At 50.1% G+C, this 241,583-nt stretch overlaps 8 protein-coding genes and 1 long non-coding RNA gene across 28 annotated transcripts; 7 read left to right on the top strand and 2 right to left on the bottom strand.

Moving 5' to 3' along the window:
- Nucleotides 1-4,329: 4,329 nt before the first annotated feature.
- On the top strand, nucleotides 4,330-19,305 carry PRX (periaxin). 2 transcript variants are annotated; one of them, XM_065926125.1, is made up of 7 exons: nucleotides 4,330-4,364; nucleotides 8,511-8,554; nucleotides 8,638-8,736; nucleotides 8,876-9,004; nucleotides 11,281-11,437; nucleotides 14,663-14,859; nucleotides 15,467-19,305. In XM_065926125.1, the coding sequence occupies exons 4-7, from the start codon at nucleotides 8,978-8,980 to the stop codon at nucleotides 19,139-19,141; spliced, it is 4,056 nt and encodes a 1,351-aa protein (XP_065782197.1). In that variant the 5' UTR covers nucleotides 4,330-4,364; nucleotides 8,511-8,554; nucleotides 8,638-8,736; nucleotides 8,876-8,977; the 3' UTR covers nucleotides 19,142-19,305. The 2 variants fall into 2 exon arrangements, with proteins under 2 accessions (XP_065782197.1, XP_065782196.1); XM_065926124.1 differs by lacking the exon at nucleotides 4,330-4,364 and adding an exon at nucleotides 4,745-4,773.
- A 3,270-nt stretch (nucleotides 19,306-22,575) lies between these two features.
- On the top strand, nucleotides 22,576-30,172 carry HIPK4 (homeodomain interacting protein kinase 4). The gene is made up of 4 exons (XM_065926119.1): nucleotides 22,576-23,104; nucleotides 27,287-27,643; nucleotides 28,470-29,318; nucleotides 29,901-30,172. The coding sequence occupies exons 1-4, from the start codon at nucleotides 22,640-22,642 to the stop codon at nucleotides 30,078-30,080; spliced, it is 1,851 nt and encodes a 616-aa protein (XP_065782191.1). The 5' UTR covers nucleotides 22,576-22,639; the 3' UTR covers nucleotides 30,081-30,172.
- Nucleotides 30,173-31,134: 962 nt separating this feature from the next.
- On the bottom strand, nucleotides 31,135-50,184 carry PLD3 (phospholipase D family member 3). 3 transcript variants are annotated; one of them, XM_065926121.1, is made up of 13 exons: nucleotides 50,046-50,184; nucleotides 40,379-40,594; nucleotides 39,716-39,848; nucleotides 39,541-39,615; nucleotides 39,305-39,447; nucleotides 38,669-38,852; nucleotides 36,945-37,065; nucleotides 36,737-36,864; nucleotides 35,295-35,495; nucleotides 33,497-33,636; nucleotides 32,734-32,899; nucleotides 31,765-31,864; nucleotides 31,135-31,658 (listed from the first exon to the last, which is right to left on the bottom strand). In XM_065926121.1, the coding sequence occupies exons 3-13, from the start codon at nucleotides 39,740-39,742 to the stop codon at nucleotides 31,471-31,473; spliced, it is 1,473 nt and encodes a 490-aa protein (XP_065782193.1). In that variant the 5' UTR covers nucleotides 39,743-39,848; nucleotides 40,379-40,594; nucleotides 50,046-50,184; the 3' UTR covers nucleotides 31,135-31,470. The 3 variants fall into 3 exon arrangements, with proteins under 3 accessions (XP_065782193.1, XP_065782192.1, XP_065782195.1); XM_065926120.1 differs by having other exon boundaries at nucleotides 40,401-40,594; XM_065926123.1 differs by lacking the exon at nucleotides 40,379-40,594 and having other exon boundaries at nucleotides 50,046-50,163.
- A 176-nt stretch (nucleotides 50,185-50,360) lies between these two features.
- On the top strand, nucleotides 50,361-70,814 carry C2H19orf47 (chromosome 2 C19orf47 homolog). Of its 9 annotated transcripts, XM_065926113.1 has the most exons (11): nucleotides 50,361-50,446; nucleotides 52,496-52,676; nucleotides 52,850-52,871; nucleotides 55,641-55,692; nucleotides 59,554-59,641; nucleotides 59,743-59,857; nucleotides 61,693-61,774; nucleotides 64,551-64,688; nucleotides 66,216-66,368; nucleotides 67,712-67,782; nucleotides 69,528-70,814. In XM_065926113.1, exons 4-11 carry the CDS (start codon nucleotides 55,674-55,676, stop codon nucleotides 70,023-70,025), a joined length of 1,164 nt encoding a protein of 387 aa, XP_065782185.1. In that variant the 5' UTR covers nucleotides 50,361-50,446; nucleotides 52,496-52,676; nucleotides 52,850-52,871; nucleotides 55,641-55,673; the 3' UTR covers nucleotides 70,026-70,814. The 9 variants fall into 9 exon arrangements, with proteins under 9 accessions (XP_065782185.1, XP_065782183.1, XP_065782189.1 ...); XM_065926111.1 differs by lacking the exon at nucleotides 52,850-52,871; XM_065926117.1 differs by lacking the exons at nucleotides 52,496-52,676; nucleotides 52,850-52,871 and having other exon boundaries at nucleotides 50,369-50,446; nucleotides 66,219-66,368; nucleotides 69,528-69,879; nucleotides 70,540-70,814.
- A 14,187-nt stretch (nucleotides 70,815-85,001) lies between these two features.
- AKT2 (AKT serine/threonine kinase 2) lies at nucleotides 85,002-134,900 on the top strand. Of its 7 annotated transcripts, XM_065926103.1 has the most exons (15): nucleotides 85,002-85,176; nucleotides 88,761-88,922; nucleotides 105,395-105,524; nucleotides 113,599-113,727; nucleotides 115,692-115,803; nucleotides 124,099-124,252; nucleotides 124,716-124,847; nucleotides 126,329-126,394; nucleotides 127,624-127,692; nucleotides 128,448-128,570; nucleotides 129,532-129,660; nucleotides 129,766-129,980; nucleotides 130,486-130,573; nucleotides 130,681-130,783; nucleotides 131,803-134,899. In XM_065926103.1, the coding sequence occupies exons 3-15, from the start codon at nucleotides 105,479-105,481 to the stop codon at nucleotides 131,880-131,882; spliced, it is 1,446 nt and encodes a 481-aa protein (XP_065782175.1). In that variant the 5' UTR covers nucleotides 85,002-85,176; nucleotides 88,761-88,922; nucleotides 105,395-105,478; the 3' UTR covers nucleotides 131,883-134,899. The 7 variants fall into 7 exon arrangements, with proteins under 7 accessions (XP_065782175.1, XP_065782181.1, XP_065782174.1 ...); XM_065926109.1 differs by lacking the exon at nucleotides 88,761-88,922 and having other exon boundaries at nucleotides 115,692-115,807; nucleotides 124,103-124,252; nucleotides 131,803-134,900; XM_065926102.1 differs by lacking the exon at nucleotides 88,761-88,922.
- A 3,846-nt stretch (nucleotides 134,901-138,746) lies between these two features.
- CCNP (cyclin P) lies at nucleotides 138,747-142,762 on the top strand. The gene is made up of 6 exons (XM_065919364.1): nucleotides 138,747-139,028; nucleotides 140,430-140,519; nucleotides 140,599-140,754; nucleotides 141,344-141,502; nucleotides 141,720-141,871; nucleotides 142,597-142,762. Exons 1-6 carry the CDS (start codon nucleotides 138,747-138,749, stop codon nucleotides 142,760-142,762), a joined length of 1,005 nt encoding a protein of 334 aa, XP_065775436.1.
- A 2,663-nt stretch (nucleotides 142,763-145,425) lies between these two features.
- Nucleotides 145,426-147,676, top strand: TTC9B (tetratricopeptide repeat domain 9B). The gene is made up of 3 exons (XM_065920592.1): nucleotides 145,426-145,840; nucleotides 146,418-146,600; nucleotides 147,561-147,676. The coding sequence occupies exons 1-3, from the start codon at nucleotides 145,426-145,428 to the stop codon at nucleotides 147,674-147,676; spliced, it is 714 nt and encodes a 237-aa protein (XP_065776664.1).
- Nucleotides 147,677-148,080: 404 nt separating this feature from the next.
- MAP3K10 (mitogen-activated protein kinase kinase kinase 10) lies at nucleotides 148,081-164,449 on the bottom strand. Of its 2 annotated transcripts, XM_065926100.1 has the most exons (11): nucleotides 162,865-164,449; nucleotides 159,104-159,284; nucleotides 155,977-156,125; nucleotides 155,317-155,492; nucleotides 154,426-154,672; nucleotides 152,339-152,455; nucleotides 150,595-150,772; nucleotides 150,378-150,490; nucleotides 150,249-150,285; nucleotides 149,318-150,007; nucleotides 148,081-148,545 (listed from the first exon to the last, which is right to left on the bottom strand). In XM_065926100.1, the coding sequence occupies exons 1-11, from the start codon at nucleotides 163,544-163,546 to the stop codon at nucleotides 148,188-148,190; spliced, it is 2,928 nt and encodes a 975-aa protein (XP_065782172.1). In that variant the 5' UTR covers nucleotides 163,547-164,449; the 3' UTR covers nucleotides 148,081-148,187. The 2 variants fall into 2 exon arrangements, with proteins under 2 accessions (XP_065782172.1, XP_065782173.1); XM_065926101.1 differs by lacking the exon at nucleotides 150,249-150,285 and having other exon boundaries at nucleotides 148,093-148,545; nucleotides 162,865-164,448.
- Nucleotides 164,450-182,398: 17,949 nt separating this feature from the next.
- On the top strand, nucleotides 182,399-232,910 carry LOC136158777 (uncharacterized). Of its 2 annotated transcripts, XR_010661371.1 has the most exons (4): nucleotides 182,399-182,504; nucleotides 185,047-185,161; nucleotides 231,915-231,985; nucleotides 232,227-232,910. It is a non-coding gene; the product is annotated as an uncharacterized lncRNA (long non-coding RNA). The 2 variants fall into 2 exon arrangements; XR_010661370.1 differs by lacking the exon at nucleotides 232,227-232,910 and having other exon boundaries at nucleotides 231,915-232,074.
- The last annotated feature ends 8,673 nt before the right edge of the window (nucleotides 232,911-241,583 follow it).

Raw genomic sequence — 241,583 nt, 5'->3', positions numbered from 1 at the left:
ATCCAGGGCTCTAGCCTGGGAACTGCTACTCTACAATGGTGACCAGGTCTGGGGTTGACATTGAGGCCAGAGAGGGACACCCTGTGGGTGTAAGGGACTAGGGGGACACTCAGGGGCATGTATCCAGGCAGCTGCCCCCACCAAACCCTGGGGAATGGAGCTCAGTAGAGACGGCAGGGGACAGGAGCAGGCGTAAAGGATGGGGGTGAGGGAAGTGGCTTCCCTGGGCTGCACTGGGTGGGACCTGACGCCTGCATGGCTCAGATGGGTGGGGAGAGGGTGGTCCCTGAGTAGCGCCTTCCACGTCCTTCCCCAGCCCTGCAGGATGTCCTGTGTTTATGGAGGTGGCCTTGGCCGGAACTGGGACACTGGTGCCACCCCCCCCAACTCAACTTCCTATGGCCACCCCACCCCCCAGGGGGAAGAAAAGGCAAGAGACAGAGAAAGAGAGACACAGAGAGAGTGAGAAGAGAGGCACAGAGAGAGACAAGGAATGAGGACAGAGGCAGAGGGAGACACAGAGAGACAGAAACATACACAGAGAGAGGCCTATCACTCACCACAGAAAACTCACAGCAGGGACTTCGCTGGTGGTCCAGTGTAAGCATCTGCTTTGCAGTGCAGGGGACGTGGGTAAGATCCCACACGCCACAGAGCAACTAAGCCCGTGCACCCCGACTGATGAGCCAATACGCTCTGGTGCCCATGTGCCGCATCCAAAGATCCCGCATGCCACAACTAAGATGAAGATCCCACGTGCTTCAGTTTGATACTGAAACTCCAACTAAGAATCTTAACTTATTTACTTAAACAACTGTAATATTTAGTGGAATATATGTAACTTTGTTCTGTATTTTCTAAGTTTCCTGTAAATGTGTTATCATGTTTTCATAATTAAAAAAAAATAAGATAAAAGGGGGGAAAAAATCTCATGTGCCTCAACTAAGATCAGATGCAGCCAAATAAATAGAGAAATATTATGGGAGAAAAAAAAAAAACCTCCACCAAACTAGGAAAGGAAGCTTTCTTTACCTGCTAAAGGGCAGCTACAAAAAAGATACAGCTAATGTTATATTTCATGACAGAGGACTTTGCTTGTCCCATAAAATTGGGGATGAGGAAGGTTATCTGCCCTCCAAGACATGAAGAGGGACCAGATAGCCTCTGTCTGTCTGTCTATAGAGTACCAGCCTTCTTGTCTGCTGGAGTAGCAAGCAGTGAGTTTTCTTCCTGGTTCTAGCCTGGCCTGTTGGTAGATCCTTTCCACCCTCAGTTACTAAAACTCAGCTCTGGCCTTGTCGCTCCTGTAGGTGCCCAGGGCCCTTGGGACAAAGTCTGAGGCCCTCCTCACGGCCCTGCTGACTCTGACCCTTCCCTCAGCTTCACTTTACTCCCACATTCACCGGTTTCTCAAGGGGCCCTTTGCATGGGATGTTCCCTCTACCTGAAACCCACTTTCATGTATCCACCACCCGCAGCTTGGCATGAACTCCTATGTATCCTTCAGGTGCCAGCTCAAATGTTGCCTCCTCCAAGAAGCCCTCCCTGCCCTTTCTGATAGAATCAGTGTCAGACCCCTCTTACAGACCTGGATCCTTTTCTCAGAGCACTTAGCTTGGTGTGTAATTATACACTCATTTCAATTATACACTCATTTAGTTTCTCACTTCTTTAGTGTGCCGCCCTTGGATTGAGAGTCCCGTGAGGGCACAGTCACTGCTGTGTCCCCAGCATCACCCAGCCCAGAGATGGATTGGTTCAGAAGAAGTGTCTGCAAATAGCTGGTGAATAAATGTATACATGAGAAGGAGATGCAAATGACAGGGCATATGTGACCACAGAGACACAGCCATGAACAAGGACATGGTTCTTGGCTCCAGAAAATTTCCTATGTGCGAACCTCTGTTTGGATTCAGATCCTTTACACAGGCTGTTCCCACTGCCCATAAAACTTTTCCACTCCCTCTTCTCTCTCTCTCCCTCTCTATTGTTTTTCTTTTTTTAAAAAATTGACCCTGCTGCATAGCTTGAGGGATCCTAGTTCCCTGAACCAGGGATTGAACCCATGCCCCGTGCAGTGGAAACTCAGAGTCCTAAACACTGGACCGCCAGGGAAGTCTCATCCCACCTCTTCTCTTGCCTAGATCCTATGGGTCACTCAAGTCTCAGTTCACATATCCCCTCCTCCAGGGAGCCTTCCCTGACCTCCCTTCCTGGGTTGCAGCAGGTACGTTGCCTGGGCTCCCCCAGCAAGGTTCTGATCTCTCTGTCTGTGATTCCCCCATCCCCACCCTGCCCACTTTGGACTGTGAACTCTGTGAAAGCAGGCCCAGGCTATCTTGGTCACGCTGTGTCCCCAGCACTATCCAGCCTGGGGCTGGGCACAAGACCAGGTGCTCATTGACTGTTTGCTGACTTTGAATAAAGGACTGCTCCCTCTCTCCCTGCTGGTGCTTTGCCCGTGTTCCTCCTCCCTCCTGGAAGCTTCTTCCCTAAACTTTTACCTGGCTTCTTCCTCCTCAAGCCTCCAGTTTGACCCCAGAAGTTGTGTCCTGAGCCTGCCCTCTGTGGTGAGTTTAGGTCTGACAGTGTCTCCAATGCCCAGCAAAGGGCAAGCCACCAAGAACTTGTGAAGATTTATTGAATGAATGAATGACTCCACGAATGTTTGAATGAATCAGTGAATGAACCCATGAATGTCTGAATGCATCAATGAATGAGAGAGGGAGAGAGCGTGCGCCTGCAGTGGGGGTAGGTCTCCTTGAGTCCATCAGTAGCGCAGACCACACCATGTCTTCCACCCTTCCCGGGAGGAGGGTTCTAGCTGGGTTCCACCACACCCCAGCCCTTGGTGGCTGCCAGACCGGGAAGGCATTCCCCAGAGCTCAGCACATTCCTGCCTTTCCCAGTGGCTGAGAGTGGGCAGGGGGCATTTCGGAGAGAAGGGAGGAGGCCCCTGGCATTCTGGGATCCTGCCAGCCGGTCTCAGGACCCCTGAGCCTCTCGGGAGTGGCCCCCAACTGCTCAGGGTAGGGAGGGGGCTGCTGAGGGACCAGCTAAGCTGATGTGAAAGGTGAGGGTGCCCCCTCTGCTGAGGGCCTGGAGGCCGCGCCTGGGTGGACAATGGGCCGGAAGCTGCTGATGTGCATTTTGGGGGTAATCCCCAGCCTCAGCCCAGCCCCGGTGCCAGGCTCTGGCTCAGAGAGCCAGGAGCATCCGAGGCAGCGGCCGGGTGGGTGTGAGGGGCATGTGGGAATACCTATGCTCTCTGTGCCGCCCCCCGGGGTCTGGTGAGTCAGGGCCGGCTGGGGGCCGGGGGCCGGGGGATCAGGGTGAGGCCTGGTGGCCTTGGTTTGGGAGTTGGGCAGATCTGGGTTCAAATTCCGGTGCTACCTGTTACCTGCTGTGGGTGACCTGGGGTGTCACTCCCCTCTCAGAGCCTCCTTGTCTGACAGAAGGGGACAGAGCATATTGCAGGGTCTTGGTGGTCCTGCAGAACTATGCTTGGATCCCAGCTCCAGCACTTTCTGGATTTTTAACTAAAATCTGGGCCTTCATCTGCCTGTCTTGCATCCCTGATTCCAGGGGCCAAGCTTTGGGTGCCCAGTACGGTACATGATAGATGTCCCCCCAAGTGGCAACTCCATTAAACAGAGAAGTAGGGCTCCCTGGGTCCAGTCTCACTCAAGCCAAAAATCCCCTGACCAGTCTAGCTGGTCCCCTAATTTGTTTGAATACTACAAAATGCGTATAAGTAGCAGTCACTCCGTGCCAGGAGCTTTTGAAAGTTTTTCGTCTCTTTTCACTCATTTTATCTTCACAACAAACCCATCAGGCGGGCACTTCTGTGATCCTTGTTTTAGAGATGGAGTAACTGAGATGCATAAAGATACTGGGACTTGCTGAAGGTCACACAGTCAGGACACAGCTGAGCTGGGATTTGAACCCCCATTGACTGGGAGAGAGAGTGGAAAGAGTTCATTTTTGGGGCCCCAGGAACCAGCAGGGCCATGCCTGGGTCTGGAAGCCAGGGAATAGTGTTGGTAGGGGGCTAGTCTCCCATGGTACTAGCAACCTGTCAACCCCAGGATCAGGGCTCACAGTGGAGGTCTCAGCCCAGGCGAGGAAGAGCAGCTATCTAGGCTTCTCCTCTGTGGCTCCCACCCCCTGGCGGGTGGATGTAGCTGGGAGAAGGGGATGTTTGTTTCCCCACCACCCACCCCCTGGTGATGTCATGCCTCGGCAGCCAATGGCTGGGGTCTCCCCCTCCTCCCCCTCCCCATTCCTTTTCCCCCCCAGCCTGGGACCGGGATTGAGCAGACTGACCGGACCTGGGAGCTCTCGAGGTGTCTGGAGGCCTAGTGGTAAGAGATCAGCCAGCCAATTCCCAACCTGGCCAAGCTAAGAAGTTGTGGGAATGAGACCCAGGATCCTGGGAGGGGCTGAGAGGGTGCCTGGGGCTCAGGAAGCTGCAAGGTGTAGGAGTTAAAGGTACAGACTTTGAAACCAGACCCTGGGTTCAAGTCCCAACGTTCTCTTCTTTCTGGCTGTGTCGCTTTGGGCAAGATACTGCATGCGTTGTGCCTCTGCTTTCTCATCTCTAAAGTGCACTGATGGGACTTCCCCGGTGGTCCAGTCTTCCCGTGCTTCCACCGCAGGGGCACAGGTTCCATCCTCCCTGGGGAAGTTCCACCTGTCTCAAAGCGCAGCCAAGAAAAAGCCGGAGGGGAGGGGTGCGGCTGATGGAGGCCACCTCATAGGGCTGACAGGAGAGTAAGTGAGTTGCTGCTTATAAAGAGCTGGGGCTGGATGCTGAGGGTGGGACAGGCGTTTTGGTCCCTGGAATAGAGTGCTGGGGAGGCAGTGCTGATCTTGTTGGTTGGAGGCTGGTACCCAAGCTAGATCTTGTCCCTCACCCAAAGTCCCTCTTCGGTAGGGGAGAAAGTGGGGCCACTGTGGGCAAAGGCTGGATACGAGACACGTTAAGATACTCAGCCCCCTGCCTCCCACACACAATTGCCTTCAGAGACTAGTTTCTATTACTTGAGCTCTTATACTGTATACTCCGAATATTCTAAGCACCTGCTGTTATCTCATAATTCCTCAAAGCCGCTGTTACTGGCTCCATTTTACAGAGGAATAAGCTGAGGCTCTGAGAGGTGAAATTCAAACTTTGCCCCAGTATTCAAACCTGAGGAGTGCTGGAGCTGAGCCTAAATGAGGCACCCGGAGGACACTGCCAGAATGCCTCCCCCTCCACATCACTAGATGGCCTCAGACGATATCTGGGGGCCTGGATGAGTCAGGTCAACCCCCCGCTCCCACTGCAAGGGTTCCAGGTCACTCTGGTCTTTGGGGTAGCTGAGGCTCTGAGTGGGGAGAATTCTTAAGTGACATTGGTGCCAGGCATGGGGAGGAGGGGGAGAAGGTACAGTGAGGCAAAGCTGGGGGCTTCCTCAGCAGGCCCAAAGCTCAGCTGAAGGGCTCAGGGTACAAATGACACCCTGAAGGGCAGGAGTGACAACTTAAATGAGCATCTGAGTTGTGACTTCCCCAGGGAGGTGTTGTTAGGATTTAATGAGCTCAGGCAGGGAAGAATCTTTACACATAGTGAATGCTCAAGAAAGGGGATTCTCAGAATTCTGGAAGCTCAGGAACGGATCAGGGCAGTGCCACAGGAACTACTCAAGAAATAGGCCGTTAGCCTCTGGAGAGTCCTGCCTAGCCTTGAGTCCCCAGGGAAGCCCCATTAGAGCTTCCCCTAACACAGGTCAGGCCCGCCTCCAGGCACCACCCTACCCCTCCTTCCCCTGCCTAGTGGGACAGCCAGAGCTGGGAACAGAGAGTGCCCGGGGTTGTGGGGTGGCGGGGGGGCTTCCTTCCGAGGCTGCTCCCACCCCATCCCACCCCAGGAGCTGGGTACGTGGCTCAGGAAGGGCACAGTTGGGCTAAATATAACCTGGCCTGGGCAGCCGTCCCGGGCAGGGATGGAGAAGCTGGGCACTCTCTCTCTTGCCCCCACCCTGGCTGGGTTTCCGGTGCCAGCTTCTGGGTGTGACCTTCTCTAGCTTGTCCTGGACAGGGTGCTTGTGGCCCTGGAGATCCTCCCCTCCGTCTCCACCATCTCCTGCAAGTACCAGGCTTCTCTCACCCACAGCTCAGGACACCACCTTGTATTAGGGACTCAGAGTTAGCTTTTCAGACTGGAGTTCAAGTCACAACTCCATCACTGTGATATCCCACCCATCTCTGTCTCTTTTTTTTTTTTTTTTGACCGTGCCCCATGGCTTGTGAATGGGATTCCCCTATGGCTCAGTGGTAAAGAATCTGTCCACCAATGCAGGAGCTGCAGGAGACACAGGTTCGACCCCTGAGTCAGGAAGATCCCCTGGAGGAAGAAATGGCAACCCACTCCAGTATTCTTGCCTGGAGAATCCCATGGACAGAGGAGCCTGGCGAGCTACCATCCATGGGATTGCAAAATTAGCTATGTCTTAGCGACTAAATAACAACAATGTGGCTTGTAGGATCTTTGTTCCCTGACCAGGGATTAAATCTGGGCCCTGACACTGGAAGTGCCAAGTCCTAACCACTGGATGGCCAGGGAACTCCCTGTGATAGCCCATCTCTTAACCCTCATTTACTCATCAGTAAAGTGGGGTACCATGAGGCCACAGCCATAAAGTGTCTGCCTGGCCCAGTGCTGGCACTGAGTCACTCTAAAAATGCCTGTTTCTGGCACCCTTGATCCCCTCTGCCAGCCCAGCTTCTACCTCAACTGTTTTGCTGCCTTGGCCTCCGCCAGTGCTCACAGTCACCAGTGCAAGTTAAGGTGCAGAGTGGGGTCAAGGGCACAGGTCCTAACTGTATGACCCCAGGCAGGTCACTTTCCCTCTCTGAGCCTCAGTTTCCGACCCTAAAATAGCCTCCACATCCAGAGTGATTCCAAGGCCTAAGGGGGCCAGCATAAGGCCCAGTCCAGAGGAAAATAAACTGGATGTGGGAGTCAAGCCTACTGGGAGGGGCTGGGGGTTCACAGGGGAGGCCAGAGAAGGACATGGAGACGAGGACCCCTAGGAGAGTCAGAGAAGAGCCTTCTGACACCAGGGTAGAGGGCGGGGAGGCAAGCAGTGGAGTGGATACAGCTGGAGCATGAGGAGGGTCTCTGTGTCCTCTCTCTCGGCCAGTGGTGGGCTATGAAGGGCCTTTGTGTGGCTGGGGGTGGGTGGGCAGGGGTGGAATGTGACTGGGCACAGCAGATGGGCCATTGTTTGAGGGAATGTGCCTCGTGAGGCCTGACCTTTCCCTGTGGAGTGGGGGTTGGGTTGGCATGCCAGGTGGGGGCCAGGAGGACAAGGCCAGGGTTGGTGGCTTGGAGGAGCGGGACAGGATCCATCTTCCTTTCCTCCAGAAGGGCCTGTCGGTAGAGACCCCAGCTCTGCCTCTTTCTCACTGGGCCGGGTGACTTTGAATAAGTTTCTTGGCCTCTCTCCGGGTTGGGGTTTTCTGCAGTGAGGTGGAAAGTGAAGGTCTTAGTCTAGGGCTGGCGAAGAGTAACCACGCAGGGTCCATTAGTTACGTGCATCTGTAGAAGCAGCTGGAGCTTTCAGACAAGTTAAAGTTCCGGCTAGGCCATTTGTGACTCAGGTGAGTGACTTTCCTTCTCCCAGTCTCAGACGTCTTCTCTGTAACAAGCTCAATAATTTTATTTTTTTGGCCACACTCTTCAGCATGTGGGACTGTAGTTCTCTGGCCATGGATTGAACCTGTGCCCCCTGCATTGGAAGTGCACTGGAAGTCCACCGAACCACCAGGGAACTCCCATGCCCAATAACTGTACTGCTCTCACCAGGGTGTTCTGAAGTCCACACACGCTGACCCCCATGAGATATTCAAAACAAGATCAGGACCACAGGAGGTTCTTAGTGATAATCATGGCAAGTGCTTGTGAAGTATCTCCCAGGTGCCCAGCACTGTATGTTTACAAATACACGTGACCCTCTAACTAGCCCTGGGAGGTAGGTGCTCTCATTCTCCCCATTTGATAGATGGGGAAACTGAGGCACAGAGAGGTGAGGTGATTTGCCTACGGGGAGTACATTGCAGTAGAGGAGATAGTTTTACAGTGAATTTGGCCCCTTTGGTCAGCCGAGGTGGTTGACATTGGGGTGGTACTGTCAGAAAGGCCTAGGAGTCACTCCTGGCTATACTACTGCTTCTTGTCCAGCCGCATTACTTTGGATAAAGGTTTTTGGAGCCTCAGGTTCCCCACCTGCACTTTGGGGACAGAGCATTCTTTCTTTTCCCCAAGTCATGCAGCAGGGTGTGAAATCTTAGTTTCCCAAGCAGGGACGAAACCCTTGCCCCCTGCAGTGGAAGTGTAGAGTCCTAACCACTGGACCACCAGGGAACCCGTGGGGATAGAATAATGACAGAGTGCAGGAAGGGTCCGACACTCAGGAATCATCAGTAGGGTCAGCCGACAGTAATGCTCACGTTATTCTTCTTAGAGCCCCGGACCCAGAAGGCTAAAGGAGCTGGAGGTGACCCTGAGGTGAGCACTGGCTGATGCCACATGCCCCTCCCTGCCCTTTCCTGGCCTGCCTGGAGCCTCCTGACCTGGTCTCTCCCTGGCAGGCAGCAAGACCCCAGAGGAAAGGCGCGAGCCCCGCAGACGACTGCGAGCCACCCCGGGCTGGGCTCCTGTTAGGAGGGGGTGCTTGTGCACAGGCAGCGGTGAGAGGACATCTCGGATTGGGGCCGGTGGGGGGGCCTTCTCCCCGTCTCATACCCACCCTGACCTCTCCCTTTAAGCCTGGCCTTCTCCCCACATCTTCCCCTGGATGGCCTCAAGCCTGCATCCCTGACCCCGCAGGCTCAGAGGCAGCTGCTCCATGCAGAACTGAAGCTGGTCCTGCAGCAGAAGGGAGAGAGGAAACCAGAGGAGCCGGGGGCCCAGGGGACTCCCAGCAGCACCATGGAGGCCAGGAGCCGGAGTGCCGAGGTGAGCACCCTTCAAAGGGGACCTGAGGGGCCCTGGTGGGGGGCACTGACTAGGGTGGCACTGAGGCACTTCTTGGCTTCTCTGCCTCAGTCTTCCCATCTGTGAAATGGAGACAGCAAGAGACTGTTATAGGTCACTGTGAGGGAAAGAGAAATTAACATTCGTGATGTGTTTAACACAGTACCTGACACAGACTAAGATTCTAAGAAGCTAATTCATTGAGCATGGTGGTGCTTTAGTCACTAAGTCGTGTCCGACTCTTGCAACCTCATGGACTGTAACCACCAGACTCCTCTGTTCATGGGATTTCCTAGTCAAGAATACTGGAGTGGATTGCAATTCCCTTCTCCAGGGGATCTTTCCGACCCAGGAATTGAACCCATGTCTCCTACATTGCAGGTGAATTATTTACCGATTGAGCTACAAGGGATAGGATCATTCTGGAATGCTATTAATAGTAAGCTAAAGAAAATAGAGTAGAAAGCCTCTTCATCAGAAGAGGCAGAATGGTGTAGGGGTTAAAGACATGGGCTTTGGACCTATGGGCTTACGTCCCAGTCCTACCACTTCAGCCTTACAACCTTGAACAGACGACCTGAACTTTCAAACCCTCAGTTTCGCCATCGTTGAAATGGGGCAATGGTCTCCATCTCTGAGGCTGCTGAGGACTCACACCTGTGTCATCTGCCCGGGGCCTGGTACCTAGCCTCCTTGAATGTGAGTGGCTTTCACTGTCATGGAGCAGTAGCACTGACTGCATCCTAGTGGATGCCAAGCACGCAGTGGGTCTCCTTTTATAGCAGCCAAGCTGAGGCTGAGAGGTGGCAGGCACGGGGTAACATGCACAGAGGTCACTGCCTACAGGACAGCTTATGGGCTCTGAGGTGACACCCCCGAGGCCGAGGCCCCATCACTGAACTGGCTGTGTAGCATTAAGCAGTCATTTCACTTCTCTGGACCTTTGTACCCTATTCTGTCACTGCCCAAGCTGTGTGGAGTATGAAATGAGACACCACACATAAAATACTTGGCCCAGGGCCTAAGGATGGTGGTGATGGTCATGCTTTTCCCTGTTGCCCCTACCACAGCTCTTCCTACCCCTTCTCACCGTGTTCTGCCCAGTGTTTTAGTCCTGGGGCCGCTGCTGTGGAGCATCTGGGCAAATTTGCTTTCCCCTCTCCGAGTCCTGGGCTCAGTTCTGGGCTCAACGCCAGTCTGTACCAGCCTCAAGACTCTGCCCATTGCAGCATTCCCTCACATCTCTGTTGCTTCAGGTCTCAGTTCACAATCAGAGATTCCTTCCGTATACCCATGTTACCCAACTTTACAGTAGAGAAATGGGCCCAGAGAGGGCACAATGTCTCCCCTAGAGACACACAGCAGAGTGCATTCCTGGGCGGGTTGTGAAACTGAGGTCTTTCACTGTCTCTTCTGGGAAGCCTGGATGTGGATCCCACAGTGCACTGCTGGGCCAGGGCCAGGTCAGCACCATTTACAGTAAATACCAGGCATACCACGTCTGCCAGTCCACCCCTCAATACCCACGCACTGCCGCTCTTCACTAGATTCCCTCTCCAATGGGCGTTATGCAGGGCTTGGGGGTCACAGAGTACACAATAGGACAGTCACACATATTCAAGTCTTCAAGGAGGCCAGGCCCACCCCCACCACTTCATACCGCACCCTTTCTTCGGGACCCCATCCTCAATTTCACCCCTCTTTTGCCGTTGTTAAAGCCCTTCCCCATAATTCAAGACTGTCCAGAGACTACGGGTCCCTTCCGCGCCTCCACGGATACACTCTAGCCACACCCCTTTCCTCTCCGTGGCCGCTCCTCTCCGGCCACTGTCCTCTATCTGGTCGCGCTCCAACCCCTAACCCCGCCTCCGGACAGACCACGCCCCCTGGCAAACAGCCCCGCCCTCACCATCAGGCCCGCCTCTCAGTTGCAACTCAGGTTCCCTCTGGCCTCCCCATCCCGCCCCTCCTCTATGATACCGCCCCTCGCCCCGCCTCTCCCGACTGCGGCCTTCGGGGCTCCCCCAGGCCAGTGAACCGGGAGACCCACTGAACTCTTCCGTGGGTCTCAGCGAGCCGCCCTCGCGCTCACTTAAAGGGGAAATGCCGGCGAGGGTGGGCCTACACGACCGGCTTGAGCCCCGCCTTGGCGCCTGTGCCCTGAGGACCCGGTTAAGAGCTGCTTTTAAGCGCGATGGCGGGCTCTGGGCGAGGTCCGGTCCCAGCGCCCCATGGAGACCCCTCGCCGCTCTCCACAGGAGCTGAGGCGGGCGGAGTTGGTGGAGATCATCGTGGAGACAGAGGCGCAGACCGGGGTCAGCGGCATCAACGTAGCGGGAGGCGGCAAGGAGGGAATCTTCGTCCGCGACCTACGTGAGGACTCGCCAGCGGCCAGGAACCTCAGCCTGCAGGAAGGTGGGCGGGGCGCGGGCATGGGGCGGGGCCTTCCTGCGGGGGCGGGAATCTGCCGTAGGCCCCGGGGCCGGGAGGCGGGGTTAAGGGCTAGGGGCCGGGCTTTGTGCGTCTTGTCGGTTTTGCGGTTGCTCAGATACCGGCTCTGGAGGTTCATTGTCTCCCAAATCTGCAGTTAACTATGCTGTGATCTTTCTGTGCCTCGGTTTTCTCACCTCTAAAATGGAACTTACTCTAGTACATACCTCATAGGGTTATTATGTGGATTAAATGAGTCAGTATTTGAAAACACAGCATGTAACTAAGTGGCACATGGTAAGCACTATGTAAGTGCTAGTTATAGTTTGGTTGTTGGGGCTGAAGAAAAGAGGCGGAGTTAACAACTTGGAGGGAGTGGCGAAGAGAGCTTAGTAAGGGATATTTTAAGTAACATGGATGAAGCTGATGATTTATTCATGCAACAACTATTTAGTGAGTGCCTTCTATTTCCAGATGTTATTCTGGGTGCTTGGGCTACTGCTGTGAACAAAACAGACAACACTCTCTGCACCTATGAAGCTTACATTCTAGTGAGGAGAGATATGTTTAAGCAAAATCTGTAAAATACATAGTACATTATGTGTAAATAATTTATGGAAACATAATGTAAAATACATGGTACATTAGAAGGCCGTGCATGCTTATGGAAGCTAGGAAAGAAGCTACATTTTAAAATAGGATGAACCAGGAAGGGCAGAAAGGCCTGAAGGAGGTGAGGGAATGAGCTCTGTGGCCATCTGGAAAAGCATTCCAGGCAGAGAGAACCAGTGCAACTGCCCCAAGATGGGAGAGTGCCTGGTTTGTTGGAGGAACAGTAAGGAAGCCAATGTGAATGGAGCAGAGTTAGTGAAGACTAGAGTAAGAGATGAGGCCAGAGAGGTAAGAGAAGGGGTAGTTTTTTGAGGGCTTTGGGAACCATGGGGAGGATGTTGATTTTTAATCATAAGTTGTGAGTGAAGAAAGAACATGAATTGACCAAACTGAAATGCTGTATTAGCAGTAGACTGTAGGGGGCAGGATGGGGAGCAGGAAAAAAGGCTCCCGTGATTATCCAGGTAAGAGATTGGTGATTTGTGGTTCAGTCGCCAGGGGAAGGGATAAACAGGGAGTTTGGAATCAACATGTACACAGTGCTATACTTAAAATATTAATAGATAACAAAAAGGACCTACTTTATAGGACAGGGAACTGACTCTTTGTGACCCCATGGGTGTGAGAGCCAATTCATTGGAAAAGACCCTGATGCTAGGAAAGATTGAAGGTAAAAGGAGAAGGGGACAGCAGAGGATGAGATGGTTAGATAGCATCACTAACTCAATGGACATGGATTTGAGCAAACTCTGGGAGTTAGTGGAGGACAGGGATTGGTGATACTTAGGGCCAAAACAGTGATATTGGAGGTGAAGCCAGGGTTTGGATTCTGGATATAATCTGAAGGAAGAGTCTTCCGGACTGAATATGGAGTTGTTGGAAAGAGAGGGGTCAAGGATGTGCCTAGGAATTCTTGACCTGAGAATGGAGTTGGTAGTCCCACAAATGGGAAACCCTGGAGCTGGAGCTCGTTTGCAGAAAGACCGGCAGTACAGTTTGGACCTGTCAGATGAGAGCTGGACACCAAGGCGGAGATGTGAAGGGATATGTGAATCTAGGATGGATGTGGGAAGTGCTGGGCTGGAGAGACACAGTTGGGAGTTGTCAGTATATTTATGACCTTTAAACTCCTGAATCTGGGTGAGCTTCCCTAAGAGATAAATAGTATGGAGAAGAGGAGAGGTCCAAGGCCTGAGCTGGCTCTCTGGGACTGTGTTTTTAAGAGGTCTGGGAGATGGGAGGAATCATCCCTGGAGGCTGAGAAGAAGCCCCCAGCGAGGTTCCAGAGGGTTGGGCACCCTGGAAGCCAAGCAAGGCAAGTGGATGAAAGAGAGTGAAGCTGGATCTCAAGCAGGGGTTTAAGTGGATGAAGTCTGGGACTTTACTGCTGGACTTGGCTACACAGAGGTCACTGTGTGAGACCTTGAGAGACCAGTTCGAGGCTCTGGGAGGGGGGTGTCAAAAGTGTGATTGGAGAAGTGAAAATAACGCAGTCAGACAACTCCATGAATTGTGCAGTTAAAGTGAACAGACAAGTGGGGCAGAAGTTCCAGAAAGAGTGAGGTCAAGACAACATTCCTTTAAAAAAAAAAATTATTTTTGGCTGTGCTGAGTCTTTGTTGCTTTTTGAGGGCTTTCTCTATAGTTGCGACAACTGTGGACTTCTCTTCATTGCGGTATGTGGGCCTCTAGTTGCAGTGGCTTCTGTTGCAAAGCACAGGCTGTAGGCACAAGGGCTTCAGTAGTTGCAGCACATGGACTCAGTAGTTGTGGCACAGGGGCTTAGTTGTTCCCAGCCTCGTGGAATCTTCCTGGACCAGGGATCGAACCCGTGTCCCCTGCATTGGCAGGCCAATTCTTATCCACTGAGCCACCAGGGAAGTCCAAGACAACCTTTCTTATGGGAGAAAGAGTGGTATGTTCTTTGCTGATGACAATAATGTAGAAGGACAAATTGATGATGATGTAGGGAGCAAGGGGAGAATTGCTGGAGTGTGTCCCTGAAAAGGTGGTGGAGAGATTGACCCGAGCTAGGAGTGGGGTTGGTTTATCCCTAGGACAGATGGAGAGTAGAGAAAATCGCCACAGGACCAGGGAGGGGGGTGAGTAATTGGGTGCGGGCGTCTGGAAGTTTTCTTCTGACTCTGTTTCTCAGTAAAAGAAAGCAAAATCAGTGTTTGAAGTGTGAGGTTCGGGGAGGGGCGTAGAAAGGGGAGAGGTGCTGCGAATGGGCTTGGATTTGCTCTGAGGGAGGCAGGGCTAAAGCCTAGGCCGTGGCTTTCTCTAAGTGTGAGAGCCTCAAACACGGAGGAACTTTGCGTTTCAGTATCCTGTGCTCTTGGAGAAGGGCATGGCAACCCACTCCAGCATTCTTGCCTGGAGAATCCCATGGACAGAGGAGCCTGGCGGGCTAGAGTCTGTAGCGTCGTAAACAGTCGGACACAACTGAAGCGATCTAGCACGCACTGCAGGCGGGTATAGGCGGGGCTAAAAGTTTGGGCGGCGCCCGGCTGCACGGGCTCCAGGGAAGTGGGCGGGGCCAGGCCTGGGCGGGGCGGGAAGATGCCCACGCCCTGCCCACCTCCACCTGGCCTACAGGGGACCAGCTGCTGAGCGCCAGAGTGTTCTTCGAGAATTTCAAGTACGAGGACGCGCTCCGTCTGCTGCAATGCGCCGAGCCTTACAAGGTCTCCTTCTGCCTGAAGCGCACTGTACCCACCGGGGACCTGGCGCTACGGCCCGGGACCGTGGCCGGCTACGAGATCAAGGGCCCGCGGGCCAAGGTGGCCAAGCTGGTACGCGTGCTTAGCCCGGCCCCGGCCCTGGACTGCCCCAGCGATCCTGCCTCTGCGCCGTGAGCCCCCACTGCCCTACACCCGTGGGCCAGACTTGCCCTCTGTCTCATCACTAACCCAGCGCTAATCCCATCCACTGCCTCCTGTTCTCTGCCCCTAAACTCCTCCCTGGGGAGGGGGACCCACCCACCCAAACCAGGATCCTCACCCACCAGGGGTCCTGAACCAGAGAGGCCAGGTTCAGTCAAGGCTAAGGGTGGCTCGCTTACTGCTGAGTGACCCTGGAGGAACTTCTTTACCTCCTTGGGCCTCAGTTTCCCCATCTCTAAAGTGAGGGTATTGGGGAAAATGGTAGATGAGGAGCCAGAAGTCTTGGGTCACAGTTTATACACCCCTGGTGATGCACTGTAAGAGTCCAAATTAAAGTCTTTGCCTTCCTGGGCAGTCATGGTGACATGACAGGCAGGAAGTGGGGATGGTGCTTTGGAGACAAGATGCTCCATCCAACACGTACCCATCTTGGTAAAATGACCACATGGGGCTTCCCCCTGTCCACCCCAGGCCTCCTACTGTCCCACCGCCTCCTGCCTCTCTCCTCTCTCCCCAGAACATCCAGAGTCTGTCCCCTGTGAAGAAGAAGAAGATGGTGATGCCCGGGGCCCTGGGGGCCCCTGCAGACTTGGCCCCTGTTGACGTCGAATTCTCCTTTCCCAAGTTCTCCCGTCTGCGTCGAGGCCTCAAAGCCGAGGCTGTCGAGGGTCCTGTCCCAGCTGCCCCCACCCGCCGGCGCCTCCAGCTGCCTCGGCTGCGGGTCCGAGAAGTGGCCGAAGAGGCCCAGGTAGCCAGGCTGGCCGCCGCTGCTCCTCCCCCACGGAAGGCCAAAGCAGAGGCCGAGGTGGCAGCAGGACCCCGTTTCACGGCTCCCCAGGTGGAGCTGGTTGGGCCCCGGCTGCCAGGTGCCGAGGTGGGTGTCCCCCAGGTCCCAGCCCCCCCTGCCGTGGAGCCTGCGGCCGTAGGGATCCAGGTCCCCCAAGTGGAGCTGCCCTCCTTGCCCTCGCTACCTGCTCTGCCCACACTTCCCTGCCTGGAGACCCGGGAAGGGGCTGTGGCAGTGACGGTGCCCACCCTGGACGTAGCAGCGCCTACAGTGGGGGTGGACCTGGCCTTGCCCGGTGCAGAGGTGGAACCCCGAGGCGAGGCGCCCGAGGTGGCCCTGAAGATGCCCCGCCTCAGTTTCCCCCGCTTTGGGGCCCGAGCAAAGGAAGCTGCTGAAGCCAAGGTGAAGGGGCCCAAGCTTCGAATGCCCACCTTCGGGCTCTCTCTCCTGGAGCCCCGGCCTGCTGCCCCCGAAGCCCCCGAGAGCAAGCTGAAGCTGCCCACCATCAAGATGCCCTCCTTTGGCCTCGGGGTCTCGCCGCCGGAGGTCAAGGTGCCCAAGGGGCCTGAGGTGAAGCTCCCCAAGGTCCCAGAGGTCAAGCTCCCCAAAATGCCCGAGCCAGTCCTTCCAGAGGTGCGACTCCCAGAGGTGGAGCTCCCGAAGGTGTCAGAAATGAAGCTTCCGAAGGTGCCAGAGATGGCCGTGCCCGAGGTGAGGCTTCCAGAGGTGCAGCTGCCAAAAGTCCCGGAGATGAAGCTGCCAAAGGTGCCGGAGATGGCCGTGCCTGAAGTGAGTCTCCCAGTAGTGCAGCTGCCGAAAGTCCCGGAGATGAAACTCCCCGAGGTGAAGCTCCCGAAGGTGCCAGAGATGGCTGTGCCGGAAGTGCGTCTCCCAGAAGTGCAGCTGCCGAAAGTCCCGGAGATGAAGCTGCCGAAGGTGCCCGAGGTGATATGCCCGGAGATGAAGCTGCCGAAGGTGCCCGAGGTGATATGCCCGGAAATGAAACTCCCGAAGGTGCCGGAGATGGCCGTGCCGGAAGTGCGACTCCCAGAGGTGCAGCTGCCGAAAGTCCCCGAGGTGAAACTCCCCGAGGTGAAACTCCCCGAGGTGAAGCTCCCGAAGGTGCCTGAGATGGCCGTGCCGGAAGTGCGTCTCCCAGAGGTGCAGCTGCCGAAAGTCTCGGAGATGAAGGTCCCTGACGTCAAACTCCCCGAGGTGAAGCTCCCGGAGATAAAACTCCCCAAGGTGCCAGAAATGGTCGTGCCCGACGTCCACCTCCCGGAAGTGCATCTGCCAAAGGTGTCGGAGATGCGGCTGCCGGAAGTGCAGGCTCCCAAGGTCCCGGAGGTGCATCTGCCGAAGGCACCAGAAGTGAAGCTGCCCAAGGCTCCGGAGGTGCAGCTAAAAGCTGCCAGGGTAGAGGAGGCAGAGGGCATGGACTTTGGCTTCAAGATGCCCAAGATGACCTTGCCCAAGCTAGGGAGGGCGGAGTCCCCATCTCGGGGCAAACCGGGTGAGGCAGGCGCTGAGGTCTCGGGGAAGCTGGTGACACTTCCCTGTCTGCAGCCAGAGGTGGGCAGTGAGGCTCGTGTGGGTGTCCCCTCTCTCACACTGCCCTCGGTGGAACTAGACCTGCCAGGGGCTCTCGGCCTTGAGGGGCAGGCTGCTGCCGAAGTGGGCAAAGGGGAGCAGGCAGAAGCAGCTGGGGTCGGGGAAGTGGCCTTCCGGTTGCCTTCCGTGGAGATCGTCACCCCACAGCTTCCCACACTGGAGGAAGGGCAGGCAGAGGTGACAGAGGCGAAAGTCAAGCCCTCCTCCAAGTTCTCCCTGCCCAAGTTTGGACTCTCGGGGCCAAAGGTGACCAAAGCAGAGGCTGAGGGGGCCGGACGAGCTGCCAAGCTGAAGGTGTCCAAGTTTGCCATCTCACTCCCCAGGGCTCGGGTGGGGACCGAGGTGGAGGCCAAGGGTATGGAGGAGGCAGGTCTACTGCCCGCCCTCGACCTGTCCATCCCACAACTAAGCCTGGATTCCCATCTGCCCACAGGCAAGGCAGAGGTTGCCGGGGCCGATATCAAGCTCAAGGGGCCCAGGTTCGGCCTGCCCAAGTTTGGGGTCAGGGGCCGGGACACTGAGGCGGGAGAACTAGTGCCAGGGACAGCTGAGCTGGAGGGCAAGAGCAAGGGTTGGGATGGGAAGGTGAAGATGCCCAAGCTGAAGATGCCCTCCTTTGGGCTGGCTCGAGGGAAGGAAGCAGACATCTCGGGTGGGCGAGTCAGCCCCGGGGAAAAGTCAGAGTCCACAGCTGTGCAGCTTAAGATCCCCGAGGTGGAATTGGTTGCTCTGGGGGCCCAGGAGGAGGGGCGGGTAGAGGAGGAGGCAGCCGGCGGCCGAGGACGGCTCTCAGGCCTGCAAGTGTCCCCAGCCAAGCAGGTGGGCACTGAGGCCCAGGATGGGGGGCTGAGGATGCCACTGGGCATCTCCCTGCCCCAGGTGGAGCTCACCGGCTTTAGGGAGGCCACCCCGGGCCAGCAGACTGAGAGTTCGGCCCCTCCAGCAGAGGGCACAGCAGGCTACAGGGTCCACATGCCTCAAGTGACCTTGGCTCTACCTGGAGCCCAGGCGGCGGGTGGCGAGCTGTTGGTGGGCGAAGGTGTCTTCAAGATGCCTGCCGTGACAGTGCCCCAGCTTGAGCTGGACGTAGGGCTGAGCCGAGAGGTGCAGGATGGGGAGGCCACCACCGGTGAGGGTGGGCTGAAGCTGAAGGTGCCAACGCTGGGGGCTAGAGCTGGGGCCGGGGCTGAGGGGCCAAGCGACCAGTCTGCAGGGGCAGAGCGCACCTTCCACCTCTCCCTGCCCGACGTGGAGCTCTCTCCACCCGCCGTGGGCACCCACGCTGAGTACCAGGTGGCAGAGGGTGAGGGAGATGCCGGAAACAAGCTCAAGGTGCGGCTGCCCCGGTTTGGCCTGGCACGGGCCAAGGAGGGGGCTGAGGAAGGTGAGAAGGCCAAGAGCCCGAAACTCAAGCTGCCCCGTGTGGGCTTCAGCCAGAGCGAGGCGGTCAGTGGAGAAGGCTCCCCCAGCCCCGAGGAGGAGGACGCGGAGGGCGGCGGGGAAGGGGCCTCTGGGCGCCGAGGTCGCGTCCGAGTCCGCTTGCCCCGTGTGGGCCTGGCTGCCCCTTCCAAGGCCTCCCGGGGGCAGGAGGGTGAGGCGGCGCCCAAGTCTCCCAGTGAGGAGAAGTCACCCAAGTTCCGCTTCCCCCGGGTGTCCCTAAGCCCCAAGGCCCGGGGTGGGAGCGGGGACCAGGATGAGGGTGGATTCCGGGTGCGGCTGCCCAGCGTGGGGTTTTCTGAGACGGGCCCTCCAGGCTCCACGAGGATGGAGGGGGCTCAGGCTGCTGTCATCTGAAAACCCCTGAGCAGAGGGAGACCCCCGCCCCCGCCCCATCTCATCTTTCCCATCCCCCACCCCTTGTTCTGTGTGTGAGATAACTAGCACTAACCCTCAGAAGGCTGGGAGGTGGGCGGCTGACCGGGGCAGGGCCGGGATGGCCGTGCCCGGCTCTTTGGCAGGAGTGCCCGTACCTTGCCAAGCCATGTGAATAAAATAATCCAGAGGTGGCTCTGTGTGCGGTCTCCTCTGTGTGCTTGCATTGCGGGGGCGGAGTGCGGGGGGTGGGGTGGGGTGGGGTGGTACAGAGAAAGGAGTCCCTTGAGGTCTGGCCTGAAGGGGTCCGGCGTGCAGGGAGACTGCCCAGAGTCCGGAAGGCCTTGGTATGGGCCTGGTGGGAGGGGGGCTGTCCTAGTCGTTCAAAATTCCCAGGGGCCTCTGAGCTGGGGAAGTGCCTCAGCAGAGCCCAGGAACCCCTGTGCTGGAGACTCTGCGTGTCCTGCGGGGGCCACTCCTGCCAGGACAACCCCAGGAGCCCTAAGGGCAGAAAACGCTTGCTACCCCCTGCCCTCTGCTGGCAGCCTCCCCACCTCCGAGAGAACACCTTGCTCTCCCTTTCCGGTCCGGCTGGTTTGACTCCCTGATCCACCCCTGCCCTACCCAGGAAGGCCTCTCCCGGTCCCCTCTCTGAGCTCCCGGGTTCAGAGCCTCCACCCCAAGACACCTTAGGACTAAGTCCCAGGACTATCAGCCCCTACTGGGGCTGGGCCTCGGCTCCCAGCGACCCCTCCGCACTCAGGATCTAAGCCCCCAACCAGGGTCCCCATTTCACTGGGATGCCCCAGGTAGGCCGTCCAGGTGGGACTCTGCCGATGATGCCGCTATAACCGCCACCCCACACTTGTCACGTCTCCACCCTCCCATTCTAGAGGAAGAAGGGCTGTGCCTTTGAGTTGTCCCAGCAAGGGTGCGTGTGTGCCTGCTGTCACTCGGTCGCGTCCGACCCTCTGCAAACCCATGGACTGTAGCCCACCACGCTCCTCTGTCCTAGTCCTTCAAACTTGCCTGGGACTTGCCTGGGACTCTCCAGGCAAGCATACTGGAGCAGTTTGCCAGTTCCTCCTCCGGGGGACCTTCCCGACCCAGGGGTCACACCAGGGTCTCCTGCTTTGGCAAGTGGACTCTTAACTAGTGCCACCTGGGAAGCCCTGGGCCGTCCCAGTCTCCTCACATAATCCATCACCTTCTTCCTTCAAGCTGACACCCCATCACATGCTTCCTCTTCATCCCCACCAAACGTGGCAGGAGATAGCTCTGTTCCTGGTGCACACCCCTTGCCCAGGCCCCTAGCATCTGGGGGCTCTCCTCCCGCCACTGTTGACTGTCAGCGTCCTCAGTCCATGGCCACGTTCGGGGCTTCCTCTGTCTTCTGTGCCCTGACTTCTCAGGATTCCTTCCTCCTTCCTGAATGCTCTCTTCTCCCTCCCACCTCCTCTCCCTCAGGCCCCTTGGGTCTCCTCCCAGGCGCTCATCCACCTCCTCACCCTCCCTGGGCCCCGTTACCCTTCCCCCGGCTTCCACTCCTCACCTCTGTGCTGACAATTCCCAAAGTCTCTCCTGGGTCCACGTGGGCCTCCGGTGCCTGTCTGCATCTCTGCACACCTTTCCGGGCGTCTCCCGGACATTAGGAGGCAGTATCTGGTGGTTCGGAGCTTGGCTCTAGAGCAGACTGCTCAGGGTCAATGCCTGCCTCTGGCACACACCTGGGTGACCTTGGGTGTTTTTTAAACTTCTTTTGGCCTCTATTTTTTCTTCTATAAAATGGAGGTATTAAGTTGCATACTGGAGGGATTTCCCTGGTGGTCCAGTGGTTAAGACTCTGCACTCCCAATGCAGGGGCCTGAGTTCGATCCCTGCTCAAGGAACAAGCTCCTGCATGTCACAGCTAAGATCCAGTGCAGCCAGATAAATTTTTAAAAAGATGCATATTGTGGGAAATTCCCTGGTGGCCTAGAGATGAGGGTTCTGGGCTTTCATTGCTGTGCCCCGAGTTCAATCTCTGGTTAGGGAGCTGAGATCCCATAAGCCAGGCAGCATGACAAAACACACACACGCACACATATATATATGTGTGTGTGTATATATGTATATATATATATAGTTTAAGGATCGGGTAAGGCTTCTAAAGCATTCAATATGTGTTTTAATGTTTCAGTGTTAAATTTCCTAACGTCCGCTCCCCCCAGATTGCCAGTCCATTTTTCTGTCCCATTGTTATCCCCACCACAGCCCTGGGCCCTGTCCCGCACGGCTCCCTCCTTTGCCCATAACCGCCCAGTCCCATGGCCTGTCCTCCTGGCCTCCTGAGTGTCCCATCCACCTGCCTCCCCCTCCTCTGCCACCTGGACTCTGTTGCAGGCTGGGGGCTTCCACTCTTGCCCCCTCCAATCCACTCTTCTTCACACAGTGGCTTTCTGACACTCAAAATCTGACCCTGGGGAGTTCCCTGATGGCCTAGTCGTTAGGATTTGTCTTTGTCACTGCTGTGACCTGGATCTGATCCCTGGTCGGGGAACTGAGATCCTACAAGCTGCGAGGCCAAAATTTAAAAATAAGTAACTAAATAAATAAAATTTTCAACTTGCCTTCGTCATTCAAAGTCCTTCTGTGGCTCCCCAAGGTCTTCAGTTGTTGTCTACTTGTGTCCAACTCTTGTGACCCCATGGACTATAGCCCGCCAGGCTCCTCTGTTCATGGGATTTCCCAGGCAAGAATGCTAGAGTGGGTTGCCATTCCCTTGTCCAGGGGATCTTCCCGACCCAGGGGTGGAACCCACTTCTCTTGCATTGGTAGGTGGATTATTTACCAGAGCCACTGGGGAAGCCCAGTGCTCTCAGAACAAGGCCCAGACTCCTTAGCCTGTACTCAAGATCCTTTGCAGCCTGGCCTCGCTTTATTCACGCTGCCCCCTCCTTGGGGCAGCCACAGGCAGGAGCAGATTTTTCTGAGCACAGACACACACATCCCCCAGCTTGGGAAGCCTGCAGCTCCTCTGTTTAGGAATGTCCCATTGCTCTCTGCCCAAGGCCCACGTTCAGGCTCCCTTCTCCGTCGACCCTTCACCTCTCCAGCCGCTCCAGGGTTCCGCCCCTGGGCGGGGGAGGGGGGCCCTACCTGCCACCCCACCCCCCCCATTCCAGCCAGGGGCTCAGGTCTCCAACAACAGAACCGGAGCCACTCAGCAACGCTGGAACCCATTCGGGAGGGCCTGGGGCCCCTCGTCCCAAGCCAGGAGGGCTTTGGGGGAGGGGTGTGGCCCCTGGCAGACTCGCCGTGTGGCCCAGGGGTCTGGGGGTTGCCAGGGAGGTGGGGGCGAACCTTGCAGGGCAAGGCACGAGTGCGGTCCTCTTTCCACCACTGGGGGGGCCTCAGGGCCAGTGTGGGGGCAGGAGACCTTGGAGGCAGAGCCCGTGGAACAGGGGTGGCAGCAGGGCGGCATCCGGAGGCAGGGGCACTATGGCCACCATCCAGTCGGAGACTGACCGCTACGACATCATCGAGGTGCTGGGCAAGGGCACCTTCGGGGAGGTGGCCAAGGGCTGGCGGCGAAGCACGGGCGAGATGGTGGCCATCAAGATTCTGAAGAATGACGCCTACCGCAACCGGATCATCAAGAACGAGCTGAAGCTGCTGCGCTGCATGCGGGGCCTGGACCCCGAGGAGGCCCACATCATCCGCTTCCTCGAGTTCTTCCACGACGCCCTCAAGTTCTACCTGGTCTTCGAGCTGCTGGAGCAAAACCTGTTCGAATTCCAGAAGGAGAACAACTTCGCGCCCCTCCCCGCCCGCCACATCCGCACGGTCACCCTGCAGGTACTCCGGGCCCTGGCCAGACTCAAGGAACTCACCATCATCCACGCTGATCTCAAGCCCGAGAACATCATGCTGGTGGACCAGACCCGCTGTCCGTTCAGGGTCAAGGTGAGTGTGGCCATCCCTGGGCAGCAGGCCCCCTGCTCCTGTTCTCACCCGGCTCCCCCCAGCCCTGGGGTCTCTGCTTGACTCTTGAGGTCTCCCTGGGTCCCACCTCCCTCCCTGAGGTCTCTCCCTCCTTGTCCACGATGGTTCTCCCTGCCTCCTGGCTCTGAAATTCCTCTCTCCCCCATCCCAGTCCTGACACTCTCTCCCTGACAGTCCTGAGGTCTCCCCATCCTTGCTCCATTCTTAGCTCAGCTCCTCTGGCCTGGTCGCATCCCTGCGATGTTCTAGTGAGGGAGACAGTGAAAGTGAAAGTGTTAGTCACTCAGTCAGGTCCGACTCTTTGCGACCCCACGGACTGTAGCCTGCCAGGCTCCTCTGTCCATAGGATTTTCCAGGCAAGAATACTAGAGTGGGCTGCCATTTCCTTCTCCAGAGGATCTTCCCAACCCAGGGATTGAATCTGGGTCTCCTGCATTGCAGGCAGATTCTTTCCCATCTGAATTCTAGTGGGGGAGATGGAGTCTCCAAGACAAATGAGCAGAATAAGATATGTGAATGAGAAGCTGACAAGATGAAATTGGGAGGAGGAGGATGTGGGGTGGTGATGAGTGAAACTCTAGATTCTGTGGTTAGGGAGGCCTCCCTGAGAAGGTGACATTTGAGGGACATTTTGAAAGAAGGAGGGAGCTGTGTTGACATCTGGGGGAAAGCATCTGGGTAGAAGGACCAGCCAGTGCAAAGGTCCTGAGGCAGGAGTAAACATATGAAAGTGTGAAACTGAAGGTGTTTATCGCTTCTCGGCCTTTTGGCTAAGATCAAGTGTAAAAGTGTTAGTCGCTCAGTCATGTCTGACTCTTTGTGACCACATGGACCAATCTCCCTTGTCCATGGGATATTTTCAGGCAAGAATACTGGAGTGGGTTGCCATATCCTTCTCCAGGGGATCTTCCCAACCCAGGGATTGAACGCGGGTCTCTTGCATTGCAGGCAGATTCTTTACCATCTTATATATAAATGCACATGTACAAAAGTGTGTGTGTTTGAGGAGCAGTGGGGAGGCCAGCGTGACTGGAGCAGAGTGACTGAGGGGATGGCCGGGGGCATACAGGGCCTTGTGGGCCTCAGGGAGGACTTGGGTTTTATTCGGATTACGGATTACAGTGGACGCACCAGAGGATCCTGGGGGCTGAGGAGGGGTGTAGTCTACCTCAGGTGCTCACAGGCTCCCTCTGGCTGCAGGAGGGGAACTGGCTGAGGTGCTGGAGCAGAAAGGGAGGGTGTGTGTGACTGCCCCCGGTCCAGGTGGATGGGGTCGTGGGAGGAAGAGATGTGTGTGTGGATGGGGGGGATGGGGGTGGGGAGTTCCGGGTAGATTTTGTTCCTTTGGGCTCAGCTGGCGGGAATCTTAGTTCCCTGACCGGGGATTGAACCTGGGCTCAGCCCTGAAAGCAGAGAGTCCTAACCACTGGACCACTAGGGAAGTCCCTCTGGGTAGATTTTATTTTATTTTTTCCTCTGGGTAGATTTTAGAACAGGCTATTGTATGACAGAAACCAACACAACATTGTAAAGCAGTTTTCCACCAATTAAAAACATTATTTAAAAAAAGGTTTTAGAATAGGACTTGCTGGTAAATCTGATGTGATGTGTGAGAGAGGAAGTGAGAGAGATTGAAAGCCTGTTGGCTTGAGTGACTGGAAGGACAGTGGCAGGATCCTTCATCGTGAGTTTGTTCATCAGAAAACATTTTCTGAGTGCCTGCTCTGGGCCTGACCCTGTGCTGGGCACACAGGTACCTCCTCTGAATTGTCACGGGTCCTTCCCCATTCTAACTCTTCTGTCTGATTACAGGCTTGTTACTCTCTGATGATGGGTCTGAACTAAGAGCCTTGTGAGGGCAGGGCCAGGGGCATTTTGGTCACTTCTGTGTCTTCAGCATCTACCGGCATAGCACCTTTGTGGAGTCAGTGCTAAATGAACGTCAGAGACACAGGGAGATATAGAGACAGGAAAAGGGAGATCATTCTGCCCCAACAGATGGAGGGAGAGAGACCCAAAGGAGGAGAGATTCCCACAGATACAGCAGGAGACAAACAGGACAGAGCCACAACACCTGGTCTGTGTTGGCACCCCTGCCTCATTTGTGGAATGAGTGAATGAATGAATGAGCTCCATGAAGGCTGACTGAATGATCGGGGTCATCCAGACTTTCTGGGATTCAGGCCTTAGCAGTCTGTGTTCAGAGTCCAGATCAATAACCATTTGGTAACACTGCCTTCTGCAGATAGAAGGCAAGGGATGGCTGAATGAAAAGCAGAGTAACTCAGGGAGGGAAACTGAGGGAGAAACTGAGATACAGTCAGAGATTCAGAGTAAAACTGGCAGACGGCTCCCCCAGAGGCATGGCAAGACACAAGCGTTTTCAGTCATTCATAACGTGACTTAGACAGGTGTTCATTGAGCACCTGTATGATCCAAGGGCCGGTGTGGGGTGTCAGCAATGCTTGATGGTGAAAGAAGAGGACCTGGGCTTCAGGGTGGTGTCCTTCTAGTGGGCCAAAGAGAGACAGAGATGAGAGATACAGACAAGCAATTAGGAGGCAAAGAAAAGAGAGAGACACCAACCCAACAAGAGACAGAAAGAATGACAGGGATAAAAAAGCCAATTCATACATTCATTCACTCTCTCCTGAGCCCCTACCATGTGCCAGGCACTGTTCCAGCCATCTAGGGATGCGGCAGTGAATAGATAAAATCCTTGCCCTCATGGGACTGATGTCCTCGTTGGATAGAAAAGCAATGACCTCCATACAAAAGTAAAATGCATGGTATGTGAAATGATGTTAAGAGCTATGGAGAGGGACTTCCCTGGTGGCCCAGTGGCTAAGACTCCTGGTCAGGGAACTAGATCTCACATGCCACAACTAAAAGACTTCCTGTGCTGCAACTAAGACCTGATTCAGCATCCCCCCAAAAAAGGGTTATGGAGAAAAATAGAGGGTTAGGGAGGTGATTGTGGCTTCCAAGGTGGGGCTAGTGGTAAAGAACTCTCCTGCCAATGCAGGAGACATGAGATTAGAGTTCATTTCTTAGGTTGGGAAGATCCCCCGGAGGAGGGCATGGCAGCCCACTCCAGCATTCTTGCCTGGAGAATCCCACGGACAGAGGATCCTCGCGCGCTACAGACCATGAGAGTCGCAGAGTCAGACATGACTGAGCGACTTAGCACACACACAGGGAGGTGGGTGAGAAGGGTGCGGTGTGCTGGTTTTGATAGGATGGTCAGCAGAGGGCTCCCTGAGAAGGTGACATTTAAATTAAGACTTGAGGTGAGGGAGGGAGCCACGTGGACATCCAGAGGAAGAGCAATCCAGGCCGAGGGAACAGCCAGTGTAAAGGCCCTGAGCCATGAGGGCATCTGGGTTGTTCAAGGATTGCAAGAGGCTGGTGTGACTGGTGCTGCGTGACCACGGGGAGGGGACGAGGCAGATTGTCGGAGTCTTGAGGCCAAGGGATGAAGGCTTCGGCTCTTACCACAGGATGTGGTAAAGCCGCAGGAAGATTCTGAGTAGGAGAGTGCCGTGATCTGACCCAGGTGGTCACAGGGTCCTTGGGGCTGCCTGGGAGAATCAGGCTGGAGGGCTGGCGGGGCAGGCGGGGTGGGCAGGGGAGGAACAGGGAGGCCAGCAAGGAGGTTCTGCTGTTAGTCTCGTGTGTTAGTCGCTCAGTTGCGTCCGATTCTTTTGCGACCCCACGGGCTGTCGCCTGTCAGGTTCCTCTGTCCATGGACTTCTCCAGGCAAGAATACTGGAGTAGGTTGCCACTTCCTTCTCCATTTTCTTCTACAGTAGCCTAGGTGGGGGATGAAGGAAGACAGGACCAGGGTGGGGGCTGAGAATGGGATGCAGAGTGAGCAGAACAGAAAGTGGGTGGAGTCAGGAAGATTTGCTGATGGACAAGGCATGGGGGAGAGAGAAAGAGACAGAGGTGAACCCCCAAGGGCAGACGTTCTAGTGGAGAGAAACAAGAGTTCAAGAGACCAGCACACAAACCAGAAACACGGGCTGGAGGAGACAGGGATATAGATTCAGAGGTGCAGTAGCAGGCAGTCATGTGGCAGATGCAGAAGGACCCCCACCGAGAGACGCTGCCCCTGCCCACCTGCCTCCCTCCTCCCGCCAGGTGATCGACTTCGGCTCGGCCAGCATATTCAGCGAGGTGCGTTACGTCAAGGAACCCTACATCCAGTCCCGCTTCTACCGGGCCCCCGAGATTCTACTGGGGCTGCCCTTCTGCGAGAAGGTGGACGTGTGGTCCCTGGGCTGCGTCATGGCTGAGCTGCACCTGGGCTGGCCCCTCTACCCAGGCAACAACGAGTACGACCAGGTGCGTTACATCTGTGAGACGCAGGGCCTGCCCAAGCCCCACCTGCTGCATGCCGCCCGCAAGGCCCACCACTTCTTCAAGCGCAACCCGCACCCCGACGCCGCCAACCCCTGGCAGCTGAAGTCCTCGGCTGACTACCTGGCTGAGACCAAGGTAGGGGGGGCAGGTGGGGACGAGGGCAGTCAGTGTGGAGTCGGGGCTGTTGCACCCAGAAGAAAAAAAAATCTAGGTTAGATCTCAGAGAGGGCTGGAAGCTTGGGAGTTGTTACAGCAAGATGGATCCGAGTGAGACCCCGGATGGGACTGGAAGTCAGGGCAGCCACCTCTGCAGCCAGGCTCTTCAGAGTTGTGCGGCAACAGTCTGGATGAGACAGCAGAGAGGACTGCAAGTCTGGGCCAGGCGTGGGAGCTGTCACAGCAAGAGAGGGGTCTGGGTGAGACCAAAGGTGGGACTGAAGTACCCGGCAGACCTTAATAACCCCTGGGAGAATGGTCTGGGCTTGACTCGTTGGAGGCCTGAGGGCTGGGATCAGACGTGGGGATCAGCTGTGGCAGCCAGAGGGGTCAGCATTTGATTCCAAAGGAGGCAGCCCTTCTGCTCGCTGCTGGCAGGGGCTGCACCCATGGCTCAGGGAAGGACTGGAGGGCTGGGGTGAGAGCCAGCTCGGGTCAGTGAGAGTCCTGGGTTAAACAGGAGGACCAGAGGTCATGGTCAGCAGGCGGGGTCTGGATGAGATTAGAAGGGGCCTCATGGTAGGGAGCAGGTGTGACCTTCCCAGCAGTATGAGAGCACCAAGTCAGATCCTGGGCAGGACTGGAAGTCAGGGTTCCCGTGTGCAGACTTCATAGCCACGAGAGAGCTCTGGGCCAGACTGGAGGGCCGACTGGAAACTAGGGTGGGGGTCTGATGTGGGCCCCGCAGCAGGAGTGGCTGGGGCCGGAACTCCATGCCCACCCTGCCCCACCCTGTGTCCACCAGGTGCGCCCACTGGAGCGCCGTAAGTACATGCTCAAGTCGCTGGACCAGATTGAGACGGTGAACGGTGTCGGGGTGGCCAGTCGGCTGACCTTCCCGGACCGCGAGGTGCTGGCGGAGCACGCCGATCTCAAGAGCATGGTGGAGCTGATCAAGCGCATGCTGACCTGGGAGTCGCACGAACGGATCAGCCCCAGCGCCGCCCTGCGCCACCCCTTCGTGTCCATGCAGCAGCTGCGCAGCGCCCACGAGACCACCCGCTATTACCAGCTCTCTCTGCGCAGCTGCCGCTTGTCCCTGCAGGTGGAGGGAAAGCCACCCACGTCGGTCTTGGCCGCCTCGGAAGACGGGCCCCCCTACTACCGTCTGGCCGAGGAGGAGGCGACCATGGGCCTGGGCAGCACGGGGGGCAGCGGGCCCTTCTTCCGAGAGGAGAAGGCCCCCGGCATGCAGAGGGCCATCGATCAGCTGGACGACCTGAGCCTGCAGGAGGTGGGGCGTGGGCTCTGGGGCGAGACCCGGGCCGACGTGATCCCCGACGTGCTGGCCCCGCTCAAGGCTGCCGCCGTTGGCCGCCGGCTGCCCGAGTCCAGCCCCGAGCCCATCCTGGCCTACTACGGCAGCCGCCTGGTGGGCCGCCACAAGATCCGCAAGCCACCAGCAGGCTCCAAGTCTGACTCCAACTTCAGCAACCTGATCCGGCTGAGCCAGGCCTCACCTGAGGATGATGCCCCGCGCAGGGCCAGTGGCTGGGCGGAAGGAGAGCGCCCTGGGGCCTCTGCCGAGCCGCCGGTCATCCCGCAGCGCGATGGGGATGGGCCGGACATCAAGGACATGACCATGGATGCTGAGGTGAGCTGGGGGGTGGGTGGGGGGCGACCAGGGTGCAGGTGGTCCTGGGGTTGGGGCACAGGGAACCAGCCTGGCCTCCCACACATCTGAGTGGCCTGTAGTTGGCTCAGGGTCCAGCACACACTACTAGCCCACCCTCGGGATGTGATGAGGCTCAGCAAACACTAAGACACTCATGTGACAAGGTTCAGCAAACACAAACCCATATTTAGGCCGTGTAAAGACTCAGAACATCATAATCCACATGTGGGAACTGATAAAGGCCCAGGACCCTGAACAAGACCGTAGCGCAGCTCACCCACCCGCAGAAAGATGGGACAGAGGCTCAGCAAACACTCCTTCAGGACACATTAAGGTCTCAGCAAACACTCCTTCAGGACACATTAAGGTCTAAGCACACACCATTTAAGCCTCCAAAATGTCAAGAGGGTTCAGAATGTACAAAATTGTCCTCAGGAAGTCACAAGGAAGCAGTTGGGACCAAAGGAGTCCACGAGTGGGCAGGCTGGCTGTTTCTAGGGCGGAGGTGGGACGTGGGAGGGGGCTTCCTGGGTGATGCCCATCTCTGCTCCTCCCCGACAGAGTCCAGGCCCTGAGCTCTTCGACCCCAACAGCTGTCCTGGAGAATGGCTGAGTGAGCCAGACTGGACCCTGGAGGGCCTCAGGGGGCCGCGGGCTCAGGGGCTCCCCCCACGCCACACCCACCCACATGGTCCACCCCGGATCACCAGCTTTCTGCAGCACGTCGGTGGGCACCACTGATGGGTGACCCCACCCCTGTCCATCGCTGGGGGCTGTGCTGATGGGGCTGGCAACCCCCTCCTCAGAGCCATCCCCTGAACTGACAGATTATTCTTACAGAAAGATAGTTATCCAGAAATTCCCCATTTGCCCCCCCCCCCCGCCCCCGCCGCCCACGGTGCATGTCTGCACACATACCCCGAACAGAAGGGTTTTGGGGTCTGACCTGTGGCCCCCTGGGCCAGAGGGATGCAAGAAGGGGGGGGCTGCACCCCACTGGCCCTGAGCACGCCCTTGGCCCTGCTGCCTCTGTTTATTTCAATAAAGAACTGTTCAGCAGTACTGCCCCATGCCTGTGCTCCTTGCCTGAGGCCTGAACTGGCATGGGGGGCGAGGTTCGGGGGGGACCCAGGCTCTGCTCTCCAGTGCTGCATCCAGTCCACCACAGGCTCAGGCTGCAGCCTGTGCTCGGCACACTGCCCCCTCCCTTAAACACGCTTGGTGCCTGGCATGCAAGAATTCACCATCAGAACATGCTCAGCGTTCAGTAGGTGCCGATCTGAGCTGGCCAGATGCCCAGTTCTCATTGTCTGTTGACCTGTCCTTGCCACAGGTGACAGGCTTGGCATGCACGTATCCATGCTCGGGACATGCGAAATATTAAGTTCACGCTCGGTATCCACGCCAGTGTCTAGACGTGCGAGTCCACCCTCAGGGATAGGGCAGTGGCTTGGGCGTGCTCATGTGGCTCGGGTCACGCTGAGTATGCAGGACACGTGGCCCCATGCTGGCTCCAGGAGGCTCAGTTCATGCCCGCCCATGAGGTCACACACCCATGCTCAGCACACACCAGCTCGCGTGCATCATACACCGAGCGTTCAGCACACGCTGGCCCATGCTGGTCACCCACTGAGGGCTCAGCACACCCCAGACATGTGCTGAGCATCCAGTGCACACTGAACCACACTGGCCACATGCTGAGGGCCCAGGACCCACAAAGAGGTCCCCCCAGAGGCTCATGCCAGCTGCCCCTACCCGACACCCCACCTCACACCACTCAGTCAGGCACAGGCTGTACAGACAAGTTATTTACTTCTTATTATGACCTTGGGCCCTCTTTGCCCTGGGAAGTGGGGTGGGCCAGGGGGGCTGGGCCCAGCATGCACCCCCACTTCTCCTCTGGGGGCTGAGCCCTCCTGCAGCTCGGCTGGGTCCTCTGGGGCCACAGCATCAGGCCAGTGGGGGCGGAGGTAGAGATGGGAGGCCGGGATGGGGGTGGTTGCGAAGGGGAGCCTGTTGGAGCCACAACGGGTCAGACAGAAGCGGGGGAGCACGGGGACAGGGGATGGAGACCCGGAACACCTGAGCCTGCAGGGGCCTTGCAGGCCTGGCCTGGCCATTGGACTGGGCCTCAGAGCAGGCGACAGGCGTTGCCCACGCTGTCGGCGGCAGCGTCAAGGTCATGGCTGTAAGGGGAGTCCCAGTCCCTCAGGAACACGGCCTCCAGCTGGCTCCGCAGGCCACCCCGCCCGTTCTGTGTCACCAGCAGCGAGGTGCCCGCCGTCTCGGTGAAGTAGCTACCGGACCAGTTGGAGGTTCCTATGGGGAGTGGGGGGTCCAGAGAGTCAGGGCCCAGGGCACCACCTGGACCCCCCGACAACCCCTTCGCCCCACCCCCTGATCATGGTGCTCCTGAAACACTCACCGATGTAGGTGGCCCGTTCGGTCACCATGTACTTGTTGTGGTTGACGCGGGCATAAGGGATTCGGGCCTGGGCATCATCCGCAGGGACCACAAAGAGTTTCTGAGAGGGGTGGGGAGATGCAGGGTGAGGACAGAGAAGCCCCTGGGTTGGGGGTGGGGAGTGGAACCAGGTCTTCGAGATTGGGGGCCCTGGGGATCAGAACAGGGCCCAGAGAAGTGAACGTGTGTGTGCAAAGTCGTTTCAGTCGTGTCCAACTCTTTGCAACCCTATGGACCATAGCCCACCAGGCTCCTCTGTCCTTGGGATTCTCTAGGCAAGAATACTAGAGTAGGTTGCCATGCCCTCCTCCAGGGCATCCTCCCAACCCAGAGATCGAACCCATGTCTCTTATGTCTCCTGCATTGACAGGTGGGTTCTTTACCGCTAGCACAGTATGCGAAGCCCTTCAGAGGAGTGGGTCCTCTAAAGACTGGCTCACACGCCACCTGTTCCCCCTAGTGTTAAAAGTGTTAGTCACTCAGTTGTGTGTGACTCTTTGCGACCCCATGAACTGTTGCCTGCCAGGCTCCTCTGTCCATGGAATATTCCAGGCAAGAATACTGGAGTGAAAAAAAAAAGATACTGGAGTGGGTTGCCATTTCCTCCTCCAGGGGAATCTTTCTGACCCAGGGATTGAATTGGGTCTCCTGCACTGCAGGCAGATTATTCACCATCGTCCCTGAGGTCTTACCTCAGATGTCCCCCTTTCCTGAAAGTCTTCTGTGACCCTTCAAGGAGCTTCCTCAGGGCTCCCTCATCCTGGCCCTGACCCCTCTGCCCTTGATTCCAACCCTGACCTGTGGTCACCACCCCTCCACCCCAATCAGGGCACAGCCCGCTCTGGGTCATCTCTGTCAGATGACAGGTGAGCACCACAGGAGCTGTGTCCCTGCTCAGGAGTTGAGGGGCGGGTCTGGGCAGGTGCTTACCACCTGGATGTCGGAGTGGGTATGGTTGTCACGCAGGGCAGCCAGGGAGAGCAGGAAGGCCCGCATCGAGGGGTCAGAGTGTCCCCAGCAGCTGATCAGCAGGCGTACCTTGACGCCCCGCTCATAGGCAGCCCGCCGCAGCCCGTCGTCAATGGCAGGCCAGAACCTGGGGGTGGGGGGTGCAGGGTATGGAGGCATGCCTCCCCTCACCTTTAGGGTGCCAGGCCTGGGTCCCGCTGCAGTTTCAGAGAGCTCCCATTTCCCAAGACCACCCCATCTCTGGCTCCCGCTCCTGCCCACCCCCACCCAATCCACTCATCGTCTTGTCTGCGGCTCCCAGGCTACCTGCTCTGAACCCCCAGATCCAATCATCCCCCCTTCCTATCCCAGATCTCAAACCCCAACTGTGCCGCCCCAAACCTGAATACGCTCAGTCCCACCTCTCAAGCCCCTCACCCCATATCCCGCCCACACTCCCTGCTTCCTACCCCCAGAAACCCCACATCCTCTGCCTCAAGCCTCCAGTCCCCCCATCTCCATACTCCTTTCCCAATAATCACTTCCTTTTCTCTGTCCCCCTTCCCTTTATCGAGCATCCAGACCACTCTCCCTGTCACCTCTGTCGCGCCCGGCGGCGTCCCCTCCCTCTGTCCCCTGGCCTTGGCCCCCCGCCTGCTTTCTGGGCCCCATCACTCCCTCTCCCGTCTCCTCTTTCACTCGTGTGGCTTCTGGCCCTGAGCCCTGTCCACGTGCCCAGCAGTACCGGCGTGGGTGGGAGAACTCCATGGTGGGCAGGTAGTTCATGACCGCGATGTAGATGAAACTCCGGGCGTTGTCCACCACGTTGAGCAGGGCCTTCAAGTCTGGGGTGCGGCCACTTGGACACAGTGGTGGGGGTGCACTCTGGGGGGATAAGGGGACAGTCAAGACACGTCCTTCACAGTGGCCCCCAGCCGCGGACAGTCGGTCAGTCAGGTCCCTGTGTATCTCACTGAATGCTCAGCCTCCGTGAAGGGGAGAGAGAATGACCACGTCCCAGCTCACAGGTGAGCAAACAGAGGCTCAGAGAGGATAAGTGATTTGCCTAAGGTCACAGAGCTGAGGAACGGAGCCAGGGTTTGAACCTAGGCAGTCTGGTTCTAGAACTTAAGCTCTAACCCTGTGGTTCTTGACATGAGGTGCCTGGTCAGGCAGAGGCAGCATCACCTGGGAACTTGGTAGAAATGCAAATTCCTGGGCCTCACTGCACAGGGCACACAGCATCAAGGTGTTAGGATGGAGCCCAGGGATCTGGTTTTAACAAGCCCTTCTGGTAATTCTCGTGCATGCTCAGGCTTGAGGACCTCTGCTTTAATCTCTTAAAAAAATTTTTTTATTAGCGTATAGTTGCTTTACACTGTTGTACCAGTTTCTTCTGCTGCTGCGGCTGTTTAGTTGCTAAGTCGTGTCCGACTCTTTTTTGTGATCCCATGGACTGTAGCCCTCCAGGCTCTTCTGTCCATGGAGATTCTCCAGGCAGGAGGACTGGAGTGGGTTGCCATGCCCTCCTCCAGGAGATCTTCCCGACCCAGGGATGGAAAGGTGCATTGGCAGGTGGATTCTTTACCAGTTGAACCACCAGTGAAGCCCTCTAATCACTTTTGTCCCTGACTGGCTCACAGCCCACCTTCATGGCATTCCTCATGTTCCCACCCACCCCAGGAGCTTCACCCAACTCCCTCCACCTTCCCAACAGGTGAGAAAACTTAAGTTCTGAAAGGGGAAGCGGTGATGAGGGAAACTTTACTCCCCGGTGGGAGATCACTGGAGCAAAGGACCCCAGTGAGTTATGTCCCTCCATCCATGCCTTAGTGGGGCCCTTCATGATGACGCTGGGCCTGGCCAGGTGACTTGCTTGGGGGGTCCCAGGTTGGCCACCCCAACTAGTGAAAACATCAACAGCTGAAAACAGCAGTGCCTTGTCGGGAGTGGGTGCAGTCCAACAGAACATTCTACAGTGATGAAAATGTTCTGTATCTACACTGTTCAATATGGCAACCACTTGCTAGGTGTGGCTGCTGAGCCCTTGAAAGGGGGCTAGTGTGACTGAAGAGATGACTTTTTAACTGCATTTCATCTTAATTGATTAAAAATGTGACATTTGGCCATAGTGGACAGTTCAACCGGGGATTGGCCTCAATGAACCCAGTCGTGCCGCCTCATTAGCCCTGCTGCTGCTGCTGCTAAGTCACTTCAGTCGTGTCCGACTCTGTGCGACCCCATAGATGGGGGCCCACCAGGCTCCCCCATCCCTGGGATTCTCCAGGCAAGAACACTGGAGTGGATTGCCATTTCCTTCTCCAATGCATTAGCCCTAAGAGATTGCAAATATTATGATGCAATCATAAGATTTCTAGATGAAACCAAAGCCTAGGGAGATTGGGACATGGCCCAGGCTCCTGAGTGAGCAGAAGTGACAGCTAGTGGTTAGGATTCCCTCATCCCCATCAAATCACTGGGCAGGGGTGGATGGAGGAGGCCTAGGGAGGGCATGTGGCAGGCCCCTCTTTCCTTGGACTCACCGCCAGGTAGGCCAGAGCAGGGGTTCCATTGAGGCAGATTTCCATTGGAGTCTCTTGATTGTAGCGGGTGTCATAAGGCCGGGGCCAGGTTGACGGGATGGAGCTGCCAGCCTGGCCCAGGAACCAGTAGGCCTCGAAGATCTTGGTCAGGTCTCGAGCTAGGCAGCTGCAGTTGTACATGACCACGCCCAGCTCCTTGACCTGCGGGAGCACAGTGCTGAGCCCCAGGGTGGTGGCCTGGTGCCAGCAGGTGACATGGACCCCTGCAGCCCCTTCTCCTGCCTCCAACAAGTCCCCCTTCCTGCCCTTTGCCCTTGTGGCTCCCCCTCTTCCTGCCCCTATCTCCCCTCTTTCTGCCCCTTAGCCCCCATTCTCCTTCCCCCAGCTAAAGCCCTGAGATGGACATGATCTTGACTCAAGACTAAAATCTGAAGTTTTGGCGAAAGTCAGTTACTCCAAAGCTCCGGTTTCCTGAACCTTTGCGGCTTCTACCTTCTACTGAGCTCCTGCTCAGTCTTAGGTCTCCACTGAGGGTTTCCTCCTCCAGGAATCCTGCCTTGACTGCCCAGCCTGTGTCAAGCATTCCTCAGGCTCTCAAGGTCCCTTGGGCCTCCCTCATCACTTTCCCTGGTGACTAATCTGTCTCCCCATTGGACTGGGAGGACTTGCATGAGGGATGTCTCAGCCATGGCTGTATTTTCTGTGTTTTTCCACAGAGTCGGTGGGATTAGGGGCTTCAGCCTAGTCACTCAGTTGTGTCCAACTCTTTGCAACCCCATGGACTATAGCCCGCCAGGCTCCTCTGTCCATGGGGACTCTCCAGGTAAGTGGGTTGCCATGCCCTCCTCCAGGGGATCTTCCCAACACAGAATCTGCATTGCAGGCAGATTCTTTACCAGCTGAGCCACCAGTGAAGCCCAATTAGGGGCTTGCACAATATCTATTTGTTGAAGACATGATCACTGCCTCAGCTGTACCCCTTCCCATCTCGTGCTCATTCCTGCAGCTCCTTCAGGTAGCAGATTAACTGTCACCTCCTTTGGGAGATTTTCCTTGATACCCCAGGTTGGGTCCCCAATCCTGACCATCTACTTGTGCTTCTCCCCATCTGCCATCTCAGCCTTGACCCTTTTGGGTTGACACTGCCTGGTGATAGGCCCATCTCCGCCCTGGACCATGAGTTCCAAAAGGTCTACCTGTTGCCATCACGTCCTCAGCATCAGAACAGGGCTGGGCTTAGAGCAGGCTCTCAGGAAGTGAGTAATGAAGGTCAAGTGGGTGAACAGGGCCTTGGATGCCATATAAAGGGGCTTCCATGAGCAAGGGGAGGGTGATGGAGGGCTGGATTGGGGGATGCTACTGGAGGTCTGGTAGCAGGAGGTGGTGGTACGGTTGGAGGCAGGGAGTGACCTAGAAGGGCAGTGGGCAGGGCGCAGGCAGACCTGGGTCAGGGAGCGCCAATCCATGTTGGCACTGCCAAGGTAGAAGTGGGTCTGGTCCACCACCCAGAACTTGGTGTGCAGGACACCATGGGTCAGCTTCTGCATGTCCACCATGCGGACCTGGGCACCTGTACCGACAGGGGTGGAGGTCAGGAGCTGGCGTGGGGAGCCCCAGACCCAGCCCACCTCCAGTGGCCCCCGAGCTCACCGCTTTGCAGCAGGGCCTGCAGGTCTGCCTGGGGCTGAGGCCCATTGGGCTTGCTCACAGTAATGCGGACCTTCACACCTCGGGGTGCCAGAGTCTGCAGCTGCCGGAGGACCTCCTCGCCCTGGAGGGAGGAGACAGCTTTGAGGGAATGGGTCAGCTGGTTCTCGAGCCCCACGGAGCACCCCACGGAATTGTTTTGAGATTAGGCTTCTAGATCTGATCAGGCTTTACATTAATACAGTTAGGAAAGGCTTTACAGGTTAAGAAGTTAAAATCTTAATTTATCTGTTTTATTTTTTTGGCTGTGCTATGCGGCATGAGGGATCTTAGTTCCCCAACCAGGGATCAAACCCGTGCCCCCTATATTCAGAACATGGAGTCTTAACCACTGGACCAACAGGGAAGTCTCTTTATCTATTTTAATACTTCGCTGCTCTGAGCCCTGTTAGGGTCTCCCTGCCACTCCTGCTCTTCACAGGTCCTTCCCAAGGCCCTGGCCTGGTAGTTATCCATGTCTGACACAGCAGGGGTCTCTAGGCACCTTGCAGGATATTGAAGGCACAGCACAGACTTGGGAGTCTGGGAAGACCTGAGTAAGGCTTGATGATGCCAATAACAGTAAGAGTAACAGCCAATGATTCCCTTGTTTCTACTGTGAGCCAGGCCCCTTCTAAGCCCCTTTACACCCAAACTCTGAATTCTCACAGCTGTCATTGATAAGGCAAGTCTAAGTTTATTCCCAAGTGCAGATGAAGAAACTGAGCGTTTTAGAAATCAACAGGAAAGCAGGATTTGAACTCAGACCGTCTGCCCTCTATGTATGTGCTTTGTGCTTTGAATCACTCCAGTAGGAACCAGCAGGGCATGGAAGCTCGTACCTTTTTTTTTAAGGTTGAAGGATCTTAGTTCCTTGATCAGGGATCAAACCCGCACCCTTGGCAGTGAACGCTTGGAGTCCTAACCACTGGACCACCAGGGAATTTCCAGCTCATATAATTTTTAACTGTTGTGCATTTTTTCCAGGCACTGTTTAATGATCCCCACAATTTTAATACATTTAAAGTCTGCCTCTGACAGAGAGTGCAGCAGGGTAAAGGAAGAAGAGGGACAAATTCACTACGTCTTTCAAAGAAGGGCTTAGCCACCTAGGCTGTTCCTTTTCAAATCTTGAAGTTTTATGCTTTTCAAGTTTGTCTGCAGACCCTAACAAGGCTATCATAGTAAATGCTTAAAAAGGACTGACTCTTGTCAGGCACTGCTGTCATTGGCTGGGATCAGCCTGTTTCATTTTCACAAGAGGTGAACACTAGATAATGGCCCTATTCTACAGATGAAGAAACGGAAGACTGTGAGATAAGGTGACCTGCCTGAGGTCACAGAGCTGGGAAGCCGATGCCTGGCTTGAGGCTGGGCTGGTACTCATTCCATGTTTCCATTTCTTTGTGTGACAGGCTCAGGGCAGCTTGTGGATGAGCAGTATCTGCTAGCCTAATCCCTCGTAACCAAACCCATGCCCTGACATTCAGAGGCCTCCAGATGACCATGACAAAACGCCCCCAGTCCAGCGGGCCATGTGAAGACAGTTGCTTCCAAACACTTTTGTCCAACCCACTACGTGAGACATGCCAGTCTGTCTCCTGGGCTGGAGGGAAACCCCTTTCATCTCCCTGCCTCGATGCCTCCCACCACCCCTGCTGCCAGCCAGGGCCCAGGTTGCCAGGTACCTGCTGAGCAGAGGGTTCCTGAGTGTGGGTGTCATTGTTGGTGAGAGTCCAGTAGAAGGAGGCAATGTCCAGGCTGCTGTGCGCACCAGCGAGCAGGCCCAGCCAGGCCTGGCTGGTGGAGGGGTTGCTCGTGGAGGCATTGGGAAAGTCCAGGCCCTCGGGAATGCTCTCTACCAGCACTGCTCTGGGTGGGGAGGCGGGGAGGGAGGGAGGCAGAATCAACCATGGTGGGCTAGACTGTGAGTGCTCACTTGTCTGCCCACGGAGGATGGAAGACTATATGTATTCGTGTGTGTCCGCATTTGTCTCTCTAGATTTGTGGAAGGTTGTGTGTGTGTGTGTGTGTGTCTGTCTGTCTGTCCATGGATGTGGATGGAAGATGCCATGTGTGTCTGTGTGCGCCTGTCTGTTCTCAGAGGCATAGAAGATGACGCTGTGGTTGCCATGGCAACAGTGTGGGTGAAGTGGGTGGGCACAGAAGGAAGAACTGTGACGGTCCACTTGGGAGTCTCTGCCACCCCCTTATTCTGTCTTGACCACTAGGTGCAGGCCCTGCATAGTGCGTGTTGAAGTGTCCCTGGCCTGGCAGGGCCCCTCCCCCCACCATCCCAGGCACCCACGGCCCCCTCCACTTACTCGCAAGGGTCATAGCAGGGGGCTGGGCGCTGATTGGGCCCAAAGAGATGCAAGTCGCCGTATTCCCATAGAAACAGCTGAGTCATCAGGGCACCGAAGCCCACAACTGCCAAGATAAGGACCAGAAGGACCCAACGGGCTTTCTGCGGGGGAGGAGGAGGCGAGCAGTCAGCCCAAGGAAAGCAGCCCAGCCCACAGCCTCCAGAGACAGTCTGAGGGTGGCGAGGGGCACCTACCTTTTCTGCAGCTTTCCATGCCTCGATCTCATTCATGGGCAGTTCATTGGCAGGTTCCTCTGCAGGCACCTTCAGCTGGGGCACATGGATGGGGGTGGCGGTGACAGATCAGTTCAGCAAGGCCCCCACCCTCTCCTGATCCGGCCCCTCCTCCCTGGGTCCCCCATCCACCTACCTCCTGGTACATCAGTTTAGGTTTCATCGTGCCCGGCAGTCAGGGGTTATGCAGATCCCAGGTGCCAAAGTGGGTGTGTCAGGGTCTCCAAACTGCGGGGACCAGAAGCTGGCACTGTGTGGGGTGTTCTAGGCTTTGGGGGGACATTACAGAAAACGAATCAGCCTCGGGCTCACGGGACTCACTGGGTAGCCTTGTCTGTGATCACGGGGGCTACTGGCACTGCGCCCGCCACCCTTAAAGGAGGAAGCTGACTGCTGGTCAGTAGGGATTTCGAAATCCCTCAAAATCCAACCCCTCTGCCTTCCTCCTATCCCTCTGGGCTGCCCTCCCTGCCTCGCTTTAGTGCCCACCATGCCCCCCTGAGCGCCCACCCTGCCTGTCATCAGCACTTGCACTGCTCCCCATTTAGCACCTTCCCTTCTCTGAGCCCTATCCTACACACTCCCAAAATGACAGCTCCGGACTGGGTCAGCGGAGCCCTAAATAATTTTGTGCCTGGCTTTTCCCAGCCCTGGGATTTACCCTGAAGTCATTTTCCAGGTAGCTCCTTTAACCTCACACTCAGGTAACCACTGGACAGCTCAGGCCAAGAGCCCAAGGCCATCGGGGCCTCCCTGTCAGCTCCCATCCCATCCCCCCAACCATCCTCCCCTACCGTACCCCAGAGGGGCCTCGGCCTTACTCGGCAGACAGCTGCTGCTACCTCCACGGGGCCCCAGCTTCTGCCCCAACAGGCTGAGCAGGGGCGGGAGGAAGGAGGGGGCGGGGCCCAAGGGGCTCCGCCCACTGCAGCGGGGAGTCTGCGCAGTGAGCGCGCCGGTCCGGGCTCACCGCAGGGAGAGGGGGGGCCGGCCCCCCAGATACGGTCTAGCCAACCTGGCGGGGGTGGAGAAAGAGCACAGGTCTGAGCGATGCCTTCGCTACGCTCCATCCTAGAGCCCCCCCAGTATGGGTTAGGGAGCACTCAGGTAAAGAGAAAAAAGTGCACCCCCCCCCCCCATCTTTTCTCGGCTATAAACCCTGTGAATATTTGTACCGTGGGCATGTATTACCTAGTCAAAAATAAATACATAAATAAGACTAATGATTTTTAAAATTATAAAATGGAATGATCAAGGCTGAACAACATGATTTAGGGATGTAGCCATAAAATCAAGACACAGCCCACGCTACGGGAGGGGAAGAGCGCGCGGTGTGGGATCTAAGGGGATGGTGGGTTTTCTGTTGTAATCTATATTGCAGTCTGTATTTGATTTTTAAAAAAAGGCCAACTGATATTTTGATAGGGATTTTTTAAACGTTTCTTACCAGTCTGGGGGCGGAGGTTGGGGGGGAATGGATACATGTATACGTGTGACCGAGTCCCTTCCCTGTTCACCTAAAACTACCGCAACATTGTTAATTGGCTATATCCCAATACAAAATATTTTTAGTGTTATAAAAAAAAAAAAAACACCCAGGCTCCAGCTGAAGGGATAAGGAGGGTTTCCCATTTACCATCTCATATATCCAAAGCAGAATTTAAGGCCACAACTGGAGGTATAAGTTGGAGGGATTCCCCCTTTCCCACCCACCTTTCTCAATGAAAGAGGGGCAGGACCCCCTTTCCCCTACCCAGGCAGGAAGTGCACAAAGGTAGAGAAAGGTTATTATTGAAAGAAGCAACAGCGTCAGAAGTGGTTGCCTTGACAACAGAATTTGGGGGTGCGTCAGGATTGCTTTTTATCCTACGCCTATTTTCTTTTCTAAAATCGTGACATATGAGCGACTTACAGAAAAGAAAAATATCTGTGCGGGTTAAAAAAATAATTATAAAGAGAACCCAGGTGTTGCCACGTCCCATGTTTTCTCACGTTTTTAAAAATTCATTCCACGCATTAATGTGATTAAAAAAAAAAAAAAAAAAAAAAGAAGGAAATTTCAAAGGGAGTTCGGTTCGCCCCTCACCACAAGATCCAGCCTAGATCTGAAAGGATAAATTGAAAACCCCTTCCCCCTCAACGTCTGATCCCAGTTTGGTTAAAGGCAGAAGAGCACAAAAGTATTCCCCCACCCCCACCCCATCACAGGGAGCCAGCCAAAGAGGGGATGGATCCAGCGAGGGATGGCAACAGATCAAGCTTATCTGATCTCCGGGTAGGTTACCAAGAGAAGCAGAAGGTAACAGTCTTCAATAAGGCTGATCGCAGGCTGGAAGGGTGGGGGAGGGGAGGTGTGGCGCAGGAAACAAGTTTGCCTTTTATTTATTTGCAAAGCCCTTGGTGAGAAATGCTTTATTTAAGACTATGTGGTTGGAACGGAAGGTGAGATGAAATTAGGGACGCTAGTAGTAGTATTAGTTGCTCATTTGGGTCCGACTCTTTGCGACCCGACGGACTGTAGCCCTCCAGGCTTCTCTGTTCATGGGATTCTCCAGGCAAGAATATTGGAGTGGGTTGCCATTCCCTTCTCCAGGAGGGAAGCTAAGATCAACAGAAACAAAACTGGGGAAAGGTAGGGCTGGAAGATGTGAGGGATGGCGCACAGCACGGTGAGGCAGGGGAACTGCCTCAAAAAATAGGAAGAAAATAAACTCAATGGACATGAGTTTGAGCAAGCTCTGGGAGTTGGTGATGGACAGGGAAGCCTGGCATGCTGCAGTCGGTGGGGTCGCAGAGTCTGATGTGACTGAGCGACTGAACTGAAGATGCATTTTATTCAGTTTCTTAGCAATCTTTTGCCTTTCAAATTGTGCTGTGATGACAGATCTTTACTGATGGGTTGAGTTTTGACTTGCTATATTTTTATCAAAGCAAACGCACCTAGTGTACTTACAAAGAAAACCAGTACTGGAGAGGTGGTGTAGGTTGCGTTAGATTGGTGAGGCAGTTAACACTTGTGGCATCCGGAGCCAGATGCCTGATCTTAATGTGAACCTCAGTATGTATGCGATTATTTGATTTCAGAGAACTGACAACGCATCTGTGCCTCAGTGTCCCCATCTGCAAAATGGGCAAAGTAAAAATACCACCTACTTTTCACAAGGCTATTCATTAATTTTGCACACCTTTATTGTGCACCAGGTATTGTTTTAAGCACCGGGGACATCACTGTGAACAAAACAGACTTGAATAAAGACAGACAAAAAAAAAAAAAAAGAAATTATATGTTATAAGGTAGTAAGTGCTATAGAGACTCAGGGAAGAGGGATGGGGTTGGGGTGGGGGTGGGATTACTTGCATTTGAAAATAAGGAGGTCAAGGAAGGCCGCACAGGGAAAGGGATACCTGAGGGAAAAACTTCAAGGAGGGGAGGAAGAGAGCTACAGAACAGTATTCTAAGCACAGAGAACAGCCAGTGCAAAGGCCCTGAGGCAGCAGTATGCCTGTGGGGATAGAGAAGAGGCATGTATCTGTAGTGGAATGGCAGTGAGGCTACGAGAGGAGGTGAATCAGAGGTCACAGTTCCAGATTATGTAGAGCTACCTGGACTGTGGCAAGAATGGGGCCAAGGGTAGGTTCTGGGCAGAGGAAATATGATCTCCTTTGGGGGTTGTAGTGAGTTGAATAGTGGCCTCAAAATTGATAAGTTGGATGTGGTCATCACTCTTGGAACTTGTAAATGTAACCTTATTCAATGGATCTGGAGTCTCATTATATACATTAGCATATGACACACTCAGAGGCGCCATGACAGTTCCAAGGCTGGCCATTAAAGGGCCAAAAGTGGATGGTGGCCCAATTCCTGGAAATCTCCCCACCCTTTCTCCAAGAGAGTTAGAACAATCCTCCTACTCATTAGCCTATGAAATTACCCAGCCCAGGGACTTCCCTGCTGGTCCAGTGATTAATAACTCAGCACTTCCACTGCAGGGAGCATGGGTTTGATCCCTGATGGGAGAACTAAGATTCTTCATGCTCCCCAGTGCGGCCAAAAAACAGAAAAGAAAAGAAATTACTCAACCCGTAAAAACCAACCACTCCCTATTTCGGGGACTCTTGCCTTCTGAGATGGCCCACACTCCGTGGAATGTTTCTCACAGGGCCGTTCTTGCTTCTTGAGACGAACCACATCCTGTCTACAGAATGTGTCTCTCTCTAAATAAGTCCACTTTTCACCTATCACTTTGTCCCTCACTGAATTCTTTCTGTGCTGAGACATAAAGAACCTAAGCTTCATTAAATCCTGAGACCAGGTGTGTGATTTAGATGAAAAGAAAGTGGGTTTCAGTCCCAGTTTGGATTTTGGCTGTGTTTTGAGTCCCAGCCTGTAGGACTGAATGGTAGTTTCACCAGCCCATTGAATAACTCCCTGTCCCCTTGGCATGTGCCGTGTCTGACCCTGGGTGTGACACCATAGCCCAGGGACAAGGAGGAAGCAAAACCCACCTATGTTGGGTCACAGTTCCCTGAACACCCCCACCCCCAGTGAGGGTGGGAGACTTGATCCCCCTTCCATAGCACTGCTTTGGACTGATGAATCTAGGGTTTAAATCCCACCTCTGTCACTTTTTTTTAAAAGAAATTTTCTGATATATATATATCAGAAAATATATACATATCACACACATATATATATGTGTGTGTGTGTGGCTGCACCCGGTCTTAGTTGCAGCACGTGGGATCTTTAGCTGTGGCATGTGGGATCTAGTTCCCTGATCAGGGCTTGAATCTGGGTCCCCCCTGCTTTGGGAGCGTGGAATCTTAACCACTGAACAGCCAGAAGCCCTCTGTCACTTTCATATTCAGTGACATTGGGCACAGGGCTTTATTTCTCTGAGCCCTGCTGGCCTCATTCATAAAAAGAGGATTGAGACTTCCTTGGTGATTCAGTAAAGACTCTGTGCTTCCCCTGTATGGCGTGCAGGTTCGATCCCCAGTTGGGAAACTAAGATCCCGTATACCATGTGGCATGGTAAAAAAAAAAAAAAAAAATCACTTTATGGCTGTCTGGGGAGTGGTGGCTGGTTTAAGAGGGTGGGCCTCACAGTCCCCAAGCCCTTGGTTCATATCTCAGCTCTGTGCTTTACCTGGAGAAGAGGCTACCTTTCCTGAGCCTCACTTGCATTCCCAGAACAGCAGGGAGACTAATACACCAACATGACACTTGCTGGGCAGACTCAATGACCATCCACAGCAGTCAGTCCACATAGATACAAGCTGGCTAGTGAGTTGTGTCCCCTAGTACCCTGAACACACTGTTTATCACAGATAAACTTATATATGTGTCCCTTGAAAAGCTAAGTCTATGTCTGATTTATTCCTACCCACCGAGTGCCCGGCACATTGTAACCACTCAATAAATGTTTGTTTTTCTTCTGAAAACAGAAGAAAAGAGCAGTAGAAGGAAGAAAAGACTTTCTTAGATGTCACTTTAAGATTCAGGGACACTGGTTCAGTAAGTAGCTTGTGTTCTGAGCCTGGGGCAATAGTGCAGATAGTGGAGCTTCAGCCTGAGGGTAAAATTCAGGGTGGGTCACTTAGCTGCTGAAGCATATCTGAAGCACTGGACAGGCCATACCTTAGGAGACATTTACAAACCTAGGGACCTTCAAAACAGACCTGTTCTTGGGTTTAAAGGGGCCAATTTTCATTTGATTATGCAGACCCCTTTGGACTGACCGCACAATCATCTGTGGTCAAGTCTACAGAAAACGGTACAGAGCACTGGTTTTGTAAATGTTTTTGTTTTGTTTTTAGCAGTAGATCCTTTATTTCAAAGGACCCCAGAAGGTGCCCCTTCTAGGGATAGAAGATGCTTGGTCTGAAAAACAAGTAAAAAAAAAAAAAGCAAAAAAGGCACACACAAATCCCCCCACCCCGTCATGAATGGTGCATACTTGGGAACTGGAACTCAAAAGCTGTCCCATCCCTACTCAAACCCCCTCTGTGGCTGCCCACTGCCTTCGGGACAAAGTGCAACTGTCTTATGATGCCCTCCTGGGCTCTCCATGGACAGCGCCTGTGGACCTTCCCCATCTGACAGTTTTGGTTCCTCTGACTCCAAAGCTGTCTCTGACTCATATCTCCTCTCTGAACTTCAGCTCTGCAAGTCCCATGGCCTCCTAGATACCTCCACCCAGGTGTCCCTAAGCCCCTTATACCCATGTCTCCAATTGTCCTTAGCATCTCTCCCAAACCTGCCCCTCCCCTGGGTCCCCATTCCCAGGACAGCTGTCCTACCCACCCTTCAGGTCTCAGCCTGTGTTCTACCTTCCCCAGAAAGCCCTGATGCCCCCAGAGTCCTGGGTCCCCCACAACTGATCCACTTGGCCTCCCAAGAGTGTCTCCCACCCACCCCTTTCCCCTCCCCTCCAAGGCCATGAACTGGCCTCTCTCACCTGGGTCCCCATTCCACCTGCCTCCTGTGGCTCCCACCCTCCACTCAAACACTTCTAATTCCCATCTGAGTCTGGCTTGCCCCTCCCCTGCTCAAATACTCTCTGGCCCTCCAGTGTGCATAGGATAAAGTCTCAGCTTCTCACTGTGGCTCCCAGAGCCCTTTCCTTGATAACCTTTTGGGCTTATGCTCGTACCATTCTCCATGGCCTAGTCATATTTAATATCTTTCAGTTCCTCGAACTGAAACCACACATTTACCACCAAACCTGCCCACAGCTGCTCCTCCTGCCTGGCATACCTTTCTCTCTTCATGTTGCTCACTTCATCAGCTTATGTACCACCTCCTCTAGGAAGCCCTCCCTGACTCCTTGGCTGATCCAGACATCCTCCATGGGATTGGCAGTCCCCTGGACTTATCAATCCTAGCCTGGACCCCTCTGCCCATGTTTCTCCCAACCTGGCCCTGACCACTGGACTGTCACTACCTGATGATGGGTCCGGAATCCATGAGGGGAGGGCCGGGCTGGCTGTCACTGCTGTATCCCCCATGTCACCCAGCATAGGGACAGTAGATGGCAGATGATCAGTGGCCAGTTCATCCATCTATTCATTCAACTAGTATTTATTCAACTACTGCTGACAAGCCCTATCTAGAAATTGGAGATGCAGCACAGAAAAACAGAAAGAAAAAAAAAATCCCCAGTAAGGAAGAAATTCTTTTGAGGGAGTGAGACAATAGATCAATGAGCGAATCGTACACTGTGTACCCGGGAGAAAAAGGGACAAGGGAGGGGTGCTGTGGCACCACAGCGAAAGTGGTTGATGTCGCCACTCGAAAATAACAACAGGGACTTCCCATGGTTGAGATGCCATACTTCCAACACAGGGGGCACAGGTTCAATCCCTGGTTGGGGAACGAATATCCCACAGGCTGCGTGGCCCCAAAACCCTCCCCTCAAATCAAACAAATGAAAAAACCACATCTGGGGGAAAAAAGCATTATTATCCCTGTTTTTCAGATGAGACAGGGCTCAGGGAAATCACTGCCCATGTCACACAGGGTTGGTCTGTCGGCTGGGAATCTGATCCCAGAGCTCAGTTCTGTTCCAGGGCATTATGTTGTCAAACCAACTCACAAACACAAAATAAGGTGGAATGTCTTTTCCTTGCTACCCTCCAGGAGGTCTGTGGCTGTGGAAGGGTAGGATATGGGAGTGACAGTGGGGATCCTTATGTTTATTGAACCAGGCACTGCTCAAAACACTTTATATATTCAGTTCTCACAACAGTGTTTTCATTTTGTTTTGTTTTAGCCTAACTGCCCCCAGGTGACTCTCTGGTAAAGAATCCACCTGCCAACGCAGGAGACACAGGAGATGCAGGTTCCATCCCCAGGTTGGAAAGATCCCCTGGAGGAGGAAATGGCAACCCACTCCAGTATTCTTGCCTGGGAGATCCCCTGGAGAGAGGAGCCTGGTGGGCAACAGTCCATGGGGTTGCAGAGAGTCAGATACAACTTAGGGGCTCAACAACAACAAACAGATAAAGGAACTAGAGACTTAGGGCGATCAGGTCATTGGCATAAAGGGACAAAGCCAGGAAGCCAGGATTCGAGCCCAAGCTCCCTAGGGTGCTGGGTATAGACAGCCCCCTCTCCTGCTATCTAATATCTGTAGACCTGTGGTTTCCTCCCTCCCTCCTGAATAGCCTCTCAAAACCTCTACCGACATCCCCTTCTCCCTCCCCTCAATCTTTGAGAAGGACATTGAAAACTTTCTCCAAGTATAAAGGATATGAGTGCAGCTTTAAGAGGACTTCAGTTGTTCTTCCAGCCAGGCTGCTCTTGCCAGTCCATCCTTGGTAGAAGTTCTCCAGCTGCTGCTGTGGCTTCATGTCACATCAGATCACATTCCTCCTCTCTTCCAAACCCGCCTCACTCAGAGTAAAGCCAAAGTCTTCTCCACGGCCCGTGAGACCCTAGGGGACCTTCCCCCATCACCCCAATGACTTCACCCCCCATCCCTCTCCTCCCTCACTGGCCTCCTCGCTACCCCTTAGGGATGCCATGCAGGCTCCTACCTCAGGGCCATTGCACATGCCATGCCCTCTGCCTAGAATGGGGCTACCCTGGTGTTTCAGGCGGTAAAGAATCTGCCTGCAAGGTGGGAGACCTGGGTTCAATCCCTGGGTTGGGAAGATCCCCTGGAGAAGGGCATGGCTACCCACTCCAGTATTCTTCCTTGGAGAATTCCATGGACAGAGGCGCCTGACTGGCTACAGTCCATGGGGTCACAGAGTGGGACACAACTGAGCGACTAACACTTTTACTTTCTGCCTAGAATGCTGCTCTTCCCCCAGAGAGCCATGTTACTCTCTCCCCCTCTTCAAGTCTTTGTTCAAATGTCACTAGGTCACCCTACTTAAAACTACAATCTCTGCATTCCCTACCCGCCCCCCCAATATATCATATCATCTACTTACCCATTTGTGTATTGTCTCTTGCCATTGCTATTAACAGAATGTAAACTCCATGAGGCCAGGGAATCTGTTTTGTTCACTCATGTGTCCCCATGCCTAGCACAATCTTGGGCATGTAGAACATGCCTAACAAATATCGATTGAATGAATAACTTGTATTTGCATTCCCATATTACAGATGTAGTAACTGAGGCACTGGGACCCTAAGCCACCCGCCCAAGTTCATGTAGCTATTTAAGTACTAAATGCTAAAACGAAGATTGGCACCTGAGGGGTTCCAGTCCCCGGCACACACTGTAATGATTGTCCTCCTCAGCCATGCTAAGTCAAGCTGAGTGACTAAGATATTCGCCTCTTCACCTGGCGATTTAGGGCTGCTGAGGTTTGATGGTGTGGTGAGACCTGCCTCATCTCTCTGTACCCCTGATTTTATGAGTCAAGGGAGGGTTGGGTCTAAGCTACCTAAAGTCTTCCCCCCACCAAGCCCTGCCCGACTCCTGCTATGGGCTAAGTGCTCTCAATTTGAGGGTGGGAAATCAGTCAGTCCACCAAGGTAAAGAGGGAGGGATTAATATTGACATGCGCAAGGCTCTTAATGGCTAATGGGCCACCCTCCCAGGTGTGGTGACGTGGCGGAGGGGAGGACAGCTTGGAGACTGTGACGTGGGACAGCAGGGGTTGGCTGCTGCAGCAGAACTTGTCAGGTTATAGAGAGTGTGACACCTCGGGAATGATGAGGGTAGCTGGGGGGGTGGGGAGAGTGACAATGAGGAGGGGATGAAGGTGACTGGATGAGGGTGAGGGTGAGACGATTAATCGTATTAGCCACATCGAACTGGGCATGTCACCAGAATAAACACGCAGGACCCTCACTCTCATCCCTGACATAGGTGTCCCAGTGTGGGTTTTACAAATGAGGAAGCTAAGTTGCAAAGGTGTGGTGAGATGGTCGTTACCCAGAGGTTTAGCGATGGAGCCAGAATAACGGGCTCTATCTAGTACCTGGTATGTGAGAGGTGACATGGGGAAAATGACAGAGACGTGAAGAGGAAAAAAAAAACTCCTAATGGGGAAACACTAGAAGCATTAGGCAAGGACAGTGGCTGTCAAAGAAGCAAAGATGACAGGGGATTGACGGAGACATAAAGGATGAGAAAGACAGAAGGGAAACGTAAGTGTGGTTTACGAAGGGGACAGGAGGCGTGCGAAGGTGACAAGGGGGTATGATGACGATTTAAAGGAGTAGCAGCAACAAAAGAGATGTGTAGGCGACAGGAGAAGGCGACACGACAGGAGAGACACTTGGTGACCATGGAACTTAAAAAGAACGAAATCTTGTCAAGGGGACTGATGGCGACATTAGGAGAGTGGTGGAAACACAAGGGAGTGATAACGATTTAAGCAGGATGCAGCATAACGGGAGGAACGGAGACATGAAGGGACAGAGGACGATATGAGAGGAGAATGCATGATAAAGGAAGGACAACATGAAGGCAGCCGAGGCGCCGCGCCCCCAGATCGCACATTACCTGCACTCCTCGTTTCCCACTCCGGGACCCAGCCCCGCTCGTACCTTCTAGGCTGGAACCCGGAGCGCCCCCCCCCCCGACCCAAACCCCGCCGCGCGCAGGCGCACTCCGGCTGGACTGCGGACCCGCGGGGGCCAAGCAATTGCTTTTCTCATTGGCCGCGCTCCTCGCTAGCGCCGGGCGGGGGAAGCGCCCGGGAGACTGCGGGTGGTCACGTGACGGTTGCCCCTGCGCTCTCGCTGGTGGCTCTCCTGTGGGCTAGAGCGGCCGCGGGTAAGTCCGACTTCCGGCGGCGAGAACGGTGCTTCCGGGGCGGGCAGCCGGGCCGAAGGAGGTGGGTCTGACAGTTGGCGCCGCCGGGAGGGCGGGCGGCGCGAGTGGGCGCGGGCCCAGAGGGCCAGGTGAGGCGCGGGCCAGGGGTGGTGGATCTGGGTTGGATGCGGTGGAGACGAATGGCGCCCCGGGATTCCGGAGTCAGTCCTGGCGCCGCCGTGCGGCTCTGGACAAGCGATTTCTTTCTCTGAATCTCAGTTTCCTGCTCTGTAGAATGGGGGTCAGAATGTGACTATAGCATCCTCTTTATAGGTTGGAGTGAGAAGTCAGCTCGTGCTTGTCGGAGCCCTAGCTCAGCGCCTGGCACACTGCACACTTCTTTGCTCTACTATTATTGTTTGTATTGTTGATGATGTTTGTCTTTGATACGGAAGATCAGGGTGTGGGAGCGTGAAATTGGGAGCCAACAGATTTCAATTCAAGTCCTAAGCTACACTTTGTGGTAGCGGACTTGTGCCTTCCCTCATCTGAACCTCGTTTTCCTCGTCTGTAGGATGAAGGTTAATAATCCCTTCATCATATCATAGAGTTATTGTGAGCATGCTGATGAAATGTGCGTATAAAGTCCTCAGCATAGGGCCTGACGGTGTAGAGCAGGAGCTCAATAAATAGATCCGGACTATAATACTAACACTGGTCATAGCAGACACTCATTAGGTGTTTAGGTCCCTATAGTCAAAGCTATGGTTTTTTCAGTAGCCATTTATATGGATGTGACTGTTGGATCGTAAAGGAGGCTGAACGCTGAAGAATGATACCTTCCAGTTGTGGTGCTGGAGAAAACTCTTGAGAGTCCCTTGGACTGCAAGGAAATCAACCCTGAATATTCATTGGAAGGACTGATGCTAAAGCTGAAGCTCCAATACTTTGGCCACCTGATGTGAAGAGCCAATTCATTGAAAAAGACTCTGATGCTGGGAAAGGTTGAAGGCAAAAGGAGAAGAGGGCGGCAGAAGATGAGGTAGTTTGATAGCATCACCAACTCAATGCACTTGAATCTGAGCAAACTACAGGAGATAGTGAAGAACAGGGAAGCCTGGTGCACTGATGTCTGTGGGGTCGCAGAGAGTTGGACATGACTTAGTGACTAAACAATAACTACATAATGATTCCAGGAGTCATCGGTGTAGATGAGACTAGCAAGGAAGTAGAGAAGAGGAAGAAGCTCAGAGACTTCAGCTTTCCTTCACTTTTCCTTCGTGATAAGAAAGACTTCGAATCTGCAGCTAGGCAAATCAATATCCTGCCACTTACTATTTGTCATATTTTGCTGAATCCTGTAGTATTAGGCTTTCCTTTTTCTTTGAAACCACTGATTCATTTTTCTCCAGTCCATTTGAGAAGGAAAATTTGTATTGCTTTTCTAATGGAAAACTAGCTTTGCTTGGCTGTGAAAAGGAGAACTTAGCCTGAACTCCAGTGGAAGCAGATTGGTTTATTACATTGTAGATAGAAAAGGGAAGAATTGAAAAAGAAATGACTTCTATTTTTGTGATTCCATGCTGTCAGGTCTCATGGATCCTGTCAAGTTATACTCTGTATTCAGCTCACACTTGGCATATGATGGTCTTGGCTTAGTGATTGTCCTACCCTTTTCCTGACTCACTGAAGATGTACTTATTTTGTTTCATGCACATATACAAAACCTACTGAGCATCGTTCTAACAGCTTGGCATTTAGGAACTCTTAACCCCACTAAGCATTTTAAAAATAGATATGCCTATCCTTTTTTTTTTAAAATTTGAGTATAGTTGATGTACAATAACTCCTATCATTCTTATTTTACAGTTGAAGGAATTGCAATCCAGAAAGGTTAAACCACTTGCCTTAGAGTCAGGGTTAGGAAGTGGTAAGATCGAGCTTTGGAGGCAGGCCTTGTAAGGGCTGAGCATAGGGAGTCTGGTGCATGGTAATTACTTGAATTTTGGAGAGCTGTCATTTTTCTATTATTTTTAATGTTATATAATTTTCCCTGTTCAGAAAGTCAGCGTGGGAGATATGTTTTTAATGGTGGAGAGAGAAAATTGAGTCTAGCAGGGAATTCTGCAGCTGTAGTGGGGAGGATGCCACTATTGTTCAGTTGCTCAGTCGTGTCTGACTCTTTTGTGACCCCACAGACTGTAGCCTGCCAAGCTCCTCTGTCCATGGGATTTCCCAAGCAAGAATACTAGAGTGGGTTGCCATTTCCTCCTCCAGAGGATCTTCCAGACCCAGGGATCGAACCCAAGTCTCCTGCATTGCAGGCAGATTCTTTACCACTGAGCCACCAGGGAGGATACCAATACCTAAAGGCTTCTAGTAAGTATTTACTGAAACTTTGCTAAGACAGACCTCAGTGCCCAGCTCATAGTAACCCCTTGACCAGTGGACTGACTTGGGTTCACATCCTGGCCCCTCAGTTGCTTGCTGTGTGACCTCAGGCCTGCCACTGTCCCCTGTAACTTAGAGATTGTTTTTACTTTCTCCCGCAGGTGGTGGTGACGAGGCACTGAGGTGTGTTCATAAGCAATGCCAGGCACATGAACGCTCATCAGGAGCTGCTGCATGGGCACTGGAATCAGGGATAACTTGTTTTTGTTTTTGAATCCCAGTAAAGCTCTGGCTTGATGTGGCATTTGGCAAATGACTGCACCACAATGAGTCAGTTTTGGTTTTTTTTTCCATTGATTAACATGTGGCTAATGATAGTCCTCACTCATGAGGAGGTTGTGAGGCGTCAGCGTGATACCTGGCACCATTCCTGGTGCATACTTAGTGCTTGGTATGTGCAGTGTTGTTGTTTTGTCTGGCTAACTGAAGCTTCCTTCAGGCCTTGCTCTTTGAGAGATGCTGGTTGTGTTGTCCTTGTCCATGGTAATATCCTGAAGGGAAAGGGCATTTTAGGAGCCAAGTACGGGATCAAGTGATGCCTGTGGTCATGTTGCTCATTCTAGTTGAGGGTGGAGGAGAGAGCGTCACCCTGGGGACTTTGAGAAGACGTCACAAAGCAGGTGGCAGCCATGCAGAGTGATGGGGAGCTTGCTAGTAGGACAGGCGAAGCAAGCATGCAAGGCACAGGTGACATTCTGTGTGAAGAGTGGGTGGCCGACAAAGCCCTTGGGTGTTGGCAGGAAGGCTGGAGTGGGAGGCCTGGGGGACAAGAAGAGCCAGCACTTCTAGAGTACTTAGCATGCACCAGGCACTCTCAGGTGCTTTGTGCATAGAAACTCATCTAGCCCCACAGCAGTCCTCTGGGGTCAGTCATGTGTGTACCATCCTGGTGTACGGATGGGACACTGAGGCCCGCCTGGTGAAGTTGCTTGGCAAGGTCACACAGCTAGTAAGTGGTAGAACCAGATTTGAGCCCTGCAAGTCTGGTTCCAGAGTCCTTACTTTTTAAAATAATTTTATTTATTTATGTATTTTGGGTTTTTGCCGTGCTGGGTCTTTGTTGCTGCACAAGGCTTTTTCTAGTTGCGATGAGCAACTTTAGTTGTGGCACACGGGCTTCTCATTGTAGCGCCTTCTCTTGTTGTGGAGCACAGGGTCTAGGGCGCGTGGGCCCTGTAGTTGTGGTTTCTGGGCTCCAGAGCACAGGCTGAATAGTTGGAGTGCACGGCATTAGTTGTTCCGTGGCATGTGGGATCTTCCTGGATCAGGGGTCAAACCCATGTCTCCTGCATTGGCAGGCGGATTCTTTACTACTGAGCTACCAGGGAAGCACCCTCCGCCCGCCTTTTTTTTTCTGGCTGCGCAGGCTCTTCCTTATGGTGTGCAGGCCTCTCTAGTTGTGGCGCTCCGGTTTAGTTGCCCCGAAGCATGTGAGATCTTTGTTCCTCAACCAGGGATCAAGCCCACATCCCCTACTTTGGAAGGTGGAATCTTAACCACTAGATCACCAGGGACGTCCCCCCAAGAGTACCATCACTGAGGTACCATCAAAATAGTGGGTAGGAAGGGGCAGGTGGTCAGTGATGGTCCACTGAAAGGGGCTGGACAGTGGGCCTTCTGCACCCTGTAGGTGGTGGAGGGGTGGGGGACATGAGTCAGAACTGGGGGGTTGGCATGAGTGCAGGGGAGCGGCGTAGGGGGAGAGGGCAGGGACAGAAAGGAGGAGGACGGCCAGGGCAGGGCAGTGTGGGACACAGGGGGTCCTGGAGTCAGGTAGTGGCAGATCAGGTGAGGAGGTGAGTTCTTTTAGTTCTGTTTCAGCACTGCCGTTCACGAGCAGGAGAAGGTCTCCACTGGTGCTCATGTGTCATGTGTCTTTCTGGCACCCGCTGACCTTCCCCAAGTGAAAACTGGTTTTTTGTTTCTGCCCTGGGGCCCCTCCTGAGTGGAGCCCCACCTTCTTGTCCCTGGCTGCTGTCACTCACCTCCTCGCTCCCTCTATGGTCCCTGCAGGCTCCTGGCTGCCCCACGGACGTGCCGGATGGGCTTCTGGCTCAGGGCACTGAACTTGCTGTACCTTCTCCTGGAACCCTCTTCCTCTCTAAAACTGCATGGCTCACTTCTCCACCTCCTTCAGTTTTGTAAATGTCACTTTGGAGAGCTCCTCCTGGGGACTTCCCTAGCGGTCCAGTGGATAAGACTTTGCACTTCCACTGCCGGGGGCGTGGGTTCGATCCCTGGTCCGGAAACTAAGATCTTGCATGCTGCGTGGTGGGTCCAAAAAGTTTTTTCAAGAAACTAAAAAAAAAAAAAAAAAAAAAATAGAGCCCTTTCCTGACCACCTATTTAGAATTGTAAGCCCTCCCTTCCTGGGCCCTCCCTGTTTTCTCCATGACACTGAAGGCTTTCTGACACACGACTCTATCAGCTGGTTTGCTTGTTATTTTCTGTCTCTTAACCGTGTCACCACGTAGAGGCCAGGCTCCGGGTTTTTGTTCACTCTGTATTCCCGACCCCTAGAACAGTACCTCACACCCAGTTGGTTTTCAGGAGAGAGTTTTCGAATGAATGAATGGGTATTTATGGTTAAGGTCTTGGGCCAGGGAGGGTCTTTTTTCTGTCCCTCTCTTTTCCAGCCAAAAACTTGGGAGGTGTGTGGGGACGGAGCTGTGGACATTTGCTGTCCCTGGGCCTTGTCCCAGGCAGGAGTGATCTCTGCAGTGACAGCTCTGCCCCAGGCTGACTTCCTGCCAGCTGTCCAGGCTATTCCTGGGCTGTGAGCCCCCAGCCCAGGAACTCTCTTCTGGCAGGCAGACAGACAGGCAGCAAGAGACGGACAGACACTTAGCCGGTGGCGACTCATGAGTGCTCTCCCCTTGTCCTCTCTTTCAGGCTCCAGGGAGCAGCGTGAAGGCCTGGGAGACAATGGTCTCAGTGACTATGGGTGAGTCTTCTCTCAAGGGCCCCCCTCCCCGCTCCCCCTTTTTGAGGTGAGACCTTGGTGGGGGGGCCGGGTGGGGGAGGGAGGGCCGGTCACTGGCAGGAACAGCTGTGCTCTGAGGAACCTGGAGGCAGGGCCAGGCCTGCTCAGGGCTGACTGCCTCCTCTCTGATATCCTGGCCTCCTGACAACGTACTATGGCCATAAAGAACTCGGGTTCTGGAGTCCAGCAGGTCGCCCACATGACCTCTCAGAGCCTTGATTTTCTCACCTGTAAAATGAAGATCATAACATCCTGGGACGTTAAGTATTAAGGAGGTGATTACATGTAAAGTCTTGGGCCTAGTTCTCAGCAAATGTTAGCTGTTACTATTCTCATGAGCTTTATCAACATTCTCTTTAAACTTTGTACTTGGGGATTGTCAAAACATAGAGATTATTAGCCAGTCACTTTTAAATTTTTGGACGTTTGAACATATAGAGAAGTATGTAAAACACATTTGTGTGATCATGAGAGCAATTAGAAAGAAAACGTCTGAGTACATCCTTTTTGATTCCATTCACATAAAGCACAGGAGGGGACTTCCCTGGTGGTCCAGTGGTTAAGACTGCACTTTCAATTCAAGGAGCATGGGTTTGATCCCTGTTCAGGAATCTGAGATTCCCACATGCTGCACAACATGGTCAAAATAAAGTAATAAAACGCAGAAGCTGGCACAATCAGTCTATGCTGCTAGAAGGTTTTGATTGCCCTTGGGAGGCAGAGAGAAGTGACTCCCTAGGGAATGGGGGGGCCCGGGGAATGCTTATAGAATGTTGAAAATGTTTTACTTCTTGATCTGGGTACTGGTTACATGGGTGTGTTGGTTTATGAAACTCTATCGACTTGTGTGCACTTTTGTGAGTGTACATTATAGTTCAGTAAGAAAGGTTTTAAAAAAACCTCCACGAATCTAACCATCCAGGTCGGGAACTAGAATATTGCCTGCCCACCTCGAGGCTCCACCCCAGTCACACCACCTCCCTCCTTCAGATGGAATCTACCACGATCTTCTCTTTGTGATCATCTCTTCTTACCTTTCTTTATAGTTGTACCACTAATGAAAATGTTCCTACAGACTTGGTTTTGGATTTACATGAAGGAAATCCTGCTAGCTTTGTGTTCTTTGATATCTGGCAACTGTTCCTCGGCACAATGCTGGAGCGTCATCTCTGGTGCTGTGTGTAGCTGTAGCTCTTGCCTTTTCTTTTTTTTTTAAAGTTCTTATTGAATTTGTTACAATATTGCTTCTGTTTTAATGTTTTCTTTTTTTGGCTAGGAGGCATGTGGGAACCTAGCTCCCTGACCAAGGGTAGGTCTTGCATCCCCTGCAGTGGAAGGGGAAGTCTCAACCCCTGGACTGCCGGGGCAGTCCCTGTAGTTCTTGCTTTCCACTGCTCCGTAGTATTGACCGTGTGAGCGATCGATTGTCATTTCTTTGTCAGTGCTGCTGTCAGTGGATACTGTTTCTGGATTGTGAGACTCGCTGCTAGGAATATTCTAGTGCCTGTCTTCTGGTGTGACCAGCAAGCCACCCATTTGAGTCCCAGACATGCATTGTGGCCTATATTAACATTTCTGAAACGGGGGTGCATCTTACAGCTGGTGCTGATGACCATTTAACTGACAGCAGGTCTTCCTCCTTCATAGGACACAACATGATGATGAGGGCCGGACGCAGGGGCTCTCGCAGTTCCTGGACTTTGCGTCAGGCAGCTGGCTACCTCCAACCTGTGTGGTGTTTCCTTTCCCCCAATAACAGCTTAGTTGTGATACAGTTCACATTTCATACAACTCATTGGTTTGTTTTTTTTTCCCCTTTTTGGCTGCGCTGGGTCTTGTGGGTTTTCTCCAGTTGCTGCGAGTGGGGGCTGCTCTCTTGTTGCGGAGAACGGGCTCCAGGGCACACACCTTCAGTAGTTGCGGTTCACAGGCTCAGCAGTTGTGGTCCACGGGCTTCGGTGCTCCATGGCATGTGGAATCTTCCCAGGCCAGGGATCGAATAGGTGTCCCCTGCATTGACAGGCGGATTCTTAACCACTGGAACACTAGGGAAGTCCAGTGGTTTTTAAATTCTGTGTTTGTAGAGTTGTGCATCCATCACCGCACGCAATTTCAAAATATTTTCCTCACTCCCCCCAGTTCCCAAACACCCATTAGCAGTCACTCTCCCTTCCCCCCTGCTCTCCCGCTCCAGTCCCTGGCAGCTGCTCTTCTATTTTCTGTCCCTATAGACCGCCACAGATTTACCACTTCTGGACATTTCACATAAATGGAACTATTATGTGGTAGTTTTTGATACTTAGACAAAGCTGCCTGCTTTTGGCTAAAGGAACCCAGGCCCCCCCATGTCTTGACAGATGGAAAGTGCTTGTGCAAAGAAGAAAAAAGTCTGTCCTTTTCTCAGGGCTGGTAGAAGTCCTGGTAGAAGAAGGCTGTGAGCGCCTCACTTGCCACCAGCCTGGGGAGAGTGGCCTGTGCTGGCTGGGTGGGGGTCTCCTTGGGAGAGGATGTGCCTGAGACCCCCACCACCCCCCACGCAGCGTCTCATCCAGACTGTGTCACTTGCCCTGCTCTGAGCCTCAGTTGTCTTACCAGCAAAATGGGCATAGTAACACCAAATTACTCCTTTTTAAAAAATAGTGTGGAGTTTTGGATATACCATTATATACCATGAGAAAGACTTTAAAAAAAAATGTTGCTAATTAAGTTGTGGCACATCATCAATTGTGAGGGAAATCCTAGTTTCCGAGATACTAAAATGTGAGAAAAAAAATTCTACTTGGAACCAATGATCTTCTCTGACACCTGGCCTGAGCGGTCAGCATCATTTTGAAGAGGCCACCCAAGAGGCCAAGAATGAACTTCGGAAATAGTGAAGTTGCATGGATGGAGTCTGCCTTGTCTAGGCTCCATGTGCAGTGGTGGCGTCATCACCGTCACCGTCACCATCACGGCTGCCGTGGGGGAGGACATCCCCTGGGCCTTGTGCCATTTTGAGTCCTTTCGGTGCCCTTTTCCTTTAGTCTGCACGATGACCCAGGACGCCAGTGCTCTTGCTACTAGAGTGTCCATACCCTGAGGGAAGGGACTCTGGGCCCTGCAGTATTCCCAGTGCCTAGAGCAGGACCTGGTGTGTGTCAACTGCTCAGTACACGCTTGTGGAATGTCTGACCCCAGAGGAGACTGACCACCAAGCGCTACCTTCCCCTGAGTCCTTCTTCTGGAAGATGACCAAGCCAGGATTCAAACCCACACTCCAAAGCCTGTGCTCATGACCTCCTTTCTGAGGCCAGGCTGCTCCTGTGTGTGTGTGTGTTGTAGCGGAGATGCTTGCTGACACCCAGAGGCCAGCTGTGCAAACCTTCTTTCCACCCACCTGTGGATCCTGTCACCCTCTGGGCTTGCACTGCTGATGGAGACCTGGGTGGAGAATCCAGAGTCCTGATTGCCCACCCCCCACCCCGCCCCCAGTCACTGGCCAAGCCTGGGGGACAGTGGTCCCTGGTGGTCATGTTCCAGGCAGGGCAGAGTTGTGAGGAGAAGGGCAGTCCAGGAGCACAGGGGCTTGGGGAGTCTGCTTGTTAGCAGTGTGGCCAGCCTTTCCCTGCCTCGGTTTCCTGTCGGCCAAGTGGAGGTGTCAGTGCTGCTAATTTCACAGAGCTGGCAGGCCGGCTTAGTTCCGTCATCTACGTGGAGTGCTCAGGGCCTGGCATTTATAAGCATTTAATTTGTGGGAACTGCTGCTGTTGTGGTTTTGCTGCTGCTGTTCTCTAAGGAGAATCATGTAAATAACGAGCCCTGTCTACACCTCCACGCCCCCAGCCACTTCCGAGTGGATCCAGTTCTTTAAGGAAGCCGGCATTCCTCCAGGACCTGCTGTCAATTATGCTGTGATGTTTGTGGATAATAGGTAAGGCTGTTGAGGGGGCAGGGCTGACCTTGGGGAAAGGAAGGGAGTTAGAGAGCAGGCCGGCCCACCCTCCGCGACTCACTTGTGGCCCTTCCCTGCAGAATCCAGAAGAGCATGCTGCTGGACCTCAACAAGGAGATCATGAACGAGCTGGGAGTGACTGTGGTGGGCGACATCATTGCCATCCTCAAGCATGCCAAGGTGGTGCACCGCCAGGTGGGTGCTCTGCTCGATGCTTCTGTTTCTGGGTTTAGGGTGGGATGAAGGGGCGGTGGTAGAACCGACTGGAGGCTTGGATTCCACGGTTGGTTCTACTGCTTGCTGTGTGACATGGGGCACATTGCTTAACCTCTCTGAACCATACTTTCTCCACTTGTAGAATACACATAGGAAAACCTATTTTGCAGGGGGATTGTAAGTATTAAATTACATAAAGCCCTAACACAGTGTACACAGCAGAGCCTCGTTAAGGGCTCTCTGTATTATTATTATTATTACTACTCGTTTTTCCTTTCCTCATCATAGTTATTCTTACCATGACTCTTCTCTGTCCGCAAAACAGGAGCTTCCGAGGTGGGACGCAGTTGGTGACTTGGCCCACAACATGGTGCTTCTGTTCTTGGGCCTTCTGTTGACAGTGACCTTGGACTGTGATTTCACCTCCCCCAGTCCCTGAAACAGGCCTTTCACTCAGCCTTTCTGAATGGTGTCTCTGTGGCCGTCCCCCAGATAGTGTAAATGGCACCAAGGGCCAGGCCTGGAGTGAAGAGCTGCCTTAGCTATGATCATTAGCTCTTACCAGCTCTTGCCATGGCCTGCCAGTCCCTGTCTTCATCCTTTATACACATCACCAGCTTATTGACTCCTTCCTCCACTTGACCGAGAGGGAGGCCTGGTGCAGAGCTGTTCTCTCAAGCGCTCCACTTACCATGTGGCGGTCACTGGGATTTTTCTCATTAATTTTTAGAGGTTTTCTGCATTCCAGGGCCAGGCTTTCATCTGCCCATCATCCTGGACAGGACCCTGCAGCGAGGGCTTTCTCAAGCCAGGGATGCTGTCTGAGTTATCCCAGAGGTCACAGAGCAAAATGTGTTCTTTTCTTTAAACTTTTAAATTTGAGGCTGATTTTGGATTTGTAGAAAAGTTTCAACAGTAGTATACAAAGTTTCTGTATTTCTTTCACCCAACTTCCCCTAATATTTGTCAAAACTAAGAAAGAAACTTTACCATGCTATTATTGGGCTTCCCGGGTGGTACAGTTGACAAAGAACCCACCTGCCAGTGCAGGAGACGTGAGTTCGATCCCTGGGTCAGCAAGATCCCCTGGAGAAGGAAATAGCAACCCACTCCGGTGTTCTTGCCTGGAAGATTCCAAGGACAGAGGAACCTGGCGGGCTACAGTCCATGGGGTCGCAGAGGGTCAGAAATGACTGAGTGACAGCATATGCACCTGCTGTTTTTAACTAAGCTGTGGACTATCCGGGTTTCATCCGTTTTTCCACTAATGTCCTTTTTCTCCTCTGGGATACCACATGGCGTTTACTTCTTATGTCTCCTTAGTCTCTTTTGATTTGGGACAGTTTCCTAGCCTTCCCCAGCTTTAGATGACCGTCACGGTTGTGCAGAGTGCTGCTCAGGTGTCCTGCAGCTTGTCCCTCACTTTGGGCTTGTCTGGTGCTTTGTTAGAAGTTGGGCCTCCCAGGTGGTGCTCGTGGTAGAGAACCTGCCTGCCAATGCAGGAGACGAAAGAGACTTGGATTCAATCCCTGGGTCAGGAAGATCCCCGGGACAAGGGCATGGCAACTCGTTCCAGTATTCTTGCCTGGAGAATTCCCATGAAATTAGGACCCTGGTGGGCTACAGTCCATGGGGTCACAAAGAGTCAGACATGACTAAAGCGACTTAAAACTTGTAAGTAGGAGTGAAATGTTTTGAAATCTCTTCTCTAACAGCTCAGGCTCTGATCCCCCCAAGTTTTACTCGGGGGGTCCCCTTCTCCTCCACCTCACGTCCCATCCCCGTGGCAACCCCAGGCCCTGCTTTCTTCACAGGACATGTGCAAAGCTGCCACTGAGTCGGTGCCCTGCGGCCCCAGCCCCCTCCCAGGCGAGGTTCGTCGAGGTGCCTCTAGCGGTGAGTCCTGTCTGTTCAGGCCTCTTTCCTCCATTCCCACACTCTGTAGTGAAGGGGACACACCTGGACTTGGCAGAGGTGGAAGCAAAGCCATCCGAGGCTCTCTTCTCTTAGGGAAAGTAAATGGGGTAGTGAGTGACTGTGCATACGATCCATTTTCGTTCGTGGTCATTCCATTCTGCAAGGCCACTGGGAGCATTGAGTCAGTGACTACTGAGTCACTGCTCCCAGAGAAATGTGGGGTCAGGTTCCTGTAAGCTTCTGGTCACAACATCTTCATCATCTGACCAATGTACAACCTTATTTTATGTGTGTTTCTGTTTTAAATCACCTTCTTTAATATATATTGTTGATGCATTGACAGTGAACTCACAGCCCACAGCACTAAAACTCATGCCCGAATGAAGCTTATCCAACACACATATTTTTTCCGTAAAGCACATCCCAGCCTTCTTGAACTTAGCACACTACACAGCATCTTATCACCAGGCTGGGGGGCCGTTTGAACAGCAGGGTCACTGACAAAAACACACAGATGTGACAATAGCACTGAGGAGACCGTAAACAGATGGTAAACTTGTTTACCATGTGAGAGCTACGGCAGGGAGGCAGAGCATCACCTTGTTTGACCTCAGTTGGGAACGTGCATTAGGCAACTCAGGTTTTTTGCCTCCCTGTGCCTGTCTGTAAATGACCACAGAGCCCCACAAGTATTGGTTTTGAGGTTGAATAAATTTGTAAATCTGCCAATTTATAAATAAAGATTCTGAATGGTAAGAATCATATGTATTTATACTTCTGATTTTTAGCAGTGTGACACTTGAAAAATTTGACATACATGCATACATATTGATTAGCCTTTGCTGCTTTACAGGCTTCCTCCAAACTGATATAAACACGCATTTAAAAAAAAAAATTTATTTCAAAGTAGTTGATTTCTTTGCAGAGTAAGAGGTCACCTTTTGCAAAATTTATTTTATTTTTAACACTTTTGCATTTTAGTACTTCAAATCATACTTGTGCACTTATTGATAATGAGGAGCTGATCTTCTGACCCAAGGTTTTTAAAAAATTTTTGTTGAAATATACTTGATTTACAATGTTGTGTTAGTTTCAGGTATGCAGCAAAGTAATTCATTTAAGTTACACACACATGCACACATACACTCACCCACCCACCCTTAGTTCCCTGACAAGGGATCAAACCCATGACCCCTACAGTGGAAGCCATTCTTAACCACTGGACCACTAGGAAAGTCCTGGTTTAGGGGAATTGATGTTAAACGGACTATGTAGCTTTGGTGTATTTTTTTGTATACTGTAGTTATAGTTAAAAACAACCAAGCAATAGGAAATTATAATCTTGTGTTGAGGGTCATCATGGAGGATTTCAGGAGGCTTTAAGAGGTAGCACATTGCAGGAAGAGAGAACTTTTGAGGGGGTTAGGTAGGACAAAGTAGGAAAGTCTGAAAGCCATTGTGGGGGGTATTCCTAGGCCTACTGAGCAAGCAGTGGTAGCATGAAGACACCCCCCCCTGCCCCCTCCCTTGCAGGGCTCCCCCAGGAGCTCAGGAAACCCACCCCTGAAGCTAGCAGCAGCTGCTCCTGGAGATGTGACCCCTCTTCTTCCCAGGCTAGAGCTGGCCCTCCAGTCTGCTCTCTGTAGCCCATCTTGCAACCTGGAACACCCCTTCTCCTGCTCCACAGGAGACAAGGGGTGCCCGAGACTGCTCCCCACCTCAGAGGGAGGTCACCTTTTTTCTTGTCCCAGCCCAACTGGAGCCACACTCATATTGCCCAGGGCCCCTGCTAAGTGACCCTCCTCTCAGAGTCCCCCCAGTTTCCTCATCTTTAAAGTTGGTTTGCAGCAGAGCCTGCCTGCTAGGGTTGTTGGGAGGTTCGGTGACCCTGTTCATCTTTTCAGTAGATATTTATTATTGAAGACATGTGAAGCACTGGGGACACAGCAACGCCAGTGTCTCCTCCCGAGGCTTACAGGCTCATGGGAGAGTCTGCCAGTAGACAGATAAATGTACTTGAATGTCCAGCAGTAATGGGCTTCCCTGGTGGCTCAGCGGGTAAAGAACCCTCCTGCAATGCAGGAGACACGGGTTCAATCCCTGGGTTGGGGAGATCCCCTGGAGGAGGACATGGCTTCCCACTCCAATATTCTTGCCTGGAGAGTCCCATGGACTGAGGAGCCTGGCAGGCTATTGTCCATAGCATCGCAGAGTCGGACACAGCTGAAGTGACTGAGCATGCGCGCACATCCAGCAGTAATGCGGACTATGAAGAAAAAGAATCGTGTAGGCTACAAGTGGTGGCGGTTGAGAGAGCGGTCAGGGAAGTTTCCTCTGAGGAGTCTGAGTCTGAGAGGAGATATGAATGAAGGGACAATGAATGGACAGAGTACCGTTGGTACTGGGGGAGCTGTGAGCCAGCCAGACAGCAGCCAGACAGAGAGCAGGCACCCCGAGAAGGTGTGTGCTTTCTGGAGGAGGAAGGTCCTGGAGGAAAGCAAGGCTGCAGGGGAGGTGGGGGGAGAACTCAGCACAGGGCTGGGTGACCGATGGGTGAAGCTTGCTTGGAACTCATCTGGTCTGGGCTGCAAGAAAGGCCCCCCTTGGGCTGGACTAGTCCCTGGAAGACAGGCCCTCCCCAGACCTCCCCGTCTTGACAGTACAGCCCGTTCAGTCCCGAGGTGGCCTTCCCCATCCTGCCCCGCCTTCCCGGGACCCCGTCTCACTGGACTCTCCTCTTTCCTCCCCTTGCCAGCCGCCTCCCGAATGATCACCAACAGCCTGAACCGAGACTCTCCACCCGGCACTCCCCCCAGGCGGCCGGACACCAGCACCTCCAAGATCTCTGTCACCGTGTCCAACAAGATGGCAGCGAAGAGTGCCAAGGCTGCCGGTGAGGAGACGCGGGCAGGGGGCGGGAGGAGCTGGAGGCCACTGCGGGTTGGCAGACGGCATCAGGGGGATGTGTTCCTTGACGCTGCAAAGTGCTGTGCGGGCCATGGGGTTATCCAGTGTTCAGACTCGGTCAGGTCACGGCCCCGCTGGGGGCCTCACCTTCCACGTCTGTCGCAGGGGGCTGGCGTTACCCTCCTCTGCAGACGGTTGGAAGCACTTGAGATGGTGTCTGTGAGCATCATGCACCCATTGCAGTCCTCACGCAGGGGCCAGTTCAGTCTGTGTCATTTTTATTTTATTGTGGTGAGAACACTTAACATGAGATCTACCTACTTCATGAAACTTTAAGTGTACAGTACAGTGTTGTTGACTATGGGTGGTTCAGTCTTTTTTAACAGATGGTCACTGAGCCCCGCATTGGTGCCCGGCCCTGTGCTTGATGCCTGGGGTCAAAGGTAAAGAAGCTATCTTTCCTCTTAGCCACCAGAGGGATCCTTTAAAACTTTTCATCTGATCCTTTCCCACCCTTGTCTAGAACTCTCCAGGGCTTCCCGTTGTTGCATTAGTAAAGTCATCTTCCCACATATCCTTACTGGGCCCTGTGGGTTCAGGTCTTGCCTGCTGCCTCCGTTCCCCTCCAGGCTCCTTCCCATCGTGGGGCCTTGGCCCCAACATTCCCTTCTCCGAGGGTGCTCTTCCTCCATGGACTCTTTTATCCTTGGCCGCTGCTCTTCCAGGTCTCAGCTTGTGACCTGGAAATGGGGCACTGGCCTTTGGGCTTCCAAGCCCGCCTCTGTCTGTCATGCGCTTCTGCCTTTATTGAGTCCACCCCCACAGCCCAGTGATCTTGGCCCACGTGGAAAGCAAGGCCCAGGGAGGCAGTGTGGCTATTCTGGCGCCCAGCCCCATCACGTCCGTCCACCTCCATCACAGGTGCTCCCTTTCGGCCACGTGTGTCTGGAAGTGCCTCCTCCTCCTTCTGACCATTCGGTCTGTGGGCCATGAGTGAGAAAGTTAAGATTCATTTCTAAAGTAGTGAAAAGATGAGGGGCCTGGGATGGATGGTTCTCTACCCCTCAGCACAGTGGAGGAAATTCAGTTTATTTTTGTAAGTTGAGGTATAATTTACTTTTGTACAATGCACATGTTGTAAGTATATAGCTTGAATGATTTTTAACAAGTGATCATACCTGTGAAGCCATTACCTTGATGGCCTGTCCACCACCAGCAGTTTCCCATCTGAGGGTATTCTGGCTGGCCTGGGAGGTGAGCCTTCTGGGGCAGGGTCAGAGCTACAGAGAGCCCATGAGGCCAGCCACAGCCTTCTGCAACTCCACTGGGCCCAGACCCCTGACTTTCTCGATGGTTCAGTCAGTGACCATGGGGAAGGTTGGGAAGAGGGGATTTTGGTCATGGGAACACATGGAGCTAAAGGCCACATGTGTGCCCTTTGCAGGGCGTCCAGCCCCCCACCCCGAGTAGACATTCCCTCCCAGATGATGCTCAACACCACCCCCTCCCCCAGCAGCCCTGGCACGCCGAGAGGAGGAGAGCCTGAGTGTTCCCACCAAGCGGCGCCGGGTCACCGCCGAGATGGAGGGGAAGTACATTATCAACATGCCCAAAGGCACCACCCCCCGGACCCGGAAGATCCTGGAGCAGCAGCAGGCAGCGAAAGGTACCGGCTGGGGAGGGGCAGAGACTGTTTCCCTTTTGCTGCGTCTTGCAGGGTTGGTCATGTTCTATAGGCGTTGGCCCAGAAGCAGGCTCTGATGGGGATCCAGGGGGCCTTGGACCAAGGAGACAGCAATGGTGACCATAGTAGATAGGATCTATCTACCTCTGCCCTCTTGTCCTGCAGTTAGCATAGTAGGGCTCCTCGGTGCCTTAGCTGGCGTCTCTTCCCCGGGGGACAGTGGCACGGATCCAGGGCTGGCCTGCCTGCTAAGTGAGTGACCGTGTCTGGCTAAGGACAGTGCCCCAAACAGTAGGAACCATCGTGATGAGCCAGCGGGGTCAGGTTGAGATTCAGTCCAGAGCTGGAGTTTATCTGGTGGTATGAAGATGCTCTTCTTTACAGCGTTCCTTTTGTGCTCAACTGTGTCTGACTCCTTGCAACCCCACGGACTGTGGCCCACCAGGCTCCTCTGTCCATGAAATTTTCCAGGCAAGAATACTGGAGCTGATTGCCATTTCCTTCTCCGGGGAGCTTCCCGACCCAGGGATTGAACCCTTATGTCTTATGTCTCCTATATCGGCAGGTGGATTTTTACTCCTGCTGAAGCCCTGCATTCTTTGAGAACATTGTGCGTGTTCTCATGGGAAAACATTCAGTGGATGCAGAAGCAGTAAATACAAATCCAGCTCCTGTATCCCACACGTACTGTGAACCTTTCCAGAGCAGCATCTGTGAACTTAAGTGCATCTGTTTGTGTGTTTACATACATCTTGGGTTTTTTTTTTATTTTTACGCACAAACAGTCTCACCCTGTATGTACTGTTGTATACGGTTTTACTGAGCTCTTTTCACATTGGTGCGTGTGGATCTGCTTCATTCTTTCTAATGCCTGTTCAGTGTTTCCATAGTACCTCTGTATTGTAATCTAGCAAACATTCTGTTGATGGCTCTTCAAACTGTTATCTAGGGAGGGTATTACCATTCATCAGATTCTCTTAGAGGCCCAAGGCCCCCAAAAGAGGGGACAGAAGCAGTAGGGCTTTAGAACTCTGCCCGCACATACAGTTCAAGAATTGGTACCAAGGGGTAAGGACTGGAAGTGTCCATTTTAATTGATCCTTCTCACATTTGACATTGACCAGAAGTGTGGGGGTTAAGGTCAATGTTAGCAGACAACATAGGCATAAAACCTGACTCGGTCCAGCGTGTGCCTGCTTGGACCAGAGCTGCCTGGGGCCTGGGCTGGCCGTGATGACCCCTGCCCATCTGCTCGGTGCTCAGCCGGGTGTAGGCCTGCAGGGCCCACCCCCAGGCGTTGGCTAATGACCTCACTTCCCTCCCAGGTCTCCACAGGACATCTGTGTTTGACCGCCTCGGCGCTGAGACCAAGGCAGACACCACAACGGGGAATAAAGTGAGTGGGGAGTGGGCGAGCCCCTGGGCGCTCTCAAAGCTTTGTCTTCCCTGAGTGTCATTCCTGGCACTTCCTGCATACACCTCACCCTGTCTCATGTACCTTTACAGTCCGGTGCCCTTGTCTGTACTCCTGTCTGTCTGCTACCCCGATCTCTCTCCCGATTTCTAGCCCCAGGGCTCTGGCGGACCCTTGGACAGTGCCCTGGGACCCCTCCCACCACCATGTCCCCTAACTGGCCTCCAATCTTCCTCCAAAGTACATCCTCCTCTTGTCTCGGGGGCTCCATGCCCCACTTCCAGGCAGTCTTGAGTCTGAGGGCACCACCTGTCTCCTGTCTGCTGCCTCGTCCCGTCGGGATGGGCAGCGGCCTCTTAGCTGGTGTCTGTGCAGCTCCGGAGAAAGCCCTCCAGTGCCTCCCCCATAGCAGCAGTGCCTACAACCCACAGGAAAGGCCCCTTCTGCCCTCCTCGCCCACTGTAAACCCTTCAGAGGCTTTTCACTAGCCCAGGATGCAGCCTGATCTTCTTGCCTCCACTTGCAGTCCCGCAGGCTCCAGGCTCGGCATGCAGTTAGGATATGCAGCCTGAGCCCGTCGCCTGGCCTGAATCCTGCTCTGCCATTGTCTGGCTTCGTGGCCGTGACCATTTCACCTCAGTTTCCTCCTCTGTATAGTTCCTGCCTCACAGGGTGGTCATGAGGACTCATGAGGTATACCTGTGTGGCGGGGTCTGTCTGGTGCCTGGTTGGCATCTATTTTTTTTTTGGCCACACTGAGCGGCACATGGAACTTTCCCTACCAGGGCTCGAACCAACACCCTCGGCAGTGGAAGCACAGTCTTAACTGCTGGACCACCTGGGAAGTCCCTGGTGAGCGTCTTGAAATGGCACCTAAGATTCACGCTGGTCAAGTTTGCCAGCTGCCTTTTCTTCCTACTCACCAGGGCTCACCCACTCTTGGCTTTTTTCTCATTTCCTAAATCTTATCGTGAGCGTGATTGTAATGCTCCGGATCACCTGGCTTAAAGATGCCGCCATGGAAAGAGCTGAGCACATAGCAAGTACCCCATAAATATGATTCTTACTCGTGCCTGGGGACTTTGATGGCACGCTGCTTAAACACTGAAGCCTCAGAGAAAGCGTCCCTGAACTCAGCGAGGAGACGAGGCTTCCCTGTCCGCAGCTCTCCACTGCCCTCCGCCCTCCCAAGCACACAGTCCTGTCGTCACTGGAGAATTACTCATGTGAAATCCGATGCTGGCTCTGTCTTCCCCGCTGGACTGTAAGCCCCCTGTGAGTGAGGCAGGGCCCGTCTCACTGAGTCACCAGCACTGCCCAATACAGGGCCAGGTATTGAGTTGGGACTCAGAGATTATTTGTGGGGTGATTGACCAAATTCGCCTTTTCTCTGTCGGTCCTCTGTAGACCTTCGCAGGCAGGTTTCCCTTTCACCTCCCCTCTCCCTCCTGCTCTTTATTTGACTCACGTCCACTCAGCTCTCAGATCTCATCCTAGGTTTCCCTTCCCCAGGGTGCCTTCCCCTCACTTCGGCAGGGAGGGGTCTCCTCCGGGCTCCCCCCGTTCCCTGGACTGGGTCTCTCCTGGCTCTCATCACTCTCGAGTGTGTCAGTGAGGGGTGCGCTTCCCAACCGCGAGCCCCACGAGGCCCGGCACGGGTGAGGCAGCTCCGTGGTTACAGGTTGAGTGGCTCGATGGCTCAGCTGCCCTGTCTGTGACCCCCACAGCCCACCGGAGTCTTCAGCCGCCTGGGGGCCACCCCCGAGACAGACGAGGACCTGGCCTGGGACAGTGACAACGACAGCAGCAGCAGCTCTGTCCTACAGTACGCCGGGGTCCTGAAGAAGCTGGGCCGCGCCCCCGCCAAGGCCAGCCCGCAGCCCGCACTGCCTGTCAAAGCCAAGGCCACGAGCTCGGCGCCGGCCGCTGCCGCCCCCACGCTGCGGCGCCTGGCCCTCTCCTCGCGCCCGGCGCCCGAGAGGAAGCCGGAGGCCCTGTCCAAAGTCAGCATCATCCAGAGACTGGGCAAGCCCGCCCTCGTGCCCGAGGCCCAGGACAGCCAGGTCACCAGCACCAAGAGTAAGTCCTCCGCTGAGGTCAAGGTCACCATTAAGAGGACTCTGGTGGGGCCCCGGGGGAGCAGCTCCAGCGAGGGCCTGGGTGCCCAGATGGACCACGCGGGCACCGTGAGCGTATTCAAAAGACTGGGCCGGAGGACCTTCTAGCCCAAGGGCGGGGCGCAGGCCCCTCTCCTGACTCCCGGCTCCGTCAGTCTTCAGCGAGGGCGCGTCACCCCTCCCCGCCGGCTTCCGGACGACTAGTCGCCCTCAGGTGTTCTGCCGGCCTGAGCTTTCCGGGGAGCCACCTGGGTGTTCTGAGTCCGAAGGGTCGCTGTGGCCCGGCCTTGCCGCTCTGGGACTTCCCTTCTCTCCCGTCCTCTGTTCTCTCCTCTTGACTGTGGCCTTGGCAGGACCTCCCCCTTTTACCTCTCCCAGTGCCAAGGACCCTTCTCCTCCCTCCATGCCCTTCCTCTCTCCCAGCAGCATCTGCTGCCTCAAACCCCCGTTCTGGGGCCTCCCTGTCCCCCAGAGTGGGTGCACCCCGAGGGGCCTCTGTATCCCCCACCCGTGACTTCCTTGCCCGCCTGCCTCTGCCCGCCCCCCACTGCTTTGCGCTCCCCCGCTCTCTCCCGATCTTCACTCTGTTCATTTCTTTTCTGTTTTCTGTCCCCGTGGCAAGGCCCGACTGTCCGCTGCGTCCTGCCTGACCCTCCTGCACCTCCGGCCTCCCAGCGGCGCCCTCGTCGGCGGTGGCGTCGAGCCAGTAGAGACTGTTAGCTGCCCTCACTCCCAGGCTGGAGGGACCTCCCCAGACCCTGGGCTGCGGCCAGGGCACCCGTCCGGGCCTCTTTTCTCCCTAAAAGTCTGTGGCGGGTGGTGGGTAAGGGGCACTGAGATGGGAAGCCAACACCGAGAGAAGAAAACAGCTATTTTAATATATTTTTGTGACTTTCAGACTGTTTCCCTCCCCTCCTTCAGGGTGAGTTGCAGGATTGTTTTTTACACTAGGCACAGGGTAGGCTTGGCGCCCGTGGAGAGTTGGGCCAGCTCCTTCACACCTGTAGGCCGTGATTTTGCTGCCAGCTCTGGGGTGAAGGGAGTAACAGTCATGGTCATCATCCACTTGGGCCACCTCCTCCTCCTCTGGGCAACCCGCAGGGGTTCTGTCCGTCTGCCTTCCTCTTTATAGGTTTCCCCCGTTTCTGCCAATCTGCCTGTGAATGGTTTTCCAGATCACAGCTCCACGGTGAGGCTGTGGGTGCCTGTGGACTGGGTTGTTCACCCACTCACTGCTGCGTGGCACCTGCTGTCTGCCAGGCCCACTCTAGGGGCTGGGGCTCCATCCATGAGCCAGACAGACCTGTCCCTGTCTGCATGGCTGACCTCGCCAGCCACAGAGGCAAGCGGTAAAGTGATCACGCTGCTCAGAGTCGGAAGGAAGGATGAGCGCCCGTGATCAGGGTCTCTAGATGTTTGGGGTAAGAAAGCCTTTCAGAGGAGGTGACCTGTAGGGTGGTTTACGTGAAGTTCAGGAGCAGAGTGCTCAGGCAGGGTAAACAGGCAAGGCCAGGCCCTGAGGTGGGACCGGGGGGACACGGAGGAGACCAGCGTGGCTGGTGACCGAGTGAGTGAGTGATGGGCCTAAGGAATTTGAACCACTCCCTTCCCGAGAGCGTTGAGTTTGGGAGGGTTTGAGGCAAACAAGTGGTGATCTGAGTTGCCTTGTGTGAAGGTTGCTGGGGCCACTGTGAGAAGTTGTCGGGAGGGTGGGATGGAGGCAGGGAGGCAGCCTGGGGGGGGAGTGGTGGGCTGGGGAGGGGAGGCAGGGGTGGACTTTGGGGTGCCTAGAGAGGGGCAGCAGGATTCTTCCTGCAGGTGGGTTGGAATTTGGGAAAAGACAAGGGGCTGGATCATGCCTGGATGGGGTACTTGAGCATCCAGAGAAACATGCTGTTTCGTAGCCCTGGGTGGGGCGGGAGGGCGCTCAGTTTTCACCGGGTTGACTGAGAGGTGAGCAGTCTGTGGGGAGTGCTCAGAGCACAGCCATGTTCGCAGCCGCGGGTCTGGTGATACCAGCTACAGGAGAACATAGAGAGAGGAGGGGACCCAGAGAGGAGTGGGGGTGCTGTTCTCACCTGGAGAATGATCTCTGACAAGGAGATTGCCAAGGAGTGGTCAGGGAGTCAGGAGGAGAACTGAGAGCAGGTGAAGGTGAGGTTAGACTGCATCCTTTTTTTTTTTTTCCATTTTCCATTTCAACACAGCACCGCCCATTTGAACCGTTCTTACGTGTCCTCTTCAGTGGCACTAAGTATATTCATACTGTTGTGTAACCGTCAGCCATCTCCAGACCTGTTTTTGTCTCCATAAATGATCATCCGCTTATTTTTAGTTTGTCGGCGACGTCATACTGGGAGGCTGCTCTGTCAGGCAGAGTCCCGCGCACTGGGCCTGTGGTGTGAGGGGCCGGACTTCAGTATGAGGGGCAGTGATAGAGCAGCCATAGTCCCCCTCTCCTGGTGAGGGTCCAGGCCAGACCCTCGTGGGGCTGGTTGAGGTTGCTGACCTCAGAAGGACAGCAAAGGATGGTGATGTCAAGATCCCAGAGGCCGCCCGTTTGTGTCAGGGCCACAAGGAGGCACTCACACACAGAGACACTTTCCATGTGGTTCTTCACCTCTTTTTTTTCTTTAAAAACCCTCCTAGTGACTTCCTTGAGTTCCACTTCATAGATAACTTCATCAACTGCCAGGGTTGCCTGAAAGGGTTCCAGTTACTAAATTTAAGAGCGCAGGGTAATTTCTTAATGCATAATAGGAACTAAAATGACATAAAACTGTGTAGCTCACTTAGCATGACAAGCTTACCTGCTGTGAGGTAAGTCGAGGCACTGTTGCTCCTTACAGAGGCGCGGAGGGGGACAGACAGTCGGCGGGTGGCGGCACTGGGTGTGACGCTGGGAGGTGAGCAGGCGCCTCGCCCCTCAGCCCCCGCCCTGTGCTGCCTCAACTGCAGATCGGGAACCAGGGCCCCTTTTTGTAAAGGGGAGGGCAGGGTCCTGGGAGAGTGGTTTTGGGTGTCCTCGAGTTGTTTGCGTGTACACGCTACCCCGTCACCTACCCCAGGGCGCGCTTGCAGCTCTGGAAGGCCATGGGCCTTGAGGGTCGTGCCCACCCTGCCACCGCCTGCCTGACAGGGTGGAGCCGGACCCCTCAGCCTCCCAGCCGCTCCAGCGTCCCACCCATTTGATTCGGTGATTCTCCCAAGCCAGCCCCAACAGCTGTGGCCCACAGGGGTGTATTATTTTTTCCTCTGGTTCTCTGAAACATTTTCGAGAGTAAGTATTGGGTTGGCCAAAAAGTTCATTTGGCTTTTCCATAAACATCTCACAGAAAAACCCGAATGAAATTTTTGGTCACCCCAAAGACTACATACACCTGGTACAAAATGCCAAGATACAAAGACTTCACAGTGAAAAGTTCTCCCCAAGTCTCCTAGCTCCCCAGCCCCCTCCTCAGAGGCCACCAGTGTTGCGAGTGTCTTGGATCACCCTTCCAGAGATGTGTCTCTGTGTGCGTGTGTGTATACATACACACACATATGTGCATGCATACATATAGCCAGAGGAACACAATACACACAGATGTGCACACACATGTTAATGGCCTCGCTTACTCAGCCAGTCCTTTAGGGAAGGGAATTCACGTTGTTTCCAGTTCCTTGTTATTACAAGTAATGCTGCTGTGGGGAAAGGTGGGTTTGGTTCAGGGGTGAATTAGAACTTCGATGACACCACTTCAGTGCAAACACTGATGTTGGGTCAACAGCACATCCCAATGAGGTTCTCCCCCAAAAGTCTTGGCATTCTTCAGTTGATTTACTTATACATGTATCATCCCATTCCAGAGAGGAATTAAGAGCAGTTAGACTCGTCTAATTGGAGGCCACTGGAGGAAGGGGATCAGGGGATGTGCAGAAGTAATGCGGACCACCGCCCAGGTGCCAGGAAGTACAAAGTATGTGCTTTGCTAAGTTAATTAGACTTAAGAGGCCTTTGCACAGGTGGAGCCTGCCTGTTTATGCTGCTTCCGGGAACCCTGCAGCCACCACTGTGGAGATGAGCCTGGGCTAGGCAGCTGCATAATGAGAGACACGTGGCGTGGTCAAAAAGCAAAGTAATCTTCGTATGGAACCCCAATATATAAAACATGTTTAAAAGATAAAAGCAGTCATTTGTTAGCATACATTTATCTGATTATTTTGCATTAACACAAAATTCAAAGGTACAAAAGGATGTATACAATAAGACTTTTGTGCCCAGTGGACTGGAGAAAAGATTAAAGTCTCAAGTGTTGGGGAAGATGTGGGATAGTAGTAGTATGTAGACTGCTGTTGGAATGTAAGTTGGCATCAGCATTTTGGAAAACAGTTTGATATGTTGTAGCATAATTGAAGATGACATATTCGCCAATCCACCAGTTACCATTCTGGAGAAATTTACACATGCATCCAGGGCAGGTATCAGAATGTTCGTAAGATCACTGTTGTAATAGCATAAACTTAGAAACAACCCAGATATCCATTCAACTGGAGAGTGGGCAGGTTGTAGCATAGATATTCTAGTTACCTAATGCATAGTGGATCACCTCAAAACTTAGTGGCTTAAATCAATAATCATTTCCTGTGGTTCTGGGGGGTTGACTATGCTCAATTAGACTGTTGTAACTTGGGGTTCTCGTGTGCTTGGTGTAAGATCTTGGCTGGGGCTGGTGTCTTCTTGAAAGCCTCCTCAGTTGTCTGGTGGTTAACCAGTACTGGTACTGAGATAGAACCTCAGCGTGGGCTATCAACCAGGATGCCTACATACGGCTCCTCCATGTGACCTGGGCTTCATTACAACGTGGTGGCTGGATTCAAAGTGCGCTCTTCTCGAGAGAGTCAGGGAAAAGTATATCGCCTTTTCTAACCCAGCATTGGAAGTCACCTTGCTTCACTTCTGCCACAGTCACTAGCCTGCCCAGATTCAGGAGGGACCACAGGCCGTGGCTGTCAAGACAGGACAGTCAGTGTCTCGTTGTAAGAGGGATGAGAGATCATCTTGAAAAATTAGATGTCAATCCTGGTTGTATTACGTATTGAGTGTTGATATTATACTTCGATGAAAACTAAAGTTGTGCATATCAATATGAATAAAGCAAAACATTGAGTGGTAAAAGCAAACTACAGAAGAATATGTGCAGTTTAAAGATACGTGGAATAGGGAGTTCCCTGGTGGCCTAGTGGTTAGGATTCTGGGCTTTCACTGCCCCGGTTCAGTCCCTGGTCAAGGAACTGAGATCCCACAGGCTGCACAGCCAACAACAACCAAAAAAGCAAAATAATGCGTGTTGGTTACACATACTTAAGAGTGTAGTAAATGTATCCAATGCATGGGGATGATAAATCCCAAGTGAAGGATAATAGATCCCTTCTGGGGTGGGATGGAATGTGGTTGGAGGGGTGCACATGGGGTCCAACAGTATGGTAGTGGTTTTGAAGCTGTGGGCACCCAGGTGGTCATTGTGTTAATACTCTCTGGGTACCTGATAGCAATTAAAAAATAACAATTCTCTCTCCTACTCTAGATCCCTCAGCCATGGAGTTTTCCTCTCCAGAAGCCATCAGTATTACTGGGGTCTTATGTGTCCTTCCAGAAACATTTCATTTACAAATGTAACTATATTTTTTTCCCACTCCGATGGTAGCATATATGATAGTTTTATACTTTGCTTTTTTTTTTATTATTAATACTTTATATCCTGGAGATCATTGCATATCAGTACATAAAGAACTTAAAAAAAACATTTTATTGAGATATAATTTACATATGAGACAATTCACCCATTTAAAGCTCCTGTTTCAGTGACTCTTATTCACAGAACTGTGCGTCCATCACCATAATTTTGGGTTTCCTGGGTGACTCAGTGGTAAAGAATTCGCCAGCCAGTGCAGGAGATGTGGGTTCCATCTCTGGGTTGAGAGTATCCCCTGGAGAAGGGAACAGCCACCCACTCCAGTATTCTTGCCTGGATAATCCCATGGACAGAGGAGCCTGGGGGGCTATAGTCATAGGGTCGCAAAGAATCAGACACGACTGAAGTTACTGAGCATGCACGTACACACCATAATTTTAGAGTATTTTCATTATCTTGAAAAGAAACACCAACACTCCTTAAGCATTAGTCCCCAAGTCCTACGATGCTCTGCCCCACCTGCCACTGCTCCAAGTCCTTGGCAACTGCTAATTTGCTGTCTACAGAGATTTGCCTCTTGGGGGCATTTTATAGAAATGGGGTCATACAATATGTAGCTTTTTTTGTCTAATTTCTCCCACTTAGCATGTTTTCAGGGGTCATCCATGTTGCAGTACTTTGTTTCTTTTTATTGATGAATAATATTGCCTTGTACTGATGTAACGCATTTTGTTTCTACCTTTTGGCTATTACAAATAATGCTGCTGTGAGCATTTATGTAGAGATTTTGTGTAGACGTATATTTTCAATTCTTTTGGGTATATACCTAGGAATAGAATTGTTGGATCATAAGTTAATTCTATTTTTAACCATTTTAGGGACTGCCGGACTGTTTAAAGTGGCTGTACCATTTTACTTTCCCACTAGTTGTGTATGAGAGATCCAGTTTTTCCGTATCCTTGCCAACACTTTATTATCTGTCTTCTCGATTATTGCCATCCTGTGTGTGTGCATGCTAAGTTACTTCAGTCGTGTCTGATTCTTTGCGACCCCATGGACTGTAGCCTGCCAGGCTCTTCTGTCCTTGGGATTCTCCAGGCAAGAATACTGGAGTGGGTTGCCACGCCCTCCTCCAGGGGATCTTCTGACTCAGGGATCGAACTCCTGTCTCCTGTGGCTCCTGCATTGCCATCCTAGTGGGTATCAAATGATATCTTATTACTGTGGTTTTTGATTTGCACTTCCCTGATGGCTAATGATTTAAACATGTTTTAATGTCCTTATTGGAAAGAGGGTTCCTTTGAAACTAACTGCATAGCATTCCCTTGTGTGGATGAACGTTTGAAACCAATCCCTTATTGTGAACGTTTAGGTGGTTTCCGAGTCTTTTTCTATCACAGACAGTACCTCTTATGCACACCACAGTTTGCTCATATGTGAACATATCCAGAGCATCAATATATAGGTGCTAAATTGCAAGGGCAAGCGGAATGCACCTATGTCTTATAAGTCTGAATTTATGCCATTTGTGTATTTAAAAGTAAATATTAAATATAATCAGATTTGTTTGAGGAACACTCTTAATTTCTCCTCCAGTGTTACTAACTAACAGATTTAGGCACATCAGAACAAGCAGCCATTTTATTTCCCTGTTTTACTTTGGCTAAACCTTGTGTAATTCATGGCTGACTTTTACATAGATTTGAATGTCAGGGTGAGGCGGAGGTCCATGAACACATAAACCTACAATTCGTTGTCCCAAGGTTTTCCCCTAGAGCTGCCTTTTCTGCTCCCTCGTATTTAATTCAGTGCTTGTTCCTAAATCACCAGCATAGCACATCCTGTCCGTCGTTGGGTGGTCTTCTTTTTTGTTTTCTTTTTACTTTTCAGCTGCACCGAGGGTCATGTGGGATCTTAGTTCCTCGAATAGGGATTGAACCAGCACCCCCCTGAATTGGAAGCCCAGAGTCTTTACCAGTGGACCACCAGGGAAGTCCCCTTGTTTGGCCTTCTTTACGGTCTGTTATGATTAAGAGCTTGAGCTGTTTCGATTAAGAGCAACTGTGTGATCTTGGGCAAGTTCCTCAACCTCTCTGAGCTTTAGTTTCCTCTTCACTAAGGTGAGAGTAATAGTAGCATTTAACTGTGAGGACTAAATGAGTCAATTCATGTGCGGGGCTTAAACAGTGCCTGGCACAGTGTGGTTTTCTCATCTGTCTCTGAAACTGATGATTTTCAGGGAAGATTTTCAGCATGAGCATTAGCACCACCACCTAAAGAACCCTTTAATGACATTCTCTTGACTACAAAGAAGAGCTTTAGGGGTTACTCTTTATTTTATTTTAATTATAAATTTATAACAAAGTAGCAGGAATAGAACAAGTGCTTCCTATATACTCTTCAGCCAGATTTGCCAACTGTTTGCTCCGTTCTGCCTTTTCCCCTCTCCATCTCCATCAGCGCGTCACACACACACACACACACACACACACACACACACACACACACACACACACACACACACACACACACACACACACACAGGTTCTGAACAATTTGAGAGTTCACTTGAACATCATGCCCCTTTACCTCACAATACTTCAGTGTGTATTTCCTAAGAACAAGAACATTTTCTTTCATAAGCACAGTACAACTATCAAAACCAAGAAATTTAACAAGGATACAATGCTCTTCTTATCTAAATCCTAGTTCATATTCCAGTTTCATCAGCCATCCCAGTGATGTTCGTTATTGCCATGTTTTTCCCCTGGCTCAGAATCCAGTTCCAGTCACATGTTGCATTTAGGTGTCATGTCAGTTTCCTTTCGAACAGTGAATGTTTCCATAACAGCCTGAAGGCCCAACTTTCTCCTGGAAGGCCTGACGCCTGCCAGACAGCTGGGTTCCGGCGGGGATGGCCGGCTCATGTGGTGCCATCTTGTGGCAGCCGTGTGAATAGCGTTTTATAAATCATGCTGTTGGGCTGCAGTGAGATGAGTCCCTTCCTGATGACCTAAAAGGAAATCCAGTGATATTCACATCATCTTAATTTTTCTTAATAATATGGGAAATTGTTTTAAATACTTATGTAATTCAAATCCACATACTTTAATTAGCATTGAAAATGAGCTTTTGCCATCTCTCAAATCTGGACCCATGCAGGTAAAGTCCAGTGCTATGGGTAAAAGTGTGGTCTCGGCCTGAGACATCTTTGGGAAGGGATCTGGGCGCCACAACATTCTGGCTATGTGGTATTTTTCCAGAGTCTTTTCCTCTCTGGGCCTATGTTTACTTCTGCAAAATAGGCCTTACAGAGACTTCTACCCACAGGAACATATTCAGGTCATGGATATAGTTTCCAGCATGTGCCTGATATATGAGAATTCTTCCATAAAGGTTAATGTATTATTATTATTTGTTCTAAATTGTTTTTGTGAGCAGACAAGCTCAGACCTGAAGTAAAATTCACCCCAGTACAGAGCTTTAACCTTCCTAATCAAAACCACATTCAGTCAACAAATATTTATTGATTCCCTGGGTCTCAACCAGTGGGTAGGCAATGTTCTAGACACTGGGAATACAGCCCAAGACAAAGTCTTTGCCCTCATGGGCAAGTTTATGTTGGGGGAAGACAGTTACAAAATAAAATTTAGTTACAAAAATTAAAGAAATTTTTTTTTCTTTCTTTTTCTCTACCTAGTGTTAAGCACTAGGTAGAGAATTCAAATATGCTGAAAAGAAGGGACAGCAAAGCTCTTTTGAATTCAGAGTGACCAGGGAAAGCCTCTCTAAAGAGGTGAGATTTGAACTGAGTTTTGAAAGAAAGAAGTCAGTCCTGCAAAGATCAGGATCAGGGAGGGTGACCAGTCCAGGTAAAAGGAACAGCAAGTGCAAAGGCCCTGAGGTGGGAACACGCTTGTCTTTCTGGTGGGGCAGAGAAAAGGTTAGTGTGTCTATGATATAGTGGTCAAGGGCAAGAGAAGCTTGAGATCAAGTTAAGCAGACAGCCAGGGGGAGCTCACACAGGTCTCTGAAGACAATGGTGAGGTCTTCAGCTTTTATTTCACACAGGATGAAAAGCCATGTGTGTGTCAGAGCAGACCGATAAGGCGTTCAGCCTTACTGAAGGTAGAGAAAGTTTCATCCCAAGGTCTGCACAAAAGCACATTCAGCCTCACTTCAAAAGTTTGGGAAATCTCTGATTCGTCAACAAATTGAATGTCGGGACTTCCCTGGAGGTCCAGTGATTAAGACTCTGCACTTCTATTGCTGGGGACTTGGGTTTGGTCCCTGGTCAGGAAACTAAGATCCCACATGCTGTGTGGTGGGGTCAAAACAAAACAAAAGTTGAATGTGCATGGTTCATGGTATCTTCCATTAGAATTTTTGAAGATAAAACATTTTATAAAAAAGAAATTGTAAAAAAAAAAAAAAAAAGAAATTGTAACCAACATTTACAGAAGCCCTAAGACTTATCTGTGCTACTGCCAAACACTTAAAATGACTCTAAAAGGATCTTTCCAACACAGTAGCACCTAGGGTGGGGCTTGGTAACTTCTGGCTGAGGAGTCAAAGATATTATTTCAACATTTCTGTATAACATGGGAAAGTCTTTTAAGTAAAAAACGTCTTTTTTTTTTTTTAACAGTTCCAGATTTCTTTGAGAATTTGATCAATACTATGGACTTTCTCCTCTGAAAATGCTCTGCTTAGGATGAAGAAAGGGGGAAATCTTAAGTCTTCCTGCCTGTATCCCCTGATTACTCATGTAGCAAGGAGGGTACACCTGCCAATGGTCATCTCCACCACTGCCAAGCATAGACACCCCCCCCCCCAGGATCTTATGGGGTGGAGTGGAAGCCACCCCACTGGGGGCTACCAGGAGGTTCTTTTTTTAAAAATATTTATTTGTTGGGCTGTTCGCTGTATCATGCAGAATCTTTTGTTTCCATGCGTGGACTCTCTACTTGTGGTGTGCAGGCTGTGTTGCAGCGCGTGGTGGGCCTCATTACCCCACAGCATATGGGATCTTAGTTCCTGGACCAGGGATCGAACCCACGTCCCCTACATTGGAAGGCAGATTCTTAACCACTGGCCACCAGGGAAGTCCCTCTTTATGGCTGTCCCAGACAGCCTGCCCCATCACCATCTGAAGCTCCGTCTCTGAGAAGGATTGAAATGGACTTGAGGGACTGAGTTCTACTATCTGGGGACAGGAGGGAATTTTGAGGAGATGCCTTCTTCATCCCTCGGGGCAAGGTTCTTCATCATTTTTTCTGCATCAGTAGGCCTTTGAGCAGGCTTCAGATGAGATGCTCCAGGCCCTTCTCCCCAGAAAAGTTGCCTGTGCAGCCCATATTTATAGTCACAGGCGGGAAGTTTACAGAATAGATTAGAGGGTAGAGAACAATTTGGGGTTTTAGGAAATTTTCTCCTCAATCACCCTTGATGTGGAAATTGAGAGACTGAGGCCCTCAAACGGTAATTAAGTGGTTTGCCAAAGCTACACTCGGGACAGAAGTAGGGCCATTACTTTCCATTTTTCATGAGTTCAAAGCACAGGCTCTTGTATCAGACTGCCTGGGTTCAAATCCCACCTTCACCCCTAACTTGTCTGGGACCCTGAGCAAGCCCATGGTACTTAACCTCCAAGACTGTGTTGACAGCAACAGGATAGCATTGGGGGGGATTTTGTCAAGAACCAAACCCAGGGGACATCCCCGGTGGTCCAGTGACTAAGACTCCGTGCTCCCAATTCAGAGGGCTTGGGTTCCATCCCTGGTCAGGGACTAGATCCCACATGCCGCAACTAAGAGTTTGCATGCCCCAAGGAAGATGGAAGATCTGAGTGCCGCAACTGAGACCCAGCGCAGCTGGATAAATAAAAAAGTTTAAAAAGACAACCCACCCACCCCGCCCCCACCCCCAGAACCTAGCCTGTAACCACTGCTGAGTAAGTTCTATTGCTACTGTTTTGCAATGAGGAAAGGCAGGCTCAGAGAAATGAAGTGATTCTGGCAAGGACACAGGAGAGGCATGATTGGAACTAGGGCCTGTCTATTTCCAAAGCCAATGCATATTGTTCACCCCCAGGCTAGTTTGTTTCAAACTGCAAGGCACAAGCCAATAGTGGGTCAGAAAATCAATTCAGCAGGGTCTCAAATGGCACTGAAAACAAAAATTAAATACCAGAGTGCATCATAACGGAGAAGGCAATGGCACCCCACTCCAGTACTCTTGCCTGGAAAATCCCATGGATGGAGGAGCCTGGTGGGCTGCAGTCCACAGGGTCGCTAAGAGTTGGACACGACTGAGTGACTTCACTTTCACTTTTCACTTTCATGCATTAGAGAAGGAAATGGCAACCCACTCCAGTGTTCTTGCCTGGAGAATCCCAGGGACGGGAGAGCCTGGTGGGCTGCCGTCTATGGGGTCGCACAGAGTGGGACACGACTGAAGCGAGTTAACAGCAGCAGCAGCAGCAGCAGTGCATCATAAGTGCGTGCTTGCTCAGTCGTGTCTCACTCTTTGTGACCTCATGGACTGTGACCCACCAGGCTCCTCAGTTCATGGGATTTTCCAGGCAAGAATACCGAAGTGGGTTGCTATTTCCTCCTCCAGGGGATCTTCCCCACCAAGGGATTGAACCCGTGTTCCCTGTGTCTCCTGCATTGCAGGCAGATTGTTTACCGCTTGAGCCATTGGGGAAGCCCTAAAGTGCATTATACATAAGGGTAAACAGTATTTGGTGACGCTTTTGTCTCATGAGATTATAGGTATACACCTTTGTCCACTAGGGTTTATTTGGCTATACCATGACTTGCAGGATCTTAGTTCCCCAAAAAGGGACTGAACTTGCACTTCAGTAGTCAAAGCACTGAATCCTAACCACTGGACCCCCAGGGAATTCCTACCAGGTATTAAAATAGTTTGAAACGCTTTACCCTTGACTACCGGGCATCCCAAGGGGCACTAGTGGTAAAGAACCAGCCTACCAATGCAAGAGACACAAGAGACTTGGGTTTGATTTCCTTGGTTGGGAAGATCCTTTGGAGGAGGGCATGGCAACCCACTCCAGTATTCTTGCCTGAAGAATTCCAAGGACAGAGGCAGGGTACAGCCCATGGGGTCCCAAACAGTTGGACACAGCTAACTAGACACAGACACACACACACACACACACACACACACCCTTGACTACTAGTGCCCGCACACACACACACACCCTTGACTACTAGTGCCCACACACACATACAGACACACACACACCCTTGACTGCTAGTGCCCAAACAAGTTCAGACACAAGCACGTGGGAGCTTTGAGGGAGGTCTCTGCATTGTGATCCACCCTGTGTCCCAGGAGGGATGGGATTCGGGTTAATCCAGGAAGACTGAGAGGTCGGGGAATGGGCTATGCGCTGTTCATCATGGAGAGGAGTAAAGAGGGTAGGCCACAGCAGCCTTGAGTCTAGAGCAGAGCAGAAGAGCTACTTAAAAATTTTTTTTTAATGTATTAGCTTTTTCTTTCTTTTAAAAAATATTTATGTATTTATTTGGCCCTGTTGGGTCTTCCTTGTGGCATGTGGGATCTTGGACGTTCCCTTTAGGCACTCAGGCTCTTCGTTTTGGCTTGTGGGCTTCTCTCTAGTTGTGGCACGCGAGCTTGGGTGTTTCATGGCAGGTGGAATGTTAGTTCCCAGGCTGAACCTGAGTCCTCTGCCTTGGAAAGCAGATTCTTAACCACTTCCTGTCCAGGGAAATCCCAGGACCACTTCTTGAAACAAATACTCCTCAAGAGCCCATTCTGTGCCAGGCCCTTTGGTGGGCAGTGTTAGGTACACAGTGATGACTACGTTAGTCCTGGACTTCTCCCTCCTGGGGCCTTATGGGCAGTGGCGGAGACAGATCTGTTACCACACAGCGAGAGACTAAAATGGTCAGGGCTGCTTAGGGGGAAGCATTGGTCAGGGTGTGATGGGGGAAGGCCAGGAATTAGGAGGAACACAGAGCAGCGAGTTCCAAGGTGGAGACCCATTAGTAAGGGCTGGTTCCAGCATTCGGTTTACCTCTGGGGAAGCCGGGGCTTCCCAGGAGGCGTGGTGATAACCCACCTGCCAATGCAGGAGGCCCAGAAGACGCAGGTTCCATTCCTGGAGTAGGCAAGGGCAATCCACTCCAGTATTCTTGCCTAGGAAATCCAGGGACAAGAGGAGCCTGGTGGGCTACAGTCCATGGGGTCACAAAGAGTCACACACGACTGCACACACACACACACACACACACACACACACACACACACACGGGGTCACAAAGACACGACTGAATACACACACACACACACAAAGACACGACTGAATACACACACACACACACACACACACACACACACACACACACTTGAGCAGGACTTTGCCTGAAACACTCTCGCAGACTTAGGTAGACCCAGGATTTTTCAACTCCCAGCCAGACTTTCTAGAAGTATGCACTAACCAATGCATACTTGCGAAGCTATGTGGCATTACTGGAACCCAACCTCAGAAGGTAGGAAGCCCCACCCAACCTCTGAGAGAGCAGGGGCCCGGGTGCCAGATGTGTCATGGCTGTCTACTAGTCTAGTTAATAGAGGGCCAGCATCTGTGCAGTTTTATTTTTACAGGGCGATTTTAACGCCTTTGGAGGCCCAAGTTACCCCGTAAAAAAGTTACATTCCCATATTTCATTGATGTATATGATGGGCAGACAGGATTAATATTTTGGAGTCATAGCATGTCTTAATTGATATAAACCGTTCTGTTTACGTAAAACAGTCCAGTAGCCCAGTGACGCAACTATGATTGTTTCCATTTTGCATCTGTGGCTACTGAGGCACAGAAAACGGTCAAGCCTTCTGCCCACAGCCACCAGCAAGGAAATGCAAAGCTGGGTTTGTGCGGCTTCAGAGCCGGTGCTCAACCACGAGGAGATGTGCTGGAAAGGAAACCCTGCCTAACGCGCGCTCCCGGCCTCTTTAAGAGCTTAGGAACCTGGACTAAAGTCGAGGAAGGAGTAAAGCGAGATCAAAGCGTATGTAAATAAGGACGGGGGATGCCGGGCAATATCACAGCTGCCAGCCAGCCTCTAGGGACAGCAGGCGTCAGAATCCTACTGAGCCTGCGCAATTCTTTTTTTTTTTTTTTTTTTTTCCGCGTCTGGCGCCTGCGCGAAGCACATCCCAGGCCCACGCCGGCTCAAGCTTGCCGACTGTACGCACGCGCCCTTCTCTTGAGCCGCCACCTCCGCCACCTTGCGCTTGCGCCCTAGCGCTCTTCGGGGTCCCTCGCTCCCTGCCTTACGTCAGTTCCTGTTTGTGGCGGGAGAAGGCGGTATTTCCGTCCAGAGGGTGGGAGGGGGCGGTAAGCGGGGGCTGGGGGGAGGGGGCGGGGGGGCCGCGCCGCGCGAGCCGTTGGGCCTGGCTCCGCGAAGGCGTTGCCACCACTGCCGCCGCCGCCGCCGCCTCCAGGAAACGTAAGGAGCGGGATCAAGCGCAGCGTGGCGATGGGCAGGAGGAGAGCCCCGCCTGCGAGGCTCGGCGGCCGGCGGTGACAGGTGAGTGCGCCAGCGCGTGTCCCCGAGCGCCCCCCCCCCCCGCGATGGTCGCGTCCGGAACCCCCCACCGCCCCCCGCAAAGCCGCGCTGGGCCGTACCACCGGCGTCCGCCGGGCGGGGACCGTGGTCCTTGAGCCCCCCCCCCCCTTTGCGGGACGGAGTGGGGGTGGCCGCGCGGGGGTGGTGGGACTGTCCCTGAGGGGGCGGGGGCGGCGGGTTGTACCACTGAGGCGGCAGGGGGCGCACATCAAAGAGCGGGGGAGGGCTGGGGGCGGCAGACCCCCGGCGTGTGCGGGCTGGGCGTTGAGCTAGTGGGCCGGGAGGGACGGCGCGCTGGGCGAGCGGGTGCGGAGCCTTGGAGGGGGCGCGCTTCACCCGGTGGAGGGGGCTGTACCTATTCGGGGCTGTGGGAACGGTTCCTAGAGCGTGTTTGGAGAGGTGGGGGCTTCTGGGCAGGGGAGCTGTACCAAGTGTGGCTGCGGTAGCGCCCTCTGGGTTGTACCACTGAGGTCCCGGGGCGGGAGAGGTGGGGAGCCATCCTTAGAAGTAGAGCCGGGATGTTTGTGATCTTGAATCGCGCGGGGCGAGGAGCCGGGCCCGAGGGGTGTTTTAGGGGAGCACTGTGGGAACCCTGTAATGCCGAGCGATGAGGAAGGGGATCTGCCTTCTGTGTTTGGTGGGTGGAGCTTGGGGTTTACACTGAGTTGGGGGAATCAGTTTTATTGAACTTCTTGTTGACTTTCGGGGGAACTGGGTGGTCAGTGGGGCTGCTTTCTACCCTAGAACCTTTGCATATTATTAAACTATATTTTAAGGTGTGTGGGACACCTGTGGCAAATTCTTGCCGTGGTTTTAGCTGGGGCGTGGGGTGAGGGGGAGACGTCTTAGACGGTACTTGTTTTCTGAGCTTTCGGCTCCATATTAGGGAGGGGAGGGGTTATGAAGTTTGGATTTGAGGACCTGTGCCCCTGGACCTGCTTAAGCCTTGGGAGGAAGGAGTGTTTTGAGGGCCCCTTCTCCCCGAAGGCAGGGTGGCTGGGGACGTCTTTATCCTTGGGATTCTGAGCACCCTTTTCCTTGTATTTGGAAACCTCTTGGACTCAGCAAGTGTCCTAGGCGTCATTAGGCCCTCCATGTCTGCCTTTGAACCTTGTTTACTCTCCTCCTCTCAGAGAAAACATCCATCAGGACCTCTGGGCTGATAGTGGTTGATGGTGGGTGCTGGTGTCCCGCCCCCTCCATCCTGGCCAGGCCAGACACATGGTCCTGTCTCCTTGGTTAGCAGTCCTGCCACCCGTCATGTTTACGCTCCCCACTAGGCGATTAACAGTTGGCTTCACCATTAGGCGGCAGCGAGGCTGAGCGCTGTTTTCCCAGCTGTTCCTCTCTCCATAGGCCAAGGGGACTGGGGCGGGAGTGCCTCAGCCCACACTGACCCAGGGAGGAGGGCTGATCTGAAGGACTGGGGGCAGCTACCCCACGAATCTGGTTTCTCACTGTGGTTGCTGGGTGGGAGCTTGGAGCAGCTCGCCCCAGTCGTGAGGCCACTGCCCCTGCTCCTCAGGCCAGCCTGTGACCTTGGCTTGCTCCGTAACCTTTGCCCTGGGTCTGGAGTTCCCGGAGGGCTGGCCGTAATCCCTCATTGACCCAGCTAATGTGGGCTGGCGATGTGGTGGAAGCGGGCAGACAGTCGCTCTTGTCCACACCATCAGCTTCCAAGCTGATTGGCTTCCATGAGTTGTGGTTGCTGGAGAGAATGGTCCCTGAGCCCCTGTGAGGCCATGGTGGCTGCTATGTAGAATTTCTCTGTACTGGGGGTTTCTTCCTTTGGCCTGCTAACGTTTAGAGGGTTTGCCTGATGGGATTAACAGCAGTAGTCAAAACAATAATCATGAGGTCAGTACCTATTTATTGAGTGCATTCTGTGTGCCATAGGCTGTTTAGAATGCTTCACAAGGGTTAACATGCAGGATACTCACATCCTAGAGCTTGGTGTTCTGTTGTCATGATCTCCAGTTTAGAAGGGGAAACTGAGGCACAGAGTAGCACATCAGTTCCAGAGTTCATGAATTTTCTTGAACACTCAGCCTGTCAGGCACATGACAGGCTGTTTACACACATGACCTCATTCAGACCTCCAAACACACCCATGGGGTAGGTACAGTTCTTCCCGTTTTATACACACCAATGAGCTAGGCAACAGTGTGATACCCATTTAACAGGTGAGGAAACTGAGACCCTTGCTACGAAGTGAAGTGATGTGCTCGACATCTCAAAACTGGAAGTGGTAGAGCTGGGAAGTGCACCCCTGGCCTGGTTTGGCCTCAGAGTGAACCTCTTGCCGGCGTGTAACTGGAACAGTGGTTTTGTTGAACAGGGGTGGATGTGGTGTTTCTGTCCGTTTTTCAGAGTCAGAAAATTGGGGCTCGGAGGAGAAATTGCTTTGTCCCAGGTCTGTCAGATTCTCGTGGGCCAGACTGGGGTTTGAATGAATTCTTCGCTCACTAGGTCCCAAAGCTTGTGGCAGGGTGGAGGGGCTCAGTCACCTCAGACCTCCAGCCAGCTTCCCCTTGGGTGTTTTCTTCCCCCAGCCTTGGGGCCTAGGGCTTCCTCGAGCACTTCTGCCAGCAGCCAGCCCAACAGTTTCGGGGCTTGCAGGTAAAACTTGGTTCCTCAGAGTTGAGCCAGGACGTCTTTTAACTGGGGGCAGACTGTCTGCTGGGAGCCGGGAGGGAACAAGAAGGAGAGACACGATACAGCTACCAGGGGAGCCGTGTGTGAGGTCCCTGCGCAAGGATGGCGTCGTGGGCACGTCTGCGTGTTCTAGTGCTTTCCCGTTCCGATGGTGTGACCTTGAGCCACAGTGTTCACCTCCACGCGATGGGCTTAGAGCAGCATCCACCTCAGGCTTTTGTGAGGATCACATCAATTAATCCAAGAGAAGCTTCTTGGTCTGTGCCCGGCACTGCATAAATGCTCTGGCGGCAGTCTGAGGGCATCTGTCCTTCCCCACCTCGCCACCCTCAGCCCTCTCAGGCATTGTCCTGGAATTCAGCCCCCCGGCCTGGCCCAGCCAGAATCCAGGAGTCTGCCCTGGTTTGTAATCTCTGTGAAGAGCTGTGTTGAAGTGCTTCAGAGCATCGGGTTCAAGTCCAGCCCTACCCCTTGCTGCCTGTTTGACTGGGAGTAAGTCCTCAGTCTTCCTGAGCTCATTTTGTCACTTGTGTCATGGGATGATTCCCTCCTCATAGGCTGGTGTGAAGGTTAAACAGGTTCATTTGTGGAAGGCACTTGTAACCATGCAGGTATAACAGTGAGCGTGCAGCAAACGTTTCCTGTTATCAGTATTTAAGAATAGTGCTGGACACACAGTGAACCCTCAAGAGATCTTAACAATTGTAATTCTCATTTTTTTCTGCTAGGATTTTGCAGGTCCTTCCCAGGTTAAAGAGCCCTGTCAGGTCACCCCAGGAGGAGGGCAGGGCTGAAATTAGCATCTTCATTTTCCAGATGAGGAAACGGGAGGTTCTGGAGGGTTCAAGGGTGGGGGACATACTGTGAGAGACTTCACATGCATCCCTCAGGTCCCTGCCCTCTTCCACCGTTGCTGCCCGGAGCCCCACCGAGGTCGAAATTCTGGCTCCTCTCCAGATGTCAGGTTCTGCGGAAACTCTTTTGCCGTATGTGCTTTCATTGATTCTCCACCACCATAGCTCCCAGGAGTGCTGGTAACCACGTCGACCCAGGTGAGAACAGTCCTTTGAAGGCCGAGAGGCACAAGGGCAGTCTCCAACCCAGAGGGTAGCAGAAGTGCCTATGGGAGTCAGGGGCCAGGCTGCCTTGTGGGCCGGGGAGGGAAGCGTGGCGATGATCCTGAAGGCATTGCTGAGTGAAACGAGAGGTTTTCATTGATCCACCAGCATTTATTGAACACCTGTTCTGTGCCCGGCATTTCTTCAGGTGCCAGGGATACAGAGGGGCTCTTGATGAAGGCCCTGCCTCTGCAGAGCTAGGAGAGAGAAACCCTAAACTTGGTGCATAAACAAGGGGCAGATTCAGGGAAGGGGTTCGGCAATTAAAATCAGGTGTGACGGGCTGCCAGGAAGGCCTCTGAGCAGATCCCAGATTGGCAGGGTGACCTGAGGAGAAGGAACAGCCTGGGGGTGTGGGGAGCCACAGTGCAGAAGTCGCAGGAAGGACGGGGCTTGGCGAGGCGCAGGCAGGCTGCGCAGAGGCCTGGGCGGCCAGGCCAGGGACTGAGGGCAGGCAGGGTCACTCGGAGCCTTGCAGGCTGTCTTGAAGAGCGGCTTGGGCAGACTTAGGGTGTCAGAAGATGCCTTTCGCCATCTGAGAGGTTCTCAGGCTTCTCCCTGGGGCGGGGATAGACTTTGGAGCCGGTCAGGGAGTTTCAGAGGCCTCCCACTTCCCCCTTGGGTAGAATCTCTGCTAAAGAAAGAGCAAAGACCTTGATGGTCGCCGCCGCCTCTGTGGTTTTCACACCGTGTTCCCCAGGGCCCATGGCTGTTCCCTTTAAGGGACACATGGGGGAGGCTCAATGGGCTGATCTTCTGCCCACCCCTCCCCAACCCAACAGCAGGGCTAATATCAAACAACAGCACAGAACAACAGTAATGCCTGATAAAAACTATACCTGCTGGTTCTGCCTTCCACTCAGCTTATGCGCCTGAGGGCCTGCAGCATTCCTGGCACTGCTCTAGAACTTGGATGACAGGGCCTGCCTTCTAGTGGAGGCAGGTTCGCAGCAAGCAAGCCAATGATAGGAACGAGGTTGTGATTAATGTTTCAAATTGATCAACTTCCCAAGAGCTCTCAGTGGAATGAATGGAGCTCAGGGGAGAGGGAGTAGGGACCTAATGTTTTAGCTGGAATGATCTGAGAAGGCCTCCCAGGGGAGGTGACGTGTAGGTGAGTGGTGTGCACAGTGAAGAGCCGTGGGAGGACATGCATGAATGAAGACCCCTCAGACCGAGGAGGAATTGGCTCTGGTTCCCACCTCCGTTGGTCTTCCTTGGTGGCTCAGATGGTAAAGCGTCTGCCTACGATGCGGGAGACCTGAGTTCAATCCCTGGGTTAGGAAGATCTCTTGGAGAAGGCACTCCACTCCAGTATTCTTGCCTGGAAAATCCCGTGGACGGAGGAGCCTGGTAGGCTATAGTCCATGGGGTCGCAAAGAGTCGGACACGACTAAGCGACTTCATTTTCCCACCTCCCAGGAGTGAGAACTGAGGCCTGGAGAGCCCTGGTAACCTGTGCTGGTTCTCCCAACACTGACAGGCTTTGTATTTGGGCAGAGTGGCTCCCAAGGCCCTCCTCCCCCCCAACCCAGCAAGGTGCTTGATAACCAAGGGTGAGGGTGACCTTTAACCCCACACCTGAGCCTGGAATTTAAGGGTTAGTGTGGTAAGCAGGAGCCTGGCTCTTGATTTTCTCAGGCTCTGTCTAGAATGTCTTCCTGGAAGGAGCAGAGCCCCTCAGATCAGACATCCTTGGGCCTCCAGAAACCCCTTGGGAAGAGGGGTTGGAAGGGAGCATCTTTGGCAGTTGATCTCAAAGCCTCCAGGGATTCCCAGGGACACCTACCCCTCCCTAGGCCTCTCTTCAACGTCCCAAGAGTTCTTAGTGGAAGACTGTCAGCCACCAGGCCTCTGGGCTGCACGGTGGGGTGGTTCCGTGGCAGGCTCCTCTGGACAACCAGCCAAGCAGCAAGAGGCCCAGCTTGGGGAGACGGCCCTGGGAGCAGGACCAGGAGGGAGGGAGCGAGGGAGCTGGGGTGGGAGCTCAGCCTGGCCCCTAGCTCGGCACCCCCAGGTGCCCGCCCACATCGGGGCCTGGCTGCCCTGGGTGCAGGAACGGGGGACAGGGAGCCGGGCTGGCCAAGGGGAGCCTGCGTGTCAGAGGTTCCTGCAGGAAGTTCCTCGGGCCCAGCTCTCCTGCCCAGGAAGCGCCTCCGCAGATGTTGTTTCTAAGGGTGAGGCCAGAAATCCAAGACTGCCTTGCTTTGCCATCTTGTGGGCCCTTTTCTGAACGGGCTGGGGTGCCTGCCACTCCCTCGCCTCCCCCCCACCGCCGCCCCTGGCCTTTCCAGCCCAGTCTCAGGGTGTTCATCATCTGTGGGTCACTGTGTAGGAGTTCGGACTGGGGGCAGCCAACCTGGGTGTGAACCCTGCTCCTGGCTCCTCTCTCAGTTGCCTTGTAGCCCTGGGGGCCTCATTTCATCTCTCTGAGAGGGGGCTGTCCCTGCCGAGAGGCCCTGGAGGGAGGGTTCTTGGAGCTGGCGTGTCAGAGGACATGGCACTGGTATAGAGAAGGTGCTCGGCAGATCTGAGCTGCTGTTGCTGGGGTTTGTCGGGCTGGGCACCTGAGAGTGGAGAAGGGGCTCTGGATGCGGCCAGCCTGGGCCTGGGGGTTGGCAGGGAAGGGGTGGCAGGCCAGTCAGCTGAGGCTCCCACCAGGGAGGGCGCCGGACAGGAGTATTCATCACGCTCCCCACCCAACAGCCGCCTGTGAGGTAGGCAGCAGTTCCCCCATTTTGCGGATGGGAAATGGAGGTGCACAGTGCTGTATAGAATGCCGTGTGGTTGTTGAGAACTGGCAGAGTGGGCTCTCTCTGCCAGGCACTGCTCCCCAGCACAGCCTGGGAGCTTGGGGCGGCCCTTCTCCACAGACGGAGGCTTGGAAGGTTACCGGCTTTACCCAAAGTTAAAGTTTTAGTAGGTGACAGATGTGAAGTTTGAACCCAGCTCTGTCTGGGGTCAAGTCTGGCTTTTTAAGACTGGCCCTTCTGCTTCTGACCAATGCCATGGCCACTGTTTCTGGGGTTGCTGCTGCTGTTCTAATGATCTTCTTTTTGCTTTCTTCTAGACAGAACTGGCACAAAGCAAGCGTCAGTTGTCCTGGAATGACTGAGTTAGATCCATGCGATGTCTGCTTGGGAGATGGCATGTGGCTGCCTGTCTTGGTCCTCTAAGGCCCGTGGAGCCTTGACCTTGGCAGCCCCATCCTTCCCCTGACAGAGGCCAGGGGGAAGGGGTGAGGGGGTCCCCTACCCCCTGCCTCGGAGTCTGATTCCTGAATGGCTTCCGGAGCCATCCCTTGGCTGTGTCTGGTTGCTTGTGTATTCCCTTCTCTCACCAGATTTCTCACTTTGTGGCCCATATAGTTCTGGAAGCCAGGGAGCAGCACCTGGTTTGGAGGAGGATGCAGAGAGGGAGTGTTTGCCCTGTGAGTGCCCCGAGGAAGGGAGCAGAGATCTAGCTGGCCTTGGTGGGAAGGGCCTTGGGGAGATCTCCTCAGGTGAGGCATTCAGGCCACGAGGTGAATTGCCGGAAGAAATGGCCAGGCAGGGTAGAGTGTGGGTAAAGGCCCTGAGGTGGGAGATCCCTTGATGTGGTGGTGACCCTGAGAGTAGGCTACTGTGTTGAAACTGGGGGAGGAGAAGAGGAGGGTGGTAGATGCCGGGTTGTTTGGGCAGGCCTGGGGTTCCCCAGGGTTGTGCTTCTCAAACTGGTGTCCAAAGACCTAGTTGGGGGCAGGGGTGTGACAGTGTGGGGTGCTGAGCTTGTGTTTTGGGGTAGTGTCTGCAAGTTGTCTGCCTTTTTTAGCTGTGTGTTTTCATTTAGATGGTAGTTTTGAAAAGTTAATATGGGCATGTCATGAATCATCTGGGTGAGTCCTTTTAACCTGCTGCTGCTGCTGCTGCTAAGTCGCTTCAGTCGTGTCCGACTCTGTGCGACCCCACAGACGGCAGCCCACCAGGCTCCCCCATCCCTGGGATTCTCCAGGCAAGAACACTGGAGTGGGTTGCCATTTCCTTCTCCAGTGCATGAAAGTGAAAAGTGAAAGTGAAGTCGCTCAGTCGTGTCTGACTGCTGGCTACCCCGTGGACTGAAGCCTACCGTGCTCCTCCGTCCATGGGATTTTCCAGGCAAGAGTACTGGAGTGGGGTGCCATTGCCTTCTCGGTTTTACCTGCTAGTGACAGTATTAACATAGCTGCCACTTCCACCATAGCTCTGGCTAACTGAGGCTCAGGCTGGCCTTGACTTAGAAGAGCTCACCTTGGTGTAATTGCTGCCTGTCTTCCAGAGCACTGGCCTCACTTGTCAACTGTGCTTGCAGCATGTCTCGTGGAGTCCCCACGACAACCCTGGGTTGTCAAAAAAGGCATCTTTTGAAATAACAAAGTAACTGCTTGGTCAGGTTGGTGTTAGGATCCAGTTTTGTAGACGAGACTGCTGACGTTCGGTAGAAGTGCCCCTCGCAGCCTGGAAGTGGTGGTCAGGATTTGAATCGAACAGCAGCAGGTGTGAGTGTGGGTCTCGCTCTGGGGTGAGTGGGTCAGGGTGAGGGCCGGGGAGTGACGGTGTAGCGTGGGAGTGGCTCCTCGGCAGGCCGGGATGATCCAGCCCCGGGCCGCTGAGTGCCTGTGGTACTTGGCTCACCCTCACCTGCACCCCTGGCTTCAGGCTTCTGGTGCCTCACAGAGGTTCTGTAGAGCTACACCTCCACTGTGCTAGCCACTAGCCACGAGGGGCTATTTAAATTTTAAGTAGTTACAATTAAAGTGAAAATTTAGTTCTTCAGTTGGACTAGCCCTAGTAGCCACGCTTGCATCATTACAGAAAATTCTCTTGTCTGCATCTGCCCGCTGTTACGGTCTTGAACACACGGTTTCTTCTCTCTGGGTCTCAGTTTCTTCTTCAGAAGAATGGGTAGTCACAGCATCTACCTCACAGGGTTGCAGGCAGGATTGTCATACACATGAGCACTCAGTAAACGTGCTCACAGGCCTGGTCAGAACCCTGTGTCTTTGCTCCAAGGTGCCCTAGGGATGAGCTGGGGACTCCCGCCACCAGCACCCCTCTCAGCTCGTGGCTGGGAGGCAGGCAGATGATGGCGATGTGGAGCAATGTGTGAGGGAGGAGCCCCTCAGCCAGAATGTAGGGGCTGTGTGTGCGTGTGTGTGCGTGTGTGTGTGTGTGTGCACGCGCAGATGTGCTTGTGTCTGTCAGGGGCGGCCCAGTTCTGCAGGGCATCAAGGGAGGTAAGAGAGGGCTGGCTGGGGTGGGGTGGGGCTCGGTTTCTTGGGAGCGAGGGAAGAGGGAGGTGGAAGAGGCTCAGGCTGGGATACTGTGGTCCCACCTCGTCAGCCGTGTCCCACTGTTCCAGCCTTCGTGTCCTCAGTTTGCCCCATCTGCGAGGTATGGGTCTTTGTGGTCGCCAAGGGAGCCAGGTGGTGGGAGTGTCAGGCCAGTGCATAACACTTCTCTTGGGGATAGCTCCTGCCTCGCTGGGGCCAGGGCTTCCGCACACTGCTCCCTCTTCAAGTTGGCAGTTCCCATCTCTCTCCAGGAAATAGCCACAGCGCATTGTTGGGGTGTTTTTTGGCCATGCCACATGGTACCCGAGATCTTAGTTCTCTGACCAGGGATTGAACCCGCGCCCCTGTAGTGAGAGCACGGAGTCCTAACCACTGTCCTGCTAGGGAATCCCTAGCCACAGCCCGTGTAGTGGCCTCCCAGGCCCTCCCAGCCAGGTCCCCAGCTTTCTCTGTAGCCACGTGGTGCCTTGCTTCCCCCACGCCCCCAACTGTGTCTGACACAGTCCACACCTTCGTGCTGTTCTCGGCCTGGACCGCCCTCCCCCGGGTCTCCCTGAAGCTGCCACATCTCTTTCAGATTTCTGCTCAGATTGCACTGTGTCAGTGAGCCCTGCTCCGACCACCATTTACATCGGAACCCCTTGCCCCGTTCCCACACACCTAGTCCTCTGTATGCCTTTCTCTACAACATTTGTCAAATGCTGCTGTACTGTATAGCTCACCTGTTTGTTTAACTTGTTTGTGTTTTAATGCCTGTCCACTCTCCCCTGCCCTCCCCCCTGAAATTCCCCCGGGGCAGGGAGTGCTGTTTTGGTCTCTGCCACCTCCCCCGGGACGAGCGGTGCTGACACAGCACGGGCACCATATTTGTGGAATGAGTGGAGGCAGGATTTTTTGTTTCACCTTCACTTGGCAGAACTCGGAGCTCCAAAGCTGTGGTTCTGTTTGCCACCCCTATCCTGAATTAATGAAAGCTCTGGGCCTGGCCCTGCCTGGGTGGGGTTGGGGACACAGTGTGGATCAGGACCGACCCTGTCCCTGCCTCACGGAGCTCCTAGTCTTGGTGGGGGGCACTGTTACTAGAGATTTATACGAGTGACTGAGCACAGTAGAGGTAAGTGTTGTGAGGAGACAGGAAAGCCGAGCTCTGAAGGCCTGTGACTTGTGGGCTGGGGGCAGTCAGGACAGGCTTGCTTGAGGAAACGAGGGTTTAGCACGTGAAGATGGGTAAGCACTGTGTCCACCAGGGGAACTAGCATGTGCAAAGGCCCTGGGGGGAGGCAGGGAGAGAGCAAGGAGTAAAGGGGACGTTGGTGCAGGGAGCATACTGACCAGTGAGGCTGGAGAACAGGCAGGGACTTCCTCAAGTGGGCCATTGCGGCCTTCATAAGGGTCTGTGATGTGATCCCAGAGCTGAGCTGAGTTTCAGGGTCCCTCTGGCTGCAGGTGGTGACTGCAGCCATGAAATGAAAAGACGCTTGCTCCTTGGAAGAAAAGCTATGACCAACCTAGACAGCATGTTAAAAAGCAGAGACATTACTTTACCAACAAAGGTCTGTCTAGTCAAAACTATGGTTTTTCCAGTAGTCGTGTATGGATGTGAGAGTTGGAGTATAAAGAAAGCTGAGCGCCGAAGAATTGTTGCTTTTGATTGTGGTGTTGGAGAAGACTTGAGAGTCCCTTGGACAGCAAGGAGATCCAACCAGTCCATTCTAAAGGAAATCAGTCCTGAATATTCATTGGAAGCACTGATGCTGAAGCTGAAACTCCAATACTTTGGCCACCTAATGGCAAGAACTGACTCATTTGAAAAGACCCTGATACTGGGCAAGATTGAAGGCAGGAGGAGAAGGGGACGACAGAGGATGAGATGGCTGGATGGCATCACCAGCTCACTGGATGTGAGCTTGAGTAAACTCTGGGAGTCCGTGGGGTTGCAAAGAGTTGGACATGACTGTCTGAGTGACTGAACAGAACTGAACTGGCTGTAGCATGGTGCTCTCAGCGTGTTTTGGGTCTGTGGCCAGGCAGACTCAAACACTTGACATGGTTTCTGTGGGTGCTCTAAGGCCGATGTTGGCAGGGAACAGAAGGAAGCCTGCTCTGCTGCTTATTCTTGTCCCAGTGTTGTTTGCAGCCCACCCACATCTTCAGCCTGCCTTCAGTCCTACCTGCTCCAAGTAGACAGATGGGGCGGTTGGGGGAGCGTGTGGTGATGAAGAGAGAGAAAGGTGTCTTCAGCGCCGCCTGCTTACCAAGGAGGCAGTGTCGATAGAAGTTCACGGTGCAGAAGCGTGTCGTGTTCCCGTGTCTCTGCCTTCAGGGGAAAGGATGACAGGTGATAGGTGTTGTGCAGTCACTGTCTCAGGCACTGTTTGAATGACCTGACGTGGATGAACTCATTTAATCCTCATAGCAACCTTGGAGCTTTGTTATCTCTAAGCTGCGAATGAGGAAACTGGTGGAGAAGGGGGAGCACCTGCCCAAGGTCACACGGCAGGTGGCGGAGCTGAGGCTGAGATGCATCTGTTTCCCAAGGGCACCTTCACTCCTGCTCCCGTTACTCTGCCTCTCTTGGCTGTTCGGCACAGTTCCTTCTCTGCACATGACATTTACCGTGGACCTCCTGCCCTCCTGTGGAAGCCTCTATTCCTCATAAGATCTGTTGTTGATCATATAACTGCTTTTCTGCCAAGGATGCTGCAAATGAAGTTATACGTGGATTGTGTGATGCCTGTCAATCTCAATAATGTCAGCTCATGAAAAAAGAAGCAGGTCTGAATTGAGGTGATGTGGTGGGGACACGTTTGTGCTTCAGAAAGGGATCAGGTCGATAGTCTCTTGTGCGGGAGCACACTGAACGCTGACGGGAGTGTCAGCGCCTCACCTCCAGGTTAGGTCTCGCACGTGGGACGCCTGGTTGTGTTCTGCCAGGGGGTGGACCCTCCTGAAGGGTGGGGTGCTGGGCTGGGCCCTTCCCACACAGGAGCCTGTAGTGGAGGCGCTGCTGTCATCCTCACTGCACAGAGAATGGAACTGAGACTTGGGGAGGCTAGAAGTTGAGGCACAGGGACTTGAATCCAGGTCTCCCTAACGCCACCAGCCTGAACATTTCATTGAAAGGGCTGAAGCTGAAGCTCCAGTGCTGTGACCACCTGATGTGAAGAGCCGACTTTTTGGAAAAGACTGATGCTGGAAAAGCTTGAGGGCAAGCGAAGAAGAGGGTGACAGAGGTTGAGATGGTTGGATGGCATCACTGACTCAGTGGACATGAGTTTGAGCGAGCTCCGAGAGATGGTGAAGGACAGGGAAGCCTGGCAGTGCTGTAGTCCACGGGGTTGCAAAGAGTCAGACACGACTGAGCGACTGAACAACAATAACTCTACCAGCCATGTGGTGCTGTGTGGTCCCAGCCCAGCTCCGTACTTCCTGATCAGGTGATGGGGCAAGTCCTTTCACTCTAGTGGTGTAGTTTCTTCATGAAGATGGAGAGGATAAGAGGGCTCGGAATTCCCTGGAGGTCTAGTGTTTAGTATGTTGCTTTTTCACTGCAGGACTGGGGTTCAGTCCCTGGTTGGGAAACTAAGATCCTGTAAGCCATGTGGGGTGGCCAGAAAACAAAAAAAATTTAATATTATACAAGAAGATTAAAAAAAAATCCTCAGCTAAAGAGTACCTGCCGTATAGGGTTTCTGTGAGAGTTGACTTGGCATGTACAAAACACTTAGGTGCGCCTGACATGTGCCAAGTGCTGTGTAGGCGTTGATGCTGCTTAGTACTGGCATAATGTCAGCTGTTGGGATGATGTTGTGGACCTTTAGACTGCTCCCTGGGTGTCACTATTCCAGCAACAATATCCTCAGAACGGCATTCTCACCTGTTGGCTTGGCCCCCAAGGGACACTGGGTCATGTCTGAAGACATATTTGATGGTCATGACCTTCTGGGGAGGTCATGCTGCTGGTTTTAGCAAGCAGAGACCAGGATGCTGCAAACCCCCTCCAGTTCTCAGGACAGCCCCATGACAAGAATTATCTAATTGTCACTGGTGCTGGGGTTGAGAAACTCCGCCTGAGAACCTCTGTGCACCTGCATAAGTGATTTGTGCGAGAGAAATTGCTCTGAGGACATGTGCGTTTTCTACTTTATCAGTTTTGCTGACGGGCCCTCACAGAACATGGGGCCGGTTTCCGGAGCTGCAGGTGGTGAGTGAGGGAGTTGTTTTGCCTGCCCAGATGCCCACCGGCAGACGCTGCCTGTCAAACGACAGGTGCCTATTGAATTTCCCTCCCGAGCAAGTCCTCCTGGGAGTAGGTAAGGCGCAGATTACAGGGTGGGTGACAGGCTCCTGGGGGATCAGGGTGTCAGGAAGGCGCCCCCTCCTCACTGTCTGCAGCTCCAGGAGATGCAGCGCCTCTGCCTCCCCCTCATCCCATCTGTGCTGTCTGGTGTAGAAAGCAGGTCAGAGAGAGGAGATGAGAGAAAAAGACTTGACAAGTGGCAGGGAAAGGAATTTAACTGATTTTGAGCACGTTCTGGGTATAGGGCTTCTCTCTTGCATACATTCATTCCACAGATAGTTATGAGTGCCCACTGTGGACCCAGCGCTGGGAGATGCTGAGAACCCAGCGGTGCCCGAGCAGGCTGGAGCCCTGCCCCCACCGTGCTGACGTCACAGTGGAGCGAGGTCGACAGTAAACTTGTGAACAAGTAAGTGTGTACAGTCATGCCAGTGATGATAAGCGCTTCACTTTTGTGAAAGGTAATAGGTACACTCTTGACTATGGAGGACAGGGTGACTTTGCATAGGAGGAGACGTGAACAGAGGCTCAAGAAAGCCAGGTGGGACCCGCAGAGACTTGAAGAAGACAGTTCTCACTGAGGGGGTAGCATGTGCAAGGGTCCTGTGGTTGGTGGCAGGAGCGCAGGTCGGGGGAGCCTCTGGTATGTCGGAGGCACCAGTGCCATGGAGTGTTTGGAGGAGTGAAGAGATGATGCAGAAGAGGGTTCTGGGGCTGCTGTAAGGACTGTGGCTTCTTTTACTCTAGGTGAGATGGGGCATGGCAGGGTTTGGGGGAGAGCAGTTTCCTGTGACCCACGTGGTCAGGGATCCTGGAGTGTAAGATGGGGAGGACAGAAGCACTGAGCTCACCTAGGCCACACAGTCCCCCTAGTGGCAGGAACAACAGCGACCCTGATTTTACACTTGAGGAAGAGGAGGTCTGGAAGGAAGCTTTCCAGGGCCCAGCCCCTTCCAGCGGCTGCCAGGTAGGACGAGCCTCTCTCTCTCCCCTGCCTTGTCATCCGCCACCCTGCGTCGTCCTGTAAATCACCTCTAATGGGCATGACACCAGCAGGGTGAGATGAAACCTCAAGGCAGTTTGGAAATCATTGAGAAATAAGACCTACGAGGCAGACAGGTGGAAATAAAGCCAAAAATAAAAAAAATTAAAAAAAAAAAAAATGGAGGAGAGTGAGACATACTGTGGAATGAGTCAGTGATATTTATCATGTACTTAGCAGATACTTAAAAATCAAACCCTGCTAGTGCAGTCAGAGCCCCTTTAGGGACCTGTCTCCAGTCACCTCTCTTTTCCCTGCTGAGAGCTGACCGCAGCAGGTGGTGATTTTCATTCCCATTCAGCTTCCTTCTGTGTTAAAAATACTCACCCAAACTCAAGCCCCACCCTTCAGGCCGCGTGTCCTTCCTCTGGCTGGATCATTGTACAGATGGGGGCACTAAGGCTCACTAAGGCCAAGGCGCAGCAGGTCCTGGGGTTGAAATCCAGACCCTAGATTCCTCTTCCTTATTCATTGGTGACTGGCCTTGAGGTGAAAATCCAGGTGAGCTAGCCTGGGGTTGGAGGGGGCCCTGGAGGCCAGGAAGCCTGGTTTAACTTCCTGTTATCGTCCAGGCCCCCAAACCAAACTCAGGTTCTTTTTTTGTTGTTACTTCGTCATAAAATAAAAAAAGATATCTCCAACGTGTTTTAAACCATACAGTATGACAAATAATTGTAAAAGTGATGCTCTGTAATCACAACAGAACATTGTCAGCTCCCAGAAACCCCCCTCCTCTGACACTCCCGAATGTAACAGCTCTCCTGACCTGTGGATATTTGCTTCCTTGATCTTCTGCACAGTTTCACTAGTGAGAAACAAATCGTGTCATGTTGCCCGTTTTGAGCTTGCAGTCGGTGGACTGGTGCTCAGTGGGTCATTTCGCATCTGGCTTCTTTCACTCCAGGTGAAGTTCTCACTCTTCATCCTGTTGTAGGCTTCAGGAGCTGGATCCTCTTCCTTGCTGAGTGGCCTCGAGCTCTATGAATTTACCTTAGTGTGTTTATCCATTCTCCTGCGGGTGGACACCTGGTCTGTTTCCAGTTTTGAGGTCACTGAGAATGCTGCTGCTGTGGATGATCCAGTACCCGCCGTTTAGTAAACAAATACACCCTTTTCTGTTGCAGGGCCGTGGAGTTGCTGGGTCATGGGGTAGGGATATGTTGAGCTTTAATTCTTATTGCCAAACAGTCTTCCATAGTGGTGGAACTGTTTTATACTCCCACCAGTAGCAGTTCCTTTGCATTCTTTTAGCAGTTTTTACTTATTGATTTTTTGAAAGGCCTGTTTACTTGGCTGTATCGGGCCTTAGTTGCGTCATGCGTGGGCTTTCATCTTGGTGCACAGGCTCAGTTGCCCTTGGCACGTGGGATCTTAGTTCCTCGGCCAGGGATTGAACTCACATCCCCCACATTGCAAGGCTGATCCTTAAGCACTGGACCACCAGGAAAGTTCCCCTTTGAAACATTCTTTTTTAAAAAAAATTTTTATTTACTTATTCATTTATTTTTGGCTGTGTTGAGTCTTCATTGCTGTGCAGGCTTTTCTCTGGTTGCTGCGAGCAGGGGCTAATCGTCATTGAGGTGCATGGGCTTGTTACAGTGGCTCCTCTTGTTGCGGAGCATCCGCTCTAGGGCGCTCAGTAGTTGCGGCGCACGGGCTTAGGTGCTCCGCGACATATGGGGTCTTTCAGTACCAGGAATTGAACCCATGTCTCCTGCGTTGGCAGGTGGATTCTTTATCTCTGAGCCACCAGGGAAGCCCCTAGCCCCCAAGCCCTCTTACATTCTTGACAACACTTGGTGTTGTCAGTTTTTGAATTTTTAGCCATCCCATCAGATGGTTTCGATGTGTGTTTCCCCATAACTAAGGATATTGCACGCAGTCCTTCGTTGTGTGTGTGGGTTCCCTCCTGTGAGGTGCCCTTTCTCTTTTCACCTTGCCTTCCAGGTGACTCGCTTCTAATCCACAGCTCCAGCTCCTACCCAGACCCTCAGCCGAACGAAGCCCAGACACCCCAGGCAGCAGTGAGTGGGGTTGGGGCCCCCACCGTGGGGCACGCAGGCCGCGGCCCAGCAGGCCCCTGCGTGCTGGGTGTCCTCCGCCCGCAGCTCCCCAGGGAGCAGGCCATCTTCTTGGCCGTGGTGCTTGTGTTTCATCACCATGGGACTGCGTCAGACACCTCAGCAGAGGCGCCACCCTCTGTGGGAGGACGGGCAGGATCCAGGCAGGATGCAGGGGCTCTTCCAGGTCCTCCCCCTGCCCTGGCTGCTGCTGGCTGCTTAGTTGCTGAAGTGAGAATGCAACAAGTGGCTCTGGCGTGCTGAGCAGCAGCCAGCTGGGAGACCCAAGGTAAAGGCCTCCCCTGAGTCAGCGTCTGCTGGGCACGGGCATGGCCCTCTGGGGGTGTGGGGGGTGGGAGCGATCCGGGGAGACTGGAGGCGTGTCCTCCGGCTCAAGGCCACCCGGCTGGCACCGGCTCTTGGATTCTGCAACCTCGGCCACACCTGGCCGCCTTCACGTCTGTCTCTGATCGAGGCAGCCACGTGTTTGCATGTTCGCTGGGGGCCAGGCAGTGGGCCGATGCTCTGTGCACAGGGGTGCTGCTCACAGCGTCTCTAAGAGGTGAAGTTGCTGGGCCGGGGAGGGGAGAGAAGGGGGGGCTGCGAGTGGACGTGGGGTCCCTGTCTTTACCTGTACATCTGCTCTTCCTTTGGCCCCTGGGTTCTCCATCCCAGCCCAGTTTGGGAACCCAGCCCTATTCTCAATGGAGTTCACACCTGGCAAAAGTGTGGTGTTGGCCCCTGTGTTGGAGAGGAATTCTGAACTCCCCAGCACACCTGCCTCCAGGCCCTGAGTGTTCTCCCTGTCCCAGCCCCTCACCCTGGGCCAGCCTCTGGGCGCTTCTCCACATTCCCGGAGCTCCTTCCCAGGCCTCCTCAGGGCTTTGCACTTGCTGTTCCCCTGCCTGAAATCTGTGCCTTCCACGTGGCCACGTGCCCCCCCCCCCCCGCCCCGGTTAATTCAGGGGTTGGCTCACGTGTCCCCCCGACCATGTGGCTAACGCAGCAGCCGTTCCGGTCCTCCTTTCCCCTGTTCGTTCTTCTTTGCCACCCTCAGACCTTGTGTCCTGTATATTGTCTGGCTTCCGCACTGGAACGTGACCTTCTTGAAGGCAGGAGCTGTGTCTTAGTGATGCACTGTTTCTGGCACGCAGGATAGAGTCTGAAGCTTAGAATGTACTCAGAGAAAGATCGGTGGCATGAACAGACCCTGGAATTGTTTCTGTGGCTGTGTTTGGTCTTGGGCTGGAGATCTTTTGGGGAGTTTTTTTTTTTGGTTGAAGAGCAGACCTTTATTTTCTCCCAGTTCTCAGGGCTGAGAAGCCCACGCTCAGGGCATCCACAGGGCCGGTTCCTGGTGGGTGCTGACTTCCTGGTCACTGATGGCTGCCGTCTTGCTGTGTCCTCACGTGGCAGAGGAAAAGAGAGCGAACTCTGTTGTGTCTCTTATTTACTTATTTATTTTGAATCGGAGGATGGTTGCTTTACAATGCTGTGTTGGTCTCTGCCGTAGTCAGCGTGAGTCCACCACGGGTGTACACGTGTCCCCTCCCGAGACTTGGGTTTATCCATTGCGCCTTCAGTGGGCAGCCAGATGCAGGACTGGTGTGCTGAATCAGCGCCCGTAGGTGTGGGGAGAGTTGATCACGGGGCACACAGCGCCCAGTGCAGCCTCTGAGGTCAGGAAGGCTTCCTGGAGGAGGCGCTGGTTCAGCTGAGACCTTAGAGAAGAGGGAGAACCCCAGTACCCAAAGGTATTGGGGGTGGAGGCCTGAGCGACAGAAACCTGGCAGAGAGTGGGAGTGGGGGAGGAACTGGGGAGGTGGGTGGTGGCTGGTGTGTGATCATCCTTGTCGTGGTTATTGGCCTTCTTGAGGGCTTTCTAGGTGCCTCCCGACTTACGTGGGGCCCTCTCTGGTGGAAAAGACTTGTTTTTTGTGTGTGTTCTGTGCACTCTGGGGAGCCATGGAGCTGTGAGCAGAGAGGGACACTATCAGATTCAGGTGGAGTATAGGGGTGGGGAGCAGGGGCTGGGCACCCAGGGAGGAAGCCTGGGTGGGAGGGGAGGTGGGGCCGGAGAGGTGATCCGGAAGCCGGTGATGGGTGGTGGGGACCGCGGGGCTGAGCCGGGGTGGCGCGCAGCGGAGTTCCGGGCCTGAGGGCCCCGGAATCCCAAGCTGGGGAGCCTGGCTCTTTGCCAAGGCCCGTGGGAAAGCACAGGTCAGATTTGAGGGTCTCTCGGGCTGCTGAATGGGAAACAGATTGGAGGATGGGAGGCCCAGAAGGAGGTGGGGCACGTCCTCGTGGGAGGGGACGGCGCTGGACCTTAGCCACCTGGTCAGGAGGCCGGGCTGGAGACCCTGGTCGCATTAGTGTTGAAGCACAGACTGGGGGGCATTTTGGAGTGAGGGTCTGGTGGTCCTGGGTGTGTTCAGTCCGTGGGTGAGCCCCTGGGGTGCCGCCGTACCTGCCAGGGGAGGGAGCCCCTTCTGGGCCCTGTCTTTGCAGCCCCGAGTCCAGGACATGGTTTCTCACCCGCTGTTTACTTCCCTGTCACTGTCCATCTTGTCTTCCTCCGGCTTCCTCCCGCTCACCTCCCTTCCCTCTGCCCGGGGCCTGGGCAGCCTGCCACCGTCACATGCCAGGCAGTAGTGTGTCCGGCCCACCAGCTCCCCTGGGGCACGAGAGAAAGCTGATGCCCACGGTGTCCCCAGGGCCAGCTGCCGCTTCTCTGGGGGCCACCGTAGCTCCTGACCTGCTGTCCGCAAATAACCCCAGGCCAGGAAAGGCGAAAGGCGCCTTGGGCTCCATGGCCCCCGGCCAGGCCTGTGGCTCCAGGTAGGGGCCCAGCTGGTGGCTGCCTCCCCCGCTTCTCCCCTCCGCCCCGGGAACCTGAGACGAAGCAGCGGCCTCGGCGTCCGTCAGTCTGTCGGCTGCCGGTCCATGAGGACAGAAGCAGAGGTCTCGGGGAAGGACCAGGGCCTTGGTCAAGCCCTCAGGACTGGCTCCCAGGCCCCAGATAAGTGCATACGCAGTAGGTTCCTTTCTTGTTGAAGATCAGAGCACGGATACCTTCCTTTCCTCTGTCAGCTGGTGGGGACCAGGAGGCTGAGGGAGTGACATGACGTGACCTGGTGCTGGGTAGGGGGGTGGTACTCGGTTTGCTAAAGGTGGCAGGTTGGTGGCGCCTGGTTTGGAAAGGAGAGAGTATAAGCGTATGTGTGTGTGTATGTGTGTCTGTGTTTGGGGGTGGCAGGCAGATCCTGGTGGCTTTGAGCACGCCCTCAGGTGCCCCGGGCTGTCTGATTCATCCCAGGTGACCTCAGTGCGGGCCTGGAGTGACGCAGGGGGTGGAGCCTCCCACCCAGTCAGGAGTGGCGGTGGTGGGGCTGCCTTGATGGGCAAGGGGTCCTGGGTGCAGGGCACGGGCACAGCCAGGGCCCTCTGCTCCTTCCAGAGGAGGGCTCTGAGGGCAAGGTCGTGTCCTTTCCTCCCCAAGATGGTTCCTAGGGACCCGACCGCCTCTCACTGCCCCCCTCCACCAGCCTGGGCCCCGCGGGCTGGTCTCTCCCCACCCTCCCTGGCTCCACCCTGGCAGAGCCGCCAGAGGGGCTTCAGGCAGGGTGTGCCAAGGGAAGGGGTTGCTGCCAAACCCCCCTGCCGCTCTGACTGACGGGCTCCTCTCTTGTCTTGCAGACTGTGCTCTGTCCAGCGCACCTCCTGCATGTCCTGCTGCCCTGAGCTGTCCCGAGTGAGGTGACAGCGTGTCACGCTGCCACCATGAACGAGGTGTCTGTCATCAAAGAAGGCTGGCTCCATAAGCGTGGTAAGGGGCTGTGTTTACTCACGGGGTTGCACGTCTCTCCCTTTTGCCCCAGCTCTCCTGGCAGCTGTGCCCTGAGAGGCACAGGTACGGGGTCTTTACCACCTGAGGAGCCAGCATTCTGAGCCCTGCCTGTCTGCCCGCCCCCGCCAGTGGCTTCTTTCCAGCCCGTGTCATGGACTCTTTGATAGTAGTCTAGACGGAGGAGCTGTGGCTGCGCCTGGGCCTGAGTCTCCAGGCCTTGCTGACCCCCTACATGAGCCCCCAGGCCAGGCCTCAAACTTTGCCTCTGCATAAGTGTTCCTGTTCATGGTCCCATTTTATAGATGAGGAAACTGAGGTCTAGAGCAGGTAAGTCACTTAGCTAAAGTAACACAGTGAGGCAATATCCAGCATTTATTCGTTCAGCAAATACTGACAGAGTGCATGGTGTGCCAGGCTGGCCATCGCAGGCTCTGGGGGCACTGTGGTGTCCTCAGGGAGTGTGCGATCCATTGAGGGGCGGGGGACAAACAATAAACTGATAGACTGACATGATGTCAGGTGATGATACATGCCATTGTGAAGAGTAGGAACTCTGAGGGGAACGCTGGAGAAAGAAGGGGTTCACGGAAGCGGCTCTGAGGAGGGACCAGTATACGGAGGCCAGGAGGTGAGGGAGCAGGCTATGCAGATAGCCAGGCAGGGGTGTCCCAGGGAATGGAGCAGCGAGGACAAAGCTGGGGGCATGTGCCTGGAAACAGAGTGGGCCAGGGTGGCCAGAGCAGAGCGAGCGAGTGCGAGCTGGAGGAGGCAGGCAGAGCCATGACATAGCACCAGACCGACAGCGCCTGAAGCCGTGGAAGGGGCTGGAACTCGCCTGGCATTTGGAAGCCCAGGATGTTGTGCCCGAGCTCGGGACCAGGTCTGGTTGTGCTGGAGGGTGGCTAAGAAATGAAGTCACTTACAAGAGACTCGACCCTGGGGCCCCAGGCCTCTGCCCTAGCACCACTGCACTGAACGGGCTCAGTGCCGTACTAGGCAGCTGGGAAGAAGCACAGGCCAAGAGCCAGCTTGTCCAGGCACCCAGGGGTGAAGGAGGCTGGCTGTCCTAGCTTCCGTGGACCTTTCCCTGCAGGGTGGGGCGCCCAACCTGAGGGGGCCGCGTCTGCACGCTCTCATTCACTTGGCAGACATGCATCAAGCAGCTGCCGTGTTTCAGGCACGTTCTAGGCACTGGGGATACAGCAGTGAACCAAACAGCCCACAGTTCCCGTCCTTGTGTTGATGTCATATGTTAATGGGAGAGACAGTGGCACCTGAGTACACGAGTGTGTCCAGTGGTGGCTAGTGCCTTGGAGAGAAACCCAGCAGTGTGAGGGGAGGGGTGAGGGAGCTGTCAGAGAGGGGCTGGTCAGGGAGGGCCTCACTAAGAAGGGGGTGTTTGAATAAAGATCTGAAGGAGGCAAGGGAGTGAGCCCCACACTTAACCGGGGCATGGGTGAAGGGGGCCGAGTTGGTGGAGGGGAGTGGGCTGGGCATGCTTGAGGCAGGCTGGGAAGTTGGTGGGCTGGCCCTGCAGAAACTGGGAGAAGTACCTGAGCACCCTGCACTTTCCCAGCCCGCCCACCCAGACAGGTGCTGAGGATCCCCCACCCCACCCCAGCACGAGCAAGAAAGGAGCCTTCCCTACCGCCCTTCCCAGGCAGGGTGGTATTCAAGGCCCCTTGGCCTACCTGCCCGGATTGGGCCCTGAGTTTGGGGCTGATGATGGAGCTTTCTGCACCTTGGCAGGGGTCAAAGTTCTAACCCCGGCTCTGCCACTTCCTTCAGTGTGACCATCATCTCTCTGAGCCTTGGTTTCCCCTCTGTAAAATGGGTCAATAGCCCAGGCCTCTGAGAGTGTCAGCTTCACGAGAGCAATGCCCTGGAAAAGTGCTTGGCATGCAGTAGGCACTTAATAACTGTTGAATGGCTGCTTGGGATCATGTGTGTGGATGGTATGAGTGTAATGAGGTGTGCCAGGTCTCCGGCTCCTGAGTTTTCTGAGGCCCGTGGCTCTCTAGGCTGGGTGGGAGTGCTCCAGAGGTGGCTGGAGAACTGTGGCCGGGCAGTGGCTCCCGAGGCTGCCGGTGCCACTGAGTGAATCTCAGCCCCTCCCAGGCCTTCAGTGTCTCAGTTCATCTCCGGGGGCCCAGACATGGTGCTGAGATGACCTTCTGTCTCGGCTTTGTGCCGTACCCATACACGCTCATGCATATCTCTCCTGGGTCTCCCAGTGCCTGTCGTTTCGAGCAGCAGCCAGCAGTGGTGGGCAGGGCGAGGTGGGCCCTGCCACTCTTCAGACACGTGCACCCCCCTGCCCTACTCCTGGTGGTTGAAATAGCAGCAGCTCAGCTCACTCTGTGCCCCTCTGTGCCCCCTCTGTGCGGGGCCTGGGGCTGTGTTCGCAGGAGGCCCGGTTTTGTTGAGTTTCTGTTACTGCCCCGTGAGGTGGACACCGTCTTGCAGACCGGAAGCTGCAGCTCAACAGGAAGACTGAGTTGCCTGGGGCTTCAGCAGGGAGGTGGCAGTGCCAAGGTTCAGGCTCCAAGTCCTGAGCCAGCGCTTGGCTCACATGCTGCCTCTTGCTCAGCAAGGTCCACTCAAGGATCGGGTCCTTCATGCCATGTGCAGGTCCCCTTTCTGACACAGCCTCAGCACACTCTCTGCCAGGCCCCTCCGGGCCAGGCCACGTCTGCCAGCTTACAAGCAGACAGTGTCGATGACTCTGGACAGAGCAAATGCAGGTTCCAATCCCAGCTCTCCCAGTTAACAACCACGAGCCTCAGGCAAGCACTGGAACCTCTTTGTGCCTCAGTTTCCCTGTCTGAATGGGATTGTTGTGAGGATGTTTTTCCTTCTGGTTTTTTTGTAGCTTGTTACCGACATATAAAACCCCACAGGTAAGTGCCCAGATCATAAACTCACTCCAAAACCTGTGTCCAGGTCAGGAAATAGAGTAAGTCAATCCCCAGAAGGGTGTCTGCCTCTTGCAAGCAGTAACCACTCTCCTAACCTCCAGTAGCATCTATGAATTTGTCTAGTTTTGTTTTTGTTTCTCAAATTGAGGTAAAATTTACACAGCACAGAATTAAGTGTTTTAAAGTGCACAACCAGTGGCCTTTACTGCTTTGACAGCGTTGTGTAACCACTAGCTCTGTCTAGTTCCAGAGCATTTTCATCTGCCTAAAAGGCTGCCCTCAGCGCCTTAAGCAGTCAGTTTTCATTCTCCCTCTTCTCAGCTCCTGGCAGCCACCAGTTTGTTTTCTGTCTTTATGGATGTACTTATTTTGGACATTTCATATAAATGAATCATAGAACATGTGGCTGCTGAAGTCTGGTTTCTTTTCACTGAGCGGAAGGTTTGTAAGGTTCATCTATACTGTAGCATGTGTCAGACACTACTTCATTCCTTTTTATAGCCAAACAATGTTCCGTTGTATCAATGTATCACATTTTGTTTATCCATATGTCCACTGATGGACAACTGAGCTGTTCCTACCTTTTGGCTGTTGTGAATAGTGTGCTATAAATATTTGTATACAAGTAGTTGAGTTCTTGTTTTCAATTTTGGGGGGTATACACCTAGGAGTGGAATTGCAGGGACATACACATCTATTGTTTAGTCACTCATTCATGTCCGACTCTTGGCGACCCCATGGACTATAGCCCACCAGTCTCACTGTCCATGGGAATCACAAGGCAAGAATCCTGGAGTGTCGCCATTTCCTTCTTCAGGGGATCTTCCCAGCTCAGGGATTGAACCCGCGTCTTCTGCAGTGGTGGGTTCTTTACTACTGAACTGCCAGAGAAGCCCCAATAGGTATGTATTAGATTATATTGCTTATAATCTAGTGTATTCTGTGTAGTTAGATAATATAGAAAAAGTACATAAAAGATCTGGATCACACATTCTGTACATGTGGTCCACAGTGTATTCTGTATCAGACTCTGAGGGAATTCCACAGTTGCACAGGGCGGCACCATTTTACGTTCCCACCAGCAGTGCATAAGGGTTCAGTTTCTCCAAATCCTCACCCACACCTGCTATTTTTCTTTGAGTTTTTGTTGTTTGTTTTTAAAAAAAGCCATCCTGGTGGGTGTTAAGTGGTGTTTCATCATGGTTTTGATTTACATTTCCCTAATGTCTGATGGTGTTAAGCATCTTTTTATGTTTTTTGGTCATTATTTGTCTTTGGAGAAATACCTTTATAGTCCTTTGTGTAGAGTGTTTAGGCACCGCATGTATGCTCAATTGTGTCTGACTCCTTGCGACCCCTTGGACTGTAACCCACCAGGTTTCTCTGTCCATGGGATTCTCCAGGAAAGAATACTGGAGTGGGTTGCCATTTCCTCCTCCAAGGGATCTTCCCAATCCAGGATCGAAATGATATCTCCTATATCTCCTACACTTCTCTGTCCATGGGATTCTCCAGGAAAGAATACTGGAGTGGGTTGCCATTTCCTCCTCCAAGGGATCTTCCCAATCCAGGATCGAAATGATATCTCCTATATCTCCTACACTGGCAGGCGGATTCTGAACCACTGAGCCACCTGGGAAGTCCTTCACCCATTTTTTACATTGTTTTTTTTTTTTCAGTTGTTGCCGAGGTGTAAAGTTCATTATGTATTCTGGATACTAGACTCTTATGAGACATATGATATGCAAATATTTTCATCCATTCTATTGGTTGGTTGTCTTTTTATTTTCGTGATAACATCTTTTGTACAAAATTTTTTATTTCAATGAGTCCACTTTATTTTTTTTCCTTTGTTGTCATATCTAAGAATCTGTTGCCAAGATAAGGTCACAGAGATTTACCTGTGTATTCTTCTAAGCGTTTTATAGTTTTAGTTCTTATTTTTAGGTAGATCCACTTTGAGTTAATTTTTAAAATATGGTGTAGAGTTCCATCTCTGTTCTTTCGCACGTGGATATCCAGTTGTCCCAGCACTATTTGTTGCAGACATTGGTCTTCCCCAATGGAATGGTCTTGGTACTGTAGTTGAAAATTAGTTGCCCATAGTTGTGTAGATTTGTTTTTTGACTCTCAGTTCTACTCCTTTGGTCTGTATGGCTATCCTATACCACACTGATTTGATTATTATAGCTTTGTAGTAAGTTTTGAAATCAGGAAGTATGAGTCCTTTCCCTTTGTTCTTTTTCAACATTGCTTTGGCTATTTGGAACCCCTTGCCACATGAATTTGAATTCCATGTAAATTTGAGGATTGATTCTTCCTCGACAGCAAAAAAAGGCTATTGGATTTTGATAGGGAATGTGTTAAATCTGTATGTAAATGGCTTTGGGTAGTATTGCAATCTTAATATCAAGTCTCAATTCATGACACAGGATCTTTGCATTTATTTAGGTCTTTGGTTTCTTTCAACAGTGCTTTTTTTTTTGTTTGTTTTTAATGATTTCTATTTATTTACTTTTGGCTGTGCTAGGTCTACGTTGCTGTGCAGGCTTTTTTCTTTTTTATTATTATTATTTTTTTCTCAGGCTTTTTTCTAATTGCAGCAAGCAGGGGCTACTCTAGTTGTGGTGTGCAGGCTTTTTATTGCAGTGGTTTCTCTTGTTGCAGAGTGTGGGCTCTAGGGCATACTGGCTTCAATAGTTGTGGAACATGGGCTCAATAGTTTTGGCTCCCAGGCTCTGGTGCACAGGCTCAATAGTTGTGGAGCACCGGCTTAGTTGCTCTGAGGCATTTGGGTCTTGCAGGACCAGGGACTGAACTTGGGTCTCCTGCATTGGCAGGCAGATTCTTTACCAGTGAACCCGCAGGGAAGCCCCTGTTTTGTAGTTTTTAGTGTATAAATTGTTGCCTACTTGTGCTGTTGTAAATGGATTTGTTTTCTTTTTTGGATTATTTATTGCTAGTGTATAGAAACACAATTTGTTTTTGTGTGTTGATCTTGCTGAATTTGTTAGCTCTAGTAATTGTTTTGTGGATTTTTGTGATTTTTCTGTATATATGATTGTGTTATCTGCAAATAAAGGTAGTTTTACTTACTCCTTTACAAATTGGATACTTCTTGTCTTTTTCTCTGGCTAAAACTTACACTACAATGTTTCAGAGCAGTGGTGAAAGTGGAAATCTTTGTCTTGCTCCTGATCTTAGCTAAGGGAAAGCTTTCATTCTTTCATCCTTGAGTATGATGTTGACTTGTGGGTTTTTCATATATGCCCTTTATCTTGTGGAGGAGATTCCCCCTTCTCTTCCTAGCTTACTGAGTATTTTTATCATGAAAGAGTGCTGGATTTTGTCAAACGCTTTTTCTGTGTCAATCTGGATGACGTTGTGTTTTTTTCTCCCCCCTTCATTCTGTTCAGGTAATATGGCACGGATTGCTTTTCATTATTTTGAACTACCCTTGCAGTCCTGGGATAAAACCCACTTGGTCATGGTATATGATCCTTTTATGGTGCTGTCAGATTTGTGGTTTTGCTAGTTTTTGAACTTTACATACATCGAATCATTTATTGACATTTGAAATAATTCAACAAGTTAAAGCCTATAAGAAACTTAGAATGGTGCCTGGCAGGCACATAGTACCCTATAGTATTATGTAATCATCATTGTTGATTACTGGATGTCCTTCTCATGCGGGGAAACAGACCTAGAGAAGCCCACCCTGGCTTCTGGTGGTGACTTACTGGAGCCCACCCTGCCGCCCCAGTTATGATGTGCACACTCTTCGCTTGCCCGGTGGTGGGCTGATGATAAAGAGCATTCGTTGATTTATTGGTGTGCTGGTCCCTAGCTAGGCTGGGTGCTTTGTGTTTGCTTCGTATTTGCCACCTCTCTTTTTTTTTTAAAGCAACTTGAGACACAGTTTACATACCATACAGTTCAGCCACTTGGGGCCTTGAGTGTATTTAGAGCTGTGCCTCCATCACCACAGTCAATTTCAGAACTTTCTCACTACCCTAAAAAGGGACCCTCCAGTCCCTGCCCAAACTCACCCCCTCCTCAGCCCTAGGCAACCACTAATCAAGTTTTCATCTTTAGAAGTTTCCCCGTTCTGGACACTGTATAGATGAAATCATATAATTTGTGGTCCTTTGTGACAAGCTTTTTTCAGTTAGCATTAAGTTATGGTTCATCTACCTTGTAGCATGTAGGTTATGGTTCATCCACCTTGTAGTGTGTAAGTTATGGTTCATCCACCTTGTAGCGTGTATTAATACTTCATGTATCAATACTTTCTTTGACCGCATTGCATATTGAATTTTAGTTCCCCGACAAGGGGTCAAACCCTCACACTCTGCATTGGAAGTACAGAGTCCTAACCACTGGACTGGCAGGGAATTCCCAATAGTTCATTTCTTTTAATGACCAAGTAATACTAATATTCCATCATATGGATATGCCACATTTCATTTATCCATTTGTTAGTGGATGCACTTTGGAGTTTCTGCTCTTTACTATTATGAATAACGTTGCTATGGGTATTTATATATGTGTTTTTGTGCAGATATGTGTTTCCCCATTTCATTTTAGTCCTTAGCCACCTCTCTGAGGAGTGTGTGCGTGTGTGTGTGTGTATGTATATATATGTACGTACACGGGGTGCTTGGATATTCATGGTTAGAACAAATGGAAGGAGTCAAGGAGCACCTGGAGGGCACAGCAGCAGTAATACCCGGCCTGGCACAGTGTTTTGACATTTGATCCCCCGACGCAGCTGTAGAGTGAATACCCGCCCATGGGATTTGGCCCTCTAGGGCCACAAGGCATGTATGTTAGCAGCCTGGGCCTCCCTTGGGACTGAGCCATGCTGTGGCAAGGATGGCTTACTGCTGGCCACACTGTGAGGCAGCTGGTGCCCCGGGGCGGTGCGGCGCCTTCCTGCCAGGCGTGACCTCTGGGTCACTGGGCCCAGCCCAGCGCCCAGCCTGCATCAGCTGGGGCCGCCTGGAGGGTTTCTCCTGGAGAAGCACACTCCTCACCCTCTTGTCCGTCCTCCTCCCAGTGTGGGGCCCCTTGCCAGGCACTGTCCTGCGGGGCTGGCTGCCCTGACCTCTCTCCCTCCCGCCCTGCCTGTTCAGGTGAATATATCAAGACCTGGCGGCCCCGGTACTTCCTGCTGAAGAGCGACGGCTCCTTCATTGGCTATAAGGAGCGGCCTGAGGCCCCCGACCAGCCCCTGCCCCCCTTAAACAACTTCTCTGTCGCAGGTGCGTCTTGGGGGCACGTGGGGCGTGTTTGTTCCAGGCTGTAGGCCTGTCTGGGGTCTGTTTGCTCCCAGGTCTATTTTCCACCCTCTCCTGCTCCACCTCTGTGTTTCCTGGGCCTGGGGGCTGTGTTGATCGCCAGTGGAGAGCAGGAGGAAGAAAGGAGCTGGGGCACTTAGCAGCCTTCTGGCCCCTCTGTGGTACCTGAGGCTGAGCCTTCTAGCCGGAAGCTGACCAGTGAAAGCCTGGCCCGTGCAGAACCCCTGCCTGGGCCTCACAGAACCTGCCCTCCCCCCGCCATCACCTTCCTTCCCCGCTGACGCGGTGGGTCACCACATTGTTGTCACACCCCCTAAGAACGTTTCAAAGTCACTCATCTCTACTGCCATGACGTAGCCCAGACACGGTCCTCTCCCCACCAGCTCCTGCTCTAGCCTCGTCCCCAGCCTCGCCTCTCGAGCAGCCCACCTGCTCTTTCTGGAATCCAGCCCCACTCACCTCTCCATCCTGCTTAAAGCCCTGCCTTGGTGGCTTTCCCGTGTGCTGGTGACCCCGACACGGCCGTCCCTGGTCCCAGCTGCCTTCCCAAACTCCCCTCCTGGCCTGAGCTGCTTTTCCGCACATCTCTCCTTGGGTATCCTTGAGTGTCCTGCCGTGAGATCCCCTCCATGAGCCACACCATCCTTTGAGTCCCTTCTCCCTCCCTGAACTTCCCCCCATCTCTTCCAGGAGGGCCTTGTTGCCTCTCATCCTCAGGCCAGGACAGTGATCCAGATGCTTCTATGCACCCCACTGTGGCCCTGTGGTCTGCCTGCTTTCCCTCCCCTCCCCTCCTCTGGATGGCCCCATGCCCTCCCTGGGCCTCCAGCCTCCCTTCTCTGTCACCTCTACACAACAACCAGAGGGTCTAAGTTCTTGTCTCTTCCTGCTCTCTCAGGACACAGTCCAGGTTCCTCTCCATGCCCCCGAGCCCTGCAGGCCAGCCCCCGCTCGCCTCTCCAGCCCATCTCTCCCTTCTCTCCTCCTCACATGGGATTTGCTCTTCCCTAAGTACACCGGGCCCTCTCTCAGCTCTAGCCCTCTGCTGCCTTCAGGGCTCAGTACAGGGATGCCCTTCCTCTGGGAAAGCCTTCCGAGCCCTTGGAAGGGGTTGGCTGCCCCACCATCCCCCATCACAGCCCTGACCACTGACCCATCACTGTTGGGTGGCTGTCCCCCTTACACACACACACACACACACACTCTGGACCTGTAGGGACAGGCTGTCTTGGGTTGGGTGGCTGTCCCCCTTACACACACACACACACACACACACACACACACACACACACACACACACACACACACACACACTCTGGACCTATAGGGACAGGCTGTCTTGGGTTGGGTGGCTGTCCCCCTTACACACACACACACACACACACACACACACACACTCTGGACCTGTAGGGACAGGCTGTCTTGGGTTGGGTGGCTGTCCCCCTTACACACACACACACACACACACACACACACACACACACACACACACACACACACACACACACACACACACACACACTCTGGACCTGTAGGGACAGGCTGTCTTGGGTTGGGTGGCTGTCCCCCTTACACACACACACACACACACACACACACACACACACACACACACACACACTCTGGACCTGTAGGGACAGGCTGTCTTGGGTTGGGTGGCTGTCCCCCTTACACACACACACACACACACACACACACACACACACACACACACACACACACACACACACACACACACTCTGGACCTGTAGGGACAGGCTGTCTTGGGTTGGGTGGCTGTCCCCCTTACACACACACACACACACACACACACTCTGGACCTGTAGGGACAGGCTGTCTTGGTCAGTAGTGTCACGGGACTGGCACACGGGGGTGACTTGGGGAACGCGGGCTGCCCCTCACACTCTGCTCACACCCCTCTTCTGTAGAATGCCAGCTGATGAAGACCGAGAGACCTCGACCGAATACCTTCGTCATTCGCTGTCTGCAGTGGACCACAGTCATCGAGAGGACCTTCCATGTCGACTCCCCAGACGAGAGGCAAGTCGGGGCCTCAACGTGGCCGCCCTTTGGGAGGAGCCAGGCTCAGTTTGAGGCGAGGGGTACAGAGGGAGAGATTCCCCTGAGCCCCTACCTAGGAGTTTCCCATCTCAGCCCTTGTGTGAGCTAGGAGGAGCAGGGGTTCTCCCTGTTCTGTGTCCTCAGATGGGAGGGTGTGCTGGAATCAGGACGGTTTGTTAGTAGTGAGGCACTCTGGGCCTCTTCAGGGCCTCTGCTTTTCTGGAGACCTGCAGAGGGTCAGGGAGCTGCCTTTTTAATGAGCATTTCCATTGATATAGAGGCAGGTGGTCCAGAGATTCTGTTTTCTAATAGATCAACTTACTAATCAGAAGAGATAGCAGCTTCACCTAGTTCACAAATGCAAAACAGCACGAGGAGGTGTCTAGTGAAAGCTTCACTCTCGCTTCAGCCCCGCACACCATATCCCCCAAATTGCCTGCTGTTCTTACGTGTCCTACAGGAACTTCTCAATGAGTATGGACAAGCTCGTTCAGATATCACTTCTGTGCCCTGCTCCTCTTTATGCCCAAACTGTTGTTTTATTTAATGTATCTTGGGGACTCTCTCTGCTTCTGTGTATATATAGAGATGCTGCTGCTGCATTTTTCTTTTTAACAGGTGCACATCTGTGTCCCTGAGTTTAGCAGTTCTTTATTAATGGTGATTGGGGTTGTTTCAGCCTTTTGGGCTCATTAGAGGCAGTGCCACAGTCTACAGGCCATACCACCCTGAACACGCCCGATCTCGTCTAATCTCAGAAGCTAAGCAGGGTTGGGCCTGGTTAGTACTTGGATGGGAGAAGCAATGCCACAGTGAAACAACTTGTGGTTACCTTGTTTGACATACATGCAGGTAAATCTATAAGGTGGATTCTTAGATGTGGAATTACTGGGTCACAGGGAGTATGCACTGGTAATTTTTATTACCAATTGTGTTGGTATTAGGTGTAATAGAATTCTAAGAGGGTTATGCCTATGTCTAAGAGGGTTCTCACAGCCTGTGTTTTCAGACATTCAACTTTTTACCAAATGTTTGGTGAGTGTGTGTCCTTACATGTTGTGTGTTCAAGGGCCATGTGAGTTTCTGTTTCCGAATTGTCTGTTCATGTCCTTTGTCTCTTTTTCTTTGGGGTACTTGGTCTTTTGCTTATTTATTTGTGAAAGCTCTTTATATATTAGAGAGCTTAGCCCGTTTGCAACGAGTGGCAAATATTTTTCCCTCATGTTGTCCCTTTGGCCTTCACTTTGATAGATTTTTTTTTTCCTTTTTTTGGCTGCCATGCGGCATGTGGGATCTTAATTCCCTGACCAGGGTTCGAACCCGTGTGGCCTTCATTTCGAGAAACATTTTTTTAGCTTGTCTTTGGGGTGAGAATTCAGCTGATCCTCTGGAGCACCCTAAATCAGTGCTGTCCAAGAGAAGCTTCTGCCATGGTAGAAATGCAGTGTCTAGCAGGTTAGCCACTAGTCACGTGTCCCTGCTGAGCTTGTGAATGTGGCTTATGAAGCTGAGAAATGGAATTTTGTATTTTACTTAATTAATTTAAATAGCCACCTAGGGCTAGTGGCTGCCCTTGTGGGCAGTGAATTTCTAGAGCGAAAAGGCATGCTACTGTAATCTAAACTGTGTCATTGCAAAGCTTCCCAAGGTTGAAAATATACTTGCCCCACTATGGGGAACAGAATGGTCATCTCAGGCCCCCTGAGATATTACTCAGATGAAAACTGGACACAGGAAACATGTCCCGCCAGTAAAAGCCAGTTGGGATCAGAAGGGGCATAGGGTCTAGGCGTTGGGCTGAGTTTTGAGGAATGGGGGAGAAGTCAGTTGTGGAGATAGGAAGAAGAAGATGGCTTTGGGAAAAGGGACCAGCCTATGAAAAAGCCTGGATGCAAGGCAGCCTGTCATCCCAGGGACCGCAGAGGCTTCTGCATGACTAAAGAATCAGGGCTAGGGGTCTTGGAAGAGGGGAGGTGGAGGCCTTGAAGCTGGCGAGCTCAGCCAGCGCCTGGGCTCCAGATGGAGGTCCCCACAGGGCTTGGCAAGCAGTGAATCAATTGGGGTTTGTCACAGGGTTGCTGAAAGATTCAGGGGGATGATAAACAGGAAGCCATGGACTCAGCAGTACCTGGCACACACTGTGCAAGCCTGGAGCAGAAGCCGTGGGGAGCCGGCAGAATTTTAGCAAGAGACCTACTCTAGTTCCCATTTTCGTAATGCCATGCTCTTTGGCGTGGGGAAGAATCGCTTTACCATGACCATAGGGACTGGAGCGCCCCCACTTTCCTCCTTTTCTTAGTACCTGCTGCTGCCCCTGGAGAGAAATCTGATGGGGTTGCTCTGAGACCAGACCCCAGATTCCTGACCTTAACCCTAGGGAAGGTACGAGTCAGAAACCCAGGAGAGGGAGGCTGCTCTGCTCCTGACTGTGTTCGCCACTTTGCCAGGCCTGAGCCTGAGGAGCGGGGGCCGACGGGGCCACTCTGGTGATTGGTCACCGCTGCGGCAGCCTGCTCGCTTCCTCCCCCAGCGGGCTCTCCCCAGTGCAGCTCCCTGCCATGACTTGTTGTTTCAGGATGGACGGGACAGTTAAAAGACCACTGTCTTAAATGAACAGCTAGATCCCCTGTGCTTAGGTTCAGCAGTTGAGCGTGTGCCATGCTGGCCTCATGTGGCTGCATTTTATGCTGAAACTTGAACTTCTGTTCATACTTCATGACACTTTCCTCCTTAATAGATCAGCAGGCATTGCCTAAGAATAAAGAGTTTCTTCTACAGAATCTTGGTGCCCTTATCACACCGGAGGTGATTATTTGTAACATTAATATTTTCTAACGTCCTCCCCAGATCTGAGCCATAGTTATTTCCCCAGTTGTCCTCAAAATGTTGTTTTTCAGACTAGGATTTGATAAGCCAAGGTACATGCTGTCTGTGTCCCATTTTAATCTAGTTTAACCTTTGTGTCTCTTCCCCTGCCACAACATGATTTTTTTTTTTCTTTTTTGACAAGCCAGGCTGGTTGTCTTGTAGGATGCCCCGTACTCTGCATGTGTCATATTATTGTCTTTTGGCACTGTTCTCTTTGTTCTTCTGTGCCTATATTTCCTGTAAACTGTAAATTAGATCTGAATCAAGGTAGGCAAACTGTGGCCTGGTCTTCTATTTTTATAAATAAAGTTTTATTGGAACACCACGCCTATTCACTTACCAATTATCTGTGACTGCTCTTTGCTGTCCTGTGGCAGAACTGAGAAGTGACTGAGTTGTAACAGAGACTGTGTGACCTGCAAGGCCTAAAATATTTACTCTTTAGCTCTTTCCAGGAGAAGTTGGCAGATCCCTGGTCTTGGCAGGAATATTTAACAGGGCATCACATTAGTGTGATCCTTTTTAATGGAAATCTTACCATGCAGTTTCTCTGTTTAGAACTCTGAGGCTCTTAGTCTCACTTGGAGTAAACTCCAAAGCTGATTCCCTATCCTACAAAGACCTGTATGATCTGGCCTCAGAACACTTTCCTGCCACCAGTTCCCTCACTTTTGCCACCGTGGCCTCCATGCTGTTCCTTAAACATGCTAGGCACACTTCCTACCTCAGGACCTTTGCACTTGCTATTTCCTTTGCTTGGAATCCTCTTCCCCCAGATGTCATTATATTTCTGCTTTTAACTTTGTGGGGTCTCTGCTCAGATGGATGCCACATTCTTGGAGGGTCCTGCCTGCCTTCCATGACTGTTACCCTTAGCCTGCTTTATTTGTCTTCATAGCATCTGTCCTACCTGTTGTGACATTTTCTATTTATTTGTGCCAGGAACATAACTAGGTGTTCAGTAAATATTTGTGAAATGAATAAAAGAACAGTTATGACTAATGCTCTGTTGAGCCAGACCCTGTTCTAAGGTCTTCACATGTATTAATTCACTTATTCTCACAACATTTCTAGGCAGGAATTCCTTACCTGCTAAACAGACATAATAATGGTGAGACCGATGCCCAGAGAGGTACAGAATAAAAGAAGGAAGAAGATCTGAAGATCTTTATGTTTTCCTTGCCAAGCAGGGCTGGGCCTGAATCAGCCAAGGCAGCCCATCTGAGAGTGTCTGAGCAGAGGGGGACCCCAGATGCCTCCAGCTGTGAAAACCCCTCTGGTTCAGAGGAGGACCCTGGTTAAGAGAGAGGGCGCCATCTGGTGTCAGACCAGCAGTCAACTGTTCTTCCCGAGGCTGTGACGAGGACAGCCCTGTCACCTCCAGGCCACTGGCCTTCCCTCCAGGGTGCAATTCATTCTGCTCAGCCGGGTGGCCCAGGGTTTGGGCCCAGGATCTGGAGTCAGACCAGTTACTGTGCCGCTGTCCCGGTGGGGCTCAGTGATTGTGAGGAACTAGGAGGATGTGGAAGTATCTTGGCTCGGGGTGCCCATAGAGTCACGCCACCTTTTCTCGCCCTCGAATCCTCTGCCACCCTCTCCTCTTGCCGTGGGACCAGCCTTGTGCTTCCTCTTGAGACTCTCAGCCCATACTCCACACAGCAGCTGCTGACTTAAAGCAGAAGTCAGGTCCTATCAGCCCTGATAGATCCTTCCAGGACTTCTGTGGTGTGAAGGATCAAGACTTAACTCCTTCACGCCGTGGCCTCCCTCCTGCTCTCATCCTTTCCATTCCTCTCTCTCTGTTGGCTCCAGCCAGGCTGGCACCTGCTGGGCCTTCCACAGACACCCCAGGCTCCCTCCTCAGGGCCTTCACCATGCTGGTCACTCTGCCTGGATTCTTTTCCCTCCTGACACTTCACAGGGCTGCCTCCTCCCCTCCATTTCACTTATTTCACAGCCAAGTGCCTGTTCTTGGCCCTGGGGAGGCCCCACGTTCCAGGGAAGTGCTCCAGGTCCTGACTACGTGCCACGTCCTTGGAGAGGCCTTCCCTGACCACCCTCTGAGCAGGGGCTCCTCTCTGGCTCCTGCCTTGGAGCCCTGACTCAGGTGTCTTGCATGTTAGGCCTGGAGCTCCAATGGGGCTGGTTCCCCGCTGCACCCCCAGCGCCCGGAAGAAGGCTGGCACCCAGAAGGGGACTCCTCACAGCCCTTTGAGGTGTTTGCTCTGTCCTGAGCACTGGATGTTGGTGTCTCCTTCCTTCGTTGGGCAGCCCTCGGAAAGTCAGGTGGCCCACCCATGGTTGCCCCAGGAAGGGGCAGAGCCCAGATTCCCTCCAGGCCTTCCAGCTCCAGAGTCTGTCTTCTCAGCCATGGTGTCAGGCCCAGGGAACGTGAGGGGCAGATGGAGGTCCTAGAAGTGAAGCCACCCAGGGTCCCATGGCCATTTGGCAGTGGGGTGAGATCAAGCCCAGCTCCCCTGCCTGCCGCCGCCCTGCAGAGCCTGGCTGGGTTTGTGTCCCTGGGCCTCTGCTTGCTGACTGCCACTGGGTAACTGTCAACCCCTCTGTGCCTCGGTCTTCTTGTCTGTAAGAAGAGGTGAATAATAGTACCTCCTTCAGAGGTATGCAGGGAGGACTCAAAGGAGTTACTTCACGTAAAGCACTTCAGCAGCTCTGGGAGCAAGTGGAGGGCCGTGTGTTGTTTAGTGAGGGGGGCCCTCTCGGAAGGTAGGCTGGAAACATGGCGGGGTCAGGGCTCCCGAGAGGCAGCCTGCCTTTGCTGTGCCCTTGGACTCTGTGCATGCAGGGTGGTGTCCCTGAACCCGCCTGTGAGTGCCCCCAGCGCCATTCCCCTGGGCTGGAGGGCCTGGCGGAGCGCCGAGTGTGGGTCTCAGCGCCACGGCCTCCTGACTGTGGAACCCCCACAGGAGACCCACCTCCGTGCGCCTCAGTTTCCCTTCGGGAGCACGGCTGCTCCCTCTGCAGCCCTTTTAAGGAGCATGGAATGAGGTGGTGTGTCTGGAACCATTATTTTCCTCACCATTTCCCTGGGAGCTTTCCTTTGAGGGGTGGAAGGCCCATCATCCCCAGCCCAGGGAGGAACTCCCCTCTGCCCCAGACACCATGTTGCAAGCCCTTGAGGAGGTTCCTGGACAGAGGCCCTTGCCTTTTCTCTGAAATTCTGAGTGCTGCAACCATGCCACCTCAGTCCAGTTGGAACCAGATCCAGGACGTGTCAGGCGGCGGAGAGTCACCCCTGACCAGGCTCCGTGTGCACCCCCGTGGGTTCCGGCTCCGGGTGGGATGGGCCCAGGCCCCTCCAATGTAATCTTTAGCCCCTTCTTTGAGGCGAGAACTTTTCTCTGGGTGCAGGTTTTGTACATGGCAGCTCCCCGGTGTCTCAGTGCTGCCTGGGTGCTGAGGAGGGGGCGAGCTGGGGGCAGTGGCTCGCCCCAGTGCCAGAGCTGCTGTCTGAGCCCCAGCTCTGCTGTCCCCTGCTTCTGGTGCCCCTCCCGCACTGTGGAGGCTCCATCTCTTGTCCACTCAGGCTCCTGAGGATGGACTCTCTTCCTCCCTTATAGACAGACAGTAGTACATGCACATCTTGGCCTGCAAATTGCTTTTTCCATGTGGCAGTCCCTCACGATCTCTACATGTGAGGTATATGCCTTTTTTTGTTTTTTTTTTTTAAGTATATTCAGCCTATTTTAGGAGATAGGTGATTTTTTTTTCTTCAATCCATGGCCATATACCCAAATTCAGCATTTTCAGATTTCTGAGAGGACAGTTCTGATCTGATAGAGCGTGTCGCAGGGTATGCTCTCCTCCCCCCCAGTTTTTGGAAACAAGAATATTAATGTAGGGCCAGGGATTTGTCACATTACTTGTTCCAAGGAGGGCTTGGGTGAAACCCGTTGAGAAATACCCGCCTGAGGTATTGGGTCGGGGAGGGGAGAGGTTCACGCTGCTCGGCCTGGGTGTGCAGCGGGCTTCAGGGCCACCTAGGGCTTTGGCTGCCTCGCTCAGCCGTTCCCCACATGTCTTCCGCGTACCTGCCGGGGGCTGGGTCACACCAGCCCCAAAGCCCTGCCCTCATGGGGCAGAAACACATGGCGTCTGGGGCTCCCAGACTCTGCTCGGGCTTGGGAATGGCCCCTGCGCCAGCCCCTGATAATCGTGCTCCTGAACTCTTGCAACTGTCTTAGGAAGCGAGGTCTTCTTGAGTGAGTGAGGCCAGGAAGAGAGGCAGAGCTGCTGGTGTGAACTGGGATCCTGGGACTTGGGTGCTGCTTTTGCTCAGCAAGCCGTGGACTCAGCCAGGGCTGGCCACATGGCTTTTACAGACATGATCAAAATCCGCAGGGGGCTCAACAGATGTTGGGCTGACCCCTAAAATTGTGTAGTGGGTCCAAGCAATTTAGCATCATTCAGCCTCATGCTTTTTTCTTTTTGCTGTGTGGTCTTTTTTACTTGGGCTTCCCAGGTGGCTCAGTATAACGAATCTGCCTGCCAATGCAGGAGACGTAGGTTCATTCCCTGGATTGGGAAGATTCCCTGGAGAAGGAAATGGCAACCCACTCCAGTATTCTTGCCTGGAAAATCCCATGGACAGAGTAGTCCTGGTGGGCTACAGCCCATGGGATCACAAAGAGTCAGACATGAATGAGCACAGCAGACTTTTTTTTACTTATTTCTCCTAGATGAATTTTCCCGTCTCTACAGACCAGTCTGTTGCGAGTATCAAAAGAAAATTCTTTCCCAGTGAGTTTAAATCATGAGTGACAGAACTAGTTTATTGTTCTTAAACCTATCTCCCTTCTGCTGGGACCGGCTTCCCTGTTTGCCAGCGTCTTCCCCATCCCGCCCCAGTCCCAGCCCCAGCAGGATGGCCCGTGAGCCACCCATCCCCAGACAGGTACCTCCAGGGGGTTCTGTTGGTCAGCTCTTGCCTTGTAAGATCTCCACCTTCTTTGGTGAGTGAACGCTTCCTTCTGTTCTTGGTTTTCTTTTACAAAACACTGGTCACTTGTACGCATGAGTGCATCATTCATTCCCAAGGCGTCAGAGGAGCACTGTCTCCCTAGTTCAAGGCTCAGGAAGGCAGCTTAGTTTTCAGAGCCCGTGAGTAAAGGCGGTCTCCCCTCTGGTCATGTAATTGCTCCTCTATTTCAAGTGGCCCTCGGGTCAGGCCCCTGCTGGATACACAAATAGTCTCTGTTCTTATTCTAGTCTTGCCGTCTCCGATCTGCCACAGCTAGAGGGGCCTGTAACAGTTCCGCTCGCCTCGGTCAGGCAGATCTCCCCAGAATGCTGGAAGGTGTTGAGTCATTTGCTCATGGGGCTCAGCCCCTCCTGCCCTGAGGCCCAGGCGCCCTAGGACTCATCCCCAGACGCATGCTCACACAGGGAGGAGTGGATGCGGGCCATCCAGATGGTTGCCAATAGCCTCAAGCAGCGGGGCCCGGGGGAGGACCCTATGGACTACAAGTGTGGCTCCCCCAGCGACTCTTCTGTGGCCGAGGAGATGGAGGTGGCAGTTAGCAAGGCGCGGGCCAAGGTGGTAAGTGCTGGAGTGGGGAGGGTGAGGCCTGCCGGTCTGTGAGCACCGCTCTCCTCTCAGCCCTGCCCCCCTGGAATTCTGTACCGGGAGCGCAGGGCCCCGGCCAGGACACCTCCTGACTGCCCTGTGGGTGTGGTGATTTCAGGCGGTAGATGACGCGGTACTGCCCTGGGCCCACGGGATGTGGGGCAGCCTCATCCTGAGTGGTGGTGAAGACCCCTGTGCCCCACCTCAGAGCCCTGGCCCAGCCCCCCAGGGCCCCGTGCCTGGGAAAGCCGATGGGGGGAGAGCCTCAGTCTGAAGGCCACTTCAGAACAAACAGTTGCTGCCTGGGGCCACCCTGCTCCCGCCTGGGCATTTTGGCAATAGTGTCCTTTGAATTTTCTCTTCTCTTTGTTAAAATTTCTTCCCACGGGCCACATGCCAAGCTCTGACTGCCCGACTCTCTCCCCATCCCGGGCAGACCATGAATGACTTCGACTATCTCAAACTCCTGGGCAAGGGCACCTTTGGCAAGGTCATCCTGGTGCGGGAGAAGGCCACCGGCCGCTACTACGCCATGAAGATCCTGCGGAAGGAGGTGATCATCGCCAAGGTAGGCCCGCCCCGGGCTGCTGTGGGCCAGCTGCCTTGGGGCCCAGCCCGGAGCGTGCCTGTGGTTGGGAGCACGCACCAGGCGGGACGCCTCCTGCGTCTGCTGCTGTGTCCCCCCACCCCCAGAACCACTGCTTAGTCCTGTGGGGCCCCAAAGTAGGGGAGCCTGAGGCTCAGAGAGTGTGGCCCTGCCTGCTGAGTCCCCCACCCTCTGGACACCAGGGAGGAAGGAGGAGAAAGTCTAACAGGGGCCTCACCTAGCAGGGCCTGGGGGTCCACTAGGGCGGGGACCTTGGCTCAGGGTGTCTGAGGAGGAGGCTGGGCTGGAAATGGAATTCTGTTCCTTTTTTCTTATTTAAAGTTTTTAAACTAGGAAATTCTTAAAATATGTAAAAATTTTTAAAGAAAAATATAGTGAATTGCCCCATCTAGTCACCTAGCTTCAACATTGCCATTTGGCCAGTCTTGTTTCATTAGCTCTGCCCTCGTCTCTTTTTGTTTTGGAATACCTTTAAAGCATGTTCTAGGTATCAGAGATTCCCAGCCATACATGCTTAGATGTCTATCTTTAACAGGTGATGATCTTAAAGATCGTGGTACTGTGATCACGTCCAACAAAAATTAACAAGCCCTCGATGTCGTGGGTGCAGGGCAGGGCTTCTCAGCCTTAGCTGTGACACTTGAGACCAGACCACTCTCTGCCAGGGGGGCTGTGACATGCCCTGTGTGATGCGCCCCCGCATCCCTGGCCCCTACCAGGGCAGCCCTCCACCCGAGTTGTGAGTCAGAAACATTCTTAGATTTGGTTGCTGATGTTACCACCACATCCCTGGAGACAGACGTGCCCCGTGGAGGGAGAGCAGGTGTCCGGGCACCGCCGCTCTCTGGGTCCACACAGACACAAAATTCAAGCCCCTCTTAGAGGAGGGGGGCCTGTGACATCGGTGCTGGGCCCACACCCCAAGTTTCTGATTCATGGGTCCAAGGCGGGGCCTGATAATTTATGTTTTCCTAAATTCCCAGGTGACACCGATGCTGCCAGTGTAGGGACCACACACCGGGAACCATTTCTCACAGCCTAGAGTCCTGACTAGAGCCGGGTCCTTCAAGAATGTTTATAGGGTCACCACCATTTATAGGAACACCACAGCCTGTAGCGTTACCTCAGGGCTCTCTATCTGCTCCCCCACCTGCAGATGTCAGACTTGGCCTGTGGGTCCAGGTGGTGACAGCAGGATCCTCCCTTGTCAGAAGTTTCCATCAGCTTTTCACCTGGTGGTTTTGACAGCGAGTCACTGAGTGGTCTTGTCTGGGTCTGGTATTTCATTAGGGCATGTGAGTGATAATTCACGTTCTCTGCGTTGGTTAGGAACGGAGTTGGAGTTCACTAACCCGTTCCTTCCCCGTCTTCTCAGGCTGGAAGCGGGTTGTGAGGCCGGCATGGTGCTGCCCTCCAGCCCCTCACCCAGCCTCTGTTTGCAGGATGAAGTCGCCCACACGGTCACCGAGAGCCGGGTCCTGCAGAACACCAGGCACCCGTTCCTTACCGTGAGTAACACTCCGTCTCAGGCAGTGCGCCCACGTGGGGCGTCCAGGCCGCCCTCAGGACAGAGCTCAGAGAAAGTCACGACCCCTGGCTCTGTGGAGCATGGACTGGTGTTGGCTTGGTGGTGGGGGCGCAGCTGTATGGGCTCCCCAGGTGGCCTGAACTGAGACACCGGGGCGGCAGCTTCTTTACAGACGGTGGCTTCGTGTCAACCCCTCAGCCGTCTGATGATACTAGATTATGAAATGGCCCCAGGAGAGCCTGGCTTCTCTCCGTATGGGTTAGAGGTGCTTAGTCCAGCGGGTTGAGTTTTAGGAAGTAATCCCAGAGGCAGATGTACCATCACTGTGCTGCCTGTCAACCTAGGCTGAGGAGACAGAAACCTCTTTGGGCAGCAGTCTCCATCGAGGCCAGCAGATGTCAGTTGAAGGAACTAGGTGGAAAATGGTTTAAGGGTCGTTTCTGTAGCTCACTTGCTGTTCAGATGTCCTACTGAACCAAAGCACTTGTTCAAATGAAACCTTACGAGGTTCTTCAGTGTAGAAAACAGGGAGCAGTAGAGTTTTCTTGAGCAGGGGGTCACCTCAGGGTCCTCTGAAGAACTCTGTCGGGCTCCTTAGAGTACAGTTTGAGAGCTACTTGTTTGTTGGAGAATCACTTGTCCAGGCTTTCTGGGAAGTTGGATCCCAAGCCACTGCCAATGCCCAGCCAGCAAACCTGGCGTGTGTGTGTAAGTTTAACACTCCTCTGTCCATGGGATTCTCCAGGCAAGAATACTGGAGTAGGCTGCCATTCCCTTCTCCAGGGGAATCTTCCCCACCCAGGGACTGAACCTGGGTCTCCTACATTGCAGGCAGATTCTTTACCACTGAGCCACTAGGGAGGCCCCTGAGTTTAACACACTGGACTGTAAAATGGGAGGAAGAGAGACGTGAGACAGCCGTGGTTGCTCAGAACATAGTTTGTGCCCTGGCTGTGTCTCTTGGAGGCTTATTTAGAGGCAGAGGGCAGGATCGTTGCGCCCTGTAACCCCTTCCCTGCTGTCAGAGCCAGGAGCTCCCTCCCCACAAAAAGTGAAGGTGCGATTTGAACCCTAGTCACGCTATTCCCACAACCCTGGCCGGGGCTTTGGGGAGAGGGCGGGGAGGGAATCGGCATCGCCCACGTCTCCTGGGACCCAGCAGAGAGCCCGCATCTTCCCACCTCCATGCCGCCGCCTCCTTTCCCGCAGGCGCTGAAGTACGCCTTCCAGACACACGACCGCCTGTGCTTCGTGATGGAGTACGCCAACGGCGGCGAGGTCTGCCCCCAGCCCCGGCCCGCCCTCTGGGTGTCTCCTTCCCGGGGGTGGGGGGCAGAGGGAGACCTACTGGAGTGTTATCTTTTTACTTTCACTCCCCCCCCGAGGCAGGTGGGGAGACAGGCTCTGAGACGTTAAGTGGCTCGTCCGAGTTCACACGTTTAGTGAGTTGGTGGGCGGGATACAGACTGAGGTCCAGAGGACTGTGGGGTGGCGGCTGACAGCGCTACAAGGACGTTCTTAAAGGCTGCAGGGAAAGGGTCTGTGGGTCAGGATCCCCCATCCTCTACTTTCAGCAAGGTCTCCTGACGAGAGACGTCAGCACTCACCGTGCCCACCTGTCACCCACTCCTCGTCCCTCACACCCCTCTCTCTCCGCCTGGCGTGACTCGCTGGCTTCATCTCCCATGTGGTCTCGTCTCACGGCTTGTTTCCGCTTGCTCGCGAGTCGTGCTCTTCCGCCTCCTTGCTGTCGCTCCCTCGTTTACCTGCCCCCTCCTGCAACCACCCCCCCCAACTCTCCACTTGCCGCCTCTTGTCTAGCCTTCCCTCTTTATCCCTTGCTCATTTTCTTTTTGTCGCTCACGTGAGTTTCTTGTGCTCACCATCCCTCGCGCGGCCCTCCCCGTCCCTCACGTGGTCCTCACCGTCCCTCGCAGTTCATGGGGCAGGTGTCACCATGTCACCGGGCTGGGTGCCATCCTCCCCTCCTCTGGGCCAGAGGTCTCACCGTTGCTGCCTCCCTCCGCCGGCAGCTGTTTTTCCACCTGTCGCGGGAGCGTGTCTTCACAGAAGAGCGGGCCCGCTTTTATGGCGCGGAGATCGTCTCAGCCCTGGAGTACCTGCACTCGCGGGATGTGGTGTACCGCGACATCAAGGTGAGCAGGCCGCGCCCGGGCCGCCCTCCCATCTGCTGAGCTTCCCCTCCATGGAGGGTCTGTCTTGTCCTTCTTGGAGCTGAGCCTCCCACCGAGGCCCAAGGTGGTGGTCTTGGGCAGGTGGCCTGCGTGGGGCCCTTTCAGGCCTCCTGGGAGCAATGGCTCTTTAGAAGTTGGCCTGGCAGAGTCCACCAGCGCTTAGCACACATGTCCGCTGAGAGCCCGTCGTTCTGCCCTGGGAGCGTGTGCCAGAACAGGCGCCTGTGTGCGTCTCCACGTGGACGCTCAGCGGCTCTGTGTACGCTAACCCCAGATGAAGCCCCCCAAGTGCCCACTGTGGGAGAGGGGACAGAAGACGTCGTGGTGGAGCCACACCATCTGTACCGCAGCTCAGGAGGACAGGCTCCGGTCTCACGGGCTGAGGCTGAGGGGCCACCAGAGCGGCCGAGATGAGTCTGTGTCACTCACAGTGCATACGTAGGTGGGGAACTGTGAAGAGAAGCCCGGAAATGAAAACAGAAAAGCACCTCCTTCTCTGTTGGAGGGGGTGGTGGCTAATGATGCAGCCGCGCACCTAGGGCTGGGGGGCTGTTTCTTGACTTGGTGGAGGTTACACAGGCCCACTGAAGTGCCCATTTGTGTTAAGATCAGGAAAAATAGTGTTCAGTATTCCTCACGCCTGAAGTGTGACCACCACCACCCACAGTGGGGGAAGCCGGTCGGGCAGGACCTGGCTCCCGTCTCCCCCTGCCCTGTCTTCCCAGCTTCCTGGGGGTGGCAGGGGCTGGGGAGGTGCTGGGTCTGACTCCTCCCCCCGAGCCTCAGAGGGCCTGACTCCTTGTGGGGGGGCGGGTTGCTCTCTGACCCCTCCCCCTGGCCCTGCCGCCCCCCCCAGGCCATAAACCCCCACCCCAGGGAAGGGCAGGGGCATGTCCCTGACACTCTCTGACTTTTCCTGCAGCTGGAAAACCTCATGCTGGACAAGGACGGCCACATCAAGATCACCGACTTCGGTCTGTGCAAGGAGGGCATCAGCGACGGGGCCACCATGAAGACCTTCTGTGGGACCCCTGAGTACCTGGCGCCCGAGGTGTCTGGGGCTGGAAGGCCAGGGGAGGCAGGGCCCCTCAGCCCAGGCCCCTGAGGGCTGGGCTGCGGTTCCTTCGGTGGCCCCTCATTGCCCCTCCCCGCTCAGGTGCTGGAGGACAACGACTACGGCCGGGCGGTGGACTGGTGGGGGCTGGGCGTGGTCATGTACGAGATGATGTGCGGCCGCCTGCCCTTCTACAACCAGGATCATGAGCGCCTCTTCGAGCTCATCCTCATGGAGGAGATCCGCTTCCCGCGCACGCTCAGCCCCGAGGCCAAGTCCCTGCTTGCTGGGCTGCTTAAGAAGGACCCTAAGCAGAGGTGAGGGCTGGCCCCCGCCTGCCCTGCCCAGCCCAGCCCAGCGCCGCCACTTCCCTCGGCCTGCAGGGGCAGCGTCCACGGGTGCACAGGTCCGGGGAGTGCTTGCTGTGTGTTGATCGATCGACCCCGCAACTGGCACGTAGGGGCGCTCCCTTGGCCAAGCCTGCCCTCAGCTTCCGCCTGCCCTGCCTTCTTTCCCGGGGACGCTAAGGAACAGGGTGGCCGTGCCTGGCCTAGGGTGACAGCCAGGATGTGAAGCAGCCGTCTGTAGAGCGCACCCTCTCAGCTTGCATCCCCGTCCCTGGGGCCAGGTTGGAATCTCCAGGTTCTGCCCCTGGGCGCAGGGACTCCCTCCCTGAGCCCCAGATCCCTCCTCTGTGAGGTGGCGTAGTGTCCCGGGATGTTAAAGGTGGAGCCGTTAAAGGTTATCAGGGCCGTACCGAAAGCGCGTCTCCCAGGACCCGGCTGCCCCGGGAGGCGGGTGCTCATGGCCGTCTCTGCCCAGGCTCGGCGGGGGGCCCAGCGATGCCAAGGAGGTCATGGAGCACAGGTTCTTCCTCAGTATCAACTGGCAGGACGTGGTCCAGAAGAAGGTGAGCCCCACTGCCTGCCTGCTCCCCACAGGAGCCCAGCCTCTCCTGGGTCACCTTGGCCGAGGCCTCCGCTCCTCAGGGACCTGAGGCTGGACTCCTCTCCACAGCTCCTGCCACCCTTCAAGCCTCAGGTCACGTCTGAGGTCGACACAAGGTACTTTGATGATGAGTTCACCGCCCAGTCCATCACAGTCACGCCCCCGGACCGCTGTGAGTGTCTGAGGCCCCCACTCCCGTGGGCCTGGCTTGGAAGTGGGGCTCGGGGGTTCTGCTCTTGACCCAGTTCTCCGGGAGGAAGTTCACAGGACCCCCTCCGTGTCTGAGCAGTTTACCCTACATTGAGCTCGCCAAGGCTTTCACTGTCGGCCCACCGGTGGACCCGGTGAGGGTCGCCAGGAGCCAGTGGCTGCAGCACTTAGAGGGGGAGTCTGGGTAGGAGACCCTGGAGGAGTGGTCAGTGCCCGTCGTCGTCTCCCTCACTGCTCAGGGCTTTGGGGCTGCATAGATGGCTCCAATGATTCTGTAGCTGTTTTGAGTTCTTACTTCCCCCGCCCAGTGCTGGGCCGTGCTGGAGACACAGCAGTGACGAGTCAGCCCTGGGCGCTGCCCTCAGGGAACCCAGAGTCCAGGTGGGGTGACAGCCCAGAGTGGTTGGGCCTGTGGTGTTAGGAGTACGGGTCTGGAGGAGCTCGGGGAAATGCCTGCCTTGGACTGTGAGTCAGGGAGGGCTTCCTGGAGGAGACAGGACAGCTGAGTTCTTGGCACGAGGAATGGCACACAGGACTCCCAGAAATGGGAGCGTTGCAGAGGTTGGAACGAAGCAGGGAAGGGCGAGCAGCAGGATCTGGGGGCCACCGGGAGAAGTGAGGACGAGCCAGGGAGGGATTTGAGCAGAGGAGGAGACCACCTCGGCTTCGTGTGGAGGAAGGGTGGTTGAGAACGGGAGTGGTGCTCAGGGCAGGAGACTGGACCACAGAGGTCTGGGCGAGACCCTGGTGTGACCGAGTCAGGGAAGCTGGGGGGTGCTTGGGAGGCTGGGGGAGCAGGCTGGGGTGCCGGCCTGGGGGTGGGGCTGTGCCTGAGAGGGAGGCAAGCCACTCAGCCTCGGTCCACGTTCTGTCCCTGGGGGTTGCTCTGTGGCCTGACTGCAGCCCTGCCGGGGGCTGGCCAAGGGGCCTGGGCCTGCTCCCGGCCAGCTCTCCCCCATCTCCATCCACCGACCCCCGCAGATGACAGCCTGGGGTCGCTGGAGCTGGACCAGCGGACGCACTTCCCCCAGTTCTCGTATTCGGCCAGCATCCGAGAGTGAGCCGCCGCCACGGGACGCACGCAGTCTGCTGCCATCACCGCCGGGGGCTTTTTCTTTTCTTTTCTTTTTCCAACTTTTTATTTTGCCTTTTTTGTTTGTGTCCCCATCCCTCACCTGTTCCCCCCATTTCCAGTTTTTCCCTTAGCCCTCTGCCAAACTCACCTCAGCGGTCCTCGCGGCCCTGCCTCCAGGACCCCGTCCTGCCCTCACCTTTGTTACAGACCAGGACTCGGGAGCCTCTCCTCTGCCTGCCCAGGACCAGGCCTTTGGGCAGTGGGAGAGATTCCGGTTTTTAATCAACATAAAGCCCCCGTGAGGGGCGAAGCGTGGAGCCATGGAGCCCGTGGGCAGCCCACCTCTGCGCAGCTGCTCCTGTCAGAGGCTGCCTTCCTGGCCCTGTCGTCAGGCTCCGAGTGGCCTGGCGGGGGGCAATCCAGCCCCCTCCTGTGGGGGCGAAAAAGCAATAATGTCCAGGGACCGGGGGTGGGGGAGTAGCACGGACCTGTGAAAGCTGCGTGCAAGATGGGGGTCCAGGCTCCCTCGTGTGGATGGGGCCTGCTCTCCCCTCGGGGAACCCGGAGCGGGCGCGGCCGCCTGGCCCTGTCTTCCCCGCCCCCTCAGCTGCTCTCCTGACCCTGTGGATGAGGCAGGAGGAACACGAGAGGGGCAAGCCTCCCCACCCACCAGCCCCGTGCCTTACCAGGGCTTCCTCCTGGCCGGCCTTACCTCCCGCTGGAGCCCGGGCCTGACCCCAGCGCCTTCCGAGGACGGGGGTTGGGGTCTCCCCCTTCTCTCTGCTTGGGGGCGGAGGGGCGCCAGCCTCGGCTGTTACACATCTCGCACCGAGACAGTATTGGGCCCGCCCGGCGGACTTGGGTTGAAGAGGGGTTGGAGGTGGGGGTCGGGCACATGCCGAGGGAGGGGCCCCCTCGCTCTCTCCCCCTCTCCAGGCCCCACGTTCTGCAGCCTTAAGGTGAATGTGTCAGTGCTGTGGGCACTCCCGTCTGTGCCTCAGACTGTGTGTGGGTGGGTGTGTGTGTGTGTGTGTGTGTGTGTGGTGTGAGTGGACTCGGGCCCCGCCCCTGGCTCAAGCACTTCATCCCCAGGGGGAGGGGCGCTGGCCTAGCAGGGGAGCCACGCCTGCGGTCCACTTGTTGCCCTGCCCCCCCCGCCCCCCAACATCTCTGGGTGTTTGGACTTTAGTTTTTGTGGTTTTGCTCTCCCCACCCCACCTCCTGTAGGTAGTTCACAGAGAGACATTCTGGGGTGGGGCGGGGGTGGGTTTGGGTGGGTGGGGTTCTTCTTTCCTGTGTGTGTATGTCGTTAATCTGACAATTCTTCCTCCTCCCCACTGGCCTGTCCCCATCTCCTCGTATTTGTACGGTACAAGCAATAAAGACACTCATTTCAGACTGGGGCCCACCACCCCCGCCTTTCATTGCTTCCCGGGTCCAGCTCCTGGCACCGGCTGCCTCCTGCTCCCATTGCTGTGGTCACGGGGCCTGTTGAGCCACGAGGTGGGAAGTGGGCGGAGGAGGCACCTGGGGTGCTCAAGCTCAGACTGGGGCATGGAGGTTACTTTGGGGAGCTGGTGACGAGTTTTTGGAAGGTGCCTGGACTGGGGGCACAGTGGACAGAGACCATTCTAGTCCCCCAGGAACTGTTTAGGCAAAAAGAGGCGGGGTGGAGAGATGGGTGGAAGGGCTGGGCCCTGGGAGCCAATGTGGGAGGGAGTGGACTCATTTCCTAGCCGGGGACACTGCCTGCACACGCCTTCTCATTTATGGCCCCCAATTCCGATAAAAAAAAAGTGAAGTCACTCAGTCATGTCTGACTCTTTGTGACCCCATGGACTGTAGCCTACCAGGTTCCTCCGTCCATGTGATTTTCAAGGCAACAGTGCTGGAGTGGGTTGCTATTTCCTTCTCCAGGGGATCTTCCCGACCCAGGGGTCGAACCCAAGTCTCCCACGTTGTAGGCAGACACTTTATTGTCTGAGCCACCGGGGAAGTCACTTGTCCAATACAGTCGTCAGAGGATCAGTGGGATGTGTGGTGGCTGTCAGCCGGGGGCACCTCAGGTGGGTTCATAACCCTCGGGGCTCTGCGCCCTTCTGGCGCCTGGCCCTTTGATCCTGGAGCTCCTTGCAGCCACCGGGCCAGGGCTGCCCCTGCTGAGCCCTGGCACAGATGAATTTAATGTCAGATTTTGCCAGAAGGTGTTGGCCTTCACACACCTGGAGTCTTTGAGGTCGTAAATGAGAGTAGAGAAAAAAATCAGATCCTAGAACAAAAACTCAAGAGATTCTGTTTTCTAATTTTATACGAATGTTATTGAGCTATAAAAGTGTGTAATGGTGGCCATTTGAGAAACGGCAGAGAGGCTTATAAAGAGAAGCCTTCTAATAGCAACTACACTCATGAAGAGAAGTTTTTTCTTTTAATAAGGCCTTCTGGTGCAGCCCCTGGAGGTGACCAGCGCCCGTTTCTTGTCACACCACACTGTCACTCAGACCTCCGTGTGGGTCCGACCCGCATCTACCTCAGCCAGTTAGCGCTTGTCTCGCGTCCACGGACGGGCTCCCAGAGGCTGCTCAGCTGCCGCCCTCCATTCAACATATCCACTTGGACCTCCTGGTGGTGCTTGTGTCACTGGCAGAACTTTTCCCGAAGCGATTTAGAGGGAAGAATTTTAATAGAATTCCATCAATTATGAAAATTAACGTTTGAATAGGTTGATCTTTTGTCATGTGCGTGTAGACAGTTTCACAAGTTTTGTGAAAGGAGGAGGGAAGTCAGAACCACCCCTGGCCCTGAGCACTTGAGCAGTCGTTCTGGCCCTCACGTCACCCCTGTGCCTATGACGTCAAGCTGCTGGGTTCCATCCTGCTGCATCTTAGCCGCCTCCTGCCGGTGCACCAACACCAGTAGGCCGTGCTGGGTCATTGGTAGAAACGAGATCCTTTCTCAGCTTCTGTTTTGCCTCTGAGGGACTCCTTGTGGACACTGTTATCACACCTCCAGCCGCTTCACAAACTTCTTTCTCCAGGTGGAGGTGCCTCAGCCAACTCAGCTGCCCCCCGCCCCCCCCCCCCCCATGGCAAACATTTACTTTCCAGTTTGTTTGCTGCTGTCAGCAATAATGTAATAAACCTCAGTGTAACAATCCATCATACTGCGCTTGTGCTTTTAAAATTTTTGTGGCCTACATTCTAGAGTTGCTGTATTTTAATACATGTCAGATAGCTTTTCCCCAAAGTGTAGCGATTGGAGTGTTTTAAATTTTTAATTTTGAAGTAACTGCGGGTCCTTTGAAAACTTTTGAAACTTTCAAAATTAGTACCACAGTGATTCTAGGACTGGAGCAGGAAATGTTCAAGATGAATTCAGAGCATCTTGTGCTGGAACGTAAGGACCTGCTGAAACCAAAACCTCACTGATGGGGCAGGTGAAGGGGCATGGGAGCCAAGGGGGAATATCCCCCAGTGGCCACAGGTGAAAGCAATTTGAGCAACAATAAATAGCATAATACTGGTTTACCAAGGGGTAAAATAAATGAGTCTGTGCTGATGGCAATGACATATGGTGGGAAGAGACATACCTGCACAGACTTCCAGATAATTTCTGTAGATACTCTGCCTCCAAGTGGGGGAAACACCACCACCACCACTACCACCATTCCTCTGATACGGGCTGCAAAGACACTTCCAAAGCACAGTGTGAAAAGTGGGGGAAGGTAGCTTTCCAGTGGAGAAAGTGAAGCTATGTCAGCCAGGTGATCAAGGTCAACATCACAGTAGTGGATCATGTGGGCAGTGTGCGCCTTTGATAGGCGATTAGAATGTTACTTTACCCCTGGGCTCTTTCTCCCTAAAACGCATACTCTCGATCTAATCGAAGATAGCCACCAGAAAAATTCCAACTGAGGAATGTTCTGCAAAAGACCTAACCACAGGTTCTTAGAATTGTCAAGGTTCCAAAAAAGGAAGCCTAAGAAGCCGTCAACCAAAGGAAGCCAATGAGGTCCTAGGACAGCGAAGACACTAGGTAAAAATTCAGGAAGCCTGAAGAGTGCATGGGTTTGATAATACTGTGTCCATACTGGCTTACTAAATTGTGACAAAGAGGCCAAACTAAAGTATTCATAGGGGAAAGTGAGTATGGGGTATATGGGAACTCTGTCCTCTTTACAACTTTCCATGAATCTCCAAAATTTTATTTTTAAAAAATACAAAGAATTTTCACCTGCCCTTCCCGGAGGTTCCCCGTGACATCCTGCGTTGACTTCGCCCCCTATATATTTATATGTCTGTCCCCATACCAGCACATTCTCTTAACCACAGTCTAGTTACCAAAGTTCAGAAGTTAACATTGAGACAACGATTTTCTCTTGGACCTTAATCAGATTTTCATTAATGATCACATTAGGGTCCCTGAATACAAAAGAAAATAAGTCCTGGCCAACGACTCAGTCCAGACTTAACGTGTTGCATTTCCACTGTCTGGTTTGAAGCTCACAGGACAGTTACTTGGCAGTGTGGCTGTGCTTACTCGCTTCAGTCGTGGCTGACTCCATGGCCCCCTGGACTGTGGACCACCAGACTCCTGTCCATGGGATCCCAGCAAGAATACTGGAGAGGGTGGCCATGCCCTCCTCCAGGGGATCTTCCTGGCCCAGGGATCGAACCTGTCTCCTGCCTTACAGGCAAATCCTTTACCCACTGAGCCACCTGGGAAGCCTAGTTGTTTTGAAGAATGCTTCTTGATCAGGGTTTGTGGTCTGATGTTTCTTTGTGGTTATATGTAAGCTATTTGTGAAAGAACTTCCTTGAAATGAGGTGCCCTTCTTGGTATATCCTATCAGGAAGTATATAGGCAATCTGTTCTGTTTCTGGTGATGACAAATTCCTCAGTTAAGGTGTCTGTCAGATATCATCTCTGTAAAGTTACTACTTTCCCCTTGTAGTAATTTTGTTACAGCATATGTCATTTTATTGTGCTTCACAGAGACTGCATTTTTTTGTTGTTACAAACTGAAGGTTTGTGGCAACCCTGTTTTCAGATGATGATTAGCATTTTTTTTCAATAAAGTATTTTAAAATTAAGGTATGCACATTTTTTTCTTTAGACATAATACTGTTGCACACAATAGACTAGTGTACACAACTTTTACATACACTGGGAAACAAGACAAAATGTGTATGACTCACTTTGTTGCAATATTTGCTTTACTGAGGTGGTCTGGAACCAAACCCGCACTATGTCTGAGGTCTGCCTCCCACTGCGTAGAGGTCCTCTGAGCATATACATATCCCGGTTCTCATTGGGTTCAGGCAACAGGAACGGCAAGTGCAAAGGTCCTGAGGCAGGCAGGTGTCTGATGTGTTTGGGGAACATAAAGACAGAGTGTCTCAAGGAGTGAAAGCATAGGAAGAGTAGAAGGAAATGAGGTTAAACAGGTAACAATGGACCAAAAGGACCTTGGGCCCAAGGTAAGATGTTTGAGTTTTAAGTATGACTGGAAGCCACTGGTCCAGCATCTCACACTCTTTGTTCACTTTTCCCACCTCGCTGACCTCTCCCTGCCTGAAAATAGCAAGCTCTCCTGCCTCAGGGTCTTTGCTCATGCTTCCCCCACCCACCCACCCACCCCCACACACACACACACCTGGAACATTCTATCCTCTATCTGCATTTCTGGCTCCTCTTACAGGTTTCAGTTTCAACATAACCTCCTCAGAGAGGCCCTTCCTGTGTGTTCACTCATTCATTCAACAAATATTAATGTACTGACACTGGCAAGTCGCCTTGAGGCACTGAGAATGCAGCAATAAAAACAAAACCTAGACAGGCCCTGCCCTCATGGGGTTCACAGTCTAGTCAGGAGGGAGACAGCAAGTAAGGCAGTAAATGCTAAGGCAAGAGTATGTGCATAGAATGGGAACAGGAGATGCTCAGGATGTCGCTTTTCATGCAGAAGGAGGTATCTGAGGAAACACTTTGCAGGAGGTGAAGGATCTCTGAGGGAGGAGGTTCCAGACAGAGGGAACAGCCAGTGCAAAGGCCCTGAGGTAGAATTGTGTGTGGTGTGGGTGAGGCTGAGCCAGGAAGCCAGTGTGATGGGAGAGGAGTGAGTGAGGGGGATAGGAGATGGGCTCGAAGGTATGTTTGGGGGTGGGAGATGATATAGGGCCTCTTGGACTTTCAACTTGAGGGCTATGGGAGCCCGCAATGTTTTGAACAGAGGCAGAGGATGATGTGATGTATTAGGGGTCACAGCATCGTTTCTAGCTGCACAATGGGTGGCGATTGTGGACGGTGGCTACAGGAAAAGCAGTGAAGAGGCCCCTGCACTAACCCAGACTGATCGTCGGTGACTCGTGAGGATCAGCTCCACTGGAAGCTGTGGGTTTGGTAAAGGCAACGACCATGGGCTCATCCCTGAATACCCACCACAGGGGACAGAGGCCTTCTATCAGTGTTTGTTACGATTTTATAGCTCCCGTGCCTTGAGCTTTTAAGGTTTTAATCCCTGTGCTGTACATTTAACAATCTTACAAATTCCTCAGGACCACTGTGTCGGGTAAGTTTTGAAATCCCTACTCTATCGCTGAGGAGAGTGAGGCTCACAGGGCCGGCTTTTGATCACATAGTAAGTAGCAGAAAGAGGGTTTGAACCATCTGCCCGACCTAGAGAGTTTGGATGGGGCAAAGCCAGCCTGTGTAGCATTTCGTCTTTGCCTCTGCACCTGCCCAGGCGAAGCGTGCTCAGCACGCATGCGCCCATGCGCATTTAAAGCACCTGTCGCGGGTCCTCCACTCCAGCAGGAAGAGGCAGGCGCTCGGCTTGACGCCAGCTCAAAGGATGCTGGTGAGATACAGGAGCCAGGTTCCCACCTCTCTGCTTGGGCCTCTCCAGGCTCTTGACCCCAGCCCCTCTCCCTTGCAGAGTCCAAACGCGTCCCTTGACCCAGAACCTCGGAGCACCTCAATCCCTGACGGCGTCCCGGGGGGCAGGAGCATCTCCCCAAGACGCCCGGAGAGGTCCCTGGGGCCTTGCGCGCCACCGGGGCTGGAGGAGGCTCTGAGCGCGCTGGGGCTGGAGGGAGAACGTGAGTACGCCAGGGACATCTTCGCCGAAGTCATGGTGAGTGGGGGTGGGGTGGGGTGGGGAGAACACTCGTGGACCAGCGGGCTTTGGGCAACTCTAACGCCGCCCACATCTGTGGAGGGTAGCAGAGGCGACGTTCGGGTTGGAGGAAGCCAAAGCTGACTCTCTCTCGCAGCACCCACTCAACAAGTCTTCCCTAACTCCCACCTCACCAGCCTCTCACGTCACTTCCCGCTGACTTTGCAGCCTTTGTAGCGCTGCCACCCACAACTTCTTGGCCTTTTTCTCTTGCACTGTACCTGTGTGGAATGCCCTTTCCCAGCCTCCCTAGCTGTTTGCAGCCCCTCCTTTGGTACTGCGTAGACCCTCACATTAACCCACTTATCAATGATTCAGTGAGTTATTAACAAATGTTTCTGAGCGTGTTCTAGGCACTGGGGATGCTGTGATGGACAACACAAGACAGTCTGCCTCAATGAGCGGAGACAAACAAGCAAATGTAGGCGATAATTTCAGAAGGGCCACAAAAACCAAAACGTAGGCTATGGTTGTCCCCAGATACTGTCTGAGACAGGCATTGCCAGAAGAAATACTGAAGGGATGCGGTTTATTTAACATCTTGTGAGCATCTCTCCCACCCCAGGGTCTCTGTTAGGAACCAAAAAATAGCTGTGATCTGGACAGAAATCCCTGCCCTGCTGCCAGTCTAGTGGGGGCAAAAAGACAAAACTTTGAAGTAAACACTAGATATCTCCAGGCTGAAAATACCATGAGTAAAATAAAGCGATGAGATAGAGAAGATAGGGTGCACGGAAAAGTATATAAAAAGTTGGGGAAATTTTAGCTGAGACTGGAAGGACTGAGAAGTCAGAAATGCAAGGAGTGGGGAATGACCATTTCAACTGGCACATAAGTGCAAAGGTCCTGAGGTAGGAATGAGGCTGGCAGAGTCCAGGACCAAAAGAAGTAGCTTAAGTGTGGGTTTTGGGGGGAGAGAGGGGATAGGTGATGCTGGAGCAGGGCCGGAGTCAGGGCAATTAGGATTTTCTCTTAAGGGTACTGAAAGCCACAGAAGGGTTTTAAGCTGGAGAGTTCCTTGGTCAGATTTATACTTTAGAAAGACCCTCTGGGTGCTCTGAGGATGGGTTGAGGGTTGGTGATTAAGACTGGAGTCTGGGAACCCAGCAGAAGATGCCCAGTAATGAAGTCCTGTGGCCTTGGGGGCTAGACTGGAGAGCTGGAAAATGAGGTGTCCAGAACAAAGTCCAGGGTTCTAGATGGGGACACGCAAGAGGAGTGTATCCGCAGGAGACGTTGGAGGCCAGTTTGTATGTGGCACTCGTGACGGACAAGGAGACTGGAGCACCCAGGGCTGGAGCCCGGGAGGGAAACCAAGGCACAGGTGTGGAGACTGATGCCGCCCTTGCCCGACCGCAGGTGTGCCGTGCGCTGCCCCCGAGGGCCCTGCCCCGCACCGTGACCCCGGAAATGCGCGCGCTAGTGGTGGATTGGCTGGTTCAGGTGCACGTACGTAACCGGGAGGGGGCAGGGAGGGGCCTGCGTAGCGGTCTAGAACCTTGGTGCTCACTAACCCCCCGCTCCCCAGGAGTACCTGGGTCTGGCGAGGGACACGCTCTACCTGGCCGTGCACCTGCTTGATTCCTACTTGCGCGCGGGCCGAGTGCGCCTACACCGCCTGCAGCTGCTGGGCATGGCCTGTCTGTTCGTGGCATGCAAAGTGGAAGAGTGCGTGCTTCCCGAGGTACTTCCGGGGCGGGGCTTGGGAGGGTGAAGCCCTTCCTCCCCGCCTCACAGATTAAACGCCTAGTGTGTGCCAAGCAAGCACTTTACCTAGTCTTAGAATCCCAGCATGTCTCTATGTGGTAGAGGCTACCAATGTGTCCTTTTAACAGAGGAAGAGACTGAGGCCCAGACAGAGGAAGATATTCGCCAGAAGACAAGCATTTGGGACTTGGACTCAGTCTTACAGTAGCTATAGTCCTTCTTGAGTGTATTTAACATGCATAAACTCAGTGACTTATCAGAACTGCCTGGTGAAACAGGAAGTCATATCTCCGGTTTTATGTGAAGACACTGAATCTCAGAGAGCTTCAGTGGATGTCCATGTCAGACCGTGAGCAAACGTTAGGATTTGAAGTCAGGAACCCAAGTCTATCTGGCTGTGAAGCCTCTGCTTTCCATGACTTCCAGACAGCAAATCAATGGCCCCATTTTACAGACCAGAAACAGAGGCCCAGAACGGGGATTGAAAGATCCCAGGCGCTCAAGTGCAGGGCTTAACGAGCGAGGGTCCAAGATTTCCCCACCTCTTTCCCCCCCCCAATTCCCAGCCCTCCTCCCTCTGTCTCCTGGGCGCTGGCTCCTTCTCGCGGGCCGAGCTTCTGCGCGCGGAGCGCCGCATCTTGAGCCGCTTGGATTTCCGGCTGCACCATCCGGGCCCGCTACTTTGCCTCGGGTTGCTTGCTGCGCTGGCCCGGAGCGGCCCCCAGGTGCAAGGGGCAGGAACGCGGCGCGGCCTCGTGGGTAGGGGCGTGGCGTGGCCTCGCGGGTAGGGGCGTGGCTTGTGCGGGCGGGCGGGGCCTCGCGTGTAGGGGCGTGGCTTGCGCGGGCGGGCAAGGTCTCGCGGGTAGGGGCGTGGCCTGTGCGGGCGTGGCGTGGCCTCGCGAGTAGGGGCGTGCGCTGACACGCTCCCCGCGGAAACTGCAGGTGTTGCTTCTCGCCACTTACTTCTTGGAGCTGTCTCTGCTAGAGGCCGAAGCCGCAGGGTGGGAGCCGGGTCGCCGTGCAGCTGCGGCGCTGGGCCTGGCTCACCGGTTGCTCGACGGAGCGGGTTCTGGGCCTGAGCCGGCGCTTTACAGGTATGGCCGCTGTGGAGGGTCTCTGTGGCTGCAGGGCCTACCTTCTTTGTCGCCGTCTTTACCGTCTCAGAGAATATGAGACAATTATGTGGGGGCGGGGCTAGACTTGTTTCCTGAGTGCGAGAGAGAATGGGGTGACTGCCTAGTCTAGGTGGTCCCATTTGCTTTTCTCTGGAGGTGTCTCGGAGAATGGGGTGTTTTTACAGATTTGGGGGCCCTGAACCTTGTCCTAGGGTGAAAAATAGGATTTCCTCAGGCCCAGAAGATGCTCTAACTGCGTTCGAGTTGCGAATGAGGGGTCTGCAAGCCTCGAGTCCCCCAACTCTCCTCCTGGCCGCGAATGGGATTACCCTTTAGCTGCTCGAACCCCTCATCTTGTTAACTGTGCCACCGCGGGGCAGAGTGATCATCTTTTCCTCCAGCCCATGCCCCTGGGGTGGAGCTGGATGTCTGTCTGTCCACCCTCAGCCCCACTCCTTCCCTCTCCGCGGGTCCTGGCTCTCCCATAGCGGCGCCCTGAGGGCAGAACAGAGGGTCCGCCCCTCGGCGCCCCTCCAGTCGCTCTAGAGGATGGGTGGCGTGTCCGACCCCGGGAGAGCCCCTGAGCAGCCCCGGGGACCCAAGTCAGCTTGTCTTCTCAGCCTCGAGCCCCAAGTTCCGAGGACAGGTCGTGTCCTGTCCCCCGCTATTCTTGCCCCACCTCCATTTCTGTCTCTCCGCCGCAGCGGAGCGGAGCTGGGCCCGCTCGAGCGGTGCATGGTCCGCGCTGCGCTCCGAGGCCCCGCGCCCGGCCGCGCCGCCGTCTTCCTCAAGTACGCGCGGCCCCAGCGCCAGGGCACCAGCCTCGCCGCCGCCTACCTGCTCCGCCACTCCTTACCGGGGCCTCCCTGAGCCCGGAGACCCCAGCATAAAAGACTCTCTCCTTGTGCGTCGGTTTCCCACTTCAATAAAAAAAGTTTTTATTCCGAGCGCTCTCTATTCTCAGTGGTCAAATTCTGGCCCTTCTCTCGTTTTTGATTGGTTATTTCCCGGGCCTCCCACTCACCTGATTGGATGTTCTCACCGAGGCCCTTAATGGCTGCGGGGAGACGAGATGAGAATTCTGGATTACGCCGCCAGGGGGCACTGGCGGGCTTTCACAAGCGCTGCTGGGCTGGGAAAAACGCGGATCGCAAACGCAAATACTTGCGGGAGTTAGAGCCGCTGAGAGGAAGATAGCAACGCGGGCTAATGAACCTCGGTCTCCGGGTTGGGGAGAAGCTAGGAAGAAGGGCGACTGTGAGAAACTGAGAATGCCTGTCCTAGTCATGAAGAATGTCATCTTCATGGTGCCAGGTTTTCAGATTTCGTTCGTAAGGGAAGTTGAAAATCTGCGATTCCATAAATATCTCTGCTTTTATATGTTGGCAACTAATTCAGTATTTTTAACGGTTGCACAAATCCAACACATCACATATACTGGCCCGCGAGGGTCATCAGTTTGTGATCGTGTGGGCCTTGGATAGCAGGAGTTTGTTAAATGGGGTCTGGTTTATGGGGTCTGAAGTGCCACGGTGTCAGTGGGTATACTTATAGTACCGACCTCATAGTGGTGTGATGAGGCCGTGAGTTAACATAAAGGTAAAGCTTTAGGGCCGTGCCTGACACCTCATAGGTACTGTGACAGTACTAGCACCGCATCCTAGCAGAACTGTGAGTAGTACAGCTGTCCCCTCTTTCTGCTGAGCCTGTAGCACTCAGATATTAGTAGGTTTGCTCAGAAAATAATTGTTATGAATCAGTGGGTTTCCACGTTTTTAATTAAAAACACGCCCGAGGTGTAGAAAGGTGACTAATGCTGTTCTGGAAATCAGTCTCGGGAATATTAGACTCTTAACCAAGCCTAGGTTTGGAGGTGCTGAGAGGAGGAAGTTTTTACCACTGAGGTGTTCAAGTTTGGAGGATCAGGGAGAGACTCAGTACAATAAAATATAGAAATGCAGTTGGAATGAGAGGTTGTTATGTTCAGGTTTGGGTCTGTTGGGTGGGAACTGGCGTGGGAAGGGGAGGGGACAGTGGAAATGCAGGGTTGGTGTTTGGGAATGAGACCCAGGCTAGGGTCTTGGTGGGGGTGGTAACAGTGCTATACATACTCATTCATTCCACAACTATTGGTGAATATGCCAGGACTTCCGTGGTGCTCCAGTGGTTAAGAATCCACCTTACAATGCAGGCAATGCCAAGTTGACCCCTGGTTGGGGAACTAAGATCCCTCATGCCTCAAAGCAACTGTGCCCACACTCTGCAACTAGAGAGTTCATGCACCATAAGGAAATATCCTGCATGCTGCAACTAAGACCTGGTGGAGCCAAATGACATAAGTGAAACCAGTTTATGTGGACGTTGAGTCAGAGTCAGGCACTTACAATCACGTATCTCACAGTCTCAAGAATGATAAGGAACACTGGCTGCTATCTGGTCATTACTGAACTACATGCTTTGCCTACATAACATGATTCGGCTCCTACAGCTCCTTGGGAATCAGCTCACTTGTTACCTGCATGTTACACAGAAGGAAAGTGGAGGAAGACCAAGGAGCTTGGTCAAGGTCTCAGCCCCGAGTAAGCAGCTCAGGAGGGCTGAAGGACACTCACTCACTCTGGTTTTCTCTCAAAAATCTCTCATGTGTTTCTTTCTCTGTGCATTTTTTTTTTATTACTGTGATCCTCATGCTGCAGTGTCACTTGACTGCTTTCTCTCTGCTTTTTCTACCCAGACAGTGAGCTAGATGCGGGCAAGAAACAGATCTCTCTTGTTCATCGAGTTCTCCCCTCCTGCGGGAAGTCTTCACTCACCATCTCAGTCTATGCCAGGTGCCTCCTGTGGGCCCTCAGAGCTTGTTGTGCCTCCCCCATTACAGGCCTGGCCCCTCTGTCTCTGCCTCCCAGGCTGGCCCACTCTGGGCTGCCACTGTCTGATCACCTGTCAGTCTCCGCAGTTGCCTAGGAACCCAGTGAGGGTAGAATCTGAGGTGCATCACCCAGTCCCAGAACTGGGCACAGAAAGATATCAGTCACTATTTGTTTGTTGAATAGATAAATGAGTGTGTTCCACAGTTGCTATCATAGTCCTGTGTTACTGATGAGGATACAGAATCACAGGTAATTTAGGTGATTTGTCCAAGTCAACAACTAGTGAGAAAATAAGCAGGAATTTGAATCTGGGCAGCTTGAATCCATGGCCTGTGTTCCCACCCAGCTATGCCAGATGCCTACCGGTCTGAAAACCAGCTTTCCACGAGGCTATCTTCCTGCTCTTTTCCCCAGACTTGCTCTTTCCTTCTAGAAAGGTGCGGGAGGTTTGGGCATAAGGGAGGCGAGCAAGCAGCAGAGTGGGGAAGGTAAGAGGAGTGGGAAGAAGGGTTTTGAAGAGAGTGGGGTTTTGAGGGGTTTCTCTAGACCCATAGGGGGCAGCCGGAGTCGGCTGTCGGAGGTGCGGGGGCGGAGAAAGGGTGGGGACCAGCCCCGCGGGGGGCGATGCGGTAGCTGCAGCGGCGGCCGCAGGAGTTTCCCACAATGCAGCGCGGCGCGCTGTCCCCGGTGCTGATGCTCAGCGCTGCCCCGGAGCCTCCGCCGCGCCCGCCTCCCGCCCTTTCCCCGCCGGGCCCCAGCCCCCGCCATGGGTCGGCTCGGTCCAATCCTACCCCAGAGGCTTCGGGAGCCCTGGGTGCGGCGCTCGACAGTAGCCTGCGGGCCGCCGTGGCGTTTAAGGCGGAGGGTCAGCGCTGCTACCGGGAGAAGAAGTTCCGGGAAGCCATCGGCAAGTATCATCGAGCGCTGCTGCAGCTGAAGGCGGCGCAGGGAGCCCGCTCGGGAGGCCTGCCCGCCCCCACTCCCGGACCCGCCACCAGCCCCGGGCCAGCCCGCCTCAGCGAGGAGCAGCGGCGCCTGGTGGAGAACACAGAGGTGGAATGTTACGACTCCCTCACGGGTACGGCCGTCGGGGAGCGCAGAGGGTGCCTATGTGAGAGGCGCGGGACGTGAGAGGCACTCCTCAAGCCTTGGGGCGGGGGCTGGAGGCTCGAAGGGGTTGGGGCTGGGGTCTGTGAGGTGGGGGGAAGAACTAAGAACTTGATCAGGGAGAGGCGTTGGGAGTCTAGGGGGCCACAGGGATGGAAGGAGCTGGGATGCAGGAAATGGGCTTTGGGTTGCCACCTGCGAATCTCAGGTGAGAAAAACTTACCCTGGAGGAGCCGTTCAAGGACCCATCCCTCACCACCTCTGAGATCGCCCTTAGTACTCTCCCTAACAGACACCTCCCAGCTAAGCAAGCTCCGAGAGCCCCGCTCTGTGTTTTTCGCGCCCTCTAGCGGCGGCGCAGATTGATTCTGTCTTGATTGGTCAGAACCTTGGCGTTCCCCGGTGGCCCGAGCAAGCCTGTAGGCTGCGCTCCGCCGTCTGAAAGGGAAGGGATTGATTCTCTGGAGCCTGAAGGCCAGGCTCCTCGCGATCGGCTGAGGCCTCGGTGTCGACAGGCTGTGAAAGCACCGGTCCTGGTGCTCCCGCAGCCTGCCTCCTGCAGTCGGAGCTGGTGAACTATGAGCGGGTGCGCGAGTACTGTCTCAAGGTGCTGGAGAAGCAGCAGGGCAATTTCAAGGCTACCTACCGCGCCGGCATCGCCTTCTACCACCTGGGCGACTATGCGCGCGCCTTGCGCTACCTGCAGGAGGCCCGCAGCCGGGAGCCCACAGGTGAGGGGCGGGGTGGGAGCAAGCGAGGGTGGGAGAGAGGAGGGAACAAGAGGAGTCTGAGCGCAGAGCGGCTTCAGGGAGTGCTGTACCCCCTACCCCACGTCCACTCTCTACCCATCTACTCCTTACACACACACACTCATCCACTCACCTGCCAGTCAGTCGTGTCCACTCACCTGTCGTTCCTGACATTCACCCAACCACCTCTCATCTCTTCGGTCATTAACCCACCCTGATATCTTCTGTTCACCTATTCAGCCACTTTCCTGGCCACTCACAACCTCCCCCTGCACCCCCCGCAATCTCCATTTACCCCTCCCCCCTCAAACTCATTCACCTACTCACTAACCCATTCACACACTCACCTATTCATTCACCTTTCCTGGCAATGCCAGAAAAGTAGCAGAGGGAGGGGTTGGCAGACCTGGAGGCTTGTTCCTTGCCCTGTGGGAAATCATAGGGTGTGTGTGTGTGTGCAATGCCAGAAAATTAGCAGGTTGGCAGACCTGGAGGCTTATTCCTTGCCTGGTGGGAGATCATAGGGTGTGTGTGTGTGTCTGTGTGTGCACATGGGTGGAGGAGACAGAAGACTCAGTTCTGTATTAATCACCAATGAAGGAGGAACACAATAGGTATATGGCCCAGGGTGTGAGAGGAGTTTTCCTGCTAGGGGGTTTGGAGAGAACACGCTTCCTGCAGTGTAACTGGAGGGTGAGAAGTGCAACAGGAGTCTCTGAGCTCAGGCGTGCCTGGCCGAGGGCACAGCAGATACGAAAGTATGGAGGTGTGACACGTCCTGCTCTGCCTGCTTGGCTGGGCTTTGCAAGAAGGGCTCTGGCAACACAGGCTGTGTGGGGGACCCAGTGGAGGATGGGGACCATGACGTATAAGCCAAGGTGGTACGGATGTTACCTGCTGCCCCAGGACACACAGATAATACCCTGCCCGCCTCCCCTGCAGACACCAACGTCCTGCGCTACATCCAGCTGACTCAGCTCAAGATGAACCGCTGCAGCCTCCAGCGGGAAGACAGTGGGGCCGGGGCCGGGCCCGGGACTCGGGACGTCGTTGGCTGAGGCCAACCTGGGGGGGACTGTCCCTATTCCCCCCACCCCACCTCACCTCACGGTGTAACTTCCCCTGACTCGTGTTCTCTGGTAAAACACTCGCCACTAGTGACCATAACCTCTTTGTGTGGTATTCTTGTGGGGCCCGGGAGGGAACAAGGGTCTAGGCTACACTCCCTGGACTGACCAGAGAGGCCCGGGACGGAGGATGGGGGGTGCTGTGCCACTGGGGATGATCTAGGGCCTGGGCCAGGGAAAGACACACAGCCAAACGTGGTAGGGGCAGGGGTTACCTTTAATGCTGCATCTTGTGCCAAATCCCCTATGACGCCCTGTCCCTGAGTGCCGCTGCCCACCCTCCCCCCACCGCAGGGCAGGCACAGGGCCCCACCCCCTGGGGTACAAAGGAATAAATTAAGTGCCCTCCCTCCCCCCTCCCCCAATAAATAGTGAGTATCCTGCCCAGGGCCTCCCCTGCCGTGCGGCATGGTGGGCTGGGGCGGGGCCTGGGGCGCTACATTCATGGCTGCCCAGGCGGGCGGCGGCAGGCAGGCCTCAGCGGGAGCCGTGGGCCCCGCACAGGGGCACTGTGCTGTCCTGGCTCTGCCCCTCCATGTCCATGTCGAGCAGCGTGGGCTGCATGCTGGGGGGCCCCGGGCTCTCTGGAGTGTCCGGCCTGCTGGGAGGCGAGATGCTGACCGTCTGGCCGAAGGAGACCAGTTTCCAGGGGTCCAGGCGGGGGCGGCTGGCGGCTGGCCGGGGCCTTGGGGCGAAGGTCAGGGTGGTGGGGCGGCCTGGGAACTCGGGGGGCCGACGACGGGTGGGGAACAGGGCCTGGGGGTCGGGCAAGCGGGGGAAGTCCAGGGCATCTCGAGGGCCTGGTAAGAGAGGATCGGAGGAAGTGAGTGGGGTGGGCCAGAGGGTGGTGTTTAAAAGGCAGGAGCATTTACATGAAGATTGGAATTGGACTTCTCTTGACAAAAAAATCTGATTTTGTTGGGCCTGCTGTCCAGCAGGGTTTGGACCTTTACCTTACCACCCCCACCTGCCCCCCACTCCTAACTGCTCACTTGTCTGGGTGCGACTCTGGGCAGCCCTTTATCTTTCAGAGCCCATCTCCTTGCTAGTACTCCAGACAAAGCCCTCATCCCTCCCACCTCTCCAACACTGGGCAGGTTCACCAGGACCCACAGAGACACCTTGGGCATGTTGCTGTCTGTGAATGGGGATTTCAGCACCTTGGCTACACAGACGAGGATTAAATACAGTAATTGTAGAACAAGTAGCACAGTGCCTGATAGGAGGTCCTTAGTTCCTTTCTGTTCTAATCATCTTTGTCGTGTTAATAAACTATAAAGAACGGGTACCCAACACATGGTGTTAGCACTAGTGATCGTTGCCATTAACGTCACGTGCCTGGCCCCTGTAGGCGTTAAGAGTTCCTACTCCTGCTTCATTCTGCATCTCAGTTACCCAGGGATCCACAAAGCCTTTTGAAGCAGTGGGAGCCATGGAGACACTGACTCTCCCCACGCTAAACAAGAGGACTCCGCGTCCAGGGTGTCCTTGCTGGGCTGGGACATAGAGCTTTGGTGGGAGCAAGGGAGATGGGCCGTTTTCTGCACCCGGAGCACGTGGAGCCTCACTCACCAGGGCCGGGGCCCGTGGGCTCTGGCGCCCCCCGCTGCCCCAGCGCCCCATCCGATGGCGTCCTCCGGTGCCCGCGGCTCACAGCGCGCGCGGCCGTGACGTGGGTGGGCGTGAGTGACTGCCGGGGGTCCTTCTTGAAACTCTCCAGCTCCAGGTCCACCAGGGGGTTGGTGCTGGGTGGGGGCGCGGGTGGGGAGGGTGGCGGGGAGGGCGCGGCCGGCGCAGCCTCGTCGCTGTCGGAGCGCAGCAGCGAACGCGTGGAGTTGCAGTCGGACACCGACGACAGTGACACGAGGGTGGCGGAGGGCGCCAGGCCCGGGCCCGGGGCCGCGTCGTCGCGGCGGCCGGGGGAGCGCCCGGTCGGGCTGAGGCCCCGCGGGAAGCGGCCGCCGCGGGGGAAGAAGAGGCCGTCGAGCCAGCGCCGCTGTTCCTCGCCGTCCGCCGCGCGCGCCTCGGCCACGTCGGCACCCAGGCCCACGGCGCCCAGCAGCGTGGCGCAGCCCAGCAGCGCGAGCTCGCAACGCCGCCGGGAGCCGTGCCCGGGCCGGGCAGGCGGCGCGGGCGGACTCGGCTCCCATGGCGCCCGCGCCCCCGGGGAGGGCTGGGTGGGCAGCGGCACCGTGAGGTAGGACGGGGTGGTGTAGGGGGACGGGGGCACGCTGTTGCCTCCGTCCGCCTCCGCGAACTCCTCTGCAACCGGGAGAGGGCCGTCACTGGCCTCTGGCTCACTTAACTCTGGGCCCCGGGCCCTTTGGCCCATCCCCCACCCCGGGACTTGGAGGCAAGGGATGGCCCCAGTGACCGCACCAACAAGATCACCAAGTCCCACTAAGCGTGGTTCTTGAGTATTTCTCCCCCAACCCCCCTCCCCTTGGGAATGACCCCCACCACCCAGGGACCAGCTGTCTCCCATTCCAGGAATGCGTCCTACCCTCTGGCCAGTGAAATCCGGCTCCCTCCGTGCAACCCTGGGGAATGGTCAGCCCTTGGTCTTGGGCTATGTTCCCCTTTCCAGGGAATGTCCCTCCCCTCCCTTTTAAAGGCACCCTCACCCCCTTACCCATCTCATTGAGGCTGGCGAAGCCGGGGGCGATGGGCGTGTGTTTGGGGGACTTGCCCAGGTTGGGGGCACTCGATGACCACTGTTTGCTTCCTTCTCCCAGGGCCTTCAGCCTGCAGGGGGCACCAGAGATTGGGGGGCCAGTCACAGGCTTCCTGGCTGCCAAGGGCCTAGGAGAGAGGCGCAGGGCGTGGGGGGGGCTCCATGCGGCCTGTACCTCTCCTCTCCGCCAGCGCGTTCCTTCTGCAGTGTGGAGCTGGGCCCCCAGGTCCGGCCCTTCTTCTTGCCCCCGACCAGTTCTTCCTTCTTTGGGGGTCCGCTGCTGCGGCCCCACGTCCCACTGCCGCCACTGCTGCTGCCACTGGTGCTACAGCCACCACCATCCACGGGGGTCACTGGGCCCAGAGAAGCCACTTGGTCACCGGGTCTCAGCCTGTCCCAGTTGATCTCCAGCCTTACTCTCCCCGCCTTGGTCTCACCCTCCACCTGGAAGCCCAAGGGAGCTGGGATTCTGACTCCAATCACGACCCTTCCCTGCTAGCCATCCTCACGTAGCTCCCCACGGCTGTTGGAACGATGTCCTGGCTTCCTCAGTGTCATCACCGGTCACCCCTCCCCAGTTAACCCTTCAGTCATACCTTCATTCCCAAATGTTTACTAGCACCGCCTACGTGCCAAGCCCTATGGGAGGTGCTGAGAAGATAGCAGTGAAAAGAGTAGACCAGACACCCTGCCCTGGCCCTGGAAGAATTTACATTTTAGGGGCTGAGGACAGACGATCAACAGGAGTCACCCTAGGTTGTCATCTGGGTCGGGAGCTAGAAGGTGATTAGCAGTGTGGGGTGTGGAAAGCTGGTAGGGGGCTCGGGGAGTTAGGGATGGTCAGGTGTGTGAGAAGGAGGGATCTGAGCAGAGACTTGAAGGAGGTGAGGGAGGGAGTCAGGTGGACACAAGGCAGAGGGAAGAGCAGATGCCAAGTCCCTGTGGAGTGTTCCGGAACAGTCTGTCCCCTACAGAGTCGACTGTTCTCTCTCCTCTGTTCCTATCACACGTTGAACATCCTGACCACCATGGTTCGGTCATTATTTGTCTCTATGTCCACCCAGGAGAATGACCTCTGGGTACAAAGCAGGTGCCCAAACAGCAGTGTGTCGAGGATGGTGTGTGGGGCAAGGCCAGGGGTGAATGATGGAGCAGAATGGACTGGGGAAGCTGACTGGGAATCCTTCACCTCCTCAGCGAGCACTGTACCTCTGCCATGCGGCTGACAGGCCATCTGCCCCATTCAAGGCCCCCGCCCTGGCCCAGCACCCCATCTCACCTGTCTCCCACCTTGACTCCTGCCTGCCTACAATCCCTACTCCTAATGGCAGTCAGAGGGAAAAGGTCAAATTTACTCCATCCCTGCCTTGCTCACAGCCCTCTAGAGGTTCCCCCTCAGATTTCAGATAAAATCCAGATTCCTTATCCCCTCTCTTAAGGCCCAGGGCAATCCTCTCCTGGTGAACCCTTGACCATAAATTCACTGCTCTCCCTATTCTTCCTACTTCATCCAAGTTGGCCTTCCCAGCTGATAATCAGCATACTTGTTCCTGCCTCTGGGCTTCCGCCTTTGCTGTTCCCTCTGCCAGGGACACTGTTCCTTCAGATCTCTGCATGTGTCACCCCTCCTGACCACGCAGGTCCCTACTTAAACCTCGGCTTCTCTGACAATCTTTCTTCGTGATTTAAAAACAGCAACCCTTCTGTTTTATTCCCTTCCCTGATTTCCTTTAGAGTGCGTACCACTACAGGAAGTTACCCTGCTCACCAGCTTGTTTACTTGTTGTCTGTTTCCCCCAGTGATAATGAGGGAGGGGGATCCTACCTGCCTGCCCCCCTGATGTTGCTCTGGCTTGGTGCCAGGTATGTGCTCAGGGAAGTCTGTTCACTGACTGCTCAGGGCCTTGGGAAATACTCACAGCGAATTGCCCTCAGCCGGGGAATGATGCTGGGGCTTGCGGGTGGGCTGGCCCCATCTGATCCTTTCCGCTTGTCCAGGGTTGGAGAGGCCTGGACTGTGATCTTATGTTCAAAGCCTGCAAAAAGAAAGACTTTCCTAAGCACAGGGTTCCATGAGTAGCCAAAGAGAAGTTCCCTTTGAAGGAAGATAGAAGGAATGCCACCATTTTGCATTCCTTAATGCAGTGGTTCTTAAAATGTGTTCCCAGACGAGCAGCATCGATATCAAGTGGAAACCTCTTGGAAATGCAGATTCTTGATGCCCTCCCTGAATCAGGAACTGTGGGGGTGAGGTGCAGCAATCCAACTGCAGTGTAACAGTACTCAAGTTACCTCTGCTGCTCACTCAGGTTTGAGAGCCGCTGCCCCGAGGATCTAGGCTTGAGTGTCCAATACGGCAGCTGTTAGTCACACATGGAAAGTGAGCACTTGAAATGTGGCTTGTGCAACCAAGGAACTGGAGAGTGTTACCTTTAGTTATTTAGTTGTAAGTAATTTAAGTTTACTTTTAAAAACAGTTCAGTCATTGGAAACATTTAAGTATGTTCGGAACAACTTTGGTATGTGAATCTGCTCTTTCAATTGCACATTTTATGAAGCCTAAACATAGGTCAAGAATTTTTGAGGACAATTTAGAGCCCAGATTGAGATGCACTAAGAATATAAAATGAACATGTGTGCCTAAGTGAAGTCACTTCAGTTCTGACTCTGAGACCCCATGGACTGTAGCCTGCCAGGCTCCTCTGTCTATGGGGATTCTCCAGGCAAGAATACTGGAGTGGGTGGCCATGCCCTCCTCCAGGGGAGCTACCCGACCCAGGGATCACACCTGCAACTCGTACATCTCCTGCACTGGCAGGTAGGTGAGTTCTTCATGACTAGTGCCACCTGGCTTCCCTGGTGGCTCAGCTGGTAAAGAATCTGCCTGCAATGTGGAAGACCTGGATTCGATCCCTGGGTTGGGAAGACTAACCTGGAGAAGGGAAAGACTACCCACTGCAGTATTCTGGTCTGGAGAATTCTATGGACTGTATAGTCCAGGAGGTCACAAAGAGCCAGACATGGCTGAGCAACTTTCACTTTCAGTGCCACCTGGGAAGCTCATAAAACGAACATTGGATTTCAAAGGTTTAGTGTGGGGAAAAAAAGAAGGTAAAATATCTTATTTAAAATTGTTCTTGTAATGACTACACGTGAATATTGGGCTAAACAAAATACACTAATACACTATTAAAGTTAATTTCACCTGTTTCCCACCCCCCCCCTTTTTTTCATATGGCTACCAGAAAATGTAAAATGACACATGCAGCCTGCATTGTATTTCTGTTGGCTGGTGTTATTCCAGGCACTGTTCTAGGGCTTGTAACATCTCTTGTAACAGAGAGAATATCAGCATGAAGTGCCTTCTGACGCTACCTAGAAGACAGTCTTCAAAAAAAAAAAAAAAATCAAACCTGAACTTAAAACTGATCCTTGAGATCCAACTCTTAGGTTGAACCATGTAAAACTTCTGTTTCTGTAGGTCAAAAATGGCTGAACACCAGCAATTTCACATGTTTTAACCTAATACCAATTGATAGGAAATTCAGAGGACAGAGGGACATGTTAAGAGATACCAGGGAGCTGCAAGCAGCAAAATCCAGACTATGGGAAATGCTCTGGGATAAATGAGGCAAGGAGGACAAAGAAGACTTAAAAGGATATTAAACAAATAGCTGGGAGGCAAAACTACGAGGAAAAGTAAGGAAGTGATGGCCCTGAAAGTCAAGGCAGGTGTTTACTCTTACGAAGTGGCAGGGGGATTGTTTGGAGGGGGCGTGTGCAGGCATCTGGAATGACTGTAGGGTCTCTCTACTCTCCTGGGAGATTCTATTAATGCATTAAGCTATACAGTTTTCGGGGGGGTCATTTTCTGTAGTTGTGATATATTTAGTAATAATAATTTTAAAAGGCTTGAAAAGTAAAGAAATAAAAGGAAGAGATGACCCCTGGGTTAGCGCTGCTCCCAGCGGCCTCTCGGGGCTGCTGAAGGGGCGTGGGCGGGTACCGGAGGGCAGGCTGATGTGGCTGCCGCCTTCCCGCAGCTTGAGCAGGCGGCTGCGCTTGAAGTTGCCCTTGCGTTTGCGGACCCGGGGCTTCTCCTGGCTCAGCTGGCACATGAGCAGGTGCAGCTCCCGCTCCACAATGTCCATCTCGCGCTCCGCCAGCTCTTGTTCACGCCGCCGCAGCTGCTCCTCCTGGAAGCGCTGCTCCTGCGCCGCCCGCAGCAGCTCCTCCTCACGGCTCCGGAGCTCCTGGGGAGGAGACGGGCGGCTTGGGCAGAGGGCCGGAGCTATCCTGCCCCCGGGGCTGGTTCCGGGGCTGCTGGGCCTGGTTGGTGTCCCGCACAGGCCGTCCTGCTGTGGGGCAAATTGGGGCACAATCCAACTTACGCTTCACTACCCGGGGTTGGGGGCGAGGGCAGGAGGCTGTGTTGGCTCAAAGAAAGGGCTGGCTTTTCTTTCTTCTTTTTCTTTTTTTTCCTCTTTCTCTTTGATTTTTAATTTTTAAAGTTTTCAATTTGGAAAACATCCACAAAAGCGGAGAGAGAAAAGTGCATCTGATGCACCCACCATCCATCCGACTTCGACAGTTACTTTACAAATCTTTTTTAACGCATCACCTTCCTGCTCCCCTCCCCCTCTCACTTTTGCTGTAGGATTTTAAAGCCAATTTCTAGACCTCATGTGGTGTCACCTGTAAGTACTTCAGGGTAGGGTGTCTTTTTCTGATCAGTCTGCCAACAGGAGGCTGTCTTTCCTTAACATGTGAAAAAGGCTCCCTTCACCCTGAATGGGACCCGAAGATCCCCAGGCTCAGGGGAAGGGTCTCTGCCTCATCCACGGCATCAGGATTCAGGCACCTTGCTCCATCCCTCCCACCTCACCCCTGCCTTCACCTTCTCCTTGGTCCGGAGGTCATCGAACATGTGCTGAATCTCTAGCTTCCAGTCTTCCTGCAGTGAGTGAAAAGACTCCAGCGGCATCTGGAACAGGGCTGACTGTTCGATGACTTCAAGTTGCTTCAAGATGCTGCCAAAATCTGGCCGCCCGTGGGGGTCTGGGTCCCAGCATTCTGGGGTGGGGGTGGGGAGGACAGCAGTGGGAGTGGAGATGTCAATGGCCATGCTCTGGGGCATCAGCCTGCTCAGTGGAGGCAGGACTTTAAGGGACTGTGGACAAATAGCTCCCATGGAGCCCGGGGGAAGGAATTCAAAGCCACGTTCCCGGCAGCATTTCACTTGGTGAAACCCTGGGGAGAGAAACTCAGGGACCTGTTCCCTGACAGGTGGTAGAATCAAGGGTCGGGGAGGAATCCCAGGGCCAGTGAATCCTAATAGGCTGCCCTCAAGTGCTGTGGGCCTGCCTGGCCAGAACAAAGGCTTGGAGGCCACGGGGCCAACCATAGGGGAGACTGATCATGGTCCCATGGTTCCAGCCCCTTCTCCCTCATTCTTGGGCCCAACGGAATGGATGGGTGTGAAGGGGTGAGGTCTGGGCCTGAGGGCTCCTTGCCACCCCAAGCAGAGCCTACCCTCTTCCACGGGGCCCTGGCTCACCCTCCAGTAGGCGGGCAAAGGGCTCGGGGCATGTGGAGGGAATGGGCAGAGTCAGCTTGTTCATAGCCACGCCATATGCCACGGCCAAGGCGTCGATTTCACGGTAGGGGACCTCACCCGTCAGCAGCTCCCAGAGCAGTACCCCGAAGCTGCAGGTGGGGGAGAGGGAGTGGTGATGCCACAGCCCACCCTCATCCTCACCTACACCCCAGCCCTGCCTCCAGTCCCGTGGTGGGCCTTCCGCCCCCCAGCATCCAGCCCCGGCCAGTGAGGCCACAAGAACTGGCTTTGACTTCCACAGCCTGATCTCAAACAGATGTGGTGGGGTTGGTCCTCTGGTGTCTCTCCTTTGCTCTGCCCCTCTTTCCTCCGCTCCCCTGCCTGAAAACCTTCGGTGGGTTCCCCATGCCCACTGGGCAAACCCACCCTTCTTAGCCCTGACCTTGCTGACCCCCACAGCTTCCCCCTCTAAACACTCCTGGCCCTGTACCAACCCCAGCTGCATCTCGCAGCCATGCTCAACAGTTGAACAAATCCTGTTTTTCCTAACCTCTGGCCTTTGCACATGTTGTTCCCTTGGCTGAGAACACCCTTCCCCTTTGCCTAACTGCCTTTCAAGTCACAACTCAGGTGCCCTCTCTAACCAACAAGGCTTCCTTGATTCCACAGCCTCCAAATCCGGGTCAGAGGCCCCTTCACTACATTTCCATTGAACCCGCTGCACTTACCTCTAAATACAAGTTAACACTATTTAACATTTACAGAGCACTTACTCCAGGCCTGCATTACTTGAGTCCTGTAAGGCAGAAGGCACTGGATAAGACCCCTATTTTATCCAGTGAGTGGGTGCAGGCTCAGAGAGGTTAAATTGTTTGCTTAAGGTCACACAGCTTGTAAGTGGTGGAGCCACACTGCACTCAGGGCCACCTGAAGCCCACAACAGCGTCCTTGGTGGCTACACAATTTCAGAGCATGCATCACCATGCTACTGTCACCTGCACATTCATCTGCTCCAGTAAACTATGCTCCTTCTGGATCCTGATGGGTGTTTTACGTAATGCCTAACACGTAGTGGATCCCCATGCTCCCCCATATCTAGGCATGCATTCATTCAACATACACTTATTAAATGTCTGCTGTGTGCGAGGCACTATTCCAGGTACCCGAGTAAGATAGACACAGGCCCTGCCCTCATGGAGCTCCTTTCTCAGTGACAGCTCTGGTAAATTTGAGCTGGAGGAATGCTGCCTGAAATAATTTTCCATCCTCTTTTGCATCAAAGAATGCCCATATGGCAAGGGTTCTGGCCAGTGGGATATGGAAGTGTGTAGTGTGCAACTAATTTCCAAAAAGTCTCCTTAAAGGGAAGGAGTCCCCTCTCCTCTTTTCTCCTTCCTACTGGTTGGAATATAGACAATAAAAGCTGGAGCTCAAGCAGCCATCCTGGACCATGAAGTAGACTTGGGAATAGTGGCCATACAAGGTGGAGGAAGATAACAGTGGATTTTAAGTGTTGGTGGCCAGACCCCACCCCCTCTACCTCTTCTACATCTCTGGAAACTTGTGGGGATGTTTTGATTGCCCAATGTCAATGACACCCCCATTAAAAACCCTAAAATAGGACTCTGAATTCCTAATAGTGTATCAGGCCTGGGCTTTTACATGAGAGCAAAAGCATCCATATTATTTTTATTTTGGGTTTTCTGTTGTCACTGAAATATGGCTTCTATAAATGTTTGGGATCATAAATGAATGCCTTATGTGAAGCAAGACTAAACTTCCCCCCAAGGGCTGCGCTGCTCTATTTGAGACTTCCTGTCTGATCTGTCTGCCCCAGGACCATGACTTTGCTGCTTGGTCCATCTGGAGCCTCAGCTGGGGACTGACCTGGGTTTGGCTTCCCCCCAAGAGAAGGCCGAGTTTCTGCTGTCACCAGGTCTTGCAGGTGACAAAGAGCCGCCTCTTTGGCCTCCTGCCCCCACTCCTGTCCCCTGAAGTCCATCAGCCGAGGGAGCCTCTGTGATGCTCCATCAGATTGTGTCATTCACAAATGCCTCCAATGGCTTTCCGGTGCACTTGGAATAAACCTGGAGTCTGCTCCCTTCTCTGCGGAGCCCTCGGCTCTCTCTTTCCTCCGTTATTTCCCTTGACTTTCCTCCCTGCCTGCTCTGCTCCAGCCATGTGTCCTTTTCTGGAACATGTCATGCTCATTCTCACCTCAGTATTTCCTTTGTGGCAGCTGCTCCCCCTGCCTGGGAAGCTTCTTTCCCTAAACTCAGCATGACTGGCTCCTTCTCATCATTCAGAACCGGGCTCGAGTGCCACTTCTCATAAAAACCTTCCCCAAAGTCATCTCCAGACTGCAGAGAGCTTTTCAGTTAGCTTCTTAGCTCGTAATACTGTCTAGTCCTTTATCTGGTGGATTAACTTATTATTAACTTATTATCTTTTAAAAATTATTTTACAATTTTCTTAACTTAAAAACAGCCTTTTCAGCTTCACATGTATGTATGTGAAAGTGAGGTGAAAGTTGCTCAGTCGTGTCTGACTCTCTGTGACCCTTTGGACTGCAGCCAGGCAGACTTCTCAGTCCATGGGATTCTCCAGGCAAGAATACTGGAGTGGGTTGCCATGCCTTCCTCCAGGGGATCTTCCTGACCCAGGGACTGAACCCATGTCTCCTGTGTCTCCTGCATTGCAAAGAATTCTTTACCCACTGAACCGTTAGGGAAGCCCGTGTATGTATGTATCATTCCTGTGGGCAGGAACTGGGTCTGTTTTTATATGTTGCTATATCCCCTGAGCCCAGGGCAGTTGGATGAATGAATGAATGAATGGCTACCTATAAAGGTCTCGGTTTCCTGTCTGAGGAGTGGGGGCCATGTCATGGACGGTGTCTTGAGGATCTTTGGTGCTGACAGCCTGTCTCTATACCACTTCTGCCAGCAGAGCAGGCACCTGCTTTGGTGCTTGTCTGCTGGTCTGACCTTGCCAGCAGCCCCTTTGCTGGATCCCAGCTCCCAGCGGCTGTGGCAGCCGGTCCCTCCCACGCTGCCCTTCTCCCCCTTCCTCCCTCCTCCACTCCCAGGTGGCCTCCCCTCCCTGTCCCCCACCCCACCGTCAGCACCTCCAGACGTCACTGCTTTTGGAGAAGAGGGAGAGACGGATAACCTCCGGGGCCATCCAGGCGTACGTCCCCGCAGCGCTCATTTTGGTGGTCTTGTGCCACTCGCGGGCGAGGCCAAAGTCCGTGATCTTGAGCACCGTGTCTGCGAGGTTGTGGTTCTCTATGGCCTCCAGGATGAGGACTGCAGGGTGGAAAGAAAGGGGGGGTCATCCTAGATCTGCTTAGCTGTAGACCTGTGTCCTAGCCCCACCTCACCTGGAATCTCCTATTTGTTCTCTGTCACCGTGGGTCACCCCCTTCTGCAGTAGCTCCTTTCCAGGCCAGAAGACCATGAACCCTTTCCCCCTGGTCTAATCGCTGCCTTAGCCTCCCATGAAGGGTTGGGGAGCCTCCTGAGTCTAACCTGGGCTCCCAGGAGTTCAGTGAAAGGTTGGTAGCTATGGCCTTGGTTCTCCTTGGTCTACGTTCAGATTCCCAACCACCCCAGAAGTGGTAACTGCAGACATGAGCAGGAGGGGATGGTTTTCCTTTCCCTTGTCACCTGCTATGGGGCCTTCGTGGCCCCAGTTCTACTCTTTTTTTCGTCACACTCTTTGCCATGTGTATCTCACCATCCTTTACTTTGGGTTGTCTGTGTGACTCAACTTGTCTGATAAAATGAGTCAGAAGAGACAGTGCCAGTTCCAAGCCCAGGCCTCTCATATCTGCTTGCCCTCTTGCCCTTCTGCCCTCACCACAACAACATGCCTTGGCTAGCCTGCTGGTCCAAGGAAGATGAGCCCCACCTAAATCAGTTTACCTCCAGCAGGCCTGCAAATGTATGAGCAGTAACAAAGGACACTGAGTTTTAAGACACCAAGTTTGCCAGGTGTGTGTGTGTGTGGGGGGGGGGGGTGGTTTGTTATACAGCAGTATTATAACAAAATCTGACTGACTGATCTATCCCCCAAGAACATTGAATGGTTCCAACTTACTTGCTGCCTAGAGTGATTACTAACAACAGTAACAATCATGGCCAGTGTTTATCAGGAGCCTATTATATGGCAGGTACAGGGTTAAACCCTTTAAACAAATTAACTAGCAAGTAACCCATTTTATTGACAAGCAAACTGAGGCTCTGGCATGTGACTCTACCTTCTAGAAGTCTTCCCTTCTCAAGTCACCAACTCCTGTTTGTGGTGTGACCTTGTGACACAGGGAACACCCCATTGGTCTTATACTTCTCCCAGCATGGGAGAAATAACTCCCGGAAATAACTCCCTAACTCAATCCACTTACATATATATACATATACACACGCACACACATATATATATGTATATATAACATATATATATATATACTATATAGTCCATGGAATTCTCCAGAATACTGGAGTGGGTAGCCATTCCTTTCTCCAGGGGATCTTCCCAACCCACGGACTGAACCCAGGTCTCCCACATTGCAGGCGGATTCTTTACCAGCTGAGCCACAAGGGAAGCCCATGTTATATCTACATTATATAGATATAACATAATTATATATGTATATAAAATTACGTTACCCCTGCTTAAGACCCTCTAATGACTTCAACTACATTGAATAAAATACCCAAAGTCTTCACCATAGCCCCTCAAGATTGACGTGATCTGGCCCATCTACTTTTATGACCTCATCTCCGTCTTCCGCCTGACTCCTGCTCTTCCAGCCTCTTCAGTCTCCTTGCTGTTCCTCCAACAAGACACCTTCATCCCCACCTTAGGACCTTTGCCCTGCCCAGGTCTTCATAAAGCTGGGTCCTCTGGGTTCAGGTCTCTGCTCAAATGTTGCCTTCCTGGACCATCTAATCTAAAGAGCTCCCTCTGCCCCATCCTTAATCTGCTTTATTTCCTACAGAGCCCTTGATACTCTGAAATTTTGTTATCTATTTAAACACCAACCATCTATTTCTGTCCACTAAAATACAACTTCCATAAGCATGTGTGGGGGATAATCTTATCTTGTTCACTTCTGTAATCCCCAGAGCCCAGGACAGTGCCGACACTTAATTCTGCTTCAGAATTATTAGTTGAATGAACCAATGAATGAATGACATCAGATGAGGAGTTCCTCAGGGGAGGCTAAACGGGGGAAGCTGTGCTGTGGAGGCCCTGTTTCCTCTGTCTCAGGCATGCATCAGTCCCAGTGCCCAATCAGGAAGCCAGGCTAAGGGCCCCACTGACGCCTTGCCCAAGAGGCATTTGGCTACAGAAAAATCTGGGGCCATGGGAGCATGTTCTTATACCCCACCTGCAGCCTATGAATCAGCAGGAGTGAGGAAGGACTGAGAGGGGACCCAGGCTTCAAGAGGAGCTTGTTGCCAGTCCTGCCTCCACTCACCCAGAATTTCAGAGTTAGAGCATGAGCATCGAAGAGGATGGGGGCTGTCTGTCTGTCTTGTTCAATTCCCCAGCCCTGGTGCAGGACTGGTCACACCATGGGCATGTGGTAGCTGTCTGCTGAGTGAATGTCAGACCTGGCAGGTGAGAAAGACTCCACCCCTCTACTCCAGGGGCTAGCAGGAAAATAGTGGGGTGGAGTCAAACATTTCAAGATGTAGAACTGACATGAATCAGAAACATGAGATGTGAGGGTTGAGGGCAAAGAGAAAATCCTCCCATATTACGTGAGGGCAGGGAACATGTGGGCCTCACTCACAATGGGCCTCTCTTTCATAGTATATGATCTGATCCAGTAAATACCAAACGACAGAATAAACAAATCAACATAGACAAGAAAGGGAGTGACATGGGGCAGAGGAAGGATGGGAGAGCCAGAAAGGTAGGATTTTTCTTTCCCTGCTGTGTCCTAACAGTCAGGACAGGGTCTGGTACCCAACAGGTGCTCAGGAAATACCCAGGAAATGAACGCCCCTAGATGGTGAGTGCCATAAGGGCAGAAACCATGGCTGTTTTGGTCCCTGCTGGACTTCAACGTGATGGGTACTCAGTCAATATTTACTGACATCATGAGAAGCTGGTTGATCGAGATGAAAGTTCTGGGGAACCTTGCCTTCCATCTGGCCCCCGTTCTCCTTCAACCAACCAATCAACTTTTGAGAGTCTTATGATAGGCCAGGCAGCCTGGAAGCTTTTACATAAGCCACATCCCTTTTCTTCCTCCTCCTCCTCCTCTTTCCCAGTTTGTCTTGGCTAGCTGGGACAGAGGCCCAAGAGGACACCAGGAAGTGGTTCTCAACTGAGGGCTATTTTGCCCTACAGAGGACATTTGGCAATGTCTGAAAACGTTTTGGGTTCTCATAACTGGGGGGTGGGGAATGCTAATGGCATCTAGTGGGTTGAGGCCAAGGATGCTACTCCATAACTTATATCACCCAGGTCAGCCCCTCTGCAACCCTCCGGTGCCAAATGTCCATAGCACTGAGGCTGAGAAATCCTGACTCCGGGTCAGGCTCTTTCTGTCTCTGCCTGGTGGACTATGGTAGCGCTGGACTGTCAGGGCCATGAGGGCAGGCACTATACCTGTCCTGTTCACAGCAGGGAACACAGGGCCTGTCACAGTGTTCATGGAAACATCTTTATAGAGCTACTGTGACTGTAGTCTTCAACCTTTCTGGGCTTCCTTTTCCTCCCTTAATGGGACAAGGGCTGTCTCACCCAGCCCTGAAGGTATACTGCTGCCCCCTCTTGCCCCAGCCAAGATTTTCTGGTGTCCCCCTCCCGCCAAGGCTTGGCCTCACAAGGTTCAATGGAAGCAAGTTTTTGGAGGAGGACACCACTTACTGTTGATGGACTTGAGGTCCCGGTGGATGATGGGAACAGGGGCATCATTGTGCAGGTAGTTCATGCCCCGCGCCACCTGCACAGCCCAGTTGACCAGCACGTGAGGGGGCACCCGGCGCCCTGCCAGCACCCTGCTCAGGGCGCCCCCTCTGGCATACTCCATCACCAGGCAGAGGTGTGGGGGGCTGAGGCAGGCACCCCTGAGGGCAATGATGTTGGGGTGCTGCAGGGCTCCGAAGAGTCGGGCCTCCTGGCGCACCTGCTCTGCTGTCACCGCCGGGTCCCGTTCAGGGTCCAGCCGGGCGGCCTTGACCGCCACCTCCTCGCCTCGCCACAGGGCCCGATAGACCTTGCCAAAGCCCCCTACGCCGATGATCTCCTCTAGCTGCAGCTCGTGGAAGGGAATCTCCTGGGGCAGCTGGAGGCCGGCGGGCGCGGCGGGGGTGCCGAGGGCCACGTAGTTGCTGGGGAAGACGCCCACACGACCGCTGGGTAGCTGCCCGGTCCACCAGCCCTCGTCGCCCGACACGGCACAGTCCTGGGAAAGCACCTGGACGCGGTCGCCCCTCCGCAGGGTCAGCTCCTCGTCGCCCGCCGCCTCGTAATCGAACACTGCGGTCCAGACGGGCCCCGCGGGGGTCGTGCCCCACTCCTTGGCCGCCCCCCACTCCTCCTCCTCCATGGGGGAGGGGCCGGGGGCTGCGGGAGGCCGCTTCACACAGGCTGCCCGCGAGATGCAGAGGGCGGGCCCCGGCGGCCAGGATGGGGGGCAGTCCCTGCGGATTCTAGGGGACTCCTGGGGGCCATGGCGGGGGGGCCCTCTACAGGAGCAAGAAAAAGCCTCTTTAAAAGGGCAGGGTCGTGCCCCCTGATTCAGCTGTCCAGGCAGGGTGGGGTGGGGGAAGGGCGGCGGGTTCACCTGTCCCCCCTAAACGTCAGGGCGCTAAGAAGGCCTGGCCGCGCAGCTGCCGAATTCCTGCCGGGGTCCGCCGGTGGGGGACGAGGGTGAGGGAAGCAGGCAGCCCCCTTCCCCGCGCCTCTCACCCCGCGCAGCTCCACCGGCGGCCCCCGGCTCCGCATCCCGGGCCACAACCTCCGGGCGGGGCGGAGCTGGCGGGGTTCCGGGGGGCGCCCGCCCCAGGACGGGGTGGCGCGCCCCTCGGCCTCCTCACACGCGGGGCGGCCGGGCGGCCCCCATCCTCAGCACCGGCCTCCCGGTTGGCCCCAGCCCCTGCCCCCGCCCGCACCGCTTCCAGGGGCCGCCGGCGGTGCCTGAGTGACGTGCTCGCTGCCGCCGCGCCGCGGTGCCGCCTGGGAGTTGTAGTCTCCGGCAGCGCGGTTTCGAAGTCTGTCCCCGTCCCTCAGCCTCCAGAGCCTGACCGCCGGCCTCGGGGCGAAGTGGGGACTACGCGGGGCCGAAGGAATCCTCTGGGTAGATAAGCCTGGCCTCGTACCCTTCCTGGGACGCGGTGGGCCGGAGGCCTGGAGGAGAGAAGGAAAGGGCCGAGCGCTCCTCACAGTCCTTTCGAGGGCCGCAGCCCAAGGTGGGGTTGACGGTGACTGACGCGCTTCGCAAAGGGAAAAGTAGGAGCTGCGTGAATGGTGGTTACTGCCCCGAGCATCTAACGCGGCCAGGACGAGGTCCCCGCGGCTGGACGGCCCCTAGGGGGCCCGACCCGAGGTGCACGCTGGGAAGTGTAGTCCATTCGGACTACACGCCGGACCGGTGCTGTGGGGAGGCAGCCCCCCGGGGAGCTGCCCCAAGCTCGCGGGTCGGGCTGACTGTGAAGCCTTTGCTGGGAAGACGGGGCTGGGAGGATGTGTGGAGTGTCCCTGAGGAAATCACCGCCACATCTGCTTTCCCCACCAGCTCTGGGTTCCTCTGCCTCCACAGTCACAACTCGAGAATCCCCGCCTTCCGTAATGGGAACTTCAATTTACTGGGGCTTAATATGCATCCTATTGCTAAGTGCCCGCGCACATGGTGTTACTAAGTGCTCTCAAAGCCCCATTTTACAGATGACGCCTAGGGAAGTAAAGTGTGTTGTCCAGGGTCACAAATGTAAATGATAAAGCAACAATCAAAGGCAGATTTTAAAATGAAAACCCACCACGACCGCGACGACAGTAATTTTTAAAAAACCGTGCCTTCCCATTTAAAGAGTGGGTAAACAGTCCTGCCGAGGTTCGGCGAATTGCTCAAGATCCGAAAGCTTGTAAGCAGCAAAATTCTGCATCTTTTCGCTAAGCCTCTCCTGACTGGTGTGGGGGTCTGGCGGGAGGAGAGAAGAGAACTATGACGGGCTCTGGTACCTGAACCCTAGAGAACTGCTCCACAGTCTCCTGGGAAGTTGTTCCCTGCTCAAAGGGAAAAGGGAACCTGCTCTCCTGGGTACCTGTGAGGCAAGCTCAGTAATTCTCAAGATGCCCCAGCTTCTTGAGAACAGGTCTTTCTACTATAACCTGATACATGCTTTCCTGAAAAACCTGTAGGTCTGCAAAACAGTGCACTGTTAAAAATAAAAAAGCTTTATGGGAAAAAAGAGAATTAGGGACAGTTTACTGAAAACATATGCAACTGTATAGTGAGTTATACAAAACCAGTAATGAATTCCAATAAAAATGTGCTCAGCCGTGCCACTTTTTTTGACCCCATGGACTGTATGTAGCCCGCCAGACTCCTCTGTTCAGGGGATTTCCCAGGCAAGAATACTGGGAGTGGGTTGTCATTTCCTCCTATAGGGAATCTTCCCAACCCAGGGATGGTGCCCGCGTCTCCTGCCTTAGCAGGCAGATTGTTTTATCACTGAGCCACCTGGGAAACCCTAATAAAAATACAATCTCAGTTAAATTTCCAGAGGGCATATGCACTTAGCAATACTTTCTGTGCCTTCTTTGCAATTTTAAAGGCTGGGGATTGTACCTCCTTCACAGAGATGCCGATCTGGAGATACTTTCTCATGGAGATTATTTTCATCAAAAGTAAAAATCTGGAGGATTCCCTGATGGTCCAGTTAGGACTCTGCTTCCACTGCCATGGACACGGGTTTGATCCCAGTCAGGGGACTAAGATCCCTGCAAGGTGCCCAGCACTGCCAAAAAAAAAAGAAAATCTGATCCAAGGTGTAGTCTTCATTAATCTGGGAAAATATTGTTGCAGTTTCTTCACCTGCTTTCACAGTTTTGCCACATACTATCTCATTGGAAAAGACCCTGATGCTGGGAAAGATTGAGGGCAAGAGGAGAAGGGGGAAACAGAGGATGAGATGGTTGAATGGCATTACCAACTCAACGGACATTAGTTTGAGTAACTCTGGAAAATAGTGAAGGACAGGGAAACCTGGCTTGCAGCAATCCATGGGATCGCAAAGAACCAGTCAGGACTTTGTGACTGAACAACAATATTATTGTAGTAAATGTTATGGTTTTTGAAGTCACTGAACTATCCATTGTGGATCTAAAGGAAGACATTTCTGTAGAGTTGCAGCTTTTCCCTTTAATACCTTCTTTTATTACTAAGTCTTCCCCTTTAATTATGAGAAAATTTACTTCTGATTGCTTCAAAACATTAGCCTCCTAGAGAAAATTGCCTATTAACCAATATGATGGTGATATGCTACCATCTTGTTTTGTTTACCAATTGTTTATGGGGTGATTCAAGTCAAAGAAGGTGAGCAGCAGAACAGGTGGTCTCCAAGCAGATGCCTAGACTTCAGTGAGGAGAACTTGGCTTGGTTCTAAATCTGGGGGACTCTGCGATGGGAATGGGGAGTGAGGTGGCATTTGTCAAATCCATAAAAAAATAATCCTTTGGATTTTGGTTGGGAATGTAATGAGTAATTATTAATTTGGGGAGAATCTATTACTTTGTAATACTGATTCTTCTGTTCTTGGATGTAAGTATAATTTTTTTCCTGGAATATCTTATATATGCTTTTTGGTTCACTGACTGGACTTGACTGTTTTTACTTTTTTACTGATGGCTGGGATTTTTTTTCCCCCTAATCAGTTACTGCTGTTTTTAATGCTGAGCTTGGATCTGGCTTCCTTGTTGAACTCTTATTCGTTCTAGAATAGCTTGACAGATATTTCTCCATACTATTCTAGCTAGATGGCCCTGGTGTCCGGGGGGGGGGTGAGGGGGGGGCGGGGAATCAAAGACAACTTAATTTTTCCAATCTTTATCACTCATTTCTCACCCCTCCCCCTTTGGTTCAGAGTTCCAATACAGTGTTGAATGACAGTCATGATAATGGACAATCCTTGTCTTGTTCTAGACTTTTAAAAAGAATGCCCCTAAGGTTTCATCAAGTATGATATTTTCAGTACATTTTAAAAATTTATTCCTAACTGCTATGAAGTTTTTTTTCAGTAGGTATTGATTCTTATTAAATGCTTTCTATACATTTATTGATATAATCAGATGACTTTTGTGTTAATATAGTATCATCCTCCTTTCTTTCACTATTGCTGGATTTGATTTAATACTATTTTATTTAGAGTTGCTGTGCATTTGTTTTCATGAGTGGAATAGACTGACTCATGGTTTTCTTTCTTGCACTGTTCTTGCCCAGTTATGACTTAAGGGAAGCACCCACTCCAGTACTCTTGCCTGGAAAATCCCATGGGCAGAGGAGCCTGGTGGGCTGCAGTCCATGGGGTCTGGAAGGGTCAGACACGCCTGAGGGACTTCACTTTCACTTTTCACTTTCATGCATTGGAGAAGGAAATGGCAGCCCACTCCAGTGTTCTTGCCTGGAGAATCCCAGGGACCGCGGAGCCTGGTGGTCTGCCGTTGAAGGGGTCGCATAGAGTCGGACTCAACTGAAGCGACTTAGCAGCAGCAGCAGCATGCTCTATGCTTTGAGGGAGGGAGCCACCTACCATTTCTTACACTCTGGAATGGTTTGTGATATATTAGAGGTATCTATCCCTTGGACATTTGAGTGTCAGATCATTCATGTTGGGTGCCTTTTTAGTAGGTCTTTGACTACAATTTCAACCTCTTCTGTGGATATTGGTTTATTCAGATTTATTACTTTCTCCCAGAATACATTTTTGTAATTTATATATGCCTAGAACAGTATTTTATCTGGGATTTCAGGTTCATTGGCATAACTTTATGCTTATTATTTCTGATGAATCATATAGATCTGAAGTTATATTTCTTTTGGTTTTCCTGGTGTTTATTTATTCCTTCTCTTATCCTTCTGGATCAGATTAGAAAAAAAATTTACAGTTTTATTGGTCTTTAAAAAACTTTCAGCTTTCTGTTTGCTGAAAATAAGTAGAAGATAATCCCTTTTACTTATTTTTTGGAGGGATATGTTATTTCATTAATTTCTGCCTTGTTGACTCATTTTTTCCCATATTTGTATTTATTTTGTTATTATGTTTACCCCAGGTTTTGATATGTAGTGTTTTCATTGTCATTCAGTTCCAAAAGAATGTAATTTCAATTCCGCTTAACCCCCAAATTATTTAGAAATGTGGTTTTTAATATCTAGGTAATGGATTTTTCCTTGATTTTCTTTTTGTAGTTGATTTCTAATTTTATTTAATGAGCGTATTTTGAATCGCATAAATTGTAGGAATTTATTGAGATTTCATTTTTTTACCTAGTATGCAGCAGTTTTTGATTTTGTTTTGGAAGTGTTCTGGGTTTTTTTTTTTTTTTAATTTAAATGGTTTTATTTAAGTCAATTGTAGAGATCCTGGATGTTGCTTTTTAAACACAAACATGAAATTAACATGAAATTAAATAAACAAGCATTCATGTTTCTAGTTTTAAGCCCTTTGGTTCTACATGTGGAATGTGGATATTTGAAAGAGATTTTCAACAGTCAACACAGCTCATGAGATAGCACACCCTGAATCAGGCTGGTCATCACCTCTGTCTTCACATTTATGGTCCTAAATTGGCTGGAGGTTTGTGTGTGTGGGGGGGTGCTTTTTTGCTTTTTCATTTCACAGATGATTGCTCAACACAGAATGAAATACACCAAAAGAAGAAAATAGTCTTTTTATACCTAGGGAAGGAGGTACTACTCTTAAAATGATCACTTCAAGGTAACAGACATCCAAATTGATGTGGTTTTCTTTGAAACTTCATCAGTAAATCATTTCTTGCACAGTAGGTTTGGCATTAACCCTGCATTTAGGATAGGTAGTGTTCGCCGGCTGCTGTATACCAATATCAGTATCAAGTTCATCGTCAGGAGTTAGAGACTGTCCCGGATACCAAGCAGGACAACACGTGCAAAAACACAAAAAGTGAACTGCAGATAGGTCAAAACAAGCTACATTTACTCTTAGAAAAATATCATAAAATGTTATTGGATATGTTATTTTAAACGCTAGCTTATAATAAAACACAGTGGAATCTTCTATTTTTAACATCTTATGCTCAAATGGTCTTTACATAAGTTGTGTTTTAACAAAACACATTAGACAACATAGACACCCAATCAGAGAACAAACATTAGAAACTTGCCATTTGGTGAAGGTTATTTTTCTAGTTACTATAGAGCTCACATTTCTCTATTCATCAGCTCAGTAAATGGGTTGGACTGTCATCACATTAAAAATATACAAAATTGTTTGCTCTATTAGATGATTTTTAAAGAAATATGTTTTCTTTAGTTTCAACAGATTTTTGACAAGAATCTCATTCAAAGAAGTTTTGCTCCTGTGTTAAGTTATTATTAGTCCAAGTGCTCTGAACACTCCTCCCTTTAAAGGCTTCTGCGAACTTAGTGTTTTTCAAGCTGTAAATTTCAATAGTGATGGTAGAAACCACACCTCTGAGGGAAAGCAGTGCCCTTTGGAGTTATCATTCAAACAAACAAAAGAGCTCTACCAATTTGTCATTCGTCCAAATTTACAGAAATTCCATTCACGTAATTTATGAAAATCAACCACAGTTTTACCATATCAAATGACCCAAAGAACACCACAGGTATCCAGGGGAGATAGTTCACCAGTGCATCTTTAGCTTGATTTTAAAGTCAATCTTAGAGATGATCTGGATGCTGCAGTTCTCAAAGAGACAAACTGCCTATCCATTGGCTGAAGATTTTTCAAGTTAATGAACATTTCATTTTCTATACTTTTGGTACCAAGAGATTTAACCAGGAAAAAGCTCAAACCTCAGGGTTCAAACTATAGCATGGAAAAATAAAGCATACATCAAGCACCATCTACCTCCTTTGCTCTCTCAAAGATGTCAATACTCTATTTCAATCAGGGGGTGGGGTGAAGAGGCTGAACCCTGGAAGGAAACTTCACCCAAAGTGGGGAAAAATCTGTTTGGTGGCTATTTCAAAACAAGTTCCCAAACTGTAGAAGGTACTCCAGCCCCTTTGACTTGCAGGAACCACACATAAAAGGACAGAAAATACTACAACACAGGCTTATTTTAATGGCCCAGGGGTTTCCAATGCAAAGCACAACTTAAATGCATATTCCAAATTCTTGCTCCAAAGCCGTCTTCTTTGTGCACATTGTTTGGGCTCGCTTTGACCCCAGGTCCGGATTAGGCAGCGGCTGATTCCTGCTTTACAGCCCGGCTGGCCTAATGAGGCCGGGAGGCGACCGGGCGCGAAGCGTCCTCGGAGCCTGGGCAACGGCCGGTTTACGGCCGCCAAGGACCCTGTAGGTGGAGATCAAAGGGTCAGCGGGCGAGACCGCAAGAGAATTAACCCTAGGAAGTGAGGTCCCCTCCCTCCGGCCCCAGCTTCGACTGGGCCTTGCAAGAACTTGCTGTGTGCATAGGGACCCTGGGCGGGAGCCCAGACCTGACCTGTGTTCTGTTTTTAAATGATGTACATTCCAATTGTTGGGATAAGAGGTCTGATTATACAAGTTTATTAATGATCTAATTCTTAACTATTATGCCCGTCTTTTTTTCCCCCCTCTTTGATCTATTGGCTTGGGAAGGTGTAATAAAGCCTCCCATTATGAATGAGGCTATGTTCATTTCTCCTCAGTGTTTGCTTCATATATTTTGAAGTTAGTTGTTAGGTGCATAAGGGTTTATGATATTAATATGACATAAGTGAATTATTTCTTTTATCAGTATGAAATATCCTTTGTTGTCTTTCCTAATAATTTTTGCTTTTAATGCATCTTTTTTCTTAACATTTCCTTTGTACTTCTTTTTTCATTCATTATTTTTTTTTCCTTTTCTGTTTCTGAGAGTTGATTTTACCATATGGTTTCATTTCTGATACACTAAAACAATAGTTTGTATGAAGTTACTCTCTTATGTTATTTTTTTCTCCATATTCCCATCCCACTTTTGTTTCTTCCTCCTCCTCAAAGACACTGTTTCTAATGTGTTTAGTTTGTGGTTCTTGGATATGTCTATATTCCTTTTGTTTAAATACAGTAGTTCTTTTGTGTCTATATTTCTAAAAGATGTATAGTGCTTTGTATATGTATATGTTTTTAATTTACAAAAATTATACCAACTGCATTTCTGTTTTTACATTTTTTGCTCAATATTGTTTTAAGAGCATTCCATATTGTTTTCATACCTAGGTAATTGCTTCTGTTTGCTGCATAGCACTCTTATCAGTTCACCATCCTTAATTATTCTTCTACTAATGAAGAAGACCTACATTGCCTTGAGTTCTTTGCTACTACAAACAATACTTCAATCGACGATCTTGTACTTATATCCTTTGGGATTTGAGTGAGAGTTTCTCTGGATTATATACCAAGATTGGGGTTGCTGGATCATACGATATACATACTGAATTATGCTAACCAAAGTTCATGATAGTTCCAAATTCTACATGTCTTCACTAATAGTAGTCCCTCGCTGACCTTTTAATTTTGACCAGTCTGATAGATTTAAAATGTCATGTTGTAACTGGCCTTACCGCAATACAAAATAAAAAGTTTAAAAAGTTATAATTTTCTAACTGATTATGAAGGAAGTTGAGCATCTCTTCAGACTTGTTAACCAGTTAGACTTCCTTTTATGTTAATTGCCTATGCATATCTTTAAAAAATTTGCTTATTTGGCCACACTGGGTATTCATTTCTGCGCGTGGGCTTTCTCTGGTTGCGGTGAGCAGGGGCTACTCTCTGGTTGCTCTGCGTGGGCTTCTCACTGCAGTGACTTCTCTTGTTGCAGAGCACGGGCTCCAGGGCACTCGGGCTTCAGTAGTTGCAGCACGTGGGCTCAGTAGTTGCATCTCCCTGCTCTAGCGCGCAAGCTCAATAGTTGGGGCATGGGCTTAGATATCCTGGGGCATGTGGGATCTTCGCAGACCAGGGACATGCATTATCAGACAGATTCTCTTTTTTTTTTTATGACATAGTTTTCATTTATTCAAAAAGAAAAAGTAGAAGGAAGGTATGCCAACAACTTTACCCTTGATTCCAGGTATACCTTGGGCAAGCGAGTTGACAACTCTGAACCTCAGTTTTCTGAGCTGTGAAATGGGGACTTATGATAGCTTAAAACCTCTCGGGGTTCTGATGTTGTATAATTCTGATTCCATTATTCAAGGCATGAATTGTTCTATTGGCATCATGTCATCTCTGTTTTTGATTACAATTTAATTCCTCACTCAAATTCTTAATAAAAATGTCAAAACAAATATGTTGAAAGAAGTTCTAATGTGTACTTTCAGCAGTTTTCCACATTGCAAACCTTAACTTAACCACATTGCAGGTTAAGTGTGGATTAATCTACTCTGACAAGTGCTTTTTTTCCTGGGTGGAAAAAACCATGGATATAGCCATTTCTGACAATTCTGTGCTTGACTCAACTTTCACATTAGTTTTGTCTTTAAATTAATAAACTCTGAAATTTCTGGATTATTCAGATCGATCAGAGACAGACAGATTTCCCTCTTCAGATTTCTAACCAGAGTAATGACCATGACTAAGACAAAATTTTTCAGGAAGTGAGATAGTGGACATGCCTGTGCTTAATCCCTGCCTCTCTATCTTTTTCCAGATGTGCCAAGATTTTCCTTTGGGCAGTTCTGGTAGGATTATGTTGGGTTGTGTGGTTTGTCAAATAACACTCAGTTAAACAAGATATACATTTATTTTTGTATCCCAGAAAGAAGATGATTCATGGTTGACTGTTTTCATAGTGTTAGGGACTCAGGCTCCACCACGAGTTTCCTCCATCCCCAAATCACTATGTAGTCAAAGATGACTTATTTGTCTCCAGCTATCCTGTTCACATTCTGGACATAGGAAAGGAAGAAAGGACAGATAATCATGACATATCCCTTTGAGGACATTTCCTGGAAGTGATCTCATCACTTCCACTTGTATTCAGTGGATCTGAACATTGTTGCCCGGCTTTTTAGCTTCAAGAGATTCTTTGAAATGTAATCCTGATTCCAGATGGCTATATTCCTGGCTAATACATGAGTGTTTTGTTACTCAGAAAGAACTTTGTCAGGCAGATTCTTAACCACTGGACTACCAGGGAAGTAAGCCTATTCATATCTTTTGCCCATTTTTATAGTGGGGTTCCTGACTGAGCGACTGAGCATACATACATGCATTCTTAGATATTTGCAGGATTTTGTTGTATTTTTGGATTTTAATCACTTTTTTTTAATCTAGAAATATGTTCTCCTGGTTTGTCACTTATTAAACTTTTTCAATTATGTCTTTGCAGGAAAACTTCAATCTTAATATAGTCAAATCCATCTCATTATATGGTTTCTGTTTTCTTGGTTTAAACATCTTTATTCACTCCAAAGTCATAAAAATATTCTGCATTTTTCTACTAGCTGTTCTGGGTTGAATTACGTCTCTTAAAAACAGTATGCTGAAATCCTTACCCTAAGTAGTCTAGAATGTGCTGTTATTTGGAAACAGAGTGGTTGCAGATGTAATGAATTAAATTAAGATGAGGTCATCCTGGAGCAGGGTGGGGCCCTAGCCCAATAGGACTGATGTCCTTATAAGAAGACAGCCACTTGGAGACAGACACCCAGAGGGAAAAGTGCCATGTGATGAGAAAGGCTGAGATTGGAGTTCCGCAGTGCAGCTGCAAGCCGAGGAACTGCAAAGATTGCCAGCAAATCACCCAAGGCTAAGACAGAGCAAGAAAGGATTCCCCTACAGATTCCAGAGGGAACTTGGCCCCTTCACACCTCGATTTTAGACTTCTGGCCTCCAGAACTGGGAGACAGTACATTTCTGTTGTGTTAAGCCACCCAGTTTGTGGTACCTTGATTTGCAGCCTTGTGAAAGGAATATGCTAGCTTTATAGATTATCTTTCATGTTTAGCTCTCTAATCCATTTGTTTGAACATTGTATTGTGGTGAAAAGTAGGGAACCAACTTTTCTCTTCTCCTTATAAAGAATCAGTTTTCACGATGTTATCCTTTAACAGTTCATCTCTTCCCTTCTGGTTAGGACGCTTATTCTGAAATATCTCAAGGTCTTTCATATACACGTGTCTCCTGTTCCTTTGATCAGTTTGTCTGATCATGTGCCATTCCACCTTTGTTTTCTTTCTTTACTCTGGCTTTTTGGTGTATCTTTTCAATAAATTATTTTTATTTATTTATTTGTTTGGCTGTGGCAGGTCTTTGTTGCAGCATGTGATTGAACCCGGGCCACCTGCAGTGGGGGCATGAAGTCTTAGCTACTGGATCACTTAGATCACCAGGGAAGTCCGTTTGGCATATCTTACTTGATACAGATCCTCTTATCTATTTGTGAGTCTTGATTCTTCCACACGCATTTTTTAATCCATTTATTTTGTTTCTAAAAAAAATCTTTCTGGAATTTGGGCTTGTGTTGAATTTATAGCTTGATTTAGATAGAAGAAACATCTTAATAATATTAAATTGTTACATTCATGAACATGGTTCATCTCCCCTTGTTAAATTTCTTCTGTTTCCTTTAATAACATTATTATTTTCTTTTTTGGCCATGCCACGTGGCTTCTGGAATCTTAATTCCCAGACCAGGGATTGAATCCAAGTACTTGGCAGTGAAAGCTTGGAGTTCTAACCATTAGACTGCCCGGGAATTCCCTAAATTTTTTTCTTCATAAACATCTTGTGGATTGACAGATGAATTCCTAGATTACCTTTAAACTTTTGTTACTATTCTGAATGGGATCTTATTTTTTGTTAGAGTTTCTAGTTGTTTACTATCAGATCAGTTCAGTTCAGTTCAGTCGCTCAGTCGTGTTCGACTCTTTGCGACCCCATGAACCACAGCATGCCAGGCCTCCTTGTCCATCACCAACTCCCGGAGTCCACCCAAACTCATGTCCATTGAGTCAGTGATGCCATCCAACCATCTCATCCTCTGTCATCCCCTTCTCCTCCTACCCTCAATCTTTCCCAGCATCAGGGTCTTTTCAAATGAGTCAGCTCTTCGCATCAGGTGGCCAAAGTATTGGAGTTTCAGCTTCAGCATCAGTCCTTCCAATGAACACCCAGGACTGATCTCCTTGAGGATGGGCTGGTTGGATCTCCTTGTAGTCCAAGGGACTCTCAAGAGCCTTCTCCAACACCACAGTTCAAAAGCATCACTTCTTCTGCACTCAGCTTTCTTTATAGTATAGAGAAGTGCTATTCATTTTTCCAGTTTGATTTTTCACTTGGCCGATCTGCTGACTTTCTGACAGTTTTAAAGGTTTGGAGTTTCTGTGTGTGCATGTGTGCTCAGTCGGTTCAGTCCCGTCAGACTCTTTGCAACCCCACGGACTGTAGCCCGCCAGGCTCCTCTGTCCATGGATTCGCCAGACAAGGATACTGGAGTGGGTTGCCATGCCCTCCTCCAGGGGATCTTCCCAACCCGGGGATCGACATCTCCTATGTCTCCTGCATTGCAGGCGCGTTGTTTACCGTCTGACCCACCAGGGAAGCCCCTGGAGTTTCTATATGGAATACCAAATCACATCCAAATAGTGACAATTTTGTCCTCCTCCCTCTCATCCCTTATATACACATTTATAGTGACTTATTGCAGTGACCAGGACCCCTAGGAGTGAACAGTAATGGTGATTGTATTATATCTTCCTTCTGATCTTCAAGGAAATCAGCTTAAGGTTCTATCTGAAGTGTGTGGTGTGTGGTAGATTTTGGTAGATAGTCCTTATCAAATTATGGAAGTTCCTTTCTATCCCTAATTTTCTGAGAGCTTTTATCATAAATAGATGTTGAACATTATCAAATGATTTTTTTCAAGCCGTAGATGTTACCGTCGGACTTTTCTCCTTTATTCAATAATGTAGTACATTACATTAACTTTCTGATAGTCATTAAAACCTACTCAATGATATTTTATTTTTCATACATTTATTGTGTTTGCTTATCTAATATTTTATTTAGGAATTATATTTATACTTATAAAGTAAAATGGGTCTTTAATATTCTTTTCCCAAAGTGTCCCTATTCTGTTTAGGAGTCAAGGAAACCAGCTTCATAAAATAAATATCTCTTCTTTTTTTTCCTTGTAATAAGTTCTATACTGTAGGTGTTACTTGTTCTTTGAAAGCTTGGTAGAATTCCCCTGTTAAACTTTCTGGGGCTTCTTTTAACTAAAGTTTCTTTAATGACTGTTGGTCTCTTCAGAGTTTATTGTTTCTTGTTTCAGTATTGGCGTTTTCTATTCTTGTGGAAATTTGTCTGTTTTGTCAAAATTTTCAAGTGCGCTGGTCTACGTAATTCAAAAATTTATTTTATCATTTGAAAATATCTCTATCTGTAGTTCCCTCCTTTTTAGTTATACATTTTGTTTTTATTTGCATCTTTTTTCTATCAGTCTTACCTGAAGCATTTTTATCTTATTAGAATTTCAAATTGCCAAGTTTTGAGGGGTTTTTTGGTTTTCACTCTATCAATTTCACCCTTTAAATTATTTTCTTCTTCCTTTTTGGATTTTTCTCTGTTGTTTCATATTTAAATTCTAAACTGAGGCTTCCTCATTTGTTTTCAGTCTTTTGATACAAACGTTCAGAGCAATGCATTACCCTTGAAACATTGCTTTTATTGCCTTTCAGTTATAGGATGTATTTCATCTATTTATTTTTGGCTGCACTGAGTGTTTGTTGCTGTGTGTGGGCTTTCTCTAATTGCACAGAGGCTACTCTAGCTGTGGTGGAGGGCTTCTGACTGCAGAGGCTCCTCTTGTGCAGAGCCCATGCTCTGAGACGGAGAAGGCAATGGCACCCCACTCCAGTACTCGTGCCTGGAGAATCCCAGGGACGGGGGAGCCTGCCGTCCGTGGGGTCGCACAGAGTCGGGCAGACTGAAGCGACGCAGCAGCAGCAGCAGCGGCTCTGAGACATGCCGGCTTCAGGAGTTGCGGTGCTTGTGCTCTGGAGCTCAGGCTCAGTAGTCGCGGTGCATAGGCTTAATTGCTTCATGGCATGTGAAATCTTCCTGGCCCAGGGATCAAACCCATGTTCCTTGCATTGGCAGGCAGATTCTTAACTACTGGATCACCGGGAAATTCCTATGTTTTATTTTCTAACTCGAGAGTTATTTGTATTATATTATTTAAGTTTTGGGGCTCCTGTGTTTTTGGTATTTAGAGCCATTTACACTAGGATGAATGACGATGGTATGATAGAGAGAGTCTAGAACACGCTGCCTCAGAAGACATTTATTTCACAAAACATCGCAGAGTAGATGGGTGGCCCTGCCCCAGGAGGTCATCAGGCCCCAGCTTTCTTATTGCCCTGCTCGAGGCATCATCCTGTCTCATATGGGTGAAGCCATCTTAGGGTCACTAAATCTGTTCCCCTCTATCAGAAAACAGAAGGCAGAAGTATGGAGTAATTAGCTTCATTTTAAAGACAAGACTCAGAAGTTACCTACCTTACATCTGCTCTTATTCCACTGGCCAAAATTCGGTCATATAGCTACAGGAGACAATACTAACTAGGGTTTGGTCAGAAAAACAGAAACTGTACCAGTTATTTTAACAGAGAGAATTTAATATAAGGAATTAGTTGAGTTGGTGAATTAGATGTTGAAATGACAAAATGGGGATGTTGTATTAATCAGAGAGAACAGATGCAGGCATTCACCCCCTAGGACTGAGGCAACAAAGGGAATTTCTAGTTGTTTACTGTCATTGTTGCTTAGTCCCTAAGTTGTGTCCAACTCTTTTTCAACCCCATGGACTAGAGCCCGCCAGACTCCTCTGTCCATAGGATAGACTCTTCTTCAGGCAAGAATTCTAGAGCGGGTTGCCATTCCCTTCTCCAGGGGATCTTCCCAACTCAAGGATCAAACCCGCATCTCCTACATTGGCAGGCAGATTCTTTACCACTGAGCCACCAGGAAAGCCCTGTTTACTATTATGTGAGCATCATAGAGTTATTATAATTATAATACGGTTATTAGAATCTAGAAGGTTGAAGGAATACTCCTGTAGAGCCGGAACCCAGGCCTCTGACGAGGGGACAGCTGGTTTCAGTGTTTCAGAGAGAGAAAAATGAGACTGAGAATGTGGAAAAGACAGGAGTCAGCTGCTGCCGTCAGGGAGAAGAACTACCGCTGGAGTAATGCTGACAGGAACAGCAAGCAAAACAGGAAGAAACATGTACTTTCTCCTTCCAGCCTTTTGTCTTTCTTGTGCTCCCTCCCAGCAGAATCAAATAGAGAGCTGGCAACCTCAGAGCCAGAAAGTGGAGTGTGAAAGGGTGGGTTTGGGCTAAGAAACAACTAGTCATGAAGGCAGTTAACCCACCCTTTTGACTACTCAGCATCCATACATATCTTTTTTTTGGCCATGCCACGCAGCACATGGATCTTAGTTCCCTGATCAGGGATCAAACCCACGCCCCCCACTTTGGAAGCATGGAGTCTTAGCCACTGGACCACCAGGGAAGTCCCATATGTATCTTTCTACACACATTCAGACTTCCACTGAACAACTATAAACATCATGTTTCATCTGATCTTGCACAAAGATGCTCTCATCTATCCTCCAAACAGAGGAGATACAGAATTCCTCCTGTCATATTATCCATTTCTGTTTTGTCTTTCTTACTATTCTCCTTCCAGCATTCATTTGGATTGAGTCTGCTCCCAACATTTCCGTTTTCCCCTCTATGCTATATTGAAAGTTTTACACTTACTGTCTGTTCTTTTAGTGCTTACTCTAAAAATATCATCATGTGCATTCTACAAAATCTTCTCCATTTATAAGTTCTTCCAGATTTTAGTTCTTTTTTAAACATTAAAATTTGACATTGTTACTGTACTTTTGGTAGAGTTTTGATATTTTTGGTATGTTTACCTCATGCTTTTGGTTACTTTTTCTTTTCTTATCATTCTTGTGTTTCAGAACTTCATTCTAGGATTAGTTTCCTTCCTCCCAAAGTATATCTCTTAGAAATCCTTTTGAAAAGGGTATCTTAGGAATTAATTCCTACTTTTTGGTTTGTCTAAACAATCATTTTCTTTTTGTTCTTGAAAGATATTTTGCTGGGCATGCAGTTCTAGTGTGACAAGTTATTTTATTTTAGCCCTTTGAGGATCTCATTCCACTATCTTCTGGATTATTGCTATTGAAAAATAAAAAGTAATGCTTGGGCTATTCAAATGATATTCTCTTTAGTGGGCTAAAGTTTACTAATTACCTAGTGTGGATATTTTTTAAAAAATATTCTCCTTGGGATTCATTGGGTTTCCTGAGTTTGAGGAAGAATCTTTCTTATCAATTCTGAAAAATTTCCAGACATTATCAAATGTGCTTCCCTCCCTTCTTTATCTTTTTATTTATTTTGGCTCTGCTGGGTCTTCATTGCTGCCCGGGCTTTTCTCTAGTTGCAGCAGGCAGGGGCTACTCTGCTGTGATGCACAGGATTCTCATTGCAGTGGCTTCTCTTGTTGAGAGGCACAGGCTCTAGGCTGTCTTCAGTAGCTGTGGCTCCCAGGTGCTAGAGGACAGGCTCAGTGGTTGTGGCACAGCATGTGGGATCTTCCCCTACCAGGGATCGAACCCATGTCTCCCACATTGGCAGGCAGACTGTTTACTACCAGGGGACTACCAGGGAAGCCCCTATCTTTTTTTTAAAAAAACCACAAGTTAGATGTATGTTGTACCTTCCCACTCTGTTCCATATTTCTCAACCCATTGTTCATAATATCCATCATTTTTTCTCCCTATGCTGCACCCTGTGTAATTTCTTCAAAGATATATGTGCTCTAGTTTCTTCTCCTTTCAATGGTGATATAATTTATTTCATTTGTCCACTGGGTTTTTTAATTTTCACATATATAATTTCTAGTTTCCCTTGTTCAAATCTTCCTTGCCAGTCTTAATAGTCTGTTTTTTCCTTCAGTATTTTCAAAATATCATCTTCTATTTCTTAAAACATTTATTTTGTATTCAGTACCTTATAATTTAATATTCATACCAGCTCTGAGTCTGATTCTGAGGTTTGTCACTTCTGTTTGTTAGGTTTGTGGAACTCATGTTCCTTGGGATTTTATCTGTGGAAATTCTTTAAAGCCTGGGTTTAAAATGCATTTTCCTGGGTAGAGTTAATGTTTACTTCTGCCATGTACCTGTGGGAATAGCTAGCTTGGGTTGTTATTCAACCCCTCAGTCATGTCGACTCTTTGAGACCGCGTGGACTGCAGCACGCCAGGCTTCCCTATCTGTCACCATCTCCTAGAGTTTGCTCAAACCCATGTCCATTGAGTCGGTGATGCCATCCAACTATCTCATCCTCTATCGTCCCCTTCTCCTCCCACCTTCAGTCTTTCCCAGCATCAGGGCCTTTTCCAGTAAACTGGCTCTTCCCATCAGGTGGCTAAAGTACTGGAGCTTCAGCTTCAGCATCAGTTCTTCCGATGAGTATTCAGGGTTCATGTAGCCAGCTTCGGACCACTCTAAAATTTTGTCTGGAGGTCTTTCAGGCTACATAGATAGTACAAATTTAGACTTTAAACACACAGGAATATGGACTTACTGTTACGAATTCTCAGGGGAAATTTTTCTCTTGCTTTACTCATCATAAAGGCAGAGACAAACATATATTCCCATCGTGTTTTTCAAAGGGAGGGCTTTTTAAAAAGTACCAACCAAGGGTTTGCTCTCAGGTTCTAGAATTTTATATCTAGAACTGTGATCTTTCCTCTCACTCTGATTAAGTCCCAGGATTTTTCTTCTCTGAAAATGGCCCTTTAACATCCTGGCTTTATGCTGATAACCTCAGAAAAAGCACTGAGTCTAGAGCTATCTTTACTTCTCTGGATTCACGCTTTCTTGTTTCTGGGGCTGTAAGGGTATACTTAAGGCACACTCTTTCCTTCAAGACTGGCCCAACCAAGAGGAAATGTCTGGGGCCCCACGCCTCCCCCGCTCTCATTGAATTAGAGTGCTAGTTTACATACAATTAATTGTACCTATTCATTTTTAAATTAATTATACCCTGTCCCTAGCATTCACGGACAGCAAATTCAATTACTTATTAATCTAATCGTTACTGCTTTTATTCAGAGAACACTGAAGCTCTGTTTTTTTAAATTAGTTTATTTTTGGTTGCACTGGGTCTTCATTGCTGCGTGTGGGCTTTCTCTCATTGTGGTAAGAGGGGGCTACTCTTCGTCGTGGTGAGGGGGCTTCTCATTGTGGTGGCTTCTCTCGATCTTGGGCTTCAGCAGATGCAGCCTGTGGGCTCAGTAGCTGTGGCTCTCAGGCTCTAGAGCTTGAACTCAGTAGTTGTGGTGCACAGGCTCCACAGTTGCCTTGTGGCTTGTGGAATCTTCCTGGACCAGGGATCGAACCCATATTCCCTGCATTGGGAGGAGATTCTTAACCACTGGGCCAGCTGGGAAGTCCTGAAGGACTGTTAATATCCTAAAACCAAGGAATGTCTCTTATGGGCTGAACTGTCTCCCTCCCATCCCCACCCCCAAATTCATGTGTTGAAGCCCTAATCTGCAATACCTTGAAATGACTTTATTTGGAGACTGGACCTTTAAAGAGGTGATTGGGTGAAAATGAGGCCATTAGATGGGTCCTAATTCAATCATGATTGGTGTCCTTACAGGAAGAGGAAATTTGAACACACAAAGAAACATCAGGGATGTCTGTCTACAGAAGAAAGAAGGCAGTCATCTACAAGCCAAGGAGAGGCTCAGAAGAAGCCCTCCTGCCCTCACCCTGATCTTGGGCATTTGTCTCTGGAACTGTAAGAAATGAATTTCTGTTGTTTAAGCCACCCAGCCTGTGGTTACTTTGTTATGACTGCCCCAGAAGGCTAGTCCTAGCATCTCTGACGCTATGATTTCAGGCACCATCTTGGCCTCGAGGGAAGAAACCATGATTTGACACAGGGGCCTTGTCAAGGCTATTCCAAGAAAACAAACAACAACAACAACAACAACAAACAAAAAAAGGAAAGAAAAAGCAAAAGCTAACCAAATAAATAAACAAAAACCCCAAACACAAAGCTGTTCCCATCACACCCACTGTGCAGCCTGGTTTGGCAGACAGACTTCTGCCCAGGCCTGGGATGTGTCTCACTCATGCATCATGTTTCTTTTTCCAGGGCCCTTCTGCTCAGGAATGAAGCTGAGGATGGGCAGCATCTCGGGGCTGCTTCAGGCTCTGCAGATGACTTGGCTTAGAGGACCTGTGGGATGTGCGGAGAAGGAGAACCGGGGGAGAGGTGAGAACAGCAGGAGCTAGGGAGGGGGACGAGGGACAGGAACACTCTCTCAGGCTTGAAACCAGATTCTCTGAATAAGTGTGGGTGAGGAAGGCATTTTCTGAAGTCTAGGAAACAGGGGGAAATGCAGGAAGGGAGTGATGTCCGATGAGTTCACGACTAAGTGAATCAGAGGTGGCGCAAGCGTCCCAGCCCTCCTCTGCCTCTCTTGATTACCTTGGGAAGCTGATTCAGTCACATATATTCTATTGCATTCATATTCATAAGAATATGCATATGCAATATTCATATTGCATCTATTCACCTTTACTATTTCCCTTCCCCTGGCTTCATGTATGACAAATTCATTCTCTCATTGGAAAAATATTTTCTGAGCATGGTCGATGTGTTGGGCACGTGGCAGTCTCTGCCTTCATCCAGCTCCAGATCTGGGAGAGCAAGCACTCAGAGTGAGTGTTTCACCAAATGGATTAAAAACTTAAACCTAAGATGTGACACCATAGAACTCCTAGAAGAAAGTATATGCAAAATATTCTCTGACAAGTTGCTGCTGTTCAGTTGCTCAGTCCTGGCTGGCTCTGCAACCCCATGGATTCCAGCATGCCAGGTTTCCCTGTCCTTCACCATCTCCCAGAGCTTGCTGAAACTCATGTCCATTGAGTCGGTGATGCCATCCAACCATCTCATCCTCTGTCATCCCCTTCTCATCTTGCCTTCAATCTTTACCAGCATCAGGGTCTTTTCTAATGAGTCAGCTCTTCACATCAGGTCGCCAAAGTATTTGCTTTCCAATGAATATTCAGGATCAATTTCCTTTAGGGTTGACTGGTTTGATCTCCTTGCAGTCCAAGGGACTCCCAAGAGTCTTCTCTACCATCATAGTTTGAAAGCATCAATTCTTCATCACTTAGCCTTCTTTATGGTCCAAATAAAAACAAACAAATGAGACCTAATCAAACTTACAAGCTTTTGCACAGCAAAGGGAATTGTAAACAAACAAGCAAGCAAAACCCCGAAAAGACAACCTATGAAATGGGAGAAAATAGGGCTTGCAGTAATATGGGGTTTACATGGGGTTGCAAAGAGTCAGACATGACTTAGTGACTGAACAAAACAAAAAACAAGGATTTTAGACTCTCCCTGAAGGACATGGGAATCTACAGAAAGATTAGGCTGGGGAGCAACAACTAGATCATGAATGAACTGTACAGCAAGATTTGAAAGGTTGCTGTTGTATTCAGCAACATCTTATGGAAAAACTTGAACGAACTTTTTGGGCAACTCAGTAGTATAGGTGAGAGATGATGGTGATTTGGACGAGGGTGGCTTCGTGGGGAATGAGAGAAGTGACAGATTTTTTGAACCTCTGGAACATTCTAAAGGGTCTGATATGGAGTGAGGAAGTGGGAGGAGCTAAGCGTGACTCTCAGATTTCTAGGGAGACTAAAGAGTCAGAAGAGAAGAGAGAAGAGGATCTAACTGTTACTTTAGGAGGTCTGCCAAGGGGAAGAAGGAACTTTTTTTAAGAGCATGGAGAAGGAGGGGCTTCCCTGGTGTCCAGTGGTTAAGAATCCATCTGGCAATGCAGGGGACCTGGGGCTGATCCCTGGTCTGGGAATCTCCCACGTGCCACGGGGCAACTGAACCTGTGCTCCATAACTACTGAGCCAGCACACTCTAGAGCCCATGTACTGCAGCAAGAGAAACCACTGCAATGAGGAGCCTGCCCACCTCAGCTAAAGAGTAGCCTCCGTTCACCACAGCTCGAGAAAGTTTGAGGAGCAACAAATACCCAGCATAGCCAAAAACAAACAAATAAATAAAATTATTTAAAAAAAGAGTAGCCCCTGCTTGCCACAACTAGAGAAAGCCCATGCACAATGACAAAGACCCAGCACAGCCAAAAAATAAAATAAGTAGATTTAAAAAAACCTACTTCTGCTTCTGGGTGAACCTAGACAGCATATTAAAAAGCAGAGACATTACTTTGCCAACAAAGGTCCATACAGTCAAAGCTATGGTTTTGCCAGTAGTCATGTATGGATGTGAGAGTTGGAAAGACTGATGCTGAAGCTGAAGCTTTAATACTTTGGGTACCTGATGTGAAGAGCTGACTCATTGAAAAAGACCCTGATGCTGGGAAAGATTGAAGGCAGGAGGAGAAGGGGATGACAGAGGACAAGATGGTTGAATAGTATCACTGACTCAGTGGACATGAATTTGAGCAAGCTCCAGGAGATGGTAAAGGACAGGGAAGCCTGGCAAGCTACAGTCCATGGGGTCACAAAGAGTTGGACATGACTTAGCGACTGCACAACAACAAGAAGAAGATTTTAAAAAAGAGTGTGGGGAAAGAATAACAATATCTGGAAACAGCATTGAGTTGCTAAGGGATAGCAGAGTATAAAGATACTAGATTATCAAGCTTGGCTACATGACCTGCTTTAGCCAATGAAATATGGACACATCAACGTATATCTCTTTTGAGCTGAAACTCCAAGAGCCAGCTCACGGCTGTTCACATCTCTTTTCCCTCTGCCAGGAGATCGGTGGTGTTTTAGACACTGCTCCATCAGTCTGGGTGAAGAAAGAGCATGTGGAGAAGAACTTGAGCCACCCAGGTTGGACATGGCGCACAAGGGAGTCTCTACCTTTGCGTGAGTCACTGGGATTCCGGTTTGTTTGTTTCCGTGGCATATCCTGGTTACTTCCCTCTCCTCCTCCAGACCTTGAGGTGTTTGGCGAGTGGGCAGATGAAGCGCCTTCAGTTAAAATTGTGGGGATTATCTCTGGAGAAGGATCTGGTGTTAGTCAAGGTAAGAGTCAGAGGGAGCATCGAGCGAAAGGCTTACAGGGGTTGCAGAATTTGGGAAGGATGGAGGGAGGCAGGAGTGGGTAGAGCAGAGAACACAGAGATTGATGGAGGTGAGAGAACCTGAGAGGACGAGAGGAGCTTGTGTTGGGGGAGTTATCGAGGGAAACAAAAGATAGGGAACATGATGAATTTGGTTACGACATTCCTCAGAGGGCAGTGGGCTCTCAAGTTCAGAACCACATATTGCTTCAAAAAGTCTCCTCCACATCCGATCCACTCCCTCTCACCTCTCTCTCTTAATGTTCATCATCACTTTCATCATAGTGGGCTGACTTCTCAGTTGCTGGTGTCCTTCTGATACAATGTGACTTCCATGCTACAAGAGCCTGGCCTGAGTTGTTCATCACTCTACCCTGAATGCTGAACACAAGGACCCAGCTACCTGTGAGATGAATGAAGGAAACTTACGGATCCATCCTATTTGTCATAGTCTCTCCCATCAGTAAAGGGTGGTTCTTAGCAATCTGTAAGCCTGAGTTTAGCTCTTGGCTTGTGTTTTTCTGTTTTAGTCATTGTGGGCAAATTACCCAACCTCTCAGACTTTGTTTTCTTAGGTTTAGAATGGGATGCTAGGGACTTTCTTGATGGTCCAGTGGCTAAGACTCCACCACCCCAGTGCAGGGGGTCAGGGTTAGATCCCATGTGCTGCAACTAAAAAAGATCCCACATATCTCAAGGAAAACTGGAGATCCGAAATGCCACAACTAAGACCCAGCCAGAACTTGCCCTGCTACACTTTAGAAGGAAGTGGCTCTCTCAGCTAGAGAGGAACGTGACTCAAAGAAATACCCAGAAAAAAAGAAAGAAGGAAGAAGGAAAGAAATATCCAGCAGGCATGCAAGTTTTCTACAGCTCCTATAACAAATTATCACTGTCTCACTTCTCACACGGTTTGCTGAACCCAGGGTAGGCCAGGCGTGAGCGAGGAAGCTGGAAGAAAACTCAAGGAGCCTAGAAACCGCAGACATGTTTATTCTTTCCGGGCAACAGCCATGACGTAACCTTCTCTCCGAGCTGACGCAGCAGCCGTAACAGCAGCCATAACCTAAAGGCTCATACCTGCAAGGGCCTTCCAGGTGGGGCTTATATAGCCCCATAGACCAAAAGTAGCCCTTGGTCAAGTGAGTACCTCATGATGCACATGCGCAGTGCTTTAAGTAATCTCAGCTGTTACATGATCATTATTTACAAAATGTGGGGCAAGAGCGAGAGGCCGCGGGGCGAGAGCGCCTGACCACGCCATCTTGGCTAATTTGCTTTTTCCCTGAAACCACAAACTTAGTGGCCTCTAGCAACACAAATTTACTGTTTTGCAATTCTGGAGGTTGGAAGCCTAAGATCACTCTCATTGGGATAAAATCAAAGTGTCACAGGGCTGCATTCCTTTTGTGTGTGTGTGTGTGTGTGTGTGTGTGTGTAATTCTTTTATTTATTTATTTTTGGAGTATAGTTTCTTTATAATGTTGTGGTAGTTTCTACTCTACAGCAAACCCATGTCTCTTGCATCTCCTGTATTGGCAGGTGGATTCTGTAGCACTGAGCCCCCTGGAAAGCCCCATTTTATCCTTTAGCACATCTCAATTCAGACTAGCCATGTTTTAAGTGCCTCATATTGAGAATATTTTGTTGGACAGTGCAGGTCTAGATCCTAAACTCTGCAACGGCCCCAGGGCCTAGAACAATCCCTGGTCAATGGGCATTCAGATTTGGTGGACATAGAAATTTATGGACTGCTCTGTTCAGGTTTAGACTCTTTTTCAAAAGCCTTGGACCACTGACCCAAAGAAGGAAGCCTAACTGGGGTATGTGTGTGCCGTAATTTGCATCTAATTTGCATACCCCCTCCCAGGTGTGCTTGCTCTCCAGTCAGCTTCTCTTTAGTGATTCCCCCTGGGTCTGCTCTTACCCCGGCAACTTTTTTTCTTTAGGCCGAGCTGTGCTATGCAGCTTTCAGGATCTCTGTTTCCCCAACCAGGGATATTGAACCTGGACCACGGCACTGAAAGCCCGGGATCCTAACCACTATGCTACCAAGGATTAGGATTCCAGGCAACCTTGAAAAATGCACCGTTGAGCTGTGCTTAGTCCTGCCTGGAAGGAAAAGGACAGAAAGGGGACACTGCACGGAGCCAATTCCCTGGGGACCTTCAGAGGTGGGTGGGTCAAGAAGAAACTCCCCAACAGGCCTCCCAAGGCGCTTTGTGATCTGGCTCTGCTCCCTGCTCACCTCCAGCCTTAGCACATTGTTGTGGATTGAAACATGCCCTCCCCCCTTTAAAGCCGTACACTGAAGCCCTAATGCCCAAGTGTGACTGAGTTTGGAGATGATTGAGGTTAAGTGAAGTTAAAAGGCTAGAGCCCTAACCCCATAGGACGGGTGTGCTTATTAGAAGAGGAAATGGCACCAAGGGCCTGTATACCCAGAGGAAAGGTCTCGTGAGAACACGGGGAGAAGGCGGCCGTCTGCACGCCAAGGAGAGAGGCCTTGAGAGAAACCAGCCCTTCTGGCACCTTCATGCTGGACTTACAGGACTGTGAGAACATCAGTTTCAGTTGTTTAAGCCATCTGGTCTGCAGTACTCTGTTGTGGTCACCCTAGCAAGCTAGCCCCTACCTTGGCTCTCACCAGTCCTCAGCGTTGCCCTTGAACTCCTCTCTGTCAGCTTTCCTGGCATAATCCAGCAGTCCTTCTTTTGGAGAAGAACTTTTTTTTTTTTTTTTCTGGGTGATAAACAAGAAGTAGCAGAGCTAGCTGCTCGTCTGGGTGCATTGAAAGGAGACAAAACTGCCTCTTAACAAGTAAGAGAGACAAGCGGGAGTGCTCCCTCTATGCAGATTACTGTCAATCACTGAACACATCACTCCTTTTAATTCTTAAAACAAAACACTATGGGGCTTCCCTGAAGGCTCAGTGGTAAAGAATCTGCCTGCCGATGCAGGGGACACGAATTTGAACCCTCATCCAGGAAGATCCCACATGTCTCGGAGCATCTATTGAGACTGTGCTCTAGAGCCCAGGAGCTACAGCTACTGAAGCCCGTGTGCCCTGGAGCGTGCTAAGTCGCTTCAGTTGTGTCCAATTCTTTGCAACCCTATGGCCTGTAGCCCACCAGGCTCCTCTGTCCATGGGATTCTCCAGGCAAGAATACTGGAGTGGATTATTATACCCTCCTCCAGGGGATCTTCCTGACCCAGGAACTGAACTCATGTCTCTTTTGTCTCCTGCATTGGCAGGTGGCTTCTTTACCACTAGCATGCCTGAAAAGCCCCCTGGAGCCCATGCTCCACAACAATAGTGTAGCTCCTATTCTCTGCAACTAGAGAAAAGCCTGAGCAGCAACGAAGACCCAGCGCAGCCAATAAATAAATGAATAAAAATTATTAAAGAAAACACTATGAAGTGAGTACCATAGACCATATTCCCATAACTCTAACAGCGAACATTTACACTCTGTCTAAAGTCTCAAGCACTGTGCTCGAAGCAAACACGCATCACCTCATTTAATCCTCACTGGGACAGAGAAGGTAGGAACCATCATCACCATTCGTATCCTGTACATAAGGCAGGCAGGCCCTGGGCAGTTCAATCATTTGCCCAAGTCTGCAGAACTGGGCAACTGCCAAACAGAGCAATCTGATCCCAGAGCGCTCACTCCTGCCCACTGAACTCTGTGAGTCAGTGGGGAGTCAGGCAACCATAAACTTGCCCAAGGTTACGGACTTCCCTGGTGGTCCAGTGGTTGAGGCTCCTCCTTTCCACTGCAGGAGGCACAGGTTCGATCCCTGGTTAGGGAGCGAAGATCCTGCATTCAGGAAAATGATGTGGCCTAAAATTTGAAAAAAAAAAAAAGAGAGAGAGAAAAAAATCTTGCCCAAGGTTAAATAATAATCATTGGGGCTGTACTGGAATTTGACTTTTTATCAAAAGTGCTGTCACATTCACTCAGCAGTCGTTTGATGGTTGTCCATACTAGGAACAAATTGTGCCCAAAATGTGGAGTCTGAAGACCAACACCCACAGTTGCTGCCTAAAAGGAGGATCTGAATAGTGGAAAGATGGTCATGCAAATAGCTATAATCCAACTACCTCACTGTTGTTGTTCAGTCGCTAAGTTGTGTCTGACTTTGCGATCCCATGGACTGCAGCACTCTAGGCTCCACTCTCCTCCACTATCTCCCAGAGTTTGCTCAAACTCATGTCCATTGAATCAGTGATACCATCCAACCATCCCATCCTCTGCCGTCCCCTTCTCCTGCCTTCAAACTTTCCTAGCATCCGGGTCTTTTCCAGTGAGTCGGCTCTTCCCATCAGGTGGCCAAAATATTGGATCTTTATCTTCAGCATCAGTCCTTCCAATGAATATTCAGGGTTGATTTCCTTTAGGATTGACTGGTTTGATCTCCTTGCTGTCCAAGGGACTCTCTAGAGTCTTCTCCAGCACCACAATTTGAAAACATCTGTTCTCCGGTGTTCAGCCTTCTTTATGGTCCAGTTCTCACATCCGTACATGACTACTGGAAAAACCATAGCTTTGACTATATGGACTTTTGTTAGCAAAGTGGTGTCTCTGCTTTTTAATATGCTGTCTAGGTTTGTTATAACTTTCCTTTCAAGGAGCAAACATCTTTTAATTTCATGGCTGCAGTCACCATCTGCAGTGCCTGGAGAATTCCATGGACAGAGGAGCCTGGCGGGCTACAGTCCATGAGGTCACAGAATCAGTCACGACTTAGTGATTAACTTCCTGGAGGAAGGTATTGAATCCAATGGGATCCTATAAACAGCCCAGAGTTTGCCTTGGAAATCTTTCTTCACAAGGGAATTTATGCTGGAGAAAAATCAAATAAGACTGGTCATAAATCATTTGATTAAAAAAAAATTGCAGTAGAAAGAGAGGAGGGGAAAAAACAAACTCACTCTCTTAACCACATAACCACATAAGGATCTTAATAACCTTCACATTTAAGAACAGCCTAAGTAAATTATTACTGATTTTTTTATCATCTGATATGACTGTATAAACCATCTCTAACTTTTAAACCAACCATTGCTTTTCATTTATGGATTTCATCTAAAAATATGCCAAACCTTAAGAAGAATTCATGTATAAATATCTTTAACAGGAAAGAAAAACTAACAAGTTTCATTAGCACTGGGAGTGTTCTTATCTTTTTTCTCCTTGGGTGTTAAAAACTGGAGAACAGTAAATACTGTGGAATTCAAGAACACATTTGCCTCAACATTGTTTTTGGCCTTCAAATCCAGGAGGATTTGACCTTCAAATTAACACATTACCGATCAAAAACTAACTTCCATTCTTAAAGGGGAGGCACATATTCTGATCTTCTGTTTTTCTCTAAAAAAGAGATTTATGTGCTTTTCAACAGATGAAAGTGTTAGTCACTCAGTCGTATCTGACTCTTTGTGACCCCTTGGACTGTAGCCCACCAGTCTCCTCTGTCCATGGAATTCTCTAGGCAAGAATACTGGAGTGGGAAGCTGTTCCCTTCTCCAGGCGATCGAACCCGGGTTGCCTGCCTTGTAGGCAGATTCTTTACCATCTGAGCCACAGAGCTTTTCAACAGAAAAGGCAATAGTATGTTCAAAGCATAGCAACTTGAGAACATGATTTGCTTTAGGAAACTCAAAGATTTCTGTATTTCTGGAACATAAAGTTCAGGAAAGGAGATGAGACTTAAGCTGTAACTGAAGTTGATTTTGAAGAGCCCCTTCAGTTCAGATCAGTTCAGTCGCTCAGTCATGTCCGACTCTTTGTGACCCCATGAACCACAACACACCAGGCCTCCCTGTCCATCACCAACTCCTGGAGTCCACCCAAACCCGTGTCCATTGAGTCCGTGATGCCATCCAACCATCTCATCCTCTGTTGTCCCCTTCTCCTCCCGCCTTCAATCTTGCCCAGCATAGAGTCTTTTCCAGTGAGTCAGCTCTTCGCATCAGGTGGCCAAAGTTTTGGAGTTTCAGCTTCAACATCAGCCCTTCCAGTGAACACCCAGGACTGATCTCCTTGAGGATGGACTGGTTGAATCTCTTTGCAGTCCAAGAGACTCTCAAGAGTCTTCTCCAACAGCACAGTTCAAAAGCATCAATTCTTCGGCGCTCAGCTTTCTTTATAGTCCAACTCTTACATCCATACATGACTACTGGAAAAACCATAACCTTGACTAGATGGACCTTTGTTGGCAAAGTAATGTCTCTGCTTTTCAATATGCTGTCTAGGTTGGTCATCACTTTCCTTCCAAGAAGTAAGCCCTTTATGTTATAATAAAAAGTAGGAATTTTACCCCGATAGGCTGGTAGGCAGTGAAAAGGAACAGACTCTCTTTCTTTGTCTTTTCACCACTCAACTCTGCATACTGGTCACCAAATGCATGGAGGTTTTCCCCACACTAAGAAATTCTCTGATCAGGCACTTCCAGTGGTTCAGTTCCTTCCAATGCAAGGGACTAAGGTTTGAACCCTAGTCAGGGAACTAAGATCCCACATGCCATGGGGCTACTGAGCCTGCACACCACAACTAAGACCTGACAAAGCCAAATATATGTATTTTAAAGAAGTTCTTCACTTCTCTGGGGACACCAGCTGGATGTCTTAGAATTCAATTCAGTTCAATTCTGACACCATCTACCTGGAGTTGGCCTGAGATCCCAGTTTAAGGGCTCAGTCCCACAAGTCTAACCCCCAACTCTCAGATACCTATTGCAACTAGTGGGTTGTCAGGTTACCTGCAACCTCTGTCCAAGTTGGCTACAAATTGGGGGTTCCCACGACACCCCCTCCTCAGGTTCAATGATTTGTTAGAACAGCTCAGAGAATTCAGGAAAACAGATACTTACTAGATGACTGGTTTATTATAAAAAGATCCAACTCCAGAATGATTGAATGGAAGAGATGGACAGGGCAAGATATGGGAGAAGGATGCAGAGCAAACATACAGAGGGCATGCCACACACAATCCCCCCACCCCACCCCCGCACCAGCAGAAAGCTCTCAGAACCTCTTAGAGTTTTTCATGCAGGCTTTATTACCCATCCATAGTTGGTTAAATCATTGGCCTTTGGTGATCAATGTCCAGCCTCTCTTCCTTCCCTGGAGGTGAGGGGCGTGGAAGGCTGAATTCCAACCCTCTGATCACAGGATTGGTTTCCTAGCAACCATCCCTCATCCTCAGTTTTCCAGCAGCCACTTCATCACCAAGAACTCAGGTGTGGTTGAAAGGGGCTTGTTATGAAAAGTAAAAGACTCTCACTTAAAAAAAAAAGATTTATTTACTTATGTTTGGCTGCACTGGGTCTTCACTGCTGCACACAGGCTTTCTCTAGTTGTGGCGGGCATGGGCTACTCTCTTTGTGGTGTGAGCGCTTCTTGTGGTGGCTTTTCTTGTGGCAGAGCACAGGCTCTAGGCACACAGGCTTCAGTAGTTGTGGTGCACTGGCTCGGTAATTGTGGCACGTGGACTTAGTTGCCATGTGGCATGTGGGACCCTCCTGGACCAGGGATTGATGTACGTCTCCTGCATTGGAAGTGGATTTTCAGCCACTGGACCACCAGGGGAGCCCCTCCTTTCACTTTTATTGCTCTTATCACTTAGGAAATCCAAGCGTTTCAGAGAATCTGTGTCAGGAAAGGGGACGAAGACCACATATATCTTTCTTAATATCACAACATCACAGGCAGCTATTGAAAACATATTGGCAAGAGAGTGAAATGATCAGTCATACTTATTTTTAAAGTTTCTCTTGATAGCAACCCTGAGGATAGACTGTAAAAAACTGGGAAGATCATGAAGAGTCAATATCAATTGTGAGGTTATTGTCTCCGAACTCCCAATCCGCCCTCCTCTGCTCTGCTTTGTGATGCTGAGCTGGGAAACCACATTTCATTTATTCAGAATTTATTTTATTTCTGGCCACCCTTGGTCTTCATTGCTTCGAGTGGGCTTTCCCTAGTTGCAGCGAGCAGGGCTACTCTCTTGTTGCAGCTGGCAAGCCCTGGAGTGCAGGCTTAGTAGTGGCGGTATACCGGCTTAGTTGCCCTGCAGCACATGGGGTCTTCCCGGACCAGGGATCAAACCAGCGTCACCTGCATTGGCAGGCAGATTCCTAACCACTGGACCACAGGGAAGTCTAGGGAAACCACATTTCTGCTTTGCCAGATGGTTCCATGTTAGACCCTGGCAATGGGGTTTGTGAGTAGATTACAGAAGTAAGGTGATTTCCAGGTTTGCCCTGGGTGTCCCCAGTTTTAGCAATGAAAGTTATGCTTCCTGGGAACCTCTTTCCAGGGTGGTTGGTCACCTTATGCAGAAGGGACTTGCCCTTGCCTGCTGTTCTTGTGAGTGTTACCTCAGCAACCCTTCTTCACTCTGGTGGTGGTGGGGACGGCAGCAACAGCAGCAGCATTGCCTGAATCCAATTTGTAGTTTTCTAACATTTGCAAAGGGCTTCCCTGGTACCTCAGTGGTAAAGAATCCACCTGCCAATGCAGGAGACCCAGATTTGATCCCTGGGTCGGGAAGATCCCCTGGAGAAGGAAATGGCAACCCACTCAGGTATTCTTGCCTGGCCATTGCTATGGACAGAGGAGCCTGGTGGGTTACAGTCCATAGCGTTGCGAAGAGTGGACACGACTGAGCGACTAAACAATAACAGCAACAATGGCAACGCTCGCAAAACCGGTTTCATCAGAAACATCAGCTCCAGCTGGCTGGTGCCCTTTCTTCCCATCTCTGCTCCCCCAGCTCTAGGTGTGGTCCCTGCTTCCTGCAGTTGCTACTTCTATGCTGTCTTAGAGGTGTGGTCCTCAGAGTGTGCTCCCCAGAGCAGCAGCATCAGTATCTGCTGGGAACTTGTTAGAAACACATCATTCTGGCCCCATCCCAGATCCATCAGACTCTAGTGGTTGTCCTCTGCGGTCCGCCTTTTAATAAGTCCTCCAGGCAGTTTGGTTAAGGTTTAAGAACCACTGCCTTAGGGACCTCTTTTTACCCTTGCAGTTATCTAGATAACAACTCTATGCCAAGTTGGCAATTCCTTATGTTACAGTCCATATGTTCAACTCTCCCTGTTAAAGTAACTGGTGTGGTTTCACTATCCTTACTGGATCCTGACTTGTTATGAAGAGTAAAAGATACTTCTTTCACTTTTATCACTCTTATCAGGAAATCTAATAAGTGTTTTAGGGACTCTGTGTCAAGAGAGGGGACAAAGATCAAATATATCTTTCTTAATATAAATCACAACATCACAGATAGACTAATCCGGACTCCACTGCAATAATACAAGTTATAGGACTTCTCCGATTGTCCAGTGGTTAAGAATCTGCCTGCCAATGCAGGTGACAAGGGTCTGATCCCTGATCCAGGACGATCCCACATGCTGAGGGGCAACTAAGCCCGTGCACCATAGCTGCTAAGCCCGTGCTGTAGAACCCACGAACCACAACTATTGAGACCACATGCTGCAGCTGCTGAAGCCTGCACACTCTAGAGCCTGTGGTCTGCAACAGGAGAAGCCACTGCAATGAGAAGCTTGCACACTGCAACTAGAGAAAGCCTGCAAGCAGCAACAAAGATTCAGCGCAGCCAAAAATAAGTAAATAAAAAAATTTATAAATGAAGACTGTCCAAACTAGAGTAGTAGGAGTGGGGTGGAGAAGAGGTGACACCAAGAAGATATTTAAAAGTTCTGGATTACTATTTGAGTGGAGGGAGGCCAAAGATCTAGGACTGTTCCTACTTTCCTGATCTGGGTTGCAGATGGAGTGTGGTGCCGGTTCACAAAACCCAGGCACTGTAGGAAGAGGGATGGGGTGATGGTGGTGGAGATGATTGATTTGCTTTGGGATTTGGTCAGGTTTCGGTTTGGCAGTTGGCTTTAGAGCCTTGAGCTCAGGAGAAATGTCTGAACAGGAGAGTTGGGAATGATCTAAGGTGACAGCTGACTCCATAGACCTGGCTAAGCCTCTCCAGAGAGATAGGCAGCCAGGAGAAAAGATCCGCTAGCCAACTGTCATAGGATTAGAGACCAGGACACACACTGGTGGGAAGTTATAGAAAGTTGAAGGAGCATTTCTCTGGTGGTCCACTGGCTAAGACTCTGTGTTCCCAATGTAGGGGTCTCGGGATCCGTCCCTGGTCAGGGAACTAGATCCCGCATGCTGCAACTAAGACCCAGAGCAGCCAAAAATTTAATTAATTAAATTTTTAAAAAAAGAAAGAGAGGGAGGGCTGAGGGAGGTTCATAGTGGGTCAAATATAATGGACTGGCCACGAAAGTGTATTAACCAATTTTTGGGTTTTTTTTTCCCACTGTATCCTGATGCTTTGACATCTGGGGCCTTGCTGACCCTGGAAGGCCTACCCCTGCCAGGACTAGCCAGTTCCTAGAGATAGTAATTTTCTTTGGAGCATGCTTTTCAAATGCAAAGCAACCAATCTGGAGCCCACAGCCCCCTCGCCTGCTCTATTTGGCTCTCACACTTCAGCCACTCTCCACTGGCTCTCATCACCCCCTGGGCCACATGCCAGAAAACAGGGGAGACCCTGTGCCTCCTTACTGCACAAAAGGTAGCAATCTGGGCATTCTAATTGCACCTTGCTTTTTTTTTCTTAACAGTATCTTAGAGATCACTACACACAGACACACACACATACACATTCTTACGTATCTTTTCTCCTAATAGTTCTTATTTCCTTTTACAGCTGAATAATATTCTGTTTTTGTGGATGAAGCGTAGTTGATTTAACCTGTACTCCATTCATGGCTGCTTCAGTGTTTTCTAGTTTTAAAAACATTAATTAAGTATTGTGGTTGTGCCATGTCTTAGTTGCAGCGAGTGGGATCTTCGATCTTTGCAGCATGTGGAGTCTTCAGTAGCAGCAAGTGAACTCTTAGTTGCATCATGTGGGATCTTAGTTCCCTGACCAGGGACTGAACTCTGGGCCACCTTCACTGGGAGCGAGGAGTCTCGCCACTGGATTAAGGAAGACCCCAGTTTTGTTTTGTTTTGTTTTTAAGATCCCAGTTTTTTGCTGTACTGAAGAGGCACATTTGTATGACATTTTTCTGTGCGTCTTTACGTTAGAATCTTAGATGTAGGATTGCAGGTGTCAAAGGGTGAATTTGCTAAATATTGCCAAATTCTCCTCCATGGAGGTTTGACTTGTTTTTCATTTCACTAGCAAGGTGTAAGGACCCCTGGGTCCTCACAGCAATGCCAGCAGAGCATTGTCAAACCGCCTGGAGTTTTGCTAATTTGATAGGTGAGAAAAAGGATTTCAGCATGGTTTGAATTTGTGGTTTTTAAAGATTACATGGGGAGGTTGAGCATGTTTTTGTGTATGTAGGGGATATTTGCATTTCTTTTCATGTGAACTTCCTCTTCGTATATCTTACCCACTTTCAATAGGTTTCTGGGTCTTTCTTGCCTCCATTTTTTAGATGCTCTTTATATTTTAGAGATACTAACCCTTTGTGATTCTAGTTGTAAATATTTTTTTTTTCCATTTTGTCATCTGTAGTTTTTAGTTTGCCTGTGGTGGGTTTATGTTTTGAACCTGTGAAAGGTTTTCATTTTTGCTTGGTCATTTAACAAAATGCTCTTTCATCGCCTCTGAATTTTGATGAACCATTTGGCAAATATACCCCACTCCCAGACTCTCAGGTCATTAGGAGACTCACTAGTGTTTTATTATTTATGAGAATGCATTTTTCCACTTAGGTCATTGATACACTTTAAATTTAAGCTGGTATCCTGTGTGAGGAATGGACTCAAGCTTTTTTGTTTGTTTGCTCATCTAGTTGATCCAGTAGCACTAAATTAAAAACTTCCCTAAAGTTTCTTCCTGAATTAAAAAAGTATTACATGATTGCATACGTTTCCATAAGCAATTGTTTCTATTTCTGGATTGATCTGTGTGCGTAACTGATTCATCTACAATACATTGTTTTATATTGTTTTTAATATGTTTTCTCCCCCCTCCTCCTTTATCAATTTTTTCCCCCACATTTGCCTGCTGTCCTTCCAAATGAACCTTATAATCAAGTTGCCTAGCTGTAGGGAAAAAAAACCTGATGACATCTTTATTAGGCTTGTGATAAATTTATAAATGAACTCAGAGCCCTGACCTCTTTATGATGTTGGCAGCTGGTTTTTTTTTTTTTTTTTTTTTTCTTTTTCTTTCCATCCTTGGTATCCATGTGCCACCTGGTGGCCACTGTTCACAACAGCAATTATTTTCTCTAAAGAAGCTGCTCAAAATAATAAACGTTTGTCATCTCACACACTTTCTGTGAGTCAGGTCTTAGAGGATGGCTTATCTGGATGATCCTTGCTTGAAGCCCTGGCTCATCCTCACTGTGAAGGTCTCACTCATCAGAAAGCTTGAATGGGGCTGGAGGAATCCCCTCAGCCTCTTGGCCAGAGTGTCAGCTTCTCCCAGGTGGCTCAACAGTAAAGTGTCCACCTGCAATGCAGGAGACACAGGTTCAGTCCCTGGGTTGGGGAGATCCCCTGGACAGAGGATCCTGGCAGGCTACAGTCCATGGGGTCACAAAGACTTGGACACGACTGAACACAGCACGCACACACCCTCACTTCCTCACTATACGGCCCTCACCTGAGTTTCCTTAGGATCTGCATCTGGCTTTCCCTCAGGGCAAGTGGACCTGAGGCAGGAGATAGATGGGCCTCCAGTCAGCTGTCAAGTGGAGTAAAACTGAAGCTTTGTTCTCACACTGACTTCCAAGGACAAAGCTAGTGACAGAAGCTGAGCTCTAAGTAAAGAGATAAGATGACCACTGCTGAGGTCAAGGAAAACTTCCCTTTGTGCACATGAGCAGGAAGACTCCTTGGGGGTCAAAAAGGAACGGAGCCCCACCCCATAATAAGTGTAGGCGTGTACCCACAGGTCTCTGTGGTGGAATCCTTCTTAACAAAAAATTGTGCGGGCATATTGGAGAGGGTTCTGGGACTAGTCAGGTGTGAAAAAAAAGCACACAAGATAATCGGCCTAATGTAAACAAAGACTTGGAAGGACTGTCCTATATAAGTGATTTAAATCACCTCTTTACTGTGCTTCTCAGCACTTCTCTCCAGAGATCAGACCCAGAGGGAGTGAGGTGGAAGCTGCAATACTAGGTAATTTTAGACTTACAGGAAGTTTGCTGCTAGTACAGAGAATTCCTGTGTATCTCTCACCCTGATCCCCTTGATATTAATACTATAGTAGAGTGATCAGACACTATTACAGTATTAATATAGTATTATAGCAGAGGGCTTCCCTGATGGCTCAGCTGATAAAGAATCCGCTTGCTATGAAGGAGACACAGGTTCAATCGCTGGTTGGGAATATCCCCTGGAGAAGGGAGTAGCAACGCACTCCAGTATCCTTGCCTGGAAAATCCCATGGACAGAGGAGCCTGGCGGGCTACAGTCTATGGGGTTGCAAAGAGTTGGACACGACTGAGTGACTAACACTTGCACTTTCAGAGTGATCTAACCCAGGATGTTAACATGGCACCATATCATTAATTTAACTACCAGCCTGACTTGAATTTTAACAGTTTTTCTGCTGATGTCCTTATGTTCCAGGATCAATCCAGGATCCTACACTGAGTCGTCAGGTGCCCTTAGCCTCTGAGAGTCAGTGACAGTTCCTCTTCATTTCCTTATCTTCCATGACCTTATTCATTTATTTGGCTGCTCCAGATGGGCCATGTGGTATCTTTTGCAGCATGTGGGATCTCTGATCTTCGTTGTGGCCTGCAGAATCTTTAGTTGCAGCAAGATCTACTTTAGTGGGATCTACTTCCCTGATTAGGGATTGAACCTGGGCCCCCTGTACTGGGAGCATGGAGTCTCAGCCACTGGACCTCCAGAGAAGTCCCAACCTTGACACTTTTGAGGAGAGCTCTTTTATTAAATGTCCTTCAGCTTGGATTTGCCTGTTTTCCACGGTTGAAATGAAGTAATGCATTTTTTTGGAGGGGGGGCCAGGAACACCATACAAACGATGCTGTGTCTTTCTCAGTGCAACGTATGAGACATGTCACTGTGTCTTGTGGGTGATATTGACCTGAGTCACTTGGTTAAGGCATAGTCTACAGCACGTCTCCACTGTAAAGCCACTGTCTTTCCCTTAGCAATTAAGAAGTATCTTGGGGAAGATACTTTGTGACTATATAAGTCTTGATTCTCCTCAGACCTGCACCTACAAATTTTAGCATGGATCTGGTCTGTAACAGTTGTTACTGGGCATTTGCCTAATAGTGATCTTGCATGTCCCTTTCTCCTTCTACGTCTGTTAGTTGGAATTCTATTGAAAGAAAGAGCCGTTCCTTCTCCCCATTACTTACATATTTGACTATTTACTTAAATCAACATGAACTCATGGAGTTTTGTTTCACTCTGTGGATTAAAACCTCATATGGGGAGTCTTTTACATTTTTGACAACCGGCTGGATATGAAACAGTATGCTGTCATAGTTTTATTTTGTTATTTATTTTAGTATGCTGTCATAGTTTTAATGAGAATGTTTCTCAATACTGAATTCTAATGAGGTTGGCTATCTTTGGCTTTTTCCATTTGTGATGTCTAGGAAATGCTTATGGCAGCTTTTTTTTAATGGTTTTTAAAATTAAAAAATTTAAAGTCAAAGTATAGTTGACTTATAATGTTTCAGGTATACAAAAAGTGATATATTGAATATATATATATGTATATATTTGTTTCCATTATAGGTTACTACAAGATATTGAATATAGTTCCTTGAGCTATACAGATCCTTGTTGTTTATTTATTTTATATATAGTAGTGAAAGTGAAAATCACTCAGTCTTGTCCGACTGTTTGCATAGAGTCCATGGAATTCTCCAGGCTAGAATACTGGAGTGGGTAGCCATTCCCTTCTCCAGGGGATCTTCCCAGCCCAGGGATCGAACCCAGGTCTCCCGCACTGGAGGCAGATTCTTTACCAGCTGAGCCCCCGGGGTATGTCTCTTTAAATCCCCAATTCTTAACTTGTCCCTCCCCCTTTCCCTTTTGTTAACCATAAGTTTGTTTTCCACCAGTGTATCTGTTTCTGTTTTGTAAATAAGTTCACTTGTATCATTTTAAAAAATTCCACACATAAGTGATAACATATGATATTTGTATTATATATCTTTGATTTGATTCATTTAGATAATCTCTAGGTCCATTCATGTTCCTGCAAATGGCATTATTTCATTCCTTTTTTTATGCCTGAGTATATTACTCATTGTATGTATGAACTACATCTCCTTTATCCATTCATCTGTTGATGAACATTTAAGTTTCTTCTATGTCTTAGCTATTGTAAATAGTGCTTCTGGCAGCTATTTTTTTATTTTCTTGTCTCTCTAGGTCGGGATGTCAGGCTCACAGTACAGATACAAGTCTATATCTTGCGAATAGGCCTAAAATACATTAGGGCTTGTTTATGTGTTAAATGCAACTTCTAGGTTTTATGTTCCATCCATATGCTGAGGAATCCTGTTGCACTTTGACACTGAAGTGCGGCTTGAAGTGTTAGACATGTGCGGAAGGGAGAGGGGGGCATGAAGTTTGGGTGGTGGAGAATTTGAATTGTGATACAGGTACAACATTGACCTTAGTTGACCCCACAAGGGGCTCTGGAGTATAGATAACCCATTAGAGAGACTTCCCTGGTGCTCCAGTGGTTAAGAACCTGCCTTGCAATGCAGGGGACACCAGTTTGATCCCTGGCCAGGAAGCTGAGATCCCACATGCCACAGGGCAGGTAGGCCCATGTGTTGCAACTACGGAATCCATGCGCTGCAACAAAAGATCCCATCTGATACAGCCTAAATAATTAATTAACATTTTAATAAAGATAACCCATTAGAGCTTTTCCCTATTTGGCTGTAATTCCTGGGCCTTATGTGTTTTCACTTTCACTTTCATTCTCCCACAAGGACTTAATGGAGTTTTCCAGAGGTTACGTGTGTGATGGTGTCACTACTCTGTCCGCTAATGGAATATGTGCACAAATTTTTTTTTGTGTGTGTGTATATTTATTTTCCATAATAGCTTTATTGTGATAGTGATATAATTCACATACCATAAAAATTGCCTATTTAAAGTATTACTATCCAATGGTTGTTAGTATGTCCACAAAGTTATAAAACTATCACCACAATCAATTTAAGAAAATTTTCTTCTTTCCGCACCAAAGAAACCCGACACCCTTTATCAGTTACTCCCTATTCCTGCCACCCCTAACCCCCCGCAGGGACTAAACTTTCTTCTCTATAGATTTACTTATTCTGAACGTTTAACATAATATGGAATCATTCAGTATGTGGTCTTTTGTGCCCAACTTCTTTTACTCAGCATAATGTTTTCAAGGTTTATCCACATTGTAGCCTGTATCAACACCTTGTTCTTTTTTATTCCCAAACATTCCATTGTACGAACAGACCACATACTTATCTAGTCATCAGTTGAGGGGAATTCAGATCGTTTCCACCTTTTAGCTATTGTGAGTAATGCTGCTATAAGCATTTGTGTACAAGTTTTTATGTGGGCATATGGTTTTATTTCTCTTGAATATATGTGTGTGTGTGTGTGTGTGTGTACCTACAAGCAGAATTGTTGGGTAATATTAACTCTATGTTTAACCCTTTGAAGAACTTCTAGACTGTTTTCCAAAGTGGCTGCCCATTTTACATTCCCACTAGTGATGTATGACGATTTTGATTTCTCTACATCTTTGCCGATAACTATCTCTTTTTGGATTATAAGCCATCCTAGTGAGTGTGAAGTGGTATCTCACTGTGGTTTTGATTTGTATTTCTCTGGTGGCTAATGTTGAGTACCATTTTTGTATTTCAAATTTCTCGGTTTTAATTTCTAATATAGTAAATATTGAGAGATGGAATGCAAACAGATGTGCATTAGGATCCTCAATAATTTTTAAGAGTGTAAAGATTGCTTAAAGTTTAGACTATCTTAATACCATGAAGTTTAGAGAAGTTTTGGATTGGGGTTTGGATTTACCAAACCCACTTGACTCCTTGGGCACAAAAGACACTTGGCAAGTGCCATCAGTCAGGTATTGACTCAATAATTCTGTTTAATCATCTAACCACAAACTTCAGCAGCTTCAGCAAACAGCCTCCGATCACCAGACTGAGGTCAACTGCCGTGTGTCTGGTATAGAGCAGACTTTGGTGGGTGACTGTGCGCCAGCCTACATGTTTAGCTGGGCTTGGCTCTGAGCCATTGGTGGGATTCAGGTTTATTCTGTATGTGTTCATTCTGCAGCCCAGGCTGAAGGGGACATACTTTTCTCAAGGGCCATCACTAGAGTGGCCTTTAAAGCCTTTGTGGGACTTCCCTGGTGATCCAGTGACTAAGACTCTGCGTTCCCAATGCAAGGGGCCCGGGTTTGATCCCTGGTCAAGGAATTCGATCCCACATGCTGCAATTAAGAGTTTGCATTCCTCAACTAAAGACCCTGCATGTTGCAATTAAGACTCAGCTCAGTCAAATGAATGCATAAATATTTTAGCATAAAATAAAACCTTTGTGTGCCTTTGTGGCTGCTGACATATCTCCCTTGGCCAAAGCTATTCATGTGGCAAGGCCCACTATCAACTGGGAGGGAAACTAAACTCCACCCCCTGCAGAAGGGGGAGGAGCCAGTGTTTGCTGATGCCAAACCCCAACCTCAGGGCAGAGGCTCTGCACTCCAGTATCTGCTTGGCTGGTTTCCTTTTTCAGAGACAGAACTGACTTCCCCTCACAGAGCATCACTCATGCAGGACACCTTCTTGTGCCTGGTTCCTGTCCTGATACAGCACATTTCTAGAGCTGGCTGGTGAATGCAATAGGTTGTGTGTGTGTGCGTGGGTGCATGCTCAGTCGTGTCTGACTCTTTGCAACCCCATGGACTGTAGCCTGCCAGGCTCCTCTGTCCTTGGGATTTTCCCAACAAGAATACTGAGGTGGGTTGCCATTTCCTCCTCTGGGGACCCTATAAGTCATCTGCTGCTAAAGTTGTAAACTGGGGACCTGCAGGCCCACACTCTGTTTTTCAGAACTTCACTTGGGTCTTCGCTGGTGGTCCAGTGGCTGAGACTCTACACTCCCAATGCAGGGGGACCATATTCCATCCCTGGTCAGGGAACTAGATCCCACACGCTGCAGCTAAGAGCTTGCATGCCACAACTAAAGATCCTGAATGCCCCAAAGAAGATCAAAGATCCTAAGTGCTGCAACTGAGACCTGGCTGGGCCAAATAAATAAATAATACATATTAAAAAAAATTCACATACCCAGATTGGCTGTTTTCACATAAAATCCCTACCTCTGTCTTATCTTGAAAAATTCTAAAATCTGGCCCACGTTCCCCCATGGTGACAATTGACTGAGCTGAGTTGTGATCACCAGCCTGACATTTTCATTTGCCCCAGCCCCCATCCCTCCTTATTGCTTACACCTGTCTTTCTTCATCCACTTACCTTTTCTCCCTGTCCTTCTTGAGCATATATGTTTTTAAAACTGTGGTAAAATACACATTACATACAATTTTACCAATTACCAGGTTAACCACTGAAAAGTGTGCGACTCAGTGGCATTGGGCACCTTTATAGTGTTGTGTAGCCATCACCACTGTCTAGTTCCAGAACCTATTCGTCTCTCCAAATGGAAACCTGGCAACCACCAATCTGCTTTCTGTCTCGAAGGATCATAAATTATCATGAATTTTTAATCACTGCTCTAGATAAACCCTAACTAATTTGAAAATCAACTAGCATGATTTTATTTGGGTTACAATGTATTTGTATGTGTCTGTAACACTCAGATGTGGTCTGCTGATGGGTAGGAAAAAAATGTCTGAAAAAAGTAATGCCACAAGTTCTAATCAGTAATGACCTCTAGGGGGTTGGGATCAGAAAATAGTCACTTCTTGCTTTGCATAATTAATAGATAAAGAGATGAGAGTGTGGTGAACTTTTGCTTTATGTTTGTGTATTCCTCCCCCTCTCCCACCCTGTATAAGAAGGAAGAAGTACAGAAATACATCTGGGGCTGTTTCAACTATAAATAGTGGAGCCTGCCCTACATATGGCCTGCTTACAAGTGAGATAACCAAATAAATCCCTTTTATTTTAAACCACTTGATTCACATTATTCCTGCTGTTAGCTCCCTAACTGATATTTTTATAATGACTGTAACAGGCAGGTGCTATCATCCTTTTCTACAAAAGGAGACTTGTATCGAGAGATGGAAAGTCACTGTTCAGAGACACCAGCTAGCAGATGCACAGTATTTTTTCTTGTCCCAAATCATTTGCAGCTGGGAAAGGGTGAGGAAAAAAATGGCAGAGTCGCCTAGATGAAATCCTTCCCTCACTTGGGCTCTGGGTCTAAGAGAGAGTAAAGCCCAAGTGTTGGGTTACTCATGAGAAGGACTCACACTCAGGGCTGCTGACTGATAAAATGTGGCTCTGGGCTGCACGGTCTGGGAGAGAATCCTCCTCCTTTTACCAGGCTGGAGTCTATGCAGTCAGTGTTCTTACTGGCGCCATACTGGGGCCAGCTCGTAGCATCTAACTCAATCCCAGGCTCTGGCAGGAACTCGGGTGGCAATGAAGGGTTGCCTGGCCTGGGTATGGACCCCTCCCAATGATGGATGTCTGGAGACCACTTCCATTCCATTCGAGAGGGGAGGAAACTCTCATAGACAAGGGCATGGACTTGCCCAAGGTCATTGAGGTAATTTCTTTGGAGCTAAGACTAGAATCTATATCTCCTCTTTCAAGTCCTTGGGTTTTTTAAAATTTCTTTTTAAATATTTATTTTTATTTATTTGGCTTCAAGAGGTCTTGTTGCAGCACACAGGATCGTCAGTCTTTGTTGTGACATGTGTGATCTAATTCCCCAATCAGGGACTCAGTCTGAGCCCAAGGCATTGGAGGTGAAGAGTCTTAGCCACTGGACCACCAGGCATGTCCCTCAAGTCTTTGGTTTTTTTACACTCAAGTGACTCTAAAGACAGAGAGCAAAAAGCTTGTTCTTCCTCTCCTCTCCTGAAGGGTTATGGACGATGCATGGGAAGAAAGAGTGGAGAGAGAGAAACAATAATAATAGTAGAGGTTAGATAGTGCTGACTTTTATAGGCACTGCTTTAAGCACCTTACCTTCTGTGTTTTACCTAGTTTAACCCTCATGCAGTAGTTATTACTGTCCTCAGCTCCACTTGACGGATGAGAAAACTGACGCACAGAGAGGTTATGTAACCTGCCCCATGCCACAGAACTAGTAAGTGGTTGGGCCAGGATTTGAGCCCCGAAAGTCTGATTTCAAATTTCATGAGTCAAATCCCAGTAAGTATGCCCTGGCCTCACAGAGTTCTACTTCTTATCTGCTCTAGTAAACCAGAGATCTGAGACTTCTGCCATCACCAGGGTACCATTTTTAGTAACGCTTGGTGCTATTGCTGCTCACTGAACTTCTGCTTTGTGATAGGTGCTCTCTGTATGGCCTATTTTTTTTTTTAGAAACACCTGAAAAGAAGATATTTTATTCCCCCCTTTAAGTTAAGAAGACTGAGGATATTTGCTCTGATCAAATATTTAATTGAGGAAAGGGCTTCTTTTCTATTTTGGTGGACTTGGGATGCAAATGAGATTTCAAATAAAAGACAGGTAGACGTCAGAGTGAGGCTTCCCTGGTGAATCAGTGGTAAAGAACCTGCCTGGAATGAAGGAGGCATGGGTTCGATCCCTAGGTTGGGAAGATTCCCCTGGAGGAGGGCAACCCACTGCAGTATTCCTGCCTGGAGAATCCGGCGGACAGAGGAGCCTGGTGGGCTGCATGCAGTCCATGGAGCCCCAAAGAGGGGGGCACGTGGTGTCAGTTGGACATGACTGAAGTGGCTGAGCACGTACATGCCCACGTAGACCTCAGACCAGCAAAACTTCAGCTGACGGATAACATCAAGTCCTGCCAAGTGTGTGTGGAAGATGACGAGCTCATAAACAATGCTGGGGGCAGTGTAAATTGGTACATGTTTTAGAGAGAAATCTCATGATCACAGAATGCAATTTTAAAACACATATATCCTGGAACTTCCCTGGTGGACCAGTGGTTAAGACTCCTCGCTTCCACTGCAGGGGGCTTGGTTTCTATTCCTGGTAGGGGAACTATAATAAAACACCACATTCCTCACGGTGTGGCCAAAAAGGTAAAAAATAAATAAATAAAAACTCCTAAATCCTAGTGAATCACTTTGCTGTACGGAAGAAATTAACACAGCATTGTAAATCAACTACTATAAAAATTTTTAAGAAGCCACATATACCCTATGACTTAGCCATTCCATATGTATAAATCAATCCCACAAAATATTTTGATTATATAAAGACATAGGCTCAAGGATCTTCAGTGCAGTTTATTTTCTAAATAGTACAAACATTGGAAACAGCTTAAGTGCCTCTCAATATAGGACTGGCTAGGGTAATTATCATCAAAAAAATTTAGAATACGATGCAGCTATTAAAAAGAACAAGGTTGAGTTGAACATGCAGATCTGGAAAGAAACCCACAACATATTGGGAAGCCAAAATTCAATATTCAGGATCTTCTCTGTTGGCCCAGTGGTTAAGAATCTGTCTTGCAGTGCAGGGGACTTGGGTTTAATCCCTGGTTGTGGTAGATCCTATAACAGCAACTAAGCCCATGAGCTGCAACTAATACCCTATGTAGCCAAATAAATAAATATTTTAAAGAACAATATTCAGCTAAATTTTCTTGAAAGTGTAAGTGTTAGTCACTCAGTCATGTCCAACTCTTTGTGACCCTGTGGACTGTAGTCCACTAGGCTCTTCTGGCCATGGGATTCTCCAGGCAAGAATACTGGAGTGGGTTGCCATTTCCTTCTCCAGGGGATCTTCCTGACCCAGGGATTGAGCCTGGGTCTCCGGAATTGCAGACAGACTCTTTACTGAGTGAGCCACTAGGGAAGACAAATTTTCTTAGCATGACCCATATATAATAAATACTAATGTGTGCATATTATTTTCTCTATATATATATACCTCTATAAAGATTATTCATAGAAAACAGTCAGAAATAAGTACCAACTACCTAATAGTTATTATTCAATGTTTCTTGCAGTTGGAAAGGGCAAACTTATGTAAATTTCTTGTTTACATAAATGTTAAACAAGTGATGGAATTGTGGGTGATTTATCCTTTCCTGTTTGTGTTTCTCTTTTTGATATTAAATAATACAGAACCATCACAATTCTGTAAAGTAATTATCATCCAATTAAAAATAAAATACAAAAACAATTCAGGACTTCTTGAGATGCATATCCCATGGACTTCCCAGATGGCTCAGTGGTAGAGAATCTGCCTACCAAGCAAGAGATGCGAGTTTGATCCCTGGGTCGGGAAGCTCCCCTGGAGAAGGAAATGGCAACCCACTCCAGTATTCTTGCCTGGGAAATCCCGTGGACAGAGGAGCCTGGCAGGCTACTGTCCATGGGGTCACAAAAGAGTCATACATGACTTAGCGACTAAACAACAGAAACAACCTATCCCATAGATGGCAAACCAGGAGCCTGTGACAGAATCCAGCCTGCCGATATGCTTTACTTGGCCCGTGTTGCAGTGTTTTTCCTAACTGAATAACTGATAATAGTTATCAATGTTTTACACAGTGGGATCTTTCACAAAAAAGTTCAGATTTCTGGATACTTGTGAAAAACATGCAGGAGATCTGGCAATACTTGGCAACACCGGCATTCATGGCACAGTGACCTGGAGCTGAGTGATGGGAAGGTCCCCTCCAGGTAATTAGAAACTACCGCCCTCCTTATGGTTTTGTCTATCCCAAGACTCTGCTTCAGTAGCCATTTATCATTATACCTGCATCATAATTATTTTTCTTTAAAAACTAACATGTAATTCACTTACCATAAGATTCACAGTTTTAAAGTGTGCAATTCAGTGCTTGTTCTTATTATTTTTTAAAATTTATTTACTTGGCTGCACTGGATCTTAGTTTGGGCACCCAAGATCTTTAGTTTTGGCATGCAAACTCTTGGTTTCAGCATGCGGGATCTGGTTCTCTGACCAGGGATTGAACCCAAGCCCACTGCATAGGGAGTGTGAAATCTTAGCTACTGGACCACCAGGGAAGTCCTATTTCAGTGGTTTTTAGAACATTCATGGAACTGGGCAAACATTCCCACTAGGATCGACCTTGGAGTCCATGGGGGACTGATTCCAAGACCCGCCACAGATGCCAACAACTGAGAATGCTCAAGCCCCACCATCACTCCTCCCTATCTGCAGTTCCACATCCATAAATTTAACCAACAACCTCAGATCATGTAGTACTGTCTGTATTTATTGAAAAAAAATTACACGTATAAGAGGACCCATGCAGTTCAAACTTATGTTGTTCAAGGATCAACCGTACATAATTCCAGAACACTTACACCATCCCTAAAAGACACTCTAGATCTCATCACCTCCCAGCCCCTGGCACCACTCATTACTTCCTGTCATTATTGAGTTGCCTGTTCTGGACATTTCATATAAAGGGAATTATTTGGCTTCTTCCACTTACTGTAATTTGTTCAAAGCTCATCCATGTGGTAGCATGTATTAGTACTTCATTCTTTTTGTGGCTGTATAATATTCCACTGCATGGATATAGTACATTTTGTTCCTCCGTTATCAGTTGGATGGACATTTGACTTGCTCCTGCCTTTTGGCCATTGTGACTAATATAAATGCTAACATGAACATTTGTGTAGAAATTTTTGTATGAACACAAGTACCTAGAAGTTGAATTGATAGGTTGCACAGTAACTCCCTGTTTAACTTTTTGAGTAGCTGCCAAACTTTCCAAAGTATCTGCACCATTTTACATTCTGAGCAGCAATGTATGATGTTTATAATTTCTCTACATTCTTGCTAACACTTGTTATTTTATTTATTTATTTTAAAATTTTTATTTATTCATTTATTTTTGACTGCACTGGGTCTTCATTGGAAGACAATGTACAGTGGAAACAGGGACAGATTTTATTTTCTTGGGCTCCAAAATCACTGCAGATGGTAATTGCCACCATGAAATTAAAAGACACTTGCTCCTTGGTAGAAAAGCTATGACCAACCTAGACAGTGTATTAAAAAGCAGAGATATTACTTTGCCAACAAAGGTCCATATAGTCAAAGCTAAGGTTTTTCCAGTAGTCATGTATGGATGTGAGAGTTGGACCATATAGAAGACTGAGTGCCAAAGAATTGATGCTTTTGAACTGTGGTGTTAGAGAAGACTCTTGAGAGTCCCTTGGACTGCAAGGAGATCCAACCAGTCAATCCTAAAGGAAATCAGTCCTGGATATTCATTGGAAGGGCTGATGCTGAAGCTGTAACTCCAATACTCTGGCCACCTGATGCAAAGAACTGACTCATTGGAAAAGACTCTGATGCTGGGAAAGACTGAAGGCAGAAGGAAAAGGGAACAACAGAGGATGAGATGGTTGGATGGCATCATCGACTCGATGGATATGAGTTTGAGCAAGCTCCGGGAGATGGTGGTGGACAGAGAAACCTGGAATGCTGCAGTCCATGGGGTCAAAAAGAGTCAGACACCACTGAGTGACTGAACTGAACTATATGGTAAATCAGACAGAGAAAAACAAATACTACATGATTCCACTTAATATGTGAAATCTAATAACCAAAAACAAATGAACAAACAAAACACAAACAGACTCATAGATTTAGAGAGCAAACTAGATGTTGCCGGAGGGGGAGATTGATAGGGGGATGGGTGAAATAGGTGAAGGGGATTAAGAGGTACGAACTTCTAGCTATAAAATAAATAAGTCATGGGGATATAATGGACACATAGAGAATAAAATTAATAATATTTTATGCTGATAGATGGTAACTTATCTACTTATTTATTTGGCTGCATTGGGTCTTGAGAAGGCAGTGGCAACCCACTTCAGTATTCTTGGCTGGGAAATCCCATGGACAGAGGAGCCTGGCAGGGTACAATCCATGGGGTCACAAAGAGTCAGACACACCTGAGAGACTGAACAACAACAATTGAGTCTTAGCTGCGGTACATGGGATCTTCCTTGCATTAGGCAGAATCTTTCATTGCCACACACTCTGAGTTGCTCCATGGCATGCAGGATCTTAGTTTTACAACCAGGGATTGAACCCAAGTCCCCTGCATTGCAAGGCAGATTCTTAACCACTGGACCACCAGGGAAGTCCCACATAAAGTCATTTCTGAGAACATGAAACAAAATCTGCACAAACAGAAAGCCATGCTTTTGAATAAGGAGCTTCTTAACTTTTAATGATATAATTTCTCCTAGAACTTATAAGTTTAATGTGGTGTCAGTTAAGATCCCCAAAGGACTTTTTTTTCCCTCAAAGGACTTTTTGAGTAAAATACTCATATAGTTTCCATGGAGCAATAATGTCTCATAAAAGGCAAGAAAATTATAAACATAAAGAAAATTGAGAAGAGGTTAATCTTATCAGATGTTTGAAATCACCATAAAGCCATTGAGATAAAAATAGTGTAGGACTGCTATATGACTAGGCAGATATATCAGGAATATTAGAAATAAAGCCCAGAAAAAATATGATTTTATCACATGTACAGGTGGTATTTGAATTTGGTAGGAGAATGGCTTATGTTTTAAAAGTGGTGCTGCCACTGCTATATTTAAAATAGATAACCAACAAGGACCTACTGTATAGCTCATGGAACTCTGCTCAATGTTAGTGGCAGCCTGGATGGCAGAGAGATTTTGGGGAGAATGGCTACGTGTGTATGGCTAAGTCCTTCCACTGTTGACCTGAAATTATCACAACATTGTATGTTAGTCAGCTAAACCCCAATACAAAATAAAAAACTTAAAAAAAAAAAAAAAAGACAGAAACAGACTCACAGACATAGAGAACAGGCTTGTGGTTGCTAAGGGGAAGGGGGGAGGGGAAGGAGGGACCAGGAGTGTGGTGTTAGCAGATGCAAACTATTATATGTAGAATGGATACACAACAAGGTCCAATATTAATGGAAAATATTTTTTATAAAAGAATGTCTATATATGTATAACTTAGTCACTTTTCTGTACAGCAGAGATTGGCACAACGTTGTAAATCAACTCTACATCAATAAAAAATAAAATTAAAAAAATAAAGATGGTGCTGGTATAATTGGAAAAGAATAAAGTGTGATTCCTGCGTCAAGCCATGTGTGCGTGTGTGCTAAGTCGCTTCAGTTGTGTCCTACTCTTTGGGACCCTATGGACTGTAGCCCACAAGGCTTCTCTGTCCATGAGATTCTCCAGGCAAGAATACTGGAGTGGGTTGCCATGCCCTCCTCCAGGGGATCTTCCTAACCTAGGGATCGAACCAGTATCTCTTACATCTCTTGCATTTGCAGGCGGGTTCTTTACCACTAGAACCTCCTGGGAAGCCTATGTCATGCCATTCAGGAGACAAATTCCAATGAACAAAATACTTACAGATAAAAAAAAAAAATCTGTAAAGATCTTGGAAGAAAACTGAAGAAATTTTGTGTACAGTTTTGTGATGGGCAGGTACCTTTATGATAAGGACTCTCAAGTCCGTATAATAAAATATTAATAAAAATTCTAGGCAAATGATGACCGTAAACAAGGCAATGGGCAAGGATTGTAGCATGCAAGGCAGATGAAAGATAGTTGTACAGATAAAAGAAGAATAACCAAGAAGATTGAGGAAAAAATATAAATAGACAAATTATAGAATGAAAAAAATCCAAGAGGCCAATAAAACATATGAAAAAGATGCTCTGCCTTTATTATCCAGGGCAATGACAGTTAAAGCAAAAATAAAATATCATTTTCTAGTCATTAGTTGGCAGAACAGAAGATGATTTATAAAATCAATGCTGCTTGGAACACTAAGAATCCTCTCACATATTGCTGGTGGCAGTAGGATTTGTTATAAAAACAAATCAATAATTTATTTGGCTGCACCAGGTCTTAGTTGCTTCGCTCAGGATCTCCAGTCTTCATCGTCGCATCGAACTCTTAGTTATGGCATGTGGATCCAGTCCCCTGACAACGATCGAACCTGAGCCCCCTACACTGGGAGTTTAGAGTCTTAGAACTTCCTCTTATTTACACTTGTGAAGGTTATCACAGGTCTCTGAGTTGGAGGAGTTAGATTTGATATTAGAAACTATAGTGTAGTTTTCACATTTAGTTACTTATAAATAAGCTTATAAATTCTTTAGTCTTCTCATAAAAATAAAAACTCATTACCAACATATCAAAAAATGTTTCATGATGAAAATATAGTGAAATAAAAAGAATTGAAAATTTAACACTTTTTCTTAGCTTTAAAATTTTTAATTGGAGAATAATTACTTTACAATATTGTATTGATTTCTGCCATATATCAACATGAATCAGCCATAAGTATACATATGGGTTGTTTGTTTTAAAGTCACTATTGAATTTGTTCCAATATTGTTTCTGTTTTCTGTTTTGGTTTTTTGGCCAGTGAGGCATGTGGGATCTTATCTCCTGCCTCTGCATTTAGGGGTGAAGTCTTAACCTGTGGACTGCTAGAGAAGTCCCTTGGAGAAAAAGTTTAATACAAGCATAACATACAGGAGAATGCATGATTTGTAAATGAATTTTAATGAATTTTAATTTTAATTTAATTTTAATGAATTTTCTAAAGTGAATATACCATCACCCAATCAAGGAACAGAACATTAACAGGATCCCAGAAATTTCCCCTCATGCCTCTTCCAATACTACCTCTGACCCCCTCCTGAGAGGTAAACACTGTCTTGTCTTCTAATAACCCAGATGAATTTTTCTAGGGTTTTGACCTTCATTTAAGTGAAATTATTCAGTATGTACTCTTTTGTGGCTGGCGTCTTTTGCTCAACGTTTTATGTGGGATATTCATCCAAGTTGCTGAATATAGCAACAATTCATCCATTTTATTATTGTACAGTATATCACATGGGCTTCCCTTGTGGCTTAGCTGGTAAAGAATCTGCCTGCAATGTGGGACACCTGGGTTTGATCCTTGGGTTGGGGAGATCCCCTGGAGAAGGAAAGAGTACCCACTCCAGTATTCTGGCCTGGAGAAATCCATGGACTCTGTAGTTCATGGGATCACAAAGAGTCAGACACGACTGAGCTTTCATATCACACAACTCATTGGTGGAGGAATTATGCACTATTTGTATAACTCCGTTGGGGGAAGACTATCATAAGCTTCTGTGTAGTTTCCTTCAGACTTGGCTCATGTACCTTTTCCCTTTGCTGATTTTTCTTTGTCTCTTCTGCATCCTTTCATAAGAATAACTAATAGCTACGAGTATGACTAGAGGTTTAATCCTATGAGTCCTCATAGTGAATCGTTGACCCTGGGGCTGGTTTTCTTGGAGACCTCTGATACAAATGGTGTCAGAAGTGGGATTCACTAGACCCACCTCTAACCCACTGAACTTCAGCAATAGCATTGCTTAGGAAGAGGAAATGAAGATGAAGGGATGGGATATGATGAAAATTTGGTTCCTGGGTGATTGTGCAATCATCCATGGTATGAAATAGCACTGAGCTGCCATCTGTTGTGAGAGGTGAAAGTTGTTGTTGTTTCCATGGTATGAAATAGCACTGAGCTGTCATCTGTTGTGAGAGGTAAAAGTTGTTGTTGTTTAGTTGATAAGTTGTACCTGACTCTTTGTGACCCAATGGACTATATAGACTGCCAGGCTCCTGTGTCCATGGTATTCTCCAGGCAAGAATACTGGAGTGGGTTGCCATTTCCTTTGCCAAGGGATCTTCCCCACCCAGGGATCGAACCCATGTCTTCTGCATTGGCAACTGAATACTTTTCCCCTGAGCCATCAGGGAAGCCTGAGGTAAAAGTTACCTATGGAATATGGGAGTAATAGATCATTCCCAGGACAGTTGGCTCACTGGATGCCCTGGCTGCTTTTGGCCATGCTGGCTAAAGTGAGGAGGAAAAATGCAGGCTGAGTGATGCTTCTAGTTTTTGTTTTCTCCTCCAGGAAGAGGAGAAAGTGCTCCTAAATTCCGTCTTCCCACTTGCATACCAGCCTTGATTTTTCCTGAAAGCTATAATATTAATTTTGTAAGTGCTAAATTGACTTCTAGATGTTTGAGTGAAATTTCAATGAGGAAAAAAAGGGTGGTATTTTTTAGTTGCTTTGTATCTTGTTACTCTTGCATATGGCTGTATGGTAAAATTGATATAAAATGTTCAGTTCAGTTCAGTTCAGTCGCTCAGTTGTGTCCGACTCTTTGCGACCCCATGAACCCCAGCACGCCAGGCTTCCCTGTCCATCACCAACTTCCGCAGTTCACCCAAACCCATGTCCATTGAGTTGGTGATGCCATCCAACCATCTTATCCTCTCTTGTCCCCTTCTCCTCTTGCCCTCAATCTTTCCCAGCATCAGGGTATAAAATGTTAAGTGCTTTTAACTTTATAAATTCTAGAGGGATCATCCTTATAGGAAGAGTTGCAAAGTAGAGGGACTCAAATTCCCTGCTTTTTTGCCACTGATGGATGGACTAGGATGAACTGTTTTGAGTACTGTAAACAGAACAAGTTTTCATGGGTTGTGATCTTTTTTCTTTTTAAATTTCATTTTTTGACCTCACATTTTGGTATTCAGGATCTTAGTTCCCTGACCAGGGATTGAATCCATGCCTCTTGCAGTGGGAGTGCAGTGTCTTAACCACTGAACCACCAGGGAAGTCCCAATAGGTGATGATCTTTAACAATGACATTTGCCTATTGAAATCCAAGGGAAAAAATGAGAGAACATAAAAAGAGAGCCAATCTCTATATAAAGATACACTTTTGGAGTTTTAAGCAATTTTCAGTGAGTGTGTATCTATTTGCCAGATGGAATACTGCTGCTGCTGGATTCATGAATTGCTTAATAAAGCCACTTAGAGATTAAAAAAAGAAATTTTCAGTTTTTTAAGGAAAGTAAAAGTGAAAGTCGCTCAGTCATGTCCAACTCTTTGGGACCCCATGGAGTGTCCATGTAATTCTCCAGGTCAGAATACTGGAGTGGGTGGCCTTTCCGTTCTCCAGGGTATCTTCCCAACCCAGGGATTGAACCCAGGTCTCCCGCATTGCAGGCAGATTCTTAACCAACTGAGCTATCAGGGAAGCCCATTTTTTAAGGAGCTCTTGTGAAATTGTGTATCTGACAACTCTTATTTTTTTAAGTTTTATTTTATATTGGAGTATAGTTGATTAATGGGCTTCCCAGGTGGCACAGTGGTAAAGAATCCACCTGCCAATGCAGGAGGTGAGATGCAGGTTCAGTCCTTGACTCGGGAAGATCTCCTGGAGAAGGAAATGGCAACCTGCTCCAGTATTTTTACCTGGAAAATTTCACAGACAGAGGAGCCTGGCGGGCTACAGTCCATGGGGTCATAAAGAGTCAGACACGACTGAGCAAGCACGCATATAATTGATTAATGATACTGTATTATTTTTAGGTATACAGCAAGGTGACTCAGTTATACATATATGTGTATCCATTCTTCTTCAAGTTCTTTTCTCATTTAGATTCTTACAGAATATTGAGCAGAGTTACCTGTGCTATATAGTAGGTCCTTGTCCTATGTCTGACAGCTCTCAGAGGCTGATGATTTTCTGGTCTGAGGTGCATAGTTTGAGCAGATCAATTTGGACTCAAAGTTTGACAAGATAAAAAGGGCTTCGGAAGACCTTGCCTGTCACTTGGGTTTGGAACATGGTTGTCTGGCCCTGTAGTGTCTTTGCTGCTGCTGAAAAAACATCTGCTGGCTTAAAAAAAAATCTGGAATCAATAGACCCTAATTGCCTGGTCGTGTCTGTAAGTGAAAACCTGCCATGAGCTGTGCTGAAATGAAAGCAGGTATAGCTCAATAAATAGAACTCACACTCAAGGACTGTTACAGATTTAGGGCAGCCCTCTGTGGGGGCCAGAGCTGTGACAATGCTATGCATGCCGACTCGACCATCTGGGTCACTCACAGGTACCCACAGGAAAGGGTTTATTCTCTGATAGGACTATCTAAATTTGAGCTCCCCATCAGCTCTGTTTCTTTTCTTTTTGTAGATTTTATTTATTTATTTATTTATTTATTTTGGCTGTGGTGGGTCTTTGTCTCTGTGTTTGGGCTTTCTCTAGTTTTGGCAAGTGGGGGCTACTCTTCGTTGTGGTGTGTGGGCTTCTCATTGCAGTGGCTTCTCTTGTTGTAGAGCACGGTCCCTGGACCACACTGGCTCCAGTAGTTGCAGCACAGAAGCTTAGTTGCTCTGGAGCATGTGGAATCTCCCCGGACCAGGGATCGAACAGATGTCCCTTGCATTGCAAGGTGGATTCTTAACCACCAGGCAAGCCCCTCAACTCTGCGTTTCTTATGCTGAGTAACTGAATCCCTAATTTGGGTTTCCTGCCCCCAAACTTCGGGTTGGAAGAGGACATCACAAGGATTGTGACCCCTCCACCCACTCCTGACAGATCTGGCTCTTTTTTTTTTTTTTTTTTATAGATACTAAAGGGATTTTTATTTTTTTATTTATTAAAAAATTTTTTTTAAATTTATTTTTATTAGTTGGAGGCCAATTACTTCACAACATTGCAGTGGGTTTTGTCATACATTGACATGAATCAGCCATGGAGTTACATGTAGTCCCCATCCCGATTCCCCCTCCCACCTCCATCTCTACCCGATTCCTCTGGGTCTTCCCATTGCACCAGACCCGAGCACTTGTCTCAGGCATCCAACCTGGGCTGGTGATCTGTTTCACTATAGATAATATACATGCTGTTCTCTCGAAACATCCCACCCTCGCCTTCTCCCACAGAGTCCAAAAGTCTGCTCTGTACATCTGTGTCTCTTTTTCTGTTTTGCATATAGGGTTATCATTACCATCTTTCTAAATTCCATATATATGTGTTAGTATGCTGTAATGTTCTTTATCTTTCTGGCTTACTTCACTCTGTATAATGGGCTCCAGTTTCATCCATCTCATTAGAACTGATTCAAATGAATTCTTTTTAATGACTGAGTAATATTCCATGGTGTATATGTACCACAGCTTCCTTATCCATCCATCTGCTGATGGGCATCTAGGTTGTTTCCATGTCCTGGCTATTATAAAGAGTGCTGCGATGAACATTGGGGTGCACGTGTCTCTTTCAGATCTGGTTTCCTCGGTGTGTATGCCCAGAAGTGGTATTGCTGGGTCATATGGCAGTTCTATTTCCAGATTTTTAAGAAATCTCCACACTGTTTTCCATAGTGGCTGTATTAGTTTGCATTCCCACCAACAGTGTAAGAGGGTTCCCTTTTCTCCACACCCGCTCCAGCATTTATTGCTTGTAGACTTTCGGATAGCAGCCATCCTGACTGGCGTGTAATGGTACCTCATTGTGGTTTTAATTTGCATTTCTCTGATAATGAGTGATGTTGAGCATCTTTTCATGTGTTTGTTAGCCATCTGTATGTCTTCTTTGGAGAAATGTCTGTTTAGTTCTTTGGCCCATTTTTTGATTGGGTCATTTATTTTTCTGGAATTGAGCTTCAGGAGTTGCTTGTATATTTTTGAGATTAATCCTTTGTCTGTTGCTTCATTTGCTATTATTTTCTGCCAATCTGAGGGCTGTCTTTTCACCTTACTTATAGTTTCTTTTGTTGTGCAAAAGTTTTTAAGTTTCATTAGGTCCCATTTGTTCATTTTTGCTTTTATTTCCAATATTCTGGGAGGTGGGTCATAGAGGATTCTGCTGTGATTCATGTCGGAGAGTGTTTTGCCTATGTTCTCCTCTAGGAGTTTTATAGTTTCTGATCTTACATTTAGATCTATAATCAATTTTGAGTTTATTTTTGTGCATGGTGTTAGAAAGTGTTCTAGTTTCATTCTTTTACAGGTGGTTGACCAGTTTTCCCAGCACCACTTGTTAAAGAGATTGTCTTTTTTCCATTGTATATCCTTGCCTCCTTTGTCAAAGATCAGGTGTCCATAGGTTTGTGGATTTATCTCTGGGCTTTCTATTCTGTTCCATTGATCTATATTTCTGTATTTGTGCCAGTACCATACTGTCTTGATGACTGTGGTTTTGTAGTAGAGTCTGAAGTCAGGCAGGTTGATTCCTCCAGTTCCATTCTTCTTTCTCAAAATTACTTTGGCTATTCGAGGTTTTTTGTATTTCTGTACAAATTGTGAAATTATTTGTTCTAGTTCTGTGAAAAATACCGTTGGTAGCTTGATAGGGATTGCATTGAATCTACAGATTGCTTTGGGTAGAATAGCCATTTTGACAATATTGATTCTTCCAATCCATGAACATGGTATGTTTCTCCATCTGTTTGTGTCCTCTTTGATTTCTTTCATCAGTGTTTTATAGTTTTCTACATATAGGTCTTTTGTTTCTTTAGGTAGGTGTACTCCTAAGTATTTTATTCTTTTTGTTGCAATGGTGAATGGTATTGTTTCCTTAATTTCTCTTTCTGTTTTTTCATTGTTAGTGTATAGGAATGCAAGGGATTTCTGTGTGTTAATTTTATATCCTGCCACTTTACTATATTCATTGATTAGCTCTAGTTATTTTCTGGTAGAGTCTTTAGGGTTTTCTATGTAGAGGATCATGTCATCTGCAAACAGCGAGTTTCACTTCTTCCTTTCCTATCTGGATTCCTTTTACTTCTTTTTCTGCTCTGATTGCTGTGGCCAACACTTCCAAAACTATGTTGAATAGTAGTGGTGAGAGTGGGCACCCTTGTCTTGTTTCTGATTTTAGGGGAAATGCTTTCAATTTTTCACCATTGAAGGTGATGCTTGCTGTGGGTTTGTCATATATAGCTTTTATTATGTTGAGGTATGTTCCTTCTATTCCTGCTTTCTGGAGAGTTTTAATCATAAATGAGTGTTGAATTTTGTCAAAGGCTTTCTCTGCATCTATTGAGATAATCATGTGGATTTTATCTTTCAATTTGTTAATGTGGTGTATTACATTGATTGATTTGCAGATATTAAAGAATCCTTGCATTCCTGGGATAAAGTCCACTTGGTCATGGTGTATGATTTTTTTTAATATGTTGTTGGATTTTGTTTGCTGGAATGTTGTTAAGGATTTTGGCATCTATGTTCATCAGTGATATCGGCCTGTAGTTTTCTTTTTTTGTGGCATCTTTGTCTGGTTTTGGAATTAGGGTGATGGTGGCCTCATAGAATGAGTTTGGGAGTTTACCTTCTTCTGCAATTTTCTGGAAGAGTTTGAGTAAGATAGATGTTAGTTCTTCTCTAAATTTTTGGTAGAATTCAGCTGTGAAGCCATCAGGTCCTGGGCTTTTGTTTGCTGGAAGATTTCTGATTACGGTTTTGATTTCCTTGCTTGTGATGGCTCTGTTAAGATCTTCTATTTCTTCCTGGTTCAGTTTTGGAAAGTTATATTTTTCTAAGAATTTGTCCATTTCATCCAAGTTGTCCATTTTATTGGCATAGAGCTGCTGATAGTAGTCTCTTATGATCCTTTGTATTTCAGTGTTGTCTGTTGTGATCTCTCCATTTTCATTTCTAATTTTGTTAATTTGGTTCTTCTCTCTTTTTTCTTAATGAATCTTGCTAATGGTTTGTCAATTTTGTTTATTTTTTCAAAAAATTAGCTTTTAGCTTTGTTGATTTTTGCTATGGTCTCTTTAGTTTCTTTTGCATTTATTTCTGCCCTAATTTTTAAGATTTCTTTCCTTCTACTAACCCTGGGGTTCTTCATTTCTTCCTTCTCTAATTGCTTTAGGTGTAGAGTTATTTATTTGGCTTTTTTCTTGTTTCTTGATGTAAGCCTGTAACGCTATGAACCTTCCCCTTAGCACTGCTTTTACAGTGTCCCATAGGTTTTGGGATGTTGTGTTTTCATTTTCATTCATTTCTATGCATATTTTGATTTCTTTTTTGATTTCTTCTATGACTTGTTGGTTATTCAGAAGCATGTTATTTAGCCTCCATATATTTGAATTGTTAACAATTTTTTTCCTGTAATTGAGACCTAATCTTACTGCACTATGGTCAGAAAAGGTGACTGGAATGATTTCAATTTTTTTGAATTTTCCAAGACCAGATTTATGGCCCAGGATGTGATCTATTCTGGAGAAGGTTCCATGTGCACTTGAGAAAAAGGTGAAGTTGATTGTTTTGGGGTGAAATGTCCTATAGATATCAATTAGGTCTAGCTGGTCCATTGTGTCATTTAAGGTTTGTGTTTCCTTGTTAATTTTCTGTTTAGTTGATCTATCCATAGTTGTGAGTGGGGTATTAAAGTCTCCCACTATTATTGTGTTACTATTAATTTCCCCTTTCATACTCGTTAGCGTTTGACGTACATATTGCGGTGCTCCTATGTTGGGTGCATATATATTTATAATTGTTATATCCTCTTCTTGGATTGATCCTTTGGATCCCTTTGGATCCAAGATCCCTTGGATCTCCTTTGATCATTATGTAGTGTCCTTCTTTGTCTCTTTTCACATCCTTTATTTGAAAGTCTATTTTATCTGATATGAGTATTGCGACTCCTGCTTTCTTTTGGTCTCCGTTTGCGTGAAATATTTTTTTCCAGCCCTTCACTTTTAGTCTGCATGTGTCTCTAGTTTTGAGGTGGGTCTCTTGTAGACAGCATATATAGGGGTCTTGTTTTTGTATCCATTCAGCCAATCTTTGTCTTTTGGTTGGGGCATTCAACCCATTTACATTTAAGGTAATTATTGATAGGTGTGGTCCCGTTGCCATTTACTTTGTTGTTTTGGGTTCACGTTTATACAATCTTTCTGTGTTTCCTGTCTAGAGAAGATCCTTTAGCATTTGTTGAAGAGCTGGTTTGGTGGTGCTGAATTCTCTCAGCTTTTGCTTGTCTGTAAAGCTTTTGAATTCTCCTTCATATCTGAATGAGATCCTTGCTGGGTACAGTAATCTAGGTTGTAGGTTATTCTCTTTCATTACCTTAAGCATGTCCTGCCATTCCCTTCTGACCTGGAGGGTTTCTATTGATAGATCAGCTGTTATCCTTATGGGAATCCCTTTGTGTGTTATTTGTTGTTTCTCCCTTGCTGCTTTTAATATTTGTTCTTTGTGTTTGATCTTTGTTAATTTGATTAATATGTGTCTTGGGGTGTTTCACCTTGGGTTTATCCTGTTTGGAACTCTCTGGGTTTCCTGGCCTTGGGTGGCTATTTCCTTCCCCATTTTAGGGAACTTTTCAGCTATTATCTCCTCGAGTATTTTCTCATGGCCTTTCTTTTTGTCTTCTTCTTCTGGGACTCCTATGATTTGAATGTTGGGGCGTTTCACATTGTCCCAGAGGTCCCTGAGGTTGTCCTCATTTCTTTTGATTCTTTTTTCTTGTTTCCTCTCTGCTTCATTTATTTCCATCATTTTATCTTCTACCTCACTTATCCTATCTTCTGTCTCCGTTATTCTACTCTTGGTTCCCTCCAGAGTGTTTTTGATCTCATTTATTGCATTATTCTTTTTTTTTTTGCATTATTCATTTTTAAATGACTCTTTTTTATGTCTTCCAGGTCTTTATTAAACATTTCTTGCATCTTTTCAATCTTTGTCTCCAGGCTATTTATCTGTAACTCCATTTTGTTTTCAAGATTTTGGATCATTTTTATTAACATTATTCTAAATTCTTTTTCAGGTAGATTCCCTATCTCCTCCTCTTTTGTTTGACTTGGTGGGCATTTTTCATGTTCCTTTACCTGTTGGGTATTTCTCTGCCTTTTCATCTTGCTTAGATTGCTGTGTCTGGAGTGGGTTTTCTGTATTCTGGAGGTCTGTGATTCCTTTTTATTGTGGAGGTTTTACCCAGTGGGTGGAGTTGGATGATTGGCTTGTCAAGTTTTCCTGGTTAGGGAAGCTTGTGTCGGTGTTCTGGTGCATGGAACTTGATTTCTTCTCTCTGGAGTGCAATGGAGTTTCCAGTAATGAGTTTTGAGATGTGTCTATGTGTTAGGTGTGACCTTGGGCAGCCTGTGTGTTGGCGTTCAGGGCTATGTTCTTGCATTGCTGGAGAATTTGCGTGGTATGTCTTGCTCTAAAGCTTATTGGCTCTTAGGTGGTGGTTGGTTTCAGTGAAGGTATGGAGGTTTTTGGACGGTCTCTTATTACTTAAAGTTCTATGTAGTCAGGAGTTTTCTGGTGTTCTCAGGTTTTGAGCTTAAGTTTCCTGCCTCTGGATTTCAGTTTTATTCTTCCAGTAGTCTCAAGACTTCTCCTACTATACAGCACTGATAATAAAACTTCTAGGTTAATGGCAAAAGATTCTCCCCCGTGAGGGACACCCAGAGAGGTTCACAGAGTTAGATGAAGAAGAGGAGAGGGAGGAGGGAGATAGAGATGAGCAGGAGGAGAAAAAGGGGGACTCTAGAGGAGAGACAGATCTACACAGTTGTCTGTTCCCAGAGTGTTCTCTGTAGCCCAGACACCCACAAAGATTCACAGACTTGGATTGGGAAGAGAAGGGGAAAGAAGGAAATAGAGGTGTTCTGAGGTAGAAAACGGAGAGTCAAGATTGGGAGAGAGTAATCAACACACTCCTGAATAAAAATGGGAACTGAATATTGTATTCTTAAATGTCTGCAATTTATGTTATATATTGAAAAACAAATATTAAAAATCTAGAGTAGAGGTTAGACTCTTAAAAATACTATATTAAAAACAAAACCCAAAACACACACACACAAAAAAATTTTAGAAATATATATGAAGTTTGGTTTAAAAATAGGGCTTCTCTCTTTTTTTTTGTAAGGTTATAGTGTAATGAAAATGAAAATTAAGGAGTAGTAGAGGACTTTAAAAGGAAATAAGAGAAAAAGAAAAAGAGAAAATAGAAGAGAAAAAGGGAAAAAAAAGAAAAAAAACACAAGAAAAAAAATGTTTTTCCTAATTAAAAAAATCATAAAAATCTATGAAAATGAAAGTTAAGGAGTAATGGGGGAGTAATAGGGAATTTTAAAAGAAAATAAAAGAGAAAAAAGAAAAAAGAAAAAAAAATTTTTAATTACTTTAAAAAAAAAAAAGTAAAAATATATCTAGGAATTTCTCTGGAGCTGTTGCGCTCAGTGTGGGTTCAGTTCAGTTTCAGAAAGCTCCTCATTCCAGCTTACACTTCTCGATATCTACAGGCCCCTTCCTGTGTAGTCGGTGTTTTCTTCAGGGATTTTAATCTGTTGCACTGGTGCCTTCTGAAGCGGTTCCCTTTGTTTATTTGGCTTCTGTTTGCCGGTCTCTTCAGTGTCTAAGTTCCGCCCTGACACAGGCCGGCGGAGGTGGTCTCTTATTCAGGTTGCTAGTTCCATCACGCTCCGGGGAGGGGCTGGCGCTCTGGGGAGGGGCTGGCGCTCTGGGGAGGGGCTGGCGCTGTTTTCTCTGTCAGCGCTGCTCAGGCTCCCCGCGGTTCTGTATGGAGCGTGCCCTGCGCTGCGCGCGGTTCTAGCCCTCGGTTGTTCCACAAAAGCGCGGAACAAAAAGCTGCGCCTGCTTTTTGCGCCTTCCCTGTCCGAGCGGCTTAGGCAGTCAGGAGCTTGACGGGCGCACTCTCCCTGGGTGCGGCGCGCCTACTCCCCTCAGCGGTCCCAGTCTCAGTTTCGCCTGCGCCAGTCGGGTGCGTGCCCCTTCTGCCCTCCGCGTCCCCAGCCCCAGTCCCCGCCTGTGCCGGTCGGGTGCCTGCGCCCTGTGTCTCGCCGCAACCCTCCCGGCGGATATCGACGGTCCAGAATCTCAGGAGGTCTTTGATTAGGAACAGGAGGCCTGTTTGCAGTGCGGTAGGGGATGCCGTCCCTGGGGCCAGCCTGCCCCTTTCCCCTCCCCCCTGCCTCCAGCCTCCGGCAGGGCTGGGTCGGTCCGCAGCCTGCAAGCTCTTCTCTGGACTTGCTCGGTCCCTTTGTTCTGCGAACGGCCGGCAGTGTGTTCGGGCCGGTTAATTTTCTCTCTCTCTTTTGCTGTCCCACAGTTTAAGTTGGTAACTCACAAAAGCTCCCTCCGATTGTCCTCAGGGCACTCAGGCCCGGTCCTTACCCTAAGCAATGCCGCCGGCTCCTCTCCATTCTGACCCCACTTGCTGGTGGCGGATGCGGGCGTCTGGGGTACTTTACTGCTGGGAGTTGCTTTTAAGCCTGTAATCTGTGGGTTTTATTTATTCTTCCCCTCCCAGTCAGGTTGCCCTCGGACATTCAAAAACTTCCCCCAGACCCGCCAATCCGAGGGTTTCCTGGTGTTTGGAAACTAGACTCCCTTCCCGGGTGGGATCTCTGTCTTTAGCTCTTTTGTCTCTCTTTTTATCTTTTATATTTTGTCCTACCTCCTTTCGAAGACAATGGGTTGCTTTTCTGGGCGCCTGATGACCTCAGCTAGCGATCAGAAGTTGTTTTGTGACGTTTGCTCTGCGTTCAGTTATTCTTTTGATGAATTTGTAGGAGAGAAAGTGGTCTCCCCGTCCTATTCCTCCGCCATCTTGGCTCCTCCCCCCAGATCTGGCTCTTGACCCCTCTCTTGGGGGATGTCTCATTTCTGTTGACTTGTGTTCAACGTTCCAAATTAGATGCAGTTTGCCACAATGGACCTGGAGAAGAAAGTGGAAACCCACTCCAGTATCCTTGCCTGGAATATCCCATGGACAGAGGAGCCTGGTGGGTTACAGTCCATCGGGGTTGCAAGAGTCAGACATGACTGACCGACAGAACAGCAACAACTATTTGGATTTTCTTTTCTTTCTTTTTAAAGATTTTTTTTTAATGTGGACCATTTTTAAAGTTGTTTTTTTTTTTTTTAAATTTTATTACAATATTGCCTCTGTTCCATGTTTTGCCTTCTGGCTGTGAAGCATGTGGGATCCCAGCTCCCCATCCAGGGATTGGACTGCACCCCTACATTGAAGGGTGTTGCCCTAACCACTGCACCACTAGGGAAGTCCCACTTGGATTTTGTTTTGAACTGTGGCAGCAGACTTTTGCTCTGGAGCAAAAATCTGAGTTTGCAGTCCATTTCTGAGTCATATTGGCAAATAACCCAAGGGAGAAAGTCTGGTTCATCAGTGGCAATTTACCACACTGGCAAGAACTTCCAGATCTTACCTGTTGTTCTCATGGCCTTTCCCCCACTAGGACTTTGTCTCCTATGTATCAAATACCTGGATACCATGGGAGTTGTAACTCTGGTTTTCTGTGGTTTTGTTTTAGCTTTTTAGTCTCCTACCCAGCCAAGTTTTCAATTTAGCAAATGTCTTAAGTAGGAGATCCGTTTCTTTTCTATTTTTGTATTTATTTATTTCTTTGACTGCAGTGGGTCTTAGCTGCGTCCTGCAGGATCTTTTGTTGCGTTGTGGGTATATTTGCTTCACAGCATGTGGAATTTTAGTTCCCTGAGCAGGGATGGAACCCACATCCCCTGCATTGCAAGGTGGATTCTTAACCACTGGACCACCTGGGAAGTCCTCAGAAGTCAGTTTCTTGAAGCTCCTTAAATCTCTGGTTGATTCCTCCACCCTCAACACAATTTCTGATAGTTCCTCTGGCTTCACTATGTCTCAGCAATGGCCCCATGTCTGGACCAAGCCCAGATTCACAGTCTTTAGACTATACCCAGAGTTTGCAAAGGACTCTGGGGACACACGAGGATCCTCAGCATTTGCCTGAAAATTCTTCCCTCTCTGGAATTTTATTTCCTTCATCCTTGTTGCTTTCACAGCTCTCTGATATCTTTAAGATAAGATTGTAGTAATTGATCTGGCTTTTCTAGTTGTTCTTAGCAGAAGCACTGGCTTGCTTCATACTCAGTTCAGTTCAGTTCAGTCACTCAGTCGTGTCCGACTCTTTGCAACCCCATGGACTGCAGCGTGCCAGGCCTCCCTGTCCATCACTAACTCCCAGAGTTTACTCAAACTCCTGTCCATTGAGTCAGTGATGCCATCCAACCATCTCATCCTCTGTTGTCCCCTTCTCCTCCTGCCTGCAATCATTCCCAGCATCAGGGTCTTTTCAAATGAGTCCTTCGCATCAGGTGGCCCAAGCAGTTTCAGCTTCAGTATCAGTCCTTCCAATGAATATTCAGGACTGATTTCCTTTAGGATGGACTGGTTGGATCTCCTGGCAGTCCAAGGGACTCTCAAGAGTCTTCTCCAACACCACAGATCAAAAGCATCAATTCTTTGGCACTCAGCTTTCTTGATAGTTTTATACTACTCCATCCTATCCAAACATCAATGTCTTCTGTTTTTTCCTGTTTAAATCAACTTTCTTGTGCGACTTCTCTGGTGGTCCAGTGGTTAAGACTCTGTGCTCCCAACATAGGGGGCCCAGGTTCAGTACCTGGTCAGGGAACTAGATCCCACATGCTGCAAAGAAGATTGAAGATCCCACGTGCCACAACCAAGACCCAGTGCAGCCAACTGAATAAATATTTAAAAAGCATCAACTTCACTGTGGTATAATGTACATACAATAAAATGTACCACTGTAAGTGTACAGGTCAATGAGTTTTGACCAGTGTGTGTTTGACCTATGCAACCATCACTACAATCAAGATATACAACATCTCCACCATCCCCAATATGTTCTGTCAGGCTTTCCCAGTGGCTCAGAGATAAAGAATCTGCCTGCATTGCAGGAGATGCAAGAGACTGGGGTTTGATCCTCAGGTCGGGGATATCCTTGGGAGGAGAAAATGGCAACCCACTCCAGTATTCTTGGAAAATCCCACGGACAGAGGAGACTGGTGGGCTACGTCCATAGCATCACAAAGGGTCGGACAGGACTGAGGTAATGAGCATAATATGTTTTGTCATGTTCCTTTGTTGTCAATTCCACCTCCTTCCCCAGTCACAGGCGATTAGGCAACCATTAACCTGCTTTCTGTCACTACAGATTGACTTTTCTAGAATTTCACATAAATGGAGTCATACAGTATGTACCCTCTTTGCCTGGCTTATTTACTCAGCAAAATGTTTTTTGAGATTTATCTTTGGTATTGTATCAGTTGTCCATTCTTGAGCAGAATTCTGTTGAACTATATCACTATGCATTACTGAACGGGGCTCCATTCTGTGTATATACCATAATTGACTTATCTATTCACTGGATTGTTTCCAACTTTTATTATGAATAAATCTTCTATGAACATCATGCATAAGTCTTTGTGGGGAAGTACATTTTCACTTCTCTTGAATAAATACTTAGAAGTAAAACTGTTGAGTTGTATGATAAGTATAGGTTTAACATGATAAAAAATTGTTGAATTGTCTTCCGAAGTAGTTTTAACGTTTGACATTCCTGCCAGCAATATATGAGAGGTTGCTCTTCATCATCAGTCTCTTGAATTTTAACAATTTGAGTGATTGTGTAGTGATATCTCACTGTGCTTTTGTGTTTCCCTAGTGACTAATCTTGTAGAACATTTTTTTCAAGTTGCTCATAGACCATTATTTTCTTTAAATTATTTATTTATTTATTTTTGGCTGCGTCAGGCCTTTGTTGCTGCATAGGCTTTTTCTCTAGTTGTGGTGAATGGGGGCTACTCTCTAATTGTGGTGGGTGGGCTTCTCATTGCAGTGGCTTCTCTTGTTGTGGAGCTTCTGCTCTAGGCACGCAGGCCTCAGTACTTGTGGCACGTGGGCTCGGTAGTTGTGGTGCTCAATAGGTGTGGGCTTAGTTGCTCCACGGCACGTGGGATCTTCCTGGACCAGGGATGGAACCCGTGTGCCCTGCATTGGCAGGTGGGTTCTTTCCCTTTGGACCAGCCCCATCTAATCTATCGTACCTTTTATAATAGGTTCTCTGTCAATACATGCTACCTTAGTTAGATGTCCCCTATACTGTCTCCCTGAGAAAGGCTTCTTTCTTTCTTACCAAATCTTGAATAGGTGGAATTCATCAAGGTCTTAGCAATCTGAGACTACTCTCCTAGGAAATATGTTTTTCAGAGATTTTCAGAATATAGACAGCATCACAGTTTATCCTCTAAGGTCTCACTTTTTAGGACTCACAATTATATGACCTCATCCCTGTAGGGAATGTGGAAAAAAATGTTTACATTCAGTCACTTCTGACAGCATCTTGGGATAGTCTATTTAAACACTCATAATTAATTTGGATAATTAGTATGCCAAGAAAAAGATGTTTAGTGTTTTTCTTGGAGGCACTGTCATTGATGCTAGAAATAGCATAATAATTACAGCTCTAGAGAGATGAGGTCAGGAAAACCAAACCTATAATAAAGGGGTTCAGATTTTCCCTCCCATGACAAATGTAGTGATCATTGGATTCAGCATCCCAGAACAGAAGTTACTTAGGTGAGTGGAGTTTTTATTTTGGACTTAGAAACTGCCTGGAAAAAAAAAGAAGTGAGTATTTGGAGATAAGAATCTACCCAAGATCTGGATAATAATTCCTTTTCATGAGAACATGCAAGAGTCCCTGAGAGAGACTGTGTGAAGGGCTGCTTTCTGATTATCGCAGAGAATATTCCTCTTATTCATTGCCTCCAAAGTCATCTCACTACTTTCCCTGCTTTAGTTCTGTCCAAATTTTCACCTGTCTTCGTTAATTCTGTCCTTTGATTAAAGTGTCTTAGTCTGAGATTCCCTAAGCATAGGAACAAGATGAATTAAATGTATAAAACATTAAAGTATTAAATTATTATAGTGCACAAACTATCTTATTCTGGTTTTAATATTTATTTATTTAGCTGCAGCATGTGAACTCTTAGCTGTGGCCTGTGGGCTCTATTTCCCTGACTAGGGATTGAACCTGGGCACCCTACACTGTGGTCAGGTGGAGTCTTAGCCACTGGACCCCAGGGAAGTCCTCACACTATCTTAAATCAATGTTTGGGCCTTGTTTCCACTGGACCTTGTCTGGATGAGACTGAATTGGGGAAACTCATTTATACTGAAAAGTTCTCTGAGTGCCCTGTATGAAGATTTTAAGACCTTGTCCAAATCTTTACTACAACTGGTGCCCTAGGAAATTACATTATTGTAGACTTTGATCTTCAAACTGAAATAATACAGCTTGGAATTAGTGCCAGATTCAATTACAGAAGGCATCTTTACCAGCAAATATCCTCAGAGTTGGGTCTTCTTCATTCCTAAGAGCAAATTTGAGTCCAAGACTTGATTTCTGAGATGTGATATTGGTCCTACAATCAGACACCTGATGTGAACCCTGCCTTCAGTTCTGTGTTCCAGGGGAGCATAAGAATCTTGAAAGTAAATATGACAGATCAGGGCAGCGGCTAGCACAGGGTCAGTGTTCACAAGAGCTTATTGATTCAATGAAGTCCCTCTGAACCTCAGGTTAAATAAAACTGTAGGGAGGCATCTTCACACTTTTTGCTCAAATACAGAGCCCATTCAGGAGTTGTAAATAGAAAACTACAATACTCTACAGCTACAATACTAACCAGCTACAATACTCTCTTGTCAGTGACACCTCTGGTGTGTGTGGGTGTCTGTTTCCTGCTCTTTCTGATTTTTTTTTTTTTTTTTCCCTGAATTTTGTTTGCCTGTAAGATCGGGCTTCTCTGGTGGCTCAGTGGTGAAGAATCCACCTCCCAGTGCAGGAGACAGGAGTTCGATCCATGGGTTGGAGAGATCCCCTGGAGAAGGCAATGACAACCCGCTCCAGTATTCTTGCTTGGAGAATCCCATGGACAGAGGAGCCTGGCAGGCTAAAGTCCATGGGGTGGAAAAAGAGTTGGACATGATTAGTGAGCACATGCTTGTTGAATTTCCTATTTATAATTTTTTTTCTGAAACTTCTTTCTGAAGCATTGATATGTTTAACTATTCTTCATTTGTACCACACAATTTTTTAAAAAACCGCAGTATGAGATTGAAATTTTTTTATTTTTAAGTACTTATTTATTTGACTATGCTGGGTCTTAGTTGAGGTGCATGGGATCTTTGATCTTTTGGTTGTGACAGGCAGAATTTAGTTCCCTGACCTCTGATTGAACCTGGGGTCCCTGCATTAGGAGCATAGTATTTTAGTCCCTAGACCACCAGGAAGTTCCCATACCACACACTTTAATTCCTGTGTTAGATTTTAAGAAATTGGGTAGGTCAATCCACTTCATCATCATTATTTTTCTTTTGTTATTTTTAAAGAATGACTTAGTTTTGTATGTTTGTTTGTGTGTTTAGTTAATTGATGTTGAATTGAATCTACACCTTTGAGGAAGTTTCAAATCTTGATGACGTATTATATTATCCCATCTAAGAACATGGAATTTAGTTCTGCTCATTCAAGATTTCTCTTATGTTATTTAATTTTTTTATTTTTATATTTCCAGTACATTATTGACATAGTTTACTCCTAAATTTTAAAGTGCTTATTCAAAGTATATTTTAAATTTTTTGCACATTTGTATAATATTTGGATAAATTACTAGTGTATTGCTTCTAAAATATTTCAGTTTTATAGCAGAGCAGTTTCCTCTCTGTGATCTATTTAAAGTCAGCCCTTGACGCAGGGGTTTGTAAAGAAAAAAGAGAGAGAGAAAAAATAAAATTTAAAAAAAGAAGAAAGAAAAAAGAAATTAAGAAATTTCAGTTGGTTCTTTGAATGTAACACATAAAATAATCTATGTTTTGAAGAGGAATAATTTTTTCCTGCCATTTTATTGAAAAAATTAGAAAAATATTGAATAGCTGTGTGCCTGGGGCTTCCTAGGTAGTGCAGCGGTAAAGAACCCATCTGCCAATGCAAAAGACACAGGTTCAATCCCTGGGGCAAGAAGATCCTCTTGAGTAGGAAATGGCAACCCACTCCAATATTCTTGCCTGGAAAATTCCATGGACAGAGGAGCCTGATGGGCTAGTCTGTGGGGTCATAAAGAGTCATGAAACATGACTGAGCACACACAGTCATAGTAGTGACTCCATTCATTTGTTTATTCATTTATTCATGTAATAGTTATTTATTGACTGCCTACAAGTGACAGATTGTTCTAGACCCTAGATATGGGTGGAAAACGAGATAGACAAATCCCTACTTTAATAGCTCTCATGTTTCTATTGGAGGAAATTGTCTTCCTTCGATAGAAATAAGATAATCCAATGAAATGATTTCAGGTGTTATAAGTATTATGAGCGTTATACTGCGTGATTAAGAGAAACAAACTTTAGGGATAGATTTTTTTTCCTTTTTTGGCCTCATGTGCTGCAAAGTTTTTGGTAACTTAGTCCCCTGAGCAGTTTGAACCTGACCAGGGATTGAACCTGAACCTAAGCACTGGACTGCCAGGGAATTCCTCATGGATGGATTTTTATGCATGACATTAGAGTAGGATTTCCAGAAAGGAACTTTTAAAGAAATCCTGATGGGAAATGTACTTCAGTTGACTTGAAGAAATTCATACATGTGTTCTGTTTCTCCCCAGGTTCCGTGTGTCTGAGCATAACCATCATATCCCAGCCAATGAAGGAATGATTTCTGTTGATGGGGCAATAGGTATGGTGATCCTCGCTCAGGTTGGAATAGGGACTGTGGGGAATGTCTCACTCCTTTGTCATTGTATCTGCTCTCTTTTTAAGAGGCATGGATTGAGACCAATTGAGCAAATAATCAACCATCTTGCTTTAGCCAACACTTTGACCCTAATCTGTGGAGGAATCCCTCCAACATTGGCAGCCTTTGAGATGAAGTATTTCCTAAGTGACATCGTATGTAAACTTGTCTTTTATTTTCACAGAGTGGCCTGGGGAACTTCTCTCAGCATCACCTGCCTCTTGGGTGGCTTTCAGGCCTTAAGTATTAACCCCCCAAACTCCAAGTGGGCAGAACTCAAATTCAGATCCCAGAAGTATATTACTACTCCATGTATCCTGAGCTGGATGTTTCACTTGCTGGTCAATGTCATAGTTCCCATGAGAATGATTGGACAGAAGAATGGCAGAAATATCAGTGTGAGATCAAATCTTGGCCATTGCTCTTGTCTGTCCATTAACACAATTACAGAATCAATCTGTTCAGTGATTTTCTCCTCTGTTGATGTTATTTGTTTGGGATTCATGATATGGGTCAGTGGATCCATGATACTTTTCCTTCACAGGCACAAACAGCAAGTCCAATACATTCACAGCACTAGGCAACCCTCCCCAACGTCACCCGGGACCAGAGCCACAAAATCTATCATGTTACTTGTGAGCGCTTTTGTCGTATTTTATTCTCTCTCTTCTGCCTTTGAGATGTTTGCTTATCTTTTTGGCAATCCACAGTTGTGGCTTGTGAACATCAGTGTGCTCCTAGCATCTAGTTTTCCAACCCTCAGTCCCTTTTTGCTCTTAAAGAGTAACACCCATGTCTCTAGCCTCTGCTCTTCCTGCTGAGGAAGTTGTAGAACTTACTCAGTTGCTGACAGCATTATACTATTTTCATTCGTCCATTTATTGTCTCATTCTATGAAGTACCTTCTCTGTATCATTCATGTTTTAGACACAGTAGTGGGCTGCTGCTGCTGCGTCGCTTCAGTCATGTCCGACTCTGTGTGACCCCACAGACGGCAATCCACCAGGCTCCTCCGTCCCTGGGATTCTCCAAGCAAGAATACTGGAGTGGGTTGCCATTTCCTTCTCCACAATAGTGGGCAGAAAGGGTTTATGCTCCAATAAAGTCTGTAGGCGAATCTTGACGTCAAACAAACAATTATACAAATACTTATGTAATTTCAGGTATACAGGTTTCTGCCACGAGGAGCTTGGGATAGTATGTTTCAGAATCTTGGAAGGCTTCCCTTTGCATCATCAGTTTAGGCTATTTCCTGAATATTCTGGAGGATGTCGTCAGCCATAGAGGATGTTCTAGGCAAATGGAAAAGTATGTTGGAACACTATTTGCAAGAAGGAACACAGGACAGACAAAGAACAAAGACTTCCCTGATGGTCCAGTGGTTAAGAATCCACCTTCCAATGCAGGAGATGTAGGCTGGATCCCTGGTTAGGGAACTAAGATCCCATATGTTGTTGTTGTTGTTCGGTCACCAAGTCATGTCCCACTCTTTGCAACCCCATGGACAGCAGCATGCCAGGCTTCCCTGTCCTTCACTATCTCCCAGAGTTTGCTCAGATTCATGTCCATTGAGTCAGTGATACTCTCTAACCATCTCATCCTCTGCCACCCCCTTCTTTTGCCTTCAATTTTTCCCAGGATTAGGGTCTTTTCCAGTGAGTCGGCTCTTCGCATCAGGTGGTCAGAGTATTGGAGCTTCAGCTTCAGCATCAGTCCTTCTAATGAATATTCAGGGTTTATTTCCTTTATTATTGACTGGTTTGATCTTGCAGTCCAAGGGACTCTCAAGAGTCTTCTCCAGCACTGCAATTTAAAAGCATCCATTCTTCAGCACTCAGCTTTCTTTATGGTCCAGCTTTCACATCCATACATGACTACTGGAAAAACCACAGCTTTGACTATACAGACATTTGTCCCATATGCTTCAGGGCAACTAAGCCTGTGAGCCGCAACTATAGAGAAGCCCACACACCACAATGAAGACCTTGCTGTCCACAACAAAAATCCTGTGTGCTGCAATTAATACCTGATGCAGCCGAAAATAAATAAATAAATTTGTTGTTGTTTACTGGCTAAGTAGTTTCTGACTCTGTGACCCCATGGACTGTGGCCCACCAGGCTCCTCTATCCATTGCATTCTCCAGACAAGAATACTGGAGTGGGTTGCCTCTTTCTTCTCCAGGGTATCTTTCTGACCCAGTGATCGAATCCAAGTCTCTTGTGTCTCCTGCTTTGGCAGGCATTGGCAGGGGTTTTCTTTACTGCTGAGCCACCAGGGAAGCCCCCAAATATATATATATATATTTTTTTTTTTTAAAAAGAACATACAAAGAACTGAAAGAAATTCCAAGTGCCTCATGTGCAAAGAACAAGAGAATTTGACATGAGCTGAAGTTACTGAGTTGGGGTCAGATAATAATTTGCCAGGCTTATAGATTATGTTAAGAACATGTACCATGGACCCAATAGGAATTTTAGACTTTAATCAAGAAGATAAACAGATTAAAACTTTTTTTCTTATCAAGCAGAAAGAAGACATTTAAGGAATTCTCCAGTTTGCCTCACAATTATAAGCATAGCTTACTGAATGGAGCAGGAGTAAATTTGGGAAAAAGAATGAGAAGACTTTTGAGATAAACCTGGTGAGAGAGGGTGATGATTCTGATAAAGCTGATGAAAATCAACGTGCCAAAGGAGAATAGGGACTTTGCAAGGGTCCAGCCTCGGCAGGATCCAGGGGGTACCCTCAGGATGAACGGCGTTGGTGAGAGAGAGAAAGAAGACACGTGAGACCAGCCTTGATAGGGCCAAGTCTGCGAGGGAGAGAGAGAGAGAATGACCAGATGGGAGTGTTTGCAGGTGAAGAAGGAATTTATAGGGCCAGGACTCCATCTCAGGCCTATCTGTGCTGATCGTGCTCTGCTGCCTTTCCAGTGGACTCTGAACTCTCTGCTTAGTGCCTGTGGGAACGACAATGGAAGGATAAGACCTCCTCCAGACAGGGGAATCTTGAAGATCACATCCAGGTTACTCATTGCCTAAGAGGAAACATATGGTAATAACCCCTGTCTCCGGACAGGTCATAAATTTTTTCCCTATCTATTGGGATGTAATCACAGGCTTATCAATTATTAACTGGTTGAAACGTGACCACAAGCTTATTGATTATTAACTGTTTGGAATTAACTGCGGGTTTATTGATTATTGACTGAACACATAACACGTGAATAATGGGGTTATTGTAGTTGTATTTACCCTTCCTTCCTTTATGTAAGTCTCAAGGAATTTGGGGAGGTGGGTTTGGACACGTACACATGGGGTATAAAAGATTTTCACAAATGCTGGTCGGGGTCCTTGGCTAAGAGGAGACTCTGCCTTGGGCCCGCCGGTGTAATAAACTGCACTCCACTATCTGCATTGTTCCTCTTGAGTGAGTTTGTTTCCTGGACAGCGTGGCTATAACACAGGGTCTGGCAGAGTCTGGCAATCCTTTATTTTTTACCATAGCTTTTATACCCTAAGTTAGTACATTTCTAAGGGGAAGATAGTTTAACATTACGTCAGCTTGTTCTTCACGAAACCAGGGTGTTTTCTGCATACTTTTTTGTTTATGAGGGTCAGGTACATTATCTTCTGGCCTTGGGGCCTGTTAACATTTTATGCAGGTCAGGTGAATGTAAACCTGTTTTCCATAATCTATTCTTTATTGAACACAAAGGTCAGTCCTTTAGCAGAAGTTATCAGTTAAATTTATCTAAAAGGTTTACCACACAAAGACTGCAGCTCCAGTGAGGCAGCCCCTGTTTAGCATTCCTGGTTAAAATTAACAATTCTAAACTCTTATTTTTCTAAATCTTTAACTATAACCACATTTAGAATAATATTTTATGTTCTCTAATAGAGCTTCCTCACTCCCGAAGAGCTCTGTGCCTATTAGGGCCTTTTGTGTGATCAGGTTCTTTATGCCGTTTATGATTAAGGTGTTGTGAGCAGTCATGTGCATTAGTACGCATTTGCCAAGCAAGGCTAGAATGCCAGCAAAGGGGTCTAAATTGAAACACTCCTTTCATCCTGGATAATCTTACAGGATACCACCTTCCGGGGGACATATTAATTAAAGTTCTAAGTTGATTATGTTTGGAGAGAGATCGGGGAAGGCCTTCTACCTGTGTCACAGAAATTAGGGAGTAGTCTAATAGAGCAAGCATCAGAAAGACAGAGATCATCTTTAAGGTGAGCGCTGGGGCAGCTTTTCGAAATTCCTGAAGTCCTGATCTGCCTTGCTTGTCAGGTCTTCTCCTCATGACCTTGTCATGGGTGGGGTCTCATGTGCTGGCTCCCGGCAGGACTTGAGAAATGTTTCCTTAGAAGGAATGGAATTTGGTGACTGTGTCATAAGGGGTGGTTTAAGGCTGATGCAGGCACTGAAGCTCAATTCTCTCAAGACTTGAGCAACCGGATTTGTTGTGGTGGTGTTTCTTGATATTGAGAAACCGGGGAATTTATAGTTTGGGTGTAAAGATAGTGTGCATTCCTTTTCATACATGGAATGTGTTATGTCTCTAAGGCATCTGCATTATGCACACGTCTAGTCATAGATCACACACATGTGCATATGAGTAGGGCTGCCAACAACATCTATTGGTGATAGAAGCTTTTGTTGTTGTTATTTAGTCACTAGTGGTGTCTGACTCTTTGCAAGCTCATGGACTACAGCCCGCCAGGCTCCTCTGTCCATGGGATTTCTCAGGCAAGAATACTGGAGTGGGTTGCCATTTCCTCCTCCAGGGGATCTTCTTGGATCGGGGGTTGAACTCACATCTCTTGCATTAGCAGGTGGATTCTTACCACTGAGCCACCCAGGAAGCCCAATAGGAGCTTAGATAGTGTTGAAATAAGAGAAAAGAAAAATGGAGGGTGGAGAGAATAGGCCTGAGACCTAGTAACCAATGGGGCTTCCCTGGCAGCTCAGAATCTGCCTGCAATGTGGGAGATCTGGGTGTGATGCTTGGGTCAGGAAGATCCCCTGGAGAAGGGAATGACTACCCACTCCAGTACTCTTGCCTGGAGAATTCCATGGACAGAGGAGCCCGGAAGTTTACAGTCCATGCGGTCATGAAGAGGACAGGACTGAGCAGCTGACACACACACACACACGCTAGTAACAGGTAAGCATCATTTAAAGATCAGACACTTCCTGGTGGTCCGGAGCTAAGGCCCCGCCTACCCATGCAGGGGGCACAGGTTCCATCCCTGGTCAGAGAACTGAGGTCCCACCTGCTGCAGGGCGTGGCCAAAAATGAAAAAAAAGATAGATGGAGAAGGTGGAGCTACACTTTCAGTTCCTTCTTTCATTTATTCATTCGTTTTACCCAGAATATTCAATGATTCCTTACTGTACGTCAGTTACTTTTATAGGTAATATTGGATATAGTAGTAAATATGACAAGAAAAAATAATAGTCCTTATGGAATTTACATTCTACTGGAAGTGACTGAAAATGTTAAATAAACAGATAACAGTGGTTATCTGTGGTTAAGGGCTCTGTTGAAAAGTATTGGATAGGAGAGGGAGAAGGAATGCCCTGAATGATTCAGTTTTTTAAAAGTATTTATTTGTTTACTTGTTGGGTCTTATTTCAGCACGAGGGATCTTCAATCTTCATTACAGCATTCAAACTCTTAGTCGTGGCATGTGATCTAGTTCCCTATTGTTGAGTTGCTCAGTTGTGTCTGACTCTTTTCAGCAGGCTTTCCTGTCCTTCACTATCTCCCAGAGTTTGCTCAGATTCATGTCCACTGAGTTGGTGATGCCATCCAACCATCTCATCCTCTGTCTCTTCCTTCTTCTCTTGCCCTCAGTCATTCCCAGCATCAGAGTCTTTTCCAGTGAGTCAGCTCTTTGCATCAGGTGGCCAAAGTTTTGGAGTCTCAGGTTCAGCATCAGTCCTTCCAATGAATATTCACAGATCAAACCCAGGCTCCCTGTGCTGGGAGTGCAGAGTCTTAGTCACTGGGCTACCAGGGAAGTCCTGGGGATTCAGTTCTAAATACTCTGGTCAGGAGGTCCCTCCCTGAAACTGTGGTTTTGAAGAGTCCAGAATGACTTGAGGAAGGAAGTGATGCGTATAACCCAAGGCAAGGATGTAAAGGGTGGAGGGAAGAGGTAGAGGGGAGACTGACGAAGGGCCATTATTGGTGTGTTGAAGGGCTAGCAAGGTGAGCAGGGTGGCTGCAGGGAGACGTGAATGAGCAAGTGGTAGGAGTTAAAGGGCCAGCTTACGTGTGGTGCTGTAACTATTTTGACTTTTATCCTAAAGGAGAAAGGAAACCATCAGAGGGTTTTGAGCAGAGGAATGCGATGATCTGGTTTTTTAAAAAATGATGATGAAAAAAAAAATGATTGTGGGTTTTTTCCCCCAATTCTTACAACTGCAGTTTTATTATAGTGAATGCAACTCTGGAACTGTCAAATGAACGATATATGTGGTGTAAAATATGTGTCTGTGAGGCATACCCAGAGCTTCCATGCTTCCATTATTTTATTAATTTTATTTTTGGCTGCTTGCTCAGGCTTTTTCTCTAGCTGCAGCTGGTGAGGTTACTCTCTAGTCACAGGGCTTCTCATTGCAGCGGCTTCTCTTGTTGCAGAGCATGGGATCAGTAGTTGCAGCTCCTGGGCTCTAGAGCATATTCTCAAGAGTGGTGGTGCACAGGCTTAGGTGCTCCTGAGCATGTGTAACCTTCCCGGATCAGGGACTGAACCCACGTCTCCTGCATTGGCAGGCGAATTCTTTACTATTGAGCCACCAGGGAAGCCACTATTTTTATTTTACTATTATTTTAAAAATATATATAGTTAATGGCTGCACTGGGCTGGGTCTTAGTTGCAGCACATGGGATCTTTGATATCCATTGTCGCATGTGGGATCAATTTAGTTGCATTCGAACTCCTAGCTGTGGCATGTGGGATCTAGTTCCCTGACCAGAGATGGAACCCAGGGCCCCTGCACTGGGGGCTCGCGGACTTAGCCATTGGATCACCAAGGGGAGTCCCAGTTGTGCTTGGTTTTATACTGTATCAATTTAGCTAAGTTAGATCATGGTCCCAAGAGTTCCTGAATGATTTCCTGTTAGGCTTGCCGTATTTAGAAGCTGAAAGAGAAGCAGGGCCGTATGTTCTGAAGGGCAGTGCTCCACGTGGCTGTTCCCCTGGGTGCCTCGCTGCTGGCTCCTGCAGGCGCCCGCCTTCAGCTCCGCCTAGCGCTAGGCCAGCTGTGTGTGCTGTCCACGCCAGGGTGCCGGCGTCCTCGGGTCACTCGCGTCGTAGAACTTGGAGGCTGTGAGACCCGAGCCAGGTTCCACTTTGTCTTCTTCACGCCTTCCTACTTCACATAGCTTTCGTAGCCTGATGGCCGTCCACGCCCCCTCCCACCGCCCCGCCACAGTAACTCGGCCCACCGCTAGAGGCAGCAGCAGCCTGTCCTCACCAGCTCCTGCAACTTCAAAAGGTGTGATTTAAAAAAAAATTTTTTTTTTGCAGGAGGGCACCCTGAGGGGCATGTGGGATCTCACTTCCCCGGTCAGGGATCAAACCCGCGCCCGTTTGCTATGGAAGTGCAGAGTCCTAATTACCAGACCTCCTTCTTTTTAAAATTAATTAATTAAATTGGAGGATAGTTGCTTTACAATGTTGTGTTCGTTTCTGCTGTAAAACAAAATCAACCAGTTGTAAGTATACATACATCGCCTCCCTTTTGCGTCTCCCTCCCACCTCTCCTGTCCTTCACACCCCTCTAGGTCATCACAGAGCAACAAGCTCCTCTTCCCGCTAGCCGTCTGTTTTACACATGATCGTGTGTATATGTCAAAGCTATTCTCTCAGTTCATCACACCTTCCCCTTTGCCTGCTGTGTCCACAAGTCTGTTCTCTACATTTGTGTCTCTATTCCTGCCCCGCAAATAGGTTCATCTGTACCATTTTTTCTGTATTCTGCATACATGCATTAATACATATTTTTTTCTCTTTCTGACTTACTTCTTTCTGTATGACGGACTCGAGGTTCATCCACATTTCTATAAATAACCCAGTTTCGTTCCCTTTTATGGCTGAGTAATATTCCATTGTGTATATAGACGTACCACATCTTCTTTATCCATTCACCTGTCATTGGACATTTATGTTGTTTCCACGTCTTGGCCCTCTTGGCCACTGTAAACAGTTCTTCAATGAATATTGTGGTACATGTGCCCTTTTGAATTATGGTTTTCCTAGGGTATGTGCCCAGAAGTGGGACTGCTGGGTCATATGGTAGTTCTATTTTTAGTTTTTTAAGGAACCTCCACACTGTTCTCCACAGTAGCTGTCTCAGTTTACATTCCCACCAACAGTGCAAGAGGGTTCCCTTTTCTCCACACCCTCTCCAGCATTTATTGTTTGTAGGTTTTTTTGATGATGGCCCTTCCAATTGGTATGAGGTGATATCTCATTGTAGTTTTGATTTGCATTTCTCTAATAATTTGTGATGCTGAGCATCTTTTCACATGCCTCTTGGCCATCTGTATGTCTTCTTTGGAGAGATGTCTATTTAGGTCTTCCACCCATTTTTTGATTGGGTTGTTTGTTTTTTTGATATTGAATTCCATGATCTTCTGTATATTTTGGAGATTAATCCTTTATCCATTGCTTCATTTGCAAATATTTTCTGCCATTTTGAGGGTTGTCTTTTTATCTTGTTTATGGTTTCCTTTGCTGTGCAAAAGTTCTTAAGTTTAATTAGGTCCTGTTTATTTATTTTTATTTTCATTATCCTAAGAGGTGGATCAGAAAATATCTTGCTGTTGTTTATGTCAGAGTGTTTTCCCTATGTTTTCCTCCAAGAGTTTTATAGTGTCCAGTCTTACATTTAGGTTTTTTACCCATTCTGAGTTTATTTTTGTGTATGGTGTTAGATGGTATTCTAATTTCATTCTTTTACATATAGCCATCCAGTTTTCCCAGCACCACTTACTGAAGAGGCTTCTTTTCTCCACTATATTAACATATTCCAATATATTCTTGCCTCCTTTGTCATTTAGGTGACCATAGACGCATGGGTTTATCTCTGGGCTTTCTCTCCCGTTCCATTGATTGATATTTCTATTTCTGTGCCAGTATCATACTGTCTTGATTACTGTAGCTTTGTAGTATAGTCTGAAGTCAGAGAACCTGATTCCCCCAGCTCTGTTTCTTTGTCTCAAGATTGCTTTGACTAATCAAGGTTTTTTGTGTTTCCATACAAATTAAAAAAAAAATTTTTTTTTGCTCCAGTTCTGTGAAAAAAGCCATTGGTAATTTGATTGGGATTACACTGAATGTGTAGATTGTCTTGGGTAGCACAGTCATTTTAACAATATTTATTCTTGCAATCCAAGAACATGGGATATCTTTCTGTTTTTGTCATCTTCCTAACCTGTGCAATAAGGCAAGTGAAGGACATAAAGGGAAATGAAAATGAAAAATGAACTTCATATATGTCTCAACTGTGTTATAGAAAACTCTA

This window comes from Muntiacus reevesi, chromosome 2 (genome assembly GCF_963930625.1).
Source record: "Muntiacus reevesi chromosome 2, mMunRee1.1, whole genome shotgun sequence".
In the NCBI taxonomy this organism is placed as follows: domain Eukaryota; kingdom Metazoa; phylum Chordata; class Mammalia; order Artiodactyla; family Cervidae; genus Muntiacus; species Muntiacus reevesi.
The sequence above is the reverse complement of the archived record's forward strand: the minus strand, read 5'-3'. Positions and strand labels throughout refer to the sequence as shown.

Coding starts and splice junctions, on each gene's coding strand:
- PRX (XM_065926125.1), top strand. CDS start 8,978: ATGGAGGCCAGGAGCCGGAGTGCCGAG. Junction 11,438..14,662: donor GAACCTCAGCCTGCAGGAAG/GTGGGCGGGGCG, acceptor CCTGGCCTACAG/GGGACCAGCTGCTGAGCGCC. Junction 14,860..15,466: donor GGGCCAAGGTGGCCAAGCTG/GTACGCGTGCTT, acceptor CTCTCTCCCCAG/AACATCCAGAGTCTGTCCCC.
- AKT2 (XM_065926109.1), top strand. CDS start 105,479: ATGAACGAGGTGTCTGTCATCAAAGAAGGCTGGCTCCATAAGCGTG. Junction 124,253..124,715: donor GCAAGGCGCGGGCCAAGGTG/GTAAGTGCTGGA, acceptor CATCCCGGGCAG/ACCATGAATGACTTCGACTA. Junction 129,981..130,485: donor AAGAAGGACCCTAAGCAGAG/GTGAGGGCTGGC, acceptor GTCTCTGCCCAG/GCTCGGCGGGGGGCCCAGCG.
- MAP3K10 (XM_065926100.1), bottom strand. CDS start 163,546: ATGGAGGAGGAGGAGTGGGGGGCGGCCAAGGAGTGGGGCACGACCCCC. Junction 150,773..152,338: donor CCGGCTGAGGGCAATTCGCT/GTGAGTATTTCC, acceptor CTCTGGGCCCAG/TGACCCCCGTGGATGGTGGT. Junction 150,491..150,594: donor CGCGCTGGCGGAGAGGAGAG/GTACAGGCCGCA, acceptor TGCCCCCTGCAG/GCTGAAGGCCCTGGGAGAAG.
- CCNP (XM_065919364.1), top strand. CDS start 138,747: ATGCTGGTGAGATACAGGAGCCAGGTTCCCACCTCTCTGCTTGGGCCT. Junction 140,520..140,598: donor ATTGGCTGGTTCAGGTGCAC/GTACGTAACCGG, acceptor CCCGCTCCCCAG/GAGTACCTGGGTCTGGCGAG. Junction 141,872..142,596: donor CCTGAGCCGGCGCTTTACAG/GTATGGCCGCTG, acceptor TCTCCGCCGCAG/CGGAGCGGAGCTGGGCCCGC.
- TTC9B (XM_065920592.1), top strand. CDS start 145,426: ATGCAGCGCGGCGCGCTGTCCCCGGTGCTGATGCTCAGCGCTGCCCCG. Junction 145,841..146,417: donor ATGTTACGACTCCCTCACGG/GTACGGCCGTCG, acceptor GTGCTCCCGCAG/CCTGCCTCCTGCAGTCGGAG. Junction 146,601..147,560: donor CCGCAGCCGGGAGCCCACAG/GTGAGGGGCGGG, acceptor CCTCCCCTGCAG/ACACCAACGTCCTGCGCTAC.
- HIPK4 (XM_065926119.1), top strand. CDS start 22,640: ATGGCCACCATCCAGTCGGAGACTGACCGCTACGACATCATCGAGGTG. Junction 27,644..28,469: donor ACTACCTGGCTGAGACCAAG/GTAGGGGGGGCA, acceptor TGTGTCCACCAG/GTGCGCCCACTGGAGCGCCG. Junction 29,319..29,900: donor ACATGACCATGGATGCTGAG/GTGAGCTGGGGG, acceptor CCTCCCCGACAG/AGTCCAGGCCCTGAGCTCTT.
- PLD3 (XM_065926121.1), bottom strand. CDS start 39,742: ATGAAACCTAAACTGATGTACCAGGAG. Junction 39,448..39,540: donor CATGGAAAGCTGCAGAAAAG/GTAGGTGCCCCT, acceptor CCTCCCCCGCAG/AAAGCCCGTTGGGTCCTTCT. Junction 31,865..32,733: donor CCCACTCCGACATCCAGGTG/GTAAGCACCTGC, acceptor CACCCCTCTCAG/AAACTCTTTGTGGTCCCTGC.
- C2H19orf47 (XM_065926111.1), top strand. Junction 61,775..64,550: donor TCGTCGAGGTGCCTCTAGCG/GTGAGTCCTGTC, acceptor TCCCCTTGCCAG/CCGCCTCCCGAATGATCACC. Junction 67,783..69,527: donor ACACCACAACGGGGAATAAA/GTGAGTGGGGAG, acceptor TGACCCCCACAG/CCCACCGGAGTCTTCAGCCG.